Here is a 245,419-nt window from a genome sequence, read left to right as displayed (position 1 = left end):
CGCGATTTATAATAAAAAAAAGTCAATAAAAACAAAATTAATTTTAATGTTTGGCGTTGGTGGCGCACTTGGATTGTTAACGGCAAGTTCCTTGTTTTGAGACTATACGTTTCAGGGCTCATACCACTAATTGAATTTTCATAGACGACAATGTTAACATATGATGAGATTGCTATATGAAAATGATGAAGAAAGTTGAAAACATGGCTCAAAAATGGGAAATCAACATGACAGTAATCAACCATATGAAAAAAACTAACATGTTGGCCAGCTCAAACTCTTGCAAATCTCAGGTAAACAAGACACACCTACTGTATTTAGATTGCACCTAGAGAAATCACTGGAAAAACACCAAGATTAGAACATCCAAATACACACAGAATGAACCCACAGGTACAGTCGCTAAGTAGTGAACAAAAGACCACATGTTGGTCTCACCTTTGACCCAGGTGATTACGCCCTCAAACAGGGAGCACCTGAGAAAAAAAATATTTATAAAAAATTTCATTGGTTCTTGCAAGGCATTTAAATTGATTAGTGGCATGAGACCGTTACCGGTTTATTAAAAAGGAATCCGATTACACTCACAATGGCAATTTTAGAAAAGTTGCGAAGACTTGCCAATTCTGGCTCATAAACAAATGTGCATCAGGACATTCTAAACTAATATATGCCAGAGATTTGGTAGTGAATGATGGATGGTAGAAATGAGTTTTGCAGCAATGTTTTGAATGTATGAATATAATTAATCTACACAGATTGAGATGTACAAATAAAAACAAAGAATGCATACAAATATCATGCAGAAAACATGTTAGATTGTTGCAACAACCAATAGTTTATAAATAGTTACACTTTAACCAACTCTAATGAATATGTACTAGAAATACAGGAGTGCAAGATGAATTCCATGCCTTATGTAATCTATTGGAATAACCATCATTTTCCTGAAAATATTTTGCACATTTCTATGTATATTTCAATAAATACTTTCCAACAATCTTGATCAAATGTTTGGGAAAAAAACGTGGAAAGAGTTGTGCAGGTTTATGTTGCACTACTGTACAATACTTTATTTTCGCTTGGAATTTATTTTCACTATCTTCGCGGAAGGGATGATTCCGTGAAAATAAAATCCAGCGAATATACTTTTTTTCCTATATTTCACATTCAACTCATCAAAAATCAGTGAAAATAAATTCCATACAGAACGCCCAAAAAGCCTTTTCAGCGAAAATTAATTCCAGCGAAAATAAATTATTCCACAGTAGTTGACATAAGTTGACTGGCGTTTGACCAGAATAGTGAAATTACTGATGGGATTTGAAAACTAAACTTTTTAAAATAAGATATAAATTATCAAGTAAATGACAAAGCCCACACATAAATAATATGTAAAATAGCTATTTAATATTTATTTTTTGATAGAGTTCACACAATCACGGATTCACAAATTGTCTCAAAATTCAAGATTATCTCCATGCAACAAAATTTTAATTGCAAAATTTGCTAAATGAATCTAAATATAAGAATCATTGATAAAGACGTATCACACTTACTCCTGAGTGTTACATTTAATTATTATAACAGTACTTTTTACTGACATAAAATTACATTTTTCCACTTTTAGCATCTGCTAAGTAAAAGAAATGTAATTTGATGTCATATTTAGAGGATCAAGTATACAATGAATGTCAACGACAACCAACCTTTTGTCAGGCAATGCATCTCAATTTTGCCCTCACTTTATGACTAAAATGTGTAAAATTCTAACTTGTATTGAATCAACAAAAGGTATACATGTAGTTAATAGTTGCATAAATAAAATCATGAACAGTTTAATTAAAAATTCCAATCAACTTTTGCACTGTAAATGTGATATAATATACGATATGTATAAAAACTGAATATACCCTGTGTTTTAACTGAAAAATCAAAAACTGAAACACTAAAAGTTGCACAATATATATCAATTTGTATTTTTACATATGTGACATTTCATGTTTAATACAAAATAAAATACTATAGAAAGAGAAAGTTGACAAACAATAAATATACCAGTAAATATGAATACTGGTAAAAAATTACTTCAATGACTTGTAAGGTGACAAAGTGATAATATATAAATGACTTACAAGGTCCAGTATAATATACCGGTATTTAATAATCAACCTGCCAGCTAATATACCTCCACTGTTGAGATAAATATTCTAAAATCAATCTAACCAATAGCACAGAAAAAAAGTTAATAACAGAAAATATTATACCCTGTTATAAAAACAAAATGAAGAAATTGAAAACAGCATTTACAAAAGAGATCCACTCAAAGGTACATACATATAACGTATCAAAAGCAATCATTCAAGTTAATCGCTATTTTCAAGGAAAAGTAAAAAAACAGTAGGAAAAAAAATCAAAAATTATAGAATTGCAGTTATTTTCACGAAATGGACGTATCTGAGGAAGAACTATCCTAAAACATGTGCATTGTGTCAACACAGGTGGCGCTATTCAGCACAGACCTGTGTCTTATGACGCATACCTAGCCTCTGAAGGCTAAATATCCATCCGCCACCATTTTACTCAGGGTTTCTTCCGCGGAACTATATACAAGTATACTTTTCTCGATTTTTAGCAAGATTTAATCTTTAATGAGTTGATCAATTAAAATAACGCACAACACACATCAGAATGTTTTATTTTATTAATATTAAAATGCATGTAAATTGGGAGGCGAAAGGTCCAATTTTTCTCAATATTGACATGCAGATCGCCGCAAACCAACCGAATAGCGCCACCTGTGTTGACACAATGTGGAAATAGTTCCAACCACTTTCCCCATAGTTCCACACGCGGTACGTGTCAGATCGGTTGTGGCATTTGTTTTAAAGAAGTCAAAACTGTAAACTTGATGCCAGACAATCACAGTAATATAAATGACTTTGCTCTGTTGATTATCATAAAATGAGTTTTCATTGTGGTTTATGAAAACAAAAGAGACATGTATCCACATATATATAAAATACATCACTGGATTACAAGAAGTTTAAATGTGACAACTATGATGCTTTGACACTGCACCAAAAATAATTTACACATTTCCAAAGGATGTAAGTAGAAGTTGACTTCCCTAAGAATAACGAGTGGTTTGTTCTTGTGCGTCCCAATTGTAGTAAGTATACCGTGGTGCAAAGTCCAACTCTCCATACGTGTAGTCATTGTCTTCGGCATCTTTTATTGACTGACCACCACTATATAAAAGTTCGTAAGATGGTGGCGCTGTGAATAAAAAGCAATGTACATCAGAAATAATTACTAAACCTGATTAAAGATATAAAACACGTTGTTCACAATACTCTTTTTATTCCCAGTAATACCTAGAATAGCTCTGCACACACTACATGCCAGTTCACTAATGCCTAGAATTTGTCCACTCATTATGCACCACTCCACTAATGCCTAGAACCTTCGCAGGATCATATGTAAATCCAGGTCGTTAAATTTAATAGCATCACAGGTAAGTGTTTATTAGTGGCATGTAATACATTTCAGAGCCTTGTTCTTACTGTGTGAAAAATAGGCCATCATTAGTATTTTTATTCTTGTAGTTTCTTTGTTTCTATCCACGTCAAAATACACTCATTTTTACATGTCAAAAATATGCTGTTGTTTTTGTCAAATATGCCAGTGTTACTAACAAAATTCAATAACTTATTGTTGTAAATAAGATATTTACATCAACCAGTCACTGTTACAATTAAGAACAACAGTGGAACAACAAGATCAAATCTATTTATTAGTAATATCTAATAAATATTATCATTAATAATAAGTTGATACCAGAAAAAACCACATAGGAGAAATTGAAACTCATAGAAAGTCTAAAAAGTAACACCACATAGATTTTAGGTACTGTAAAATACTTTATTTTAGCTGGAATTAATTTTCACTGAATACACTGACATTTTGGTTGTTCTGTATGGAATTTCTTTTCACTGATTTTTGATGAGTTGAGTGCAAAATAAAGAAAAAAAGGTCTATTTGCTGGATTTTATTTTCACTAAATCATTCCTTCGGCGAAAATTGATTCCAAGCGAAAATATTCTACAGTATTAGTGGAATGGCCATAGTGAGTGGAGCACTGCATAGGTTAAGTAACAATGTGAAATGAGCATCTTAAGCATTCCTTTTCTTAACTGAGTAAATTACTGAAAGGCAAGATAAAAACAAAATATTGTAGATGATATTTGGTAGTCGTTGTCCTAATAAACTATTCTTAATTTTGTAAATTGGTTGTGACCTCCAAAATTTCAACCTCACCCCAAATTGCTCACTTATTTTAACTTAGACAATTCATCCAGCTTTGTTTTTCCAGTGACGAAAATCATATCGTTTCCTCTCGAAATGAAGTTCAAACCATGCCTGATAATTCTGTGCACAAGAGATCAACTTACTGATCACAGTACCTCACATACCGGTACTTAAAAATCAACTTTGTTTTGCTGATTGCACAACTCTGATTATAATAACATACAAAAAAATGGTGAATTGTCATTGAAATGCAAGTAAAATTGAAGTTGAATGTTTTCAGTCGCATGGAAATGCTCAATGCGATACGATTGAGCAGAGATCAAGTAAAAAGCCTAAGAAATGAAACCGAAAATTGAATCTTAGAGAAACATGATTTTCCACATTGACAACTCCTCTGACCTGTTTGCTGGCCTTCTCCCAGCGTTCTGCTATATGTTTCTTCTTGTTATAATACCGGTACTTACTGATTGATGAGCTTGTTTTGAGTTGAGGTTTAGCGTAAAAATTAGCAACAATTATCTTTTTACTGTGAAACGCAGAAAAGTGTGTGTAATTTTGTTTGACGTTTAATTTGTGATGTAACTGTGTATAAACCCAACTTTTATATTTGTTGAATTTTTACTATCAAAAAAAATTTAAAATTTACCGCTATTTTGCATTCTAAACACCTGACCGTTTTTTTTCAAAACTAATTATTTTAAAGTTATTGAGTTTTTAAGGTAGTTACTTGAGTCAAAAATTACCAAATATCACTGACTATATATCGAATTTGTTTCAATTGTGAATAATGAAAATCATGTTAACAGATATAACTTTAAGTTCAACACTATTCTTCAGTCAAAATTGCTGGATTAGTACTTACGCATAGGAGGAGCACTAGGAGCTGTTCCTCCAACATTTCCCATTGGTATAGTCTCTGACTGAGTCAAAGGAACCCCAGGTGGTGCAAATTGTGAACCAGGTGGTGCGAATCCTTGACCAGGTGGCGGTGCAATTGGTGGCCGATTCCCAGCAAACCCGTAGAGTTGTTGTAAAGGCACTGAACCGATTGTGATTGGTAATTTCACTGATAGGTCAAATGGTGTAGATGCCACATCAGCCTCAAACTGAAGAAAACAAGAATCTTAAATTAAGAAGGAATGTTTCAGGATCATATTAAACACACTATACAATATTTCAAAAGAAAACAAAAGCCTGAAAGCACAAGTTGTTCCTAACACAACTTTTGAAGAAAATGTTTGTATAATTTATTCGTTATCATGGGATCAAAAGGCACCATTTTTCACTGGCTACAGGTAGTATCCAAAATTTTCGAAAAAAAACTTTGACGTTGATTTGTATAATCATAGCTGAGAAAAGTTGCATTTGCCAAAAGTTCAAAATATCTATAAGGGAGTTTCAGAGTGAATGCATATCAAACAAGCCACAACCAATGTAATGTCTTTTTTACCTCAACCAGGTACTGGATGTCAATAAAATGGACTCCCTCCAGTCCACTTAGTGGCACAGGAGGTATTTGGATTATTTGGTTTCTCCAGTCAGTTTTGTCGTATTTACCACATCCCTGTCCCTGCAACACGACTACTTTTTCAGTGGCCTGCCGATGATGTGCACGGCCATGACCACGACGATATGCAGTGTAAAGAACATGCTGTGAAGGAAGTAAAGAAAAAAGTGTAAAAGTAGGTCAATTATTATTGACTTTTCAGCTTTGCTACTTGGGTTTCCTATAGTTACAGTAATAGGCACATTCAAATTTTATATAAATTTATAATGCTATGGATTGGACCTCAGAGTTGACAGGGCACCTATACTGACTGAATTATACTGAAATATTTTTAACCTGCTTCAACTGTACTATATTATTGACTTTCAGTTTCTTTATGATATCTCAATGGCATTTGCATGTCCCTTTGGTTGAATCACAGTAACACAACATTCCACATCCATTACATATATATATATATATATATATATATATATATATATATATATATATATATATATATATATATATATATATATATATATATATATATATATATATATATATCAATTTACCTGCACCAAAGCTGCCTCTGTGGTGTGTATTTTTCGTGAGCTGTTATTGTTAAGATCCATGCTGACAATAATCCTTTCACCGGGAGTATACGCTGCTCTGTCAGCTGTAGCAGTCATAGCTATAGGTCCTGATGCACAACACCAACAGCAAACAGTTTTCTCATCTTCTTCACGCAAGGGTACCTTGATAAGATATAAACAGATGATATTCAAGATTAGCATGCCTGAGAAAAAATTATGACATCATCCATCGTCATGACAACACACAGTCAGTAACAAAAGATATGCTTTAAATTACTACTTCTAAATAACTTGAAATTTGCTAATACCATAGGTCTATTAAAATAAATCAGTTTGTGATTGAATTGAATGTTCACGCCAAAAAATAAATGTTTTGGGGGATTTTTTTTATGTGCATTAAACTCCCATGAAACTCAATTTTAAAGTGTTATTTTCAAGGACAAGTGCCTCAGATAAAGCAAATTCAATACACAAAAAACAAAATTTCAATTCAAGGGAGACAATCAGGTTCTCATTTATTTATCTGCTGTTGCAGATTAGCACAGTCTAGCAATAATAAGTGCATGTACATAATTACATAAACAACATAGTTGAGAAATAAGTAACTTCAATTCTTTTTTTTTGAAAACTATCAGCTCAATTGCTTTGATACTTGGTATGTTGGTACCTTGGGTGGACCAATAACAGATTTGTTCATTTCGTGATGATATCATTTCATATTTCATTCCACTAAACTGTTTAGTGTAAGTTTGCAGTTATTTGTTTGAATTAATAATGAATGATTATTATATTTTTATTACAATCACACACAACACAAAAGAAAGGTAGATTTGAACTGACAACTATTGAAAACCGACAATGATGAATGACTGTAACGTGTTACCGATCAACATACCTAGCATTGTTTATGAATACACGGCTTAGTTTACACTATATACTGTGGTATAATACATGTATCTACTCTAAACCAACAATATAGTTCATGGAAAAAAGTCAGGGTGACAATTGACATTTTCATCGCTTTAAAACATTTTTGCAATTTTCTGCAACTCATGAAAAATATATTAAAGAGATTAGGATTAATCTAAATCCCTTCAACATAGGCATACTAGGTATTAGAGTAAACGAGAATATCCTAGAGATTTAATGCATTGATAGTAGGGGTACGTATAGGTGATTTTCCATTCATGATAATTCGGTCAGCTCATGAAAAACAATAATTTTGAGGTCTCCTAACTGCAAAGTGTTTGCAGTTATATTCAATGTTTTAGTGATTTACTACGCTTGTTACAAAAGTGATAAATTTAAATGTGGTTATAATATTTAATTTGTCCCAATGTTATGCTAGGCAAACAGTTCTGACCCTTTTGAGTATATATTCAAATTTATGGATCATCAGTCAAAGAACGATAAAAATAAACAGCATGTGCGTGATGGGCATTACTTTATATTCAATCTAAAATAGCAATTAAAAAATTGTCACATTACAAAGCAGTTGCATAATAATTGAATTATTTGAACACAAGTTATCACTGTATTTCTTTTTACCTGCATGTAGTATGAGAGATTAATTCATTGTTCAATTACAATTTTTATATCATTTATTGCAAGGATCATTAAAATATTGAAGCGCGGGGAGGGGGGGGTGTTGTCACCTACGCATGCGCAGGAATTGATTCCAAAATGACAATAACATCACACAGTAAGGCTCATGGGTAGACGCTTGTTTCTTGTTTGTAAACAATGACACGCTATGGCCATCTGATGCATGCACAGCTACAGGTAACGAATCCGTCGCTTATTTTGACCATAGACACAAGTGTCATTTACAAGAGCATGTGTTACTAATAGAACGATTACAGTACTGGCATTGAAGAAATATGCAAGTATTGCAAAAATGCCCCAGGTAATACAGTAGCAATTGTAAATATTTTATTTTGTTAAATGACTATTTGACTGACTATTTAATCACTACCGATCAATCATAGAATTTTAAATGCTACAATAATATCTTTATTGCAATCCAATGTACTTTTAGTTTAAGATATTGATGTGAATGAATAACATGTTGCTTGACAGCTGATATAATACTTTTACATGGTTTAATAGATAGTTGAAAATAAATTTTTTTAACAAAAATATTCACTAAAATAAAAATAAAATCACCATAAAATGAACAAATCACCCACGATTCACCCAGTTGTCTGCATATAATATATCAAAGCAATTCAGTAGCCTTTTTCAAGAAGTCAGGAGTTGTCATATCTGCATTATATTATATTTTTAGTACTGGTAATGTAAATTTTAATAACTCATGTATAAATATATAAGGGCAAGAAGAAAATAAAAACAAATCTGAGCGAGAATCTCTACTGTACATTTGTAGAAAGCATGAAACCCATACAGCTGAATGTTTTTTAACTCTTTGACGCTATCAAATTTCCTGCCACATTTTTGTTGTCACATTTTGCAATTTTTGTACGTATTTTTATAGAAATTCTTTGTTAATTATGGACCAGATAGACATAATTTCACATTGGCTACAAATATTGATCAAATATATTGTAGGTTTAAGTTTGTGAATGGTGACAAAAGTTGACTTGCTAAACTCAAAAGGTAAACAAGAAAAACAAAAATCATACAAATAGCTCCAATTGACTTTGTCAACAGCAGAGCTAATAAAGTAGAAATAATACATAATAAATATTAGTCAAAATACAGAATAAAATATAATTTATGATGCAGACGCTGTAGTACAATGAAAAAATATATTTATTGCCAATAAGGGGGGGGGGGCTCACCGAATCCCACCTAAGCTGCACTAAAGCAACGATAACTAACTGAGAAATGCGAAAACATGATGAGGGCCCCCCCCCCCAAAAAAAGCGTATCAGAATAGTAAAAATGCATAAACAAAAGTATAACCATCAACACTATATTAAAAATGGGTTAAAATTAGTAAATGAGATGTCCTGGTAGATGTAGCATGACTACAACTACAGAATACAGGTAAAAGCAGCGTGACTGCGACTACAAGGTAGTTACCGAATAACTGTATCTACAGGAATGTTAGATGGTAGAGGTAGCTCTACTGGTAGATACATTGGTATTGTACTACAAAGAATTTATTAGTATATGTAGGTAGCAAAGCTACAAGGTAGAAGTACATATTATTACTGAGGCAGCAGATTCAGTGCTTTTAATGCTCTCCTCTCTTTAGGTGAAACAATTACCAAAATATGTCATTAACTCAATAAGTATTATATTGTCCTCATTTCCCAGAATGAATATTAGTTCTTCCTCATCTGTTCTCTTGTTTCAGGCATTTTAATCTTGTTTATAAAATGTTTTTTTCATGATTGGAAAGATTGAATTTGAGCAAATAATGTTGCTCGCTTTCAATGTCTTGATTTTTTATGAATATGATATTTTCTTCCTGACACATTAACATTGCTATATCTGCTTCTTTCAATTTAGTTAGTGACACGGATTTTTAATTACAATGTATATGCAAGTATTTTTCAAATGAGAAATCTGATTTAAATGTACGCCAAGTTCATTTTTGTTATTTGCTCCCTTAGTGCCATTCAAAGTATCTGCAATATTTCATTGAAATTTCGTTTTAATAATGTTTCATTTAAACCATTTCTGTTTTCAAATATTGCTTCTTCTCAAACGTCTTTCATGTTTATTATATTTAGAACATGTTTACAGCTAGATACCCAGTTTTGTGTATCAACATTATCCTAGTTGATGAGTGTGTTTTCTGGCATTGTATTTATTCTTTATTTCACCATTTGTTTGATGCCTGACAAAATCAATGGGAGCCTCCCTTGTTCTAACAAACAGGCTAGGTTTGTTCCTCTTCTATTCACATTGCTTTTTTACCCGGTATATATATATATTTTTTTTTTCATTGGCAGAAACATGTTTATGAAGTTTTGTTGTTGTCTAATGATGTCACCAGACAATACTTCCAAGCAGTATAACAGAATAGATTTAACCATGGCATAAATGTTTCCAAATAAATTTAATTTCACACATTCCAGTAAGTTGTTATAAATTGCTAATATTTTTATGAGTTTCTGACTGGAAAATTGGTATGTTTTCAGCATATTAATTATTTTTAAAAATGGTTCAGATTCCCTTCAATGTCAAAATGTTTCATATTATATTTATTGAGGTTTTTAAATTATTTATACATTTTTTGATTTGCAATATTACCTTGGGTGTATCCCTCCTGTTTCCCCTGTTCTTTTATCAACTCCCATAGCCATCAGGACAAAATTTTCTAAATGCATCTTCTTTAGTGAGCTGTTTTTAATTTTTTTAGCAAGTTGTTTATAGTTCTATTTGAGATAATAACAAATAATGCTGAAATGATTATTATTTGCATTTTAGTACATGCTTTTCATTATGTACCATTTGACATTTTTAATTTCAATGGGGTATCCATATTCACAGAGACTATTTAAAGCAGTTATTAAACACAGTATTAAAGTAGGAGTTGTCATACACAAAAATTCCTGGAAATTAATTATACATTTCTTTGCAGTACAGTTGTGGGAATTATCTACAGCTACAATGGAATCCAATCAACTTGTCTTACTACATGTACAACTGATAACTCTCTAGATCCAACTACTATAGGTCTGCCACTTTCTTGTATCATAATAACAAATAATGAATTTGAAATTTAATCCATGTACAGTGAGAAATTAATGCCAGGATATATCACTCCAAATCTAAAGGTATTTTTATTACATTATTAATATCATTCAGGCTGAATTCAAGATTATATGTCACCTTCTTCATGCTTTCATTATCAATGGAATACTTAAAACTCAAAATTAAAAAAAAAATTAGGTCACTATATAATTTTTTGAGAAAAAAAAAAGAGACTGAAATGTCATTAAAAACAGCAAAAATTGGCATTTTGACACTTGGTTTTTAAGGTGAATAATTTCTTCATATATAAATGTTTTGCTTGGTGACATCGAATGACAAAGTCACACATTACTATTGATATCATTCTCATATTGTTCAGACATTTTACAAAATTCAACTTTTTTTGATATGGGGTGATAGTAACCTTAATATTTTAATATTTAGCAACAGAAAATGTATATTATGTTGTTCAGTCAGCAAAAAACAGTTATGAAAATTAAGCAACAAGTTTATTATTATTTTTTTCACTGTACTGTTATCACATTTTGCATGCATATTTATTCTCTTTATAAATGTTTTTTTTTTACTCATTCTTTTCTAACTCACCACTCCCACCCCAATGACATGCCTTAGAAGACATGGTAGATGTAACCAACACAACACAAACAATGATATTCATTAATTCAAGGCGATTTCACTGATGATTATGTTCAATCTGTTTCTATTACCCCGAAACTGATATTTAATTGAGTATTTTTACAGGCAGGTGAGAATTCTGATCTAAGTGTGAATAAAGATATTATATCAATACCACATACCATAGCATTTGGTACTCTATTCAGATCCACTGGAAATCCTGTCACTGTGAATGCTCTTTTTGTATTATGGTCAAACTTCCATGGTCTATCAATATTACTTTTTATAGAATATCTCACATAACCATACGATTTTCCTTCAAATGATGCTGGTAGGCCAGTATTTGGAAGCTGCAGTCTAAAAGGCATCTGATGAACTCCAGCAGGTAGTGTTGGATTATCTCCTTGACGGTCTCCTGCCTCTGAAAACAAGTGCATGCACGCATTGTTTGCATTTGGCATGGGATCAGGAAGAGACGTGCATTGTGGAAATGTTGACTTGGAAAATGACTAGGATTGCTGCGTAAAATAACAAATACAACAAAGCGATGCTACACAGATTTAACTATGTAATTCCTGGGATGATTGAAATGCATTAAAAATTAAAAGTCAAAGCCAGTATTTAGCTCATAAAGTTCCCAGAGTAAAAGACATATTCTTGCTTGCCACTGGGAGAGCAATTTGACTTTAATCTCCCATATATGTTAAAGGTATAATATTCTGCATAAACATTTAGCACATGCAAGATTTTGAAAATGATAAAACACATGAAGTAGTTGAATGTACATGTATTATGAAAGTATGAACTAAAAGAAGAATACAGACGGTAGTTAGTTTATAAATATTCATTTATCTATCCTTCTATATAGATAAATAAGAAATAAACAGCCAATAAGATAGCTGCATTTTCATTATAGATCAAATTTCATTATAATCAAATTTATTTTTAATCAAAATAAAACAAATTTGATTATTAAAATCAACAGGTGTTATCTGTATACCCAACACTCATCGAAAAAATAACTAGAGGTCATACTCACGTTTTCCCCACAATGTGACAACTTCCTCAAAGTATACTTGTTTAGCAGAGTAGCTAACCGTTCTTCTATGGTCTCCAGACCCCTCACTCTCAGTCCAATGAACATAAGCAACACCAGTAAACGTTGCACGTACACCTAGGAAGAAAAAGCGATATATATCATAATTCATAAGTAATAATGTGATATAAGTAATACTTGATTAGATGCTATTTTCCAGCTTTTTTTTTTTGTACAGGTGTCTGTCAAAAATTAATGATTCACTGAGACAAATATGAACTGCCTTATTATATTCATTGTGTGACTACTGTATTATATGAAATGTAAAAAAACACACCCTCTATGAATAGCTATCATGTTGCAAGCTCTGCTTTGTATGCAAATCAACTTAAATAGTTAGTTGGTGTCCAGTGGAGAAAGAAGTCAACAGTACTGTTGCCTCCTGAGAATCTACATCTTCAACACACTTCAATCTTTGTTTTTGAATTGCATTTTTAAATTTGTATTATATTTCTAATAGCTGAAACAAATTCCTGAAAATTTTCATTTGTCGAATGAACTGTTTGTCAAATACAGAATACATATATTTTAGTACAATTTTCTTTTCAAAATGTGGATGCAACGTTTTGCTTTTTGTGTATTTTTTTTTTTATGTATTGTTTTAAATTTGATAACTTTGAACTAAACAGATTTTCTATTAGCTTCAGATCTTGATCAAAGTTTGGCACCCAGTTCATAGGAGTACTTATATTGATTTTCTGACATTTTGTTTTCTGTAAAGATTTTATTGGTAGGTTTGCAATTGTGTATCAGACTGTGTAAAAAATCTCTCCATGAGTTGGTTTTTAAACCCAGTATAGTATTCCCATGGGATTTGGGAGATACATTACCAAGGATATTATTACAATTTTAATGATTTGCTTCATTGAACACATACAACAATGCATATTTCCACTGAGATCAGTGACCTTTGATGTGTATCACCAGTGATCAGTCAAGTAGAAACACTCAAAATATTTTATCAGATTTTCTCAATTTTTGCATGATATTTTCATACAGGACATCTGTTGTTTAAACTCAGTGAAGACTTTACACTGATGAATAAGGTGACCAAGTTTGATGAAGTTTGGAATAGAATTAGTAAAGTTATTGTGCACACATTAACAATTATTCACGACGACAACAACGACAACGCTTGACAACAATTTTTCCCTTAATATAGCTTTCCCCTCCATCTTTGATGGTATGGGCAATGTAAAAACAATTAATATTTTAAATCTCATCCAAACTTACAAAGTCAACTGGTCCTTGTGACAATTTCATGAAAATTCATCAATAACTGTTTGCAGTATCCTGCTAAAACACTAACAAACTAAGTAATGCTGGAAAAAACAGAACTTGGTAGAGGTAATGACCATAAAATATGAAATCTAAATGAACTTGAACAAAAATTAAAATAGTATGCTGACTCCATTTTCTTGTCATCAGCAAAATCTTGTAATCACAATTTTCATAAATGTGTATCACAACTATAAGGTACTATTGGGAGGTATTATATAATATAAAACAGTTATTTTCAAATTGCTATATTCAAAATACATGTCAAGAATTAAGTGTTGCACAGTGTTGGACAATCAAAACTGCTTGAGTTAAAAACATAAATTACATGAAAACATGTAAAGCTTTGTGTAAATAAAATAGCGCACCACTGTTCTGTCATGTATACTTTATTTTACCCATACCTACATTTTATTTTGGCTGAAAACTGTAATTTGAGTAGCAACATGTAATTTATTTTTACTGAACTGTCTGGAATTACATGCATTTCATGTTGAAAAAGGTATTTTCAGGGGATTATATTTCCCTGATCTTTCCAGCAAAAGTAAATTACTTTCTTTCAACCCTTCACTTTAAACCAAGAGACTTTTACAGCCCATTTCTAAGGAGAACAGTTCAAGACGGCAATGCTGGAATTTGGTGATAAAACCTGTGATGTATGCATAGACCATTTTCTATAACGTGAACAATTGTTTTGGAGAAATTCATGTATACCATCTAAGTGGCATTTAATGAAAAAATAACTGTTTAAATATTGGCATTTGTGTCCTCATATAATAAGAACATTTGAGTGTAAATATCCGTATTCAATCAGTAATCTACACATTGTAGTGTACTAAGTATTCATACATGTAAATGTCTACTCACTGTATTACCGGGAATTCTGTTAGACAATTGAACAACATCAATGAAAGTGGCACAATTAATTTGAACAGAATAACAACAACTGCTGAAAACAAAAGTTTACAAATAAAATTGGAAAAACAGTTTAAACAGTACTGGAAAGAAGAATTGAATAATGACTGAGAAATTGAGAACATACAGAAAATTTAAAAATGAATTCGAATTAGAAAACTATTTGATATCACTGAAAAATGTTGAACTAAGACAAACATTTTGTAAATTTCGACTAAGCAATCACAACTTAAAAATAGAAACAGGACGACATTCCAAACCAAAAACACCTGTAAAAGAAAGAATATGCGAACTTTGCACTAAAAATCAAATAGAAGACGTGCAACATTTCATCATGACTTGTCCATTTCACAATGACCAAAAAAAATCAATATTTGAGAAATGTAAGAAACAAATTAATAATTTTGATAACTTTACAATTAATGAAAAATTTGCAATGACAATGAGTTATAATTTAACCTCATTACATATCACACTTGGACAATTCATTAAAACTGCTCTCAACTTAAGACAGAAACACCTCCAAGATTTTTAAACCTTAATGTATTAACGCATTATTATTGTTATTACTTTTTAACAATGGTTTCTTCTACCTTTATTATTGCTATTGATGGGATATATTACTATTCATGTTTTTTTATTTCTTTTATTTCGATTATTATTATTTATTTTTTTAATCACTACTTTAGTCTTAGTGTTTTGTATTATTAGTCTAGTTTTGTACAGTGTAAATGTAACCATTTTATGTGTTTAATCAAGTAAAAATGAGTAAAAATAGTCAATCAAAATTTTTTTCTTATTTTATAACCTCCAGATGTACATAACATAACATGACATAAATTTAAATTTCCCACATTAATCATTACATTATAAATGATGTAATAAAATGAATCAATTCCTCATTCATTGAACCATTTGCTATTGTGTACCTGCATGTCAGAGGGTTCAATATATTATATTCAAATACAAATGAAATGGACCATAGTACATGTATGCAATTACTGAACAGTGATTTGTTAACACATTGCCTACTGAAAGCCTCAACAGGTAGCCAAAATGAAAGGGAAAAACGGTGTCAGCAGTCAATATGTGGGCGGTAGGCTCGTAAATTCACAAAACCAAGCTACCAAGCTTGCCCACATAAATTTGTTGAAAGTATAATGCTATATAATCTACAATGAATATTACCACAATTACTACATAGAACTATCTGCAATTTTACCACACTCCCCAATGGTGAGACCTGTATTTCACAGGCTTAGCAAATAAACTGTATCTACAATGAATACTACCCCCACTTTCCTAGTCTTAACAAAGCCACTGTAAGAATGATATCAGCCCTCTGGTACCTGTGAGAGACGTGCATTCCCGATTATATTCCAACTGATAAAACAAGCAATGGGGACATTACCACTTTTGCATTGAATCAATCGTATCCAGCTTGGATTTGAAATTTATATTGACAATACTGACAAAGAACCACGGTGACACAGTATATTTAGAATTTTAATGTTCTGCAAAAAAATCACTAGACATTTTACACTTTCAAGATTTATAGACACAGTAAAATCAATGTTTCCAAGTATTCAAGCTCACAGAGAGCCATCCAAGCGTGCCTGTGTAAAACCTTTTATTGGTACCAACTGAATAGATTTTTATGTTGTTTTCAACATACCGCATTTTCTCTAATAGAAGCGCATTTTCAATAGAACAGCATAAAACAAAGAATGCACACGTTTAATGCTGAATCATTAAAATACGGACTCGTTTTTCTCATAGAAACATCACTTATGTAATTGTATGCACTACTAATAGAGAAAACAATTGCTGTGATATTTACTGTCACTGACGTATTGTTTTTATTATTTTTCAGAGAGCCACAGTAACCAAATACAGTTATATACGCTTTCATGACTTTTTTCAAAGACACTAGTGTCTTTGGTTTTTTGAAAGCGAGTGAATCAGTAAGAGTAAGACCTGACGTCAAATCAACAACACTCGCGTCTTTAAAATTTACACAAACTTATTCAACAAATGCAGTAATTTAAAGTGTAATGTCCACGCCAATATCGTGAATTAATTTTTATAATCATTCTATCACGGAGAGGGGAAGAAATAAAACAAAACATAAATTAAAAAAATGTACAATTGTTAACATCTACTATGTATATAGCACTTTTGCATAAGCCCAGAAAACATGATTATTCAAAAACCTTGCACTGGAAAGCTCTCGACTGTGCTTAAACTGCGACGTCCTGCCTGACCTTTAATGTATTTCATACTACAATAAAACTCTCTATTACTAGTATTATACCTCAGAATATACATATAATTAACCCTGAGATTATCATACGTACCTCGGCATGTCAGCGGCTCCGCGAGATCTACAACAACTAATCCCGACACAACATTGCCAGCGTGATACACCTCGCGATTTCCGTCAAAAGTCACGTAAAACGCTTTCAGTTTCCCCATGTTATCTGTACGTCGAAATTACTGTGAAACACGGAACATAGGGTAACTGTATTCTAGTTCCTGTTGACGACAACGGATCCGATTCAGCTACCTCCAGCTGTCGAATATTTCGAGCAGACTATATGCTGACGTATAGGCGGTATGTTGTGAGGGACTGTGGTTGTTTGAAGCGACAGAATAAATTTCTATTCTACCGTACAGTAAGAATCCAGATGAACGTTACTACCATGTTCATACAACGATTACGTTTCATAGTTCCACCTTAGCTACATCGCTGTCGGTCAAACATAGAGACCACTCGTGACGCCGACTAACAATGACTCACTCCGAGCTGTCCAGCAGCTAATTGTGTCACGAGCGAAAAATAGGTCGCTCGGACCTTAATGACGTTTCACTTAAAGCCCCCTAAGTTTGACAGAAATGTTGAAAGGTGAAAGTCAAGATTGTAATTATTTTATTGGATAAGACATTTCATTTGGTGTCACATGCGATATACAGCGCTAAACTCATATAAGACATTCAAATAAAACTTTAAAAAGAGTTTGTGACAGTGATTTTTAGAAAGCGGCGGAAAGGCGAGAATACCAGGATATCGATATTTTGACTATTTTCACAAAGTTTGATGTACACACGAGCGATACAATTTTACTTATAATGTTGTGTAATACAGATTCTATATTTTATATCAATTTACAAATAAACAAATTGAAAAGAGCCCTGAAAGTAAGAAACACTGCATTATTTCGTATTGTAGCATTTCTTGTTATATAAATATATTTTTTTGAAATAACAATACTGTAAAACCATTTATTCCCACTTACATTTAATTTCACTATTTTGACGTTTTGAGCATATTCACTGTTTTTAATTTCACGAATTTGTCGAGAAAACAATGGGCTTTATTGTTATTTTACATGTTAGTAGATTTAATTTAGGGTATTTTACTTAACAGCGAAATTAAAACCAGGTGAATAATTAATTCATTTACAGTAGTCATGTTCACTAAGTCGTACCGTAACCTTCGAATTTTACAACTGTATGCCAAGACATTAGACACTGTCCCCGGGATAGGTAAAAACAACTGTAGCTCCGCCTCTATGTTTATTTCCTGTCGGGTTGCTGGGATGGTTTCCAGCCTGGTTTCCCAATGTTGATTTTACTGTATACTGATCTGGTCTCCCGGACCGTGAATTTCACCAAACATTGGTTCCTCGCACAAGTGACCCCCGGGCTGAAACCACTATATCCATGATAAATCTGGCTCGAAATCATATCTCACACAGTTTAATAATTTATTATAATCAGTATAATATATGTATTCAATGTCTTTTCAAAATGAATAAAAACAACAATAACAATTTCAGTGTTCTAAGAGATTTCAATATCACAAATTTTACAGCATATACGAAATTATTTAATTATCTCAGTGTACGTAAATGCCGATTATTACTATGACTAATAGGTCATAATCTGTGCCAAACCCTTTATTCATTTCAACGCCTTCGTGGGCAGCCATGCAAACCTGGCTGTCATCACAGTCCCTCTAAGAAAGAACTGTGCTTTCATAAAGAGGCATGGGTCGACATGGGTTGAATGTCATACATGTACACAGAGAAAGATATAAGAGCAATAACGTAATGGTATACAAATGAATGAGTTGTTTCATCATTGAATATTGATGTAATAATCATGCGAAGTTATTCTTTCAATGGTGTTGAATAATCTAAATGCCCTATTCCCGGTCTGACTCGTTTCCTCAAGTCAAATATCTCTGTTCTCATAAAGTGTGCATTTGTTCTCATGAAACAGTGAAAGCTTTCGGTCAATCCAGATACAACAAAGATTGTGATTGTTTTAATAAATCAAATTAGATGTCTTGAGAACTACACTTTTTTCTGGGGCTGCTCAACTTAACACACTCAAAATATTCAATTATCTAGGTCTGATAGATAGTGCAGATGGGAAAGTTAAAGAAGGTCTTAAAAACATATATTTAACACGAACCTAAACAATTTAGGCATTTTTTGTCTTTGTCACTGTTGGACAAACCTTTTAGACCTATTCTCTGTGTGTAGTAGTGATGTTTGGGGAGATGAAATTCCGACAAAATCATCAATTATTGTCGATTTCTGTCAATATGCGTATCATGAAAAGTAAACTATTAACTATTATGGGTCTATGCAGCGAGCTTTGAATATATCCGTTGGAGGTTTTCGTTAAAAAAAACAGGTTATTAGAACTTTTAATAGAATTCAAAACTATATTAAAGGAAGTATTCACTGTTGATAAAAATATGAAAAGTACTTAAAAATAAAAGTATTGACCCCCAAACAGTTAATTAAAACAAAAGGGATAATTTCTTATGAAATCAATCAAATCAAATCATATCAATATCATATCAAGGATGAAATTCATTATCTTATAAAATGTCATTATATAAAACATATCGCAAAGAACTGTTGTCTAAAAACAAAGATCCAACATTTTGACAGAAGAACAATGTGGCTGTCTATCGCACACATTCGATCAGGTCTAAAAAAAACTTGCCAGCACTGTGTTTGTGTAATGGTAACACAAGTAAAAGACTATGGTAAACTGTAATACGTATATAAATTAGTACATCGCATATTTTGTTAGAGAAGTCAGGCATCAATGTACAATGAGAACAATTCACCCCGAACATGCACTGAAACACTCTTTATATAGGGTTAATTGGATTAACACCTCGGGTTTTAAAATTGGAGGGAAACACTGTGATTGATTTGCCATGTGAGAAGGTCACTATTGAATATACATTGCGACTTCTCTTGCGTTCGCAGTAATAAGAACGTATTTGTGATCATTACGTAAATGGCTTACTAAATACATGTACGAATAAAAACTAACAGTTACAATTAAACAACAACAAATATGAATAAATCAAGAAACACACGTGGATAAGTATCCACGATAAACAATGGACAAACGATTATTACTCAGTTCGAACTAAGAACTAAACTAATTCGTTTATTTCCTCATCATTTCTTTCTTTGTTTCTTTCTTAGTTGTTGTAACCATTACCGTTTCTCTGTGGGATGCATAAGTACTGGCATGAACAATGAAATTGTTACCATAATGACATCACGTACGTACGTTTGGTTCCTACGACGTTGCAGTATTAGTTAGTATCTGTAAAGAACTAATGTAGGAAATATGTTTTAGAGTCTAAGTTAGGCAAAATTAGATTTGACACAGTGAGGAAAACAGGTTGTTGAAAACAGGAAGTAAAAGGTCGAAAGTAAAATGCGGTGTAAGAATTGGGAAGTATATGCGCGCGAATTAAGAAGTGAAAATAGGAGAAAAACGAGAAGTGTAAAATGTAAACTGAGAAGTAAGATGTAAGCTTATTACGTGCAGAGAACATGAAACCCGTCCACGCGATCCGCGCCACACAGCGTGGCCAGAATGCGGCAAAGGCCTTCAGATCTGGCTGTAGTATGATGGTGAAAGTAAAGGTACAGCATTATAACAGTGAATAAGTACTGAGAAATAATTTTAAACTCATAGTTGCTGTCGACATAGGAAGTAAAGTAAGCACGTAATAAGCTCGGTTATTTACCTTGCCGTTTATTTGGTGTTATTTGCTTACTTTACTTCCTATGTCGACAGCAACTATGAGTTGCATATTAATATGATTAATATTATTCTTTTTGTTCATAATGTCATAATCAATTTGTTGCTAAAGCAATGTAACGAACTAATATAGGAAATACTTTTTAGAGTTCAAGTAAGGAAAAATTAGATTTGACGAACACAGTGAGGAAAACAGGTTGTTGAAAACAGGAAGTAAAAGGTCGTAAGTAAAAAATTGAGAACTAAGAAATGTGAAGCACGCGGTGTAAGAATTGGGAAGTGTATGCGTGAGAATTGAGAAGTGAATAGAAGACAAAAACGAGAAGTGTAAAGTGTAAACTGAGAAGTAAGATGTAGGAATATGTTTGCATAAATGGCGCATTTAAAATATCAAGATAAATATATGAAGGACGAAAAAATACAATACAAAGCATGTATCCAGTGTAGTCGGCATCATACCATGATTATTTGTCATTGAAATAGATTATTCGTTATATAATCCTAATGACTTGTTTGATGGTTAACAATAAGTTATTTGCTAATTATGCAAAATAAGCATTATATTTGTTATTTATTGCCATTGGCTTTTGTTCTTAAGTTGTAGGGTCATATAGTGTTGATAGGATATTCAATCAATATCAAATTATGCAAACTATATTGTACCATAAGGAGGTTCATTGTTACTTTCCAACAATAGTACCCTTTTACCATGTGTAATGAACATTCTCTTAAGTTACTTACCATTGATTTATCTTATTTATCTTACCATTGATTTATCTTATCTGAACCAATTCTGTTGTTGATCACCTTTACTGAGACGATTGTATCTTGGGGTGCATCTACTCTTGTCTTGATGGTATATGCAGAAATGTGTGAAACGGTGTCCGCAAGTAGCTGTTTATTATATATACCACTGTTTCAGCAAATTATTCTTGAGATTACATGGCTCCAAATCATGCAGTGTGTACAGGCAATGTAGTGCTGCTGAAGTGATGTATAAGTCGTGTACATTAGACTAATGAATTTCTCAACCAGGGGGTTCTTGGGTAATATCGTGTCCCATCAAATCAGATGATGTGTTCTGTTCAATGAATGAAACCATTATGTTTTTTTTCTTCTTGTTTAAACAATACATACTAGCAAAGTTTCTCTTCTAATTATTCTAGAGCGAAGGGCATATATCATTAAACGTGTTACTCACTAAACTTCTACATAGTGGGCACATGGGGCCACTCCCAGAGTAAGCAATTGTGGCCCGTCTGTGTCCTTTATGGGTGTTCGAACTACGTTGTGACGTTTAGCATTGAATATCACTAGCTAATATGATACTGTAAACGTTGCAATATTCGCATTAAACGTCATCATTGTTTTATGGGTGTTCGAACAGTACGTGAAGAAAAATAAATCATGCGGCGGTACAATTTTATTGTAGCAATACGAGAGAATAATCACTCTATTTGATATGACGCTGATTTGTAATAATATCGACTGGAAGTTTTTATAAAAAATAATTTTTATAGCAGGGTAATTACAGAAGCGCGTAAACAGATATGAGAGAGAGAAAGCAGATACATGTGCATATTTTCACAGATCACTGAGTACACTTACATACAGTCTCTTGTTCATTTGTTGGTGTGTGTTTTTTATAAAAAATATTGGAGTACATAAATTGCAAGAAATCGGTAACCCGGCTTTTGCCATTTACACACTCCCATGATTTTTATTTTACTGAAAAACACCAAAAAATAAACAAGATCCTGCATGCAAGTATAGATCATTGAACCAAAACAGCAGCTATGACGTGAGACGTCAATTGCTCATCAAACAGGAATCATCAATCACACACATGGTCCTGAATCCAGGGTTATGGGAACCAGAACTATAAATTGGCTAAGTTCACTGAAGTTTACATGGATTATTTAATACATGTTGATTGTTTTTAAGGGAAGGTTTGTGTCTTGGTTTTGAAGACGGAGACAACGTAGAAGGTTGTGAAGAAAGTTAAGGAAGAATGCAAGACTTTGGTAGTGAGAGGATTCATTGAACATGGAGTTCAAGGAATCCTCTCACTAATTGGATGTACGTGTGGAGGTAATTCCATATAATTGGCCAAAATTTCAACGACATCAACGAGTACAAACTTAGACGTTACAAAGCTTTAATTAGGTATTTTTTTAGATGATTGGACGGTATCGAAGAAGTCACTGGCGGTAATTAGTGCAAGTCTCGCCTAGATCAAACCTCATACTTGTGATTTATATTAGAAGAGCGCATTGGATTGTGGGAAAATCAATGTTTGTCAACACAAATTTCGCACATGCACAGCGCGACGACCACCGCCCTTTAACCTGCAATTATTAGTAGAAAGCATTTTTTTATGAAATGCCACAGGCACATATGCCGGGCTTTGTCCTACACCCTGTCTAATTGTTGTGCTTATTAGAAGACTGTACACGCTTTCTACCATACTAAACTGGTCACCAGATTTGACAAGTGCAGCTATACTTACTATACGTATATGTCTTCTTTTGCGAGCCACTACAGATTCCGAAACTATACAGCGCCATCAGTGGCTGTTCCCGGCATGGGATGAAAGTCAACACAGCGATCATTCTACAATGCCAGCGCAAACAGTGAAAGGTACAGTGTAATGCACACGTGCATGTGTACACGCAAACACAAAACCAAACTGTCAAAAAGAAGAGAAATAGTTCAAGATAATAAATCCTAATCCTAATGTATTTTCCAACATTTTTTCTCAGCACAACTAGCCTTGAGTTAAAAGCGACACACAATGAAGCTAAACATCAACATCCATGTTAAAGGAAACATCAGTCCAAACAACATAATGACCCATAAAGAAAAAGCTCCACAAATATAGGAGAATGCAATTTACAGTTTTTTTATATCACTTTTCATTCTCTGGATATACAACTTTATATCAGTATTATGTAGTCAGCCATCTTGATTCTCAAGCAAAGGATCATGGGTAAAGTATGACATCATAGAATCTGTTGTCAGAAATTAAGAAAAAAATTTCATCTATAACATAAGAAATACTGATGCGAATTAGTTAAAATTTTCGTTGTGCATATTACTCAATGTGTATATAATTATAGTAATGGAAATTAGAATATTACAAATACACATAAAGTGAAGATATTGCTAAAAACGTTAAAAAAATAAAAATCGATATTTTAGTCGTGAAATATAGAATGACACTTTTTTGTCCCCTTTTTGTGATCAATATGTAATATATCACATATACAACCTACTCACATTGGTAAATTGTATACAATATAAGGAAATTTGAGCATTTGGTAGAAAAACATAAAAATAAATATGATGCAGAGTACAGAATACAGGAATCCCAGCAAATGCCGTTAAGCACGATACGGGGCGTGATGTCATCGCACTACAACAATTAAGCCGCAGGCTCCACTAAATATTAGAAACGTTTGTTTTTTGTAAATGGATTTTGAATGTGATATCTTATCATAAAATCATAACATGTTTAAACATTTCCTTGAATAAATAGGTAATTATCGGACAGTTATTGAGTTTTTAAATCGATATTAAACAGGCTGGGATATGAGTCCAGATTTCTGTAAATCGTGATTGTCCGATAATTATCGGAAAACGTGGTTACATGTTACATGTGCAAAGAACTCCGCAATGAGAGTTTTGGGAGGGGATAGAAACGAATGACAGATATCTATTTTTGTTTATCAACTATTCATGACCTTGAAACAAAACGGATATTCAAAAACCTTATCGGGTCGAAAACAAAATTTATTCATATTTTCTCAACGGAAATACTTATAAGTATTGTTTGCTTTTATGATTGGTAAAAAACAATGTAAATTTCTCAGGCACTTATATGTATACCAGGGTATAATAGCATGTTTATTATCTAACACTCAGTAGATTATGTTTTACATATTATATGTATACATACCAACAAATATTCCAAAAACAAAGCCACTTATTCAAATAGACTAATTTGCATACTACATGACCCAATCTTTTACATTGTTCAAATACATTGCTAACAGAAAATCTTCATCATAATAAAAAACAACCAAGTTTGTTTACTTATATGAAGAAAATAGTTTAAAACTTCATCCGCACACGTTCTGCAATCAGTTTCATAATATGGCGGTGTATTATGCCTATAAAGTATGCATAATGTTTTAGTGCAAAACAAAGAAATCTAGTACTAATGTTCTATTACAAAAGGTAATATTTTAGTTCACTTACATCCAACGTACTGATCGTGCACGTTACTCGCCATCTGGACGCCTTGGAGACGTCATGGTACGTGCTGGCCATTTTTTTTTTTATCTTTTTTACTCTATTTTATATGCAGACGATCTTGTTTTGTTTTCACAGACTGCAGAGGGTTTACAAAATTGTCTGAATAAATTAGCAGACTATTGTAAAACCTGTAATCTTGATGTGAATGTTAAGAAAACCAAAGTGAGGATATTCAACACAAGTAACAGAGTACTGAAAAACCAAACTTTTATTATATATGGTAAAAACATAACACCAGTCAAGGAGTTCTGTTATTTGGGTATGATATTCACTCCGAATGGAAAATTTAAAACAAACCATTGTATGCTAAAAAATAAAGCAATGAAGACATTATTTGCCATTAGACAAACTATACTTACCGGTAGTCATAAAGTGATTTCAACTTCATTGTGTTTAAAATTATTTGATCAGTTGGTTACACCCATTCTAATGTATGGGTCAGAAATTTGGGCAGGTGAATTAACAAATGACACAAATAACCTAGAGCAAGTTTGTAATAATTATTATCGTTTTATTCTTTGTGTTAGTAAATCTACACCATCAGTTGGTATAAGGGGTGAACTAGGTAGATTACCAGTAAGAATAAATGCAATGGTTTCAAAGGTTAAATACTGGTACAGAATAAATTTGCTTCCTGAAAATCACATATTGAAATGTGCATTAAAGGAAATACAAAATAATTCTACCTGGATTACTCAAATAAAAACAATTTTTGGAGAAAAAAACTTGTCTAAAATAAAAGAAACTAACAAGATCAACAATATTAATCAACTAACCAATGTTGTAAAAACAAAGCTATCAAATGAATTTATTCAATCATGGAGAAAACAATTAAATAAAAAGAGGGGAACAAACTTAAAACATATAGTATATTTAAACAAAAATTTGAATTAGAAAACTATCTAAATGAAATGAAAAACTTCAGCCAACGTAGAGTGTTAGCAAAGTTCAGGCTCAGTGACCACAACCTTGAAAATGAATTGGGAAGGAAGAGTAAACCAAAAACCCCAGAAAATGAAAGAACTTGCAAAAAAATGCAATTCAGATCAAATTGAAGATGAAATGCATTTCATCTTAGATTACAATTTCTATGAAGTAGAGAGAAAACATGTCTTGAAGTATTTTAAAATAAAAATTAATGACTTGTCCAGAATGGAAAGCTTTGTGAAAATAATGGGAAATAATATGGCTTTGTCATATTATTTAAAAAATACAATTTTCTAAAAGATAAATATGTAACTGTGGTCTGGGAGAACCTTGCTGCTGTTTAATCAATTTTTCAGAGATTTTCTAATTTGTATTTCTTTCTATGCTGAATTTCAGTGTATTTTAATTTTAGTGTTTTACTGTGTCTTATTTTATTTGTCTTTTGTAATATTTTTTTTTACCTTACTAAACCCACAGATGGTTAAGTTGTGTAATAAAGTTATTATTATGAGTTATACCGGTATTATTAGTAGTAATGTCCAGGTAAATCGTCGAGATCCGGGTTTCAGTGTACTGTAGCAATGATAAATCTGAAAAAAAGAGAGAAAATATATAATAAATGCGACTGATCTAATTATCAGGATTTAAAATATACTGTATAATACTATTGTGTTTTATACGCACATACCTTATTAAGCGGACTTGACCTGTATTTGTGCCCGCCGAGGTCAAAGTTGATCTCCCAGAATGCGTCATAGACAAAATGGCGACCTACATGATGAAATTTCGCCGGACTGGGCTGCTCAAACAACCAGCGTTTTCCTCGAATCGTTGTTATTTCTCATCTGTTTTGACGAGGCAGTCAAACGGGCATGCTAGACACTTAGATATCTGCCGAAATTCACAAACAAGGATTGCTGTGTTCAGAAGATATGTGCACTCCAGTGAGTCTTGGGGGACGAATCGCGGTCGATCTTTCCAGAACTCTCTCTTCCTAAACATTCATAGATCCGCATACAATTGTTCATACCTTGGAACATCTAACACAAAGACACTTCTGAATCAACTACACCGAACACTTAGCTGTGCGTCTCCGAACCGTAATTTTTGGAGTGGATGGGGAAGTGGTGGTGGTGGCGACGGAGGAGAAAGTTTTCGCAACGGCGGAGGCGGTAGCAATGAACATAGTTCATCATCACAGGGAGACGGTCCAAGTGATGCAGATGGGGGCGATGAAGGCGGCGATAGTGGTGACGAAGCACCTCCGTATCGTCCAATTTCACCACCGATAGGTTCATCATTAGCTACAATGACAGTGCCCGAATCATTCTCCCCTGTTCCAGTTATTGCTGTCAATCGAAATCCTTTATTTCCCAAATTTATTAAAATGATCGAGGTAAGCCCAATCTGTAAAAATCATAAGCTGTAGTTTTGTTACTATTGCTTTCGCTATACCGGTATAATTGTGAATATCGTTGGTTTACTACTCATGAGATTATAGTAAAAAAACATGTCTCTTAAAAACCTAGTGAAATCACAAAACTCTTGTGAGCTGCGACTGAAAATTATTTTGTAAAAAATTAAACCAACAGATTAGATTTTGCTGTAATCCAAACATTGCCAATGTGTAAATTTGATTTCACAATCAACTTCACTGAAATCCTACATGGTTCATAATAGAACTTAGAAGAACATTCTGTTTTTTTTTTCCCTTTCTGTTTTTAACATTAACATATCTGGATAGGAGTTGCTGGTGGTTATACATGTATACTCTATATAAAATATTTTTTTTTTAATGCAGTACCTTACCTACTAGGCTATTAAAGGCCCAGGTATACTATAAATATGCTTCTAAACAATAGGAATTATTTTCTTGCAAGTCATGCTGTAGTAAATTGTTTACATCATCATTAATCATGCAGATTTATGCAAACATCGCGTCTTCAGAAATGAAAACTCTATTGGCCAGAGGAATTTCACGTAATCACCAGATCTCTGATCTCTAAATTACAATGTTTACATTATAAAGGTGTTATCATACAAAAAGTCATATCTAAGGTCAAAACGTTGACCCAGATGAGATATTAATAAGCTGCGTAGCTAGGTACAAGTAGAGTGGCATGACAGAAATGATGTATTTATTTTTTTAATAGGTCAATGACAAATCTCTTGCTGATTTGATCAAAAGAAAAATGCAACTTAACCAGCCGTATATTGGTGTTTTTCTCAAGAAAGATGACAGGTAATTGTTAGTTTGTTTGCAGTATATGTCACTGTTCAATGATGTTTATTCCACATTCTTCCCATAAAACTGTTCTGTTGAATCATGGATGTACTAAGAAGTACATCCATGGTTGAATGTAGTGTAGAGGCCTTATTGCTTTTCTCAATTCTACTCCCCAGTTAGGGGGTTCTCCATTTGAAAATTGCGGATGGGCTGAGGGTACTTTTAATGGGCCTTTAGCTTGGAAATTTAGGTTTTAAGCAAATACTATTAAAGCATTGTGAACAGTTTTTTGTTGTTCTTAACTCTCAACAATTGTTTAATTCATAGAATCATCTAGCTCCCTCTCAGTTTTCCGAGAAATGTCTCTGGTACTTATAAACATAGACTACAATCAAATGCTCAGCAATTATGTTTGATTTTGTCTTGATTGTAGTAATTCATTTCTCTGTACAACCTGATGTCCCTTTCCATTCCTGATTGTAATATCATATGTATATTGCTAAAGCTCAAATAAACAAAATTAATAAATGATCAAAGAAGTCCAGCGTGAAACTCTACACGTGTACACAAAACCCATGTGTTTTCTTGCAGTAATGAATTAGACATTATGGAGGATGTGAATGATCTTTACCCAGTTGGTACATTTGTTCAGATCCATGAACTACAAGACCATGGCGAGAAAATAAGAATGATTGTAATGGGACACAGGAGGTATGTTCCATAGCTCTAAATTTCAGTGATGAAAAATTCAGCACAGTGTTTGCTGTGTTCAAAACGTGTCTTAGATAGAAGTGCTCAGAAGCATTAAGGTAGAGATGCAGTTTATTTGGCTTGCTTTTTAATTGAGTAATTAGACAATGAAGATGGTATTATATATCCAGCATGTTATATATTTTCTGAAAGCTTATTATACAAACTTTGTAAAACTTGTCTTTATTTTAAATATCCAGAATGCGTTTTTGATTTTGGGTCAAAAATATGCTTTTTTGGACAAAAGTGGTTTAAAAAAAATTAGCTCAAAAACTTCAAGTCCGTTTGTTGGTAAAATTACACAGCATGACCTCAAAGTTCACTCTTTTCTATTTTTGCATAATTTATATATCCATGTTAATTGCGGACTTGTTATTTTTGCTCCACTCGCAGTAATAAACTGTCCGGACGCATTTTGAAGGGGGAACACCTTGTCAATAATGTGTGAAAAAAACACGTGTCAATGCCCAGTAAATATGACATCATCTCATGAATTATTAAACAGAGGGCGGTCCTAGGAAGGTGACCTTTTATCACGATCGAAACATCATGGCTTCTCTTCGATGTATTTTCAATAAAAAATCTACGAGTATTTCAGAGCCTATGGTTTACCGTGAAGAGTACAAAGTGGGATATTAAATTAATTATCCTTGATGATTTTTATGTAGTATTTTGAACCAACTCCAGGAAGCGAACGCACAATAATGAATATTCGCGTAATCCTAGAATCGAAACGCGAGGCACAGAAGTTTTGTTCAACATTTCCAATCCCATTTTCCCACTGCAACATATTTGTTAAAAAAAAATATTTGAATTCTGTTCGTTTTTTAAGGAGGCAATTTTTTATTTTTTCCGATTTTGGTAACACATTATTCAGGGATTTTCTAAGACAGTCGCAGACAATCAGCGCACGAATGTACATACTAGTACAAAACATGCTGTTGTACTACCGGCGACGGTCGCTGCAAGGAGAGAGCTCTAGCTCCTAACGTAAAAGTTTTAAAATTTCGACCGGTTTTAAATAATTTGTGTTGGAAATCTGACATGACATGAGTGCAAAATTAAGGTGCATTTTCGAGCGGTCGAATTTTTCTGAATAGAAATCAGCAAATGAAAAAATAGGAGTACTAAACAGTGTGCTCGTTAGTTTAAAAAAAATGGAATGTCCGTCAAAATGACGTAAACTTCCCCATTTTTCACGGAAAAAGCAAAGGTCGTGGCCGAGTTGCAGGCTAAAAAACTCAAAAATCAAAACAAAATCATCAATCAGTAAGTATTATGACAAGGAAAACAAAACATCAGACGCGGAGAAGCGGTCAGCGCGTCAAAAGAGTTGTTAATGTATCAAGTTACCTCTCTCTGTGATTTATTTTTCATTGAAATTATTTGGTTGTTTTCATTTAATTTTAGCATACCTCTGCAATTTATTTTAGCATTGTCAGTTGTTTGCTTCATTGAATTAAACGGAGTTCGTCCGGTTGCAAACAAAGCTGTCTCGCACCACCTAGAACCTAGCATTGGACAAAAGATACACGAAAGTTTGTATCTCCCCGACCCAGTGCAATATATCCGGTTAGAATCAAAGCTCACGTATCCCTTATTTGAGGGACCAGATTCTGCCGTAAATTCGGGATGGGATTTAGAAAAAAATAAAATAGGACTTTTAAGGTGTATTTTGGCGTCATTTTCGGACATTTCAATCATTCCTGATGCCTAATATAGAGTCTAAGTTTTACCGTAGTCATTGACGCCTATTCAAGAGTATGATGTTTATTGTGACTAGCGTGAATGGGTAAGCTTCGTTTCGACAATGAGCTGTTATCACTGTAAACAATGTTAAATTATTCTTCACATGCTCAGTTTATTTTTTGAGAACAATTATTTAAAAATATAATCTCTCAGTCAATCAGAAACTCGGATTCATGCCTTCAGGGAAAGTCACGTTTGGACGTTCACACCGATTTTGTTTTTCGTTCGGTGGGCTGATGCCTTCAGTGTAGCTTTTGCCTCTTCCGACATAGAAATCATCTGAATCTTCTTTCTACCTCTCTTTCTTTTCACACCACGCATAATGTAATGATAAACATTAGGAAAAAACGCTGAGGAAATATAATGTTTGGTTTGCTAGCGAGCGATAACTGATTCGAGAATAATTGCACATGCGCGTGAATTGAATGAACTATGACCCGTACAATCTCGATATGCATATTGTCAATCAAAGGTCCTGTTGTTTGCTTACACATGCAAATTAGGCAATTGGACATAAACATTGCCACGTGTGAGTGTTTTTTATTTTTAACCAGAAAATAAACAGCAATTTTAATGGTGTTCCAATAAGAATTCATTGGTCAAATTTTCACAGAATGTTCTTTAGATAAAAATCTATATAAAAAACGAAAAAAACTATTTTTGATTGAAATTCACAAATAAACTGCATCTCTACCTTAAATGCATTCATCATGTAGTGATAAATCATTCTCCTTCGCAGAGAATATGGGTCTTTTATCACTAAGCTAGGTAGTCATCAGGAAACGTCCCACTAGTTGTGGCTCTCTGTGGCTCCCTAGATCACGAATACTCTGCAAGGGAGAGCGGTGATAAATGTGACATATTTTGTCCATAGCCAAACCTCTATCATTTACATGATTGCATGCGTGTTTAGTTTACTGTAGATTACTTTATTTTCGCTTGGAATTTATTTTCGCTGAAAAGATGCTTCAGTGAAAATAAAATCCATCGAATATACTTTTTTTTCTTCTAAATTTCACATTCAACTTGTCAAAAAAATAATTTCCAAACAAAACACCCAAAAAGCCCTTTCAGCGAAAATTAATCTCAGCTAAAATAAAGTATTCTACAGTATACAAATATTGTACATTAAAGTGTTCAATTTATGCGATTAGGTTATTTGAGTGCAATTGTGAGAACCAAGTTTCACAAAAGTCAGGCTGCTTTTTTTCCTCATCAAAATGTTGTAGCAACATAACAACATTTTTGTGTATTTTAACTGTTTTTTAGCTTTGCTGTCTACACAGCAGAGCTGTTCATATTACTGATTGTCTGTTTTCGTCGTAAACTTTACAATTTCAACTTCTTCTTCGAAACCCCAAGTCAGAATGTTTTCAAATTTGATATGCAAGTACCTTGGATGGTTCTTTCTCCTGATTTGTTAATTTCATGTAAAAATTTCAAATTCTATTTTTTTGGTGAATATTTTTGTAATTTTTGGTAAAAAGTGATATTTTTGACTTCTTGTTAAAAACTGCAAGTTCGATTGCTTTGATATTACATATATAGGTACTACATGTGGACCTCTCTCAGATTTGTTCATTTCATGATGATATCTTCAATTCTCTAATTTTATGAATATTTTTGTCATTTTTGGTAAAAAGTGATATTTTCAACTTCTTGTTTAAAACCCACAAGTCTGATTGCTTTAATACTACATGTATACATATTGTTCATTTTCTAATGTGCATTGCTAACAGCGGAGCTATCACAGCCAACAGGCTGCTTGTTTTTGTAAATTATAAACCAAATGAATTTCTAATTGGTTACTGATTTTAATCATAATTTTTGAAAAAAATCGGGGGGGAAAAAGATGTGGTAAATTTGTATGATTGTTGCCAAAATCAACTTTTGTGTTCAAAGTGGAACAGTGATGAAACTTGCATTGTGAATGTTGTGATTATTAGATGCAAACCATTGAGAAAATGATATTTTTGCTGATTTACAAAAGAAAGATGTATCTCTTCAGTAAATATAGGGAATGTAAGTGAATATAAAGGATTCTACAATAAGCTGAAAAAAAATATTTTTTAAATAATTTTTTCTTTACTATGTGTTATGTTTTTATCGATATCATCATATAATATATTCCATTTACTTGGTACTCTGTTTATACAATTTTGTCAACTGTTTTCGTCCCAGGATAAGAATCACCAATGTTCTTGACAGTGCAGAAGTATTAGCGCCATTAAAAATAAAGGAAAAAGAAGAGAACCTCACACAAGAACTGTTGAAACCAACATCGTCTCCAGAATCCAATAAAAATCTGGTCGTGATGGTGGATGTTGAAAATCTACGCCATGATGAATACAAAAGTACAGATGAAGTGAAGGTAGTTTTTTTTTATTGATACAATCTCACTGCTTTTGGTTTTTGCATATTTATATCATTATAATAAATATATCAATAATCTCTAATGAATTTGTTTTTTAAACTTTTTAGAAAAAAAAAATTGCTGTCTAAAATATTGTTTTTCCTGTGATTTCTGTCTGTGCTTCCCAACCACACCCATAATTAGATCTCCCTTTTGGAAATCCAATGTATTGCTTGTAGCACTACTTGTAACACTGGATAACAGTAAATTCTAAAACTCTTATTAGGCATTAACCGCTGAAGTTGTGAAAACAATTCGTGATATTATCTCGCTGAATCCACTGTATAGGTAAGTATGGCAATATTGGACTTTCTTGTTATATGAACACTTTCCAAACCTATTGCTATGGAAACTTTGCTTTAGCTGATATTTCTGTTCACTACAGACAAGTGATGTGATAAACATATATATATATATATATTAGTTGAAAAATATGAAAAAAATTCTGTGAAGATGAATACTTCTCTCCATCTCATTGGTATTTAGTTTCTTAATTCAGTTTTATCATTAGTTTTACCAATACATGTAGTTTAGAGAAAGTTACTTTGAGATAAGTCATTTGATTATATTCAAATTTTGTTTTAATTAGTAAATCGTGTTTAATATTCAATATTATCTTATTAATGAACAGAACTGTTTTCATTTTTTGATAGAGAGTCGGTTGCTTCCATGATACAAGCAGGGAGAGTGGTTGACAACCCGGTATATCTGAGCGACTTAGGCAAGTGTTTTATTCCTTCCCAACCTTTCTGAATTTTGATTAAGTAACAATGAATCACACCCAAAATTTTGTTAATTTTTTGTTGAGATTTGTATTTTTAAAATCTTGTCTGTATCTAAGTCAGGCAGAACAATACATTTTGACAAGCACAACCATAGGCTATTCCGGATATGAATGTTTTGGGGTGAGACAACATGTTTGTCCATGTTACATTGAACTCTACTTTTTCTTTTCAATATTTATAGCTAGATTGTTTTCCTATCCAAACTTTTCGATCAAAATTTCTCCAATTTCTGTTTCATTTTTAGTAAAATATGATGTTTTTTAAATTTATTTTATAATCTCTAATTATTGGTCCATTGTTTTTGAATAAAACTGGCCCAAAGTTAACGGAATTTACATGAATTTAATTCAAACTCAGGTCTTTGAGCCTAGAAGTAGTAGTAAAAAAATAGACTTGTATGAGCATTGGTTAAAGTAATGCAGTATTAAACAGTACAATAACACAGAAGTCCAACAATGGTCAATGTCAGCATACTGTATTTGCTCTATTAGTAGCACTATTAGTAAATGACAGATGTATGTCTATGCTCAAAATAAGTTATATTTTCTTGATCCAGCATTCAATTAATGCTATTTTTTGATGTGTACTTCTATTAGAAATGTGCTTCTAACTGTGCATATACGGTATATTCGTCTTGTTACTATGTGTCTATTATTATAGGTGCTGCACTAACTGGCGCCGACTCAGAAGAACTACAAGAAGTTTTGGAGGAGATGAATGTGAGTGCAAAATGCTGAATAGACAGTTGATGCAAATTGTCTGCACAGAGATCTTGTTATAGAGCCAAAGAATCTCCCAACTTGATTTTATTATTGTTATTGTGTCTCAGGTCATTTGAGCGCCATTGTTAACTTTAACAGCACCTAACATATTATTTTTACATTGTCAGTTTCACTACACATAAAAATGTTGATAAAAATTGCTGACCTTTTTGTTTAAAAAACTAGAAGCAATATCTGAAAGGACGAGTCATATTTTCGGACAAGTTCTGCCCAGGTTGGTGTTTTGCTGCATTTTGTTATGGCTATTTTGTTCTATTATAGCAAACAATAGTCATGACATGGTTTATCAAGATATCAAGAATATTGCACCAAGCGAGAATGAAAGATCTTTAATCGGTTAATTGGCAATTGAACATTTCCAAGCATTCGCTGTGACACTATTGTTTAGTATTACTCAATCGACATGCACAGAACAAGATCACTTTCCAATGTGCAAAAAGAATTATTGTTCGCATTATGCGAGATATTCATTTCATAACACCATATATGGGTATGAAACTTACATACCCCTTATTTTATAATTCTTATAATGATACAATTATCCTCTCTTTGACATTATTACTATGTGATGGTTTCCTTTACTAGAATATCTTGGGAAAGATACTTCTTTGGAATTGCAGAATAATTTAAAAAAAAAAACTCCTCATGTTCTTGTACAGATAATAAAGAGATTGCGGCTAGCATTGGCGTTGTTGAAGAAAGAATATGAAGTCAGTAAATTGCAACAAAGACTGGGGAGGGAGGTAAATCAAGTTTAATTCTCACACACTTTAATATCAAATGTAATCTCATGAAGCATTTAGTATGTGCTATGATAAATAAGTAAATGCAAAAAGTTTTTGATTTGATTACCGGACTAAAAAAATTCAAGGTGACTACCGGTACATATGTATGTTGAGTAAACTAAAAGCGGAATTACCTAAGCAACCAAGACAACTGTTGCCAACTTAACGTTGACTTACAGTTAGACCCACACAAAAGATTATAATTGTCCAACTGCAGGTACTATTCATTGTGTAATTTTGCCTTATTTGACATTCGTCTAGGACACTTTCAAAACAAAATGTCACCTCAAGAGAGAGTCAAACCTGTGTATAACAACCACCCAAGGGACTTCATAAAAAATAGACAGGTGGTCTTTATATGGAGGTTGGATTATATTGTTATGGATCATCAACTCGTACATTTGACATAATATTAGTCTAGAAAGAAATAAGATTACACATTAATTTGAGTTGAACAAAATCGAATAAATTTGTCTTTCTGAAATTAAATTTTTTTTTATAAACAGAACACTAATTATCATTGTGGTCTTTAAACAAATTGAAATCTGCAAAAATATTTCTGAAAGGGTGATCACAGGTGGGCTGCTTTGGGAGTGCAGTAAAGTGGTTTGTATAGGCAGGTGATGTTTTTATAAAGATGGTCATTAACAAGGGTTTGAATGTAGTGTCAATGCCTGACTTATGGTATAGATGGCTGTCTTCCTTGATTAATTAATAATCATTGTTTGCATACAGGTAGAAGACAAAGTGAAATCAACTCACCGAAAGTACATGCTTCAAGAACAACTTAAAATTATTAAAAAAGAACTTGGCCTGGAAAAAGACGATAAGGACGCCATTGAGGAAAAATTTAAAGAAAGACTGAAGGTGAGAATGACTTTATCTAGAAACTTGAAACGTGTCTTTTGTTGCCCAGCAATAAAAACTGTTGTTTTTCTCTTCATCTTTTTTCATGTTGAATTGACTACTTCATACATCTTTCTGTGAGCAGGTGACTGTTTTCTTCAGAATGAATGAATAAATGAAAAAATCATCATCAATATATCCAACTGATTGGTCTTGCCTGTGAAAGAAAAATGATAATTTTCACGATCCAATTATCTGAGAAGGTCATGCATGATGTGTTTCAGTTGTCATAACACATCCAAGAGTTTCTTTTTGCAAAGAGTCACTGGCCTTTCTCATTATTCAACAAGCCAGGAGCTTTAACTTGATATTTTGGTGTATGTTTATTTCATTTCCAGTACTATTGTCTTGTCTCATTCTAGCAGTGAAAGAACCCCCTGTCCAGTGCGAGTTCTGTGGGTGCTCAATAGCAATAAGCAGGCCTTACACTGTGACAACCAGTCACTAAAAATTAACATTTTATTTCAGGATAAAGTAGTACCTAAAGCTATACAGGAAGTCATTGATGAAGAAATGAATAAGTTAGGTTTCCTAGACAACCATTCATCTGAATTCAGGTAAGATTATAAATTAGGTAAGGCAATATAGATGCTGTATCTTAATGCTTCTGTGATTATGTTATGATATATCTGCTCAATTTATGTATTTCATCAACTACTAAGTGCAAGGTATCAATAATTCCACTGTGTTTACCTTGTCCCTGATGTTACTGACTTCTGCATACACTTTTAAGCTCTACTCCACAGTTTCTCTAATTTTTGCAAAAAAGACTATTTTTGACTTATTGTTGGAAGCAGATTGCCCGATTGCTTCTTTATTGTATCTGCAGACACCTCAAGAAGTAGAAATTTGTCAGATTTATTATTCCCAATTTGGACGAAGTTCTAAAAACAAGGACTTGACCTGTGTGTGTCTGTCTGTCCGTATCCAACCATATCTCACATATTCTCAAACATATATATGTATTATAATGTTACTAAGGGCAAGGTTTCCATAATTGTTTTTTTTTTAGTGTAACAAGGAATTATCTTGACTGGTTGACTACCCTACCATGGGGTGTTTACAGTGAGGAAAATTTAGATTTAAAAATAGCTAAAGGGGTCCTTGAAGAAGATCATTATGGAATGGAGGATGTCAAGAATAGGATTCTGGTTAGTTCATTAGGGTCTGTTTGCACCCTATTTTTCTTCTTTTTCTTTTTCCACCATTTTTTTTGTCGCCCTAGAATTTGAACACCATTCCCCCTAGTCTAGATATCTTATTGGGGACTATGAAATCTGGTGCACCAAACTTTCAGAAGTTTGAGTGATTGACTTTTTTTTTGGCAACCATCTTGAAGTTTAGTTAAACAGTATGTGGCCATTTTGAACCCTCTCTGAGTGTTTAGACATGATGAATTTTTTGTAGTAGCAATTTTTTATGATTTTTTTGTTTCTCATGTACTATCAAACAAAATTCAATGAACTTCGTAGATAGATGGTCTGGGATAAAGTACATACCTAATTAGTTTTTGGTTAAAAGCCTGTGAATAGTAATTACCTAATTTGCATATTCATTGGTCAATTTTAAGTCTTTTCACTTTTTTCTTATGTATCATAAAACAGATTTCAATGAAACATTGTATATAGATGCCCTGGGATAAAGCACAGACCTGATTAGTTTTGAGTTGGAATCTGTGCATATTATTTACCTAATTAGCATAATAATTAACCAATTTTAAGTACCATTCAACAGATTTCAATGAAACATGGTACATAGATGTATTAATTACCTAATTTGCATATTAGTATTTAACTTTTCCACCAATATCTTAACCACACATCAGCTTCAATGAAACTTGGTACTTAGGTTTTTTGGTTTACTAGTTACCTAATTTGCATAAATTAGCTTTCTTGATTACACTATTATTTTATTTTATGCTTTTGTTCATGAAACTCGCATAAAAAATCAGATTTTGGAGAATACTTTTTACCAAAATGTCCATTTTTGACATTTTGTTATTTTTTCTCTGAAAGTATGATTTGTACCGAGTAAAAACACCCAAAAGGTCATAGTATATACCCAAATCCATAATTAAGTAATACTTTAGAAGCAAATTTGTGATACAATTTTTACCCTATTTAATAAATCAAATACCTGTGTCCATTATTAATAGATTCTCTGTTCATTTACCAAAAAAAATGGCCGCCTACCAACGACCTAATGACATCATAGTTACTGGATAGTACTAGCGAGTACCTTAAAAGTCAACTCTAACCTTTCACCTTTCACCTTCATTTATCTTTAAAATAGGAGTTTATTGCTGTCAGCCAGCTCAAAAAATCTACTCAGGGTAAAATATTGTGCTTTTATGGACCTCCTGGTGTGGGTAAAACCAGTATTGCCAAGTCTATAGCCAAGGCTTTGAATAGACAGGTGAGTATTAAGACAAGGTGACTGTAAACCGTTCATTCGCAGTCAAAAATCTTAGCAATATGAATGTAATTATGGTGACTATTTAACGAAAGTCACTGTGACTCCCGGTGTAAAAAAATCCAGTAACATTTTTGTTGATGAAAAATGAATGGAAACCAAAAAAAACACAAATGTATCTTCTACCATCAAGTTTCTCAGAAAATTTGCAAGTTTAAAAGTTTCTTTATTTACAGAATTGGCCAAAAGATATTTTGTTTTTTGTGTGACAGTAACTGACACGGGTGATAAGTGCATAAATTATTAAAAATTTAGAAAACATTGCTTATTTCAACTTACCAACTTGCCATGACATGTTGCATTGTTCGGACAATTACTTAAAAAACTTATTGATTGACCTTCGTGTGTCTGTCCGTCAGTGCCTGTCCAGCAGTATCTCATACATGCTTGGACCAATCAAGTTTGAATTTCACACTTACATCGAACTATATATTAGACATGCATGTTATGCACATGCATTTGTTTCATAATCAATTCAAGATGGCCGAAAGCCAGCCATTTTAAGGCCAAAATATATGCATAATGGCACATGTACCGGTACATTATTCTGGAATCAAATCTCAGTCCAATCTGATTAAAATCTGATATAGTGTACAGGTTTTAATTATTTTGGCTATAAACTTATTTTAATTTTATTTTTTATTACTTTTGTTATTAATGTCTTTTTATTTTACTTTGATTTTGTGATTTTTTTTTTAATTCCACCCTACATACATCTGATCCGATGCCTATGTAACAAGATTTCAACGAGACCCACTATCGACGATTTTAGTCAACGAATCACAGACCTCCTTCTATAGCGCACATGACGACATCACCGGGCAGAGTCAAGTAGCAAACACACTCAAATAAAATGGCGGATTATAGATAGGCCGCAGTGTCTTGTGTTGATTGGTGCACCTAATTGCAGGCCAGCACCGTACTTTGGATAACAATCAAAAGAAATTGCATTTATACTTTGTATTAAATGTAGAACAACTGCCACTGATTATTGTATAAAATCAGTTGGCATGGCAACAAATCATGAAATATTGGAGTTCTGGATGGAGGGTGGTCACAGTGTAATCACAAAATAAATAGTAACAATAACTTTAAAAACATTAATGCCTTTTTGTATGATAAAAAACATAAATACAAAGAAATACAAAAAAATTAAAAGAGAAAATAAAAGAAAAAAATATCAGTCGATAAAATAAAAGAAAAAAATAATTAATTACTTTTGTGGTTTTAAAAATTGTGCTCGTCAAATATTTTGCTAATTTAGCTATGTTATTATAAAACATACTGTTCATTGTTGTAATAACTCAATGCCACTTTCCGTTATTTTAGAAGGTTCTTTATAAATTCAATGTCACGGTTCTGTTTGGTATGATTTCTGTACTCAAACTGTACGCAAAATCAGAATGCATTATGATCCTGACATTATTCAGGTTGTTTTCTACAGATTATAGGGCGGCAGTCGTCGCGCCGCGTCCTGTTTGATATGGGATGTGAGTACTTTTGTTTTAAAGCATGCAGTACCAGATTCTCATTTTTGACATGCCTGGACTGACTATGCTCAAACTTCACGCATACGTCTCACATCACATCGGACAAATGTATGCGATATTCCTAATACCAGCATTAGGTGTCAGTTGATGGATATTGCCTCAGTAGTCAAGTGTTATCTCGCACCTTATAACACAAGCAGGAACATTAACAATGCTTTTTTTTTTTACTTTTCATCTTCAGTATTTTAGATTCAGTGTTGGTGGAATGACTGACGTCGCTGAAATAAAGGGTCATAGGTAAGAGATGTGTATCTTCTAATACTATCCTCTGTTACAATATGTAATATGGCTGCGTACTGTTCTTGTAATAATATTGATATGATGAAATGCCTACTTAGCGGTATACTTGTAATAACCTCGTATTTATTTATTGTTAAAAGGCGTACATATGTTGGGGCCATGCCTGGTAAGATGATACAGTGTCTGAAGAAAACCAAAACCGAGAACCCGCTAGTTTTAATTGACGAGGTGAGGCTTAATGCAAAATACACACGTAGTAGACGGGCAACTGTTGATGTAGTAGTCAGGCAACTGTTGACGTAGTAGTCGGGCAACTGTTGACGTAGTAGTCGGGCAACTGTTGACGTAGTAGTCGGGCAACTGTTGACGTAGTAGTCGGGCAACTGTTGACGTAGTAGTCAGGCAACTGTTGACGTAGTAGTCGGGCAACTGTTGACGTAGTAGTCGGGCAACTGTTGACGTAGTAGTCGGGCAACTGTTGACGTAGTAGTCAGGCAACTGTTGACGTAGTAGTCGGGCAACTGTTGACGTAGTAGTCGGGCAACTGTTGACGTAGTAGTCGGGCAACTGTTGACGTAGTAGTCGGGCAACTGTTGACGTAGTAGTCAGGCAACTGTTGACGTAGTAGTCAGGCAACTGTTGACGTAGTCGTCAGGCAACTTAGCAGATGCAACCAACATATTGTCTTGGTAATTACAATTTTGTTATTAACTTCTCCTTCCAATTACTCAACAGGTTGACAAAATTGGTAAAGGTTATCAAGGCGACCCCTCCTCAGCCTTATTAGAGTTGTTGGATCCAGAACAAAATCATAACTTTTTAGACCATTATTTAGATGTACCAACTGACTTATCAAAGGTAATTTCCTATAATATTTTTTTTATTTTTTTTTAAATTTGCAATTCATTTTGCTTTTTAACCAACCCACCCTAGTCCTAACCACATCATTAAATTATGTCAAATTACGCACAATTCACAAAATAAACATAATTTAGTCATATTTTTTCAACAAGAAAAATTACCAAAATCTGTAGCCAGTAGGAAATTATGTGCATTTGGCTCACAATAATCAAGATATTCTAGCAAAATACATAAAACTGTTCAAAACTTACATATTGGTAGGCTGTTAAAGGGTTCACATGCTTGTTCACATGCTTGTTCACATGCTTGTTCACATACTTGTTCACATGCTTATTAGCATAGAGCTTTACATCTTGTGGTTTCTTTCCTTTATTTTTATGCTTGGTGATATTTTTTTGTCGAATTTACCTCTTCAGTTCACGTACTTTGAGGGAATTCCTAATACTATTTTTTTACTTATGCATATCTAATTATCAATACTTTTGAATCTATTATCCAGGTGTTGTTTATTTGTACAGCTAACGTTACACATACAATTCCTGAGCCTCTGAGAGATCGTATGGAAATGATCGATGTATCCGGGTATGTGGCTGAAGAGAAAGTCAACATAGCAGAAGTATGTGGTAAAATCTTTTAATATTATCAAAATTTTCCAACAAAAAAACAGCACCATATGAACATAATAACAGCAGCAAACTAAAACATGGAAAACTTATGGATTCTATGTGAATCCAAGGATTTATAAGATAAGGGTATACAACTGGTATGATATGTGATGCAGATCCATTTAGAACATCTTGCGATAACAGTAATTACTAAACCACACTCACAACAGGCTTTTCTTTAAATACTAAATGCATTGAGCAATTTTATAAAAGAACTGGTTAGTGTTCACATCTCTTGCTGTTTTTGTGTGTATCTTTCATGTTCTATATTCAAATACGCTTTACCAATGCATAAAACATGATAAATTGATGAGTGCATAGAACTTTTGAGGTAATATGATCTCACATCAATGTACATAAATCAAAATGGCATACCCTTAATATGAACTTTTTTCCCAACAATTTTATTTCTACACAAAATTTCAGTGGCCAACATTACAGAATCGGACTACCTACCAGAATAGGTCAGGCTTCTGCACCATATCATTATAAAATATGTAAATAATGCATTAATTATATTTAATATTTCAGAAATATTTAATACCGCAAGCTCGTGAGAATAGCGGTCTGACAGCTGAGCAGTTGAATATTACCACAGATGCTATGACAACCCTTATAAAAGCATATTGCCGAGAGAGTGGAGTCAGAAATTTACAAAAACATATCGAGAAAGTAAGCCTTGAAAGATGATTTTTTTTTCTGCATGATTTTTATTTGCAAGTATATCATTCAAAGCATTTCTGTAAAAGGAGTGTATCATAAATCTAATCATATGTTGTATCATGAATCTAATCTTGTGTATCATAAATCTAATCATGTGTATCATAAGTCTAGTCATGTGTATCAAATCTAATCATGTGTATCAAATCTAATCATATGTACATGTATCATAAATCTAGTCATGTGTATCATAAATCTAGTAATGTGTATCAACTCTGATGTTATCAAATCTAATCATATGTATCGTAAATATAAAGTGTATCATAAATCGAATCATGTGTATCATAAATCTTATCATTTTTATCAAATCTAATTATACGTATCATAAATCCAATCATATATACCATAAATCGAGTCGTATGTGTCATAAATTTAATCATGTGTATCATAATGTGGGTAATTTTGTATTACAGATATACCGCAAAGCAGCTTTCAAAATTATCAACGATGAGGTCGCCTCTCTTGATGTCACTAAAGATAACTTGCAAGATTTTGTTGGTAAACCTTTGTTTACTAGTGACAGAATGTATGAAACCACACCCCCTGGTGTTGTCATGGGATTAGCTTGGACTGCTATGGGTAAGGAACATTCTTGCATTGAAATCAGTTCACAAAAGTTGGAATATAAGCCCGCTGATATTGAATGTTATTTGCCAGGCATCATGCCCTTTCAAGACGTGAACTGGGTGACACTATAGTTTTCATACCATAATTAGACTTTGTATCAAAGTACAGGATCACATCGGCATCAGAATGGAATTCTCACTATTTTGCAAGGGATGATGTTGTATTTCAAACTATTTTTTTTTTAATATGCAGTGTTCCCATTTATCTCCTGCAGAGGGTATTTTACCTGCAACTTTGATTTTGCACCCTCATATTACAAATGAAAGGGTGCAGAAAACCCCTCAATTTTAAAAATCATTCGGAATAATAAAGTAAATTAACCCTTGCTTGTTTCTGTGTACCCTTATTTTATAAATGAGAGGGTATAGAAACCCCCACTTTAAAAACTTGGTGGGAATGCTGATATGATACTAGAATAACGAAGCCTTAGATTTGTGAGTGGAATTTTAGCGAAAACTAACCAGGTTGAAATGACAGATTATACATTCCAAATATTGCTGCTACAGGCTTAAACTGAAGGAGACGCCACCTGTGCTTGTGGCAAATGGCCATAGCATGTCATTGTTTACAAACAAGCATCCACTCATTAACCTTTGTGTTTTCATTATGCATTGCTATCATCGCTCGGGACTCAATTTCCGCACATGCGCAAGTGATGACCCCCCCCCCCCCATCCCTGTGTGTGCACTTTAATCAATTTCACCGTAATTGATGATGTTATTTGATTTGAAAAATAAACTCGGAGTAGTTAACTTATTATGTGTAAAATAGCCCTATTTTAAGTTTTTGCCTTGGAAGTTTACAGTTACCATGGTGTTGGACATGTACAAAAATATAATATAGCCACCAATCCCAAGACGTGCCAATTGAAGACTTAATAAAAATATTAATAACTTTTGCTGATAAGTGAAACCCACTAAATTAAATCCATGTGGATATGTAAAGAAACAATAGATCTCATTGTTTCACTGTCAAATCCATGAACTTAAAACCCTGTGAATAAAATTAATTAATTAATGAATGGTTTTATACAAATCACTAACATTGCTTTATTTTGTGTAGGTGGTTCAACGTTGTACATAGAGACTGCTATTAAAAGACATGAAAGTGATGCAAAAGACGGTTCAATGGAACTTACAGGACAGCTTGGAGATGTCATGAAAGAAAGTGCTCATATTGCTTACACCTTTGCCAAATCTTTCTTAATGAAAGATGATAATAAATTCTTCAATCAAAATCATATACATGTACATGTTCCTGAGGTAGGTCCTGATAAATTAAAAAGGTTTATGTTATTCTATTAATATTCTATGGTATTATCTGAATAGAGAGTAGATTAACACAACATTAAATATACAGCTTCAGTTTTGTAAATTTATTTTAGTCGTGAAATTTGTTGATTGAATACCCTTCATTAATGGTCAAGCTAATTATGTTGTTTGACACTGTGAATGTAATGATGAGCTGTGGGAAAAACAAGTCGTAATGGTTTTTGTGCTATCTATGAGATCTCTGTGACCATTTGCTAGACTGACTCAGCTGTGGCAGTTTTATAATTCTTTCTTAAATTTCAGATTCTACACAATCTTTGAGGAATTATCATTAAAAAAATCATTGTCACGACTGGGCCAGTCTAGTCATTTGTATCAAAGGTCCATTTCCCATGGCAAATAAAAATTTCACAGTATATGCCTTATTAACCCAAGTTATACCCCATTAACTCGAGTTATACTTTATTAACCAGAGTTATACCTTATTGCTTGTTTGACATTGAAATATATTATAATGCAAATGCCAAAGAATGAACCATCATTGCCGATGAATTTAATTTTTTTCGGTTTCCAGGGTGCTACTCCAAAAGATGGCCCAAGTGCAGGATGTACAATTATAACAGCCCTAGTGTCGCTTGCATTAAATAAACCAATCAGACATAATACAGCAATGACTGGAGAGGTTTCATTAACGGGTAAAATATTACCAGTTGGTGGAATCAAAGAAAAAACCATAGCAGTAAGCATACATTAATTATTAAATGTTCTTCTAAACAGTTTGTATATATGTAGATAATACTGTTATTTTGTAGCCAAACCAACAATTTGAAGAGTTGATGAAAAACAATTTTCCATATCTTATTTGATCTCTTATTAGTGCATCTTTAATACTACCGGGGTAGTATCGGTACTTCATTCATTAGTTTGATTGACACACCTTTGCTTGTCAATTGACCATTTTCTGTTCACTGCGAGAATCACGCGTTATGCGTGAAATCGAATGTAAAAACAGTCCAAACTAAGGTCATAGTGTCGTTGTAGTGTCAAACATCGTGTGGGATTCGACAAATGCGAAAATATTTTGGGGATATTTCCATGATTAATAATGTGCTGTACACATTTGATGATAGACAATTTCGATTAAGTGAGGGTATTCGAAAGCAATATTCCTCTGTCGAGGATTGGCCAGTCGATGTGAGCTACGAAACAAAAATTTGGGTTCAAAATCAAATATCGCGTCTTTCATGCATCTTGCGAAATCTCACAGTTGAATGGAAAATCACCCATTACATATTAAAGTATGTGCTACTATTAGAGCAAATTTTTATTATTATGGCTTACTTTCTACTAACAATAACCATATGCTGTTTTTTTCTTCTGCGCAGGCTCGTCGTGCTGGTGTTGATTGTATAATTCTTCCTAAAGAGAATAAAAAAGACTTTGCTGATCTTCCCGAATTCATTACAGAAGGATTAGAAACCCATTTTGTTGACCATTATAAAGATGTTTTCAATATTGTCTTTACGTAACGGTGAACTGTTTTATACGCTGGTTTGTGTATTGTTTATAGTTTCAAGGAGTATATAAATATACTATGTTAACTTTGCAGGAAGCACATTTCGAATAATAAATGTTTATGGACGCCAAACATGTTTTAGTGGGATTTTAAGAACACCGTAAATTTGTTGTGTTTGTGTACAGTTCCTTGATCTTTAAGCCTGTGCTAAGAAAAGTGTGACTTAGTATGTACCGGTACTAAATCTGATGCATTTTCAGGACCCAGTCCTAGCCTTAGTACAGACTATAACAAAATGTAAATGGCTAGCTCGGTTTACTGTAATGAGAAATCAAAGTTAAAAAAAAAATGTTTGCAAATACCCCTGGTAGTTTAATTAGGTTGTTTATCCCTCAAGGGTAATGCTTTTAATAGTCTGTGGTTACAATAGATACATCCCATGAGAAGACACAACTGGGTCTAGCAGACATGTGACACATATGGCATTAGCATATAATGTTTGTCCCAGTAAATTGGAAACTATGTTTTTGTTATCAATACAGTATGTCTTACGATTGTGTTAAAAAATTACGTGTCACTACACTTTGTGTGTAATGCATGAGGCTGATTTATCATATTTGCTCTGATTAGTACCATGAATCATAGGTGAATACCAGAAGTCTGTCTATGATTAAAACAGTTTTAGAGCAGTTTTACAGAGCAGAGTTTTAGAGCAAATAATGGTAGTACAATGTAGGGTCAGCTGCTACTTGACCCTTTATGGTCAAGTATATTATTCAATTGGAATGACAATTATGAATAGTTAGAAGTAAAAATGGAAAGTTATTATGAAGAAAGCTTTGTGATTTCAGAAATGTTGAATTAAATATACCGATGCATGCATGTGCATTAGATCTGTGTTTTTGTGCATGTGAGTGCTCGGCTTATAACGATTAGTTAATCATTTGGTGATGTCAAGATTTGATAAGATAAGGGTATGCAAGATATCATGCAAATTTTGACATGATCAGAAAATCACAAGACAAACGTACATTTCTGGACATGGAAATGAATATGCAAAGAAAACATTTTGTGGTCATTTCAGGTTGTTTTTGCATATTTTTACTTTCTGTTTCCACAATTGCATTGTCATTGGTCAGTTTTCTTGACATGTATGGAACTTGCATGTAATGAGATCTTCGCTTATCACCATGCATGGAAATCAAAACTGCATACCCATGACATTTATCATAGGTGGGGTGGGGAGGGGTGGGGGGTTGTGGTGAATTTGTTAAATACAAAATTTGCAAGCTAGACACGGAGAAAAAAAAAATTGCATGCAAGGTGCTACAGGGTAAAACTGTTGGCACAATAAAAAAAAAACTATTCAGACACCGCAAAAAAAAAGTTGCCCTGGTAACACACTGAACAAATCACTAGCATGGCATAGTGCAACACATTTTTGATAATTGTACTCATGGAATTTACTGGCCATCTTTGATGTAGGTTCTCCTTGACAGTGCATTGAATAAAGTAAATTGAACAATCTTAAGACTCTTGCATAATTTCACATTATACTCATTCGTATAGCATGTAGAATATCCTTCCAATAAATAGTGTCAGTAGTAAAAAAAAATCTGTTCATCGTTGTGTTGGATCAAGCAAAATACCGGTATGATATAAATTTTATGATAAACATTTTTGGCTTGCAAATGTACATGGAGATACATGTAGAATTCCATAGCAGCAAAAGTTATTTACAATATCGGCTCATATATATATAATGTGTTATGGCTGATACTTAAAAGGATGAAATCTCAATATACCGGTATATATGTATATTTACTTTTGTGTACTTTTTTCAATCAAACAACAGTTGACAATTCTGGACCATGTCAATGGACATAAACTGGTTGGAATTGCAGAATTTATTTCTTTTATAGCTCCATGTTGGAACCAATTTATACATTTTGAGTAATAATCTAAAGTGCCTGGGAATTTAAAACTCATTGCAATCACCTACATGTACTTAGAAATACAGTTAATTGCACAAGTAGCCAAACTTGTGATCAGCACAACAACTTGGCTCGCAAACCAATCAGATGATACCAATCATTTCCTAGCATACAAGATAAGCACGCCAGGCAGAGATTGAGAAATATAATCCTGTTATGTTTAATATGCCAGAAATAGCTTTAGATTGTCATAATTAAATGATTGTAAATAGCTGAAAACATGTTAAATATTCATTCATACGTGTATCATGAAAGTCATTAAATTCACAGTAAAAAAAATATGTTTTCTCCCGAAAGTACAAAATGACTTGGTGGTTCACACAATACATGCAAGGCTCTGGCAACTGTATAATTTAAATAGTGTCTATTAAATTGATGCCATGAAATATACATTTTACATATGAAGTCGAGAAAAATTGTAAATTTTTAGTTAATACTGCTGGTAGTATTGTATCACCATGTTGGAACAAGGTGCACAAATATTGGACATTAATACTGTTAATAGTTCGGTACATTTTGAAAAAAAATATAGTAATATTAATCAGCAATATCAATGACAACGATGCGATAACTACTATTTTAAGTACTATTTTCACTTGCTGGGATACTACATACCGAAATTATTATAGACTAATATTTACTGTTTACTGTCGAGGTCTTGCGGAATGTATGAAAGACGCAAATAAAACGTCTGCCGCAAAAATCAAATTATTTGATTTGAGCTAAATTTTCTTTTTATAGTTTAACTTAGAAATGTATATCTTTCACAAAAGGAATATTGCGTTGGGATAAACTGAATTCATCAAAGGTGTATGGCATGGAAATACCCAAAAATTTGTTTCGCATTTGGTGAATCCAATGTGATGTTTCGATGCTAGTACATGACCTTTGTTTGCCCGGATTTCACATTTGATTTCACAGAAAGCGCAGGATCTCACAGTAAACGGAAAATGGTCTATTTAGGAATCATCTTTAGAACACATCAATCTTTACTGGTGTCTAATTTAGAACTCTTAAAGTTTATTGGAACAGATTCTTCATTTTATTTTTTTTTATTATTTTTCAATTTACGCAATGTTTAATAAATCATTCAACTCGTACAATTCTTGGATTTCATCGTATACTATTTGAGCTATATTGGTAACCGGGGTGATCAGTTCCACAACTTTCTCAGGCTCATGTTTGCAAAATGTTTCCATCAATGTTTTTCGTTTTGGTAATGTGTGTACTGCCAATGCCGCGGCTTTTCGTACAATCCACATATGGTGTTTAGACAACGTTTGATGATACACCTCCATTGCCATCGTTGGTACTTTATCAGATTCAGTGCTGTCGCGAAATCTCACCATGAACTTTATTATAAATTGCAATGCGTAATGCAGGCGTAAGAGTGACTGTGATCCAGATTTCAGATGAGTGGCAGATTTTTTTTTTGTTAACTTGTTTTTAACTTCATAATCTATCATCGACTGGACGGTGACATAATGCTCTCCATAACTACACTTCCTGTGAGCTTGCAAAGTGTGAATTTCATCTTCCAAGTCACGGGCAACAAAGCTGAATATTGGTCCCAGTAGTTCAAAGAACCTACCGAGAAAGAAAAAAAAAAGTTGTAACATTACTGGAAGATTACCTAGGTATTTCAAGCTGTTCTCAGCACCACAAGCTCCCAACAATTAGTATTTATAATTGTAGTATTATCTGATCACAAATAAACTCAAATCAAAGAAAGCATTAATTTAAATCGGATAATTTTTTTGTATTTCAACCCTAAACTTAAGGTAGCGGGACTATTATTTGCATACTTGTTTTCATCTTCTAATTGTGACTGAATGACTACAAATAGACCCGGGAAAGTATATATTTTTAGAATCGCCAGACTTCAAGCTTTTCACAAGTGTATTTTGCATGCCCGTATCTGCATTCTACGACGCGGTACTCAATCAAAGGTGAAAAATTACTTTTTCTGTAAAAAAAATAATTACGCATTTATGCTGGCGGTAAGAAGTATTTTCTTCACTTTTCCTAGTTGTTCAATAGTCTGGTAAATTGAATGTGTCTGGTCAGTTTTATTCAAGCAACGCGTTTTAAAATATAGTGTGCTGAATTTCAATTACTGTTTTAGTCGCATTGCCCCCAACTCAAACCACAACTCGTTGGTAAATAATCAATGAAATAGTTTGTCTGGACACATTCAAGTTCCTCTCATTGTCACCTTAAAGCTGTGAAAATTTGGTGTTAATCCGACGACAATAAGTATACATTATTTTTTGTTAAAGACCTTGTATTTTGAAAAGCATAAACTCCTAGAAAACGTCCATGAAGTCACAGCAAAGATTTTCAAGCTTGTTTATCGGCACAATCAATTTGTTTTTCCATCAAGGTCTGTTTTAACATGTGTAGGGACATCAAATGTGTAAGGCTATTGGAAACCAAAAAAATAAAAGAATGGGATAGCTATATTTGGATAAATTCGGCATATGAAAACACCAAAATCAATGATTTTTTTCAGTGGCTGTGGGACCTTGTGTCTGACACATTCATATGCAAATGACTAATCTGTGAAACAAACAGGGGCGGAGACAAACCACTCAAATGTTTGGAAACACTCATTGTGTGTCAGATAGCTACTGATAACACATCCTAACATTGCTTTGTCTTGAGTTTATCTTTGAAACTTATAGGCACACAGATTAAACCTGTGTTGTTGATTTTGGAAAACAGGACTGAGGCTGCCTTGCTTTCCTTCAGAAAATCTACATTTTAACCAACTTACATGACATTCTATGTTATGTTGACTTTATCATATGAAAGTTTATAGTGCATTTCATCAATTAATAAATAAATGTGAAAATCGTAATTTTCAACACAAATAATAGTCTCGCTACCTTAATCCTGTCATTGATTACAGTAGAGCCTCAAAGTACTAAAAATTCCAGTGAATTGTGATGGTACTGTGTGCTGTGCACACAAGAATCAAAACAAATTTTGATGCAACACTTTTCATGCATTTTTCTATAATTCTTTGTTAATTTTGAACCAAATGACATCATTTCCTAATCATAAAATGATACAAATTTTTGTAAAAATATGGAAAAATGAGTTATTTTCATGAAAAGTGCCAAAAAAACGTTTCAACGGATTAGAGTGCAGGTACTAAAATAAGCTGATACCACCAATTAACTCATCAGCATCAAATGATGTTTTTTTTTTTTTTTTTTTCTTTTAAATATTTTTTTTTTATTCACATATTTTCCCAAAAAAGTACATTACTTCAAAATAATCCTACATGTCAAAAAGATATACATAAAGGTAATTAACAACATAAAATGAAGCAATATTAGAAAAAGAAAAAGAGAAGGGGGAAAAGTGGGGGGAAAAAATGGTTGGGGGAGGGGCTGTTGTTGTTAGTGTGTGTATGAGGGAGGGGTTCATTTGTTTTCTTTTATTAACTGTTGAATTTCATTAATTTACAATGACTACATGTTAAATAAACTTATAAAATTAACTTACAAATATCCTTCAATCACTTGCAGCACTTTGCTCCATTTCGTTTCAAACTTTTTTTCAGTTAAAACACATTTTTCAATGTTAATTTGGTTTCTAATTTTACTTATAAAATAGGCTATTGTTGGGCTATAACCAGTAAACCTGCTCCAATACAAGACATATTTACCAATTAGTAACAACAAATTTAAAAGGGATCTGTTTTCCAGTACTCCGAAGATAATACTTGAACATGTGATTAATTTTGTGTTGTCATCAGAGATCTTTTTCCAGAACTCGTCAAACGAATTCCAAAATCTTTGTGCAGTTGAACAATACCAGAACAAATGTTCTAAATTTTCCTCATTTTGACAATATTTACACATACTATCTGTTCTTAAGTTATTTTTGTATAAGAATAAATTTGTTGTTACAATTCTATGCAAAATTTTGAACTGAAAAATTCTCATTTTTTCTTCACCTGTTACCTTATAAGGTAACTCCCAAATTGCCTTCCATTTTCCTGCTATGTTCCGCCCATAAATCATTGACCCATATTTAGTTTCTGAGCTTGGGGGTTCAAATTTACTTTTTACCAGTATTTTATAGAAATCTTTTGTTTTACCCTTTCCATAATCAATTGTATTTTGAACATTTTGTCCAGTTACATGCACATGGTCATTAGATTTCAAAAGCTTTTTCCATTTTGATGGAATTGCCGAAATAATACCTGTATATGTTATAAAATTCACAGCAATATTATATTTTTCAGTAAACTGATGGCACTTTAGAAATTTACCGTTATTATCTAACAAATTACCGATGTACCTTACTCCACTGATGTGCCATTTACTGTAATATACAGAGCTCCCATCTATCAAAATATATTTATTATTCCAAATTGTTTGCGTTATAACTTCCTGTACACAACTTGGTTCCTTCTGTTTATTTATCTCACTCCAATATCTTATAATATCCATGTAAAATGATGTTTGTTGTTGCAGCCAATGGGTTTTTCAGATTCTCTTTTATGTTCTGTATATAGGGCGCCACCTAGTGGTAGGTTTTCATTAATTATTTCAAAGGCTTTAATTATTTGTTTTTTCTTTGCATTATGTATGTATGATTATCATATCAAAGATTAACAAGAACTTTATTAAACTTTATTCTTCACTAAAACATTTTTAGCAGTGTTACTATTTTTATAAGTTATGTTTCCATTTTCATGAGGGGTGATTCATTTGCCCTGGGCAAGTGTTTATTGGAGGTGTGGCTATGCTAATTTGCATAGCCTATGTTTACAGAAACTCATAGTTTATTTGCAAGCTGATAGCAGTAATACCCATAGGCATCAAAGTGTATTATGGGCCAGTCAAGCTTCCATAGAGCACAGACCTGACAGTAATGACAAAATTAATAACGGCGCTAATATGCGACTTGTAAAGTTACATGGCATTGATCATTTTAAACTGCTATATGCCGACTAGTGTACATTTCCTAATATGCACGAGGCCGGTTAGATAAGGAAACTTGTTATCTAAAATAAATATTTTAGTCAGTTTTTCATCTATTTTAGTGTGATGTGCGAAGGATACATATAGTAGTCACATTAAAAAAAAAATTAGAGAAAACAAAAATAGTCACGATTTAGCCTGTCGAGTGGCCGGCACATAGTTACGGCACGAATTTGCCATTTTCATAAACAAGAATACGCCATTAAATGAATTCGCTGTACCGAGTCACATGTAACGTAATTGGTCTGTCATCGGCAACCCGAGAGATCGTGTGGTCCGAGTCTAATTCCTGTAACATTTACCTTCTTATAGGCATTATTTCCAGAATACGTTCTTTGTAGCCACGTACACACTCTTGGGACATAACAGTAAACAATACTAAACCACGGTCAACCGTGACTAAACACAATACTAGTATACATTTCATTAAAACTGGCTTATGGGTAGATGCTTGCCTGTAAACAATGACATGCTACGGCCATTTTTGGCTAGTACTCTCTGTTGCGACTTTTTATATTTGTGAACACGATTTTCACTGTCTTTGTTGAATTATATTGTACTTACTTACCTAGCTAATTCGGAAAACGCAGCTAGATATTCGTCCAAGATCACAAAGTTGTTTTTTGGGTGGCATTGTTCGCAGTGCTTTAAAACGACCGTAAGATCAAAGCCCCTGCTTGCCATTTTTTTTTACAATAAGGCAAGGAAATTAAATCCTCACGCCTCGGCGGGACACAACGATGTCATTGCCCGGTCACAGACTTCTTTTCTAAACACCAGACCGAACACACCGCAGAATCGAATTTCTAAAGACCTTCTTTTAGTTTCATGTGGACTGTTTCAAAAGTCTAAACAGGGGTGTTTTACTGTACTGTATTATCAAGTTGCTCAAAACAAACCTAGTTTATATAGAATATTCACAACACAAGTGAAACATTTGGTCGTCATGTGATTTGCGTTATTTAACGAGAAGATTTCACGCATTATACATAATTTCTCTCTTCGCCCCCCCCCTCTGAGTATTTTGCGTAGTAGTGTGGTCCTATAACCTATGACCTTTTAATCATGGCGGCCTTCATGAACAACCCATGTTTTTAGTTCTATAATACGATTGTGCTTGCGCTATTATGAATAATACTACGATGCTCTTGTACTGTCCGAAACTTTTATCGCGTGTGTGAAACATTTTGCTTACCACACCGCATTTAGTTTCATTATAATATCGGAAAAAATTGAAAGACAGTTTTCGAGCGTTTGTGATCACTGTCGACGCCGACACTATGCCTGAAATAAAGGTGGTGCCCTTAGGTAAGTGTGGTGTAAGACCACAGTCAGTGACATTGTGGCTAGTCGTAAACCAATCTGTATGGTTTTTATATATATGACCAATAAGTTGTACAAATTATTAAATTATAGTAATCGGTGAAATCATATAAAAATTATATCATGCTTTGTACAAAGTTGTTCATGGTCTTTTTTTTTTTTTTAGCTCAATGCACAGTCTAATGTACATCGCTGTAAACTACTAGTATTCATAATCTAACTATTTATAAACTTCAGTGACAGTTACACATGGTACAAGTACTGTCAGGGTCACAAACTCATTCGATAAACGTATGTTAGCTACAGTTGAAGTCTACTCATAGATGCAAATACCCAGAATTTGTTCATTTTCCAATAAATGGTACTCCTGGGCAATATAAGGATATTGACTTAACAAAAGTTAGGGGTCACCAGCCAAATTTTCGAGAAAAGGATGGTTGTATTTTTGTCAATATTAAAGCACTTTTACCATAGGTGCATATGGCAGAGATATCATGCTATATTTCAAATTGTATGCTGAAAAATCATATATTGTGAATGATGGGGTACTTTTTGTTGTTCTGAAAAAGCTGGGCTTTAAAAAGTGTCAAAAAATACAATTTTGTTTCTATGGAATTGTTCTAAAATAATGATTTTTGAAAAATATTATTTTGCATGGGGCAATAGCTCCATGATTTTACATAATAAACCAATGAACATTGTCTTGTGATTTCATTTATGACCAACTTTTTCAATATTATGAGTAGGCTTCTACCTTAATGACAGTAAAGGGGGAAAAAGGAAAACTGGAGCATCAGGAACATGCACATAGATTCTTCAAACTATATCACATTTCAACAATTCTTTTTCTTTCATTTCAGGTGCTGGACAAGGTGAGTGGACCTCTCTGAATTTCCTTATCAATTATTGTGCTGTTTTTTCAAAGAAATTACTGAAAGAAGGGATGATTCAGTAAAAATAAAATCCAGTCGGTAAAACAAGGTTAAAGTCAAGAAAAACAGCACAAACTCAACTTTGAGGCAACCCTGAACAACCTAACTGATACAGTGACCCCTCGCTAAGTCACGCCTCAGTAAGTTGTGATTTCGGCTGAGTCATGGGTAGTTGTGTTTTGCTGACAGTTTTAAGGTAAAAGAACTATAATGTTTCATGGAATCATGTATTTAATAGGCCGTTAAAAGGCTGGTGAAGACAATTTATCACCAACTGCCTGTCAATTACTGAGATACAAAGGGTGATGGCGGCTTGACTCAAGGTTGACGAGGATGTCAAGTTGCGATTTTACGTACTTCTCTGCCAGTCCCCCTTTGACATAGCTCTATATAACTCGCTACAATGAGTTGAATCCATCACTCTGATCTCTAGTTCTCAACTGAGCAGCATGTCTAAGAAAGAGCTATCCAGTCATACGTAAAAAACTCACAGCGATTGACTGTGTCAAAAAATATGAAACCAAGTCAAGTGTTGCACGTGATCTAGCAGGTGGTGAGTCCAATATTTGTGGTTGGGTAAAGAATGAAGAAAAGCTGAGAAAATTTGTTTTGAATTTGGACTGAACAGAAAATAATTGTGATGTTTTTAGAAAACGTACTATATATAAACCCATGTATGTACATGTATATGTGTTTTTTTCTCTATTTTCAATGCATGATTCCCCTATTCACGGTCAAGGTTTTTGCTTGGATCTTGACAACTAGCTCAAAGTAATGTTTCCTGAGAATTTTGACTTTTGTTTTCACTGGTGATGGTTGCTAGGTGGTGAAAAATTCCCCGATGTCTGCCCCTGAGAATAGCTTTCTTGGAAATAAAAAAATGTCTTCTGCTTAGAATATTTCCTACGCCATGTGATGTTGATGATCATTTTGCCATGTCGTATACTATTTTCACAAATTATAACTTAGATGTTGGTAGAAGCTGTGTTTTGGTTTCCATTGGTGGCAAGAATATCATGTTTGACTGTGGAATGCATATGGGATACAACGATGAGGTAGGTGTGTCTATTCTACAGAATACTTAAATGTATTGTAATAGATGCAACAGTAACTCTTCAGCTATTGAATACAGGGTCTGATCTTAGTGATATAATCTCTACCGGTATCCCTTCGAAAGCTAAAGTCATTGTTTGTCACTTTTTCGTATTTGCTCTGATAGAAATGCATATAAACCAAAAATTGTGTGCGCTTTATACTGAATCAATTAAATCTGACTTATATTGACCATAGAAACACACCTGAATTTACATATTTATCATATTCCCTTCTAATACAGCATATTATGTTGATCAAGAACTTTGGGTAAGAGAAAATTGATCCACAGTAGCTCTTCTTTCTGATGACTTCATTAAGCATGTGATTAATTATTCATGAAGCGTATGATTCTAACAAACAATTGAGTAAACAAAAACTTAAATAATGACAGACGTCATATTTAAAACAGTTGTAGCTTTGAAATTATTCTTCAAGAAAAGCTTTGTTCATCGCAATAAACTTTCTTGTAAAAATGACTAAAAAGTCACGCAGTTGGGGTTGACGATGCACGTTGTTCTCGTTTGATCTATTTCATGCGTTTTACCGTGTTCGATGATTTCGCCTTTTCCGTTTTTAGCAAAATCTTGTGATTATGTTAACAATAACACACCGCCAGCTGGAAGCTTGCACAGACAGCTGATATGGCACCATCAGGCTATGTATAATATTATAATACAGAAATATTATGCAAAATGTTGGCGTTCAAAAAGTTACAATTTAATACTTCATCACATGAGACTCAAATCATTATTTGTATTCACAGCGTAGATTTCCAGACTTTTCTTACATTACCAGAGCTGGTACCTTAACAGAGCACTTGGACTGTGTCATCATAAGGTGAGAATTAGCTCAATGTTTCAATATAAATTTAACTCAAGCTAGGTACAATTATGCTGTGTATATCAGCATATATAATATCTGTAATAACCTTCTAATGTGTGATTTATATTTTAATTTTATTGTAGCCATTTTCACTTAGATCATTGTGGATCTTTACCGCATATGTCTGAGATGATTGGATTTGATGGACCCATCTATATGACAATTCCTACAAAAGCTATATGTCCTATTCTATTGGTAAGTGTGTAATGTGTTTAATTTTGTTTATCAGGAAGTGAACTAATATTTATGTATTGGAAATGTTCATTGGTAATTTTTGTTTATGCCAGTCAAATCTACAGTGGAATTCACCCGTTGTACATCAACTTTTGTCATTGTTCACACATTTTAAATTCAGATGATTTGTTCAAATTTTTTTTTCAAAATTTGATCAAGACTTGTAATCAATTACAAATTATGTCTATTTGGACCAAAATTATCAAAAATATAATATAGAAAAATACATAAAAATAGTTAAAGTGTTATAAAAAATGTTGGCACTCAAAGGGTGAAGGTCACTTCTATGTTGGGCATAAATGTTGGCACTCAAAGGTTAACACTTCTATGCTGGGCATAAATGTTGGCACTCAAAGGTTAACACTTCCATGCTGGGCATAAATGTTGGCACTCAAAGGTTAACACTTCTATGCTGGGCATAAATGTTGGCACTCAAAGGTTAACACTTCTATGCTGGGCATAAATGTTGGCATTTGGAAAAAAATTATCATAGAAATGGAAAAAAAAATTCTATTTCTATTCAAAATTTGTACAAATGCATTCGTGGAGAAAATGTGACAATTGTTGCACTAAATATTTCAAATGTCTTGCACACAAGTTTGAATACCGGTACCTAGAAATAATCAACTCATTTTGAGTCAAAATGGTAGCCCTAAAACAAAAATTTGTAGTCTGTGTAAAAAAATACACGTTGTCTAAAAGTCTAAATGGCGAAGAAGGTGACATGTTACTATTAGAGGGTAGAAAGACAATAGACAAGTTTTGAGTTATAAGCCTCATCAGTCCATGCAAGAATGATATGTAGATTTCTAACTTGCACAATATATTCGCTGGGTTCCCGGCGTTCTTATGAGCTATTGAATACTTATCACCCCCCCCTATGCAGAGAGAATTGGAACGTTTTTACACCAGTGTGCAAATTTTCTATAGCAACAACAGAACTCAAAACATGTCAATTCATTGTTAAATAATTATTTTTCAGGAGGATTACCGAAAGATAACTGTTGAAAAAAAAGGCGAGACCAATTTTTTCACTTCTCAGGTGAGCTTAACACTTGAATAAGAATGTTATTTCTTTTGCTATTCAGACGGCCGTATTTTAGTCAAGATGTACGAGATGTAAGCAGCAGGGACAATATTTTCTGTTTTGAAAATAACAAAAGTATAGAATTCAATTCCAGATGCGCTATGACAATTTCATTAAAAAAACCCCACACAATATGAAAAGTTGAAGAATAACCTTCAAACGTCCATCTGTTAATTTATCAGAAATAGCTATTGGTGCTGTTGGGATTATGGAGGTGTATTGTGTTCCATGTGGTTGATTTCAATTTAAATAAAATTTGAAACATGACATTTTGCAGATGATTAAAGATTGTATGAAGAAAGTAGTGGCCGTGAACTTGCATCAGACAGTACAGGTGAGTTTAAAATATTGTTTTTTTGTTGTATGTGATTTCATTCAGTGATAATAATGACTAAATAAGTAATATTATCATGCCAGGCTTCTACAATGATGCTGTAATATAACTCATCCTCTCCGTGATTCTCCATGGAACTTGTAAACACAGTTTAGGATGGTCATAGCTGATGCGCTTTTGGAACAGTGATTTTCAGAAACTTTGCTAAATTAATATTCTGTTATTGGGCTGTTGTAAATTCTGAATAAAAAACTTACCCGAACTGGTTTATGAATTGTATTTAGGCATTTTGCTTACTTTAAAATGACCACCAAAATAGTGTTCAACATTATAGATAATCATAAAGTTAATGCTTCCACTGAAACAAATTTGGGTGGCCCCAGTTTTTTACTTTTCATTAATTTGATGGAACATGCACTCACCTTATCCAGGTTGATGATGAATTGGAAATCAAAGCATACTATGCTGGCCACGTGTTAGGTGCCGCTATGTTTCATGTGAAGGTTGGATCACAATCAGTTGTCTACACAGTAAGTGAAATCAGAATTACTTTAAATCATTTTGTTAAGACCATAAAAACTACATGTACTGAAAAATACTTTGTTTTGAGCTGTAATTAATTTCTGCTTAAAAAACTTTTTTGGGTGTTTTCTGTGTAATTTCTTTCGCTGATTTTTGACGAGTTAAATATGAAATATAGGAAAAAAGGTATATTCACTAGATTTTATTTTCACTGAATCATCCCTTCAGTGAAGACTATTGTATTGTGCTTTATTATTAATGTATGCACTTGCATAATTGCATGCGTGTTTCTGTTTTCAAAATGAATATTTTATTTATTGAGTACAACATGTGTGTACATCAAACATGATTATGGATTTATATGCTTTTCTATTGGTGATATATTGCATATGTCTGTCTGTCTGTCTGTTTGTTAGGGTATAACAGATATATGAATTTTAGATTCAATGTATGGTTGAAAGCAACATTCAGATTGTCTACTTCAAAGTTTTTTGATCAGTAAATCCGTATCAACTCATTGAATATCTTGAATTTGTTGTTGTCATGGCGTGTAAGTAAGAACGGAGACTTTAAACATTTAATTAAACAAGAAAACATATCTTTTCTTCTTTTAGGGAGATTATAACATGACTGCAGACAGACATCTTGGGTGAGTACTTTTGTTTATGACGTATTTGTCTGATACATGCCGATCCAAAACCTCCTACCCCATAGGCAATGTTCCAGAAGCTGAGCGATGTTTTGGTTACGAAAAACAGTCAATTTATTAGTCACAGAAAAATCAAATTTTCAAAATCAAAATTTCTCTTCTGATTTAGAAGTAATTTTTAGAACATATCAGTCTAAAATTAGAATCAATGAACTTATGACAATCATAATGAACTCAAAAATATTTACAAATTACCCTTTGAATAATTACCTTTTGAATTACCCCTTTGTAACTTGAAAATGAGGGTTTGTCAGGAATCAGCCATTTATTCAAGAATGATTAGACTAAAATTGGTTATAAGCATGTAAAATTGTAAACAGCGTTATCGCCATGAAAAGTTTCAAATACTTCTTCAATGTTTAGTTTATCTCACGTAAATTTAAATTTCCCATTTCTTTTTTAGCAAAATTGTGCCTTTTTTTCACTGAAATCAAAGCTGAATATCATACTGCAACTTCTGTGTTGTGTTCATCATTCTGATTGGTTAACAACTGGCTTGCCGTATCAGGTCAAATGACCTTTAGGTTGTCCTCATGAAATCGGTTGTTTGGAAATTTCTTTGTGTTGGTATTACAGTGGATTTCATAAATGAAGCAATGTTTTTTATATGAAATATATATATATTTCAAATGATGCTTGAAAACAACCTGACCAATCACAATAATGGATCCATGGCAGTAAATCGTTCAATGATTGAAATAAACCTGCAAAGACTTGTGGGTAATATGACAGCCTCTTTAGCCATTGAAAGCACAATGGTCTTCCAGGACAAATATTTTATGAATTTCTATTAAAAACATTCATGCTTTCCTGAAATTCACTGTATTTTTTCCCCGTCATTTTCAGATCTGCCTGGATTGATAAATGTAGGCCTGATTTATTAATCTCAGAGTCTACATATGCAACTACAATCAGGGATTCAAAAAGGTAATAAATAACGTCTTTCAAAATTAATCTGCTTTTTCCCTGCCTTTTGATCAGCATTCAAGTAAAAGTTCAGAATTCTGATAATCAACATTGATTGATTTTTGAAGAATTATAGAAAAAATTATGTTGATTTATTTTGAGTCAAAATGCACAAATTTAAAGTCCATGTATACATGTATTATGTTGTATAAATGTCTTTCATTGTTTGGATCTAGATGCCGTGAGAGGGATTTTCTACAAAAAGTACATGACTGCGTTGAGAAAGGTGGTAAAGTCCTCATCCCTGTATTTGCACTCGGAAGAGCACAGGAACTATGTATCTTATTGGAAACATTTTGGTGAGTGGTTTATCATTGGTTATTACGGGTGAGGGGGACATTTCATTATGATACCTAGTTAGGTACAATCAAATGAGATCCTCTACAAAGTACAAAAAGATTCCTGCCCAGTTTGTCACAACAAAATTAAAGTCTTTAATGTTTTTATGTGAACTGTTTTCTCTATAACTAAACAAAAATTTAGTTTAAGAAAATATATGCATTGGTTATGATTGAAAAATAAAACAATCTTTACCCCAGATATGATTTAAAGTTTTCGAAATGATTTTAAAGCACCAGATGTGTATCTAAAACTGGCTATAAAAAAAACTTTCATTTTCAGGGATCGAATGAACTTAAAAGCTCCAATATACTTTTCTACTGGACTTACTGAAAAGGTGAGTAAAAACATTTCTTGAATGTTTTCCAATAAGTTCAGAAAATATGCCAATACCTCAACAGTTATAAATAAGTCTGTAAATATTCTAGTTTTTAGTTGATTTCCAATGTGTTTGTCTGAATCAAACAATTTTATGCATTTTCACAAAGTGATAAAAATGTAACTCAAATCAACACTATTAAAGCCTTAGCCTCTTTGCAGCATGTGGTCATTATCAAAAGTGGACTTTTACAGTATTTTATACTATAGGAGTATAAAAAAATATGAATTTGAACATCGGAGTCAACTTTTGTCAAATAATTTTTTTTCCATATTTTTTTTATAAATTGGATCAAGAATTGTAACCAATAGAAAATAATTTACATTTTGTCCAAAATAAAAAAAAATGTATAGAAATTTGCATAAAATGTTTCTAATAGCAAAGATTGCTATCAATTCTTTTCGAGTATTAATTAACATTATACTCATTGCTTTCAAATACTTGTTTGTGTTTTGCCAGAGCCTGTGTTGTAATCGCAGCAGAAATACTGTGAGATGCGTACAAATGCAACATTAATTTGTTTTCAATCGTTTTTACTAGGCTAATCATTACTATAAATTATTCATAACATGGACTAACCAGAAAATCAGGAAGACGTTTGTGCAAAGAAACATGTTTGAATTCAGACACATTAAGGTAGGTACTTGAACTCGAATACAGATTCCATATTACACTAAAAAAATTTTTATTTTTTTTTATTTTTATGTTTTATTGGCAACATCATGAAGGAAGTGTACATTACTTATTCAAGTACAACTATTCATTAATGACTTCAATAATGTCTATCCATTTCTGACAATGTGTATCAAGTTTATCTCTTTCTGTAGCAATTTCATATTATAAATGATAATTAGACTTCACTAGGAGTTTGAAAAAGGAAAAATGGAGTTTGGACTTTCTCATCTTTGCAGCATAAATGTGTCTCTTGGCTATTAACATAAGTTGGTTGTAAATTATAGAATATGAACTATTTCCAAATATGATCACATCAAGAGTGGGTTTCTGTACCAACATCATTGTTTTTTTAAAACATGTATGCTGGATTATTAACTATAGATACACTGGTGTAAATTTACGTAAGCACATGTGCTAGTAATAGACATCTTAGAAGATTTCAGGTCAAGGACAATATTGTGTTTCAAATTGAATTTTATAATATGTACATACTCCACTTGTGTATCATTGTTTGAGTGACTACTTACCACTAAGTTTAAGGTCTCTTACTACTAATTAGATTTCCATAGGTGACAATGTTAAGTGTCAATGGGCGAATTTCTCCATAAAAATTACAGAGATCAAAATATTGTTTTGATTTCCTGAAACTACATGTACATAATGAATATCTGGCCGAAAAAAAAATGTCCACTAGCTCAAACTCCTCCAAAATGGATGTAAACAAAACACACCAATTTTTTAGGGCATTCTATGTTAAATATTTTTTGAAAAGCAGTTCGTTTTGAAGTGTCTGGTCCTCAGTTGCCCAGATCCACACATCAATAGTATTTGTCAAAATACAAAGTCTTAATTAATAGCTGATGTAATTGAAGCATTCCTTCACACAGCATGTTTCAGTTAAAGCCCTAAGAAAAAAAGACCATTGACTAACAACAACCCTATAATTTGAGTGTGTTAGGGTCTGATAGGCTGACTGGTATTGTGAAATCATAATATACATGCCCCCCCCTAAAGTTCCCACATTCTGGTACTTTCTGTTTCCATATAACAGTAATAATTTCCAATATTATGTAAAATGTTGTTGTGCTTTTGAACTTCAGTGACAATTAATATTTTAGAAATTTATGTTTATGGTGAATTTGTACCTCTGAAAGTACTAGGATGTTTGACCTTTTGGGGGTAATGCATAGGTTATAATAGATAGAGATCTGGGCCTTTATAAATGATTGTCAAAAAACTTGATTGACTGATTGTTTTTTGTCTAGCCGTTTGACCGTTCATACACCGATAATCCTGGTCCTATGGTAGTGTTTGCCACTCCTGGTATGTTACATGGTGGATTGTCATTACATGTATTCAAGAAATGGGCATCAAATGAAAAAAACATGGTCATCATGCCTGGTTACTGTGTTGCCGGTACTGTTGGGCATAAAATATTGAATGGACAAAGAAAAATTGAACTTGAAAACAGGCAAACGGTAGGCATTTGTAATACAACAGTATTTCTATGTTTTATACAGGTCAATGAAACGATATCTGTGTATTGTGATAATTTACTATGTTCCATTCACTGTGCCCTACACATTACCATTTGATAATGGTCAAATTTGATAATGTAAGGATATCTCAATGCAATATTTTGGTTGTTTTGGATTTGTTCTGAATTAATATTAATGGTTATATAATTATATATTATAATCTTATAATAATAATAATTATATATAGGAATTCATTTTTCAGATCGATGTAAAGCTATCAGTTCAGTACATGTCATTCAGGTCAGTTTAATAAGTTTAACTTTTGTCTCCTTTTCACAAAATAGATTTATCTACCATCTGTGCATATTAATTAGGTAATTTGCATATCATTAATACTTTAAATGCCAAAGTTTACTTTTGTCACCTTTCTCAAAATAGTTTTATTTACCATCTGTGCATATTAATTAGGTAATTTGCATATCATTATAACTTTGAATGTGAAATTTTACTTTAATTTGTCATTTTTCACAAAATAGTTTATCTACAGTTCATGCATATTAATTAGGTAATATTCATATCATTAACCCTTTGAATGCCAATGCTTATATAAATAAAATAAATCTGCCTCATTTTTTCCATTGTTTTTTACAACTTTAGATCAGGATTGTACCTTGTGAGAATTTTTTCCCATTTGGTTCAAAATTAACAAACCAAATTATCCAAAAATACATAAAATTGTAGAAAATATTTTTGTTGAAAAACTTTATTGCCTAACATTGGAGCATTCTGCTCGTACTTGGTGGAAATATGATTAATTGGTATTTTTTTGAACTTTTGATAAAAACTAAACATTTCACACAAATTTTGTTTTACTAAATTGCTTGTTCAAATTGAACAATTTCTTGAATAATTAATCAATTACGTTATGCTTAATGACATAATTTCTGGCCAATGCATAAGTCCAATTTCTGATGATCTGATCATTAAATAAAGACACAAGTTTGGTGATAATATATTCTTTATATGCTTTTAAATTGACAGCGCTCATGCAGATGCTAAAGGTATCATGCAATTAATTAAGCAATGTGAACCGAAAAATGTCATGTTAGTACATGGTGAAGCAAAGAAAATGGACTTCCTGAAACAGAAAATTGTACAACAGTTTGGTGAGTTTGTAATTCTGTCAGTTTCAAGGCTCCCCGATGATTATTACTACATCAGACCTCTAGAGGGCAGTGTGAATGCTTTTGAAATGTGCAATGAGACAGAAAGGATTTAATTGTACATAAAATATTGCATCTCTTGTTATTTACACCCAAATAAAAAAATAAAATATATAAAAAAATATATCCATGTTTTTGATGTATTATGATTCCTGAAACATTGTTTTATTACCTTGAATTTCAAAAAAAGGGAAGAAATGTTCCCATATATTAACTTCTTAATCAGCATGAAGTATGGTTATATCTGTTTAGTTAAAAAATTTGTTTTCTCACATGAGCTTGTTTGGCAGTAAGTCATCTATTCAGAATCTATCAACAATTTTCAAGGCTCGTCATAAAACTGTATTGATTAACTTAAATTTATTCAAAAAAAAAACATGGTTATTCCAGCTTCGCTCATGAAATTCAGTCTTGCAGATGATATGTGCCTGTGATATATATATATTTATTCAGTACCATTGGCCACAGGCCATAATGTACACACTTAAATGCAACAAAAATAAATAAATAGATCGTTTGACAAGAATAACCGCTGCTACTACTTGTCTGAATACAAACTTATACTTCACATATGAATACCAAATTATATTTATATTTCAGTTAAATTTCCTTCTAACAAACTATGACGTTTTTGTAAAGAGTCGAATACGTATTTTGCAAGATTTTGTATTGTATGTGTATTTTCAGATTGCAGTAGCAAAATAAATTTCCATTCAAGCGATGGGCAATAGTAAAACTTGTGTATAAAACGAGTTCTAATTTCCTCAAATTTAGGACATTATAATAGAAAATGAACACGTTTTCAATGTGATTACAACCAAAAGAACACAATCTTTGGTCAAGTGGTATTCCCAATGCCCTACCCTTTTCAATCATGAGCAGATATCCTAAAACAAGTGAGAGATCTGTGATATTCATCTCTTTGTAGGTGTACAGTGTTTTATGCCTCCAAATGGAGAAAGTGTTGTCATAGAAACACATTCAAATATCCCTGCAGATATTTCTGTGAATCTACTAAAGAGGAATGCCGCTTTAGCTGGTAAGTTTATTCACTCGTGAATCCTTATCAGTGATACAAGTCAACCACTGTAAACTAGTGGTTGATTGGTATCACTGATAAACTTTCATTGAGTCAAATAAGTTTGGGTTAATAGTAATTCATAACATCCTAGTAAGTTCATTAGCATTGAGTTTTAACACCACTGGAATAATGGTCTTTGCTTAATCACCAGTGCAGATGATCACAAGTTTTAAATCATATGACATTTTAATCTTTTCACCACCAGTTATCTCTTTTTCATCACAAATTCACAAAATAGTCCCCTTTTAAGCTAAATATAGCCAAATTTTTTGAGTAAAAACTGAAAATTGATTCAAGTTTTGTCTGTTGGCACCAAAATTAGGGTTCATTTCCAGAAATATAGGAAAAAGGTCAGAAAAATTGTTAATGAAACAGTTCAGTATCAAAATCCTCATAAATTTTATTCAGAAACGATCATTAAAACTATTAAAACTACATGTGTGTATGTTTCCTCCCATATTAAAGCACGGTGGTCGTCACGCAGCGCGTGTTCGATTTTCATGTAAATAAACAATGTATTTTACATGCGATGTGTACGACGACTGTCGTCCTTTAAGATTAGCATTGTTACCCCAAATGTTGATAGAGAGACAGAGGTATGCAACTGCCACTGGTGCTATACAATGATTGTTACACAAGACAAATGCCTATTTCCAGATACTGGAAGTGAGCAAGCCTGTGAAAGAAGTGGTTGGGATTGGCGTCAGATTGTTTTTTGTTTTTCCAGAATCCGTGTAAACGCATGGATTGGTGTGCTCTACAGTTTTTCCTTCTCAAATAAAATTGAATCTCTATCATTAATGTTTTCCACAAACATGTTGTGATTATTCAGAATAACTACCAAAACATGTACATGTATGTTTACTTTGATTTCCAATGAATCTTCATCTCATATTAATTACACATGGTCTACAAGTCATTTGGCGTCTTAATGTCTCTTTGGTTGTACATGTTGTTATCAATAGATTGTGAGCATTTCACGAAAACTGATGGCATGGTCCTCAAAGAATAATACAAAACCTGATACCAGTACATCTCACCACATCTTTGTATTGTTTCAGGTTTCAGCAGTACTCTTTCCACGGATCCCAAGAAGCTATGTACCATGCATGGGGCACTAGTTATGCACGATAATGTAGGTGTTCTTTGATTACATTAAATATATCATGTTCGACTTGTGATCTTCACCATGTTTTTAGCTTGTTCGATAATTTATGTCTATGTTATTATTTTTTCATTGATGCAGTTTCTTGCATGTGTGTTGTTAATGCTGATAGACCAACAATATGCATCTGTTTTAGGTACACATGAATTTACATCATTTGGTTTGGGGGTCTGATAATGGACGATTGATGGCCATTGTGTGTAAAAAAAACATGTCTGTGCTCAATCTCTCTGACTTATCATTGTCAAACAAGCTTTCGAACCATCATTATGTAAACCAATCTGATTAAAATCTGATGTAGTGTACGGGCTTTAATTATTTTGGCTATAAACTTGTTTTAATTTTATTTTTTTTACTTTTGTTATTAATGCCCTTTTATTTAATTATTTTACTTTGATTTTGATTTTTTTAATTCCGCCCTACCTACATCTGATCCGACGCCTATGTAAGTCCCGTTCAAATCTCGCGTAAGTAACAGCCAATCACAGTCCCCCTTTTATACAGGCTGTCGGTTGCTTACTTTTCAGTGTATACGGGCAATTCTTCTGTACATTTATATTTTGCCCACTTGAATAAACCATTAATAGAAAATTGCTAGTATATTTTTATTTGCAAAAGAAATTCCACAGCATTTTACAATTTTTGTCATTTCATTGAATATTTTTTTCACTTCCAACAAATGTGTACACTTCCAGATACATCTTCGCCAGCCAAGGTTCGTTCATTCAGTCATCGCTTCAATTTTACATCACTGAGCATAATTATCTAGAATGGAAGCAAAAAAAAAGTAAATCGTAATGATTAGAACACTGTAAACAGCTATAGTAAACAATGCAAACTGATTTTAAATTGTATAGCGGTCACCGGCCCACGGCATCGACGCAGAAAATTGGAGCAAAACAATATTTCCTGATCAATTGCGATGTGTTCCAAATAAAAAATATATTATTCCAGTCCAAATCAGCTCATTTACTTTAATAAAGTGTTATTGTATAATGTACAAAATGTTGATACAATTTGATGAATATTTACGGCTTCAATATCGTAGACGATTTTGGCCCGATCGTCAACAAAACATCACCCGTCTCCAGGGCAGGCGACTGGAAAAAGACACTGGTGTTCGGTCGAACCGGTGGAAACAAAATCGTCACTCCCAGAATAACTATGCAAAATAACGATCTAAAATCGAACCATTCGAGCCACAATATTAACATAAAAATGACTTTCGTTGCATTTGACAATGATAAACTTACCGAAAAGCCGTGTTTTTCTCGGTCGGTATAATCCGCCATTTTATTTGAGTGTGTTTGCCATCAGACTCTGCCCGGTGACGCCATCATGTGCGCTATAGAAGGAGGTCTGTGATTCGTTGACTAAAATCGTCGATAGTGGGTCTCGTTGAAATCTCGTTACATAGGCATCGGTTCAGATGTAGGTAGGGCGGAATTAAAAAAAATCACAAAATCAAAATCAAAGTAAAATAATAAAATAAAAGGGCATTAATAACAAAAGTAATAAAAAATAAAATTAAAATAAGTTTATAGCCAAAATAATTAAAGCCCGTACACTACATCAGATTTTAATCAGATTGTATGTAAACTTTCAGCTCCCTGTTATTAAATAGTTCAAAATCTGTTGGTTTTAATGAAAAATAATTATTGTTGAATTTAAAGAAAAAAAAAAAAAATGTTATGTGCCTAGAATGGATGAAAAAGAATCTGGCTCGAGAAAGCGTTGATGATATATTGTACAATCCATACATAATCAGTGACTTAAAGATTAACACTCTTACAGCGTATAACAATAGTAGAAGCAAGCCAAGCATTGAAAGAGTGCAGCGCATCTGAACATGAAATACGATTTACCTCAACTGTATCGCTACCACCAGCATGTAGTATGGATGTACTGTACAAGACACTGAAACAGTAAGTAACCTTCAAAGTTTATCAACTCAGGTATGCTGTGTACCAGTGTCTTTAAAGAGAGGGAGTCGTCACCTGCACATGCAACAGATCCTCTCTCATGGTTGTTCATTTCGTGATGATATCTTTAATTCTCTAATTTTCATGAATATTTTTGTCATTTTTGGTAAAAAGTGATATTTTCGACTTCTTGTTAAAAACTGCAGGTCTAATTGCTTTGATATTATATATACATGTAATACATAGTTACTACAGGTAGACCTCTCTCAGATTTGTTCATTTCGTGATGATTTTGTTCTTCAATTATCTAATTTTAATGAATATTTTTGATGAAAAGTTATATTTACAAATTTTTGTTGAAAACAGCAAGTCTGATTGCTTTAATACTATACATATTGTTCATTTTCTGATGATATCTTCAGTTCTTTAATTGAAATGTGCATTGATAACAGCGGAGCTATCTCAGCCGATAGGCTGCTAGTTTCCACTTGCAATAGTAATTGTAAGATTCATGGCATTGATAGAATCTTTGCTATTAGATAGATTACAGTTTCACATAATCTGACTACATGTACATTACATTACATTGTTAGGCGTTTCTCTGGTCACAATGTACAACACGCATCAGATGGATCCTTACAGGTTGATTCTGTACTAGTTAAGGTAAGACATTAATTTACGTCATTGACATCAAATAGGACTAAGCAATCACTTGCAATTGAGGGTACTGTAGAATACTTTATTTTCGCTTGGAGTAAATTTTCGTTATTTTCGCTGAAGGAATGATTCAGGGAAAATAAAATCCAGCGAATATACTGTTGTTCCTATATTTTACATTCAACTCATCAAAATACAGTAAAAATACATTCCATACAAAACACCCAAAAAGTCTATTCAGCAAAAATTAATTCCAGCTAACAGTAGTTCCTGTTCAGTCAAAAGTTTTAATTACAACAGACAGAACACCAGGGAGAGGGGGATTGTGCTGTTAAATAAAACCTTGGAAAATAATTTTGATTTCTGTGATTATAACACACAGATTTCAGGTGAGTCAGATGAAGGTACAGATATGCTGGTTTCCTGGCCATATCAGGTGAGATACGCATGTTCCCTGGCTAAATTAAATGCTGCATTTCAACAGTGTTTAGGGTATTAGAAAAAGATGTAGATATGGTCGAGCATTGACAAGTTCTGTGAAAAGTTCATGCACATGAGTGTCATTTATAATGGAGCTTTGTAAAAAGCATGTAAATCTGCTAAATCTGTGACATCCAAATTTCTGTTTTAATTTGTTTTAAAGCACTTTTTGTCATGCCACATGGCTGTGGTTATATTTATGTTGTGAATAATAATTTTTTTGAAATCGTTTTTGATATAATGTTCTGTGCTAATAAGATTTCCATGCCACGTCTTCTTTGAATCTTTTTTTGAATGCCACAAATTAATGAATAATCAGTTTTTTTTAAATGAACGGGGTACACGAATTAATAACAGTTTTTGCGGTAAGAATTATTTTTGACTCCCGTGTGCGAAGCACAAAAGGGAGTCTTTGCAGTTACCATGTCTGTATGTCTGTATGTCTGTATGTATGTATGTATGTATGTATGTCACTTTTTTTGTTCCACCGTTATCTCAAGAACCACTAATCAAATTTTCGTGAAACTTGGTACATAGATGCTCTGGGATGATGCGCAGAGTTGATTAGGTTTTGGTAAAAATCTATGAATATTAATTACCTAATTTTCATGATAATTAGCTGATTTTTAGCTGTTCCAAGACTGTTCCACTGATATCTGAAGAACCACTCATTGGATTTTGATGAAACTTGGCACATGGATGCTCTGAACTAGTGCGCAGATTTGATTAGTTTTGGGTAAAAATCTATGAATATTAATTACCTAATTTGAATGATAATTAACTGATTTCAAGCTCTTCCACGACTGTTCCACTGATATTTGAAGAACCACTCATTGGATTTTGATGAAACTTGGCACATGGATGCTCTGAACCAATACGCAGATTTGATTAGTTTTGGGTAAAAATCTATGAATATTAATTACATAATTTGCATGATAATTAACTGATTTTAAGCTCTTCCACGACTGTTTCACTGATTTTTGAAGAACCACTCATGGGATTTCAATGAAACTTGGCACATGGATGCTCTGAACTAATGCGCAGATTTGATTAATTTTGGGTAAAAATCTGTTAATATTATTAATTACCTAATTTACATAATGATTAATCAATTTTCGGCTTTTCCACTGATATCTCAAGTACTAATCATAACATGTCAATAAACTTGGGACATAGATGTCATATGACACTGCACAGACCTGATAGTTTTTAGGGTAATATCAGTACATATTAATTACCTAATTTGCATAATTAATTAATTTTCAGCTTTTGATATTTCAAGTAGTAATGATCATGTTTCAATGAAACTTGGTACATAGTTATTTGAGGACTGTGCAGAGACCTAATTAGTTTTTGGGTGAATATTTGTGCATATTAATCACCTTATTAGCATAATTAGTTAATTTTCAGCTTTTCACCTGATATCTCAAGTACTAATCATCACATTTCATTGAGACTTGTTACATAGATATTCTAGGACTGCAGAGACCTGATTAATTTTGGGATAAATAATTGTGCCTATTAATTACCTAATTTGCATAATTAGTTAATTTTTTGCTGTTCTATAGCTGTTGCACTGATGTCTAAAAGCCACTCATTGGATTTCAATGAAACTTTTAAAGAGTACCCATCACATTTCAATGAACCTAGGACTATACACCATATTAGTTTTTGGTAAATATTTATGCTTCTTAATCACCTAATTAATATAATTAATTAATACTGATATCTCAAGTATTGATCATCACATTTGAATAAAACTTGGTACATAAGTGCTCTAGGACAATAGACAGCCTGATTAATTTTGGGTTAAAATCTGTTCATATTAATTCTCTAATTAGCATAATAATTAATATTATTTTGGTTCTAATCACATTTCAATGAAACTTGTTACATTGTGCAGACCTTATTAGTTTTACACTTAAATCTGTTCATATTAGTTACCTAATTTGCATAATTAGTTTTCTGCGTTTCCATCAACATCTCAAGTTCAAGTAATTTTGAATTAATTTTGAATGTGTCTCCAATACTCTCAGCACACGGGAGTTCTTTTTAAGCTTTCTTTGATTATTCTGATGTCCTCAACTAGTAGATCTGGTTATACACATTTGTAACAATCTTTGTTCTGCTCATTTATAGGATGAAGAGCTTGGAAGTTCACTACTCACAATGTTGCAAAATAGATTCGCCAAGGAGAAAAGAGAATAAATTATTTTATATTATTATTATTAAGCTGATGTGTACATAATGTGCATTAATCATGTTCAGATTGTATCTTGTGGAAAAGATAATACTAGTATTTAGATAATATTTTTGTTGCTCAAAACAAAATGTTTAAAATGTCCTTAAGTCAGAATCACTATAATTATCTCTTGGTTTTGTATATCTTTTATAAACAGTATATTTTCTTTGATGCTGTGATTTGCGTTAATCTTTCTGCTGCAGAAGATGTGGTGAATTTAGTAGCTGTGCTGGCAGTGGTACTTGCTGAGACTCTAGCATCTTCACCAAATCAACAAACATATGTGTGAACGAGTCGAGGAATATGTCAACATGTTGTCCATGGCTAACTTGAAGCACTTTTATTCAGCTGCACAAACATTCTGTTTTTCAGATCGTTTATACTGTGTTAGCATTAATATTCATTATATGTATTTTTGAGCATTCCTACTGGGTTGAAAATCCAGATTTTTCATTAAAATAGTGTTTCTTACTCACAGCAAAATTAAAACACACTGAATAATTAATAATGTAGTTACTGTTTCGAAAACAAATTGGGAGTCAAACGGTGCGCTTACGGCGAATGTAAGAGTGATTCTCGCTTTCAGAATAAAAATTATTCGAATGTTGTTTTTTTTTGCGATTCCCTGAAGGAAAAACGCAGTCTGAAAAGTGCGATTGATGGATCAGTGCCTGTTATCGGGAAGAAAATTTTGGTTGACACAATCATCCAGGACACGTACGCTTGTTCCCTGCACTTTGTGGGAGGAAAGGGTCCTATGGAGTCGCATCCAGACCCAATACCAGCGACTGTGAGAGGTGTTGAATGCCATATATTCGAGTCGAGGACATCACTGCGTGGCAATCAAAAGAAGCGCCGGAAACAATGAAACCTGTTGATATGGTTTAATTTTCTCTTGCAAGTTGTACTGATTGGAACTTCACCGTGCTTGTTTCCATGCCATCAACAATGTTTTAATTTTATGATGTGTATTTCATTGCGATCCCGAATAACATTATGGTTTAGCATGGGATTGACCATTTGTTGTTATTTAAAACTCCCAAGTGTACATCTTAAATTGTCTTATCGTTAGTATCCAGATGAAAACCATGATTTAAATGCGAATAGCAATATTGCCACAAAGTTAGGGAATAGCCCTCCTGACAAAGAGCTAGGCCTGAATGTTGGCAAGTGAATTCTATTACTAAGTGCAGAATTAAATTATAATATTTAATACTTGTACAATTTAATACTCATACTACCGGGTTTTAAAAATAGTTTTATTTAACTTCCCGTCTATGTGGAAAAGTTATGAATTTTCAAACTATGTATTTTTAAAGCATGCTTGTTGTGTACAATAAGCAATATTGACAGTTTCCTGTCATTTGTATGGATGCGTGTGCGTATCGTGCATTGTCGACAAATTCCTGTTATCCATATGAACTAATGTGTGAAATCATGCAATATTGGCCGTTTCCCGTTATTTGTTTAGGAAACTCAAAGGCTGCTCAAGCTACTAATGGTGAAAGTAGTAGTAATGTGAAATATGTGTATTTGGCATGCATGCCAGTACACTGACAGATGTTACATTGGAACAAGCCCGTCGCCAAACAACCTGAAATCTTAGCACGATATGTAGGCCCCGAGCTTCTTCCAGTCATAGTCGGACCGATAACACATTTAAAACATCGGACAAGCCGAATTCTGGAACATTCCTGAAATTACTAGAGTAGCCCGGTAATTTCAAAGGATGAAATTGCAACCAAGTTTACTAAGTCTTGAAGCGACGTCATTTTATAGGATCATGGCGTAAAAATCAGGGTCTTCCTCGAGCTCCAAATCGTGCACAGCTTTAGCGATTGCAAGAACAATATTCTTTTTATAGCTGGACGATGAAACGCCGAATTTACGCAAGAAGTCTTTGAGCTGTGGCACGGTCATTCTGTCGAAGTCAACCATGGTCGAAAACGTGAAAAAAGATGCAAGAAATCAGTCGGAAATTTAACGCACGACATTAGGCACACGCACGATTTAGCGCTATTTTGATTCAAAGCTTGACCTGTATCACATGACTAGCAACCGGTTGCTAGGCAAATTTAACGGTCTCGCGAGATCTCGACCGAAGCGGAAAATAGCCTATTAAAGAATCACATAGGCCAGGGTCATGTGTAGATTGCAGTGCAAAGTATATAACCAGTATATATTTGATTATTCATACTCCATTCATAGCAACAATTAAAGAACCACATAGGCCAGGATCATGTGTAGATTGCAGTGCAAAATAATTAGCAGTATACATTTGATTATTCATACTCCTTTCACAATAACAATGCATCACATAGGCCAGGGTCATGTGTAGATAGCTGTGGAAAAATACATTATAGGCATAATTTTACTCCATTCCCAGTGACAATTATAGCACCACATAGGCCAGGGTCATGTGCAAACTTGTACATTAACAATTGTCATCATACTGCATTTACAGTGACATAGGCCAGGGGCATGTGTGGATAGCAGTTGCAAAGTACATTAAAGAGTATACCGATAATTCCATTCACAGTGACAAGTCAAATATCAAATAGGCTAGGGTTATGTGGGGATAGATGACATTTCCTTCTTCATGCAGTATAGCAGTGGCAGTGGCTTTTGTGTAGTTGGAGAGAGTTTTGTCAGTCTACACGTTGCCATGTAGAATTTAGCAGCATTTTGTTTTTGCTACTTTCATTCAGTTTTATTGTTATTTAGTTTGAATAACATCGTTATTTGATTATTGCAGTAATCATACTTGTAGTTATACAACTCCACTACATGCATGGTGAGGGATGAAACCTGCCACCTTATCTCAGGTGCATTCAAGCATGTGACGAGTGCAGATTTCCAGAGGTTTTTAGTCCCGGTATTTTTCGGGTTTTTATTTTTGTTTTCTGCACGGCTTATGCGCCGTTTACAGGGATGTCAGTTTTACTATAGTTACTAGTTTTCAATTTTCTTCATTCAATCATGTTTATGTAGTTATTCCACAGATTTGATAATAAATCCTGAGATCCGTGTGCTTGTTGCAACGTGATTACACTTTGATTACTAGTGTGTGCATGGTTTTATGGTGCGCCAGTTTGGTAGAGTGTAAACCGATGCAAAATACATTAACAATTGCTATCCTACTGCATTCACAGCGACAAAGCAGCACTTGTACGTAGGCCAGGGTCATGTGTAGATAGCAGCAGAAAAGTACATTACGTGCACATATTTGAATATGCTTAGTCCATCCACAGCAACAATTAAAACATCATATAGGCCAGGGTCGTGTGTGGACAGCAATGAAAATTACATTAACATGCGCATATGCGTACTCCATTTCATAGTATTAATTAATGTACCGATATAGACCACGGTGATGATAGCTGCGAAGAAGTAAATTACAAGCATTATTTATTATTCATACTCAATTCAAAGCGACAATTAAAGCATCACATACACCACGGTGATAATAATATTTTCTTCTTTTATAGCACATTACATTACAATTCGTAAAGTGCTTCAATGTACATATTCTACAAATTAAAGATAAAATCCTGCAACTAAAATATCGGCGTTGTAATTATTTTTGTTTTATATATGGCATAAAGCAGAAAAATTGTGCATGAACTATAAAATTGTACTAGTCCATTAAATTGAATCTAAAATGTTTTTAAAAACAAATTCTGTGTTGGAATATGCATTATGTTTGGAGTTTTAGGTGAGATTTGATGAAAAGAAAGTAGGTTCGTCATCAAAACTTCTGCTAGTGCTTTCCATGCCCTTGGAGCAGCTACCACCTAATTTTCATAGTACTCCTGTATAAAGAGACGCAACTAAATTAATTATAGACGAAAAATTAATGGAGTCAGTCAGAAAAGTCGGATGGCGCTTCGCCAGGCAAGATCTTATGTGTGATAATTAATCACAATACGTTGATAAATTGGTAACCAATGAGGTGGTTCATTGCTTATACTCGACCAGTACAATCGCAATACACACTCAAATATACAGTGCGACCTAACCCCAATCGGATTCACGCTTCTGATTTGAAAATTGGAAGGAAATGCTATGTTCGGTTTGAAATTTTGACAATTAAGCCACCTTTGAATATATTGTCTATCGATAATAATTAATTACCCGTGCCAAGTCGTAATTCACTCGTCGTGACTAGGAAGATTCTTTTCATTTCCATAATGTTCAATTTCACGCCTTTATATGTGTGGTCCTCTTAAAGCCGTTGTGTATTCAGAAGCCCATCGTTGCCAGAATGTCAGTTGTAATTTGGAGACGTGATTATATCGGCGACATAAGGGTAAGCAGATACTATTTTTACCACAAACTAGTTGCGATGGGACGAAAGGGGTTAATTAAATTCAAGTATACATAGACTTTTAAACAACAGCTATTAAGTCTCGCCGCAGTAGACAGCTCCTGCCAGGCTCCGGTAAAACCGTGTTTCCATCAACTTGTAAATCGATTATGTAGTACCAAAGTAAATGCATTTGACTATGAACATCATGTCATCAGTTATATGTTGTATTTATAACAATAAATAACCTAAAATTTCCTTGATAAAACCGACACGCGTTACGCTTGAAAAATCAACTGCTATCAACAAACGTCACGTGATGAGGATGCACAAAAACTGGTGCGTCAGTCTAATCATGGAGGTAAAAAGAGAAGGGGTCACAACCAAAACAATCCTCCTAAACTTCTTTTGTTTTAGTCAAGTTTAATCCCGTAATTCCCTTTGTTATATCGTCCTTTCACGCCAGGAACGTCGCCGACAGCCATTTACTCTCAAGCGTTGAAGCGTATAGCACACACTCCTTTTTCTTGTTTTACGGTAATAATAATAAATAATTCTTTGTGTTGTGTAAAAATAATTGGCAAGTTCTTTAATTATGCCAGTATCTTTGCTTGAGAGTATATATGTGAACTGTATATTTTTTTATTTTTTGGATGAAAGTAGTGTCATAATTTGTTGAATGAAGTTTTCCCTGTGTGTGTTATATTTTGGGCAATTCAATAGAAAATGTTCTTCATCTTCAATTGAATTTTTGTCACAGTTATTGCATATTCTTTTGTCTATAGGTTTCTTAGGAAATGAATATCTGCCTTCCTCCGATTGCTTAGTTATGGCTACTAAATTTTGTCATCATGTTGCTCTTAAGAGTGTCCAGTTCATTCAAATATGGTTCAAAGATGTATTCTGTTTTAAATTTAGAGTATGTTCTCAGTTTGCTATTTCCTTTTGAATCATTTCTTTCCAGAAACTGGCATATTTATTTTCAAGGGAAGTTTTTAAAATTTGAATAATTTGATTTTTTTGTTTCATAGTGAGTGTTTTTTCTTTTATGAAGTTTAGTGAATTGTCTTTCAATATTGCATTTAGCCATTTGTATTGTATAGTCTTGTGTTGTGTTTGTTCTAGGTATGCCTGTTTTGTAAGATTATAATCTGGGAGTTCCTTTATATGCAACCAGTAATTAATAGCTTGAACTTTTGCACTGAGCAGTAGTGGATAATGACCCACCTCTGCTCTTGATGCTAAGTTACAGGATTTTTTTTATTTACTTTGAATTGTTTGAATGTTATCATTTCCCAAACTGAATTGGTAGTTTTTTCTCAATGTTCATGAATCGAAGATAACAACTTGAGTTTTTGAAAGGTTCACACTCAATTTCCCCTTATTGCAATAATAATGATGTCTGTAGACCAGCCAGCCTAGGTAGTGAAAGTGATGGCTAAAATAGAGTTAACAGTGTTATTATTTAGGAGTGGTGATTCAGTATTGGCATTATCCAAACTATCTTTTAATTCATTTATAAAAATGTTGAAAAGAGTTGGGTTAATTACACATCCCTGTTTTACTTCTCTATTAATAGTGAATTATTTGGTTATACAAATATTTATAGTAATGCAAGCTGTATTTTTGCAATATTGTAGTGTTTCGAAATCTTGCTAGTACTGTTTTTAGTCCAGAAGAAAGATCGTTTAATGATCTTTGCAATGGACCGCACCGCGTTGTACCAGAGAATGAATTTTGAGGTTCGAAATGAACGTTTTTGAAGTTTATACCCCGTATATGTCCATGGTTACTAAAAGAATATATGTCCTACTTCCTATGGCAGTGTGTCACTATAATCATCTCTTGGTTTTGTATGTCTTTTGTAAACAGTATATTTGCTTTGATGCTGTGATTTGCGTTAACCTCTCTGCTGCAGAAGATGTGGTGAATTTAGTAGCTGTACTGGCAGTGGTACTTGCTGAAATTTCTAGTGTGAAATCAAACGCGGAAGGTGATTCACAATGAAATATATGGCCACTCGATATTCGTGAAATAAGCAAGAATGGAAATCAACACAAGTAGGATTAGTGCAACGTGAACAGTTTATAATTGGAAATAACGTTTACAGTAGATCTCGGTCAACGATAACACATTGCAACTAATGCAATTTCGTGTTAATTAATATTGAGGAGTTGTTTTTGTGTAATTGCAAAGGTGGGAATAAAAGACAGACATTTGTGATTCAAGTGCTTTAGTATTTATTTCTAATAACAATACACACACTTTAAAGTACACAAATCTTCCTCGACATACATAAATAAATTATATGGGGTTTTAATGTCAATTGAATTGAAGGTGAAATTACGAAATTTAACAATTAATGTATTTAATGTTAAGTAATTTATAAATTCAATGAAATAAAACAAAAGAAATAAAATTCCAGTAATAAGCTAAAAATATTGAAAGGATTCATTTGGGTAGGAATCAGAATAAAATCACGTTGGTCATCAAAACTTAGGACAATCACGTGGGGTTTGACGGGTACATGGTGGTCCTACTTATTTCTGAAGCATGCGGGTCGGTTGCCTCCTTGCCACTCGGTTGTCTTAATCCAAAAACAAGTCGTTCAGTGCCATGACCTGAATGTCGGAGACCTCACAATGAACATTCCTTTCTAATCTCCTTCGCCGTCTTCCTCATCTGACATCATAATGCCCATAACTTTCGTCACCGTCTCCCACATCTCTTTTTCTTCCTCTTTAACTTCTTTTTCCCGGCATTCCGTCAGCTACAATGATAGAAATAATATTTACAACTAACAATATATTTATTATTACTGCTATTTTAACAAGCTTGAATAAAACGAATTCAAAATTATAAAAACTATAAATTAACACTTGCTCATCTCCTCCTTGATCTTTATTTGTTCTTTAGTCCTTTCTTTGTTTTTTCCCAAGCTGTCTAAAACACTATCTTTCCTCTCTGTCGTTTTCTGATAACAGTACCTAAAAGAGAATATGTAACAAAATTACGGACATGATCCCCATGAATTACGGTCAATGTTTGTCTTCTCTCGGCTGATTGTCACGGTGTTGATCGACGCCCTTCCTAAACTCAGTATGGAGAAACCAACGGGGGTCGACATTCCAAACAAACAATCGAAATTATCAACGAAAGACGAGATTTTTCTACATATTTACAAACATACTGTCATGACAAACATATGTAAAATTAACAAGTACACAAAGAGGTGTAATATTAGGTTTTATTTTAGGCCTAGAAATGTTTTCTTTCACTCAGCTCATGCATGTAACTGCCATTTAGCTTTACGGTCCTTCAGCACCGGGGAAAACAATAATTATACAAAACACATTGCGAAGACTCAACAATCAGGAAAGAAACCCCAGACAACCATGTCGTACTTGTGTTGAAATACATTTTGTATTTCACGTCAGAATATTGTTTAAAATAAAATATTCAGTCCAAGCCAAATCGAGGTCAAAGGGTCAGGTTGCGTGCATATAATTATATATAGTTAAAACAAAAAGTATTTGAACTTTTGCCAGCTGTTCAACATCTATAAAAACCAGAAAGACAATTATAAGACAATGTGAACCTCGGAAATTATTCTGTTAGTCTGAATTTTAAATGCGCGCGAGCGAGCAGGTGGGCGGTGATATTTCGGGGTTTGCGCGGCCGAAAATAAAGCGGAAATTGTCCGGTCGAATTCAACAAGCGGTCGCAAAAGCGAGAGAAAAAAGTGATTGGAAAGCGGAAGCGGGCGGGAGGTTGTGCGAAAGGAGTACTGTAACTTTGCACAACTTTCTTTTAAATATCAATAAAGTCAATATTCTATTTTACTAATACATTTTTTTTTCTAACGCAATGGCGAAGAAAAGAAAGAAAGCGTTGACAGACGAGGCAAAGACAAATCTGCCACTCAGTGTCGCACTCTGACACAGCAATTTTTTTTCAAACATCGGCCATTTTGTTTCACCATGAAAACCGTTTTTAGATGTCTTATCAGAGACACTTGAAGGATTAGCTTGTTTGTAAACTGTCAGCGTGTACAGTGGGACAGTAATGTTTGTCAGAGGATTATCCCTCGTTGTTCGTTTGCATAACAATGGAAAACCCGAACGTTCCTGGAGTACGGACTCAAATGCCAGCAGTTGTCTTCATTTTTCACGCTCGAGCTTGAATTTATTCATTATCTGACACTCTTTAGGAGTTCTATGATATCAGTGGTTAATATGTTTGGCCATTTTTAGTGTATATTTATAATAATGCAGCAAATCTACAGTGTTCTATTAACCAAAACTGTTTTTCGCGTTTTTCTCGAGTTGAAGTTTTGATCGAGTACGACTCATTGGGACCGCCGCCAAATCAAGTGCGTTCGGACTAGGACATTCAAACTCGCAGTTATCGTTCAAAAGATAATGATGGTGCGAAATATGTATGGGTTTTTTTAAAAAAATGCTTTGTCACAGAATAATAGTCTGTTAAAGGTGCCAAGTATGAAATAATTTGGGGACAAAAAAACAAACCTGCATAGAAATCGGAATAATAGGTCTTTTGATTATCGGAGACGCATTTCAATGGACTTGATTACGGACAATGCATGACGTAAATTTCACCAGGAAATTCGCAGTGTGCTCTCGCAATCGCGGACTTAGTCATTTTTACAAGGTTCGCCATTTTTGATGTCACGTGATAATTATGTAAACAATGTCTGTCCAGTTTGTGCGAACTTGCACCTCTATACTTAGTCTTTTGATATATATAACCTAAATTACTGTTCTGAACAAGACAACAGACAGAGAATGTTATATTTAAAAACGTCACAAAACCTTCTCACTACCTTAATTGACATTTGTCAGGCAAATTTGAATAGGAAAAGGCGTTATATTATAATGTTTGGTGACCTGGACAGTTTTTATTTACTCAATATATTTTCGAATAAACAGTGGGCAATGAGATTTAAACCTACCCCCTGCTCGAAATCAAAACGTTCTAACCATTGTAGTAATAACTTATGTATTTTATTTTTTCCGTATATTTCCATATATTATATTTAAAATTACAGGGGTGGAATTTTTTTTGAAAAAAAACGTAAAGCAATCACCGAGAATAACAAATGCACGCGAGGTGTAGCTGGAACAAACTTTGTTACATTCATAATTTTTTTTTTAAAATACTAGTAAATAAGAAAAAAAATATAATTACAATGGTCATATGCCCCGTGATTTCAAATGTTTGCCCCAAATATTATGCCACATAAAACTGTTGCTAAAATGCAAGCTGGTATGAAGTATTAGTACTATATGACTACATCCACTTACACTTGCTTACAGTCTTACATGTTTTGGGTGTTTTTTTTCAATAAAAATAAAATATCATTCTCAAAGAACAGGAAGTCAGTAGAAGAGAAACAATTTTTTCGTTAGTGTGGGCACGGTTTTTAGTAACCGTGGTGTGGGAGAACGTTGGTCAGCGTGGGAAGACAGAGGTGTTAATCCGAATATTCATTGTCTGTTCTTGTTTGTGATTGGTTCAGGCACAGTCCCGATAGAGGGACTGTGATCGGACATCAATTTTCGACTTTCGCATACTTACGTTTTTTCTGACACACAAAATTAAATTGCGTATATAGCGATTTACAGGTTATAATCAAAATTGATCCACTGAATACAAGTTACAATAGTTACAATGAAATGGTATGAACTAAGTGTGAAAAATTGAACAATGACTTTTCTATGCGTGTCGGGAATGACACAGCTCGACACGCTACATCGACTGAAAGTTAAACACAACTTACAAATACGGCAGAGTCAATCCGGGCACGCTGATTTACAGCACTTCTAAAAGGGTCGATATTATTCTCTAATGGTGACTTGCTTTCGGTTTCTAAATTAGCACGTTTGCTTCTTCTGTCTGTTTTGATGGAGCCATGACTTCCTTGCGCAAACGATTTACTATTGTAACTAAATATCGCATATTTTGGTGATCCGATGTGCTTTAAGACTGTGGGCGAGATCTATCAACACTTTCAAATAAACTTCGACTTGGTGAAGATGAGATGGGGATTGAGATCAGCCTGAACGTCCGACAATCGACAACTACGATGGAAATGGGACATCTTGTTCCTGGATTAATGCAACAATTACATAACTGATTTCAAAAGTCCTCGTCACTTCAGTGGTTAAAAATCACGTTAGCGTACAGCATTTTGTTAGTGAGGGTGTGAAATACTACCACAAAGCTGAAATGAATACATATACCCGAACGAGTATTTCTCGCGTACACCATAGACTATAGAAAACGGGAAATTTCTAGTAAAATTTATTTAGGAATTCAAATGATAGTAAGAGACAAACATTTATTTTCATATGTAAATGAAACCTGATAACAAAATACAAGTTTACAGACAAATTCGGAAAAGGGTCGTCGTGACCCATGTATAAATAGGCTTCTAAACAATATGAATTCTTTCTTTGCAATTCTCGCTGCAGTGAACAGTAGATGTATGCGACTATGAATTCAATGTTGTATTAATGACAATAAATAAAGTTAAAATTAGAATTTTGTTGAATAAAGGTAAAAAAAAAACATGAACCAGTAAACCGTTGCGTTGCTAAGCTTGAACAATTAACTGATGTCAATCGATGTCACGTGATGTGAATGCACTAACACCTGAACCGTCAGTCTATTTTTCACAAACATTTACACAGTTCCTAATGCGTTGCCAAGTACCACATAGCAGGTTCAACCATAGAATTCTATGGTTCAACGAAGACAATGAGAATTGTGTTCGCAAATCTGAAACGTCATTTCAAAGAGTACTAGCCAGAATATTCATAGTTATTTGAAATGAAATTGATATGTTTAGCGTTGTTCACTGTTATGTGTTCCGAGTGTATGTGGTGATATAGATCGTATCCCGAAAATAACGTAGCGTACGATGGTAAATAGAATAGAAATGAATCTCCGTGATCAAACGATCCCTAGAAATGACGATGACGGCAAATTCGACCAATTTTGTTACATGTGTCTTAGTAAGAATTGATTTCACTTTCTTGGTATGTCCTTGGTGGCTAGTTTTACCAAAATGCCATTCGTACCGGAACCGATCGACCAATATTCACGTGTATGAGACCACAGGCCGGCCTCGAGAAACACGCACACGACCCGAAGTATTTTAACTTCTCGTATTGTTCGCATTCATTCAGGCTTGCGAATGATATTGCAATTAATCAACGTATAATCTATTGTGCAATTTCCTGTCTTGTGTTCGAATTCCCAAGTGTAAGACGTCTCGTTAATATCAAAGCGATGTTATACTTCAGTCAGAATTTTTTTTTTCTAATTTAGAAATTAGTAACAACCGTTTCCAAATTGTATCTGTACGCCGCCATTTCTCAATTACATGTATTCGACAACACAGGAGACGTTTTTAGATCGATTCAAGACGCCTTGCGACCCAACAGTTCCGGTAATTATCTATAATAAGTACTGGCGGCCGCGATCGCTACTCACAGGTGATCCCAAATAAGACCGGAAAATGCCCCGCGCACATTATTCCCCACGTATACGGAAATATACAGACTTCGTAAAACAACGTAAATTGTACTACAAGAATGAATGTAAAATACGTACGTATACGCTGCGTGCCACTCGAGGCGGGCATGGGTGAAAAAAAAACATAAAATACGTCGCGCATATGTACGTATATTCCACGATTTGTGTACGTAATCATCTACGTAAACAGAACGTATACCGTGAATATACACAAAATGTATATCTGCGTGTACAATCGTTTATCAACGATTTTGCCCAGTGTATTCTGTTGTTTTTTTCAGATCGTTTATACAGTATAATCATCAATATTCATTATATGGATTATTAAGCATTCTTACTGGATTGAAAATTCAGTTTTTTCAGTAAAATAATGTTCTAATGAAATGGATTTAATTTAGTGCATCTTACACACAGCGAAATTAAAACAATAATGCATTTACTGTTTTGAAAACAAATTTCACTGAATTGTTTCATTGTCGGCCATCTTTACCTGGGTAACTTAATGCAAGTAGGGAAGCAGAAAATTAAAATCTTGGAGAAATAGTTAAAGTTGCAACAACTTTAATTTCTGTATATAATACTATGACTATAATAAAAAAGTATATTTATGCAAGAAGCTGCTGCTGGACATATCCATAGACTCAAACACAGCAACAATTAAAGGACCACATAAGCCAGGGTCATGTGTAGACTGCAGTGCAAAGTACATAACCAGTATATATTTGATTATTCATACTCCTTTCACGGCAACAATTAAAGAACCACATCAGCCAGGGTCATGTGTAGATTGCGGTACAAAGTACATTACTAGTATATATTTGATTATTCATACTCCATTCACGGCAACAACTGAAGAACCACATAGGCCAGGGTCATGTGTAGATTGCGGTGCAAAGTTCATTACCAGTATATATTTGATTATTCATACTCCATTCACAGCAACAATTAAAGAACCACATACGCCAGGGTCATGTGTAGATTGCAGTGCAAAGTACATTACCAGTATATATTTGATTTATACTCCTTTCATGGCAACAATTAAAGAACCACATAGTCCAGGGTCATGTCTAAATAGCTGTGAAAAAGTACATTATAAGCATTATTTTCCTCCATTCACAGTGACAATTATAGCACCACATATGCCAGGATCATGTGCACATGTGTACATTAACAATTGTCATCATACTGCATTTACAGGTATATGATGTGGTTACTACACAGATTTGATAATAAATCCTGAGATATTTGTGCTCATGGTAACTGGATTACACTCTGATTACCAGTGTGTGCATGGTTTTCCAATGCACAGTACATTAACAATTGCTATCCTACTGCATTCACAGCGACAAAACAGCACTTATGTGTAGGACAGGGTAGCATATGGATTGCAGCAGAAAAGTACATTACATGCACATAATTGAATATCCACGGTCATAATATTTTTTGTATTTTACTTATGTACACAAATTGTGTATGAACTATACAACTGTACTTGTCGATTAAATCGAATCTAAAATATTTAAAAAAAAAATTCTGTGCTGCAATATGCTTTACATGTGGGCCTTTAGGTGAGATTTAATGAAGAGAGAGTAGGTTCTTCATCAAACTGTTTTGTAGTGTTTTACATGCCTTTAGAGCAGCTACCGCCTGCTTTTAATAGTACTGTATAACGAGATGCAACTAAATTAATTATTACTAAACGAAAAACGAGTTACTCAGATAAATGAATATTAATGGAGTCAGACACGGCGGTGTATTGCTCTTATTCGACCAGGTCTAAAAACTGCAGTATTGGTGGATTATAATGCGTACATAACTTAATAGGCTGTATTTCGATGCAGTGGACTGGTATCAAAATACTACGAAAGTACTATCACAATACACATTAAAATATACAGTGCGACCTAACCCCAATCGGATTCACGCTTCTGATTTGAAAATTGAAGGGGAATGCTATGTTCGGTTTGTAATTTTGACAAGCCACGTTCGAATATATTGTGACATAAATTATAAGTGAAAAGTACAGAGCCCTGGCTGGGGGAATGAAAAGCATACATGTTTGAATACTTTGCAACAACCCATTGCACATGTTTATTTTTAGACTGCTGATACAGTCACTGGTTTGTGTTGTCAGCAGTCTTATGATTGATTGTTGACACAGTCTGAATAGGCCACGCTCCAACTGTGCCGTTCTTTCGGGCCAAGCGTTAATTATTCATAAATGAAGTCAATTTGTGTAGTTTTCTTGATTTATTCTGCAGATATCAGTAAAATATAGGTACGGCTTTGGCGAAATTTGAAAGAGCAGCCAATATTCTTCAAGCTGGTATTTTATTACAGATTTTATTTTTCATTTTTTCGTCTGCTTTTTTCCAGTTTTAAAAATTCGGGCTCGCTGGAGCTGTCATCCTTTGTCTATTTCTTACACTAGATACCAGCCGATACCCCCCCCCCCCCGCTCATAGGGACTGCGTACAGTTTATTATAATTCCTGGGCTCCCTGTGCTGGATCGCTATATACATTGATGCTCCTGTATTTAATAGTATTATCAGCTTGTAAATACTAGTAAACTACGAGGGCGCCTGTAAACTGTGCAAGTGATTTATAACACATTAAAATAGCCACAGCTCCACTAAAAACGCCTGGGCGACCGAATTGTGGTATTTGTTCACGCTTGCGTGCGGAAAACATTTGAATGCGTTGAAATTGGTCAATCAGTAGTTCCTGAAGATGTGGTACGATCTAAAACATTTCTATTACGAGCAATCAAAATAAACCCCAGCATTTTCGCATATGAGCCTACCTGAATACATATATTAAATTACTAAAATTCCATTTAATGCGACAATTAAAGCACCACATAGACCAGGGTCATATGTAAATAGCAATGGGAACGTACATTACTAGTATATAATATTAATTATTCATACGTCATTCAAAACGACAATTAAACCACATAGGCCAGGGTTAGGCTTAGGTATGGTAAATATGTCTGAGCTGTAGTGGTTTCAAACATTTGTCACCAGCCTTGGATACTTTTGAGCGAAGACGCATTTTATGGAGTGAGGTCACTCCTTATTGGGAAAATTAGCGTGTTACCAGCCTTGGATACATTCAAATGAAAGTCCCAGTAATACTAGTTTGTTTTGAAAAGGTTACCAAGCGTTACCTAACTATCACGGGGGATATTCTTCCTCCTCTGGGGTTCTCCACACGTGCCAGGGGGGAATCTCGTCTGGCCTCTATATCGCGTCCCCTTGAGGTGCGGGATCGGGAAAGTCACTTAAACTTTACTGTCAAATAAGACACACACACCGAAATACGTTTCAACTCTCGTCTTAGTCGGTCAGTCGAGCACTCTATAAGACACAGCGCCCTGGGGAAAAGTCCCCAAGACTATCGCAAGGCTGACCCAAGACTGCCTCTAGACTGCGTCAAGACTCGCCCCAAGACTCTCCAGGACTGCGTCTCTCTTGGTGTTCTCGCCAAGACCAACTGAAACAACTTTATTCACTTTCAAAACCTTAACCAATTTCAAAGCAGTTAAAAGACTTTAAGGCGTAACCATCAATCATAAAGCCAATCACACTAAGTACTTAACACGTCATATCTTTTGATTAGTCGTTCACTACATTAATAACTGCGAATACTAACTGTACGGGTGAACGGGTCAAAGATACTGGAATTACAGATTGGTATATAGACGTTCGTACTGGCGAAAAAACGCAGTATTATAGGCAATACAAAACTAATTTTGGGATTGAAAACTATGTGTCATTGCCAGAATTAAAATTGCGCAGAGCAATAGCAAGATTAAGATGTGCGTGCCATCCCATAGAAATAGAAAGAGGCAGACATAATATCCCTAGGGAGAGCCGTATTTGTCATTTGTGCCTGCAAGAAATTGATGATGAATATCATTTTTTACTAAAATGCACTGCATGGGACACAATCAAGAAAAAGTATCTTCCAAATGAGACACAACCCCCAAATTTGAATACTCTAGTACAACTATTAAGTTCCTCTAAAAGCCAAATCATTAACTCGTTAGCTCTATTTATAAGTGTTTTTTAATCAAAGATCAAATGAGAATAACCTAATTAGCTTGTATGTATATATATAAATATCCCCATCACATTATTATATAGGGCTTATATTATGTATTGACACACTCTTCGTCTATATTTTCATACATATTTTGTAATGTAAATTTATTTCTTGTCAATAATTAATTTGTATGATTGTAATGGGCCGGAGGCCATTATACAATTAATAAAAATTATTATAATTACTAACTGTCAAAAATAGTAGTCCGGATAACGACGGTTATCTCGTAATTAGTTCCAAATCACTGAACCAATTTCCGTCCAGAACCTCAAATGGGCCGAAACGATGACCGACATAACACAACCATTCGCTAGTAATCAGCTAATTAAGTCGATTAACAGATACGTGCAAACAAATTCATCACATAACATTCAATTGTCTTGATGTTTTATGACTTTGATATTGATTGTGACCTCTCCATTAATGGACGTTCAATACAACTACTATACCCACAGTACGCCACAGTATTTATATTTACATATTAGCGGATCTGATTGGCCTATGTAACTACATTACGAATACCACGAGAGCCATGAACCCTTCCCCATAAAAAGACGGGAGTGATTTTATATGGGTGGTTGGCGTCGGTCTTCGTCGTCGGTCAGTCATCTTGGTCAGTCGTGCTTATCTACATTTCTACAAAGTGGTGACGATAAGTTAACACTATTTGGTGAGTTCACAAACTCCATATCTCATATAACAAACTCAAATATTCCCCTTCAGGTGCTGATTTGATTCAAAACAGTACTGCTTTTTATGGGTGCGTTAAGCCTCAGTTTCAACGTAAAGCAACGTTTTCACCAAATTATCATAACAAAATAACCAGTAAATGACGAGGTGTTATATCTGGGAGGGAAAATTGCCAAATATACCTATTCTGGTACATTTTGAAACCCTTGGATGCGTTCAATTATCGACTTCAGTTTTCGGTAAATTATCTTGAAACAAAAATAATTCAGGCTGTCATGTCATGTACGGAAACAACCCAGACAAATCTTTTCTGGTGAATTCCTAATCAAACATTTTACCAAACATGTTGTTAGGATTTGTTTAAAAAAATGGCGTGTTTTTCAGCACTATAAATATATAGTGCCGACTATAGATATATCCGAGCAATAAATAATATGAAGTTGATAGTGTTGACAAGTATGAATCCGCGTGTATTATTGTGTATTAAACACATTTTATAAGAAAATTAAGAAGTAATACTCATTCTATTTTCAAAAAAGTTACTTGACTAATATTAAGTTATGCTTTATTTAGTACAAACAAAGCAAAGAACACGAGAATACTACATATTTTCTTTTTTTACCATCTCGACAGTTTATTTAATTAACCCTTCAGTAAATATACATATATGACATTGCAGTCCGCAATCAGAAACACAGTTCGCCTTTGGAAACGAAACGAAATGTCTCTTAACTTAAGCAGCATGAAAACAAGTCCTATATCTTTTTTTTTTTTTTTTTGAATATCCGTATACGTTCGGAGACTAGATTAACCCTATTGATTCATATTCTGGAACTATAAAAAAAATATAAATACACAATGAAACAGGGAAGTTTATTTTTAAAAGGAGGTTACGCCAATTTAAACTACAGTAAAATAACAGTATACTGCTTGTATATTCATGAAAAGGCTGTAGGCTGTAATTATCATTTTGATGTTAATAAATAATAATGGTGACAAAATTGCTATATTAATCGATCTACACCCACCGACCATAAGTAGAATCCACCTACTGTAGAATACTTTATTTTCGCTTGGAATTTATTTTCGCTAAAGGGATGTTTCCGTGAAAATAAAATCCAGCGAATATACTTTTTTTCCTATACTTCACATTAAACTCATCAAAAAAATCAGTGAAAATAAATTCCACACAAAACGCCCAAAAAGCCTTTTCAGTGAAAACTAATTCCAGCGAAAATAAAGTATTCCACAGTATTTTACCTCCATGTAAAAACGAAATCTTTTGGCCAAGTTTTACATCATCTAAATAAATAATGGAAATGTAAAAAAATGTAAGCATGACTTTTTTCACGAACGCACATTGGCGCACAATAAAAATAAATATCTCACCTTAACTGACTGACTGCACGCAACCCATAAAAACTTTAAATCGTCGGGTGAAAAACTATTTAGCTTTGAATATTGAGTACTTTTCTGCATACAAGACAAGTAATCGACCGTGATTTCGCCGAGAATGTATCCAAGACTGCGTTGTTCCCGGTGCCAAACGTCGCTGAATGATCTCTGACGTCACTTGGATAAAACTTGTACATGTATTGTTTGTTAATTCGTCTGTATATTCGTTTTTATGGACACAAGACATTTTTCCGTTCAGCAATATCTTGAAACGCAGCAATTAGCATATGTAAATATGCGGTCTCATTTTGCCCCACTTTTTAATCGACAGTTTATAGCTTAATTTCCGACCGTACGGTATTTTCCGATGGGAAAACGACCTTTTTTAACGTTTTTTTCTTCTGGAGCTTATAGAGCTGTGATGTGCTTCTAATACAGCAAATATAGTGTATGTACCTCTACTGGAGATGTGCTTCTAATACAGCAAATATGGTGCATGCACCTCTACTGGAGATGTGCTTCTAATACAGCTGATATGGAATATGCACCTCTACTGGAGATGTGCATGTACCATATTTATTGTATTAGAAGTTCATCTCCAGTAGAGGTACTTGTACCATATCAGCTGTATTAGAAGCATATCACCAATAGAGGTGCATGTACCATATCAGCTGTATTAGAAGCACATCTCCAGTAGAGGTGCATGCACCATATTTGCTGTATTAGAAGTACACCTCCAGTAGAGGTGCATGTACCATATTTGCTGTATTAGAAGCACCTCCACTGGAGATGAACTTCTAATACAGCAAATATGGTACATGTACCTCTACTGGTGATGTGCTTCTGATATAAAAATATGGTACATTCACCTCTACTTGAGATGTGCTTGCAATAGAGAAAATATGGTACATGCACCTCTATTGGGGATGTGCTTCTAATACAGCTATTATGGTACGTGCGCCTTTACTGGAGATGTGCTTATAATACAATAAATATGGTACATGCACCTCTACTGGAAATGTGCTTCTAATGGAGCAAATATGGTACATGCACCTCTACTGGAGGTGTACTTCTAATGGAGCATATATGGTACATGCACCTCTATTGGAGATGTACTTTTAATAGAGCAAATGTGGTACATGCACCTCTATTGGAGATGCAATTCTAATAGAGCAAATATGGTACATGTACCTGTAATGGAGATGTACGTCTAATAGATGTGCACTATACACATATTAATTCAATCAAGTGAATTGATATACGATATGGTCAATCTAGTTGAAGGAATTGTATCACATGACTAGACAGTGAAATAATAACAGTAACTGGCACATATTTTACAAGGTATATTAATTTAAAGTGAAATAAAGCGTGATTTAATTTGTGATAAATACATGATGCCAAAAATTGGATCATACCAATTTGTCATGGAGATGATTATTGCATGCACGAATATAACGTGCACCCATCGTCTCAAGTCCTTTCATAACAAAAACACTGGAACCATTACGAATTAATTAATTTCGCTGGAAAGACTTTTTGGATGTTTTCTATGAAGTTTATTTTCACTGATTATCGATATTGAAGTTGAATGTAAAATGTAGTATAAACAGGTATATTCGGTGAATTTTATTGTCACTGACCATCCTTTCAGCAAAAATAAATTATTATACAAGAAGTGAAATACTTTGGAACTTTTTACATTAATTACTTCAGTTATAATTTCTAAAAATTACAGTGTTTCCTAATGTGTGTAAAGTTCATCCATGTAGTTGAGAATAAGACAGAAATGAAGTCGTACGTAAAACTGCACGTGCAGTAAACATTTTATCTATCATAATTTACGACATTATAAACATGGTTTTGTGCCAAACATTCTGAAGTTGTTAGGCGAGTTTACAAATTTTTATTTGTCTTTCTCGTGCTAAGCACACACACATTGTATTCATGTGACAAGCCAGTCTTTTTGAACGGTGAATAGCATATATTCGAGGAGATGCGGCAGTGTAAGTTTAACAGTTCAACAAAATGGCGTCTGAATTGAATATTTTTTATAGATACAAGATATATACATTTGAAATGTAATTCCTCACCCCCCTTGGCTGTTATCATTAATTTTACATCACCTGAGTGATATACATCCCAAAATAAACATTTTTTCACTCAGAACCGAAAGAGCAACAAGACTAGATTTTCAGGGACGCAGGTTGTTTAGATCGAATGGTTTCTTTTTTGTTTCAAGTTTGTTGTTTGTCTAGAAACATAGCAACATAGACCAGGCTATTCATTAGTTGATTTAATAATCCTGAACAAATTAATATAAGCACCTTTTTTTGTAGTGATTAATTCCATCACATTAGTCCAATAATAAATTTCTCCTTCAAAAATCTCATAAAACTGTAAAGTTAGCCAGGCTATATATAGTCTTGCTGGTTTACCATGATAAAATTGAACAATTATGGCCTCTATGTATAATTTCATATTTCCAGTTTGAGTCATACAAGTACAAGTGTAAAAATAAAACATACCAAAATGTTATAATCAATATTATCATCAAGTTGACATATATGGTCTAATCATACTACCTTTTTAATATCTGACATTGCTTAATTGGAATCGAGTTCAAGTGCTAGCATAAGTCATGGAAATGCATAAATAGATGCCTTGTTTTTCCAGTTATCCATCATTGTCTGGTCTTGCTGGAGATCAAAGTTTGTGTCTCATGGCCGGCAAGGAGGTGGCAATGCCCATTCACAGGCTGACATAATACATGGCAATGTCCATGCAGATGCCTTGTTTTACCAGTTATCCATCACTGTTTGGTCTTGCTGGAGACCAGAGTGTTGATTCAGGGTCGGCATAAGTCATGGCATGTACAGAGGTTTTGTTTTTCCAGTTATCCATCATTGTCTGGTCTTGCTGAGGACCAAAGTGTTTGCTTAAGGGCTAACATATTACATGGCAATGTCCATGCAGATGCCTTGTTTTACCAGTTATCCATCACTGTTTGGTCTTGCTGGAGACCAGAGTGTTGGTCCAGAGTCGGCATAATACATGGCAATGCTCATGCACAGACAAAGGCCTTGTTTTTCCAGCTATCCATTATTGTCTGGTCTTGCTGGGGACCAGAGTGTTGATTCAGGGTCGGCATAAGTCATGGCAATGCATGTACAGAGGCTTTGTTTTTTCAGTTATCCATCATTGTCTGGTCTTGCTGGGGACCAGAATTGTTTGGTTCAGGGCTGACATAAGACATGGCAATGCCTATACAGTCTTTGTTTTTCCAGTTATCCATCATTGTCTGATCTTGCTGGAGACCAAAGTGTTTGGTTCAGGGCTGACATAATATATGGCAATGTCCATGCAGATGCATTGTTTTACCAGTTAACCATCATTGTCTGGTCTTGCTGGAGACCAGGGTGTTGACTTGATTTACCACGGACAGGGGTTGCCTCTTGTACCTTTTCATCTTGCTTTCACACAATTTTGTTACAATTCCAAATATCGCCTGTATCAATTGGTTTGGCTCTTCCAAGTCACACAACAGCAACATCAATATACTTGCTAGCTGTATCTGCATCCCTGATTCCAACCATATCTGTGAAGCGCTCTTCTTAGTCTTGATTTCTACACAGAAGACTTTGTTCTTCCCTGATGTAATATAAATTATCTGCTTCACCCTCTACAGGTCCTTCAGATTCATGTATCTCATTATTTGCAGACTTTTCATCAGCATCGTTTCTTAAGGAATTGCCTTAGTCACTAATGACACACAGCTTCTGTGCTTGTGGCCTCTGTCCGCCGCTAAAAGGTGAAGTGTGTATTCCATGCATTATGTTCGATGTCATCTTATGAATGCAGTTCTACAACACAATCTATTCACCTTTCGAATCGTAATTCTGGCACATGTTTAATGTGCTTGCGTTCATTTTACATGTATCCTATAATAGCAATCGCAATGTGTGGATTTGCCCACGGGATCTGGTATCTTGATTCATAGACAGTTTATTTTATTCTTTTCAATTTCTTCACAGATTAATACAATGAAGAATGACTGAACACCTTGTACTATTTTAAACATCTGATGAAATCCAAAGTGCAAAGTGAAATCCTATCTTGCATCATCATTCCGTAATTTTCTGTTCACCGGCAGTACATAGTGGTAAAATAAAACAGTGCTGTATTGCGTAAAATTAGTCTACCATACTTGTACACGGATATACATCAAATACTAGACCATACATTTCAGTTTGTATAATAATCCAAGATGAAAAAACGCGTGTTTCTTCTTCTGATTGCAATCACTGTGTGCAGCTTAACAGCCCATCTGATGTTTCTATGGAGATCCAGCATTCCACAGACACCATCACGGACTACGTTAGCCCCTGCACGTAACATTCAAAACGATTCGCCTCAAGTAAAACAAGGCAATCCTGATTTAAGGAAGATTCTACATGATTACGACAAACAGTTTAAAGAACAACCTGCGAGTAAAATAAACCCATTTGGGGTGCACTACAGTGGGAAGAAATTCCTTGGGAATATGACAGAGCAGGATGTTTTATGCCGACTGAAAAATACCCTCCCAAGCACAATGACATCTAACATAACACCATTTAAGGAGATGGGGATATCAAATTATTTTCCAGATAAAAACATATACGAGAAATATAGTTACAGTCACTGTGCAGTTGTATTAAGTTCTTTTTATATGAATGAAACAGAATTCGGAGATGAAATAGGTTAAAATTATTTTTTTCTTATTCTTCTTTTACAGAATCTGTACGGCTGGAATCCCTTCTGCCACGTCACTGTCACTACGTCACTTACATTTTTTGGCAATACTTAGTTATATGATTAAAATTGTGCTTAATGAAATAGCTGACAAGCAGCCTTGGAAAATGTGTGGATGAGATAATATGAGGACAAGATAATAAGCACTTATTTTGTTCGATTTCCTGTGATGTTTGGACTTCATTCCATGCTCTAGAACCTATTCAAGTATTATCGTTATTTTCTTTTTTAGATGCTCATGAGGCTGTTCTGCGACTGAACAATGCCCCCACTGACAGATACGAGGAATCAGTGGGAAGGAAAACCTCAATTCACCTATTTAACAGTAAATGTTTTAATAAAGAAGCACATATTAACAACACAGAGGCCATGTTTGTAAACACCACACTCGTCATGTGGCAAACTGGCCCATATAATGGTAATTTGTACAAGGTGAGTAGTGTTAATGATACAGAGACCGTGTTTTGAATTACACTCCAGTCGCTTGGAAAACGGGGCCGTATTGTACACAGTGAGTAGTGTTAACGACAGATGCCTTGTTTTGAATTCCCACTCTAGTAACTTGGCAAACTGAGCCATTTGATGGTATTTTGTACACATTCAGTGAGTAGTGTTAATGACATAGAGGCCATGTTTGTGAACACCACACTGGTCACATAACAAACCGGACCATATAATGGTAATTTGTATAAGTTGAATAGTGTTAATGACACAGAGGCCATGTTTGTGAACACCACACTGGTCACATGACAAACCGGACCATATAATGGTAATTTGTATAAGTTGAATAGTGTTAATGACATAGAGGCCATGTTTGTGAAAACCACACTGGTAACATAACAAACCGGACCATATAATGGTAATTTGCATGCATGTATGGGAGTCTAAAAACTAACTCTGCGACGCGATTGTGCGACTCGCCGAATGTCGATTATTGCACTCTGTGACAGGATCGCAGTGTCACTCTGCGAAGAGCACAATTCCTATTGGTTAGTTGGTCGAACAGCGCGAATCCCAATGGTCGATGTTCACCGCAGGCCTTATAACATGGTAAGAAAGGTACGGTAAATAAGTGTGTAAACACTATGTACCGGCGACATGCCGCACTGTTCGGTGATCGGCAAGCACATGGAAGACAAATTGTGGGACCAAACAAATGACACATGGTTTACGGTTTTAAGATACATCACACCGCTGGCTAGAAAAATTAAATAGTGTAACGTGCACGTTGGTTTTGACTGCCTATTTACGGTGTAACGTTATCGCCATCTTGGAGTTGTAAGGCTTCGTCCGGAAGACTATGCTCATTAGCATAGGCGGCAACTTCAAAGCGAGTGGAACGCGAAATACTTTTCACTCGTTCTGCAACGAATGTTGTACGTCTGCTTTGACTTTGTTGAGTGCATCAAGGAAAAAAATTTGCATGCCGTGAAAAAAAATCATTCACGACGTGCAACGTTTTGCCATGACAGCAGTTGTTTGCAATCGTCTGCCTTCGTTTAGATCATAAACGGACTCAAAACTTGTGGTTTACAATCGATCAGCTGGTATTTTAACCACCAGAAATGAAATACTTTGTAACAGTTGTGAAAAGTAAACAAAAACGGCGTTGGTTTGTGGTATGAATGTAATTATTTTTATATCATAATTCAGTATCATAATTCAGTATCATAAGTCAGTATTACTGAAAAATTATGGTTGATTTTTTTTAAATCAACGCCAAATTTCGGTGGTCCATTTTGATCTTTTAAAATGTTGTGGAAAGACCAGTGCTCAAACGCTAACACAACTACCGTGCGCGTTTCGTTAATATTTGTGCAATGTTTATACCATGTATATGTATACTACCGGTAATACTCTTGTTGACGATTCTGATAGAACGGGTGACAAGCTTCCTGTCGCATACAATGCATATTAATCTAACGTCCATTCACAGGGAGCCCAGGAACTATAATCAACTGTAGTACGCAGTGTTTATGAGCGGGGGGGGGGGGTGTTATCGGCTGGTATCTAGTGTAAGAAATAGACAAGGGATGAAGGCTCCAGCCAGCTCACATTTTTTAAACTCGAAAAAACGAAAAGAATGAAAAATAAAATATAAAAAAATACCAGGTTGAAGAATATTAGTTGCTCCTTCGAATTTCGCCAAAGCCTTGCCTACATTTTACCGATATCTCTTTTCTACCTCCATGCTTCAAGTGTGTCAAAATAATATTCTTTGTTTATATACACTGTACTAATCGGGCTCTGGCAAAACAAAGCATTTCATTATAAAAAGGGCATACATAAAAAAACGCAATGTGGAACGATTGTTTCCCGTTGTGGTAGGTTCACTCCCGAAAGCAAATTATGTGTGATAAATATGCATGTATATAAATTGTATTCAAAAACACCTCGCGTTATTTTTACTGCAACAATTGGAGTTTAATGTTTATTCCTAAAGTTTGATTAGTCGTCGGTCACTTCATGCAAAATTTTGCAGGCGAAGCGCGGGCGGAGATTGACAGCACATCGCGTTTGTTGTTGTTGTTGTTGTGCTGTTTAAAATTAGCTTTTCTTCAGCATTTAACCGATTGCCACTTTAACCTTTTGTGAAGGCGTCAACTGTTGACAAACAATATAGACTCATAGTCATAGCGGCTTCATCAATAATGTGCATGCTGGTCCAAGATAAAATGCCGTCGGTCTCGTCGTTTTGCGACCTCAGACTACAATGCGATTAATACCACACCAAGGGACTAACATGGGATCAGTTTTATCTGTTATATTTTCCCGAACATGACACCTACCTACGTTCTGAATGTGTAACAGGGCCGCCCTAAAATTGCATTCCAATGATTCGTTTCTGACATAAAAATGACATTCAATAACAGTCACTTTAACGCAAAATAAGACTGTTAGTGAGAACATGGATGTACTAACAAATATCACTGTTACCTAAAATCAGAGCATTGTACCGTCCGCTGTACATAAAACTCAAACAAAGGTCAATTTGATATTTCGTATGAACCGACGATATGACGCTGTTTACAGTGATTTTGTATTTTTCTCTGTTAAAAAACCGCGATTACGGAAACGAGAGTACAAGTCCGCTTTAAATCCTCGCAACAAGAAAATATGCCGCTAAGACATCGGAGGCGAGGACTTATTTTTATTATTCACACAGTTCTAGCGGCCCGACTCGCTCGCAACTGCTACATTTAGTCACCGTCCCTCAACACACGAGGGACGGTGGTTTAGTGTACGTACCACACACGCACAAATAGCATCGTAGACATTCAGAAATTCATTTCAACACATGTACTAGCTGTGGAATCATAGCCCTATGTTGCCGACCGCATTATTTACGCGACTGACTCTGGCCGGCCCATAGGGCTATGGGGCCTTGTGCGACTGAATACCGGTTAAAATCCACATGCCGAATTTGGTCGTCGCGAAAATAACATTTTAAGACCTTCGAAAGTACTCACTATGTTTATTTACTTCCAAACAATGACCAGAACTTATTTGCGCTGTGAAATGATGACGGTGGTCATAAAAAATTGACTTTATTTACCGTACACCGAGTCGCAGAAAAATAACAAGACGAAAGACGCCATTTTGTATTCCAGAGTTTATAGCAAATTACGCGAGACCTATAATTTTGTACCACGTGACCGAAATCAGTAGATAAATTGCGTTTATGCAACTAGTTTCTATTATTAAATAAAAATCATACAATTATAAATACTGTATGTGATTGCTTTCTTGGAACAATTAGAATAACGGGAAGAGCGAGTTTTATTCTTCCACCACTGTATCACATGACCGCCAAACGAGATTACATTTATTCTGTGCTAGGGAGTGTGGGATGTCAATGGCTGCCGTTTTCTCGTAATTTGCTTGGTTTCCGCGGTAATTGTAAAATATCACAAATTATTGCTTATTTATAAACACAAATTGCAACAAAAGTTTGTATGTTATTCATCCAGCAATCAATTCACAATAAAGGTACGTCACACCATAGTAATCGAAAGCAAAAGCGATTTAATTTACGTATGCCAGATTTCTGTTTTTAAACTGTGATAGATCCCGTAGCTCTATGTTCGATGTACAACTACAAAATTAAAAAAGACATCCAAATGAAATTGTTAGGTCGAAATTCGATTGTAGGTCGCACCAAAGAGCTACGGAACCGCAGCTACACATGTACATGTTACTTGAAAACAAGTGGCTAGGACATCGGACTTGATTTTATTTCACACAATGCCGGTGTAGCTAGCACTCGCAACAACATACAAATCGCCACTAGCAACTGCTATTTTTAGCGCTAGCAACTGCCATTTTCGAGCGCTAGCAACTGCCATTTTAGAGCGCTAGCAACTGCCATTTTAGAGCGCTCGCAACTGCCATTTTAGAGCGCTCGCAACTGCCATTTTAGAGCGCTCGCAACTGCCATTTTAGAGCGCTAGCAACTGCCACTTTCGAGCGCTCGCAACTGACACATTTTGCTACTTGCGACTCGCAACTCACCACTCGCAACTGACGTATTTATGTACCCTTACATACCTCAAGCCTTGCAATTTCAAGATGGCGTTAATGTTACCAGCTCCCTGGTGTTACACCGTAATAAGGCACCCAACACCAACGTGCATGTGTTTTGTAACCCCTCTCATCCCCTCCGGGGATGTTATACATGTTAATAAATCAATGTTAAATACTTGCTGATTACCGAACCGTACGGCATGTCGTCGGTAAATACTTGTTTACCGTAGTTAGCGAGCAAGCGAGCAGTCGGCGAAATAACCATATAAAACTGAACATTTCTATAAGGCATGCTGTGTACCCTTATATCGATCGACCTTTGAGATTCACGCTTTTCGATAAACCAACCAATGGGAATCGTGCTCTTCGCAGAGTGACATTGCGATCCTGTCGCAGAGTGCAATAATCGAGATTCGGAGAGTCGCACAATCGCGTCGCAGAGTTAGTTTTTAGACCCACATACATACCTCTAATTTGTATAAGGTGAGTAGTGTTAATGACAAAGAGGCCATGTTTGTGAACTGGTAACATGACAAACCGGACCATATAATGGTAATTTGTACAAGGTTAGTGCTGTTAATGAGGCAGATTCTTCGTTTGTGAACACAACTGGCTTAATAGTACTATTTATAGAGAATAAAGAATGAATTTGGTTGTTCATCAATAATGTCAATATTAACACATATATTACAAATTTGCCTAATTTAGGATCAAATTTGAGATTTTATATTTATAACTGGGAGTGCTTACATTTATAAATGATTTAAAGAATAATAGTATTTGTTTTTCAGTGGTATCAACTAAAACCAGTTAAATTGATGTTAGACAAGTACATAGCGTGGAGAAAAGTGTTTCCGTCACCGGATTTCTACGTTATACATCCAAGATCTCTATGGTTTGCGTGGGATGCTCTCGAGTACTTCAATAAAGGAAACCCTATCAAAAAGATCGTGCCGTCATCTGGATTCACAGGCGAGTTTATTATTTATAAATTATTGATGTTTTACTTTTGCAATGGATGCATAAACCTGCACTGATATAACTGCAGGTTAGTGTGAATATTATATCAATTTTCAGATTATGTTTATATCTCCAAAATTGTGCTTTTTTTTTTCTTCTCGCATATAAAAAAAGTATTCCTTGTAGTCTAATTGTGACAAATTATAATTTTTTTTAAGAAACCTGTATGAATATATAGTATGGTGCTGGGAATGTTAGATTTTGAACTTATATATTAGGTTAGAAGTGAAGTAAAAAAAAGTCCAATTCAGCGTGCGTGTCAATTTTGAATTATTAGTACGTTTTCTTCTAGTATACACAAAATAATAAATTTACATTCCGCGCCTCGTACACACTTCGTTTTTAAAACGCACACGTCGTTTTTAAAACGCACATACGAGGCGCGGAATGTAAATTTATTATTCTGTGTATACTAGAAGAAAACGTACTAATAATTAAAAATTACGTACGTATTGGAGGCCGTGGCGTGTGTGTTTTAAAATGATGTATGCATTTTAAAAATGGTGTGACTGCGCTTTTTAATGGTATGTGCATTAAATGTATTGTATTGTATTAAAAAAATGATGTGTGTGTTTGAAAAATGATGTGCGTTTGAAAAATGATGTGTGTATTAAAATGACGTGTGTATTAAAATGACGTGTATTTAAAAAATAACGTGTATGTTTTTAAAATGACGTGTTTAAAAACAACGTGTGTGTTTTAAATAATGTGTATTAAAATGGCGTGTGTGTTTGAAATGACATGCGTTTTTAAAAATGACGTGTGTGAGGTCGAATGGAAATTTCGTGTGTGAAAAAAAAACGCGTGCATTAACATTTTTACGCCTGTAGGAGGCGCTATTTTTGAATGATTTTTTCTATAACATCAATGAGGTACGTAGGAAGAAACGTGTCCAGCGCGAACGTGTTATTTATTCATTCGGCCTTATAAATTTACCGACACTGTCAGAGGCCTGTCGATTTATTACGGATAGACCAGTATTCGGCCCCATGGGCCTGGACATACACGTATTATCTTCTGCAACCATTCACACGAATAAATCACCAGGTCTTTGAGGTATACACAATGTTGGTAAATTTATAGGGCCGAATGAATAAAACGTTCGTGCTGGACAAGTTCCTTTGTACGTAACTTATTGACGTTATAGAAATACACAAACGAAAATGGCTACCACTTTAGACGACGCCTCCACAGGCATGAATAAGTTAATGCACGCGTTTTTTTTCTTTTTACATACACACACATTTTCATTCGACCTCACACACGTCATTTAAAAAAAAAACACGTCAGTTTTCAACACACATTATTTTAAAATACACACGTCGTTTTTAAACACACGTTATTATAAAACACACATATTTTTTAAAATACAAACGCCATTTAAAATACACACATCATTTTTTAATGCACATACATTTAATGAATACATACACACACCAGTCATTTTGAAACACACACCATTAAAACGCAGAGTCACGTAGTTTTAAAAATGCACACATTTTAAAACACACACGCCACGGTCTCCAATACGTACGTAATTTTGAATTATTAGTCAATTTTATTCTAGTATACACAAAATAATAAATTTACATTCCGCGCCTCGTAGACGTGCGCGTTTTAAAAACGACGTGTGTGTTAAAAAAAATGACGTGTGTGTGGTCGAATGAAAATTTCGTGTGTAAAAAGGAAAAAAACGCGTGCATTAACTTATTTACGCCTGTGGGGGCGCTGTTTTGAAAGATGTTTTTTTCGTGTGTGTGTGCAAAAAAAAAAAAAAAAAACGCGTGCGTTAACCTTTTTACGCCCGTGGGGGCGTCGTTTCAAGTGGTAGCCATTTTCGTTTGTGGATTTCTATAACGTCAATAAGATACGTAAAAAGGAACTTGTCCAGCACGAACGTTTTATTCATTTTGCCCTATAAATTTACCGACACTGTATACCTCAGAGACCTGGTGATTTATTCGTGTGGTTGGTTGCTGAATACAATGCGTGGACGTCTGGTACAATGGGGCAGAACAAAGTACTCATACTGGTCTCACAGGCGCTCGGAACGTTTCTTGTATAATAAAAATGTTATAGGTCATTTTTTATTATCCAAGAAACGTTCCGAGCGCCTGCGAGACCAGTACGAGTACTTTGTTCTGCCCCATTGTACCAGACGTCCACGCATTGTCTTCAGCAACCAACCACACGAATAAACCACCAGGTCTCTGAGGTATACAGTGTCGGTAAATTTATAGGGCAAAATGAATAAAACGTTCGTGCTGGACAAGTTCCTTTTTACGTACCTTGACGTTATAGAAATTCACAAACGAAAATGGCTACCACTTGAGACGACGCCTCCACAGGCGTGAGTAGGTTAATGCACGCGAATTTTTAACACACAAATGAAATAAATCTCTCAAATAGCGCCCCCACAAGCGTAAAAAGGTTAACGCACGCGTTTTTTGCACACACACACGAAAAAAAATCTATTCACAAGTTATGTTTTTAAACGCACATTTTTAAAATACATATGTCCTTTTAAACACACGTTTTTTTTAAATACACACAATTGTAAAACACACACGTCATTTTAAGATGCACATCATTTTGAATAGGTGATTTTCCGTACAATTGCGAGATCTCGCGAGATGCATGAAAGACGCGCGTCGAACGTCTGCCGTAAAAATCGAACGATTTGATTTTGAACTCGAATTTCTTTATTTCGTAGCTTACATCGGCCGGCCGATCTTCGACAGAGGAATATTGCTTCCGAATACCCTCACTTAATCGAAATTGCCTATCATCAAATGCGGACAGCACATTATTAAGCATGGAAATGTCCCCCAAAATACTTTCGCGTTTGTCGAATCCCACGCGATGTTTGGCGCCACTACGACGCTATGACCTTTGTTTGTCCTGTTTTTACGTTCGATTTTACGCATAACGCGTGATTCTCGCAGTGAACGGAAAATTGTCTATTCACATGTCATTTTTAAAACACCCACGCCATTTAATATACACACATGATTTTTTAAAGCATGTACCATTAAAACGCACAGTCACGCCGTTTTTTAAAATGCACACATCATTTTAAAAACACACGCCAAGGCCCCCAATACGTACGTAATTTTGAATTATTAGCACGTTTTCTTCTAGTATACACAAAATAATAAATTTACATTCCGCGCCTCGTATACGCTGTACATATATCAATATACTGTCAAAACACAAAATACGTAACAAAATCAACCAAAACGATGCCGTCACACGGCAAAGCCCACGACTCTCAGATTATATAGGTTGACGAACTACGCAATCGCGGATCGAATGTCTCAAAGCGCGTAGCTGAGCGCGCTGGCGAATGTACGACAAGCTTGACTAAAAATCGCGCGAAATCCTAGTTTTTCTCTCCAATAAGATAGTCAAATAGTGAACGTAAACCTGGCAAACCAATCAGCTCACGAATATTGCAGAGTTTCTTGTTCCCCTGACAAGTTATTAACGTATGTCACAGTGCAAGGCCTGCTTATCGCAATTGAGAGGGCCACCCACAGAGCTTACACTGGACAGGGGGTTCTTTCACTGCTAGTATGGGGTAGACAAGACAATAGTACTGGAAATGAAATACACATACACCCAAAATATCGAGTTAAAGCTCCTGGCTTTAATACCTCTCAATATATTTACAAGAAATATAGTGTGCATTGGTGATAACTCACAGTTCCAAGAAGTAATAATGGACGACAGTCAATGGCTTCTGCAACACAACAACGAAGAAATACAGGAGTATTGCTTGCAGAGGAATGCTGGTAGTCTTGAGGGCACCGCTGAAAGCAGGAGATCGCAGAGCAGTTCATCCAAGTCTCACAGAATGATGGTTGTAGCCTGTATCACTTGGCACACAACATCGTAGCAGCACACACTTGATACCAAGTTGAAATGCTGGACTCCAACTGTCCTGTCCAATTTATAGGCATGATTCAGTGTCACAACCTGGGTTTCCACATGAGCCAATCAGAATGTGATCTTGCTAGCAGCTGTGTCATGTAGGCAACTCAGTAGATCATAAACATCTTTTGTTATTCAAATAACAGCACAACTGGTAGATTCCAATTGTCCTTCCAGAGTTGAAAACAAGTACGACTTGTCAATCACCTTTATCACACGACAATGCACAGCGTTTCTTCCCATGATTCCATGCACACTTCCATTTGCAGGGTTTGAGGTAATACAACAAAAACATAAAATAAAGGTTGCTGACAACGTAAATCAGGTAAATTGAGGAGAAGGTACCCGGATGGAGATTGACATACAATTATGGAAAGAGGTAGACATACACAAATGTCAACCTCTAATACGATAATCTGATTGGCTGTCATGGTCATGAGGTATAATAATAGTAATTATGTTGTTGGATTTTGTGATCATCTCGCAATTGTCCACGATTAACGCAATTAACACACGCACCACTTGCATGCAATCAATCCAATAGTTCCATATTTTGGTTTCAACATATATAAAATACACACATGTAAAGCAGTTGAGTGCACAACTTGTAGTGAGCCGAGTAACTAGCATGATAAACATATCAAATATAATTTGTATTTTTATACATATACAGGATTGCTTATGATGCTGGGTTTATGCGACAAAGTTGATGTGTATGGATTTGGAATTAACGATGTATCGGATTGTCATTATTACGACAAGCCAGGATGCAACAATGAAAATATGAGATGGCATCCATTCCAGGAGAAAGTACTAATTGCTGCAATGCATGATGGACCCAGGAGTGACCTAGACAGACATGTTGTTACTATTAATGGATTTAAACATATTCACTGTACATGATTTAACTCAGCAACACAACAACATTAGTGCCATGCCTCCATATCACTCTGCCTTGTCAACTATCAGCAGCTGAGATTAGTGACCAATATTTAATGTAGTAAGTTTGGCTACTATTAAAACAAATGATTCGATTTTTTTGGAACATGGTCTTATTTTTTGCTGCTCTTCTCAAAACCCAGAAAATATATGATCAAACTTTTTGAACAAATCTCAGGTTAATTCTGTATGGAAATAATTACTCTTGAGTTACACACCAATGATGAGAATTTCTGACCACATCTCAAAATCGTATTTGCTTACATAAAAATGATATGTAATTATAAGATAGTTGTGGTTGTACCGAATTAGGATAAATTCTATAAATACTATAATATTTTATTTGCGTTAACAAGAAATCGTCCATGAAAAACGTTCCAAAAATGTATACATTTTAATTTTTTAAATATTGATACTGAAAAGATATGGAAAGTTTGTGACATATATCTAAATCAATAACATGCATCTTAGTGTGTCTATAACACTTTGTATACATTTAGTTTTGACATGTACGAATGACTGAATCATGTTGTTTTTGCTTCTATATATTCACATTGAATGCAGAAAAAAAGGAACACACCTATACTGCTACTCCTTTCCAGCAACATGGCATTCTGGATAGTTACTATTATTTTATATGTTTATTTTTAATCTGAATAGTAACTGCTAACATTAACCATGTTAACCATTACCTTCCAAATCTCATAACTATCAAACCAGATTTGCTTCAGTAGACAATTTTTATATCCCTAAGGTAAACTGCACCGTATAGATACCGAATTGTCCGAGATATTTTGTCAAATTGATTACTTCTACTCTATGTTATGTTATTTGTATGTCTATTAAATTTTATTCTATTTTTTGTTTAATTTATAACATTGATAGATTCTTCTTGTTTCATGAGTTACATGTACATAATATGCATACAGGTACAGTTTTACAGTCATATTCATACCGTAGTGAATATTTAATTGTTTTAAATTTTGAATCAAAGAATGAAAGTTTTTCTAAACTTATTTGTGGCCCATATTAGAGAAACACGCAAACACATTGCTAGAATTTTCTTTGATTTCATCATTTGCTGATACTTGTATGTATTCATCTAGTTGATGTATTTGCTAAGAAATAAAAAAAGTACCATTATATTTCATTACTATTATCAACCTTGTAGGGCGAGAAGGGTATTATCACAAATTTGTCCAAAACTCCGCTACCATTGCCGCACCTCTACATGAACCTCTGCATGAATATCTCAAGCAATGTTATTGGTACCTCTCCATTTTGAACTTTTGGTTTGCGAACCGATACATCTGAGTTCAGCCGTGGACGGTTTTGTTAAAATATAATTACGATGATGAGTTCCAAATGGGATATGCCTACCGGGAGCTGAGCCATGCAGAATCACACTATGCAGTTATTGAAAAGAAATGCTTTACCATCTAGGGGATAAAGTTTTAGTAGTATTTTAACTCCGTGCATTTTGGCTTAATATTTTTACTACCGTGCATTTTGACCACAAGCCTCTAGTAAAAATAAGCAAAATGCGAAATTTTATAATAGTCGAATTATGCGATGGGCTATATACCTTTAATCATCCGCCCATTGAATAATTACCACAAAGGAGAACCATATGATCCAGGAGTATTTCTTTTAAATAGGAATACTGAGGTTTAAGGATAATAGCTGATCAATATATTGTCTTTCAAGAAAAAAAGTAATTTATCATTTAACACTTTTTGATATTTGATGCTTCAGTTTACCTGACCCATAACAACACTGATTGTATCGTTGTATCATCTTTTCTGGCATGGTTACATCTGAGCGTATGTCACGAGGCATCTGAATTTTAATTTAAAAAAAATAATAATTACGTGTTGTACACAAGAGATGTAATTATGTATTTATTTATTATTATGAATCACATGTTGCACACAAGAGATGTAATTATTTATTCAATTATTATCATATGATAGCATAAATAAACCGCAATCAAGGGTAGGTTTTATATTCCACACTAAGGCGCATTTGTCATTACACAAAACATATCTGAAAATGGGTCGTGTTGCTTGCCGCAGATATCACCCCAGGACTTCACTGAATGAGTGTCCAGGTGATAAATGAACAGGAGTTGTGGGCATATTAATGTTTGACCCAATAAATTATGTGACGTGCTCTCTTAGCCAGTTCAGTACTTCCAAAAAGCAGCTTTGTGTAAATTTGACATGGCCAGTGTGGCAGAATACTGGGTGTGGGTGGCGTGGTGTTGCTGGGGATAACTCTAGAAGGGGTTCAGTAGAACCCGCTGAAGGTGAATTGTGTGAAAGAATTCTCTTGCAAGAAATCTGCTCATTTTCTATTGTGCAAACATTTTGTGTAACTTTAGTGTATTCTGCTAATAATTGTCATGCTATATGGTTTCTATCAACATGTGTACTTATTATGACTGTGTAATTATCTTTCAAATGAGAAATGTCAGCGGTTGTATAGTCACCATGCCGTTACTTCTAGTCATGTTTGTTGATTTTCACATGCAGCCATGAGACTAAAGACCTAAAACCAACCAGCCGGCGACTTTGTATGCTTGACTTTCTAAATGAAAGACGACAACTCGCAGACTATGTGGTATAGAATTGAGGGATCATATGCTCTGGGTAATCTAGACTATTTTATATTATATAGCAAGTCGGCCTGCATTGAGACTGCCTTGAATGTGATACAGTTAAGCGATATTAACAATGAACACTAGCGATAGTGAGTGAACATTGTGCTGCTGTACTTATAACAAGAACAACTGACATTGTATTACTAAATTGTGCCGTTGTGTTCATGACTAGATCTGACATCGTATAAATTGATTGTACTTGTGCATCTAAATGAATTGCTGTATATTTATAGTTTACATTGATTAGTGTACAAACTGTAACTTGAGCGCATAAGACTAGATTTGAGTAGTGTATTGCAGAGTATTGGTATTTTATTGATTACATTGATTTATTTGTAATTTCAATACGCAGTAAGACCTATGTAGTTTCTCCCCATACTCGACCACGGATTTCTGTCCTCTCGTGCTGACAACGATTCGCTTTTGATTGCAAATTGATTGCAATGTAGGTAGATGCATTTGTATATATGTCCTAAGTTGTTGGCATGTAGAATCCCGCAGTTGCAAAATCGAGACAATTAATAAAAGCCAGATGCAAGCAGCCCATATTAGCAGTTGTTCACATGAACTGACTGTAAAATGTAAGAAAACAGCTTGCAAATTTAGAAAAAACAATTGTTTGTATATTTGATCTAAGTCATTGTCATGCCAACCCCGCAGTTAAATTTCAAAATCAATAAGTGAATGTCAAGAAAATACTCCATGTATAAGCAGATTATCACAACAGCAAACCAAAAAGTAGGTATTATATTAACAAGTGGCATGGACAAAGTTCGAAAATGTGAATAAATATTTCGTAAATTGCAGTAAAATTAGCATAGTTTTACTCGAAGCATGTAGAGGTCTAAGGTCAATTCAAGAAATTACATGTGCAAATGATATAAATTTTCGAACATGTCATAACATGAAAAGACCGCTAATAACTAATGTAGCGGTGTGGTTAGGTTCGTGCATTTTTGTTACTGTGATGTTAATCATTTATAGTGGAGAATCGGGGAATTTGTGTAAAGTTTAAAATTAATGGAAAGTTTTGAAATTACTTCTTTTTTCAAAAAACAAATTGTTGACGCTGTCGGCACGTAGTGGGTGTTAAGCTGTTAAACACCGTGCAAAGTTGTGCAAAGTGATCGCAAATTTGGTAGATGTGTTTGTATATTTGTCCTTAGTTGTTGGCAAGTAGAACCCCGCAGTTGGGAAGTCGAAATAATTAATAAAAGACAGATGAATGGAGCCTATATTAGCTGATTGTCACATGAGCTGACTGTAGAATGTAAAAAAAAACAGCGTGCAAAAATAAAAATAAACGATTGAAAAGTAGGCGGAGTTGCTTGTACATTTGACTTAAATCATTGTCATGCCAACTTCAAAATAAATATTTGGAATTCTAGAAAATGCCCGATATGAAAACAGACTATCCAAAATAGCGAAACGAAAAGTCGAAGACAAACTACTTACAAAGTTGTGAAAAGCGATTGCACAGTTGGAAGTTTCATTTGGGATTGTTACTTATAATATTATATTAAGTGGCATTAAAAAAAGTTGGAAATTGTGAAATAAATATTTCGTAAATTGCACTTAAATTAGCGTAGTTTTACTCAAATCATGTAGAGGTCAGAGGTCAGAGGTCAGAGGTCAAAAATTACCTGTGCAAACGATAGAAATTTTCATAACATTAAAAGACCGCTAATTCGGGTCAATTTCAAATAATTCATGCAGCGGTGTTGTAAGGTGATTACCATTGTTTAAAGTAAAGCTCAATCGGGCATGGTTAGTACTGGCATGGGAGACCCATCGAGTAACCGGCACGTAGTGGGTGTTAAGCTGTTAACACACCGTGCAAAGTTGTGCAAAGTAATTGCTAATTTGTGAAAAGTGATTAAAAGTTGGTAGATGGGTTTGTATATTTGTCCCAAGTGTAGGACTCCGCAGTTGTAAAGTCGAAAAAAAAATTAATAAAAGCCAGATGAAAGAAGTCTATATTAGCAGATTGCCAGATGAGCTGACGGTAAAATGATAGAAAACAGCGTGCAAAGTTGAATTTAGAAAAAAATGAAGTAAATTGCTGGAAAAGCCCTTATATTAGCAGATTTTAACACTGTCAAAGTGTGAAATGATGAACGAACTGCTTACAAAGTTGTGAAAAGTTATTACAAAGCTAGTAGATTTACATGGAAATGTGACCTATGTTGTTATATAATCGTGACCCATCGTTAAAAGTTCGAAAAATTGAATAAATATGTCATAAATGACCGCTTAATTATCGTGTTATATTTTGCAGCATGTAGATGCTATAGGTCAACTTACGAAAAACACAAGTACAAACGATATCAATTTCGAATCATTTCAAAACAGTATATGACTATCTTTTGTGTATTCTCTATTAGTGTGATGTTAAACATTTATAGTGAAATTTCGTGTTGATTAGTTTGATTTGTTAAGTTTCTAGAAAGTTTTAAAATGTGCACATATTTTAAATGAACACAAAGTTTTGGCAGTCGACACATAATTGCTCTAAGCTGTTAAAACAGCGTGCAAAGTTGTGCAAAGTGATTGAAAAGTTGGTAGATTTCCGTGTATATTTAAACTAAGTTGTTTCAATACTAGATGTGATTTACTGATTAGAAAATGGAATGTCGCAGAAATGATGCAGTGGCTAGACTCGAAGCCCAATGGGTGTAAGTTATATACGTGCCGTTTCATTCAGTTTAGAGGTAAGTGAATTGTAATGCATAGTTATTCCAAGGCATAACTTGATGTTCATTGCTTGTATTATTAATGAATTAATTTTAATATTTTATTATAAATTCAACACTAGTTGTTATTTACTGACTGGAAAATGGTATTTCGTAGAATTGATGCTGTGGCTAGACTCGAAGCCCAATGGGTGCAAGTTATATACGTGCCGTTTCATTCAATTTAGAGGTAAGGGAATTGTAATGCATAATTATTCTAAAGCATCACTTCACTGCTTGTAATGTTAGATCTGTTTAATTCTTTTAAAAAAACCTTTTTATTGGTAAATAGCGCCCTCACTCAACAATAATTAGAATGAGTGGTTTGTCAAAAGTATGATGAGTCAAGTGCATCTATTGGCTAAGCTTGTTGTATAGGAACCATTAATGCTGTAGGGTGTATTGGGAGGGGTGGAGGATTTCACGTTTGTAATGACTGCTATCTCGTTTTCAGGATGCAGCCTGATATATTTGTTGCTTTCTTGGTTGTTCAATTATGGCTAAAATTTGTGTAGTGGGTGGGAGATGTGTTTGTTGAGGCATTGTTTAAACACCCTGCAGCTTGAAATGGTATGGTCCAAATCAAAATTCGATATGGCGGTGTCGTCTAAAAACATGCCATCAAATTGATGTTTATTTATTTACTGTTGCAGATCCTGAGAACTAGTCAAAGACTGAATTAGATGTCGGGAATAAATGGTATTCTGAACAAGCTTTATTAATTATTGCTGGCAATATTCCTATATGAATTGGGAGCAAACTGTGACACCAATCTAGTCGTTGTATTGTTATACTTCTAAAATAATATTTTCAGATGTTTTGAAACAGATTCAAATATAAGGATATGGATTGTAAAATATTAAGATTAAATAATTTGTAAATGGTAAATTTATTTCTAAGAATTCAGTGCAAATATTATAAAATGTATTTTTGTATGTGGAAACTTGGCTGGCCCACTCAAAAATATAAAGAAGTTAGGTCTGCAGTTCTTTGTTTTTTATTTGTGAAAAAACTGGTATTTTACAGACTGCAACAATAAAACACTCACAGTGCAAGGCTAGTTCCCCAAACATGTCTCTTCTCTTGTTTGAGTGTGAAAGTACATGGTTTAGTGACTACCTCTTATGTTTTTAAATATTATAATTTTCTTATATATATATGGGTTTCGAGGCAATATTTGAGATTAGGTTATGAAAAATATCTGACAGAAAAAAATATACACAGGTTTACCGTTGCTTGTCGTTCATCTATACAGTATACTAGTTGCTTCTTGTTGTAATATCACTCCTTTAAATTTAATTCATGTTTTGTTTATCAGAACAACCGCACATTGATCTAATATTTGTGGATGACCTGGAGTGGAATGACTTAGAATGGCACAACCCGCATGTCAAGATGCCAGTCTTGAGAAAACACGCCGCTGATGGAGTCATATCAAGCAATCGTATACCAATCCTATATGAATCGTTACTGTGAATATAATATAGTTATAATTTATCCAGTTAAGTTCAATAGCAAGATGTGTAACTCTAAGATAGCATGCATGTCAGTGCCGAATTTCAGTGCCTTGCTTGAAATATAAATCCCGGCCAAATAAACACTATTCCTCTGTTTTTGCAGTATACTATGTATATATTTATATCTTATTGTTTAGATCAAGAGCTGCTATGATGACGGGATTGTATCCTTTCAAAACAAGAAATCAGGTGAGGATTTAATTTTACTATGGTAACACATCCTGTTACCAGTGATAGCATTGGGTTATTTTTTCTATGAACGGCTTTTAAATTAACTCTTGAAAATTATTTAAAATCAATTACTCAAATTATTAAAAAAGAAAATCAGAAATGTTTTGTTTATGTTCATTTACAGCATTAAATGATCTTCAACCTTCATCCCAGCGGGGTTCCATTGGAATTCAAGCTATTACCAGAAAAAACTTGAAGTTGGTTATTTTACTCTTATGATTGTGTAGTAAATACTAAAATCGGAAATCTATTCATAAGTTGAGTTTATATTTGTTTGTAAAAAAAAACAAAAAAAATCAGTTGAATGTTCAGCATTCGTTGCAATGAGACTTGTTTAGTAAACCTCACGTGATCAATAAAGTTTGTTTTCATAATAGTAGCTCAATGATACTACAACCATTTATCTGATTACCTAAACCTATAGAAGTGAGAAACAGAAATACTTTCTCTTTTTTAAACGCAACAATATGGCCGCGAAACCACACCACCAATCGTAATTGCATAAGTTCCCATTATAATTTGATAATTTTCGAACATTCCGTTCATCAGTTTTATCAGGCGATGAGTTGCATGACGCGTTTGGTTGCGTTATGTCCCCATTTAAATATAGATGAACAATTCATCACTACAAAAAGTTTGTCGATTTTATGGCAAAAAAACATTATGGTTTAATTACTATATACATGTAATTTGAGCATGGTTTCGAGTGTTTTATTAAAAAAATGTTGTTAAAAACGGTTGTAAAAAGCATATTTGAGCCATGGTTTTTGATCCAGTATACGGAAATCAATATATGGTTTTCATGTTATGCAAGACACCGAACGCTCTGAAAATCAAAATGAATGTAGATAGATACTACTTATTTACTAAAATGTGATTGCACCAAATTGCTCCTCCCGTTTTAAGCTATTCCTAACCGTGCAAACTGTCCGTAACTAGTATTTATATACCACGAATTTTCACAATTAGGTGTCGCGTGACCTACGAGCCAGGTCACTTTAAAAATGGCGATGTAAACACAGCTATTTTTTACGCTCCTGCTTTCTTCACAGAAATTATATATATTTCTTGAATATTGGCGATATTATTTTTCTGTCAAGAATTTTGACATGTAAATATATTTATTATAGTGTAGTTTAGTTAGTTTAGTGGTGTAGTTTAGCGTCGAGACATAGGACATGGATGGTAGATCTGGTCTAATACTGTCTGTAGTTGATTATAGGATAACGTACTCGTTAATAAAAATGCCTAAAACGCGACCCAAAATTGATACAATAGAAAAGTTTGCCATAGCTCTTCATCAGGAAAAATCCCAATACGAAAAGGGAAGTGCAGAAGGGTCCTCGATGATTTGAATAATACCTCTGATGTACAGATGTCAGTACGTTCAAGCAAATCTCTAGTCGTGGACCGGATGTTACTCCTAACATGACGTAGTTAGTAATTTCGCTGGTTCCCGGCGTCCCTTGCGAATGATAAGGACGCAGGTAACTAGTAATCAATCGCCATATTGTTCTACTGGGCCGGGATTCCGCCCCAAAGATCCGTGAATAAATGACGTAATTTGAAAACATTCCAAGTTTTGTTCTGCGTAAACGCGTCTGTAATACTACAATAACGTCGCGTCCATTTATTCTGCTTGCTTAGACTTCATACTTGACGTGGTTCTAACGTATCTCGCTATTTTTGTGCAAAGCATAAAAAAACAAATTTTATATACGTATAACTTTTGAGAGCGTGAGAAAGCCCTGCTTTATATATGGAACGACCACGTGGGTGAGCGCTGACGTCAGGTACCCAAGGGAAATAGAACAAGGAACGAGAACGTGATTGACCAATCAAAAAGCTGTAATCATTACTAGTTACCTATTGGGGGAGGAGTGGCACGAGAGGGCGCCATCCGATCTGAATGAAACGTTTCGAAGTCAGTCCTCCGCAGCCCATCGTCAACGCAAATCAAAAACGTGTCCCAAAAAACACCTTCACATCAGTATTTCGATATATTTTTTCGGCTCGAAACGATTGAATCAGTCAATTCAAAACTATCATAAATGCTATAGGAAATCATTTTGTCACAATTTTACTGAAAAGACGATTTGTTTTCATTGATCATGAATATTAATTTATGCAAATAAGACGATCATTTCCACCAGTCGTGTCATACAACTCCCCCCTGTAGTTACCAGCCTTTTGTGGCTTGGTGCGCCATGACACTTGAGGCGGGAACCTGCCAAAATCGGCTACAAGACAAAATACATTCCGTTGAAAGAAGGGCGCCCTAACGTGCGATTCCTTCTGAGTTTTATGGAACGAGTAGACCGGTCGGCGTGGACGCCTTAAAACACGAACAATAACATTACTCCAAATCGTAAATATGGCAGTTGTATTATAATAACGACCCCAGAACTTTCGTTGCGTGTTGCTGCTGCTCCAACACGCACCAGTGGCCACACGCAATGACGGCATACAGTGTCTACATACAATCTATATTATTAATAAATAACACGATTGCGCGAGGGCGGTTTTTAGGGTTCTGTAAGGATGAGCATCTACCAACACTCACTATGGTCTATGGACATTGGAAGTCTGCCACTATGATAAAATGAATGGAGTATTATGTAAGTACAGTATTGTACGAGTAAATCAACTGATACAAAGTGTCGTAACTTTACTACGCACACAGTGGAATTGTAAAGCGTGACAATGCTTGTATGCGCCGAGAATATTCTATACATTCATTAGCGTGTTTCAATAAAATGAATTAAACATCTCCTTTCAATGGCCTACTTACAGGTTTACGATGTCACCATGGTCAGTTTCCTTCCTGCTATATTTTAGCACTTTTGAGTATTACAGAGATCCATCCACTGACATTGGAGGTGTTTATACCTCCATGCACTGACGAAATTTCAAAATTGTAATAATTATTTCTCGCCGATGCACAAAACATTTTTCTCGCTTTTTCTGGAAAGTTATCTTTGAAGGACCATGTAAATGGCCGTGTGGTAGATGCGTTGAAGGCACGTGAAATGTGAGTTGATACGCTATTGATATTCATTGGCGACGTAAGTGCGTTTTACAAATCGAATTCATTTCACCACGTTTGTTGTTTAAAATCTGATAAAACATTTCTAAATATTCAGATCGGAGGATTCAGATTCATATTGGCCTTGTATGTATCTCACACGGCCAATTTCCATAAAACTATATTATCGTGTGTTTTTGTTTATTTACGCAGAATGTAGCGTTAGCATCTCATGCCGGGTCCAACTACCCATTCCGGGGTATTGGCGGTAGGCTGTTTGAGGGCGCTACTCGCGTTCCATCACATATCCATGGTAGTATGTTGCGGGAGACTGGATATGTAAATAATGAATGATTTAATGGTGGTAATTGACAATCCCGCAATTTTGTTCGTGAAATCATAATACTTTACTTGACAGGTTGTGTCAGTGAAATAATTTTAGCAGTAGATACGCGGTAACATTTATTTACCTGGTGCTGTTTATCACAGAATTAAAAACGACAGCCTTTATATTTAAGGTAGCGAGAAGGTTTTGTGACGTTTTTAAATAAAACATTCTCTGTCTGTTGTCTCGTTCAGAACAGTAATTTAGGTTATATATATCAAAAGACTAAGTATAGAGGTGCAAGTTCGCACAAACTGGACAGACATTGTTTACATAATTATCACGTGACATTAAAAATGGCGAACCTTGTAAAAATGACTAAGTCCGCGATTGCGAGAGCACACTGCGGAATTTCCTGGTGAAATTTACGTCATGCATTGTCCGTAATCAAGTCCGTTGAAATGCGTCTCCGATAATCAAAGGACCTATTATTCCGATTTCTATGCAGGTTTGTTTTTTTGTTCCCAAATTATTTCATACTTGGCACCTTTAACAGACTATTATTCTGTGACAAAGCATTTTCTTTAAAAACCCAGACATATTTCGCACCATCATTATCTTTTGAACGATAACTGCGAGTTTGAATGTCCTAGTCCGAACGCACTTGATTTGGCGGCGGTCCCAATGAGTCGTACTCGATCAAAACTTCAACTCGAGAAAAACGCGAAAAACAGTTTTGGTTAATAAAACACTGTAGATTTGCTGCATTATTATAAATACACACTAAAAATGGCCAAACATATTAACCACTGATATCATAGAACTCATAAAGAGTGTCAGATAATGAATAATTTCAAGCTCGAGCGTGAAAAATGAAGAAAACTGCTGGCATTTGAGTCCGTACTCCAGGAACGTTCGGGTTTTCCATTGTTATGCAAACGAACAACGAGGGATAATCCTCAGACAAACATTACTATCCCACTGTACACGCTGACAGTTTACAAACAAGCTAATCCTTCAAGTGTCTCTGATAAGACATCTAAAAACGTTTTTCATGGTGAAACAAAATGGCCGATGTTTGAAAAAAAATGCTGTGTCAGAGTGCAACACTGAGTGGCAGATTTTTCTTTGCCTCGTCTGTCAACGCTTTCTTTCTTTTCTTCGCCATAGCGTTAGAAAAAAAATGTATTAGTAAAATAGAATATTTACTTGGAAAATAAAACGATTTAAAAGAAAGTTGTGCAAAGTTACAGTACTCCTTTCGCACAACCTCCCGCCCGCTTCCGCTTTCCAATCACCTTTTTCTCTCGCTTTTGCGACCGCTTGTTGAATTCGACCGGACAATTTCCGCTTTATTTTCGACCACGCAAACCCAGAAATATCGCCGCCCACCTGCTCGCTCGCGAGCATTTAAAATTCGGACTAACAGAATAATTTCCGAGGTTCACATTGTCTTATAATTGTCTTTCTGGTTTTTATAGATGTTGAACAGCTGACAAAAGTTCAAATACTTTTTGTTTTAACTATATATAATTATATGCACGCAACCTGACCCTTTGACCTCGATTTGGCTTGGACTGAATATTTTATTTTAAACAATATTCTGACGTGAAATACAAAATGTATTTCAACACAAGTACGATAGGGTTGTCTGGGGTTTCTTTCCTGATTGTTGAGTCTTCGCAATGTGTTTTGTATAATTATTGTTGTTTTCCCCGATGCTGAAGGACCGTAAAGCTAAATGGCAGTTACATGCATGAGCTGAGTGAAAGAAAATATTTCTAAGCCTAAAATAAAACCTAATATTACACCTCTTTGTGTATTTGTTAATTTTACATATGTTTGTCATGACAGTATGTTTGTAAATATCTAGAAAAATCTCGTCTTTCGTTGATAATTTCGATTGTTTGTTTGGAATGTCGATCCCCGTTGGTTTCTCCATACTGAGTTTAGGAAGGGCGTCGATCAACACCGTGACAATCAGCCGAGAGAAGACAAACATTGACCGTAATTCATGGGGATCATGTCCGTAATTTGTGGGCTGAAACCCCAAATAATTAATCAAGTATTATTATTTTAATATATATTTTATATTACATCGCAAAACTAAACCATGCCCAAAACAGAGCTAGAGTTGTTCGCGGTGAAACAACCGCATTGAAGACGATGCAACTTCAACTAGCCATTTCTTAACTTGAAATAAAAAAAATAAAAATTCGAAGAGCATCGGGGAAAATATTAATAATCATGCTTATTAATCGCTTGCTTTATTTTATTCGAATCCATGAAATTCACGATTTTTTTTAACATTGTTGGCAACTTCCGCGCTAAAAAAGATTGAAAATGTGGGTGTGGTTATTTTGCAAAGTCCTGTTGATAATACGGGCAAATATGGTTCTGTGACCCAGGTCGTGCTCCGATCAGGTGACTCTCAGCCAATCAATGATGTTGTAACAAAGCATATTTGACGCTAATTGAAGGGTCGTCGTACAATCAAATCACCGGCTTCGATTCACATAGTTTTTTGTGCTGTGACAGGCTTCAAAATTATTCGCTGAAAAACATATATTTTGACAAACTGATGGAATTTGATCTTAGTTCAAAAAGAAAATACTAGGCTAAGATACATTAGAGTTCACGCGAATCAGTTTTCTCTGCAAGTTGTGAAATAAAGTAAACCAGAGTAGCGTGGATGATTTTCAGCCCTGAAGGACTTCCGTTTGAATCCTGAGTTTTGAATTGTTCATCGACTGGCCACCAAATAGTTATGGCTATAACTAAATTTGACACGTTTTTCTTTTAAGCCCAATAAATTATTCATACATGTCAAGCTCTGTTCGATTTTTTCAGGGCATGTGGCCGTTTTTAGTCGAAAATATTTTTTGTGGGAACACTTTTGCGGTACGTTCATGGTATAGACCGAGCTCATTCAATGATCGTGACTTAATTTTAAAAATTTAATGTCAAATTTTACCAGACGTGGACCGATGTGGATTCGGTATCGTTATTTTTGGAATTAATCACTAACATTTCCTCGTTTTTCTGCTCTGTCAAAAGGAGTTATCTAGGCTTTTTTCACGTAACTGTCTCATTAAAATAAAAAAAAAAATATTACATCTAGAACAAGCACCCAAAACACGTAACAAGAGGTCCCAGTTCAGTTGCTTTCACGATACAAGTGTCATACAACTACTAGATTTGAAGTGTCGTACAGAATTTAATAATAGTTAATACTAGTTGTATGTTCACACTTTACTATCAAAACCACCATTTCGACCACCCATATGCCAGTTTTCAGTGTTTGGACGAGCGGTCAATGTTTTCAACGAGCGAGCGAGCGAAAAAAAAACGCGATTAAAATGCGGTCGGTTTCCGGTCGGACAAGACCGCGTGGTCGGAAATTAAGCGATAAGCGGTCGATGTAAAAGCGGAAGGTTGGGCGAAATGGGTACTGTATGACCATGTTTCTCCGACGAAGTCTCGACTGACACTAATGCTGACAATGGACGTTAGATAAACACGCATTGTTTGCGACGGGAAGCTTATCATCCGTTATATCAGAATCGTCAACAACAGAGTATACAGATAAGATTTTATCATTTAATCCCTCCCAAAGATAAACATTATGCAAATATCCACGAAACGCCAGTTGCAGTCTTTTCTGCTAGTGTTTTAAAACACTAATTTGAGCGACGTTATTTCGCAATTTCGATCTTTTGTAAACCTGGGGTGATGTATCAAGGTCTAAAGTAACCGTTTTATCAATTTTTGAAAAATCAAGAAAAAAGTGAAAATTTCCCTTCTCGCTACCTTAAAAGACTGAACTTTATACGTTCTTTGAAACTGGTTAAAGGGTCAGGTGACGGTTATTGCATCTACGAGGAATTGTGCTTTTCAGCAGTGCTTGTAGTGTTCCCCTAATGGAACTAATCTAATAGAGGTCCATCCAATGTAAACTAATATTAATATCAAAGCAATTTTAATAAGAGGTCAACATTTTTGACAAAACATATTTTTTTTTCTCGAAAAATAGACAATTGAAGATATTGAAAAATCTGATAGAGATTCAGCCAAGGGACACACATACCGAGTATCAATGCAATTGAGTTGGTAGTTTTCAGGAAGAAGATGGAAAGGTAATTGCTGATAAACGGGTAACGACAGGCAACATTACCTATGTGACCAGTCGCAACTATATATGAACCACCATAGTTTGATATCTCAGCACGGATCAAACGAAAAGGCTTCGAGCGGGCAAAGAGGGCGTTGTTGGACGAGCATTAAAAACATGTAGGGTCTATATTATTGAATTAGGTCCAACAGTCCAAATTGGAGAGAAAGATGCCAACCTGGTAATAACATTTAGAAATTTACTTCCATTTTTTCTATTTTTTATTATCGACATATTTTTAATGACGTTCACAGTCCGATAGACTCAATGTAGCGCTTGGGAAATGAAAACTGCGGAGTTCATGTTAAATTTGTAAAAATATATGTTGCGTGTTTCCGCGGTTAACGAGTGACATGCATAGACATAGACATATTGACTTATTTGCATCGTATAAACACACAAGTATGATAATACGATAGCTTGCAGACTCGTCCACGCATGTCTCCAGCTTCCAGCTCTGTCCTTGTACGTCCGTCTTATTCTTAGTGGACTATGAGAAAAATGACGCAATGCGGCTTTCAAATCAAAACAACAACAAATATTAAAACTAGCATCTACACATTGTAGAAGATTCACAAGTCAATACAATAATAAAGTTGTTGTTGCACCCATATGTTAAGGCAACTCATAAGGCAGCGTGACAAGCAAACTCATACCTTGCACGAGTTGTCCCGTGTGTATGTTATAACCGCGTCGCCAAATTGGTTTAGGAAAAGCAGGAGTAAAAGTCTTTCTACAAAATGGTGTATTGAGTGTTGTTGACAAGAGAGTTGGATCATATTCCTGTCTTGCCAAGCGTTAGACAAGATCACTCTATAAATATGGAAAGAGTTGCATGCCAAGTTACCAGTAAAAGATAAAATTGGTATGCTTAGCATAGCAAAACATGACATTTTCTTGTTATTTATTTAGTATTTATTTATATTATTATTTGAACAAAGTCTATTCTAAAACGTTCATTTTAGATTAACGGTAGCACATTTAGCCATGTTACTCTTTCAGCATTATGATTATTTAGAACAACGCTGTTGTAAGATCTGCGCCTTTTAATATTTATTCTTGATCTTTTTCTACATCATAGGCAGTTTATTCAAACGCAATACACTTGAAAGATTCCTGACAGTAAATAACTAATACTTTGTCACAAAAAACTATGATCTAGAACGACACATAATTTTGAAAATTATTTGAAATGCGCAACTGGCTTCTATCGGACTTCTATCATTATATCAACACTCATTGTTGTCCGAGTTCTCCAAAGGTACATTCGCAGTTATGGTGACAGTTTGGCTTTCTCAGTCCAGTGCAAGGCGGAGAAGTAAAAAATAGTAAAAACCAGCGATAACCTCGCTCGCTATGGCAGTAATGCTAGTAAGATTGAACGCGAGAATAATTACGTTTAACTAATATTTGTCGTACGAGCTTAATCGGTATATTATAAAACATGCACTCTGTTGAAAATCAGCTTTCTTCAAAACACGTGGTCAACAAGACTTGGACAGAAACTTCCTACATCCCAACACAGTCTTGATGAGGATACACGCCATTTTGTCGAATGACCTTTTCATTATATCTCGTTATCAAATTCTTCAAATACTCTCACAAGTGATATAAATTAATAAAAAAAATCATTGTTTTGTTGAAATGTTGTGATGCTCTTGGATTGTACAACATAGAACGAATTGGCAACATTGTGATGTTCATTTACCATGTTATTAGTTAAAACTAGAAAATCCGCTGTAATTGTGGTTTGTTGATACTGAAGATAAAACAAATCGCATCTTTACGACAGTTTACAGTCCAATCAATGCACAATATTTACAGCTACTTCCCCTTTTTTCAGATAATAATTTGACCAAGTATAAACCCGGCATTTAAATATACATTTCCAGTAATTTTCATGTTAATTTACATATAAATTCTCAACATTATTGTCTCTGCCTACAACTTTACTTTCAGGGGTTGGTTTGAGTGAGTCTGACCTTGATTTTTTGGAGGTGGGGGTTGTCTGATTTTTTTTTTGTCCACAACGCTCATGATTTGTGTAGTAATCCAGTGGCAGTGTGCCAAGTGAATGATAGTACGAACATCAACAGAATGAATTTCAACATAATAAATTAACACCATGAAATACTTCAACTAATTAGCAAAATACATCCATTTTTGAATGTAATTGACCACCGTAGTTTAACATAGCATAAATGTTTTCGAACACGCGACGATCACGCACATGACCGTTTCGTCTTTGTTATTTCATTCATAAAGTAATATGCTTGTAGTTATCAAGAAGTCGAAAATATCATTTTCATGTTAGCTGAAATCAGAAAATTGAAGATACCGTCATGAAACGAGAAAAATTCTGAGAAGATATTTGTAATGAAATTAGAAAACAATCTAAGAAGCGGTTTTGAAGAAAATATCGAAAATCAGTGTTGACCAAAAGTACAAAATTGGAAATATTGGCACAAAACTAACAAGTACTCTTATTAGTGGTTCTCAAGAAAATGAAATTGTTGTGTAATTATTGATGGACGGATAACGTACATGAACAACTCCGCTGTGTCATTTTTGACAGCCGAGCAAAAAAGTTAACACAACACAAAACAAAATCATTTTTAATAATATAAAGCCTATTTTTGAAAGCAAAAAGCAGTTTTCGCTCGGGAAAATACCAATATTCTCCCATGCATCCTATAGTTATTATTTGTCATTGAAGTATTTATCAACACTATAGTAAAAATACATTCGAAGTTGCCAGCCCATGATTTAAAGAAAAAAACAACACATTTTCTAAGTCAGATTATGCAAAAATACAAGCGATATAAGGTGTAATTCCCAAAGGATGCAGCCGATGGTTGAAAACAACATGAAGAAACATTTGTAAAGATTTGTTGTATACATAATAATTCAGGCAATTTAAACAGGTTCATGTACTATACATGTATAATATTACCGACAGGACACAAAGAAGATTTCTATCACAATTCCTAGCCCTAAAATATCAGATCACAACACCTGTTTAGTAATAAAGTAGTAGTGCAAGAATCTTGGTGAATTGAAAACTTAAATGCAGATAATTATGATTTTTACATATAAACGGCGTGTCACAAGGCGGAATCAAGTGTGGCTACCAAACAAGACTTCCCTTGTGTTGTGGGTTCTTTTCTCCACTGCTACTTTTTAGCATTAATTGTGACTTGTATATTTGTATACAACCAACTGGTGACCCTGGTGTAGTCAGTGTGAACATATAACAGACGCAATCCTATACTAGCAGTTGTACGGTTTATTAAATATAACTGGAACAGATTTAAGGTCAATAGTAATTAAGTCACATCGGCACAAGGCTTGAATCCTAGCAGGAATACAAGTTTGACTAGAACCCTGTGCGTGTTAACCAATTCTCAACGAGCTAGAGCCCGTACAGTAACATGGAGCTTACATCAAAGTGTAAACACAGGCCCGTAGCCAGCACTTTTGAATAGAGGGTTCGAAAACAAAAATACGTTTGACATGAAACGTGTGAATTTTATAATATTAAAAAAAGTGTCTTTGAGCTCTGTTACAGACATTTTTATATTCTCGGGTTTAAATTCAATTGGTTTACTTTGTGTTACGTTGGTAAGTTATTTCACATAATATCATTGAACTGTTTTACCATATGATTTTAGAGAAGGGGTCCTGAGCCATTGCCCACCCACAGACAAACGCACCCACACCCTAGATCCACTACGGCAAAATGCTGTACACAAAAAGGACAAGACTATACGTATCTTAGCATTATTGTCTAAGCATTTTAAAGTTGGATGCTACTCACTAGTTTTTTCGCTCTTCGCACATGTTAGCGCACATAAAAGTGACACGATTTCATGTCGAAATCTGTCTACATTATTCATTTTAGTATTTAGTCAATTTTGTATTATGTAATTTTATTTCTGTACAGGGCCTCAGCCCATCGTAGAAAATGTAATGAGTAGAAAAGTCCATAGCACGTTATAAAAACAATACAACATCAATATAAACATATGGTACTAAGTTAAGCTGGATTAATATTCATCTGGTCGCTCGAAAACTTTTAAAAGATACAGAACTAGTTGATAAATGGTGTGGCAGTTTGTGTAGCGACGAAGTAAGCCCAGACTATCAGTATTTGCAAAATTGCATATTGCATTATTTGACAAAAGATCAACAAAGTGAATTTCATTTTCTACCATGCTAAATTCAAGCATATCACTGCAAAAACGTGCACAGTCTGATGATTGTGAAATTGAGGCATGCCATTCTTGCTGACAAATTGTTTTTATTCTTTGAGTAAATATCTCTAAGAAGTTTGCAGTATCTCCAACTTGTTTTTCAAACCAGACAATGCCGAAACCATATTTGAACAGGCGATTTGTATGTGGGTATCCCAAGTAAGTCTGCCGGTTTTGTCTAATCGTTTAAGCATGATATAACATGTTTTGGGGTTCCAGCTATTTTTTATTTCAACTAATTTTAACCAATATGAGGTACAACGCTTAAAATAACCACAGCATAATCGCAGCCTTCCACGTTCATCCAACATCGCTACATTGTTAGTACAACTATTCACGCTAAGTAGATATCTGCAAAATGTTGTCTCTCGATTTCCGAATGTTTGTACCCCCATATCGCTACCATAAGAAATAGCTGGCACAATGATTAAATTAACAAATTAAATGCACTAACCAATGGCATACCATGTATGTTTCTTACAGTATGTAAATGTTTTGGTTCATTGTAAATCTGTTTTTAGAGGGCGGTAAAATAATATACATATAGTGGCAGTTTAGCAGCAGTCTCAATAGACTTCAACGACTACATCTCCTTTTTATGAACCCACTAAAAATATAGTAAATTTTCTAAGACATCAAAACAAAAAAAAGTGTAAAAGAATATGCATAGTTTCAGTGCTGAAGCAACACAGTGGGGTAAATTGTTAGCTGCAAGGAGCTCTTCGACCTATACAACTCGTGATGATAAATCTTCGGCATTTTTTCAATGATCTGTTGAATCCGTAGCTATACACTATTGTCCAATAACACAGGCTACACGTACTAATACAATAAGTTGACTACATTCGGCTGATACACTTGCAACAAAACAGTATATATGCCATCATTTAAAAATACAAAACTAATGAACCAAACTAGGAAAGTACAGTGTCGTGTTGTGTCAATCCCGTTCGATCCCCACCGTGGCACTTTACTAACTGAGCGAACACTCGCACAAGACAAACTGCCCTACTCAGGACCACCACATCATTCAGATTATTATTTTTTTCAATGTTGTTTTAATATTTAACATCAGCTGCTGAATCTGATAGTTACCTCAATGATTTTAAACGATGGTAATTATTTTAATTAATACTTTTTATTTATTATGTTCTAATCTATGATAATAAATCTATTCACTTCCAAAATTTAGGAGGTTCGACCGTACCCCCCGAACCTCCTCAAACTACGGGCCTGAAACAATGTACGAGTGACTCGTATAAACTGACGCCGTTCCAATCATTAAGTATTGCCAAATTTCCAAAATTGGGCAAAACACGTCAATAGAGTAACGGCAAAGCAGTACAAAATTACAGCAGTTATATAATAATTTGATGAATTAAATAAATGAAGTGCACTCCAAAATATACACAATAATAAGCTCAAAATATGAATAAAGTGTGTAACTGTCATGATTTATATTTCAGTCAGTTTGACAGTGGTTGCCATGACATATACTGATAAAGGTTAATGACAAGACCAGATGGCGAGCTGGTCGAAATCAACCAAAAACATCTTATGACTCTGCAGTTTTTAAGATACAATACAGTAGCTGTAATCCTAAACCAATTTTGTTTGCGATTCTAACTAAGGCGGTATCTTTGTGGAATGTTAGTGCAAGACTATTACTCCATAAATATTAGTTAGTGTTGACAATATATAGTAGTGTTTTCTCTAGACAGCTTGACGAGTAATTAATTGATTATGATGTGTAAAACTTTCATGTGATTGGTTGTTTGTTTGAAGGCAAGGCCTTGGAGTCTCTTATACTGATTGTAATTGGTTAAGGAGTGACAAGAAATAAAGAGTGATTTAATGCTGTCTCGGGTGAAAACCAGGGACTTGGCAGAGAATCGTTTGGGAACGTGAATGGAGCTCGTGTGTGTCTTTTGTCAGCCTAGTGTGGAAACGACCGAATCCCGGTTACCTCAGTGAAAGGTTTTTAACCATCAAAAATACCTATCACATAACCCTAACGTAGTGTTACTGACCGGTATCATTCGACGAATGTCAATGTCTTGTAAGCAGAACTTGCAGTTGAACGTGAATAATTAATTAAACGTGTTCGATGAAGTCATATGGCTGTTTCAGCCACGTGTTGGCGTAATCTACGCGAAGACGACCCGCTGGCTTCCTCGGGGATACACAGACAGTAAGTTCCGTCGATGTGTTGTCCTAATCTTCGCAGCCAGCAATGGTTAAAGTCAGTTCGCCGTAATGTCAGTTCTACGAAAGGTCCGTTGAGACTTGTAACTTCTCTGCATTAGTTGTGTACGAGCTTCAGACAATGATGTCCAACGTGGTTACGCCAAATGGAATAGCCCCGAGCATGTAATCAAGGAGTACTTTTATATGAATCAATGTCCAGGTGCACATATTACTCGGTATTCAAACTTCCCCAACAAAACGATCTGTTCCCTGGGCCATACCATTCCAACAAGGGGTGTATGACCCATCATTAACAATATACACTTAAATTACCCAAGAATAAAATGCATCTAGGCAACTATGCAGCATTTCTAGTCACCTCATGACACGGTGCATAAAATGAAATAAGTAGAAATAAGTGTTCACAATTTGCAAAATTTCACGAAAATATCACACATAGAATTGCTATGACAGGGAGCAATCGACTTATTTTTTTAAGTAATAAAGCACAAAATACTGAACAAAGAATTTTGTGATCGTAAATACAGTTGACTGCTCAATACGCGAAATACAAAAATGTATACAAAAGTTAAAACAACTGTCAAATGAACCTAACATACACAGGAATAAAATATTATCAGATACAAATTCAAACAAATTATGGCTGGATGGCAAAGATAACAATCTGATTACTGTGGATGAAATCTTATATAAAAGTTGGTAAAATCTTTAGGTAAACACATATGGCGAAAACGAATGAAGTGCGCATGCGCGTAGACTAATGGTTTAGAACACGTAATTCATAACACTGAGTTTCCTGACCCCAGTGCACCGATATTTATTTATTGGAGAAGAAGGCTTTGTATGGGGGGGGGTGTTGAATCCAATACCCACTGTTGTTGCACACTTAAGTTTGCTGACCGCAGTTGACCCGATTGTGTGACGTCATGTCATTACTGACATTTTATTTTATTTCCTGACATTATATTTACTTTCTACCTCCTTTTTCGTAAACAATTAACAATGACTTAAATGTATATGCAGGTGAGTGTATGCGTGTGTGTGCATGTGTGTGTACGTTCGTGAAATAGTCAATACCTGCAACTGTATAAAAATCAACATAATTTGTATTTCGTTAACAAATAAGTAATTCATATCTGAAAATATAGGTATTCTGATATACATAGAGAGCCTCCATCACCTATGAGTTAAGCGATTCTATGAATATACTCGGTCGCCGACCATTTCCCACCACACGTCAAATTCTACATTCAAAAATAGGTACGCATTTTGGTGTTCTATTCTTTTGTTCGTGGGTTATTTATTAACTGGATCACATTCATTAAGCGCACAGGGGTCCGCAAAACTAAAGACAAACAAATATGGTATGTGGGCGTACATTCTCTCGTGCCGCGTCCAATCTCTAGTAATAACTACCGCTGGAAGTGAGACAGTCACGGTCAACTCTATTTTTATGAACAAACTCGAGACTCACTTAGCTACAAGAAGTCATACTTTGACTTTAACATAAAATATTGTAACTAGTACTTTATTGTCATAAACACATGTTATCTATAACTAAGCACGACCTATTATTAAACTATTAATAATTAAATATCTAAGCTGATATTAGAACATACATTAATATGTCCCCACTAATATATATGCTAATTTCTCAAGAGATATGTTGCAATGCATGCTGCATGCAAATATATCAAGTTCATCAAGTTTTATGAAAAACGTACGTCCAAGATTGTGGCAAAATCACGTGTCTTAAAGATTTGGTATAGAGATGCAACATGGAACATTTTAAAATAATTGGATAAATGCGGCGTCAGTAAACAACACCTACTTCCTGTTTTGAACATAAACAACAAAATTGATTTATTAGTAAATATTCATTGGGACAACAGAACTGAAATGAAATTACACTGAATTATCATTTTGAACCATATAATATATTACTTTAATTGATAGGTCGTGTCAGTAAAATAATTATAGCAGTGGATACGCGGTAAGATGTATTTACCTGGTGCTAGTTAACAATCACAGAATCAAAAATGAAACCTTTCGCCATACGAGGGAATACATGCCTTATATTTTTATATTTAAAAGACTAAACGTTTTACGTTCTTTGAAACTGGTTAAAGGGTCTGGTGACGGTTATTGCATCTACAAAGAATTGTGAGTTTAGCTGGAAACCGTTGTAAATTCTTCTTTGTGTTCACTATGCAAATCGTATAATGAAACATTTGAACATCTGTTAGTCACCATGTTCAACAATTACGAAATGAAGGCAGGGTGTAGTAATATTCAACAAATATAGTGTAATTAAGTAAATACAATTTAAGGTATTTTAAATGATGAAAATCTAATTTTGAACCACTTAATTTTACTGTTCAAAAAGTATATTTATTACCTTTAGAAGATATGCAACAGTCGCTTCTGCAATTGCGTTTAAATCACTAGTTCGTCAAAATAGGAAAATAGAGTTGGAAATAGCCCTATATAAAGGAAAGGAACAATATCACTACCGTTAATGGGAGTGCTTAAATGATTGGTTGGCTCAATACAAGTAAATTAATCTTTCTTTTAGTTTTTCTCACCACCGTATACCAGTCAGGGTTTGTCATGTACATTTTTGGGAGGTTTGTCATTATTTGTTTTGTATCTTTTTCTTTATTGCGAAATAAAAAAAAAAAACATGTTAATAACACACAAAAACGAAACCATTGTAAAATAAGAGGTTTTAATCTGCCAGTAAATAACAAGCGATCTGACGGTCGAAATAGCTCCGCTATTTCAGCAGTGTTTTTAGTGTTCCCCTAATGGAACTAATCTAATAGAGGACCATCCATAGTAAACATATATCAATATCAAAGCAATTTTAACAAGAAGTCAACAACATTTTTGACAAAAAAAGAGAAACATGTTTGCTAAAAATTCACAATTAAAGATATTATCCCGAATAGAACTTTTAGAGGTTCACCAAATGAACATACATACCAAGTAACAATGCAATTGAGTTGGTAGTTTTCAGGAAGAAGGTGGAAAGGTAATTGCTGACAAACGGTTGACGACAGGCAACATTACCTATGTGACCAGCCGCAACTATATATGAACTACCACCATAGTTTGTTATCCCAGAACGGATCAAACAGAAAGGCTTTGAGCGGGCAAAAGAGGGCGTTGTTGGATGGCATTAAAAGAACTTTTTTAGTCTTTTATTGAATTGGGTCCAACAATCCAAATTTGAAGAGGAAGATGCCAACATGATAATAAAATTTATTTCCATTTTTTGTATTTTTATTATCGGCATGTTTTTAATGACATTCGCAGACCGATAGACTCAACGTAGCGCTCGGGAAATGGAAACGGCGGAGTTCATGTCAAATTTGTGAAATTATATGTTGCGTGTTTCCGTGGTTAACGGAGTGACACGCATAGACATAGACATATTGACTTATTTACATCGTATACGCACGCAATGCGATAGCCTGCAGACTCGGTCACGCATGTCTCTAGCTTCCAGCTCTGTCCTTATTTACGTCCTTTCTAAGGAATAGACCTTAAGTAATTTCTTATTTGAGTCTTAGCTCGTCTCATTTATAGTGGACTATGTAAGAAAAATGACCCAATGCGGCTTTCAAATAAAAACAACAATAACAAAAAACAAACAAATATTACACATACACATTGTAGAATATTTGATAAGTGAATACAATAAAAAAAGTTGTTGTTGCACCCATATGTTAAGGCAGCGTGACAAGCAAATGAATACGTTGCGCGAGCTGGCCCGTGTGTATGTTATAACCGCGTCGCCAAATTGGTTCAGGAAAACCAGTCTTTCATGGAGTAAAAGTCTTTCTACCAAATGGTGTATTGTGTGCCTTTGTGTCAGCAAAATTTGACCCGCAAAATGCATGAAATATCGATTAATAGGGTCCAGATTTCTAAACTTCTAAAGGGGGAGCATGTCCCCGGACCCCCGGTAAGGTCTGTGTTCAGATTTCGCCCCTCTATGTCAAATTTTGTGCCGCCGCCCCTGGAGTTGGATCATATTCCTGTCTTGCCAAGCGTTAGACAAGATCACTCTATAAATATGGAAAGAGTTACATGCAAAGTTACCAGTAGAAGATATAATTGTTATACTAATGTCAATAAATACAGGGAAGGAACACATTGTTACGCTTCGCATAGCAACAACGACATTCTTTTCTTGTTAGTATTTATTTATATTATTATTCGAACAAAGTCGATTCTAAAACGTTCATTTAAATTACTGGTAGAACAAGTTTATGTAGCCATGTTTAGGGATATTTAGAACAATATTGTTGCCCGATCTGCGCATGTGCACATTTCAATATTCTACTCCTGTTAATTTACTACATCGCATGCAGTTCATTCAAACGCAATACACTTGAAGCATTCCTTACAGTAACTAACACTTGACTACGATAACTTCGATCTAGAACGACACGTAATTTTGATAATAAATTTGAAATTACTTGCTTGTTTATAAATGCGCAACTGGCTTCTGTCGGATTTCTAAAAATAACTATCATTATATCAACACTCATTGTTCTCCAAATGTGCATGCGCAGTTCTGATGACAATTCCGCTTTTTCAGTCCAGCGCAAAGCGGCGAAGTATAAAGTAGTAAAAACAAGCGATGGCAGTGATGCTAGTAACGAATAATTACGCTGAACTAATATTTGTCGTACGACCTTAATCAGTATGTTCTAAAACATGCATATGGTTGAAATGCACGCCTTCTTTAAAACACGAGGTCAACAATTCTGGGACAGAAAATGATGACCGAAACTTCATACATCCAAACACCTTCTTTGATGAGGATACACTAAATTTTTTCGAATGTCCATTTCATCGAATGACCATTTTGTTATATATCGTTATTAAATTCTGGGGTGATATAAATTAATGAAAATCATTGTTTTGTTGAAATGTTGTTGTGCTCTTGGATGTACATGAAACATCAATGCTACTTCCCTTTTTTCGATAAATAATAATTTGACTTCAGTATATTATTTATTTTTAGTAATTTTCATGTAAATTTACATTTAAATTCTCAACATCATTGTTTAGGCCTACAACTTTACTTTCGGGGTGTATTGAGTTTGACTTTTTTTTTACTGTCTCGGAGATTTGATTGTCCCATAACGTCCATGATTTGTGTAGTAATCCAGTGACTGTGTGCCAAGTGATTGATAAATTAATACAATGAAGTACTTCAACTAAATTAGCAAAATATATTCATTTTTGAACGTAATTGACCGCCGTAATTCAACATAGCATAAATGTTTTCCGACACGCGAAATCAGAAATTAAAGATACGGTCATGAAATGAGAAAAATAATGAGAAGGTATTTGTAATTAAATTCCAAAACAATCTATGAAGCGAGTTGGGAAAAATATCAGTTTTGACAAAAAATTACAAAATTACAAAAAAAGTTCAAAATTGGAAATATTGGCACAAAACTAAAAAGCACTCATATTATTGGTTTTCAAGAAAATGAAATTGTTGTTAGTGTAATTGTTGGTGGACGGATGACGTATATGAACAGCTCTGCCCTGTCATCATGAACAGTTAATCAAAAAACAGTTTTTATAATGATCATCTATCTTATGCAAATAATTATGTTTCATTGAATTTTTCATGAGTCGAATTTGCCAGCCCATGATTTAAACAAATTTCTAAGTTAGAGTTTGCAAAAATACAAGTTACTTAGTGCATTGTGGTATGGTGACTGCGATACACCGTGCAATTACCAAAATATGCAGCCCATGGTTGAAAACAAGCGTGATTTTAGTGATATACGCTGCGTTACACATCGAATCTAGAACCGTATAAAACTAGGCAGCGGAGGATTTGTGTATGAATCAAAGCTGACATTGCGATCTGTGGCTAATGAAGATCGTGCACCAACAACGCACTGACATGGCTGAGCATAGTTTAAGTTGACATGTGAGGAAATGCCAGTTCTTTGAACCAACAGAGCAACAGTACCAATTCCCCGGGCGTTGTGAACCCTGGACACTTAAACATGGTTTATATGGACATGATCTAATTCATCGAGACAATACATTGATTTATATATGTTCCTACAATTGTACATCTCGCATCATGATGTAACGCTGGGATATATGACACATGACAATGGTATAGAGTTCAATCAAGATACACGTATCCGATTTTTATTATTTCCTAATTCTGTGTGTATGACAAAGATCCACTACAGAAAGTATAGGAAACACTGTTAAAATTAAATAATACCAGTTGGCATGTAAATGATGACATTACAAGTGGGATACAAAATACATTACTATGAATAACTGAAACATTGTTAAAGGTCAAATACATGCAAGCAACCCAAACTGCACATTACTATTGTCAAAATATACAAAATCAATATCATATCAGAGAGATAAAACACGGAAATTATGCATAAACAAGGTGTTCATATACACTACAGTATGAAGAAACAGTTGCAAAGAATGTTTGTATTACATAATAATTCAGTGAAAATTAAACAGGCCCATGTACTATAAATGTATAATATCAGGACACAACAAAGACGATTTCTATCCTCACAATTGACGATTTCTAGCCTCAAAATATCAGATCTTAACACCTGTTTAGTAATAAAGCAGTAGAGTAAGAATCTCAGTGAATTGAAAACTTAAGTGCAGATAAGTATATTTTTTACAGATAAACAGTGCATAGAATGAAATAAGTAGAATAAGTCTTCACAATTTGCAAAATGTCACGAAAATATCACAGAATCGCTATGACAGGAAGCAATCGACTATTTTTTAAGCAATAAAGCACAAAATACTGAACAACGAAGTTTGTGATCATAAATGCAGTCGTCTGCACAACACGCGAAATACAAAAATACAAAACAAAACAATACAAAAGTTAAAACACCAGTCAAATGTACCTAACATACGAAAGAATAAAATCTTATCAGATACAAATTCAACATGACTGGCTGGATGGCAAAGATAACAATCTGATTACAAATATTACAATTAGGTAAACAAATATGGCGAAAACGAATGAAGTGCGCATGCGCGTAGACTAATGATTTAAAACACAGATTAACGCCCTCACAATGAGTTTCCTGACCCCAGTGCACAAATATTTATTTATTGGTGAAGAAGCTTTAAATGGGGGAGGACGGGGGAGGGGTGGAATCCAATACCCACAGTTGTGGTGCACATAAGTTTGCTGATCGTAGTTGACCCGACTGTGTGACGTCATGGCATTGCTGACATTTTATTCACTGACATTAAATTTTCTTTCTACTTAATTGTTTGTAAACAATTAACAATAACTCAAATGTATATGCATGTACGTAAGTGTATGCGTGTATGTATGTGTACGTTCGTAAAATAGTCAGTACCTGCAACTGTACGACCATGTTACTACATGTCTCGAAAGCTCTTCTATTATTTTCGTTTTCGCAAGTGCAAGCATAAACCTTCTCTTGCAAGACGCTTTCTTGAAGACTCACAAAATAAAGAATTATGTGTTCACACAATTGTCTGCGTGTCAGAAAAAGAAAACAATTTTGGGAAATTGTTTGTGTGTTGTGTATTTGACTGAAGATGTGGCGTAAATTATTCCTAATGTAATCAAATTATCAAATTAAGAATGCCTAACACAGCTTCATAACACAATTCAGAAGTTTGGTATCCTAATCGTAGCGCACAAAGTTATTAACAAACATTTCTGTCATTAAAATTATATTAAATCGGTATTGGTTTCATATCATCGCCTGTTGTATGTTTTCTGCACGTGGTACCGTTTTTCAAAAGACCAACACTGTTTTTCCGGTACCAGTTCTTTTCCTTAACACATAAATTTGTAACACACTTCTTTTTGTTTATCACACGCGACATGAATGCAGACACTTTTTCTGAACACGCATAGAAACCCCATGAATGGTATATTATAACCGCAATTAATTATTCTGACGTTACAATAGGCTTTGTTTATAAAAACAAATTATATGGATTTACCAGTGAATGTTATTAAACAACATTAATTGTAGCATTGTAATTGCTGCCCAAATTAATATATTTCAATCCTCGGCCTCGATCTCTTAACTATTTAGAAAATATTTAATGGAACTTGTGCATATTATTTTAGCCTTGACACAACGGACACGTTATTGAACACACCACTAAATTCTCGGCCGGAACCACGATAAGTTCTTCATGATTTCGCAAGATTGTACATGTGTTGTTGTCAATGTTATAAATATGGCCTTTAGTTGTATGAGATACCTTGGTACACTGTTGCATGTCACGCAATATGCAAAGCACTTTCACTATAGTTTTCGAATTAAAAACAATGCAGAAAATGTATATTTTCCATTTTTCAAAGTACAGAAAAAGAACTTCATCGCTTTCTAATTTCAATTATTTTGTTAGAACCCATTTTTTAAATCCCGGATATTGCTACAGGGGCTCCCTGAAACAACTGAGATGCCGTATAGAAATTGTCACTGAGATGACACCTGGGAATTACCACTGGGATGCCACCTGGGAATTGCCACTGACATGCCGTCTAGAAATTGCCACTGAGGTGCACCTGGGAATTACCAATGGGATACTTTCTAGAAAATGCCACCGAGATGAATTAACACTGAGATGCCGTCTAGAAATTGGCACTTAAATGCCGCTCAGAAATTACCACTGAGATGCCCCTTAGACATTGCGACTACAATGAAACCTGGACGCATACATACTTTCGGAAGCTTTTCATTATACGCTAAATAAACCTTTTCAACAAAACCACATATTTTATTCGAAAACGTTAATTGATACGTCTGGAATTTGTAAATTGTAAAATACTGCACATTTGTCATGATTGCTGATTCCAATGTACCAAGCGAATATAATTAATATATAAATAATATAAACTACACGCTCCTTATAAAATAAACTGATCAACTGTGTATGATTACTGTCATCTACAGGAAATAATTTATTCTGGTCCGTTTTTATTTTCGTGTCAGACGATACCAGCAATTTGTTTGTTGCGTGACCGGATCAATAAATTTGGACTTCTTTGTATTACACGTTTATTCTTGTACACCGATATGTGTGATACAACACTACACCGATAAGTATATATATTAGACAAGTTCTATGCAATTGACAACGATCGCGAATCGAGGCAGTCACGATGAGTAGTCTCCATTGCATATTTGTTTTTCTGGCACTGGCAGTTGTCAGCAAGGTATGGAAAATGCTTAATTGCTTGTTTGTTTTAAGTTGACTACAGTATTTTTACTACATTAATTTTATTGGCTAATTGTTATGATTTATTGGTGGGCATTTATGATCGCAGGCTTGCTGATAAACATGGTTTCCTGCCAAGTCTGTGGCATGTTACTAAGGGTGCGTGTTCAAATTCCATGTGGCTGGCACTGCAAATGTTTATTGGGTTGTACCAAAGTCTAATGAAAGAGAAAACATTGCATCCGATTAAGACGTTCAGTGTACCTTTTGTCAGTCAGTTGCCAATATTTGAATAAACTACAATCTTATTTTCGCCTCGCTTAAGACTTTTTGTTGAAATTTGTTAATAAAAAATGCAAATTAAGTATTCTTAAACTAACAAATATGATTAAAACAAATAGTGCCCCACCACAATCGGTGTCGATATTAACAGCTGCATTCACTCCCGTCGCCAATTGTGTTATCAACCTCGTGCACCACGATTAATATATCAACATTTTGATATCTGTTTTTAGCAGACCTTTGAATTTTGTTATGAAGATATGTTAGACACTCTTAATTTTATAACCTGATATCACTAAATGACAGTGCTTCTCGTTATAAACTTCGTGCGCCACGATTTATATATCAAACTTATGAATTTTGTTTTGTTTGTAGTGCATTCTTAATTTGATAATCTGATTACATTAGAAATATTTTACGTCACATCAGATGATATATATTATAGAGGCTTAAAAAAGCAGTCACGATTTTAAAGTAGCTATAATTTCATATATGCATATCATTTTTCAAATTATTGTTACATTATGTTGGCATAGTTCCCTTCAGTTAATGACTAACATATCAGAAACAGAAGATACGGCAATTCATTGTTTTCGGCCTTCCACATATTAAAATTATAAGACTATTTATTTATTAACAAACTCTAACTAGCAATATGATAACGCTTTTCTTCGAATGTTTTTAAATGTATGTCCTCAGATACAGCTCCGTATGTTTTAGACTGATTATATCCGAATAGTACGTTTAAAAAAATGATGGATATTTCCATTTAACTATAGTTTTTTGAGGGTATGCTTCAATTTACCCTGAAATTTTTTCAAATAAACACTTTTTTTTAACTTTTCCGTGGCGTGTTTCTAGAGTAGTCGATTGTTGGTTATGTAATCATGCCATATATATGTACTGCTATTTCCACTACCAGAAAGATATCTTTATAATATACCATAAATTAAATAAATTTGCGATTGTTGTTTGAATTCTTATTTAAATTTTATGTAACCACGGATTAAAAACATTTTATATTATTGTTGATATAAACTCCTTGAATTGGTAATGAATATATTATTATAGTTGTAATAAAATGATGTTGCATTTATTAACATAGAATTTAATTTATTTTGTATTACAGCCTAGCATTGCTGATGAAGGTAAGAATGTGTTTTTAATTTTTACGTAATTTGCGGAAGTTCCAGGGAACATTTAGTTACAGTATTTGTAATAAATGAACGAGCATTTTGGCTATAAGATGTTTTGAACATACCAGAAAATCCGCGAATCGATACTGTACGAAATCGCTCGTTTGTTAGATTTGTAGTTGTATGTAATTACCGCGTTGATTGGCTGTTTTTAGAATTGTCGTCTTTCGTGACAGGTCACCATCGTGTCGATAAGGTCTTATTGCTTAAGTATTGAATGTTCTTCGGTTGATGGTTAGCTGATTTTGTATGTATTATTTTTTGAATTTGTATCGTGTGGCACACAGTCACAATCTATACTTACCAACATGGTCCACGATTCAACGTCCACAAGCATATGAGGTTACAGAGAGAATGTCATAAATTATGCACACAAACATTCGTTTGTTAAAACATTCAATACCACATATTATGCACACAACATACTAGTTGTACTGCGTTGTAATGCTATACATTTAGATCTATTCATTTATTTTTATCAGATCAACCGCATGTTATTCTAATATTTGTGGATGACATGGGATGGAATGACGTACATTGGCACAACCCTGATATTGCAATGCCCAACTTGATGGATCTCGCCGACGATGGCGTCATATTCGAACAGTCTTACACCCATCCCACATGTACACCGTAAGTGATAATATCGTTATTGTGAATGGAATGTAGTTAAAATTGTTCATTCAAGTGTAATACCAATATGTGTAATTACATGATAGCATATAGGTTAAAGTTGAATTTTAGTGTCTTGCGTCAATCATAACTTTTGCGCTGGTACAGCATCACGACAAAAAGTGTCTCTATCCTGTGTATATGCAATATACATCTTAATTACTATACTATATATATATATATATGTAATTCTTTAGATCAAGAGCTGCTATGATGACGGGATTGTATCCTTTCAAAACAGGAAATCAAGTAAGAATTTGTTTTTATATTTGAACACAATTTATCTTGCTTTCAATTCAGATTTACTTGCAAATTACGTTACTAAATACGTTTGACCAATATATTGATAAATGCCACTTCCCAATGTTGTCTTAATTCTCAATAATTAAATTTATTATATAGATTGTATTTATATTTATATTTATTTACAGCATCAAATGGTGTTCAACCTTCATCCTAGTGGGGTTCCATTGAATTTCAAACTATTACCAGAAAAACTTAAAGAAGTTGGATACGCTACTCATATGGTTGGAAAGTAAGTAGACAAATTGAACGTGTTTATTACAATCTGATGATATTTGTGTTTTCAAAAAAAGACAGCAAACCATAACTCTAAAACAAACATTTGACATTAAGTAATTATCTTACTTTACTCATACAATTTTAGCACACCTTGTTTTGTGGATTTCAGAAACAAACCTAAATGCGATGTGATGCTTTAGGATATCAGTAGCATGCAATGAAATACTGTAAATAACATATAATCATAATATAATATATATCAAGAATATTTCTAAATATTTCTATTATATATTTCTTATTTCTAAATGTTTTCCAAATTTGTTTTTAGATGGCATTTAGGGTTCTGTAAAGATGAGTATCTACCAACAAATCGTGGTTTTGACTCACACTATGGTCTATGGACATTGGGCGTCGGTGACTACGATAAATTGAACGGAGTACTATGTAAGTTAACTATTGACAAAACAGTATTTTGTCTAAGTACATTGTTTTGTTCACTTCAACTATGTGTTACAAACATGCCAGAAAAGAGATTGTTATGTCGGATTTATAGTCTTTGTCACAAATGTTCTACAAATTTACTAATAAGTTTTGTTATTTTTCAAGTATTTCAGTTCAGTATTAAATAATACTAAAAGAAAGTTCTGCGCATATTCGGATGTTTAACTTTACGTCTGAGATATTGTTCATAATGCATCCTTACAATAGAGTTCCATTGTACACCCTGTAGTCCCAAATTATATGTGACTACGAATGTTACAGTAATGGTATTATGCCACAGATATGATAACAAATTGTTGTGAGCGGGTCAATTGAGATGGATATTTGACTTGTCCAATTCACCCATCTTGATTTGTCTTTCCAGCTCCTTCGGCAGGATATGACTTCCGTGACAACTTGGAAGTGGTACCAAAAAGTGACGGTTATCTTGCAGTGAGTATATGTATTATTATCGTCATAATTTAATGTCTTTGTCATTTGGTATTTGAGATAGAGTCTCAGTATACACTCATTGATCAACATCTTATTTATACTGTTTATTAAAATTGTAGTAAAGATTGATGCCATGCATTCAAGATTCTGGTGAAAAACAAAGAAATAATATATTGTCAAATTATATCATATCATATCATATCTTTCTTTCTACAGTTAATGCTTGGTGATAGAGCAGAGGAAATAGTAAATAATCATTCCCCAGAAACTCCACTGTTCCTTGTGTTTACGCTGGACATCCCTGCTAAGCATCTGGAGGTAAATATCTTATTCTGTTGGTTACAGTAAATTAACAACAATAGTACAATAAAGATAAATTTAGTCTACTAGAAGGAACTCCTTTAAAGGAGATAATCAAAACATGCATATGATGTCAGTTTCTTATTATATGTGTACATGTTTTTATTTGTTACGTGTATACATTTATATGTGTGTGACATTCTTCAGATTCCAGAAGAGTATGAAGAACTATATGCAGATATCGAAGATGATAGAACTAGGCAATTTTATGGTATGTGAAGCAATTCCATATGAATATAGTTGTATCTAAGGATATTAATACCTGGCTTGGGACACCACACGTCATTCAAGTAAAAATCAAAACAATTATCACAGGGCATTCTTGGTCATTAGTACGATGATAAATGACACGACAAGGCATCATATGGCATTCCTTCCAATCCTTTCAGTTGTAATATATGATTGCCAAATTTGAAAATGAAAAGAAAAACATTTTAGTATTTTTACTATTACAGGAAAGTTGACTATGATGGACGATATAATTGGCGGTGTAGTGGATGCGTTGAAAGACCGTGACATGTATGACGATTCGCTATTCATATTCATAGGAGACGTAAGTGTCTAATGTGTGATATTTTTAGTTAATTTGTTTAATCATTGTAAACGTGTTGATGTTTTACTCACTTTATGACTTTCTGTAGTTGAGTTCATATACGAATACACATTCACATGAGTAGTTAACCTCTCTCTCTTGAATAAAGTTTAAAGAAAGCATCGGCCTGTTTATATTTATTGATCTGAATTTTGAACCGTTGTTTATTTTTATTTATTTTTAAAAAATATTTTTTGTGGCAGGCGACAGTTCCGGACATTTAGTGTAACTGTTGTCTCTCCTGACCTTTTTTCTGTATGTGCAAATTGCAAGTGCTAGTGCCATTTTGCCACATAAGTCATATTAATGTTTGGGACTACATAACAGGGCTGTGTGGCCATCTCTCTGTCAAATGGCAATTTAACCAAGGTTCCCCCAAAGTCGCATTCGTTAGTGAATGAATCTCGGCCAGTGGAATTGGCCTTGCCATTGAGTCTGTGGCACACTCACCCTTGGTAGGAGTCGACCCTTTGATGTTCAGCCTAAGGTAGGATTTGAACTTGGGTCTACCGATCATGAGTCTGATGCGACAACCACTATGCTACCAGTTAGTGTTTATATTTATTTACACAGAATGGAGCGTTATCATCTCAAGCTGGGTCCAACTATCCATTCCGCGGTATTGCTGGAACGCTGTTTGAGGGCGCTACTCGCGTACCATCTATTGTCAGTGGGAAAGGAATAGAGAAGACTGGATATAAAAGCAATGAGTAAGTTGAGTGATTGACAATTTCACAACCGTGCTCACACCTAATTTTAATGTCTTAGTTGGTGTCATTGACAAAATGTAAACTATATAAACATATAATCTGATTCTGTTGAGAAGTCATTACTCTATCCGATTATTCATGTATAAGACTTTCCGCATTGTTGTTTTGAACCTTTAATTAAGTTAATTTCCACTTGGTTCATAGGTTATACAGCATAGTCGATATACACAGAACAATCCTTGATGTGGCTGGGGCAAAAGCTGGTGAGTTAATACAAGTATTTTGTCAACTTTTATGTTTCGCCATATAAGGTCAGATAATAGGCGTTTTGACATTTACAACGAATTACTATAATTTGTTAAATTGTATTTGATAGAGCCTGAACTTGACGGTTTAAGTATGTGGCCTACATGGTCAGAAGATGAACCATCGCCAAGAAATGAAATTATCTATAATATCGATGATGATCCAGTGTCCCCTGGTGCTGCTATCAGGTAAGCAATGATATATTTATATGTGTATGAGGGGTTAGTTGGGTAAAAAGCTGTTTTTATTTCTGGTTTGTGAACAAGAATTGAAAAATTAGTTTGTATTAATATTTAGAATAGTAGTAACTGAATAAATGATCCAGCAAATGAAAACGAGTGTGTTCTGCAAAACAATGTTCTATTCTATATATCACGAACCTATGGTGGAATATAACATATATGCATACATACTCATCATGAATTATCTTTTGTATGTTTTAAGGATCGGAGACTATAAACTGATTACAGGACATCCGGATTTATTGTATCCATATCGGGATATCCGTTTAACAGGTAAACATATATGCACCCAAAGAATTCTCGGTTGAAATTTTATCAACCAAATTACTGAAAGCTTATTGTATATGGATGTAGAGGGGATAGTGAATACAGTGGATTTGCATTCACCATGTCTCATTATGATTACACGATCTGACACATGTCAATGTATATTTATTTCAGATAACTATTACAACTACGGTGACCCCCCAGCAAGCGGATTGCCAACTACAGATCAAGAAGCAAACGCACCGGCTCCACAGAACGTAGAATACTTGTTCAATATCGTAGGTAAGAATGATGTTTTGTTTTTGGAGAATGAAGACAGAATGATTAGGCAAATTATGAACATACAAACAAGCACAGCCACTAATTCGAAGCGTATAGTCCCTCGATGCAGACGCGCGCATTGATCGCCACTCACAAACGACGCTTCTAAACATGTTTTCAATGTGTATATACTGCCACTTCCAAAGTGAGTATTTTATTCATTCAATACAAAAACGTGTAAATTGTGCAAAATCGTGAAATGCTACTCCTATCTTACTGCATGCTCATTTGAGATTATTTTCAGGTTAACACCAGTGGCATTAGTGGCCTCCACGCTGTTTGACATGTTATTTTGTTATTTCCACTCATGAAAAACGAACATTGAAGAGGTGTCATATGAATAACTACTAATGTCTCTCTTTCAATGCAGATGACCCAGAAGAACGACACGACATCTCCGCTGACAATCAAGATATAGTACAAGATTTACGTGATCGATTGGATGAACATCGTAAATTGCTACATCCACCAGTAAACCAAACAACAGAGCTAGCCGGTTCCGCCGCGAATTTTAATGATGTCTGGTCGCCTGGTTGGTGTTAAATGGCCTGAAACATACACTCAAATCCTACGACATCTCCATTCGTTTTTAATAAATTTTTAACTACTGAATCTATAGTATCCCTTACTATTCAATACTTATTTTCTGTCTAATATTACCTATTTAATCTGTTAATGTACAGACTATATTTCATTTGTAGCTTTCTGTAACACGTGACAAGAAATATCCCCTTGTAGGTTCGTTGGGTTTTCAAAGGTATCAAATAAAAGTTCATTGTTAAGATGACGAAATTGTGCTGCTCAGTAGTTCATTATGAGAACAGAATGTAAAATATATTTTTTTTTAATTTATACCTATGTTTCACACTAGACTCTTTATAAATACAAAACCTAATTATTCTGAGGATTGAACAAATAATTTTTCAATGATATAATCTATATTTTACTGAATTGATAAAAATAAATCAACAAAAAATTCCGAATGCACATGGAACACAATAATCTTGCATTTTTACCGGAAAATGTATCAAGCGTGCCGAACATTTGAACATTGAAACAAAATGGCTGCCTGCTGATTATCCTTCATCGAAATTTCAAGAAGAACGTAAAATGTTAAGTGTTAGCCGAGCTCTGCTATCTGCAATGCATATTAACACGCGTCTAATCTATCACCGTGTGATGGTTTGCTCACCGGGCAACAACATTTCATACCTGTGTCAGGGGCGGATCTAGGATTCTGGAATAGGGGGGGGGGATAAGTTGGCCGAAGGCCAGGTTCGCGAAGCCCTGTTGGTTGTCGGCCCCCTCTAAATCCGCCCATGTGTGTGGGCATTAGTACGCAACTACTCTGTGAGGTTCTGTGAGTTAGCCGTGTTAATTGAACTTTCCCCAGGTGGATAAAAAACCCATATATTATGGGTGACTCACAGTCCTTGGGAAATTGGCGAATACTGTTGCCCGAATAAGGCCAGTAAATAGTTATTTTTTATAACAAATCTCATTCGGATTCTACTCAGTAAATGTGGAGAAAACGGGCACTGGTGAATATTTGTCTGAGAACAATTGTATTTGATGTTGAAATTATTATATATGGGCTATTTTATCTCCCGCGTCCTCTCTTCCCCAACTTTGTTTTAACTAGAGAAGATTAACTTTCTAAGCACTTTTTATAAAAAAAAAATACAACAGTTTGTCCAACTGTAAAGGCACATTGCAAGGTCTATATACCCATATGTAATACAGCGTCAATACATAATTACCATTTTCCATACGGCAATATATATGAATATATGTGATACTTAATAGACTAATGCATCTTCAATTGATAATGTCAAACGTTCATTTGTATATTTGGACTATACGACTTTTGTTGAAAGATCTACGGTTTGGTATGCTATTTCCACTATTCAACGTGTGAAGTATTAACGTGACCTGTTGATGTTGGTTTGACCCATGTTTTTGTCACTACATAGTTTCGTGCTATATATACCTATACAGTCAGAAAATTGTCTACAAGTTGTTGGAGTTTTTACACAAAACAGTGTCAACAGTAATGGTGTTTAAAAAGTTTTTAAAAATTGATGAAAACTTAAGTTCATGTTTCGAACTATCCTCGAATACAACAAGGAGGTTCAAATGGTGTAAAAAGAACAAACGTTTTATCTCGCACCTCATTATGTTAACCACATGTCACAAAATTATATATACATTACTGTCCCAGTAAAAAAGTTCTTTGGAGTATTGGGCGAAATACACGTGGGTGAAATGTATGTTATCGTAATAGCGAACTGGTGACAAAATAGATCAATTAAACTGCACGGTTACTATGAGTTTCATGTTGTCTGCCATTTAAATAAGACAAGCAAATTATTTGAAAACCGCCCTCAATATGTGTAATATGTTGACAGTTGCTTTATTTAAACTGTTGTTTTGGTAATTGCTGATTTATACGCCGTATTTGTAAGAGAAAAGTAATCGCACAATCTAATTTGTATAAATCCATTATCTGTCGTGCATAATTTCAGAAGATGCATTTAATTTGGATGAAACATACAGTACACAAGACAACGTATATTTCAGCAATATACTACCATTACACTCAGGACTATCAATTATGATCAAACATCAATTGTGAAACAAAAGTCTAAAAATTGACTTGTTTTGCACTCAAATATTAAACTCAGTTATCAGTCAAAAGAAATGAGAAAATGGGGCATGTTTGAAAATAAAACAATGCAATGACGTGATTGTTATGAGAACTAGTTCAATACAATACTCTCAATTTGAGTATCCCAGGAAGCCTTGAAAGTCGATCTTACGCATACGATTCTTTATATGCTAACGTTCGTCAATGCAATGTACATTATATCCCTAACTAAAAACAATAACGGCATTAACCACAATAGTATACATTGCGCAAAATTATGTTCTTAATGAATATATTAGAAATAATAATCTGGTAAATATGTTCGATGTTTTCACAGTGATGGTTTAAAGCCTGGCCCGTATTTATTAACCTGGAACGTCTTTTGATTTAAAATTACATATATAAGGTTTTAACACGCTGATAAATTAACATACTTATATTTTCGGGGCATGTTATTGCATGTATCACAATTTTTTGAACTTGTGTAGATATTTATATATAATAGGGGGAAGTAAACAGCGTGTAAACATTGGCTCCATGCTTTAATATAATAGTAACGCCGGTGCAAAGGTCAACATCATGTCATCTTAAAACTTTACTTTCCAGGGTATTTTGGCTGGCAAAGTATTGACTGAAACAAGATGGTACAAACGCACATAGACTTCATGAATGATCCAGTGAAATGACTTTGAGCGACGCTATCTTTGATCGATATAAACTGACGAGCTTAGTCTATGTTAGACGTAATTGACGGATTATACAGCCTAACCGTCGAAATGTGTACGAGCAGACAACAACCACGCACATTACATGTGTTATCTCCGTTCTGTAACAGGAATCAAAAAACACGTCATCCTTGGAATAAATAAATTAACACATATGATAGCCATTTCGGTTAATACATTGCGTGTACATATGACGGCCTTGTGTACGTAAAATTAATACAAAGGAAAACGTGAAATACAAAATGACTCGTATATCGTAAAATAAAATTTGACTAATTAAAAATAAGGCAATACATACCCCTTCTAACGGTATGTTATCGCGTGTATCACCATCATGTTATCTAATCTCAAAATTAATTTTCAATACAATTTTTAGTATCAGTTGAATTTTGTTATTTTTTCAAGGGGAATGAACAATATGCAAACAAAAATCATCGTCATGCTCAAATAAAGTAGTGCAACTAGTAACAATATATAACACAATACAATAAAACAATGCAACGTGACTGACACCGCAATGACTCGTGGGGATAATAATCTCTTCAGGATAACTTAATAAAACCATATTTGTTCCTACAATTATACATTAGTGAGAAGGAGATACCCAATACACCAGTTACATTATTGACGTGCTGAAAACGTGTGTGTGAGCATGCGCATTACAACTCTTGTGGTAGTCAGACGTAATAAATATCCTTCATACTATGTAAAGACAACAATGTTATTATGAATGCATTAATAAACAAGAAACACTACCTTGGTTTCTTTTGTTTTTTCCCTCTGAAAATATGAATAAACGAATTGAAAGTTTTCATTGCTGAGATATTCTATTTTTTACGATTACTTTTGCGTATGAATTATATATGTAATGTTCGTTTGTCATTGTGGACGTCACATATGCCGACATATGTTAGCGTATATTCTCAATTTGATATTTTTATTTGAAATAATTTCTGTCTATAAATTTACCAATACCTGCAACTTTACGGACATGTTGCCACATGTCTCGCAAGCCCTTCTAAAATTTTCAAGTCGTCTCTACCAGGGGTGATCATTGCTATATAAAGTGGTGTGAAACAAGCATATACGCTATTTTAATTCACTGTTATACCAAATTGTATTGCACTTTTAAAAGCGACAACGAGTAATTCTGTCATTTAAATTGTATACAATCGTGTTTTACATTGGTTATTTTGTATCATGTCATTGCATGTAGTATGTTTTTATTGCACATGAATATTTTTTTTTCAAAATTCCACTACACTGTTTGTTGAGTCATGGTACCAGTTATTATTATTCAACTCATTAATTTTTCATACTCCTGTCACACACAACCTTGTATATCACACGCGACATGAAAGCGGATACTTTTGTTAAACACGCATAACAAACAATGAATGGTATGTTATACCCGCAATAAATTATTCTGACGTCACAGTAGACATTGTCTGGAACAACGGCAAGTCTTTCATGAGTCGATTGTACATGTGTTTATATAAAAGTTGAATAAATGTGTAGTTGAATGCGATTCCTTTGTACACTGCTCCGTATTTAGGCAATGCGCAAGACAATATCACTATAATATACAATTGTTTCCATTTTCCAAAGTATGGAAAAAGACCTTCATCACTCTCTAATTTCAGATAAACAATTATTTTGTTATAGCACATTAATATTTGTAGTTGTCTTGAGATGTCTTGAGAGAGACTGCATGAAAAAATTGCCGCATTTATGCCACCTAAAAATGACCACCTATAAATTGCCACTGAGATGCCACCTAGAAATTGTCACTGAGAAGGTCGTCTAGAAAATGCCACTGATATGCTGCCTAGAAATTGCCACTGAGATGGCGCATAGAAATTGCCACTGATACAGCCTATAAATTACCACTGGGATGGTCATCTAGAAATTACCACTGATATCGCGCCTAGAAATTGACACTGGGATGCCGCCTGTAAATTGCCACTGAGATGGTCGTCTAGAAATTGTCACTGAGATGATCGTCTATAAATTGCCACTGCTATGGCGCATAGAAATTGCCACTGAGATGGCGCCTAGAAATTGCCACTGAGATGGCGCCTAGAAATTGCCACTGGTATACCGCCTATAAATTGCCACTGAGATGCCGCCTATGAGTTGCCACATGTATGCCGCCTAGAAATTACCACTGATATGGTCGTCTATAAATTGCCACTGGGATGCCGCCTAGACATTGTGACTGAATGGTCTTCTAGAAATTGCCACTAAGATAGCGCCTAGAAATTACCACTGAGATGTCGTCTATAAATTGCCACTGAGATGGCGCCCATAAATTGCTCTTAATATTTGAAACCGCAATGCCACCCAGAGGTATGCATGATGAAAAAAGTACACGCCAAATAAACCTGTTCTACAAAACCACATACATAATATTATAATATCTTATTCGAAAAAAATTATACATCTAGAATTAGTTTTGTCGGGAAAATACTGTTGTTGCGTGACCGGATACTTCTTTATATTACATGTTTATTCTTGGATACTGATATGTGGGATATTAATAGCACACTAAAACTACACGTATATATATATATATATTAGACACGTTGTATGTAATTCAAGTCGTGAATCGAAGCATTCAGGATGTGTAGTCTACATTGTATAGTTATTTTCATAGCACTGGCAGTTGTCAGCAAGGTAAGTAACCAAAAACTGTTTCAAAACATCAAATGGACTTTCTAATTTTTGCATAAATTTTATTGGCCAAAAATTTCGTTATTTTGAATATTACAGAATGGCAGATTTATTGGTGAACATTCATGGTCTCAGACTAGCTGGTGAAAATAGTTTACTTTACTATCCATGGCATGCGATGGTGTTTTCATGTAACGTATTTAGTTCAATTTATAACGTGCTCTCTGATACAGAGGACGCGTGTTGTATCAGATTGTAGCCGACAATCTCCCTCAGAAATAATAGTTGTCAATATTTGAATAAATTACAATTTTATTTTTTGCGCCATTTAAAATACTTTGTTATTTAGTTTGTAAATGTTCAGGAAGCATGAACATCTATCGCGACTACAAATCTGAAATATAACCTGACGCTATCCGAATTTGTAATGTAAATTATGATTTCTTTTGTATTACAGCCTTGTATTGCTGGTGCAGGTAAGACTTGCTTATTCATATTTGGAGAATGTTTTAGGATTTCCTAATCTTCAAAGCACAAAGTTGGGGAAGAGGAACAGTCAATAAATTTGTAGTAACTGTAATCATGGAATGCGTATTTTCGCTATAAGAAGTTCTGAACATTCCAGAAACGTGAATGTTTCAAATATTAACATGTTATGGAATGGCAAATGTTGGATTTGTAATTGTATCGAATGACCGCGTTGGTTGGCTGTTTTGTTATTATCGTCTTTCATTACCGATTGACACCATCGTGTTGGTAATGTCTCATATTCAACGTTCTCCAGTGAATAGTATTTATTTTGTATGTATTATTTTGAATTTTGTATCGAATGGCACAAAGGGAATAATGTTTCATGATTCAATGGCAACAAGTATATGACGTTTAGCAAGTATATCATGAATTATGCACGAAAGTAGTACGATGATCTTTGCGCATTTGTCCTGCCATAGTATTAAATTATACCGATTACTTACATTTGTTAAAACATTCCATACCACACATTATACATACAATATACTAGTTGAGCTATGTTGCAATGTTATACATTTATATTCATTCCTTCATGATTTATCAGATCAACCGCATATTATTCTAATATTTGTGGATGACATGGGATGGAATGACGTACATTGGCACAACCCTGATATCGCAATGCCCAACTTGATGGATATCGCCGCTGATGGCGTCATATTCGAACAATCATATACCCATCCCACATGTACACCGTAAGTGATAATATTGTTAATGTGAGTGGAATGTAGATATAAATTGTTCATTCAAGTTTAATATCAGTATGTGTAATTACATGATAGCATACTGTGTCTCGCTTAAAGTGTAGCTCATAGGCTGGTACAGCATGTCGAAAAAAAGTGTCTTGTTTCCTATGTATATGCAATATACATCTGAATTGTTATACTATATTTATATTTATTTTTATATTTACATTTACATGCAATTTTTCAGATCAAGAGCTGCTATGATGACGGGATTGTATCCTTTCAAAACAGGAAATCAGGTGAGATTTTTTTTGCAGTATATGTTAAATTAATAACGTCACAAAATAAATTTGACGATTATCTTGAATAATGTGACATAACGCTCATTAATTGATAATTAATTAATTAATCAATCAATTCTGTTCATATGTATTTTACAGCATCAAATGGTGTTCAACCTTCATCCCAGTGGGGTTCCATTGGAATTTAAGCTTTTACCAGAAAAACTTAAAGAAGTTGGATACGCTACTCATATGGTGGGAAAGTAAGTAGAACATAGCATATAAAAATTAAACTTATATTTGTTTGGTGCACTATAAATTATACCATTGCAAAGCAGCGAGCCTAATCTAATTCTCAGCATTACGTATTTGTGTTATCAAACAAAGGCAGAAAAGAAACGTGATGCTACAATAACCAATTTTAATAAACGTACCCTTGCTATAAGCTTAGATAATTTGAAAACATCTCGTTTAATGGCCGGGGTATTCTAAACACGTTGACCCATAGGCGTGAACGCCTAAACATGATGAGATGTTAAAAAATATCGGTAAATAACATTGTACGTGGGTGCTACTTTGACACAAAGTATAAGTCACACGCAATGATAGAAAGCAATTAATATATAGATACAGTCAAGGATATTTCTAAATATTTCTATCATATATTTCTTATTTCTAAATGTTTTCTAAATTTATTTGTTTAGATGGCATTTAGGGTTCTGTAAAGATGAGTATCTACCAACAAATCGTGGCTTTGACTCTCACTATGGTCTATGGACATTGGGAGTTGGTGATTACGATAAATTGAATGGAGTGCTATGTAAGTCAACTATTAGTAAAACAATACACTTATTCATATATGTGACATATGTATATGACATTTTGCGATGGTTATGAAAATAAATTCTTATGATCGGGTCAACTTAGATGGATGTTTAACTAGCTCAATTCTCTCATCTTTGAAATAATCTCTGTTTTTCTAGCTCCTTCAGAAGGGTATGATTTCCGTGACAACATGGGAGTGGTACCAAAGAGTAACAGTTATCTTGCAGTGAGTATAGTATGAAGTTATTACGAGAATACCTCAAAGTGTGCACGAAGACAGTACATCTAGAATATCGACCGACGCGCAGCGTACTGTCTGAGTGCATACTTTGAGATATTTTCGTATTAACCTGTTTAGAACAGAATCAGCATACTTTTTTGTGGAGGGTCCAGTCAAACGCTGGTGGCAGCCTCGTTTGTTTTTATTTTTAGAGGACGCTTACGCGCATAATCATTCCATATTTGGAATTCGTATTTTCTAATATGGTAGGATGAAAATACAACTTAAAATACCGCAAAATTACGGCTCGCTGTAACTTATGGCGTTAGGATGACAAATGTATAATAATTAGTATTATTGTTAATTAGATGCAAACGTTTTTGGCATCGCGTATTTGAGATGGAACTCGCTATACACACATTGATCAGCAAATTCTTTCTTATATTGTTTATGAGAAATTAAGTAAAGAAGGATGCCAGCTTTTGGGATTCTCTTGAAAAGTTGATAATAATACATCGACAAATCATATCATTATATCTTTCTTCTCTACAGTTAATGCTTGGTGATAGGGCAGAGCATATAGTAAATAACCATTACCCAGGAACTCCACTATTTCTTACGTTTACTCTGGACATCCCTGCTAAGCATCTGGAGGTAACTATTTCATTCTGGTTGTTACAGTGAATTAACAACAATAGTACAATTAACTTGAATATAGTCTGCTTGAAGAAAATCCGACAAAGCGGATAGTCAAAACATGCCTATGCTGCCAGTTTTTATTTTATTTGTTACGGACATACACTTATGTGTGTTTGTGTTCCCAAAGATTCCAGAAAACTATGAAGAAAAGTATGCAAATATTAAAGACGACAGAACTAGACAATTTTATGGTATGTATTCCACATAAGCATAGTTATATTCAGGGCCATTACATCATGTTATCAAATGAACCCTTCAACTATAATCATAATGCATTCTTATTTATTAGTACGGTGGTACATATACCCTTAAAATGCCAGACCATCTTCGGTTTATCACCCACTATTCAATGAGTATCATAGTGTACAACACAACCGGGGATTCGGGAACATTCCTCCCTGCCCTGGTCAAAAAAATACTAAAAAATGATTGCTCTAATGTGTCAAATGAAATAAACAAATATTTCAGTATTTTTACTATTGCAGGAAAGTTGACTATGATGGACGATATAATTGGCGGAGTGGTTGATGCGTTGAAAAACCGTGGAATGTATGACGATTCGCTAATAATATTCATAGGTGACGTAAGTGTCGGACGTATTATATGTTCAGTTGAATTTTTTTAATCATTGTAGTAATTTAGCCACTGCATGACTACCTTTAGTTGTCTTTCCATTGGCCAATCTTCTCTGTCATTTGAGTTCAGATCAGGAGACAGATTAATTGAGATATTTATGATCTTTTTATGTGGAATAATACTCAGTCAGGCTTAAAGAAAGCATCGCCTAATTTATATTTATCAGTTTGAATTCTGAACTTCATCGTCGAGCATAATCCATCTTTGCGTACAGATATATGCCAGAATGTTCTCACACAGATTTCATCATTTATGACATGAGTTGTTTTCCCTGTTTGTATCCTCCAAATATCCATCTATTATGTTTATTTTGTACAGAATGGAGCGTTATCATCTCAAGCTGGGTCCAACTATCCATTCCGCGGTATTGCCGGAACGCTGTTTGAGGGCGCTACTCGTGTACCATCTATTGTCAGTGGGAAGGGTATAAAGAAGACTGGATATGAAAGCAATGAGTAAGTTAATTGTGGTAATTGGAATTCTCATAACCATGCTCGTGACAAGGTTTATACTCCCGCTATCAATGTATGTCTTAGTTAGTGCCAATGGCAATATACAGCATAAAATACGCTTCCATAAAAGTAATGTAACCTGACCCGTCAGTCGTGTATGAAATATGCCGCATTGTTGTTATGAACTACTATTCTAAATTTGGCATTTGCCAGATAAGTTAATTTACAATTACTTCTCAGGTTATACAGCATAGTCGATATTCACAGAACAATTCTTGATGTGGCTGGAGCAAAAGCTGGTAAGTTAACATAATTATTCAGTAGTATTTCATGTCTGACCGGAGAATGTTAGATGGTAGGCGTTGTTACATTTACATCGAGTATTTATAATTTGTTTCGTATTATACTTAACAGAGCCTGAACTAGACGGTTTAAGTATGTGGCCTACATGGTCAAAAGGTAAACCATCGCCAAGAAATGAAATCATCTATAATATCGATGATGATCCAGTGTCACCTGGTGCTGCTATCAGGTAAGCACTGATATATGTATGCATGAGGGATTAATTGGGTATACATAACTGTTTTCATTTCCGTTTTTTGTAGAATAATTGAAATATTACTTTGTATTATATCATTTAGAATAACCGCATAAATGTTCTAGCAAATGAAACAAGTGTGTGTGCTGCAAAACAATGTTCTATTCTATATATGACGAACCTGTGGTGAAATATAACATATATGTATACAATCATGTCATGAATTATGTTTTGTATGTTTTTAGGATTGGAGACTATAAACTGATTACAGGACACCCTGATTTATTGTATCCATATCGGGATATCAGTTTAACAGGTAAACACAACGATTTAAATTTTATCTTTAAGTTAACCAAAATACTGAAAGATGGATATTGAAGGTAGTGGATTTGCATTTACCATGTCTCAATCTGACTACATAATCTGACACATGTCAATGTATATTTATTTCAGATAACTATTACAACTACGGTGACCCCCCAGCAAGCGGATTGCCAACTACAGATCAAGAAGCAAACGCACCGGCTCCACAGAACGTAGAATACTTGTTCAATATCGTAGGTAAGAATGATGTTTTGTTTTTGGAGAATGAAGACAGAATGATTAGACAAATTATGAACATACAAACAAGCACAGCCACTAATTCAAAGCGTATAGTCCCTCGATGCAGACGCGCGCATTGGTCGCCACTCACAAACTACGCTTCTAAACATGTTTTCAATGTGTATATACTGCCACTTCCAAAGTGAGTATTCTATTCACTCAATACAAAAACGTGTAAATTGTGCAAAATCGTGAAATGCTACTCCTATCTTACTGCATGCTCATTTGAGATTATTTTCAGATTAACACCAGTGGCATTAGTGGCCTCCACGCTGTTTGACATGTTATTTTGTTATTTCCACTCATGAAAAACGAACATTGAAGAGGTGTCATATGAATAACTACTAATGTCTCTCTTTCAATGCAGATGACCCAGAAGAACGACACGACATCTCCGCTGACAATCAAGATATTGTACAAGAGTTACGTGATCGATTGGATGAACATCGTAAATTGCTACATCCACCAGTAAACCAAACAACAGAGCTAGCCGGTTCCGCCGCGAATTTTAATGATGTTTGGTCGCCTGGTTGGTGTTAAATTGGTTGATAATTTCCCTTCATTTGAATCTAATTACTCAATCGATCACATTCCTTTTTATTCACTACTAAAGTTCAGTATAATGTTACCTATTTGATATGTTATTGTACAGATTGCATTGACAGTTTTCTGTTACATGAAAATGTTTGCTGGCGTCAACAATTTCCAGGCTCGATCAAATTGGCTAGATATTTGTGGAGCGAGGTTATTGTTCACTGCGTAACTGGCTACGATCAAGACAACAGATTGTATGACGTAGTCAATCATATGACGTGTTAATAATAATATTAAGTCATCAATAATTTAGTTGGGTTTCATATGCATCAAATAAAATGTCATTGTTAAGATGAATAATGTTTGTCTCTTAGTGGTTCAATATGAGAGCAGTATGTGTTATTTTAAAAGTCTCATTCTAAATCATTTATAAAAATGACTACTACCATCTTTAAAAACAGCAACATTACATGCCTATTTGGTTATTAGGGTAGCAACATATGTCTGTTTTCCAAGATGATGTAATTGTCGCGTGTTAAATGTATATTCCTTTATGTCGCAAGCGGAGAGAATATACATATATAAGTGCTTATATCCCAAAGGGGAACTAAACTTTACAGTCGAAAAGGACACATCAATATTCAACATATTTCCACAAACCTATTTCAGCGAATTCATGCACTCTGACATTATGATTTAGTAATTGTTATGAATGTGTACAACGTAGTAACTGACATATATGTCAGACACTGGTTATATGTCATCTCTTGTTGAAAATGAGTATTGATGAAACGAGAAACGTAGTCATATCACTGAGCATGATTTTAAAGATAACATCATGGTAGAAGAAGTGAAACTAGTCCATAATGGGCTGTCGAAAAGGAATGCAGGGATACGGGCTTTTCTGAAATAATTGGCATTACATTCGTGGCTGTTGCTGACGTAGATTGAATTAAGACATTAAATTTAGTACAATGGTGGACTCAGTCATGAACAACTAATAATGGACAAATGTATCACAGCTCATAAATTACTTGGACTAATCCCGTTCGGCGGATCAGCCATTGTCGGAGAGGGGTTGGGTTAATGTAGAAAACATTTAATTTAATTTAATTTAATTTAATTTAATTTAATTTAATTTAATTTAATTTAATTTACCACGCCTGATTTACGACTTCAAAATCATCACCTGCAACGCCATCACTGAATGGCAACTTGTGCTGTCAGTCACTATATAAGTGCAAGGAACCGATGTCTCGTTGTGTTAGCTAATTATATACCGGCTTGCAAGGTTAACATAATTTATCAATTAACAATTTCTCTAATTTCTACCATCTGTTGACACTGAGAAGCCAAGACCACTTCTGCTTTGCGACTTCACTGCTTTAAAATAACCCTTTCAACAATGTACAGAAACATTCAGGCCGGATGATTTAAATTTTGCAGCAGGAAATTATAACCAATAAAACCATCGCTTGTTTATCACTTTTATCACAATTTGCCACTCACACAGTTACCTGGTCAATATTCACAGACAATAACAGTGATATTACGGGTTAACCAAGCAATGAAAAAGTGAATAACAATAATACTTTTTTGTTCACAAAAGAGTCGAATATATACTAAATAAATACAAAGTATAGGGATACTCAAATTTTACTATAGGATTTTTACAAAATTAAAACAATAAGAATAATAGTGTTAATAATCCAGTGTTCTAGAACTCCAGATATGGTTTGGAATACACTGAATTCACCGAATAGATAACTGTGATGCTTTATATTCGCCATTAGGCAACATACCACGTTGGTCCGTTGTATCCTGGAAAGGTTACTGTTGTGGCAAACAAGAATTAAACAGGTTAACAAAACTTCTGAGGTTGTTCCGATTAAAATCATCATGTTATACAACACTAAAAATATAGTGTGGGAAATCCTCGTATTTAAAAATAATACTGAGTGGTATACTCTTCCTTCCGGAATTCAAATCAATCAGATCTGTTTTTATTAAATATGGTACATTTGTTTGTATGACGCCCTCTATGTTTCATCAGCGTCCAGGTATTCAAATAGTTTCCACTATGATAATCTCTAAGTGTATCTTTATACTGGTTTACTGTATAATGGCAGGATATAATTTAAGAGTTAACTGCATTGCAATGTCAAGCAAAAAGTGGCTGCTTTGTATCACTTTTAGCTGTGTCATGATGCCATGTGCTATATATGGCTTCAATTAACTATAACACATTACAAAAAGATATAAATATATTTTGGTTTATAAATTAAATGTAATAGCGCCCTCCCATGTGTCTGGTTTGGACCATTGGTGGAGCTTTTAAATCCACAGTGCTTTTGCATAAGAGAGCCATGAATTTTGCTCTTACTTTTGGGTCGACGTCGACGTGGCTAGTTTCGTTTCTTTCCCTCTTGTTTCCTTTGTGAATTTAAAGCTTTTCGTTAGGTGTCTCCTGTTTCAAGCCGTTGCTGTGGTCCGCGAAACTGGTCAGAGCCGACCGAAGTCCCTATACGTACCTGCAATATTAAGACGGAGGAAACTCGCTCTACAAGTTTCGTGATAAAACAAAGATCAGTCACGTGGTGAGGACTTAGTCGCCAGTCGGACCAGCTGAAATATTCTTGATTTTTATTTGATAAATAGACCCTATTATTTTCTATATTTAGAGCATATATTTGTATTGTGAATTTACTTATATATTTGAGTTGTGTAAATTCATTTATATGTTTATGGCCATATTGTTGGTTTATTTTCATATACTATAAATGAAATGAAATGAAATAAATGAAATAAATTATTATCCGATACATTGGTGTCATTATTTGGTAATAGTTCAACCTGGGACACATAGGGGAATTTGTCGACTATTGGCTTTTAGTTGAAATCTTTGCACCAGACAGTATTTTAAACATTTAACTTGTTTGTTTACGTGACCTGTCATTGTAAAGACTTTGACCTACATATGTGATATATGTTATACATGTTAATTATTGTCATTCTTCGTTAAATATAATATAAATTGGGCTATAAGATTTATCATTGAACGTTGAAAATAAAATGTAATTAAATCAGGGCAAACGGGATCGATACAGGGTTAGGTTATACCTGCCTGTTAAAGCTGTAATGTTGACTTTATTGTGTTTTACACCTTTGATATTAGGTTAATTGATGAATGTCTGTGAAATAAAGCAGTTAAACTATTCGCAGGATATTCGGACTAAAAGGCGATCAACTTAATGCGTCATCGAATACCATTTCAGAACGAGCTTCAAACATGAAAGCATTTTATAGATTATTTGTATTTAGCACACATCCAAAGTAGAAATCATTACTGATGCCGTAAATCCACGACTCGTCGCTCAAAAGCTCAATCTGATGTGTAATGCTTTCTGACAGGAACCAAAAGAAAGTGTACTACTCAGCACGCAGACCGAAAGTGTGCTACGTTTGGTCGAGAGAAATAACGAGAAAGATAAGAACATGAAGAGGAAATCTAAATTGAAAATCACTGCACAGTGTCACGCTTTCTACCATGCTCAGTGATATGACTAATTCCACAGTGTTATTGATATTCATTCTCAACAAGAGATGACATATGACCTGTGTCTGAGACACACAATTTATCAGTAATAATTTCAGTAACTACGTTGTAGAGTGCATCAATTCGCTCGAAATGATATTTTTGTTTTTTGAATTTAAAATAGTTATCCTTCTGAATGTACTGAGCTGGTTGCTGGCTTTTTTTAACAGTAAACGTGAGTTCTCTTAGGGATGCGAGTCACATGTAATATATGTACTTTCATTCCGCCTGACCCAACAATATAGTACATCGGAAACGCAAACTGTTGCCCACATTGCCAAATATTTATGCATTTAGAAGCTTACTGCCCGTTACAAAAATACTTTTTCGACATTAGTTAACCGTAAGGCAGCTATTTTGCTCCCCAAGCAGTCGAATTTAAATGTGAATTATATTCAATAGGAACTCGTAATAATTTGGTTTTGTATTTATAAAGTGTTTAGAATATGACATAAGAATGAATTAAAAATAATAATATATCCTCCTCTCATAATGAACTACTGAACAGCACATTTTTTTCATCTTAACAATGAACTTTTATTTGATACCTTTGAATAAATTATAGTAGAGTTAAAATTATTGCTAACGCGTGATTTGATTTGTCTGGGTACGTCATGCAATGTGCTGTCTCTTTCATAGCCAGTCACGCAGTAAACAACAACCTCGTTCCACAAATATCTAGCCAATTCGAACGAGCTACAAGTTGCTGACGTATGTGGACAATTTCATGTCACGTGTATCGGAAACCAACAACGGAAGGGAATCGTCGTATGTTTTGGGTTAACACCAACCAGGCGACCAGACACCATTAAAATTACCGGCGGCACCGGCTAGCTCTGTTGTTTGGTTTACTGGTGAAACTAGCAGTTTACGATGTTCATCCAATCGAGCACGTAAATCCTGTACTATATCTGGATGATCAGCGGAGATGTCGTTTCTTTCTTCTGGGTCAACTGCATTGAAAGAGAGACATTATCACCTTAGTATTGAATCAATAGAACTGACAAGTTACAGTGACAAGACGCTTTGCTTTAAAAGAAAACAAGAAAAATCCACCACTCTTACCTACGACATTGAACAAGTATTCTACGTTCTGTGGAGCCGGTGCGTATGATTGTTGGTCTGTACTTGGCAATCCGCTTGCCGGGGCGTCACCATAATTGTAATAGTTATCTGAAATAAATATACATTGACATGCGTCAGATTGTGTCGTCAAATTGAGACATTGTAAATGCAATTCCACTGCCTTCAACATCCATACATACATCTTTGGTTCTAATAACATTTCAATCGAACATTCTATAGGTGTTACCTGTTAAACCGATGTCCCGATATGGATACAATAAATCCGGGTGTCCTGTAATCAGTTTATAGTCTCCGATCCTAAAAAAATACAAAACATATTTCAAGACATGATTGTATGCATATATGTTATATTCCACCATTGGTTCGTGATATATAGAATAGAACATTGTTTTGCAGAACATACTCTTGTTTTCATTTGCTGGATCAATTATTCAGTTATTCTAAATGATAATATAAAATCATCTTTCATGATATAATTACGAAACAACCCTCTCTGTAAATACATATATAATTATATCATTGCTTACCTGATAGCAGCACCAGGGGACACTGGATCATCATCGATATTATAGAGGATTTCCCTTCTTGGCGATGGTAGATCTTCTGACCATGTAGGCCACATACTTAAACCGTCAAGTTCAGGCTCTGTCAAGTATAATACGAAACAGATTATATAGAAACTTGATGACAAATCGGCCACTATTCAACAGTAAGTGACGAAATATAATACTTGGAAATTGTACTGAATTATTTTGTTAACTTACCAGCTTTAGCTCCAGCCACATCAAGGATTGTTCTGTGTATATCAACTATGCTGTATAACTTATGAAAGTGGAAATAAACTTATGTTACCTGGGAAATGGTCAAAAGTATAGATCAAAACAAACCCGACGAGCCTGTCAGGGTGCATGTTTCCTGAAATACTCACATTTTTAGAAAACGTATTTTATATGATATATTGTCATTGGTACTGACTGAGACATTAAATAAACCGGGATATTATCTTAGTCATGAGTATCTTTGGAAAATTGTCAATTATCAAAATTAACTTACTCATTGCTTTCATATCCAGTCTTCTTTATTCCCTTCCCACTGACAATAGATGGGACACAAGTAGCGCCCTCAAACAGAGTTCCAGCAATACCGCGGAATGGATAGTTGGAGCCGGATTGGGACGATAACGCTCCATTCTGTGTAAATAAATAAATAAATAAATATTTGGACGACACAAACTGGGAAATCAAGTCAATATTATTATCTTAAATGTGAAATCTGATAGAGGACATTTTGAAATATCTACGCGGAAAGATAGATTATGCTCGGTGAGAATGTTCAAAATTGAAAATTATAAATATATCTTTAAATCCGTATTTTGATTTGAAGTAAAATAACACGGATACTGGCCAATACAAAGACAACTTCAGATAAAGTGGCTGTAACGTAAACGCGTTTACAATGATGAAACAAATTAACAGAACATATCACACGTTGGACACTTACGTCTCCTATAAATATTATTAGCGAATCGTCATACATTCCACGGTTCTTCAGCGCATCAACCACTCCGCCAATTATATCGTCCATCATAGTCAACTTTCCTGCAATAGTGAAAATACTAAAATGATTTTCTCTTCATTTGGCAATCATCATATTACAATTTAGAAATTGTATTTATTACCAGGGTAGGAAGGAATGTAGTTATATCCCTTGCCTTGTAATTTAACATCGTACTAATAATTACGAATGCATTATGCCCTAGGCCAGGAATTAAGTGTCCTAGATACAAATATGTGTTTATTGAATTACACCACTTACCATAAAATTGCCTTGTTCTATCATCTTCGATTTCGGCATACTTATCTTCATACTCTTCTGGAATCTGGAAAAACAACACACACAAATGTATATAAGTTATAAATAAAAACAAACAAAGAAATACATATACATTTGTCATCAAAGACTTTTGTGTCCTCTTGGTGGATTTCTTCTAGTAGACTAATTGAAGTTGAGTTTACTATTGTTTTACTGTAACCAATAGAATATAATAGTTACCTCCAGATGCTTAGCAGGGATGTCCAGAGTAAACGTAAGAAATAGTGGAGTTCCTGGGTAATGGGTATTTACGATATGCTCTGCTCTCCAAGCATTAACTGCAGAGAAGAAAAATATTATGATATAATTTGTCGATTTATTATTTCATATTTTGTTATATTTTCACCAGAATCTCGAAGGCGTGGCATCATTCTTTACTTAATATAAAAATGAAGATGCGATTCAATGCGTGAATAGCGACTTTCTCAAAATACAATATGTCAAATATGTGTGTTTATAACAATAATATTAATCATACTCACTGCAAGATAATCGTCACTTTTTGGTACCACTCCCATGTTGTCACGGAAATCATATCCTGCTGAAGGAGCTAGAAAGACAAATCAATTCAAGGATGAGTGAATTGAATTCTAGTATAACTCGGTCGATTCGGCCAAAAGAAATTGTTATCATACCATGGTGTAATATAACTACTGTCATGATCATATTCACATATATGAATTGTTATTGTTTTTACTCAAAGTTAACTTACATAGTACTCCATTCATTTTATCGTAGTCACCGAATCCCAATGTCCATAGACCATAGTGTGAGTCAAAACCACGATTTGTTGGTAAATACTCATCCTTACAGAATCCTAAATGCCATCTAAAAACAAATTTAGAACTTAGAAATATATAATAGAAATAGTATTAGAAATAGTTTTGATAGTATCTATATATTATTTGCTTTCTGTCCATACGCGAAACTTTTACCGATATCATTTAATATCATCGTTCGTAGGCGTTCAAGCCTACGGGTCAATTTGTTTCTGAAAACTATTAAAATTAAACGAGATGTTTTCGAATTGTATGTTTATAGGAAGAGTATAGTTTGTATACAATGTTTGTTGTAGCATTATTGGTAACGTTACTTTCTTCCTTATGTTTAAAAACACAAATATCACCAGTATGTAATGCTGGGAATGAGATCAAGCTATCAACAATGCAGTCGCATAACCCTTAGTACAGCAAACAAATGTAAGTTCAATGTGATACATGCTATGGTCTACTTACTTCCCTACCATATGAGTAGAGTATCCAACTTCTTTAAGTTTTTCTGGTAATAGCTTGAATTCCAATGGAACCCCACTAGGGTGAAGGTTGAACACCATTTGATGCTGTAAGTAATTATAAAAAACAATTTATTTAGGATTTTTAAGTAATTAATAATTACTAAGTCATAATTGGGAAGTGACAATTCAGATGTATATTACAAATACACAAAGTAGAGAGTGCGGGATTTACAATTCAAACAAGACACTGAAATCGAAATTAAACTGTTCGCTGTTATATAATTACGCATGTTAATATTGAATTTAACTGAATGTCATGCATAGTAACGATATTATCACTTACGGTGTACACGTTGGATGGGTGCATGATTGGTTGAAGGTGACGCCATCAGCGGCGAGATCCATCAAGTTGGGCATTGCGATATCAGGGTTGTGCCAATGCACGTCATTCCACCCCATGTCATCCACAAATATTAGAATAATATGCGGTTGATCTGATAAAAATTATTAAGGGAAGAATATGAAATTATTGAATTATAACATAGCTCAACATAAAAACATAGCCCAACTAGTATATTGTGCGTAATGAATGGTATTGAATGTTTTAACAAATTAATGTAATTATTATGAATTAATAGTATTGCAAGAAAAACATATCGACCAATAAGATAATCGTACTTCTTTCGTGCATAATTAATAATATTCTCCATATAATCTTATATACTTGTTAATGTTGAATTGTGAAACGCACAAAATGAACTGGTGAAAAATTTGACAATATTTTTTTATCTTTTAAATTAATGTGTTCGCCATCATCGTCATATAGATACTCCTGTACAACTACACATCTAAATAACATGTCATTCCGACGCATCTTGATATTTGAGACACATAGGTTTTCTGGATCGTTCAGAACCTCTTATAGCGACATTCGTTGACCGATTAAAAATACTATAGCCAAATGTAGATAGTTCCCACTTCCCCAACTTTGTGCTTTCAAGATTAGGAAATTGACAAAATTCTTTGACATTAACCGAAATTCCCGCCGCATGAATAAATAATTCTTACCTGCTTCAGCAATACAAGGCTGTAATACAAAAGAAACCAGTTATTAAATGAAGAAATAAAATATGAATGAAAATATATAAACATTTGTTGCCTTGGCAATACTAGTATATTCATAATATGATTACACGACCAGCCATCGTCTAATATGAATCACGTCATGGGTAATTTTGAAAGGAATTGATCTGTCCGGCCAAAATAAAACAACACTAAAAAACTTATATGCATGAAAATATCCACTAATTTGTTGAAACCTATAATTTGGATAACATCAGACTAAAACATGCCACAATTTATCTTTTAAAAACGTTTGTGTATATGGATTTTCAAGTATTCAAATTACGATCATATAATAATCGATTAATTGGATAATAAAAAAACAGAAATACGTTATCACAATTTTGAATATATAGCGTCACCATTCCAAAATACATGACAACCGAACACGGAGAATCACCGTGCCATGTGATTCTAATAGTCAAAAAAAATTGCGGAACCTATCCAAGAATAACAGTCGTTATAAAAGCGATACATTGTCCATGCAGAACTGAACGTCTTATTCAGATATAACGTCCTCTTCCATTGGATGTACACACTCTTCGGTAACGCCCTATACGCCCTATAGTTTTAGTGTCTGTCGCACGACACTTTAACACGCGCAGTGAACGCACTATATTAAGTTGAACTAAATGCAACTAAATACAATGCAGTAAACCCAATATTTTCCCTAACTTGTCTGAAACCAACAATTTTCAACAAGAAAATTTTCCAAACAATACATTTGGTATTGTTTTCTAAACATGTCGCTTGTTACCTTGGCAACTGCCAGCGCCAGAAAGACAACTATGCAATGTAGACTACTCATCATGGCTGCCTGGATTTACGATTGTTATCAATTGCATAGAACTTGTCTAATATATATACTTATCGGTGTTCTGTGTTGTGTAATATTCAAAATATCAGTGAACAAAAATAAACGTGTAGTACAAAGAAGTTCCAATTTATGAATTCGGTTACGTAACAACCTGTAAATTGCTGGTACCTTTAGATACAGAAATAAAGAAGAGCCATAAGCCATAATAAATTATTTACGTGACAGTTTAAATAACCGGGTTTAACACACCATTCACTGTCTTTTTATTCACATTCAACAAAATTGTATAAATAAACAATAGGATATTTGTGACAGATGTGTGGGAAATTCAAGAGTTAAAGTATAAGTACTGGTACCGTAACCGTATTGGCATTTTGAAAACCGATACCACGTGCAGGAAACAGGTTATCGCAATTGATCGCGCGTTTTTCCTATAAATGGCTTTCAACGCATTCATTTATGTGTATTTTTTTGATTTTGAAGAAGTGTTATCAATTCCGGTTACTTAACGGGTGTCATATTGAACCGTAATGAACTGTGCGTGATCGTCGCGCGGCCGACACAAGTTCCGCCAAATGACTGTTCAACTGTTTAAATCTGTCAATTACGTCCTCCGTAAACACACGTAAATGTCCAAAACCCTTGATTTTATTTACCTTGATCAAGAATAGCGTCGCTCAAAGCCATTTCACTCACATGCATTGCACTCTGCTTAAACTAAAGGTTTCGTGAAATTTGCGTGCGTTTAGTTTGGACATAATTAAAGAGAAATTGTAAGTGCAATTGTATGATAAAGGTAACAATACATGTAGCAAAATAAACAGTAAACTTGTTGTAAGTCCCCATTGTTTTCAAGCTTAGGTAATTGGTTGCATTAGTTGATGTTTTGTTCAAATCATTATCACGCACGAAGTGCACTGCCACTGAAACTCAAAATACCCCTGGACAAAACATCACTGGTCAAAGCTGATCAAAAGACCCCCGAAATAAAAGTTGCAGGATGAGGCAAAAATAAATAAGCGGACTATTAACGATTATATCCAAAGGCCGCTTTTTACGAGGTTTTTCTTAAGGCAATGGGCCGAGCAGCGCATGGAGAATATCGGCGACAAGGTTACACGAGATAAGTTGTTTTCTTTTAGGCGGCGTTTCCTGTTCTGATTTGGCGACGCGATTATGACATACACAGAGGACAACTCACGAGACAATCTATGGGGTTCTCCACACTTGCCAGGGGGGAATCTCGTCTCGTCTCTATATCGCGTCACCTTGAGGTACGGGATCGGGAAAGTCACTTAAGCCTCACAGTCAAATAAGACACACACAACGAAATACGTTTCAACTCTCGTCTTAGTCGGACAGTCGAGCACTCTATAAGACACAGCGCCCTGGGGAAAAGTCCCCAAGACTATCGCAAGGCTGAACCAAGACTCGCCCAAGACTCTTCAGGACTGGACCACGACTGCGTCTCTCGTGGAGTACTTGCCAAGACCAACTCAAAACTCTCTTTATTCATTTTCAAAAGCTTAACCAATTACAAAGCAGTAAAAAGACTCTAAGGCGCAACCTTCAATCATAAAGCCAATCACACTAAGTAATGAATACTTCATATCTTTTGATTAATCGTTCACTACATTAATAACTACGAATACCAGCTGTCAGAAATCGTAGTCAGAATAGCGACGGTTATCTCGTAATTAGTTCCAAATCACTGAGCCAAGTTCCGTCCAAAACTTCAAATAGGTCTAAACGATGACAGACATAACACAGCAATTCGCTAATAATCAGCTAATTAAGTCAATTAACAGATACGCGAAAACAAATTCATGACAATATCTCTGCACAATTAATTGTGTGTGAATGACTTTGGTGCCCCGGCTCAAGATCTAATGATACCCTCACACTAGAAGTGAGTATTTTCTAACCTGCCCTTGCATAGTAACCGGAACTAATTTCCCCTCTTACACTGTTTAATCAAAAATAGTCCAGTGTCGTTTCGTCTCAGTTGTCTAATTCCCATTCTGTTTCGTCCCACCGCTGTTTCGTTCCAATGTCGTGCTGTCTCAGTAAATATTTACAAATAAATGAATGGACATGCTCCATAATTTCTTTGTGAATTTTAAACACAAGATAATGAAACAATGTGTCGGCAACTATATATTTCCAAAATAAAAACAGAGGTACATATGGGCATATGCGATAGCAATGTATTATTATATACGAAAGTCCAACTTTTAAATATTCCATATTCGCTAGCTTGACATAACGGCCAAGTTTATTTTTAATCGTACTATTCCAACGTAATAACATCAATATTTTAATTAGCGATACAAATTGTCTTTGGTAATATGTATGTTTATGGTGTTAAACAAGAGTAAATTACGTCAAATGATATAATATGTGAGTTCCAACGATAGGAGTTTTTTATACTAGCAAAATAAGTCAATAAAGTGGCACTCTCCCCGACGTTTCTCCTGAAAAATAAGCCAACCAATTCTGTGAAAATAATTACTGTATTAGTGTATTAGGCCATGACAGTAATGAATTATCAGTGATATATAGTAAATCTCACTAGGATGACTTAAAGGGCGGCAGTCGTCGTGCCCGTCCTGTTCGATATGGGACTCATAGCGACGTATACAACGCTTGTAAAATACATTGTCTGTTTACATGAAATTAGAACACGCGCTGCGTGACGACCACCGCGCTTTAACTCACTAAATAATTAAGCAATAAACTCGAACAAAGAAATTTGAAGGATGCTCTGGAACGAAACAGTATCGGAGGCAAACCAGCTAGAACAAAACGTTTTTGACACCAAATTGTTATATGACAACAATATAACTCAATATTTTGAAATATATAAAAGATTACTTTCAATTGAAATATTTACATTAATTAAGTCTTATTAACTAACACAACCATCATATATTTCAAAACGAAACATTTATTCACTGCCTTTTAATTTTGCTATTTTTGCTGATAAGTAAATTCCGCTAAATTAAATTAATGTAAACATGTAAAATAACAATATATGTCAATATGTCCCTGCCAAATTCGTGAATCTAAAACTAAGTTAATGTACTCAAACATCAAAACAGTGAACATTTAATACCAGTTAAATTTGTTCGAATATGGCCATCTGACTGACGCAAGGTGGGATCCGGAACTATTGTGATCAACTGTACAAAACAAAAAACCCAAGTGCAAGTACTAGTACGAATAAGTGTAGAAATGTTAATATATTGCGTATTCTGTGAGAAAACTCGCCATGAGAAAAGTATTCGTCATTGCAGCATACGTTCGTACCGACAGATCGACACATCATCATTGTCACTCACCCGGCCTGATGCCTGTTTTGTAATTCGACGTATAAGCAACGAATCACAACTTAAAACATTGCATTTTTTTGAGTTTCTTGCTTCGTTTATGTGCAGTGATTGGTATTACTGCTAGCTCGTTGGAATACACTATAATTGCATAATTTTGTCATGTTCTATAGAGTGCGTTCTAGTTAAAAAATATATATAGAACACGCACTATACGGCGGATAAATTCTGATTCCTCAGAATGTATTAAAAGTTACACAAATGACCCCACAAATGCACGTAGAAATCATTATTTAAAGCAATATGGTGAAAAATGGGGGATTATGTTGTCAAAAGAAAAGACTTTAAGAGAATTATACATAGCAACGTGATATACGAGTATGTTATAATTAGGGTATAAACGGTTTGCCCGGGTAGTTTGTAGTGGATATGAGACTTTTATGGCTAATATTCGCATATTTGGGGGAAATAATGACCTCGTTTATTTTCGCCAGAGAGGCCTTATATCCACCATCAAATACCCTCACTTGCAATTAATAACCTCGAAGAGTAAAGCTGTTACTGACGGAAATTCAACGTTTATAATATATGCTTCTAAATAACCACTGATTAATTTGGACAGAAAAAAAAATAAATGCATAAATACACGCTAATTTACGTTCAAACTGAAACGACATATACAGCTGTAATTTGTGTAACTGATCATTACGTTAGCGATATAAGGCGCATTCTTCTGTTCTTCCACGTCATGTTCGCGGAATAAGTCCATTGTAAATTACATTTATTTTGAGGTTTTCTGAAAACGGTGTCGGCTTTATATCCATTCATACTCGCTGTGTATGTTTCAACATAACCGTTTACAATTTAAAAGTGTATTAGGTATAATTTTAAGTTGAGCGTTGACAGTTTCCATGTATGGCATGCATGTGTAGGCATCGCGACATTCAACTAATTCGTTATAATTATTAAATATGATTAAAACAACCCCGTATACTTTGACCTGTTTCTGAAAACAGTTGCGGAACAGAGAAATAAACAAATTAATCCGGAATCGTATATAGCGCCCTCGTGAGCTTGTTTTTAAATCGCGCGCGAGGTACCATTACACATCAAGCATCATAAGCCCGCCATCAACGATTAACACCGCCGAGTTTAAAGACTGTATATGTATAGACCCCTTTGTCGTAGCGGAGAATAAAAAGATGTCAGTTTGCAGGTAGTCGATAAATAGATATTTTATTTTTGCGACGTCGATTGATACACTCAGAAGCACAATATCACGCATGCACGTTTACGTTAAACACCAAAACGTTATGGCGAGTATGCGAAACGCGGTATTTTCGACATGTAAGATCAATTTTGTGACATTTCACGTGTAAAATCTAGTGGAGCTATACTAGAGCGAAATTCGTCATATTTAACGTTTTGAAAAAAATGAGGGTTGCACTTGGTTTTGTTTTGTTATTCGAGAAAAGAGATACTAAATTAGTAGCTTGACGACTCGTCCACTGTAGCTTACGGCCCTTGTAAGTAGTTTAAGATGGACTACAGGGACGACCATGAGGGCGCTATTCATATTGGGATGCGATGACGTCTTACGGGGTGGGATGACGTCACAATGGGTGCCCGTGCATAGATGAGCATAAATAATGACGTCACAATGGGAATTCGTGCATAAATTAGCATAAATGAGCGTCCATGGCCGTAAAGGGGATAATTTGAATGAGGATGACGTCACAATGGGATATTGTGAATACATTTGCATACATAAAATAGATTTGAATACGAGGTCGTGTCGAGGACATCGTGAATACATTTGCATAAATTACCATCATTTTTTTTTTAATTATTTTTTTTTTATTTAATTATTATTTTTTTTAATTGAATGTTTTTTTAATTTTTAATTGGACGGGCGTGGACGTCACGAAAGATTTTTCAGAATGTATCGTAGAGGGCGCTCACACACACACACACACACACACACTAATCAATACACGTCATTTTGAAAACTAACGGAGTTTATTACATTTATTGCACAAAAGAAGTAAACAAGAATGAAATGACATAGAGTATATATTTATGGCATGGGGTTTTTTATTTTTAATTTTTTTTAACGTAACAAAAAAAAACATACGATGCGAGTAAGGAAAATAGTTGCGTAGTGTATAAATGTTTAGTGTGATTAAATATTTCTTAATACCTCGAAAAATACGTAAATACATGTAAATGTGTGGCGTGGTTAAATTTATTTTAACGCCACGAAAAATACGAGTACATAAACGATTCGATTAAAAACACGGAAGAGTAAAAAAGTCAATAGTGAACAATCAAAAATAAGTAATTCTATATATACATATGTTTTTCATTGTTTATATTTCTTACATATTTGCTTATTTTTTCGAGTAAATTATTTTTAACGGCACGAAAAAAATATGAGTACATAAACGATTCGATTAAAACACAGAAAAGAGAAGCGTCAATAATAGTAAACAGTGAAAAATAAATAATAATTCATTCTATATATACATATGTTGTTTATTTTTTACATTTCTTACTTCCTTTCAATGAGACAAGCAGTCTGTACACTTTTTTTTTCTTATTCCATCCCTCTAATCAGAATCGCTCATCTGTCATAGAAGAAAAAAAGAGTGAGAGAGAATAATATTAAAAACCGATAGTTACATAAAGAGGGTTATGTGTTGGAAATTATGAGTCACCTCGTAAAATTGCGGTCATAAACCGCTAAAATGCAAAGTATGCAAAATCGGTTGATCGACCTACAGTTTGGTTTTCCAAAAAAATGGCGGACTGTGCTACTATGAGTTAAAATATATGTTTACCTGATTGTTCACAGAATAACTTTGACATACAGTTTGGTTTTCAAAAAAATGGCGGACTATGCTACTATGAGTTAAAATATATATTTACCTGATCGTTTCACAGAATAACTTTGACATACATAATCATCACACGGAATGAGTTTATGCTGTAACGTAGTGATTTTCGTTTTCCCTTGGCGAAGAAGATCTACGCAACAAGTCATACAGAACTGGCCACACATAGCTTGAAAGTATTCGATGATTGTAGATCCACGTACAAGAAATCTTTTAAATTCCGTGACATGACTACCGTACAAGTAAAAATAGTCATCGGTGTTTGAGCGATGTGTATTACTCCACAGCACACTCGTGAATGCCAGTTTGAACTAAATCACACGATTAAGTTGAAGGCATAGAGGTTATTTATAACTCGCTCGTCACAAGTGTTCCCAACGTGAAATAGACCTCCCACGTAGATGATAAACAACAGATGTTGGTGTATTTGTATATTTATGTTATCTAAAACATGAACACTCGCAAGCAGGGATATTGAATAGAGTTTCAAGTTTAAAGCGTCACCCATATGCATGAATTTCGACCTGCGTGTATTGAATCGCGCCTGGACATAACAAACATCGAGCAAACAAACCTAATCTCGTTTATGGCGATTAGTTGTATACTGTTCCGTTCGTGGCAGTGTGAATTACTACAGAGTTGAAATTCACCATGAATGAAAGTCGAAATACTCACATATTTCTAACATCAGTCACTTATAACAGGACTTGACATTCTGTTGACCCCAGGCGCTATCAGTCAATTCACTTATTCTTATTGATTAGACTTTGCTAAAATACTAGCGTCCTTTTCGACACATAACAAAAACACATGGCCCACAGCGGAGGGATTTGGTCTCCCAAATAAATGAAATAAAACACGTACGTATGGATATTATCGAAGCGTTCAATCTCGTAAATAAAATGACGCGTTCCCCATGCCAATGTTACGATTATACTCCAAATTATACAATAAAAACTGGGTCAACTTGATTCAGTCAACATGAATCTGACCCAGGCAGTATGGTGGTTCCAGTCCGTCACCAATTCACTTGTCTGAAAAGGCACACCCCAAGAGTGTATGACGCCTTGTCTCAATCAGACCGAATCAATTACTGTGCACGCCGTCGATCTATATTTGTGATCGGTGTAGATGAGAAACATTCCACCACTCTGATCGTTTCTATATCATCGGTAATTCAGTGTACCGCTCGAATGTAATGCATCAATCAATAGTTTATTTTTGAAGGTTTATTTTACAATGACTGGAAAACCGACCGAAATCGCGAAATTTTAGGATTCAATCTTTACTCATTCAACCTTCAAAACTATTCAGTTCAATCTCTCTTCACTAATGAAATGGCAGTAATCAGCAAACTATCATTCATCGTTTTTTAAACATCATTTCGTGTATCCACGATTTCGAAATACTAGAAGAGGCAAGAACGAACGTTACATTTGAATGGTCAAATGACAAGGGGCTGACCCCGTCCGAACGTACAACAGAATGTATTAAATTCATTGACCCATTTGAAAGACAGAGTCAACCTCAAAACATTGAGAGCCATACCCGATGCTTCAAACAGCGAGTTTCTCTTTAAATGGTTCAAAACCAAATTAAATGAAGCACTCTGATTCGTCACAAATTACGCTGACTTCCTTAGCAGCCTGGCAAAAGAAATCACTCAACTAACCTCACCACCAAATTCAAATTTCCACGATCAACGACAAAAAATAAACATTATAGGCGATCTCCTGTTCGAGGTAACGAGCTTGGCTTGGCTACAAAGAGACAATTGTAGTTACTAGCTCGCCAAATTGGCCACTTTGAAACGAAATATTTAGGCGATCATCATCATCAAGACATCGGCTCAGATACTGTACGCCTCGGCAAAACAGCCAATTGACGAATTCGTAGACTCAAAATCCAACAAGAACAATCCTGATATAATACTTAAACTACGTTCCTTGCAAGAACGTGTAGACGTCAACACAACATTTGTGGAGACCCACGAGATGAAGGACACAATTTTAGTATATCTGTTAATTACTGTTGATAGAACACATTTTATGAATGAATTGGTTTTCCGATTTGAAAAACATTGAGTACGTATTCATGCGTTAATTAATAATGTTCAACCCATTGAATTTGTGTCTCACCCAAAAAAATCAAAAAATCAGAACAGCATTACTAGACATCTCCATATTTCTAAGACAAAATTAACCAAATTTTGAAATTATACATATTTTAATACCAAACTTGCTATTTTTACCATCAAACTACTGGATCACTGTACGTATAATTACGTATACCATTGACAAATTCAGACTCCGCTTATAAATTATACTCGATTATGTCTTTACCAATCATTACTCCGCTCATCATTCACGATTCGATTGACCACGTTATGAATAATTTGTACATACAGATAAACTGATTTTTGCGATATACATGTACTTCTTGTTTTCAATACAAAACTTACTGCTTATTTGACCCCTCAATCAAAAGCTGTTTTACTTGGGATTGACGTTTCCACGTTTCCACGTTGAACTGATGTGACGACATGTCGGTCATCAACGTTTTTCAGAAAGGGTGACTGTCGAAAAGTTGAACACCACTAATTTAAAATAAATAGTTATATTGGAGAGAATGAGATGAAATGTTATTATTATCATTGTAGATTCAATAAACAAACTGGAAGCGGGTCAAGAAATCGTAAATGATTCATATTATAGAGATGGTGCGTAGTTCGTTCTTTGACGGTAAACACGTACGCATTGCATACAGAGTATTTTCAATGGCGAACATCGACCAGTAATAATGTTATACACTTTGTATGCTAATTCATGTTTAATAAAATGCGCTAAGTTTTGATTATTGCCAAGATGTACAGGGAGCACTCGCTTATCCATTAGGCAGATTCCATTATACAATTATAATATCCTGACCGTATTGTTTACACTCTCGTAAATCGACTGTTTGACGTGACTGGGGCACCGGTGGACGAGGAATGCGTGCGTGCACGTTACATTTCGTCAACACTTTCATTGATACATTTTGTAATAGTATCATTTACAATATGGCATAATATCATTCGACGATTCTCAGAATACTGTATGTATGTATGCACGTTGTAGTTCGAATGATTAGATATTTGTTTTATTTTGCCATTTTTGTCGATTCTTTCATTATGAACAGTGTTGACTTGCTCTCGAAATAAATACTTTTACACCGATGTTACCGTTTGTAATGTTTATAGTGTGTACGTGAAAGATATTCGCCTTTGAAATAATAATTGAAGACACAACTATATAGTCTTCAAATCAGCTGGGTGTTATTATTGAAGTAACGCATGAGGCGTAATATTGTTGTAATGGGGGTCTGATCGCGTTTCATAACTCCTGTATTGAATAATGCCATGAGTCAAATTGTGCTAACAACATGGTAAACACGGGTCAGCAATAAGTAGCTATTTTATCGGCGAGGAAAGATCTGCTTCTTGATTGCGATTATGATTATGTCTAATATAATGTATAATAATCTATTACTCTACGTACACAACTTGATGCAGGCTTTTCAATTCAACTCACTGCGGCCGTACACAACATGGCTAGTTCCCCTTTCGAAAGAGTGCGTGCGTGTGTTGCGTTAGCAACACTATCTGTTACCACTGAGCTTGTCAAATATTTACAAAGCACGATGTGATAACTGAGGTGGTAAACTGACCATGATGTCAATATTCAACCACTTAATTTGCACAATAATAATTAAAATTGAAACCGTATTCAAGCGCGGGATCTTGGTTGGAAATACAACGAAGTAACAAACAACCAGCAAAGTGTAACAATAATAAAATCACAAAAAATCACAAAAAAAATATGTGGTGGTTGGTTTAGGAATTTGGCATTTTAGGATTTTTTTTCTTATCGTGCCCTGAAACAGATGTGGACGAATGATTGTTTTGTCATTTTAACTTTTTAGTATACCTGTTAAGTGTTCATCATCTGTCCTAAAGTTGATTTTATTGTATTTAATATTTTGATCATGATTTTGTTGCCCAGTTTGTGACAACTAGAAAATTGAGAACGAAAAAAACTTCTCAATTGTAATCTATACATGGAGGAACGAAAAAATCATGATTAAAATATTAAATACAATAAAATCAACTTTAGAACGGACGATCAACACCTAACAGATACACTAAGAAGTTAAAATGACAAAATAAACATTGAGTTAGGAAAATTCGTCTACATCTGTTTCAGGTTACGACAAGAAAAAAACTAAAATACCAGATGCCTAAACCAACCACAAAATAATTTTGTTTTTCTTTACATTCAAATGTTTGTGATTTTATTATTGTTACAATTTGCTTATTTTTGTTACTTTATTGTATATAACCTTATAGCTGAAGACTGAATTTGCTCAGTTTGTGACAACTAGAAAATTGAAAACGAAAAACAATATCTTCTCAATTGTAATCTATACAAGAAGACACACAAAAAAATCATGATCAAAATATTGAATACAATAAAATCAACTTTAGGACAGATGATGAACACTTAACAGGTATACTAAAAAGTTAAAATGACAAAACAATCATTGAGCTAAGAACATTCGTCCACATCTGTTTCAGGGCACGATAAGAAAAAAAAATCCTAAAATGCCAAATTCCTGAACCAACCACCACATATTTTTTTTTGTGATTTTTGTGATTTTATTACTGTTACACTTTGCTGGTTGTTTGTTACTTCGTTGTATTTCCAACCAAGATCCCGCGCTTGAATACGGTTTCAATTTTAATTATTATTGTGCAAATTAAGTGGTTGAATATTGACATCATGGTCAGTTTACCACCTCAGTTATCACATCGTGCTTTGTAAATATTTGACAAGCTCAGTGGTCACAGATAGTGTTGCTAACGCAACACACGCACGCACTCTTTCGAAGGGGGAACTAGCCATGTTGTGTACGGCCGCAGTGAGTTGAATTGAAAAGCCCGCATCAAGTTGTGTACGTAGAGTAATAGATTATTATACATTATATTAGACATAATCATAATCGCAATCAAGAAGCAGATCTTTCCTCGCCGATAAAATAGCTACTTATTGCTGACCCGTGTTTACCATGTTGTTAGCACAATTTGACTCATGGCATTATTCAATACAGGAGTTATGAAACGCGATCAGACCCCCATTACAACAATATCACGCCTCATGCGTTACTTCAATAATAACACCCAGCTGATTTGAAGACTATATAGTTGTGTCTTCAATTATTATTTCAAAGGCGAATATATTTTACGTACACACTATAAACATTACAAACGGTAACATTGGTGTAAAAGTATTTATTTCGAGAGCAAGCCAACACTGTTCATAATGAAAGAATCGACAAAAATGGCAAAATAAAACAAATATCTAATCATTCGAACTACAACGTGCATACATACATACAGTATTCTGAGAATCGTCGAATGATATTATGCCATATTGCAAATGATAATATTATCAATGAAAGTGTTGACGAAATGTAACGTGCACGCACGCATTCCTCGTCCACCGGTGCCCCAGTCACGTCAAACAGTCGATTTACGAGAGTGTAAACAATACGGTCAGGATATTATAATTGTATAATGGAATCTGCCTAATGGATAAGCGAGTGCTCCCTGTACATCTTGGCAATAATCAAAACTTAGCGCATTTTATTAAACATGAATTAGCATACAAAGTGTATAACATTATTACTGGTCGATGTTCGCCATTGAAAATACTCTGTATGCAATGCGTACGTGTTTACCGTCAAAGAACGAACTACGCACCATCTCTATAATATGAATCATTTACGATTTCTTGACCCGCTTCCAGTTTGTTTATTGAATCTACAATGATAATAATAACATTTCATCTCATTCTCTCCAATATAACTATTTATTTTAAATTAGTGGTGTTCAACTTTTCGACAGTCACCCTTTCTGAAAAACGTTGATGACCGACATGTCGTCACATCAGTTCAACGTGGAAACGTGGAAACGTCAATCCCAAGTAAAACAGCTTTTGATTGAGGGATCAAATAAGCAGTAAGTTTTGTATTGAAAACAAGAAGTACATGTATATCGCAAAAATCAGTTTATCTGTATGTACAAATTATTCATAACGTGGTCAATCGAATCGTGAATGATGAGCGGAGTAATGATTGGTAAAGACATAATCGAGTACAATTTATAAGCGGAGTCTGAATTTGTCAATGGTATACGTAATTATACGTACAGTGATTCAGTAGTTTGATGGTAAAAATAGCAAGTTTGGTATTAAAATATGTATAATTTCAAAATTTGGTTAATTTTGTCTTAGAAATATGGAGATGTCTAGTAATGCTGTTCTGATTTTTTGATTTTTTTGGGTGAGACACAAATTCAATGGGATGAACATTATTAATTAACGCATGAATACGTACTCAATGTTTTTCAAATCGGAAAACCAATTCATTCATAACATGTGTTCTATCAACAGTAATTAACAGATATACTAAAATTGTGTCCTTCATCTCGTGGGTCTCCACAAATGTTGTGTTGACGTCTACACGTTCTTGCAAGGAACGTAGTTTAAGTATTATGTCAGGATTGTTCTTGTTGGATTTTGAGTCTACGAATTCGTCTATTGGCTGTTTTGCCGAGGCGTACAGTATCTGAGCCGATGTCTTGATGATGATGATCGCCTAAATGTCTCATTTCAAAGGGGTCATTTTGGCGAGCTAGTAACTACAATTGTCTCTTTGTAGCCAAGCCAAGCTCGTTACCTCGAACAGGAGATCGCCTATAATGTTTATTTTTTGTCGTTGATCGTGGAAATTTGAATTTGGTGGTGAGGTTAGTTGATTGATTTCTTTTGCCAGGCTGCTAAGGATGTCAGCGTAATTTGTGACGAATCATAGTGCTTCATTTAATTTGGTTTTGAACCATTTAAAGAGAAACTCGCTGTTTGAAGCATCGGCTATGGCTCTCAATGTTTTGAGGTTGACTCTGTCTTTCAAATGGGTCAATGTATTTAATACATTCTGTTGCACGTTCGAGCGGGGTCAGCCCCTTGTCATTTGACCATTCAAATGTAACGTTCGTTCTTGCCTCTTCTAGTATTTTGAAATCGTGGATACACGAAATGATGTTTAAAAAACGATGAATGATAGTTTGCTGATTACTGCCATTTCATTAGTGAAGAGAGAATGAACTGAATAGTTTTGATGGTTGACTGAGTAAAGATTGAATCCTAAAATTTCGCGATTTCGGTCGGTTTTCCAGTCATTGTAAAATAAACCTTCAAAAATAAACTATTGATTGATGCATTACATTCGAGCGGTACACTGAATTACCGATGATATAGAAACGATCAGAGTGGTGGAATGTTTCTCATCTACACCGATCACAAATATAGATCGACGGCGTGCACAGTCTTTGATTCGGTCTGAATTGAGACAAGGCGTCATACACTCTTGGGGTGTGCCTTTTCAGACAAGTGAATTGGTGACGGATTGAAACCATCATACTGCCTGGGTCAGATTCATGTTGACTGAATCAAGTTGACCCAGTTTTTATTGTATAATTTGGAGTATAATCGTAACATTGGCATGGGGAACGCGTCATTTTATTTACGAGATTATTTTGGCAGGGAGTCTCACGTTATCAAATCTGAAGAAAAAAACGATGGGATTGAACGCTTCGATAATATCCATACGTACGTGTTTTATTTCATTTATTTGGGAGATCAAATCCCTCCGCTGTGGGCCATGTGTTTTTGTTATGTGTCGAAAAGGACGCTAGTATTTTAGCAAAGTCTAATCGATAAGAATAAGTGAATTGACTGATAGCGCCTGGGGTCAACAGAATGTCAAGTCCTGTTATAAGTGACTGATGTTAGAAATATGTGAGTATTTCGACTTTCATTCATGGTGAATTTCAACTCTGTAGTAATTCACACTGCCACGAACGGAACAGTATACAACTAATCGCCATAAACGAGATTAGGTTTGTTTGCTCGATGTTTGTTATGTCCAGGCGCGATTCAATACACGCAGGTCGAAATTCATGCATATGGGTGACGCTTTAAACTTGAAACTCTATTCAATATCCCTGCTTGCGAGTGTTCATGTTTTAGATAACATAAATATACAAATACACCAACATCTGTTGTTTATCATCTACGTGGGAGGTCTATTTCACGTTGGGAACACTTGTGACGAGCGAGTTATAAATAACCTCTATGCCTTCAACTTAATCGTGTGATTTAGTTCAAACTGGCATTCACGAGTGTGCTGTGGAGTAATACACATCGCTCAAACACCGATGACTATTTTTACTCGTACGGTAGTCATGTCACGGAATTTAAAAGATTTCTTGTACGTGGATCTACAATCATCGAATACTTTCAAGCCATGTGTGGCCAATACGTTCTGTATGACTTGTTGCGTAGATCTTCTTCGCCAAGGGAAAACGAAAATCGCTACGTTACAGCGTAAACTCATTCCGTGTGATGATTATGTATGTCAAAGTTATTCTGTGAAAGGTAAATCAGGTAAATATATATTTTAACTCATAGTAGCATAGTCCGCCATTTTTTTGAAAACCAAACTGTATGTCAAAGTTATTCTGTGAAACAATCAGGTAAACACATATTTTAACTCATAGTAGCACAGTCCGCCATTTTTTTTGGAAAACCAAACTGTATTTCGATCAACCGATTTTGCATACTTTGCATTTTAGCGGTTTATGACCGCAATTTTACGAGGTGACTCATAATTTCCAACACATAACCCTCTTTATGTAACTATCAGTTTTTAATATTATTCTCTCTCTCTCTTTTTTTTCTATGACAGATGAGCGATTTTGATTAGAGGGATGGAATAAGAAAAAAAAAGTGTACAGACTGCTTGTCTCATTGAAAGGAAGTAAGAAATGTAAAAAATAAACAACATATGTATATATAGAATGAATTATTATTTATTTTTCACTGTTTACTATTATTGACGCTTCTCTTTTCTGTGTTTTTTTTCGTGCCGTTAAAAATAATTTACTCGAAAAAAAAGCAAATATGTAAGAAATATAAACAATGAACAACATATGTATATATAGAATTAATTATTTTTTATTGTTCACTGTTGACTTTTTACTATTCCGTGTTTTTAATCGAATCGTTTATGTACTCGTATTTTTCGTGGCGTTAAAATAAATTTAACCACGCCACACATTTACATGTATTTACGTATTTTTCGAGGTATTAAGAAATATTCAATCACACTAAACATTTATACACTACGCAACTATTTTCCTTACTCGCATCGTATGTTTTTTTGTTACGTTAAAAAAAATTAAAAATAAAAAACTCCATGCCATAAATATATACTCCATGTCATTTCATTCTTGTTTACTTCTTTTGTGCAATAAATGTAATAAACTCCGTTCGTTTTCAAAATGACGTGTATTGATTAGTGTGTGTGTGTGTGTGTGAGCGCCCTCTACGATACATTCTGAAAAATCTTTAGTGACGTCCACGCCCGTCCAATTAAAAATTAAAAAAACATTCAATTAAAAAAATAATAATTAAATAAAAAAAAAATAATTAAAAAAAAATGATGGTAATTTATGCAAATGTATTCACGATGACCTCGACACGACCTCGTATTCAAATCTATTTTATGTATGCAAATGTATTCACAATATCCCATTGTGACGTCATCCTCATTCAAATTATCCCCTTTACGGCCATGGACGCTCATTTATGCTAATTTATGCACGAATTCCCATTGTGACGTCATTATTTATGCTCATCTATTCACGGGCACCCATTGTGACGGCATCCCACCCCGTATGACGTCATCGCATCCCAATATGAACAGCGCCCTTATGGTCGTTCCTATAGTCCATCTTAAACTACTCTTGTAAATAAAATATGTTACGACTCTGTTTTTGAACGTTACGTTAAATTATATTCAGAAGTCATATCTTGTGTTAATATATTAAATGTACAACTAATGTGTTGTTTTATTATTCAAAACATATTTTTTGTCTTTCGGGAAATTTGTTCATGATTTAACACTATCAAGTGATAGAGAGCTGTGGTTTGACGCAATGTTGCAGATGTTTATTTACACACCGCCGCCTTCCCACTAAAGCCCGCCCCCTGGAGGTTTATTGACACCAATGCATATGGACGGCCAACTGACACAGAATACACATCTAATACATTTCAGTTTTGGTTAGGGTTCAAATGCATAGTTTGTTTGTTGTTGCAAGGAGTTAAAAAATAGAGCTCAATGGTTGTTAGAATGAGTTTTCAAAACGAGATCCCCGACGATTCTGAACTTCCGGATAAGTTGAACAGTCACGTAGTGTTGATAAAGAAAGTTGCGATCTTGACCTATTGACATCACCATTTATCGTCAGAACTGAGGACACTCAGCGCGCATTGAGCCGATTGAAAAAGAGTAAACCGTTGGGTCCTGACAACATTAGTCCGCGCCAATTCAAGCTTTGCGCTTCCCAGCTAGCCAGTGTTTTTTACCCAGCTTTACAACTGGTCCTTGCGCATTGTAATTGTACCTGCTATTTTTAAACGGCCAGTTATTGTCCCTGTACCAAAGAAGCCAGTAATTTCATCCTTGATTATCGACCTGTTGCTTTGACTTATGTTGGCATGAAGGTACTAGAATCATTTGTTCTCAAATTCTTTAAGTCATTAATTGCACGCACGCTGGACCCGCGAACGAGCAGGTCGGCAGACGACGTGGTATCCCCTACTTTATACAACGTACTAAAACTCAAAAAAACAAGTAATAAAAATATTCGAAAGGTTCACCCTATGCTGTTTTATTTATTGGTTTTAGTTCTGCCGTTAATACTATTATACCCACGAAATTATTTACCAAAATGTTGAATATAGGGTTGCCATGTATCTGTGAATGGGACTTCTCATACAACGACCCCAGGTTGTGAGATTCGGCACAAAATTTTTCAGGCTCGATGACCTTGAACACAGGGGTGCCAAAGGATGTGTACTGAGCCCCTTTCTCTATTCTTTGATGACATCAGAATGCATATCTCGCAGATGACACGAACGTCGCTGGGTTAATTCGGGGCGCAGATGAACGCGACTACCGCCGCCAGGTTGACGAGCTGGTTTTGTGGTGTGCTGAGAGCAACCTCCAGCTGAATGTGGTCAAAACGAAGGATTTTCGTTGAAAAAAGTCGCCTATCTCATCATTGGTCATTGACGGCTCGGAGTTGGAGCGCGTTGACTGCTTCAAGTTTCTCGGCGTCTACTTATCACTTATCCAGCGACTTGACCCTGTTGGCGCATGTTGGGCACTGCGTCACGCACGGAGGTCGGCTGGTTTTCCTTCGAACTTTGAAAAGCTTTCGTTTGCAGACTGCTCTACTGTCTAAATTCAACCGCTATGTGATCGGGAGTATCTTGACGCTCTCCGTCACTGTGTGGTTCGGTAACATCAGTTACGAAGACCGGAGGCTTCTGGTGTGGTGGCGACCGCATCGCGTACCCATGGAATCCAACTGGATCTAGCGAGCCGAACGAATCATCGCTGACACGTCTCATCCTACGCATGATTTGTTCAAACTACTACCGTCTGGCAGGCGATATCATCCTATGGCCTCCACATCGCGCCATCAGCCAAAGGCTTCTACCCCATAGCCGCCCGACGCATGACGTCAAATTTATGTAAGGCACTGAGGTAGCTGTTGTTGCATCTATATTTAGCAAATAAACTATGATGATGGTGAGTGACGTAATCAATTAAGAACGTTAATTATCGGGGGAAAAGAGTGTAGCAGTTTATGTACGCAGACAAAACAGTAGTGTATTGGCGTAACAGTAAAACCATCAAATAAACTGTTTGTTTTTTTGTACGTTGTCTTTTGATTTTCTGGTGATATATTTAAATTTTGGTCAGGGTCTGCATATTTTGCAATGTGTTTCCAAGGTGAGTTGTGCGAATGAATTACGAACATTAATTCAGTATATGAGAATGAACACAATTTCACAATGTCGAAAACGGAAAGTATTTATCGTAGTGTTAATGTAGCAATTTATGTTGAAAAGTAGTCTGTTTATTTTGCCATTTTCACTGATAAGTGAAATTCGCTAACTTGAATACAAATTAAAGATTGTTAACTTATCACCCTTAATAATATGTTCAAAATTATGCCAGTGAAAAACATTCATTCCTTACCATTTCAATTTCCGCGGGTGCTTTGACACCTTGTAAGTAATATCTTATTGGGCTTGTTTTAACCTACATTTCTCTTACATCTTATTGATTTTTAAGCTTATATATTTGTGTAGTTTGGCACTCAATGTGGTAGGGAAAAATGTAGACTTGCAAATAATCTCTTATTTTTTTTCAATAAACAAAAATAAAATGTCATGGAAGTTTAAAATTGACGATAACCATACTTTCATTCACTGCGTGCAATATAAACGCACGTAAATTTCATGAGTAATCTAGTGAAATGGCGTTGAGCGACGCTATTTTTGATCGATGTAAACTGGCGAGCTTAGGACATTCACATTTAGTATCAGTTGGATTTTGTTATATTTTCGGGGGGAATAAACAATGTGCAAACAATGGCATCATGCTCCAATAAAACAGTTTCTTATTGATGCTGTTGTTACAAATGGAACTTTATGCAAATAAACCCACCGACTAATAACAATATATAACACAATGCAATGAAAGAATTTAAGATTTGTGGCTAATGATGATCGTGCACCGACACCGCATTGACATGGCTGAGCGCAGTCAAAGTTGAAATGCCGCGGAATGCCCGATGTGGTACCATTACTACTGGCGTTGTGTACTCAAGACATTTAGATAGATAAAATCATACTGTAAATGACCATGTTCTAACTCAGGATAACTTGATAACATCATATCTGTTCCTAGAATTTTCTGACTACTGTGAATAAATATTTATTCATTTGTGTAAGAAGGAGGACCTGAATGGGGGTGTACCCAATACCCCCAGTTTCATTATTGGCCGCTGGAATACGGGAGTTTGCGAACCACAATATGAGAATGCGCATAACAACTCTTGCGGTCGTCAAACGTAATAAATATCCTTCATACTAAGTAAAGTCAAAAATATGATTTGATCAACAAACAAGAAACACTACCTTGTCATTTTTTCTTAGAAAAATCTAAGGAACACTTTTCTTTCTGTTATATATAATAAACAGACGAATTGAAAGTTACTCACATTTTCATTCCTGACATATTCTATTTTACTAGTGTTCTCTTGTCCCTGTCTACGTCACATACGCCGACATATTTTAGCACGTACTTTTAGTTTGATATTTTTGTTTGAAATAATATCTTTTATAAATTCAAAATTTACTTTCTACATCTTTGTTGTCGTTGTAAAAATGGCATATAATAATAACTCAAATGTATGTGTGTACGTGCGTGTGTGTATGTGTAATATAATTACAAGGTAAACTTGCCAATACCTGCAACTTTACGCACATGTTACCACATGTCTCGCACACCTTTCTAATATTTTTGTGTCACCAAACACATTTACTGTCATTACCATGACATGAAATTATAGGGTCCAAGTTATGACAATATCAGGTGTGATCCAATATATACGGCATTTTGTTGTACATTCACCGTTATACCAAAATTGTATTGTACGTGCAATTGTGATAACGAGTAATTCTGTCATTTAAATTGTGTTCAATCGTGTTTATATTGGTTATTTGTTATCGTGTCATTGCATGTAGTATGTTTCCTGTACATGGATATTTTTTTAAATTCCAACACGGTTTGTTGAGATATGGTACCAGTTCTTATTATTTAACTCATTAATTTTTCACCCTCCTGTCACACCAAACCTTGTATATCACACGCGACAGGAATGCAGATATTTTTATCATTACGCATGACAACACAATGAATGGTATATTATACCCGGAATGAATTATTCTGACGTCACAATAGACTTTGTCCGGAACAACAGCAAGTCCCTTATGTGTTGATTATACATGTTATGTCAAAGTTAAATAAATGGGTAGTTTAATCAGATTCATTGGTACACTGCACCATATTTACGAAATGCGCAAGAAACTTTCACTATAGTTTTCAAAGTAGCAGCAGTGCTGAATATATATCTTTTCCATGTTGCAAGATACGGAAAATAACCTTTAACAAACTCTAATTTCTTATATAATAAAAAAATAATTTTTATAGCACAGTATTTCTAATTACAAAGGTATTGTCTTGACATTGTTGCAGAGACTGTGTGAAAGAGTTGCCGCATGTATGGCACCTATAAATGACCATTGACATAAGGCCTACATATTTCCACTGAGATGCCGCCTAGAAATTGCCTATTAGATGCCGCTTAGAAATTGCCACTGAGATGCCGCCTAGAGATTGCCACTTAGATGCCCTTCGTCAATTGCCACTGATATGCCCCTTAAAATTTACCACTGATATGCCCCTTAAAATTTACCACTGAGATGCCCCTTACAAATTGAGACCGCAGGTTCCGGAAGTATACAAATACTGCGTTATGAATAAAATCTAAAAGTACACATGCATTCTACACTATTTTTGCATTATAGCCCAAAATAACCTTTTTAACAAAATCGCATACATATAATATTTTATTCGAAAACATTGTTACATTAATTGATACATCTGGAATTTGTAAATTGTTTTGAAGGAAAAAATACTGTTGTTGCGTGACCGGATCCATTAATTTTTACTTCTTTGTGTTACATGTTTACTGTTCTACGCCAATATGTGGGATATTAATAGTCCATTACAGCGATAAGAATATATATTAGACAATTTCCATGCAATTGATAACAGTCGCGAATCGAAGCATTCACGATGGGTAGTCTACATCTCATAGTTATTTTCATAGCACTGGCAGTTGTCAGCAAGGTAAGTAACACCAAATATGTTTCAAAACATCTCACGAGTCCCGTTTCCTTTAAGTGGACTTTTTATTTTTACTGCATTCATTTTGTTGACCAACTTCGTTGTTTTTAATACTCAAGATTTATTGGTGAGCATTTGTGGTTGCAGACTAGCTGGTGAAAATAGTTTAATATCATTATCCATGTGATGCTGTTTTCAAGTAACGTATTTATTAGTTACTAATTTATAGCGTGCTCTCTGATACGGAGGGCGTGGGTTGTATCAGATTGTATCTGAAAATTTCCCTGAGAAATGATAGTTGCCAATATTTGAATAAATCTTATTTGTGTACCATTTAAGAATCTTAGTTAAATTCTATATCGAAAAATGCAAATTACGTCACGTCATATTATGTCTATTACTGGGGCTTAAGACAACAACGATTTTGAAGGTAGCATAACGTCATACGTGCACATCTTTTTTTGAACTTTTGTTACATTATGTTATCATGAACATACACATTAATTTCCAAAATTCTTTGAGAAAAAGATTACAGACTAGCGAACAGATTTCTTTAGTTTGTAACTGTTTAGGAAGCACACTCATCAATTGCAACTACAAATCTGAAAAATAACGTTACGCTATCCGAATTTGTTAATTTTAACGTAAATTGTGTTTTCTTTTTTATTACAGCCTTGTATTGCTGATGCACGTAAGACTTGTTTATTTATGTTTGAAGAATTTCACTGAGTGCCAAGGATTTTTTTTTAAATTCCTAGCATTTAAAAAACAGAGTTGGGGAAGAGAGAACTGTCAATAGATGTTTAGTAACTGTAATCAGGCAATGAGTACTTTCGATATGAGAAGTTTTGAGCATCCCACAGACTTGAGTGTTTCAAATATCAGGATGTTGTCGAATAACAAATATTATATTTGTAATTGTATTAAATGAACGCGTTGTTTGGCTGTTTCAGAATTGTCGTCTTTCATGACAGGTTACCATCGATAATATTTTTCTGCTTGAGTATTCAATGTATGGTATGATATTTTTTTTGTATGTATTATCTTGAATTTGTATAATGGCGACTATGTATTACGATTCCAATATATGAGGTACAGAGTAAATTATAAACGAAGGCATAGCGATTATTTTATTGAGCGACGCGTTGCGTGTTATTTCCTGTCACACTATTAATTCATAACGATTACATTCATTTGTTAAAACATTCAATACCACAAATTATCCATACAATATACTAGATGAGCAATGCTTTAATATTATACATTCAATTAATTTATTCCTTCATTATTTTTATCAGATCAACCGCATATTATTCTAATATTTGTGGATGACTTGGGATGGAATGACGTACATTGGCACAACCCTGATATCGCAATGCCCAACTTGATGGATCTCGCCGCTGATGGCGTCATATTCAACCAATCATATACCCATCCTACATGTACACCGTGAGTGATAATATCGTTACTGTGTATACATTGTTCATTGAAGTTCAATGTCGAATTAATGTAGAATTTTAGTGTCTTGCTTGACTTGTAACTCGTGGGCTGGTACAGCATCTCGACTAATAGTGTCTCTATCCTATGTATACGCAATATACATCTGAATAGTTATATATGTATATGTTTTTATGGAATTCTTTAGATCAAGAGCTGCTATGATGACGGGATTGTATCCTTTCAAAACAGGAAATCAGGTAAGAATTGTTTTTATTTTAACACAATGTACATGGCTTGCAGTTCATGTTGACTTAATAACGTCACTAATTAAATTTGACCAATATCGTTAATAATGTTACTTCACAATGTTGGATTATATCTTATTAATTAAAAAAATCTTAATTAAATTATGTTTACATTTATTCACAGCATCAAATGTTATTCAACCTTCATCCTAGCGGGCTTCCTTTGGAATTCAAGCTATTACCAGAAAAACTTAAAGAAATTGGATACTCTACTCATATGGTTGGAAAGTAAGTAGACCATAGCATTAAACTTACATTTGTTTGCTGTACGGAAGATTATACCATTGCAAAGCTGAGAGCCTTGCGTTTGTGTCAAAGGCAGCATATGTAACGTGATGCTACAATAACCAATTTTAATAAACTATACACTTCCTATGCAATTTAAAAACATCTTGTTCAGTGACCATTGTTTTTTAAAAACAAGTTGACCCATAGGCTTGAACACCTAAACATAATGCGATATTATAAGATATCGGTAAATAACTTCGTACACAGCATTGCCATAATACGTGGTTGTTACTTTGACACAAAGTAAAAGTATCACACAATGAAAGAAAGCAATTCATTAATTAATTTCTAAATAATATTTTTATTATACATTTTTTATTTCTGAATGTTTTCTAAATTTCATTTTTAGATGGCATTTAGGATTCTGTAAGGATGAGTATCTACCAACGAATCGTGGATTTGACTCACACTATGGTATATGGACATTGGGAGTCGGTGACTACGATAAAATGAATGGAGTACTATGTAAGTTAACTTTTAGTAAAATATTATACTTTTGCATATATGTGATTATATGAAAGTATTGAGTAAAATAAATTAAAATTAGTTTCTTATGACCGGTCAACTGAGATTGATGTTTCTCAGCCTAATTCTTTCATCTTTGAAATGACCTGCTCTAGCTCCTTCAAAGGGGTATGATTTCCGTGACAACACTGGAGTGGTACAAAAGAGTAACGGTTATCTTGCAGTGAGTATAGTTATTATTGTTGTTGTTGTTAAAAGAAAATGTCTTTGGCATTGAGTATTTGAAATAGAGGTTCGGTATACACGCATTGATCAGCAACTTCTTGTAGCTTATTTTGTATGATAAATCGGGTAAAGAATGATGCATTCGGGACTCGGATGAAAAATTGAAATTAATGAAATAATAAATCGACAAATTATATCATATTTTTCATGTCTACAGTTAATGCTTGGTGATAGAGCAGAGCATATCGTAAATACCCATTACCCAGGAACTCCACTCTTTCTTGCGTTTACTCTGGACATCCCTGCTAAGCATCTGGCGGTAACTATCATAATTTGTTGGCTACAGTAAATTAATAACAATAGTACAATTAACTTAAATATGGAATGTATATGCATTTGTGTGTGCTGTTCCTCCAGATTCCAGAAGAGTATGAAAACAAGTATGCCGATATTGAAGATAGCAGAACTAGACATTTTTATGGTATGTGATGTAATTCTATATAACCATAGTTGTATGTAGGAGAACTGCCTTATTGACATAGGACATTAAACACCAAATGAACATCGAAATAATAGCCACAAGGCATTATTGTTTAGAGTTCGATGTTAAACAGAAAACTTTTACAAGACAGATACAACACAATACAATACGTCGTATACCGGTCTGATTGGATATTGTTTTATCGCCGCTATATCGTATTTATCGCCTACTATTTATTTTAGTGTACGACACAACCAACATTCCGCAACATTCCTCCCTCCCTGGTTAAAAAATAAAGTTATTGCCTGGTAAAGTGTGTAAAATGAAATAACAAATATTATATTGTTTTTACTATTGCAGGAAAGTTGACTATGATGGACGATATAATTGGCGGTGTGGTGGATGCATTGAAGAACCGTGGAATATATGACGATTCGCTAATAATATTCATAGGTGACGTAAGTGTCCAAAGTTTGATATACTTAGTTAATGTGTTGAATAATTGTTCATGTGCTGATGATTTAGCCACTGCATGAATATCTTTAGTCGTTTTCCCATCCACTGGTCAATCTATGTGTCATTCGAGTTCAAATTAGAAGACTAGATTAATATAGACAGTTATCATCCTTTTATCCTGATACTAATTTATATTTTGAATTTTGAACTTCATCGTCGAGCATAACCTATCTTTTCGTGAAGATTTCATCCTTTATTACATGAGTTGTTTTCGATGTTTGTATCATCCAAATATCCATCTTTTATATTTATTTTGTACAGAATGGAGCGTTATCGTCTCAAGCTGGGTCCAACTATCCATTCCGCGGTATTGCTGGAACGCTGTTTGAGGGCGCTACTCGTGTACCATCTATTGTCAGTGGGAAGGGAATAAAGAAGACTGGATATGAAAGCAATGAGTAAGTTAATTTTGGTAATTGACAATCTCACAACTATACTCGCGACAAGGTTTATACTCCCGCCATCAATGTAATGTCTTAGTTAGTGCCAATGACAATATACAACATAAAATACGCTTCTATAAAAGTGATGCTGAGTAATTCAGAAGACATGTAACCTGGCCCGTCAGTCGTGTATGAAATGTTGTTATGCACTACTATTCTAAATTTGGCATTTGCCAGATAAGTTAATTTACAATTATTTCTCAGATTATACAGCATAGTCGATATACACAGAACAATTCTTGATGTGGCTGGTGCAAAAGCTGGTAAGTTAACAAAATTATTCCGTAAAGTTTCATGTCTGGCCGCAGAATGTTAGATGGTAGGCGTTGTAACATTTACATCGATCATTTATAATTTGTTTCGTATTATACTTGGCAGAGCCTGAACTAGACGGTTTAAGTATGTGGCCTACATGGTCAAAAGGTAAACCATCGCCAAGAAATGAAATCATCTATAATATCGATGATGATCCAGTGTCACCTGGTGCTGCTATCAGGTAGGCAATGATATATGTATATGTGTATGAGGGTAACTGATTATCTATATATCACTAATCAATAATCTAATATATCAACTATGCATTAAATCCCGTCATGAATAATGTTTTGTATGTTTTTAGGATTGGAGACTATAAATTGATTACAGGACACCCGGATTTATTGTATCCATATCGGGATATCGGTATAACAGGTAAACACCTCAATTTAAATGTTATCATAACCAAAGAACTGAAAGGTCACTGTATGGCTTAAGTAGTTTGGATATTGAAGGCAGTGGAATTGCATTTACTATGTTGCAATGTGACTACACGATCTGATGCATGTCAATGTATATTTATTTCAGATAACTATTACAATTATGGTGACCCACTGGCCAGCGGGTTGCCAACTGCGGACCAAGCAGCAATGGCACCGCCCCCACTAGACGTAGAATACTTGTTCAATGTCATAGGTAAGAATGACGTTTTGTTTTTGAAGAATGAAAACAGAATGAAACGGCAAATTGTGAATATATAAAAAAGTACAACCACTAACTCAAAACGTCTAATCCCTAAATATATATAATCCCTCGATACATCGCTCGCCAAAGTTACTGATGCAACTACCTCCAACCGTGTTTTCAATATGTAAATACTGCCACTTCTAAAGTGAATATTTTATTGATTCAATACTAAAGTGATTAAAGGCATATACAAAAATGTGTAAATTGTGCAAAATCATGAAATGCTACTCTCACCTCTCTCTTTCAATGCAGTTGACCCTGAAGAAAGAAACGACATCTCCGCTGATCATCCAGATATAGTACAGGATTTACGTGATCGATTGGATGAACATCGTAAACTGCTAATTCCACCAGTAAACCAAACAACAGAGCTAGCCGGTTCCGCTGCGAATTTTAATGATGTCTGGTCGCCTGGTTGGTGTTAAATTGGCTGATGATTTTCCTTCATTTAAATTTAATTACGAAATCGATCACATTCCCTATTATTCACTACTAAAGTTCAGTATAATGTTACCTATTCGATAAGTTATTGTACAGATTGCATTGGCAGTTTTCTGTTACATGTGATATGAAAATGTTTGTTGGCGTCAACAACTTGTAGGCTCGTTGAATTGTCTAGATATTTGTGGAACGGGTTTTTTGTTTACTGCTTAACTGGCCACAAACGAAATAGCAGATTGGATGACGTACTCAATCAAAACATATCACGTGTTAGCAGTAATCTTAAGTCATCAATAATTTAGTTGGGTTTCATATATGCATCAAATAAAAGTTCATTGTTAAGATGAATAATGTGTGCCTCTCAGTAATTCAATATGAGAGCAGTATGTGTTATTATTTTTAATGTCACATTCTAATTCCTTTTTAAAAATGACTACTACCATTTTTAAAAATGGTAGTTAACTAAATTCTATTGACATTTCCCAAAAATGTACAGTAATTGCGTTAACGGCAGTAAGCTTATAAATGTAACCCGAATTATTTTATCTGCAATGCATGTTACTATCTGTCTATACTGTCACCGCGATATTGATTCGATGACCAAAACAGCAACATTACATGCCTATTTGGTTATTAGGGTAGCAGCATACGTCTGTTTTCCGAATTGATGTAATTTTCGCGTGTTAAATGTATATTCTTTGATGTCGTAAGCGGAGAGAATATACATATATAAGTGCTTATATCCCAAAGGGGAACTAAACTTTACTGTCGAAAAAGACTCAGCAATATACAACATATTTCCACAAACCTATTTCAGCGAATTCGTGCACTGAGATTGAATACTCTGACATTATAATTTGGTATTTGCTATGAATGACTTGTGTACAACGTAGTTACTGACATTATAGTATTATGTCACTGGTTATATGTCATCTCTTGTTGAGAATGAGTATTGGTGAAACGGGAAACGTAATCATATCACTGAGCATGATTTTAAAGATAACATCATGGTAGAAGAAGTGAAACTAGTCCATAATGGGCTGTCGAAAAGGAATGCAGGGATACGGGCTTTTGTGAAATAATAGACATTACATTCGTGGTTGTTGCTGACGTAGATTGAATAATAACATTAAATTTAGTACAATGGTAGACTCATTTGTGAACAACTAATAAAGCACGAATGTATCACAACACATAACCTACGTAGACTAATCCCGTTCGCCGGATCAAAATAATTCTCAAATCAAAAAATAATTGATCACCTACAAGCCTGATTTACAACTTCACTGCCTAAAATAACTATATCATCTGATACAAATATCCTTACTTTTAGGCCACCTGGTTTAAAGTGTGGATTGAGGAATTATGGTCAATATTAAACACATTGATCTGTCTCATTTAATAAAGAAAATCATCACCTGCAACGCCGTCGCTGGATGGCAACTTGTGCTGACAGTCACCACTATATAAGTGCAAAAAAACGATGTTTCGTTGTGTTAGCTAATTATATACCGGCTTGCAAGGTTAACATAATTTATCAATTAACAATTTCTCTAATTTCTACCATCTGTTGACACTGAGAAGCCGGAACCACTTCTGCTTTGCGACTTCACTGCTTTAAAATAACCCTTTCAACAATGTACAGAAACATTCAGGCCGGATGATTAAAATTTTGCAGCAGGGAAATATAACCAATAAAACCATGGCTAGTATATACTAATGCAAAGTATAGTGATATTGAAATTTTATTATAGGATCTTCAAAAAATGAAAACAATAAGAATAATAGTCTTAATCTAAAATCGTTCCAAGTGTTCCAGAACTCCTGATCGGGTTTGGAATACACTTAATTCTGTCACTTTGTGCTATTATACCTCCTCCCTTTACTGAACTGGAATGAAATTAAAGTAATGACCATGCTCATTCAGGAATTTGGTTCTCTAATAATATATGTAATGTACGTTTCAGGGCAATAAGCTTTTGGTTTTATGAAAACTAATGATACACTTATAAACATGCATGTCAACCATGCTAACAAATCACCATGAGGCATAGTTAACAGATTATTATTCTTAAGTTATGCGTTAAATAGGTAATTTAATGCTACTGTAATACTGTAATACTAAGGTACTGACTAAAGATTTTCCCATCTGTTGTTACAGACGTAATGTAATGCATTTCGGAATGCTAGCATATAAATAGTCGTGTGCCTTAGATAGACGATCTGGGCTCAGTGGTACTCTCAAATCCACTAGTTCTCGCCCAGGATCAGATTCTGAATTAATTAAATCTCCTAACAAGAGCGTTTGTTGCATAGTTCTTTTTCCATTTATTGAATAGTATTATTCATTCACCCAGTGAAACATTAAGAATGAATAAAATAACAACTTATAGCGTATATTAGTGAAGATGCTTTATATTCGCCATTAGGCAACAGATCATGTTGGTCCGTTGTATCCTAGAAAGATTACTGTTGTGGCAAACAAGAATTAAACGGGTTAACAAAACTTCTGAGGTTGTTCCGATTAAAATCCTCATGTTATACAACACTAAAAATAAACTGTGGAAAAATCCTCGTATTTAAAAATAATACTGAGTGGTATACTCTTTCTTTCCCGAAAAAAAACCGCGTACGGAATTCAAATCAATCAGATCCGTTTTTATTAAATATGGTACATTTGCTTGTATGATGCCCTCTATGTTTTATCAGAGTCCAGCTATTCAAATAGTTTTCAATCTGACAGTCTCTAAGTGTATCTGTATAATGGTTTACTGTATAATGGCAGGATATAATTTGAGGGTTCACTGCATTGTAATGTCAAGCAAAAAGTAGCTGCTTTTTATCACTTTTAGCTTTGTCATTGTCTTGGCGGGTTGGTACATTTCGGCAGGTGAAATGTGCATCAACACATGACGGCCTCCAATGTAGAAATGTATTGTTGTTTCCTATAATTGGTTTTCTCTGGAAAAGTTGTAGCTTACGCATTATATTCAAGCCATGTTTGTTTTCATGTCTGCATTTTTGCATGTCCCATTCTATATAATGTTTAGCGCCAGTAACGTTCAAATAAGTCCTGTTTTTTGTTTTTTCTTGATTGTGTGCAGTGACTGTTTATTTCTGCTCGCGTTTCTCAATCTCATTTCTGAAATAATTGTGCTGTTCTGAGTCTTAATTGGAACATGTTATTTTGATGATGTGTGGCTTAAATTAACTATAAAATATTACAAAAAGATTTAAATGTATTTTGTTTTAGAAATTAAATGTAATAGCGCCCTCTAATATGGTTAAATATGGTTTGGACCATTGGTGGCGCTTTTAAATCCACAGTGCTTTGCATAAGAGAACCATGGATGTTGCTCTTAATTGTGGTTTGACGTCGTCGTGGCTAGTTTCGTTTCTTTCGTCACCTCTTGTTTCCTTTGTGAATTTAAAGCTTTTATTTAGGTGTCTCCTGTTTCAAGCCGTTGCTGTGGTCCGCGAAATTCGTCAGAGCCAAGTCCCTATACGTACCTGCAATATCAAGACAAAGGAAACTCGCTCAACAAGTTTCGTGATACAAAAAAGACCGGTCACGTGGTGAAGACTCGTACACCATTCGGACCATCTGGAATATTCTTGATATTTATTTGACAAGTAGACCCTATTATATTCTGTATTTAGAGCATATATTTGTATGCTAAATTTACTTATATATTTGAGTTGTGTAAATTCATTTATATGTTTATGGCCATATTGTTGGTTTATCTCATATACTATAAATGAAAATAAAATAAATGAAATAAAATAAAATATTATCCGATACATTGGTGTCATTATTTGGTAATAGTTCAACCTGGGACACACAGGGGGATTTGTCCACTCTTGGCTTTTAGTTGAAATCTTTGCACCAGACAGTATTTTAAACATTTAACTTGTTTGTTTACGTGACCTGTCATTGTAGAGATTTTGACCTACATATGTGATATGTGATATACCATTTCAGAACGAGCTTCAAACATGAAAGCATTTTATAGATTATTTGTATTTAACACACATCCAAAGTAGAAATCATTACTGATGCCGTAAATCCATGACTCGTCGCTATTAAGCTTGACAAGCTGATGTGTAATGCTTTCTGACAGGAACCAAAAGAAATAGTACTACTCAGTACGCAAACCGAAAGTGTGCTACGTTTGGTCGAGAGAAATAACGAGAAAGATAAGAACATGAAGAGGAAATCTAATTTGAAAATCACTGCACAGTGTCACGCTTTCTACCATGCTCATTGATATGACTAATTTCCCAGTGTCATTGATATTCATTCTCAGCAAGCGATGATATATAACCTGTGTCTGACACACACAATTTATCAGTAATAATTTCAGTAACTACGTTGTACACATTCATAATGAGTGCATCAATTCGCTCGAAATGATATTTGTGTTTTTGAATTTAAAATAGTTATCCTTCTGAATATGCTGACCTGATTTCGGGTGAGATTTGCTGGCTTTTTTAACAGTAAACATGAGTTCTCTTAGGGGTGCGAGTCACTTGTAATATATGTACTTTCATTCCGTCTGGGCCCACAATATAGTACATCGGATACGCAAACTGTTACCCACATGGCCAAATATTTATACATTTAGAAGATTTCTGCCAGTTACAAAAAATTTTTCGACATCAGTTAACCGTAAGACAGCTATTTTGCTTCCCAAGCAGCCGAATTTAAACGTGAATTATATTCAATGGGAACTCGTAATAATTTGGTTTTGTATTTATAAAGAGTTTAGAATATGACGTAAGAATGAATTAAAAATAATAATATATTCTCCTCTCATAATGAACTACTGAACAGCACATTTTTTCATCTTAACAATGAACTTTTATTTGATACCTTTGAAACCCAAATAAATTATAGATGAGTTAAAATTATTGCTAACGCGTGATTTGATTTGATTTGATTTGATTTGATTTGTCTGGGTACGTTATGCAATGTGCTGTCTTTTTCATTGCCAGTCACGCAGTAAACAACAACCTTGTTCCACAAATATCTAGCCAATTCGAACGAGCTACAAGTTGCTGACGTTTGTGGACAATTTCATGTCACGTGTATCGGAAACCAACAATAGAAGGGAATTGTCGTATGGTTTGAGTTAACACCAACCAGGCGACCAGACATCATTAAAATTCCCGGCGGCACCGGCTAGCTCTGTTGTTTGGTTTACCGGTGGAATTAGCAGTTTACGATGTTCATCCAATCGATCACGTAAATCCTGTACTATATCTGGATGATCAGCGGAGATGTCGTTTCTTTCTTCTGGGTCAACTGAATTGAAAGAGAGACATTATAACCTTAGTATTGAATCAATAAAACTGAAAAGACGTGACATCCAATGTGCCTGTCTAGTTACAGTGACAAGACGCTTTGCTTTAAAAGAAGACAAATCCACACTCTTACCTACGACATTGAACAAGTATTCTACGTTCTGTGGAGCCGGTGCGTGTGATTGTTGGTCTGTACTTGGCAATCCGCTTGCTGGGGCGTCACCATAATTGTAATAGTTATCTGAAATAAATATACATTGACATGCGTCAGATGGTGTCGTCAGATTGAGACATTGCGAATGCAATTCAACTGCCTTCAATATCCTTACAGTAATCTTTGGTTCTGATAAAATTTCAATCGAACATTCTATAGGTGTTTACCTGTTAAACTGATATCCCGATATGGATACAATAAATCCGGGTGTCCTGTAATCAGTTTATAGTCTCCGATCCTAAAAACATACAAAAGATAATTCATGATGAGATTGTATGCATATATGTTATATTCCACCATAGGTTCGTCATATACATGTACAGTTAATGTTCTAGAATAGAAGAATGTTTTGCAGCACACATTCGTTTTCACTTGTTAGATCAATTATTTGGTTATTCAAAATATTAATACAAGCTAATATTTCAATTCTTGTTCACCAACCAGACTTGATATAATAACAACCCATACACACGAATAAATATATTATTGCTTACCTGATAGCAGCACCAGGGGATACTGGATCATCATCGATATTGTAGAGGATTTCATTTCTTGGCGATGGTTTATCTTCTGACCATGTAGGCCACATACTTAAACCGTCAAGTTCAGGCTCTATCAAATACAATACGAAACAGATTATAAAAACGTGTAAATGTTAAAACGCCCGCTATTTAACATTCGGTCGTGAAACAACATGCCTAAAATTTATTGACTTTATGTGTTAACTTACCAGCTTTAGCTCCAGCCACATCAAGGATTGTTCTGTGTATATCAACTATGCTGTATAACCTATGAACCAAGTGGAAATGAACTTATTTAGGGTTCGTTGACATTAGTTGTGATTATTGTTGTGAGATTATTATTACTACAGTTATCTTACTCATTGCTTTCATATCCAGTCTTCTTTATTCCCTTCCCACTGACAATAGATGGTACACGAGTGGCGCCCTCAAACAGTGTTCCAGCAATACCGCGGAATGGATAGTTTGAGCCGGATTGAGACGATAACGCTCCATTCTGTGTAATAAATGTAGACATATACATAAATGGACGACACAAACTTGGAAATCCACTCAACTATAATATTATTAAATTGTGAAATCTGAGAGTAATATATCTACACGGAAAGACGGATTATGCCCAACGAGGAGGTTCAAATTTAACATATATCAAATTACGCAGAGTAAAAGTAGGCGATGGTTTCTAAAAAATGTACCATTCAAGATAAAAAAGATGGCAACTCTCCATCTAAATCAGTCTCCTGATTTGAAAAAAAAATGACATAGACAATTGCAGATAGTCATAAACACGTTTACAAATTAAATGAACAAAACAGACGTTGTTTACTTACGTCACCTATGAATATTATTAGCGAATCGTCATACATTCCACGGCTCTTCAATGCATCCACCACACCGCCAATTATGTCGTCCATCATAGTCAACTTTCCTGAAATAGTAATAATACTAAATTGTTTTTTTTTCATTTTACATAACGGGCATTCATTTTTTACAACTAAGGCTGTTTATTTTTGAGCAGGAAATATCGGGCACCCATTGTGCCATTTACCATCATAACTAAATATGAATGCATTATGGTGCCTGTGAAATGGTTGCTATTTTCTCGCCTAAAATCATTCATCGGCACATAAGTATTATTATTTTTTATGTTTCAAAGCATAACATATTTTTTTTAAAGTGAAAAAATGCGTTTCAAACTTTTACTTTTCAAAATTTGTTTGTGTATATCAAAACGAGGCTCCTCATTAGCTGCTCATCTGCATACATAAATTCCCCTTGTGACGTAAGAAGGGGAACTAGATGGGCAACTTTCACTGCCGATACGTGTATATAATACACATTTCATGCACAGTTTTCTCATATTTAACTAAATTGCCACGTATGTAATTGTTCGTCGAGGAAGAATGAATCATGATGAACACATAATATAAAGTTTGTCACATAGGGTTGAGTTAAATGCGAAGTATGCCCTTTCTTGCGTAGCTGGTCACCGTGAAGGGCACACGTGTGTAATTTCGCTGGACCCCGGCACTAGACAACATTGGAGTTGGCAATTCAAAGTGAATTCGAGTTAGCGTGATTGTCATAATTATGACATCATATTATAATTGACTTAGTTGATTCTTATTATCACGCTGCTCAAACTGCAAGTAAAGGTAACAGAGGTGTGAATTCGACATTCGACACCAATCAGCGAAGAATTCAGAAACTTTTAGCCTGCGAAAATGAAAACAATTCGCAGTGTGTAAGTGCTGCGTAATTTCTTGTTTGCCCGACGCTTCGTTTTTTTTGCTACACCATCAAAATTATTTCTACCTTACATAACACAAACAAGTGATGGTATTGCACGAGGCTTAAGTTGTCGGCGATTCCCTTTAAAACCTGGTTGTTCTTTCATGAAAAAAGAATCTGAGGTAAAATGGACACTATACATGACGGTGTAAGGAGAAAGTCCATCCCACCCTTTTCCCGTTTCGTGCATGGCTTCCGTCCACTGATGTCGATTGAAAACATGTAAATACTTACATTATGGCTATACGTATCACTCCTCCCGCCCTCAACACAACATCAAACCATCATAAGTGTTTGTTGTAAAAACAACCTTTCCAAAAATCTCTCTCTCAAATAGAAAAAAAAATCGCTGACCGAAAATGTATATCGTTTAAAAGTATGTTGAATGACGCAGTGTTATTATAAACGTACGGCTCAAGAGTATGGCTTTCTCTCATATTTTGGCATTTGGTGGCTTATTTTAACGTTGGAGAGAGTCGGAAATCCGGAAACAGTCAATCGTTTCAGGATAGGTGGGCGTGGCGACAGTACGAGAGAAAAAATTCAAATTTACTTGAATACGAGTAATCATTTTCAACAACAAAATCAATAAATGTCCATTTCAGTGGGACACAGATTTAAAGTGGGAAATGTGGGAGGGCTTTTCACAGGCACTTGAATATTTCGACGTTCACTTGATGACATATGTAATGTCCCAGGCCAGGGATGAAGTGTCCTTAGATAGAACTATGCTTATTTGGAATTATTTTACCTACCATAAAATAAAATTGTCTAGTTCTATCATCTTCGATTTCGGCATACTTTTCTTCATACTCTTCGGGAATCTTGGGGAAATAACACAGAGACACAAAATTAATGTAATAAGTTACCAACGAAAATAATTACATACAAAACTTATACCAAATGCAAATTTCTATGTAATTTTAGTTAAATGTACTATTGTTTTACTGTAACCAACAGAATAAGATAGTTACCTCCAGATGCTTAGCAGGGATGTCCTGAGTAAACGCATAAAAGAGTGGAGTTCCTGGGTAATGGGTATTTACGATATGCTATGCTCTATCACCAAGCATTAACTGTGGACAAGAAAATATGTTATAATTTGTCGATTTATCATTATATTGTTTTAAAGTTTTCACCATAACTTTGAAAGCGAGGCACCATGCTTTACTTAATTACTTATAAACAATATAAGTTTCTGTTTAATGAGTGTTTTGACATTGGTTTATGACAATACTATTATTCATACTCACTGCAAGATAACCGTCACTTTTTGGTACCACTCCCATGTTATCAAGGAAATCATATCCTGCTGAAGGAGCTAGAATGACAAACCATTCAAAGATGAGTGAACTGAATAAAATCGTTGTCTCAGTCGACCCGTTCCCGAAAACGTGTTATCATAACTATGGCACAATATCACCACTGTCATATACATAGACACATATAAGAATAAGTATATTGTTTTACTAATAGTTAACTTACAGAGTACTCCATTCATTTTATCGTAGTTACCGACTCCCAATGTCCATAGACCATAGTGTGAGTCAAAACCACGATTTGTTGGTTGATACTCATCTTTACAGAACCCTAAATGCCATCTAAAAACAAATTTGGAAAACATTTGGAAATAAGAAATATATAATAGAAATATCTTTGATTCTATCTATATATTAATTGCTTTCTATCATTGCGTGTGACTTTTATTTTGTGTCAAATTAGCAACCACATACAATGTCATTAATCAGATCGAGGTTATTTGCCGATATATTGTAATATCACACTGGGTCAACTTGTTTTAGAAAACCATGGCAACTGAACGAGATGTTTCCAGATCAGATTGTCTGAAATTATATGAAGGTATCTTTTATTTAAAATGTATTTAAAAAACAAAAATATCATCATAAGTATGTAATAATGTAATGTAAGAATTGGATCAGACTCTCAGCATTGTAATCGCATAATCCTTAGTACAGCAAACAAATGTAAGTACAATGTGATATATGCTATGGTCTACTTACTTTCCAACCATATGAGTAGAGTATCCAACTTCTTTAAGTTTTTCTGGTAACAGCTTGAATTCCAATGGAACCCCACTAGGATGAAGGTTGAACACCATTTGATGCTGAAAAATATATATGAACAGAATTTAATTAACTAACGAGAATTAAGACAGTGTTAGGAAGTAAATTTGTTCAAGACATTGGTCAAATTTATTTTGTATCGTCATTTCTAAGTAAATAGGATCTGCGAAGACAGATACATTGTATCTCAATAAAAATAATTCTCACCTGATTTCCTGTTTTGAAAGGATACAATCCCTTCATCATAGCAGCTCTTGATCTAAATAATAATATATAAGTATACATATGGTATAATAATTCAAATTTATATTTCATATCAATAGGAACGAACAACTATTTGTCGAGATACTGATTTATATTGAAGTGAGACACTGAAATTAACCTGTACGCTATCATGATGACAATGAATCCATTCTACATTAACCTTTATTGCTATTATACTGAACTTGAATGAACATTTTATAACTGCATTCCATACATAGTAACGATATTAACACTTACGGTGTACATGTAGGATGGGTATATGATTGGTTGAATATGACGCCATCAGCGGCGAGATCCATCAAGTTGGGCATTGCAATATCAGGGTTGTGCCAATGTACGTCATTCCATCCCATGTCATCCACAAATATAAGAATAACATGTGGTTGATCTGGTAAAACAATGAACGAAAAAATATGAAATTATAGAACTAAAACATAGCTCATCATAAAAACGTAACTTAACTGTATGCTTAACATGTGGTATTGAATGTTTTAACAAATGAATGTAATCGTTATGAATTAATAATATGACAGAAAGAACACACAGCATGTAAGTCACTAAGAATATCATCCTGCTTCGTATATGATTCATGATATTCTCTCTTTAACCTCATATACTTGTTAATGTTGAATCGTTGTATATTTAGCAGTATACACCGTGTGCCACTCGGTGTACAAATAGAAAATAATACATACAAAATAGGCTAACCATGTACCGGAGAACATTGAATACTTAAGCAGTAAGACATTATCAATACTAGTCATGAAATACGATCGACTGTTTTCGCCAATATATAAATGCTGCAACTCAACTACAAATCTAACAATCTTGCCATTCCAAAACATCTTGATATTTGAAACACAAGTTTCTGGATCGTTGTTACCAAATAGTGACAGTTCCTACCTCCCCAACTTAGTGCTTTCAAGAATAAAAAATCGAAAAAATCTTTTGACACTGAAAGAAGTTCCCCATATAAATAAAAGAAAATGCTTACCCGATTCAGCAATACTTGGCTGTAATACAAAAGAAAAAGAAGTTTACGTTAAAAGTGACAAATCCAACATCGTTTCATCACATCAAGAACTATAATATTGTATTCACTGTCAACTATTATTGAAAACAATTTCAATTTCTTTACTAAAATATTTTGATCTTTGTTTCTTGTTGTTGAAATACTAGTATATTTCTAACATGATGAAACGATCAGCCATCACCTACTCTGGAACAGGTCATTGGTAATTTTGAAAAGAGTTTGTTTAGTATCAACCTGTTAGGTTAAAATGAAACACACGCTCAACAATCCCGGCAATATATGCATGAAAATATCCATTAACTACTAATAGTTGAAACCTACAACATGCAACGTTTTATCTTTTAAAGTTTTTTCATGTGGATTTTCAAGTATTTCAAGTATGGATATATAATAATTGAGCAAATAACAACAAAACAAAACGAAAACAGTACTGCCATAGGAATACATTATTGTATTTTGTGTAATAAATGGTACCACAATCCCAAAATATTGGATTGTCGAACACAGAGAATCACCATGCACAGTGATTCCAAATAGTCAAAAACATATGGCGAACAGTACGCAAGAGCATATCTGAGAATAACTGTCGTTATAAAACCGATAAATTGTCCACGCAAAACTGAAAGTCTTAATCAGATATAATGTTTGCCCTTTCATTGGAGGTACACAATCCTCGGTGCCGCCCAATATACACTTATACTGCCTACCACACGACAATTGAACACGGTGCTCTCCGTGGCAGAAAACAAGGCTATAAGTTGAACTAAATGCGATGTCACGAACATTGCAGTAAACTCAATATTTTCTCCAGCTAGACTAAGACTTAACATTTTTAACAACAGAATCGTTAATGAAATGTTGGTATGTGTTCTAAACATGCCGGTTGTTACTTACCTTGCTGACAACTGCCAGTGCCAGAAAGACAACTATGCAATGTAGACTACTCATCGTGACTGCCTCGATTCGTGATTGTTATCAATTGTATTGAACTTGTCTAATATATATATAGTTATCGGCACAGTGTGCTATTAATATTCAACATATTTTAGTACAAAAATAAACGTGTAGTACAAAGAAGTAGAAATTTATTAATTCGGTTACGCAACAAACTGTAATTTGCTGGTACCTTAAGAAATGAAACTAAAAGTAGGACCATAATAAATTATTCACTTGCAGGTGACAGTAATCATAACCGGTTGAACAGCCATTGTAAAAAGGGGCTGGTTATTTTATACAGATAGAATTTTCCCTGACGTTTAGCACATTTGATTGAGCATTTCGAATAAGCGGTCATTACGTCTACGAAGTAGTTTGCTTTCAAAACAATTTAGAAATTCAAGGTGACCAATTACTGTTTTCGATAACATGGTTTTGTTTGACAAGTTTATTTTTGCGTAAAATGTATGTGTACTATTTTGTCAGGAGTAAGGCAGTATCTGTATGCATCAGCAGATGTGTTGCATCGCAGTCGCAATTTCTAAAGGCTCTCTCAATGCGATTTTTCGAGGCGGCATCTTAGAGGCAATTTTAGAAGCGCATCTCAGGGGTAATTTCTAGGCGGCATTCCCGTGGGTTTCTTGGGCCAATGTCAGTGGTGGCATATATGAAGCGATTAATTTAGGCAGTCACAGACTACATCAATGTCTAAACAAAATCGCCGTGACAATAAAACATGTTTATCTGAAATAAAGATCTATTTCCATTCGTTGAAAAAAAATGAAAAAGAAACATATTCAGCACTGCTGTTAATTTGATAACTATAGTGAAAGGAATCTCATACAACTAAAGAAGACTTTTATCTCTAATTTGTGTAACATTGACATAAATATAATTTAGCGAAATCATAAAAAACCTTTTCATGATTCCAGGTGGTAATTTATTTTTTTCCGTTGTGCTATGGCCAAAATAATGCGCAAAATAATGTTCCTTCAATATTATACAAAATACTCCTAAATTGATAACTAGTTACGGGGACGAGGCTATAAATTTAAGGTAATTTATACATCTGTGTAGCAATCCCAGGCTATGATAAACGTTGTTTAATAATATTCACTGGTGAATTTATATAATTTGTTTTATAGAAAAAGCCTATTGTAACCTCAGAATAATTCACTGCGGATATAACGTACCATTCATAATTTTACTATGCGTGTTCAACAAAAGTATCTGCGTTCATGTCGAGGTGGTAAATAATAAGATGTGTGTAACAGGTGTGTGGGAAATGCAATGTTAAAGTATTAAGTACTGGTACCGTGACTCATAAAAACAGTTTTGGTATTTTCAAAATGGTAACACCTGCAGGAAACATACAGCATGCGACGATTTGATACCAAAATAACCAGTATACATTACTATTGTATACAATTCAATTTTCCTGCTACACTAATAACAAAGTTACAGTACATTGTACTTAAAATAAAACTGAATAAAACTCTAATTTTCTCCTTCAACAACTAATATTTCACGTATTAAAATTTTCAGACGGATGAGCTAAACGCTGGCAACAATATATAGTACCTAGAATAACACAATATAAATAAATAAACATTTATATGGGGCGGGGCTTGGTTTAGACAGTATGAATTAAATTGCGTACACGGGTATAGTAAATATGTGCATATCGGTATGTTTGGTGTTAAACATAAGCACTTTAAAGCAGCTCTTCGCGCTGACGTTCTCGATTTGTATAGCGATTGTTCCCATACCAACCAAATTAATTTTACATAGTGCATAGTCGGTAGTCGAGCTGTTTCCACACTTTCACTGGAGATGTCATTTTATATATTCAATTGGCCGAAAAACGTCATTGTGTGAGAGAACAAATTTGTATCACGTTTTCGGTTGGGCGGAGAAAATAATAAATTGAATATGATTATTGATACACAATAAATATGCAATTATTTTACTTTTAAGTTTAAGTGTTATATTAAAGCGGGGGAGTCGTCACCTAGGCATGCGTCAGGTGGCCATAGCGTGTCGTTGTTTACAAATAAACAAGCGTCTACCCATGAACCTTTGAGTTCGTAGCGTATGTTGTTATCATCGCTTGGGACTCAATTCCCACGCGTGCGGAGGTGTTGACCCTTCCGCTTTAAAATGTATTGTAATATGAAGTTGTTTGTGGGGATATGTGTTTTTGTGAAAAGTGGAGTAAAAAAAAAAATTGGTATAATGGGGAATGCGCAGAATGAAAAAGAAATGAACAAGTTGAGATCTAAATAATCATTGTTTATATTGGTTGGTCTGCGAGAAACGCCACGGTTTACAATTTGCGGGCTGCAACAACCGTTGTTCAACATAGCTATCTGTATGTGTAAAAATCAATAATAGGTGTCCAATTATTTATGTGATAAGTACTGGTACCACGACCTGTTATTATTTATACATTTTATTATTGCGAAAACAATATTGACTATTTCGAAAATGAATCCGCAAAGAGACAACGTCAGATGATATGAAAGATAACACGATTTGTTTTGCCTCACCTATATTGTTTTGATATAGTTATTATGCCGTCACACTTGTATTATCCGGCAATTATGGAGGGCAGTAACTGCAAAACAAGGCCATGACACTCAGAGTAACTTCTAGCCCCAATAATGTAACAAGGAAGATTTCATCCATCAACTTTAATACAAAATACAATAGAATTCACCCTCTTATAAAACACTACGTAAGTGTTCGAAAGTGCGTGCGTTTTAATGTTCCCCACTATTTGGAAACTGTGCATCAAATTGACGTCGCATTCGAACACATTCCTTTGTTTACTTCAGACTTAGAAGCGCTATCACTTCGCAATGGAATGTTAAGAATCGAACAATTTAAAAAAGTGTTCAGAAATCCTAAACTACAATTTTAATTAATATTGTCTTCTATTGTATCAAAATCGGCCGATAGGCCGTCGCATGACAATGTGTCTGAATTCCATGTAGTCAGTGATATGTTAGTCATGGAAAACTACAAAGTGCCGAAAACAGTGCACTGATAGTATCGACCGACGCATGGGGTCAAAAATCACCAAAAATGATGGATGCCTCTTCATTTATTTGTAAATATTTACTTCGACAAACCGACATTTGGACAAAACAGCGTTGGGATGAAACGAAATAACACTGAATTCCGGTTATGCAAGGGCAGGTTCAGGAATAATTGCTTTTAGTATGAGGATATAATTAGATATTGAGCTAGGGCACCAAAGTCATTCACGCATAATCAATGTGTAGAAATATACATCTAGAATCTTTAGTTACGAAAACTTACAAGAATTATCGCTCCACACCAACCAACCATTTAGCGGAGCATTCCATTGTGTAAATAGGCGGCGAAGGCAAGACGAACGGGAGAGGGTAGATAAAAGAGAAACTAATTTTGTATTATTTTTTTTCTGTCACCGATATCAATTCTTGCCTGCTAGCACATCTTTTAGCACTGCATAAATTTGATTACTTTACCTAATTTAGTGGATACGCGGATGTTATTATTCCCATGCTCATGGTTTAAGTATGCATTGTGATGCCATGTAATGTGAATGCCTGCCCGCATGACCAAAATTTGACTTTCAATTCCAGGATATTTACATATTGCATACCCACTTTCGATCAGAGAGACAATAATCGTACAATTTCAAACTGAACTATATATGTTCATTGAAACTGGTGAAGGGGTCAGGTGACCTGATTTAAAAATAAAAAAAATATCAAAACTAGTAAACACAAATATATCAATAGATTCAATAAGTCAAATAATATTAAAGTATGTTTTTGTTTTTGTTTCCATATGTTGACAACGTGACCAGCAACGCATATGTTGTCTAATGAGTTGCTTCGTATGTATATCATAATCGCGTCGACAAATAAGAACACGACACGTCGCCTAAAATAAAAAAAAAAAAAAATAAAAAAAAAAACACGTCTTATGTCGGTTTGCATGTATCTACACGCTCGTCGCCAATGTAAGTTACCTCGTGTAACCGTTATTGTCGCCGATTTTTCCCATGCGCTACCCGGTTCGTTGCCTCAAGAAAAACCTCGTGCAAACGGCCTTTGAAATTAAACGTTATCGCCCTCTAATGTATAATCAATGAGTGTGTGGTACCATAATAATATTGACACATTGATATTTAGCCGGTATCACTATCCCTGTCACTGTATTATTATTAATAACACGAACATACATAGTAGTACCTAGCGACTTCGTGTTAGATGTCGTGAACCTTCTAACCCTTCATTTCATTTATCCATTTTCCTGACACTAGATAGTCGGATGTGTAATAAATAATCTCATTGATTCATACTTTATACACGAAATAGTGCCACTGATATGCCGCCTGGAACTCGAAAAGGATAATATGTACATTAGGAATTTGTAACTTTGTTTTGAAAGCAAAATACTCGTAGACGCCATGACCGGCAAATCTGAATGCCCAGGGAAATTCTATCTGTATAACAGTAGCCGCCTTTTTACACAGGTTGGTCAACCGGTTATGATTAATGTCACCTGCAAGTATCATGGTGCATTTTTATTTTCGTGTCTGAAGGTACCAGCAATTTACAGTAGTTGCGTAACCGAATCAATAAATTTCTACTCCTTTGTACTACACGTTTATTTTTGTACGTTGATGTGTTGAATATTAATAGCACACTCACCGATAAGTATATATATTAGACATGTTCTATGCAATTGATAACAACCGCGAATCGAGGCAGTCACGATGAGTAGTCTATATTGCATAGTTGTTTTTCTGGCGCTGGCAGTTGTCAGCAAGGTAGGTAACAACCGGGCATTCTTAGAAAAAATACTAAACTCATGTTTGTTTTAATTTGACGTCCCATTTTTACTGCATTAAGTTGGGAAAATTCTATTAACGATTCTTTTGTTGAACATTTTTAGTCTCTGACTTTTTTAGTCTCTCGTTCATCGTATTTATTTCAGCGCTAACTGCTTCGGGGAGCACTGTGTTCAAGTGTTGTGTTGCAGACACTGTAACTGTGTATGTGTGGTACCGAAGAGCGTGTATGTCCAATAAAAACAGCACACACTATATCTGATTTGATTCGGATAGGTTCTTGGAAACTATTTTCTTGACTATTTGGAATCAAAAGGCACAGCAATCCTCCATGTCCGGCCATCCAATATTTTGGAATCACCTTTTTAAAAAAAGCAATAATCTATTTCTGCCGTATATAATATTTTATTTGTCGATGTGATAAAACAATATTGCATTTGTCACGTTTAATATTTTTTTTGTATTGCAGCCTTGCATTGCTGAAGCAGGTAAGATTTGTTCATTCTGTTCAATGTCGAGGAATTGTTTTCGATTTCCTAATCTTGGAATTGAACAGTTGGCAAGTGAGAACTTTCAAACATTTGGTTACACTATTTGTAATCATTCAACGAATATCGCTATCAGAATTTATGATTGATCCACAAATCCGCGTGTTTCAAATATAAACATATTTCGGAATGGCAAGTTTGTAAGATCTGTAGTTGTGCAGAAACTTTTACATAACGGTGATGGCGAAAACATGAATTTACAAATTATAAAAAAATATAAACTTAGATTGTCGTCTTCCATGAGAGGTGTCCGTAATGTCTTATTGCTTTAGTATTCAATGCTTCCTGAAGGATGGCTAGCTTTATTTTGTAATAATATTGATTCGCGATTCAACGTTAACAAGTATATGAGTTTACAGAGAGAATGTCATAAATTATGCAAGACAGCAGTGTGATTATCTTATTGCCGACGCGTTGCATGCTTTTCTTGCCATACTATTATTTCATAACGATTACATTAATTTGTTAAAACAAACAATATCACGCATTATGTATAATTTGCATAATTTATGCAATATACTAGTTGAGCAATGTAATGTTATACATTAATATTCATTCCTTCATTATTTTTATAAGATCAACCGCATGTTATTCTAATATTTGTGGATGACATGGGATGGAATGACGTACATTGGCACAACCCTGATATCGCAATGCCCAACTTGATGGATCTCGCCGCTGATGGCGTCATATTCAACCAATCATATACCCATCCTACATGTACACCGTAAGTGATAATATCGTTACTATTTATGGAATGTAGATATAATTTATTCAGTTAAGTTCAATACCAAGATGTATAACTATATTTTAGCTTACATGTCAATGTCGAATTTCAGTGTCTTAATTGGATTGTAAATCCTGGACTCTCTAGTCTGTGCAATATACATCTGATTTTTATAATACTAAATACATATTTATATGTAATTATTCAGATCAAGAGCTGCTATGATGACGGGATTGTATCCTTTCAAAACAGGAAATCAGGTAAATATTTCTTTTATTTGAACAAAATATGCCTGGCTTCGCAATTTATATTTACTTGAAAATGACATTACAAAATAAATTTAACTTATGTCTTGAAACATGTCGCTTCCCAATGTTGACATAATTCTAATTATTTAATAAATTAAAAATAAATTCTTTTAATATTTATTTACAGCATCAAATGGTGTTCAACCTTCATCCTAGTGGAGTTCCATTGGAATTCAAGCTATTACCAGAAAAACTTAAAGAAGTTGGATACTCTACTCATATGGTTGGAAAGTAAGTAGACCATAGCATATATCACTTATATCAAACTTACATTTGTTTGCTGTAATGAGGATTATACGATTACATGGTTGAGAGCCTCATCTCATTCTCAGCATTACATTCTGGTGATATTTTTGTTTTCAAACATAAGACAGTAAGTCACGTGACTACTTAAGTTTTGATGATAAACCACAATAATTCTACAACAAACAATTTAGATAAACTATACACTTCCTGTAAGCATAGACAATTCGATAGTTTTCTGAAACAAATTGAACCACAGGCTTGAACACCGAAACATGATGTAATAATATATATATTATCAGTAAAAGTTCTACATATTGAAAAAAAGCAAATAACATAGATATAATCAAGACGATTTCTAAATAATATTTCTGTTAATTATTTCTAATTGTTTCTAATGTTATTCAAATTTATTTGTTTTAGATGGCATTTAGGATTCTGTAAGGATGAGTATCTACCAACGAATCGTGGTTTTGACTCACACTATGGTCTATGGACATTGGGAGTCGGTGATTACGATAAAATGAATGGGGTACTATGTAAGTTAACTATTAGTAAAACAATATACTTAAATAATATATATTAATATATGTTAATATGAATATGACAGAATTGATATTATGCCATAATTATGATTATGATATGCACATTCGACTCGAATGAGATGGGGATTTACAAGGGTTTCTGTTCACTCATTATTGAATTGATTTGTCATTCTAGCTCCTTCAGCAGGATATGATTTCCGTGACAACATGGGAGTGGTACCAAAAAGTGACGATTATCTTGCAGTGAGTATCATTAATACTATTGTTATAACATATATCTTTGACATATTGTATTTTGAGAAACTCGCTATACAAGCATTTTTTTATATTTGTTATCAGCAATTAAGTAAAGAATGATGCCACGCTTTCGAGGTTCTCGTGAAAAGAAAATAATGAAATAAAAAATCGACAAATTATATCATAATATCTTTCTTATCCACAGTTAATGCTTGGTGATAGAGCAGAGCATATCGTAAATACCCATTACCCAGGAACGCCACTATTTCTTGCGTTTACTCTGGACATACCTGCTAAGCATCTGGAGGTAATTATCGTATTCTGTTGGTTAGATTGAGTTAACAACAATAGTACAATTAATTTAAATTTAGTCTACTTAGAAGGAAATCCGCCAAAGAAACTTTAAAGTCAATGGGGACAATTTTTTATGTATGCGCTTGTTTGTATTTGTAACCTATATGCATTTGTGTGTGTTTGTGATTTCCCCCAAGATTCCAGAAGAGTATGAAGAAAATTATGCCGATATCGAAGATGATAGAACAAGGCAATTTTATGGTAAGTGATGTAATTCCATATAAGCATATTTGTATCCAGGATACTTCAAGTGAACGCCGAAACGTAACCATAATGCATCCGTATTTATTGGTATGATGTTCAATGACACTACAAGTGATCTATCGACAAATCCTTTCCACGCTTGTCATGAATACAATTATTCAGTTATAATATAAAATATGATTGCAAAGTGTGTGAAATGGAGAGAAAAAACATTTAAGTATTTTTATTATTGCAGGAAAGTTGACTATGATGGACGACATAATTGGTGGTGTGATTGATGCGTTGAAGAACCGTGGAATGTATGACGATTCGCTAATAATATTCATAGGAGACGTAAGTGTCCAATGTCTGTTATGATTAGCTAATTTATTTAATCATTGCAAACGTGTTGATGTTACAGCCACCTTATCTGTAGCTTTCTTTAAATTGGCGAAACTATATGTTATTTCATTTCAAATCAAAGAATTATCGTCGCTTTATCTTGAATGACACACTGTCAGTTTTCAACAAAGATTCGCCTAATTTTACTCTGCGTGTTTAACCTGATAAAATATAAAAAGGAAATTTTGAACACCCTCAAATCTCATCATTTCTGACACTAATATTGACCTGAGTCAATTACTTGAGTTGAGTTGATTTCCCAGTTCATATCGTCCAAATATTCATTTATTTATGTTTATTCACACAGAATGGAGCGTTGGCATCTCAATCGGGCTCTAACTATCCATTCCGCGGTATTGCTGGAACGCTGTTTGAGGGCGCTACTCGTGTGCCATCTATTGTCAGTGGGAAGGGAATAAAGAAGACTGGATATGAAAGCAATGAGTAAGTTAATTTTGGTAATTGACAATCTCACAAAGTTGCTCAAGATTAAGTTTGATATCCCCGGGTTAATTTAATGTCTCAGTCAGTGCCAATGACAATAAATCATGTAAAATACGTTTCTAAAAATGCGATGCTGAGTAATTTAGAAAACATGTACTCGGCTAGTTTTGTTGTTTTGAACTAAACTTTTAAATGTTGAACCTTTCCCAGATAACGTAACTTAATTTCTACTTTCATAGGTTATACAGCATAGTTGATATACACAGAACAATCCTTGATGTGGCTGGAGCTAAAGCTGGTAAGTTAACATAATAAATCAGTACACTTTCGAAGTATTATGTTTCGTCACGTAATCTTGAATAGTCGGCGTTTTAATATTTACAAATTGTTATAATCTGTTTTGTATTGTATTTGACAGAGCCTGAACTTGACGGTTTAAGTATGTGGCCAACATGGTCAGAAGATAAACCATCGCCAAGAAATGAAATCCTCTACAATATCGATGATGATCCAGTGTCCCCTGGTGCTGCTATCAGGTAAGCAATGATATATGTCTGTATGAGGGGTTAATTGGGTAAACATAACTATTTTCATTTCTGGTTTGTGAACAAGATTTGAAATATTATTGTATTATTATTTAGAATAACTGAATAGTTGATTGAACAGATGAAAGCGAGTGTGTGTTCTGCAAAACAATGTTCTATTCTAAATATCACAAACCTATGGTGGAATATAACATATATGCATACAATCTCATCATGAATTATGTTTTGTATGTTTTTAGAATCGGAGACTACAAACTGATTACAGGACACCCGGATTTATTGTATCCATATCGGGACATCAGTTTAACAGGTAAACACTCAAAGAATTCTCGATTGAAATTTTACCAGAATCAAAGATTACTGTATAGCGGCCGTAGTTTGGATAGAGAAGGCAGTAGATTTGCATTTATCATGTCTTAATGTGATGCGACAGAATCTGACGCATGTCGATATATATTTATTTCAGATAACTATTACAATTATGGTGACGCCCCAGCAAGCGGATTGCCAAGTACAGACCAACAATCACACGCACCGGCTCCACAGAACGTAGAATACTTGTTCAATGTCGTAGGTAAGAATGTGTTTTTTATATGGAAAAAAATGAACACATATAAGTGCCGGCAAATTATGAACATATAAAGGCGCACACGCTCACCAATATAACAGAACTAATTGTCTCTGTAAGCAGACTCGCGCATTAGACGCCACAGTTACCAATCCATAACAAAACGTCTCCAGTTTTCAGTTTCAAAATTAACAAAGTGTGTAGATACTACCACTTCCGAAGTAAATATTCTATTGATTATCGAACAGTTTGAGTGGTACGATGGTCAAACGTATGAGAACACAATGACTACTAATGTCTCTCTTTCAATGCAGTTGACCCAGAAGAAAGAAACGACATCTCAGCTGATAATCAAGATATAGTACAAGATTTACGTGATCGATTGGATGAACATCGTAAACTGCTAATTCCACCGGTAAACCAAACAACAGAGCTAGCTGGTGCCGCCGGAAATTTCAATGATGTCTGGTCACCTGGTTGGTGTTAAATCGACTGATACGTAAACTCAAAACATGCGACATTCCCTTCATTTTAAATCGAACTACTCAATTTATCACATCCCTTATTATTCAATAGTTAATATTACCTATTAATTATTGTACAGACAATTTTTCATTTGTAACTTTCTGATACACGTGACTTGATAATGTTCGTTTGTCTAGATGTTTGTGCAAAGTGTTATCAATAGTTTTAACTGAACGATGTCAAATAAAAGTTCATTGTTAAGATGAAGAAATTGTGCTATTCAGTAATTCATTATGAAAATGTATTACAATTTTTAATTCATTTTTACGTCACACCTTTACAAAAAAAAATAATTGTGAGTTCCTATTGAATATAATTCACCTATATATTTTTTGCTTTGGAAGGAAGGTCAAGGACATTTCATCTAAAATAATACAAATTATCGTGCACATGAAATAGAGTAATCTTGCAGTTGTGCAGAAGTTGTGAAAAATCTGTCAAGCGTGTCAGATAAAAAAAATCATGAGACATTTGACACTTGACACGAAATGGATTTTTTGTGAAGTTCCATCGCAAAAACACACACACATTTCATGCCCACGACTGCTTCACGACTCCTTTGCCTAACATATCCCCTGAAAAAGACAAATTGGATCGAGGAATTATGGCATGTAACACCTTGGGTCGTGCAACGCCGTCGCTGATTGGCTGCTCGTGCTGTCAAACACTTGGCCAGTATATAATTGTAAGAAAGTAACTTTCCATAGTGTTATCTACTATCATACTAGCTGCATAAATGTTTTTTGTAGTCCTTGCAAGGTTGACATAATTTCTCAATCAACAAAATTAGTCTTCTATCGTCTGTTGACACTGACCACTGAGAAGCCTAGACCACTTCTGCTTTGCGACTTCACTGCTTTACATTTTGGAGCGGGGAATTATGACCAATAAAACCATGGCTTGTCTATCGCTTTCAGCTGCCATACGGTCGATGATTGGCTACTCGCACTGATATTTGGTCAGTATTTACAGCCAATAACAGTGGTATTACGGGTGAAACCAACAATGGGATAGTGATTCAAATATACTGATGCAAAGAATGGTGATGTTGAAATTTTACTATCAGATCTTCAAGATCATGAAAACATTCAGTATACTTGTGTTAACAATAAAAACGGACATAAATCCAAATTTGTTCCAAGTTAAGTGTTCTAGAACTCCTTATATGATTGGGAATACACTGAAATCTGTGCTAATTTATCACCACTCTTAACAAGAATGGCAGTTAAACGTGATCATATGCATTCAGGAATCGAATATTGATATGTTTTTCTATTGAGTATGTAATGTACATTTCAAAAGTTAATGTCAATATTACGTTTCGATTTTATGAAAAGTAAATGATACACTGCTAAATATTCGTTTGCTCGGCAAACTTTAACAAATGTGTTTTTCAAATTTCTAAATCAATGGTTAGCCGCATTCATCATTGATGTGATGTGACCAATGTGATGCTACAATAAATTAGAGAAAAACAATTTCGTCGACTCGCAAAGCGAGCTCTAGAGAAAACAGGTGTACACAAAGAAGAGTATGGAAGATATCTGTATACTGTAAGAGTTTGAATATAGTGCACTTCCGCTGAATCGTGAATCGTCACAGGAAGCGCTGTCTCAGCACAAACCTCAAACTCCGAACAGTTCGATAGGCGTTATGTTCAACTCACCTGGTTATTTTAATCAGTTTAATAAAAGATTTACCCCCTGAATGTGAAAGAAATATTTGGTTAATTAAATTAAAACATGCACGATTCACGCTAGGAAACTGCTGTCCTTTCAAATTTATCAAGACATAAGATTGTACGATAAATGACTAACTTTATAAATTTACTAGAACCTGTATATGGGATTACAGAGGGAATGTCATAAATTATGCACGAAAGCACTGTGATTATTTTATAGGCCGGTGTGTTACGTGTGTTTATTGCCATACTATTATTTCATAACGATTACATTCATTTGTTAAAACAAAAAATAGCACACATTACGCATAATTTGCACAATTTATACAATATACTAATTGTTTTAATGTTATACATTTATATTCATTCCTTCATTATTTTTATCAGATCAACCGCATGTTATTCTAATATTTGTGGATGACATGGGATGGAATGACGTACATTGGCACAACCCTGATATTGCAATGCCCAACTTGATGGATCTCGCCGCTGATGGCGTCATATTCAACCAATCATATACCCATCCTACATGTACACCGTAGGTGACAGTATATTACTATGCATGGAATGTAGTTTGTTCAGTTAAGTTCAATATCCAAATGTGCAACTATATGATAGCGTACAGGTTAATGTCGAATTCCAGTGTCTTGCTTGAATTGTAAATTCAAATAAAAATGACTATATTTTGCGTGTTTGCAATATACACCTGAACTGTTAAACTAAATATATATATATATCTTATTCCTCAGATCAAGAGCTGCTATGATGACGGGATTGTATCCTTTCAAAACAGGAAATCAGGTAAGAATTATTCTTATTTGAACAAAATGTACTTGGCTTCACAGTTTATATTTATTTGAAAATGACATTACAAAATGAATTTAACCAATATCTTGAAATACACTTATTTAATTAATTAATTAATTATACCTAAATTCTTTTAATATTTATTTACAGCATCAAATGGCGTTCAACCTTCATCCTAGTGGGGTTCCATTGGAATTCAAGCTATTACCAGAAAAACTTAAAGAAGTTGGATACTCTACTCATATGGTAGGAAAGTAAGTAGACCATAGCATATATCACATTTGTTTGCTGTACTAAGGGTTATGCGATTGCAATGCTGAGAGCCTGATCCAATTCTCAGCTTTACATTCTTATAACATTTGTGTTTTTAAACAAAATAAAACATAAATAAGTTTTTAATAAAGGTTACCCTTCATAAAAGCTTATACAATTTGAGAACATCTCGTTCAGTACCCAAGGTTTTCTAAAAAAAAAAGTTGACGCAAAGGATGAACGCCAAAACATAATGTGGTATTAAAAGATATTGGTAAATAAACTTGACCCGCAGTAATGTTATTACACATCATTGCTACTTTGACACAAAGTAAAAATCACACGCAATGAAAGAAAGCAATTAATATTTCTAAATATTACTTTTAAATATTTCTTATTTCTAAATGTTTTCTAAATTTGTTTTTAGATGGCATTTAGGGTTCTGTAAAGATGAGTATCTACCAACAAATCGTGGCTTTGACTCACACTATGGTCTATGGACATTGGGTGTCGGTGACTACGATAAAATGGATGGAGTACTATGTAAGTTAACTATTAGATAAACAATAAACTTAAATCATACACATATTAATATATGTTTGGTAATATATACTATGCCATCGACTGTGATGGGGATTTCATTAAGGTGTCAGTTCAGTCATTTTTGATTTGCCTTTCTAGCTCCTTCAGCAGGATATGATTTCCGTGATAACATGGGTGTAGTACCAAAAAGTGACGATTATCTTGCAGTGAGTATGATTTATACTATTGTTATAAACACATATATTTGACATATTGTATTTTGAGAAAGTCGCTATACAAACACTGATTTTTTTTTTATCTTTCATTTTATATTTTATATGAACAATTTACAGATTAGATTGATGCCACGCTTTCGAAATTCTGGTGGAAAGTTGAAAACAATTAATTAATTTATTGTCAAATTACATCATTATATCTTTCTTCTCTACAGTTAATGCTTGGTGATAGAGCAGAGCATATAGTAAATACCCATTACCCAGGAACTCCACTCTTTCTTGCGTTTACTTTGGACATTCCTGCTAAGCATCTCGAGGTAACTATTGTATTCTGTTGGTTACATTAAAACAATAGTACAATTAACTTCAATTAGTCTACTAAAAGAAATCTGCCAAATAGGAAAGAGGTCTTTGATGTCAATTGTATATGTATGTATTTGTTTTTATTTGTAACGTATATACAGTTGTGTGTGTTGTTTTTTCCAGATTCCTGAAGAGTATGAAGAAAAGTATGCCGAAATCGAAGATGATAGAACTAGACAATTTTATGGTAAGTGATGTAATTCCATAAACGCATGTTGTATCTAGGGCACTTCATCCCTGGCTTAGGACATTAAATATGTCATCAAGTGAACGTGGAAACATTAACCATAACGGTCATAAATGACACAACAAGGGATCTAACGACAGATCTTTATCAGACTGGTCATAAATAACAATTTTCAGTTGTAATATATGATTGCCAAGTGTGTAAATGAAGAGAAAACATTTAGTATTTTTACTATTGCAGGAAAGTTGACTATGATGGACGATATAATTGGCGGTGTGGTGGATGCAATGAAGAACCGTGGAATGTATGACGATTCGCTTATAATATTTATAGGAGATGTAAGTGTCCAACGTCTGATACGTTTAGTTAATTTGTTTAATTGTTTATAAACGTTTTGATTTTACAGTCACTTTATCTTTAGTTGTCTTTCCATTGGCCAATCTATGTGTTATTTCAGTTCAAATACAAAAAATCAGATTCAGGTATAGATTTATCATCCTTTTATCTTGAATGACACACTTTTTCCAAGAAACATTCGCCTAAATTTACTCTATGTGCTTAACTTCATATATTATATAACGGTAATTTTGAACAACCTCGTCGAGCACAATCTATCTTTTCGTGCAAATATATCAGAATGTCTTAGATTTCGTCATTTATGATAATAATATAATAATATTGAGTACATCACTTGAGTTGACTTGATTTCCAAGTTTATATCGTACAAATATTCCTTTAATTATGTTTATTTACACAGAATGAAGGGTTGTCATCTCAATCTGGCTCCAACTATCCATTCCGGGGCATTGCTGGAACGCTGTTTGAGGGCGCCACTCGTGTACCATCTATTGTCAGTGGGAAGGGAATAAAGAAGACTGGATATGAAAGCAATGAGTAAGTAATTTCGGTAATTAACAATCCCACAACGTTGCTCACGAGTAAGTTTGATATCCCCGGATTAATTTAATGTCTAAGTCAGTGCCAATGACAATGTACAATATAAAATACGTTTCTAAAAGTGTAATGCTGAGTAATTCAGAAAACATCTACTCAGTTCGGCTAGTTTTGTTGTTTCGAACTAACTAAATTTCTACTTACATAGGTTATACAGCATAGTTGATATACACAGAACAATCCTTGATGTGGCTGGAGCTAAAGCTGGTAAGTTAACACAATAATTCAGTACACTTTCAAAGTGTTATGTTTCGTCAAATGATGTTTTAACATTTACAACCAATTACTACAATATGTTTTTTATTGTATTTGACAGAGCCTTAACTTGACGGTTTAAGTATGTGGCCTACATGGTCAGAAGATAAACCATCGCCAAGAAATGAAATCATCTATAATATCGATGATGATCCAGTGTCCCCTGGTGCTGCTATCAGGTAATTAAATAATTGATCCAACAAATAAAACCGTGTGTGTGCTGCAAAACAATGTTCTGTTCTATATATTATATGGTGGTATATAATATATTCATACAATCTCGTCATGAATTATCATTTGTATGTTTTTAGGATCGGAGATTATAAACTGATTACTGGACACCCGGATTTATTGTATCCATATCGGGATATCAGTTTAACAGGTAAACATCCACATAATTTTCGATTATAGTGTTATCAGAACCAAAGTATCTCGGACGTAAATTCGATAGTGAGGACAGTGGAATTCCATTTACTATGTCTCAATACGATCTGACGCATGTCAATGTATATTTATTTCAGATAACTATTACAATTATGGTGACGCCCCAGCAAGCGGACTGCCAAGTACTGACCAACAGTCACACGCACCGGCTCCACAGAACGTTGAATACCTATTCAATGTCGTAGGTAAGAATGACATGTTTTTTTTGTTTTGTCTTTATTGTAGAGTATGGAAAAATGAACACATATAAATTCAAGCAAATTATGAGCATATAAAAACGCACACGATCACCACTATAGAAAAGCAAATTGTCTCTGTAAGCAGACGCGCGCATTAGACGCCACATTTAGTGATCCATAACAAAAGTTTACAGTTTCCAAATTATGTTAACAAAGTATATAGATACTACCACTTCCAAAAAGAATATTCTATTGATTATCGAACAGTTTAGTGGTACGATGGTCAAACGTATGAGAACAGAATGACTACTAATGTCTCTCTTCTTTCAACAGTTGACCCATAAGAAAGAAACGACATCTCCGCTGATCATCCAGATATAGTACAGGATTTACGTGATCGATTGGATGAACATCGTAAACTGCTAATTCCACCAGTAAACCAAACAACAGAGCTAGCCGGTGCAGCTGGAAATTTCAATGATGTCTGGTCGCCTGGTTGGTGTTAAATCGACTGATACGCACACGCAAAGCATGCGACATTCCCTTCATTATAAATCCAACTACTCAATTTATCACATCGCTTATTATTCAATAGTTAATATTACCTATTTGTTATTGTACAGACAATTTTTCATTTGTAAGTTTCTGATACACGTGACATGGGGATGTTCGTTTGTCTAGATATTTGTGCAACGTGCTATGAGTAATTTTAACTCAACGGTATCAAATAAAGATTCATTGTTAAGATGAAGAAATTGTGTGATTCAGTAGTTCATTATGAGAAGAGGGTGTATTATTATTTTTAATTTATTCTTACGCCACATTCTAAACTATTTTACATAAAACACAAATGATTATGAGTTCCCATTGAATATATTTCATGTTTATATTTTACTGCTTTGGAAGGAATTTCATCGAAAAATAATACAAATTGACATGCACATGAAATAGATTAGTTAATCTTGCGTTTGTGCAGAAGTTACAAAAAATGTATCAAGCGTGTCCGATAAAAAATGTTGAGGACATTTGACACTTAAACAAAATAGCTGCTGTTTTGTGAAAATTACAGTATTTTCGTTAAAGGCAATGAGCTGCTAAATGTTACCAAAGTTCTTTTATTTGGAATAATTAACTACGTGTCCATCGTGATATTACAGTATGGGTCTGTTATTCGAGGTGCTGTAAACTACCCAAAATAAATGTACTATCTACGAAGTACCATCATAGTAAAAGGAGTGGCAATGATTTATGATGGTCTGTCGAAACAAAATGCAGAAAAAAAGCCTTTGGGAAATAATTGACTGAGTTGAGTTAATTCGTGGTTGTTAATGTTGTGGAATGTATATTGATCTTATTTCATCTTTTCAATTTAGATTTTCTTTTTATTATCTATTTATATTACCCACGACCATACATAGCAAACACCCCGGTCTGCTTGCTGAGTGGTACAGTTTATTTTGGTCTCTGTCAGAAATCATTACACATCGGCTTGACCTTCTGAGCTATTTTCTGGTAAAAACGCAGACGTGATTTTCTTGACCAATATTGGTTGATACGTGCACAGAATTTGAAAATGACCTAATTCTTGGGATTGAAGTGCACGGAGCGTCAGTACATGAACAATGCAAACGTCTTTAGCTCTACATGATGGAGCATTTTTTATTAATAGCACATATGTGTTTACAATTGTCATCTAAGTTAATGACTCGTATGTTAAATTCATCTCAAGTAAGAAATTGTTTGATAAAACAATGTGTACAAGGGTGCGAGTGTCTGCTAAATGTGGTCAGTTTAACATAAACAGGTTTCGAGAGAAAACAGTTTCTGTTTGCTTACCTTAAAAAGTAACTTACAAATAAATTGCATAATAACTCACTACATCATAAATAGAACGAGCGTTCAATGGCTTGAGCAATTCTAGTGTTACATATATGGGTCACATACCAAGAACTATAGACTGATATGTAAGACAGTGTTAACACATATAATAATATGTTTACATTTGTTATACAGTAATATACACGATTGGGTGGAATACTTGTTAAATTGTTTTGTTCTACGGGATTGTTCTATCAAATATTTGAATTCTAATTCGCATGTACAATGGTTGAATATAAATTAATCGGTGTTATGTTTAACGATGTTTAAAAAAACCTTGCCGAATCAGCTAATAGAGCTCTAAAAAATTATAGCTCGGGTACTTTCATAATCACATCATTGAGTTATTATATGACCAGTATACAGTAACTGGTCATATAATAACTCAATGATGTGATTATAAACTTTCGAAGTAGTATGTTTTGTCACACAAGGTTAATAGTGGGCGTTTTAGCATTTACAATCAGTTACTAAAATATGTTACGTATTGTATTTGTCAGAGCCTGAACTTGACGGTTTAAGTATGTGGCCTACATGGTCAGAAGATAAACCATCGCCAAGGAATGAAATCCTCTATAATATCGATGATGATCCAGTATCCCCTGGTGCTGCTATCAGGTGAGCAATGATACTGATACACGTCTTATTATCGTTGTGACGACACACATTTACTTTCAATATAGTTGCCCTATGTTTAGATTAAAACGCGACTCTATATAGGTTTGCGTTTTAATTCAAGTTTCATTAAATTAAATTACAATGTAATTCAAATGAGGTAGCTATGGTACCATTATTAGTCCCTGTTCAGACGAAGTCCGAAAACGAGGACTTATAATTCGGTCTCCGTCCGTGCGTCCGTGCGTCCGTGCGTCCGTCCGTCCGGAGTCATATTTCAGAATCCTTTGAACTGATTTGATACAATGGCTTATCGATACGATTCAAAATGGCCGACTGGCAACCATCTTGTTTTTTGAAAATGTTGTATTTTGGACATTGTCAGTTTTCATTCAAACTTGGTACATAGATTATACATGTTAGGATACATGTCCATGACAATTTCTTTTGCAATTGGATAAAAGTTGGCCGACTGGCAGGCATCTTGTTTTTTTTAATGTGGTATCTTGGACATACTTTGGCACATACTTTATACATGTTAGGATACATGTCCATGACAATTTGTTTCAAAATCGGATCAACGATGGTCGATTGACAGACATCTGACTTTTTGGCCTTACTACTATATGTATGTACCATTTTCATTCGTATTTGGCCCATACATCATACAGGTCACTTTGTTTCATAATCAGATTAAACATGGCCGAATAACGGCTGTTTTTATTTGTGGCCATATTACTATATCTCTGTCACCCATGTATCATTTTCATTGATATTTAGCATGTTATAAATGAATACATGTACATGTCAATTCAAATATGGCCGATCTTGCTTGTTTAAAATGTGATAATTTGGACATACTTTCACTTGTGATCTACGTTTTTCTTTGCTATGTCTTAAAACGGAGGGGTCGTCACGCAACACGTGTTCGAATTTGATGTAAATAAACAATCTGTTGCGTACGCCACTTGGGACTCAAGTTTCAAGGACATGCTCGTGACAACCCATTCACTTTAATATGACGAGCACAAAGAGAACTTTCAAAAGTTTAACGGGCACTGTGTCATTTTCAATGACTTGTATTAATATAAATTGTACCATATCTTCCCCCTTTACTAACCCTAAGCTGCTCAATTTTGACTTACATTCAATTAAATACTACTATAAATGATGAAACTGTGAGAGTCATGACTTGGTAGGTCTGTCGTCACTTCGTAGATGTAAAGTTAAATGAAAGTCGTCATAACGTTGACACCACAAACGCACATTTTATATTTGTATTTGTACGGAAGATAAGGGGAGGGGTGATGGAATGCGTTTCATGTTTAGTTTGTGAACAGGAATTGAATATTTGAATATTGGTACGCATTTTTATTTTATTATGAATAATTGACCCAACAAATAAAACCGAGCGTGTGCTGCAAAATAATGTACTATTCTAGACAATTATATTTTTAACACGAGTCTATATGTACAAACTCGTAATGAATTATGTTTTGTATGTTTTTAGGATCGGAGACTATAAACTGATTACAGGACACCCGGATTTATTGTATCCATATCGGGATATCAGTTTAACAGGTAAACACCTTGATTGTTATCAGAACCAATTGCAAGATACTGAGCGATTACATAAGGCGGATGTAGTATGGATAGTGAAGGCAGTGCATTCACCGTGTCTCAATATGAATCCACGATCTGACACATGTCAATGTATATTTATTTCAGATAACTATTACAATTACGGTGACCCCCCAGCAAGCGGATTGCCAAGTACAGACCAAGAAGCAAACGCACCGGCTCCGCAGAACGTAGAATACTTGTTCAATGTCGTAGGTAAGAATGACGTTTATTTTTGAGAATAGAAAGAGTTGAATACATATGAGTACATGCAAAGTATGGACATGTACACATATGGATATACATATACAACAACATCGTGTACGCCATGGTTACTGATTCAAAATTGGTTTTTAGTTTCATAAAGTATACTTATATTTTAATACTTAGTATACAGTATACTAGTATTACATCATGATTATGTAAGCGGATATCAATGTGGGACAATGACTGTGCAACGATAACTGGTCTTTTTTGAAGTAAATACGATTTTTGATGTGGTGGATTATGTGACACCAAACTAATACAAAAAAGTGTAGAAAATGATAAAGTAAGCAAATAACACCGAATAAACGGCAAGGTAAAGACTATGTCTAATTATAGTAAATACGTACTGCGTGCGTGACTCGAACCGGCGCTCGCGTACGGCACCTAATCGCCTAGCTTCACGCCACTACACGTCTTCCCCTCGGCCACCGGGCATCCCCAAAAAGGATGCTTAATAACCGAGCTTATTACGTGCAGAGAACGTGAAACCCGTCCACGCGATACGCGCCACACAGCATGGCCAGAATGCGGCAAAGGCCTTCAGATCTGGCTGTAGTAGGATGGTGAAAGTAATGATACAGCATTTTAACAGTGAATAAGTACTGAGAAATAATTTAATAATAAGCTCGGTTATTAAGCATCCTTTTTGGGGATGCCCGGTGGCCGAGGGGAAGACGTGTAGTGGCGTGAAGCTAGGCGATTAGGTGCCGTACGCGAGCGCCGGTTCGAGTCACGCACGCAGTACGTATTTACTATAATTAGACATAGTCTTTACCTTGCCGTTTATTCGGTGTTATTTGCTTACTTTACTTCCTATGTCGACAGCAACTATGAGTTTAGAAAATGATAATACGGTCTGCAACCGTAAACACGAAATCTACATTACGATTATAAGCTATTTATATTAGGCTGTGATTCATGCAGTTCCGAGTCGGAATTTTACCATTCTGTATTGAAACTGGTAGATATCGTGATGAGTATGTAAAAGAAAGAAAAATGTATATTTTTTTTTATTTTAATAAACGAAAACGAGTTACACTTCTTGTTATATCGCCCCCTGGCTTTATAAATATGTTCGTTTGTATAATGTTGTTATCAATCAGAATGTTTATGGATTATACACATTGTAAATACTGGGAGCATTTATGTTTTGGTTGTTTTTGAATAATACACTGCCTTAACTTTGAACTTACTGTTTATGTCAAAAAAAGTATAATATATTAATACAGTTGTAAATTTCAAATAGTAGTGTTTTTGTAGTTTTGGAACAGTATACACCAGACTATAAATGTTTCGCAAATTGTTAACATTTGTGTTCGTGGTCGTAACTTTTTGTCACAGTGTAAGTCCTGCTTATTGCTATTGAGAAAGGCACACACAGAACTCGCACTGGATAGGGGTTATTTCACTGTTAGAATGGGGTAGACAAGTTAATAGTACTGGAAATGAAATACACATACACCAAAATATCAAGTTAAAGCTTCTGGCTTTAACACCTCTCCAGAGTTGTATGACCTGTCAATCACCTTTATAGCAGTTATCACACGGCAATGTACACCGTTTCTTCACATGATTCCACGCACACTTCTACTTGCAGGGTTTGAGGTAATATGCCAAAAAAATCAAATAAAGGATGCTGACAAAAATAAAACACTCGACTATGGACTATTGCACGACAACATAGCCAGCCATGCAGTAAACATTAACCTCGTTCCATAAATATCTAGTATATTCGAACGAGCCTACAAGTTGCTGACGTTGGCAAACAATTTAATGTCACATTAACAGAATAAATAAATAATATTGTATTGAAATTACTATTGAGTAAGAAGAAATGTGATAGATTGAGTAGCGATATTAAAAATGAAGGAAACTGTATGCTTTGAGTGTACGTATCAGCCGATTTAACACCAACCAGGCGACCAGACATCATTAAAATTACCGGCGGCACCAGCTAGCTCTGTTGTTTGGTTTACCGGCGGGATTAGTAGATTACGATGTTCATCCAATCGATCACGTAATTCCTGTACTATATCTGGACGATCAGCGGAGATGTCGTTTCTTTCTTCTGGGTCAACTGTATTGAAAGAGATACATTAATAGTAAATGCGTTGTTATGAGTTGTACATTCGTACCACTCCTAGTCAACTTCCGTTTTTTTGTCACTGGTGTCAAACTGAAGATAATCTCAATTGGTCATGCAATAAGGTAACTCTGACATTTCATGATATAATTTGCACAATTTACAAAAAAAACAGTCTTTCTGATATTCTCCTTAATCACTGTTGCATTGAATCAATGGAAAATTTACTTATTACATACTAAGTATTAAAATATAAGTATACTTTATGAAACTAAAAACCAATTTTGAATCAGTAACCATGGCGTACACGATGTTGTTGTATATGTATATCCATATGTGTACATGTCCATACTTTGCATGTACTCATATGTATTCAACTCTTTCTATTCTCAAAAATAAACGTCATTCTTACCTACGACATTGAACAAGTATTCTACGTTCTGCGGAGCCGGTGCGTTTGCTTCTTGGTCTGTACTTGGCAATCCGCTTGCTGGGGGGTCACCGTAATTGTAATAGTTATCTGAAATAAATATACATTGACATGTGTCAGATCGTGGATTCATATTGAGACACGGTGAATGCACTGCCTTCACTATCCATACTACATCCGCCTTATGTAATCGCTCAGTATCTTGCAATTGGTTCTGATAACAATCAAGGTGTTTACCTGTTAAACTGATATCCCGATATGGATACAATAAATCCGGGTGTCCTGTAATCAGTTTATAGTCTCCGATCCTAAAAATATACAAAACATAATTCATTACGAGTTTGTACATATAGACTCGTGTTAAAAATATAATTGTCTAGAATAGTACATTATTTTGCAGCACACGCTCGGTTTTATTTGTTGGATCAATTATTCATAATAAAATAAAAATGCGTACCAATATTCAAATATTCAATTCCTGTTCACAAACTAAACATGAAACGCATTCCATCACCCCTCCCCTTATCTTCCGTACAAATACAAATATAAAATGTGCGTTTGTGGTGTCAACGTTATGACGACTTTCATTTAACTTTACATCTACGAAGTGACGACAGACCTACCAAGTCATGACTCTCACATCATTTCATCATTTATAGTAGTATTTAATTGAATGTAAGTCAAAATTGAGCAGCTTAGGGTTAGTAAAGGGGGAAGATATGGTACAATTTATATTAATACAAGTCATTGAAAATGACACAGTGCCCGTTAAACTTTTGAAAGTTCTCTTTGTGCTCGTCATATTAAAGTGGATGGGTTGTCGCGAGCATGTCCTTGAAACTTGAGTCCCAAGTGGCGTACGCAACAGATTGTTTATTTACATCAAATTCGAACACGTGTTGCGTGACGACCCCTCCGTTTTAAGACATAGCAAAGAAAAACGTAGATCACAAGTGAAAGTATGTCCAAATTATCACATTTTAAACAAACAAGATCGGCCATATTTGAATTGACATGTACATGTATTCATTTATAACATGCTAAATATCAATGAAAATGATACATGGGTGACAGAGATATAGTAATATGGCCACAAATAAAAACAGCCGTTATTCGGCCATGTTTAATCTGATTATGAAACAAAGTGACCTGTATGATGTATGGGCCAAATACGAATGAAAATGGTACATACATATAGTAGTAAGGCCAAAAAGTCAGATGTCTGTCAATCGACCATCGTTGATCTGATTTTGAAACAAATTGTCATGGACATGTATCCTAACATGTATAAAGTATGTGCCAAAGTATGTCCAAGATACCACATTAAAAAAAACAAGATGCCTGCCAGTCGGCCAACTTTTATCCAATTGCAAAAGAAATTGTCATGGACATGTATCCTAACATGTATAATCTATGTACCAAGTTTGAATGAAAACTGACAATGTCCAAAATACAACATTTTCAAAAAACAAGATGGTTGCCAGTCGGCCATTTTGAATCGTATCGATAAGCCATTGTATCAAATCAGTTCAAAGGATTCTGAAATATGACTCCGGACGGACGGACGGACGGACGCACGGACGGAGACCGAATTATAAGTCCTCGTTTTCGGACTTCGTCTGAACAGGGACTAATAATGGTACCATAGCTACCTCATTTGAATTACATTGTAATTTAATTTAATGAAACTTGAATTAAAACGCAAACCTATATAGAGTCGCGTTTTAATCTAAACATAGGGCAACTATATTGAAAGTAAATGTGTGTCGTCACAACGATAATAAGACGTGTATCAGTATCATTGCTCACCTGATAGCAGCACCAGGGGATACTGGATCATCATCGATATTATAGAGGATTTCATTTCTTGGCGATGGTTTATCTTCTGACCATGTAGGCCACATACTTAAACCGTCAAGTTCAGGCTCTGACAAATACAATACGTAACATATTTTAGTAACTGATTGTAAATGCTAAAACGCCCACTATTAACCTTGTGTGACAAAACATACTACTTCGAAAGTTTACTGAATTATTGTGTGAACTTACCAGCTTTAGCTCCAGCCACATCAAGGATTGTTCTGTGTATATCAACTATGCTGTATAACCTGAGAAATAAGTAGAAATTAAGTTACGTTATCTAGGAAATGTCCAAAACTGTAGCTCAAAACTTTGCGGACCTCTTATACATGCATATGGCTTTTGAATGGTGCAACATCATATTTTCAGATGCGTATATTTGTTATGCATTGTCATTGGCGCTGACTAAGACGTTAACTTGATCTAGGCATTTCAATCTTAGTCATGATCATCGTTGTGAGATTGTCAATTATCCAATTAACTTACTCATTGCTTTCATATCCAGTCTTCTTTATTCCCTTCCCACTGACAATAGATGGTACACGAGTAGCGCCCTCGAACAGCGTTCCAGCAATACCGCGGAATGGATAGTTGGACCCAGCTTGAGATGATAACGCTCCATTCTGTGTAAACAAAGAGATGCATATTTAGACAACAGAAACTAGGAAATCTACTCAACTCAAGTAATGGACTCAAGTCAATATAAATGATGAAATCTTATATAGAACATTCTGAGATATCTGCACCATCATCATCATCATCATCATCATCTTCATCATCATCATCATCTCAAAGTAATCATCCACAGTCAAAAACAGGATATGTTTTCTTGAAACATGAAGATAATGAAGATAATGAAGATAAAAACGTTTGTCACTTACGTCACCTATGAATATTATTAGCGAATCGTCATACATTCCACGGTTCTTCAATGCATCCACCACACCGCCAATTATATCGTCCATCATAGTCAACTTTCCTAAAATAGTAAAAAATAGAAACATATTGTGTTTTTGTTTTGTTTTGGTTTTCATTTACCACACTTTAATGGGGCAATTATTTATAGCAACTGAGAAATTTTATTTCAGACCAGGGCAGTAAGAATGTCAGCGGAACTGTCTGGCAATTCATGTGAACATTCACCATAGTACCAATGAATATATAATAACACCTCATAGTTAATGTTTCTTAAAGCAGGAATGTAGTGCCCCTAGATAGAACTATGCTTATAAGCGATTACACTACCTACCATAAAATTGCCTTGTTCTATCGTCTTCGATATCTGCATACGGTTCTTCATACTCTTCTGGAATCTTGGGAAAACACAAACACACAGAAATGTATGTACGTAAAAGATGAAATGTAGCAAATACATGATATGTACAACTGGTATTGGCGGACTTTCACCTAGTTTACTAAATTTAAGTTAATTGTACAATTGTTGTTAGTGTACTGTACCCAACAAAATAAGATAATTACCTCCAGATGCTTAGCAGGGATGTCCAGAGTAAACGCAAGAAATAGTGGAGTTCCTGGGTAATGGTTATTTACTATATGCTCTGCTCTATCACCAAGCATTAACTGTAGAGAAGAAAGATAAGATATAATTTTGTCGATTTATTATTTCAATTTTTTCTACTTTTCACCAATAAACTAGGTATCAGTCTCATAAATATAAAAAAGAATGTTCTGATCAATACGTGTACAGATCGTTCTAATCTCAAATACAATATGCCAAAGACAGTGGCTTATAACAATTATATTAATCATACTTACAGCAAGATAACCATTACTTTTTGGTACCACTCCCATGTTGTCACGGAAATCATACCCTGCTGAAGGAGCTAAAACGACAAATGATTTCAAAGTTGGTGTACTGAACTAGTTAAATACCCATGTCAGTTGTCCCGACCTAATAAGTTCTTATAACTATGGCATAATATCTCCACTGTCGTATCCATAGTCACATAATGTAGGAATACATAGGGTTCTATAAGCCGGCGTATAATATGTAGTGTTAGGATCCACTACGAACTCCACATTTCCCTTGTTGTGCTTGTCATAAAAACATGTTCATAGCACATATTTAAAGTAAACAAAACAATGTACTCAGTCCAAATACTGTTTTTAATAATGTTAACTTACATAGTACTCCATTCATTTTATCGTAGTCACCGACTCCCAATGTCCATATACCATAGTGTGAGTCAAAACCACGATTTGTTGGTAGATACTCATCTTTACAGAACCCTAAATGCCATCTAAAAAGAACATTTTATGTTAAGGAAACAATATATTCAGTTAACCATTATAGCATGTGATTTATTTTTTGTTCTCGTGTTGGTTTTTATGTTTATTTATTTACAAAATCATAAGAATGTAAAGCTGAGAATTAGATCAAGCTCTCAGCATAGCAATCGCATAATCTTTAGTGCAGCAAACAAATTTGATATATGCTATGGTCGACTTACTTTCCTACCATATGAGTAGAGTATCCAACTTCTTTAAATTTTTCTGGTAATAGCTTGAATTCCAATGGAACCCCACTAGGATGAAGGTTGAACACCATTTGATGCTGTAAATAAATAAGAACAACATTTATTTATTTCAATTAATTAATGAGAATTGGGTCAACAATCGGGAGAAACATTCTTTTGTGGCGTCATGTTCAGGGAAATGATAATGATAATGAAATGACATAGTATGTATATACCTATGACATCTGCGAAGCAGATTGTATTCAAATTGTACATTGTATTCAAATAAAAACATAATTCTTACCTGATTTCCTGTTTTGAAAGGATACAATCCCGTCATCATAGCAGCTCTTGATCTGAAGAATAAGATATAAACATATATTCAGTATAACAATTCAGTATAACAATTCAGATGTATATTCATATACACAGGATAGAGACACTATTTGTCCAGACTAGCAGGATAAGGTTACAATTGACACAAGACACTGAAATCCGACAATAACCTGTATGCTACCATATAAGTACACATGTTGATATTGAACTTGACTGACTACATTCCATGCACAATAACAATATTATCACTTACGGTGTACATGTAGGATGGGTATATGATTGGTTGAATATGACGCCATCAGCGGCGAGATCCATCAAGTTTGGCATTGCGATATCAGGGTTGTGCCAATGTACGTCATTCCATCCCATGTCATCCACAAATATTAGAATAATATGCGGTTGATCTGAGAAAAATAATGAATGAATATGATATTATCTCTGAAACATCATATAATTGTTGGCATCGAATACTTAATTACGTGAATATGACATCATCAACTCTTTTACAAATTTATAATTAATTATTGTATGATTAAACTTATGTATATTACAGCTATGCCATTGCCCTCTCTAAATACAATAAAAGTAATAATAATAAATAACAATAATACATCCGCAAGGGAATATGTGAGTTGCTCATTATATTAGGGAGGGAATTCCGAAAGTACTATAGCGCTGTATTAATGTTTGGTAATTCTTCCAAAATATGTATTTGCTGTATTTTCGAGATTATGAAAAATTGTCATAAAATTGCTCCTGCTTCACTACAAATGTGTCATTTCGTAATATCTTGATATTTAAAACACACAAGCTTATGGGACTTCTGATGACGAGAATACTCGTTGACTAACAATTACTGTTCCAATTTCCCCAACTATCTATCTCAGTGAATCTCCCTCAAATGAATAAACAATTCTTACCTGATTTCTCAGTTCCACAAGCCTGTATGTAATACAAGACAGAAACTTTACGTTAAACGTCACAATTTTGACATCGTCAACTGTAATTTTATATTTACTACTAATTCAATGAGTCTTAACAATAATCGCAAAAAGTTATTAAACGGCGCCTAAAAAAAATAATTATTTAGAATGAGGAAATATTATTGGAAAATTGCCATTTTATACATCAGCGATCGTCTACTCTGGAACAAGTTGGGAATAATTTTGAAAAAAAAGTTTGTTTTTCAATAAAATGAAACACAAACTCACAAAACCAAACAATAGATGTATGAAAGTATCCACTAGTTTGTATAAACGTACAAATTGGATAAGATATGTCCAGCTTTATCTGAAATAAGTTCATATGTGCGCACACAGCTGAAAATAAAAAATCTAAACAGTTACCAGGCAAGAATATATAAATTCGCAAAATGAAACGGAATAAGTATTATCACACGAATACATTATCGCATTGGCATTCAGCGTTTTTTAAATGGTGTCACAATTCCACCATATAGAAATAGAAAACATAGAATTACCGTACCTATACTGATTCCGAATAGTCCAATGAGTGGCAAATAGTTCTTAAGAACATTTACGAGAAACAGTCGTTTTTTTAATGATCGGAGCCTTGGTGTACAAAGTGTAATTAATATTATTTCAATATTTCGCGAGAAAGTCGCGAGAGCCGGCCATACTTCTTAAAGATTAACAAACAAAATATGTGTTTACACAGGTGTCAATAATTTTGGGAAATAGTTTGGATGTTCACTTATGTATGTCGATCATTTATTAAAGGGGATTATAAAAACATAATGTAACAAGAGTTTGGAAAATTATATGCATGCATAAAATTATCACTACTTATAAATTATCGTAGCTGCTATAAACCTCTATAAAAGATATAATTTCATGTGATGTGACGTGAAATGTTCGTAGTGAAATCAGATTATAAATGTAAGAATGCCTAACAACGCTTTATAGCGATATGTCTATTGCAAAATGGATATAAAAATGAAAGCTTTGATAAATTAATCGTGCACGAAGTTGACAACACGATTGGTCGTGGGAGGGGTATTAAGTTTTGAAATCGACATCTAGAGGCACACTATTCGTTAGAAATTAAATGGTAATTTAAGAATATAAAATTTGCATTTGGTGTTAGGCTGACACTTTCTAATAAAACTGACAAATAGACCATGCAGAATCGAATTGAATGGTCAGATATAATATTTGCTTTTTCATTGGACATACACACACACCGTTCAGTGTCGACCCAATACATACTGCCAGCCACGTGGCACTTGAAAACGTGCCCTTCGTTGAAGAGAGCACGATATGAGTTGAACTAAATACGTTACATAAAAAACACCATCTATTTCGCTAGCTAGTCTGGAACGTAACATGTTCATAATTCGAGAATATTCAAATCAACAGAGGCATGCATACATATTGCACCAGTTAAGGTGCTAAAAGTCAAATTAAAACAAATATGTTGGTATGTTTTTAAAACTTGCCGGTTATTGCTTACCTTGCTGACAACTGCAAGTACCAGAAAAACAACTATGCAATGTAGACTACACATCGTGACTGCCTCGATTCGCGGTCGTTAACAATTGCATAGGACTTGTCTAATATATATACACTTATCGGTGTAGTGTGCTATTAATAACGTAGTAGTACAAGGAAGTAAAATAGTATCGATCCGGTTACTCGGCAAACAAATGCTGGTACCTTCAGACACAAAAAAGAAGGACCACAGTAAATGATTTACTTGCAGGCGACATTAATCATACCCAGTTGACCAGTCTTAAAGGGCGTGTACTTTTATACAGAAATTGTATGTCCTAGCGGCCGTACATTGGACGATCATGGCGCATGCGCAGTATTTTCTCTTCAAAACGAATTCAAGATGTATTTAAGATTTCATAAGCCATATAATAAATATGTGGTTGTGTTGAAAAAGTTTATTTTGCGTGCAATGTATGTTTACTTTTGACTTTCATAGAACAATTTCTTAAAAGTAATGCAGCATCTGTATACACCTGGGTGGCGTCCGCAGTCGGAGGGGCCACCTCAGATATATGTGGCGATTGTTTTAGACATCAATGTAAAGACATAATCTCCGTGACTATAGAACTGTGTTATAACAAATACAGTAGAACAACACGATGAAGATCGTTTTACATCTGTTGAAACGTGTAACGATACATTCACAGCAGTGCTGTAACTTTGAAAAACTATAGTGAAAATGCATTGTTAGTATGGGACAATATTCCAAATTCATTATTTATGTACATGTAGGTTCAATGATTTATCGATTGTGTCATGGTCAAAACAATACGAAACTGTTGCCACCAATATTTACAAAACACTATTAATTTGATAATAAGTTATGCGGACGAGGCTGCAAATGTCAGTAATATATGTATTTAGGTAGCAATCCCAGGTCTGTATAATGTCTCGATCACTGTTTGTGTAACAAAAAAGGTATCAGCATTCATGTCGTGTGTGGTAAACATTATGTTGTTTATGACAGGTGTTTGGAAAATCTAAGTGTTAAAGCATACGTACTGTTACCGCGACTCAGAAACACATGGTACTACGTGCAGGAAACATCCAGCATGCGAGGATATGATACCAAATAACTAATATAAAATACGATTGTATACAATTAACATGAGAGAAATAACGGTTATTGTACTTCGTATATTTATAGTCATACTCTGTTTTTATTACACGCTTCTTTTTCACAATTGAAAAATGTGTGCGTTCCCTCTCCGATGAAGACTCATTCCTGGCTTTATTAATTACAAAATTTACATCACAGGACAGTAACTTGTTCACAGGTATTTTCCCCTTTAACAATGGTGATGTGTAGCCAGTTTAATACTCAGCTAACAACGCAAAAAAACAAACAATGGAAATAGAGACCAAATATTGTACGAAGCGGGGCATGGTTTTGACAGATTTTCTGGAAGACAGCAAGAATTGAATTTTACACAGAGTTGTCGTCTGTGTCTATAGTAAACATCAGTGATTATTACTATGAAGTGATACAATGTAAGAGTTGGTTGGTCCGTTTGAAGCTAAATACGTTTCCCTAGAAAAAAGTCAGCCGACAAGTAGGTTGGTGTCTGTTACAGTTCGAATTCATTACCATCTATATTGTCGTTTTATCGTACCTGTTGTTCTATATAATCATCGTGCTAATCAAGATATACCATATCATCGATAACAAGTGATGTAGAGAAAACATGGAAAAATAGAGCAACGATAGCTTAGTAATCTATTTTCTGGTCAAACGTGTGTGTCAATTATCCAAATATTGACCCCGGCCAAGGTCGATATATAGATTTGTCGACCCGAAGCGAGCATTATTGATCGATGCGAGTTTGTATGCAAAAGAAAATTAAAGTTGTCTTCATTCAAGTAGTTCCTTCTTCAATGTTTCAAATGATTGGTTGCATTTCTATCCCACAGTCCCTTGAAAATTTGCTGTCACGATTATTATTTTTGTAGTTATAAACTTGCCCCGACCGACCGCCTCTCTTTACAGAAGCTGCGATTATTAAACATGCCGTGGGGACGCACAAACAATAAACAGCACACTTCACCGGGCCACTCGGACCGTAATAAACCGTAATATAACAATATTAAAAATGTAATCGGACCCTCATAAATATGCGGTACGCATAGAGTCGTAAAGTTATCTTGACAAAATAAATAAAAGCGGTAATCGTCGTTATACGACGACGACTAATCCTGTAATTTTAGTGTTGCGTACAACGGGCGGTTACAACGGAATGACAGTCAATATAATTGTGGTGTTCGGCGATTATTTCCTGTTACAAGGTTACAAATAGAAGATAGCTTGGCCGAACTAGTACAAGATACCTGATAGCTGTTTAATCTCTTTACAAATTGGAGCTGTTTAGATTATCATAACATCCGCGCAAGCGCAGAAGCCTAATATGACGTCTTTGACCACTGCGAAGAACCGATGAGAAAGGGTGTATACCAGCCTATTTGTATTAAGCAAACTTAATTTTGCAAAATGCCAGCCAATTCGCTATTTCATTATTATTTTTCTTCGTTTTGGCGTAGCCAAGGTCATTTCGGACGTATTCATTTTAACAACCATACTGATATAGAGGATAACATTTTCTGAAGGTTGTCACACGCAATGTGTAAATAAGTGAAATGGTAATTAATTAAAGCATTCGTATGAGTCTATTTACAGAACGGATGTACTACATAACCATCATGAACTGTGCATGATCGTGGAATAGCAGAAAACATTTCCGCTATTTTACCGTTTGACGCGTATGCTGAATAACACGCCAATTACGTTCAGCGCACATGTACGAAATGCCCTAACCCAACCAGTTTACATCGAACGAAAATAGCCATTTCACTGTTCAAATTTATTACACTTCACTTAAACTGACGATTTCGTGCAATTTATGTGCTTTTAAGTTGGACGTAACTGACGAGAAATGCAATCTTGATATAATATGAGGTTATTGCGAGGATACCTCAAAGTATGCACGAAGACAGTACTGAGTATCGACCGTAATGTTGCGGTATTTTACGGGGTATTTTCATCCTACCATATAAGGAAGTGCGAATTCCAAATACAGAATGATTACGCGGGTAAGCATCCTCTAATAATAAAACCAAACATAACTGCCACAGGGTTTGACCGGACTCCACACAAAGAAGTCCCCTGATTCTGTTCTAAACTTTTTGGATTTCGGAATTGCCATGTTGTATCTTTGGAAGGAAAAGATGTATAATAATCCACTGCGCGTCGGTCGATACTCCAGTTGTACTGTATTTGTGCATACTTTGATGTAGTAGCTTCATGTTATTACCAACAGCATTAAAAAGCATGACAACACACGTTGTCTTACTTGCCTGGTTTTAGACGCAGTAATGGACGTATCTTTTTGACAAGTTTCAAACGTAATCGAATATAATATGTCGGAATTAAATTTTGAACCATTGGGATGATTTACAATACTACATATCCGACTATACAGTGACGTAGGAAACTGGATAATTGAAATGAAAGGCTAGGGAGTTCGCGACATCTGACCCAATGTCACTGACTATGACTTGGTGAGATGTGGATGCGAGTATTTATGTGCGTATTAATATTTAAAGTTAGTTCCGCTTCTTTCGTGGTCGGGGAGCAGCTGGGATTACGATACCGGCAGAATAACAATGTGTCTACCATAACACCACAAACGATATCAATGCGCATCATAGTTAAACAACACGTGGGCTGTTCCTTTTAAAAAGTCGGTCTGCCTCGAGGTTGTTCTCGAGGCAACGCTCCGAACAGCGCATTAAGCAACACGTCGACATAATTATACGGTTTTACGATTTAACCAATTGACAGGCAACTAGCTTCATGAAAGTTTTTACCCGGTGACGGTTAATTTGCCTTAACATTTGGGTATAAAACCTACTTTACATTATTATGAGGTTATTACGAGGATACATCAAAGTATATGCACGAGTGCGCGTCGGTCGATGCGACGGCATACTGTCTGAGTAATAACCTTATTATTATACATCTTTTCCTACCAAGGATACATCATGGCTGTGGCGAAATCCTCAAAATTTAGAACAGATCAACGATCGAACGTCTGAATGTCTTTGTGTGGAGTCCGGTCAAGCCCTGGTGGCAGCCAAGTTTGTTTTTATTATTAGAGGACGCTTAGGCGCGTAATCATTCCATATTTGGAATTCGCATTTTACTGATATGGTAGGATGATACCCCATTTACTTATTAAATATCCAACAATTGAAGATGTTGTCATGTTTGCGTCAAATTAACCAATTGCATGCAATGTGATAAGATGCACCGGAAGGAGTGAGTTGTCATCGGTACTAGTGGTTAACAAGTTTTCCATGGATCGATGATACTCGTACGTGTTTTTGATTGCCGGTTCCAGATGTATATCCTTACATGATATATTTAAAAAATCGAAACACGGGCCTTTGCGATAGCAGTGAATTATACGAAAGTTCAACATTTAAATATCCCATATTCGCTAGCTTGACATAACGACCAAGTATATTTTAAATCATACTATTCAAACGTAATAACATCAATTTCGGTTTTCATTTTGTAAATATTAAATAGTATTTTTAATTGTGTTTGGTAGTGTACGTGTTTATGGTATCACATTAGAGTAAATGACGTCAAGTTTTGTTAATACCTGTATTGTTTATTTCTAACGTGTACATTTCTCCCGACGTTTCTCCTGAGATATAAGCCGTTTATATGACTTTTATCAATTTAACGTAACCCCGGGCGTCCCATTTTTGAAACAAATTAGACAAATTCATTCTGACGTTCATTCTAGTATATATATTAAAAAAATGTATGAGGGCTATTGCGTGCAATGTGAATGTATTCGAAGTGGTCGATAACGTTTATATTTAGATACTTCAATTTGTTTTCGAATTCAGAACGGAAGTACAGCTAACCCTTCATGAGTTATCGTCGTGTGGCGGACAGTATTTTCGCTGTGTGATCATTCGACGACTATGATGTGCCAGTCAATTACATCCCGAGTAAACGCACGTAAATGTCACAAAAGTTAAAAAGAAACATAACAAACTGGGAATTATAGGTGCGATTCTAATAATAATAATATACTTTAGTACTGGCAAGGTCAGAATAATTCAAGTTCAATAAGTTCAAGCTCCATAATACGATCGAGCTGTGAAGCGTTTAATTGTCTCTCATCTAGCACCCTCTACCACCAATCTACATATTACATGAAATATGATGTTGTGTCGAATTACATTTTTCTGGATGTAAAATCCAACGTAGTCCATATGAGATATGTTGTACATGTACAAGAATTCGATAGGGGACTTCCAACTTTTCGCGAGATCTTCCCACACATTTAGAATGTTATTACAACGATAATTTTAAAGTTGTATCGTCGTGTTGCATTTGCAGGCATAGGACTTACAATTAGCAAAAGAAGGTATTCAGTTGAACGTGATAGCGGCCGCTTTTAGAAGTCATAACAATTAAAACAATTGACAAAATGTGTCCTTCTTGGCCACAGTTTTTTGTGACAATAAATACTAGTTACGACCATTAGCAATGTGTATTGCATTTGAATAGATTATGTGCTGCGGGTATTGCGTGTGTGTGATGTAGGTACTAAATACCACGAATACAACACCAAAATGTGCACATGTACATTTAAATAGAATTATAGCTTGAGAAATATAATGACTACATACACTTATACTACTAGTAATCTAAAAGAGAACGAATAATATCAATAAATTTAAACAAATAAGAAAATTATGTCGGATTTTACAGAGTTTTGCTTTGCAAAGCGCAACAATGTCCACTTTTGTAAACTTAACTTTGTAGTCGTGGGTCATTAACTCATTATTATCAACAAATTATCACTCTGTGTTACATGTACCTACATTAGAATTTAAAAACACGGTCACGTGACGCGCTTATTTGACGCTTCGCGTGACATCTCGCTTGATTTCAACTACCCCAGAAAATTGTTTTATGTTCTTCGTGTAATTAGGTGTTCGTCTTTAAGGGATTATTCATCACAAAAACGACGAATTCGGCCAAATATCAGTTGGCTTAATATTACCCCCAGCGGATCGTATTTCTGTGAAAGATTTGTCCAGATTTGTCTCTTATATAGTTTTATGCAGCATTCGAGATGGCGCCCCTCATATAGTAGACTGTCGACAGTCGGTCGTACCTAATATTAATCCGTTATTATTAATAAATATTGTGTATAAACGTAATAGGCGTGAATAAAATGCGAACGCTAGGACAGGAAGTATTGAGTGCCGTTAAGCACGACCGACTGTCCGGTGCTGCAATTCACTGGTAAGATTTCTTACCACAGCAGTTTTTGATATCATGACACGAACAGATCTTGACGAATGCATTATAAAAGTGCTGGCAGTTTAGACTACCATGATATTTCTTGCAAAGAATACCAACGAGACACTATCGCAAACTGCACGGAAGGGAGAAATGTGTTCGTCAGCGTGTCGTGTCGACATTCGTCTTGTCAAAAAGAACTCGTTTAGAAACCAGGGATCCCCCACTTTCAGTTGCCATTCTCTTAGAGGAAAATGCCTGCGATCTTTCCAATAACTCTCGCTTGGTTTGTTGAAATTACTCCTTGAACTCATCCATTTCTATGCAGAGTAGACGCTCTCAGTCTACATTGTCTGCAGGCATACGAACTGACAAGATGTAAATCGATCGTCTCTGCCACAACAAATCCATTTCTTCGCATGTCGTAGTTCTGTTGATCCCGCGAAACATTCTATTCCGGTTTTCTATATTTTCTATTTGACTGCCACAAACAATGCACGTTGTTTCCTTGGTTCTAGGCGGTTTAATAGTTTGTCTTTGCTATTTTGGTTGGAGGGACTGATTCATTGTGTTCATAACGTGAACAACCAACGCATTCAGGTGGTTATTTAGAATACATTTGCATACATTACGTTAATATAATTTATTTCGTGACGTCAGCATCACTATGAGTTATTCATATCAATTAGAAACCTGCAGACGGGGGCATTCTCTCGGGACTAATGTCCCTCGCGTGAAATGGTTCGCATTTCCCATCAAACGCCTTCGGCGTTCGAATGTCTAAGAAACTCAATTACATTAGGCCCGAGGACTGTCGACAGTCTACTCATATAGTAAATATCGCATTTATTTTATTATCACGCGTGCACCAGCTGACAGTGGGTGGCACTGACGGAGACGAGAACCATGGCAAACATGAATCTTGCTGTATCTAATAAATTATTGTTTCGCGTAATTCATGAAAGGCGTTGTGTGTGTAAGTGTTGTGCATCCCTGTTTTTAATTATAAATGCATACACTTGTATTTAAATATATGGGTGCCCATCAGTCTTTATTACCCCTGTGTTACAGTTAGCATGTCCGTTAGCATGTTCGTTTCATCAAATATTTTGTGCCGTTATGTGGGACCAGTTTTTTTACTATTGTGTGTAGATTAGTGTCAAGTTAAGCTGTGCTATTTTATCTCACATGTCAGTCTATGTTATTCTAATGAATATGTAACGTACATTTCAAAAGTTAAGTCAATATTATAAAATAAAGGTCAAATAATACACTGCTAATCATACATTCATGAGGCATAGTTAACTGATTATTCTTCTTATGTATGCGTTAAAGACATAAGTCTTTGCAATGTATACTTAATAGGCACTGGTTGATGCTTATCCATTGTTAGATACGTAATGTATATGCATTAGGGATTGTTAGCATGTAAAGAGGGACATGCATGAGATAAACTCTCCGGGTTTCATGGGATACTCAAATCTTCTAGTTTCTTCCGCGATCAGATTCCGAATCTTAATATTGAGTTACATCTTCCAAATAGAGCGTTTCTTTTTTTAATTTATTGAATGGTAAAATTCACTCGCTCAATGATATATTAACATTTGCAGTGTTGTTTGTGTGTGTGTTTTAAAATACTGGTTAGCCGCATCCCTCTTTGATGTACGATAATCAGTGTGATGCTACAATAAATCAAATGAAAATAACAACTTATAGCGTATATTAGTAAATACGCTACAAAATAGTTACCGTAAACTGATAGAGTGCCCCCCTCCCCTCCACGAGTTGCACCGAGCCTTAGTAAGTCGCGGGTAGTTGAATGACTCCTAAGAAATATAATGTGTTTTGACGGTAGTTCAAAGAAAAAATATGTCATTGAATTGTGTATTTAAGTAGCCGTTAAATGACTGGAAAGACAAGTGCTGAGATACACAGTGTGAAGGTGGTCTGACCCAATGTGTCGACCTGGGTGTCAAGTCGCGATTTGCGTACCTTGCACACAATGGACCGGATGTCCCGCCAAAAATGTCAAAGTGTGAGCCGTACAGTAAGAGTCTTCGGACTATTCTGTTGATGCATAATACGTCAGACAGCTGTCAATCGCTATCGGTAGCCAGGATTTTCGTATAAGGAGGGGGGGGCAAGGGTTATTTTCGTTCAACGTAATTGCAATATTTTTTTGTTCGTACTACGTAAATTGAAAAAATAAATTCCGTAATTTTGTAATCACGGGCTAGACGTACAGCGTAATCGATCAAATATTTGTTTCGTACACTGTAACAATGTGTCATTTTTCTCGGTACGTACAATAATTTACATCCAAATAAAAAAAAATCGTAAAGGATAATCCAGGGAAATTACATTTTAGAAACTGTAAAACGACTAGATGACACAATTCACTACAAAATTGAATGTCAAGACGTAAAAGGCCCTCTAACCGAATGAAGAGCATTACGAGGGTAATATGCGCGTGCATCTTTACACACGGCGCAGCAATGGCGGAGAATTTGAGCCGGAGAGCTCTTCGGACCATTCAATGTTCCTTTTTTTAACACTGTAAACTGTAAAAACGTCTTTTTTCCCTTGTAAATTGTAAAAAGCCCTTTTTATTTCCCGTAAAACCGTACCAGCTATCCCCTTGCTTCTCCTCTATTAGCTTCATCTGTGTTAAAAAACGAATCTGAAATAGACAAACTGATCTCAACTATAGAGGGACTCAGTCACAATAGTGACCATTATTTTTGAGAAAAATGTTATATAAATAAAAAAATTATCTGTGAACGTTCGCTGAAAATGTAGTCATTCATGGTAACCAGGATTAATACAGGGTCAGTTTCTACCTGGTAGTTCAAGCTGTAATGTTGCCTGTATACTGTATGCAGCTATTGGTATTACGTATAGTAATGAATGTCTGTGAAGCAGTTACATATTCGGGTTAGAATCCGAGCAACTCCGTATTTTAATGCGTCGTCGAATACCACGTAGGAACGAGCCTTGAACATAAAGAGATCAGTACTTCGTAGATCAATTGCATTTAGCACACATCACAAGCAGAAACCCAAACTGAAATGCGTGACAGGTGTTATTGAGTGGGGACAACACGGATATTACTTGAAAAACGGTAAAATATCGGACTTCGACCGTGTTGTCTCATGATTGCTTAAAGCATTTTATTTTAGATCGTAATACATAAGAACCTTCAACAAAATGTTGCCGCACTTTTAATATGGACATTAACAACATGGAACTACAGATCATAATCATCTACCTTATCGTCCCTACGCTTAAACCAAACAAACTCGAGTTTCTTACTCGCTACGTTTTTGCTTTTTAAATTCCAACGGCCTCAGTAATATACATTTCATGTGCTATCAGGGGGAAATCTCTTTCTCGGGGTTCTCCACACTTGTCAGGGGGAAAACTCGTCTCGTCTCTCTATCTCGTCCCCTTGAGGTACGGGATCGGGAAAGTCACTTTAACTTTACAGTCAAATAAGACACACACAACGAAATACGTTTCAGCTCTCATCTTAGTCGGTCAATCGAGCACTCTATAAGACACGGCGCCCGGGGGAAAAATCCCCAAGACTGTCGCAAGGCTGACTCAAGACTCGCCCAAGACTGCGTCAAGGCTCGCTCCAAGTCTCTCCAGGACTGCTCTAGACTTAGACTGCGTCTATCGTGGAGTACTCTTCAAGACCAACTCAAACTCTCTTTATTCATTTTCAAAACTCTAACCAATTACAAAACAGTAAAAAGACTCTAGGGCGTAACCTTCAATCATAAAGCCAATCACACTAAGTACTGAATACGTCATATCTTTTGATTAATCGTTCACTACATTAATAACTATGAATATAAACTGTCAGAATGAGTAGTCTAAAAAGCGGTGGTTATCTGGTAATTAGTTCCAAATCACTAAGCCAAGTTCCGTCCAAAACTTCAAATAGGCCTACACGATGACAGACATAACACAGCAATTCGCTAATAATCAGTTAATTAAGTCGGTCAACAGATACGCAAAAACAAATTCATGACACATCCCTTCACCCAAACTGAGATATGCCTCTCGGCATTACACGTTCATAAATCAAAGATACCGTCAGCCACTCATCGTCATAGGGTTAAATACAATACTAATAATAAAAGGTATAAATCAAAAAGAGTAAAACACACTATTTAAGTACAATGATTATAAAGTCTAAATACAATGGTTATAAAGTCTCAAATATCAACGGTTATAAATCAAAAACAAGGGAAAGGCTACCAAACGACTCACTTTTCTCAAACAGTTCGCTGTCGTAACCCTTCGTTGCACTGTCTCCGTTACTAAGGTTACAAACTCTATATCAAAAGGTCAACAAAACTAAGGCGTGGCGGTGTAACCATGCGATCAGCCAATCGCTGCAGTCGACAGCATGATCACGTGATTACCAGGGATGCGTCTCTCGGTTAAAGCATTGCAAAGCAGTAACTAATAAACAATGAATCAACAAGCTATTAATCAAACTCCTGTCACATACGCTTATAAACTTCAACTGAACTCAAAAGTCGTTAATCTAAACAAAAGTC

General features: G+C 34.6%; 11 protein-coding genes, 3 long non-coding RNA genes and 1 pseudogene across 15 annotated transcripts; 8 read left to right on the top strand and 7 right to left on the bottom strand.

Moving 5' to 3' along the window:
- Nucleotides 1–2,063: 2,063 nt before the first annotated feature.
- Nucleotides 2,064–17,727, bottom strand: LOC100368906 (arrestin domain containing 2-like). The gene is made up of 7 exons (NM_001184914.1): nucleotides 17,344–17,727; nucleotides 12,737–12,871; nucleotides 11,880–12,118; nucleotides 6,373–6,555; nucleotides 5,762–5,962; nucleotides 5,174–5,417; nucleotides 2,064–3,279 (listed from the first exon to the last, which is right to left on the bottom strand). Exons 1-7 carry the CDS (start codon nucleotides 17,459–17,461, stop codon nucleotides 3,131–3,133), a joined length of 1,269 nt encoding a protein of 422 aa, NP_001171843.1. The 5' UTR covers nucleotides 17,462–17,727; the 3' UTR covers nucleotides 2,064–3,130.
- A 9,344-nt stretch (nucleotides 17,728–27,071) lies between these two features.
- On the top strand, nucleotides 27,072–48,167 carry LOC100369052 (lon protease homolog, mitochondrial-like). The gene is made up of 21 exons (XM_002738993.4): nucleotides 27,072–27,713; nucleotides 28,471–28,559; nucleotides 29,136–29,255; nucleotides 33,225–33,414; nucleotides 33,683–33,744; nucleotides 34,110–34,177; nucleotides 34,902–34,960; nucleotides 35,683–35,766; nucleotides 36,544–36,675; nucleotides 37,183–37,271; nucleotides 37,727–37,865; nucleotides 39,007–39,129; nucleotides 40,918–40,973; nucleotides 41,117–41,204; nucleotides 41,712–41,834; nucleotides 42,337–42,453; nucleotides 43,034–43,174; nucleotides 43,636–43,801; nucleotides 44,912–45,111; nucleotides 45,695–45,859; nucleotides 46,506–48,167. The coding sequence occupies exons 1-21, from the start codon at nucleotides 27,081–27,083 to the stop codon at nucleotides 46,647–46,649; spliced, it is 2,988 nt and encodes a 995-aa protein (XP_002739039.4). The 5' UTR covers nucleotides 27,072–27,080; the 3' UTR covers nucleotides 46,650–48,167.
- Nucleotides 48,168–48,525: 358 nt separating this feature from the next.
- On the bottom strand, nucleotides 48,526–54,463 carry LOC100369198 (ceramide-1-phosphate transfer protein-like). Its single transcript, XM_002738994.4, has 2 exons — nucleotides 54,199–54,463; nucleotides 48,526–50,217 (listed from the first exon to the last, which is right to left on the bottom strand). The coding sequence occupies exons 1-2, from the start codon at nucleotides 54,312–54,314 to the stop codon at nucleotides 49,698–49,700; spliced, it is 636 nt and encodes a 211-aa protein (XP_002739040.1). The 5' UTR covers nucleotides 54,315–54,463; the 3' UTR covers nucleotides 48,526–49,697.
- A 220-nt stretch (nucleotides 54,464–54,683) lies between these two features.
- LOC100369343 (integrator complex subunit 11-like) lies at nucleotides 54,684–73,962 on the top strand. Of its 2 annotated transcripts, none has more exons than XM_006821811.3 (22): nucleotides 54,684–54,938; nucleotides 55,814–55,825; nucleotides 56,855–56,940; nucleotides 57,744–57,817; nucleotides 57,946–58,057; nucleotides 59,079–59,138; nucleotides 59,461–59,517; nucleotides 59,949–60,047; nucleotides 60,654–60,688; nucleotides 61,595–61,675; nucleotides 61,891–62,013; nucleotides 62,336–62,390; nucleotides 62,973–63,068; nucleotides 64,373–64,585; nucleotides 64,848–64,885; nucleotides 65,627–65,751; nucleotides 66,737–66,847; nucleotides 67,951–68,024; nucleotides 69,849–69,979; nucleotides 70,570–70,639; nucleotides 71,016–71,069; nucleotides 73,253–73,962. In XM_006821811.3, exons 1-22 carry the CDS (start codon nucleotides 54,911–54,913, stop codon nucleotides 73,319–73,321), a joined length of 1,803 nt encoding a protein of 600 aa, XP_006821874.1. In that variant the 5' UTR covers nucleotides 54,684–54,910; the 3' UTR covers nucleotides 73,322–73,962. The 2 variants fall into 2 exon arrangements, with proteins under 2 accessions (XP_006821874.1, XP_085363267.1); XM_085507141.1 differs by having other exon boundaries at nucleotides 64,833–64,885.
- On the bottom strand, nucleotides 68,646–69,640 carry LOC146735109 (uncharacterized). The gene is made up of 2 exons (XR_014931408.1): nucleotides 69,308–69,640; nucleotides 68,646–68,819 (listed from the first exon to the last, which is right to left on the bottom strand). It is a non-coding gene; the product is annotated as an uncharacterized LOC146735109 (long non-coding RNA).
- Nucleotides 73,963–80,401: 6,439 nt separating the features above from the next.
- LOC146735108 (uncharacterized) lies at nucleotides 80,402–105,687 on the bottom strand. The gene is made up of 3 exons (XR_014931332.1): nucleotides 105,457–105,687; nucleotides 80,545–80,648; nucleotides 80,402–80,431 (listed from the first exon to the last, which is right to left on the bottom strand). It is a non-coding gene; the product is annotated as an uncharacterized LOC146735108 (long non-coding RNA).
- A 31,232-nt stretch (nucleotides 105,688–136,919) lies between these two features.
- LOC100369267 (arylsulfatase B-like) lies at nucleotides 136,920–144,195 on the top strand. Its single transcript, XM_002732459.4, has 16 exons — nucleotides 136,920–136,998; nucleotides 138,412–138,430; nucleotides 138,961–139,111; nucleotides 139,348–139,399; nucleotides 139,582–139,685; nucleotides 140,001–140,116; nucleotides 140,538–140,605; nucleotides 140,822–140,923; nucleotides 141,113–141,176; nucleotides 141,421–141,518; nucleotides 142,131–142,267; nucleotides 142,472–142,530; nucleotides 142,644–142,761; nucleotides 143,018–143,088; nucleotides 143,257–143,364; nucleotides 143,774–144,195. Exons 1-16 carry the CDS (start codon nucleotides 136,945–136,947, stop codon nucleotides 143,944–143,946), a joined length of 1,494 nt encoding a protein of 497 aa, XP_002732505.1. The 5' UTR covers nucleotides 136,920–136,944; the 3' UTR covers nucleotides 143,947–144,195.
- Nucleotides 144,196–149,368: 5,173 nt separating this feature from the next.
- Nucleotides 149,369–155,813, top strand: LOC102805529 (arylsulfatase B-like). The gene is made up of 16 exons (XM_006813655.3): nucleotides 149,369–149,451; nucleotides 149,906–149,924; nucleotides 150,524–150,674; nucleotides 150,913–150,964; nucleotides 151,106–151,209; nucleotides 151,651–151,766; nucleotides 151,930–151,997; nucleotides 152,544–152,645; nucleotides 152,818–152,881; nucleotides 153,176–153,273; nucleotides 153,645–153,781; nucleotides 154,019–154,077; nucleotides 154,193–154,310; nucleotides 154,562–154,632; nucleotides 154,770–154,877; nucleotides 155,287–155,813. Exons 1-16 carry the CDS (start codon nucleotides 149,398–149,400, stop codon nucleotides 155,457–155,459), a joined length of 1,494 nt encoding a protein of 497 aa, XP_006813718.2. The 5' UTR covers nucleotides 149,369–149,397; the 3' UTR covers nucleotides 155,460–155,813.
- A 4,015-nt stretch (nucleotides 155,814–159,828) lies between these two features.
- Nucleotides 159,829–182,981, bottom strand: LOC100368517 (arylsulfatase B-like). Its single transcript, XM_078007338.2, has 14 exons — nucleotides 182,806–182,981; nucleotides 164,309–164,327; nucleotides 163,242–163,345; nucleotides 162,719–162,834; nucleotides 162,485–162,556; nucleotides 162,187–162,284; nucleotides 161,950–162,013; nucleotides 161,635–161,732; nucleotides 161,188–161,324; nucleotides 160,899–160,948; nucleotides 160,662–160,779; nucleotides 160,361–160,431; nucleotides 160,114–160,221; nucleotides 159,829–160,001 (listed from the first exon to the last, which is right to left on the bottom strand). Exons 1-14 carry the CDS (start codon nucleotides 182,979–182,981, stop codon nucleotides 159,829–159,831), a joined length of 1,404 nt encoding a protein of 467 aa, XP_077863464.1.
- A 3,301-nt stretch (nucleotides 182,982–186,282) lies between these two features.
- On the top strand, nucleotides 186,283–192,290 carry LOC100369410 (arylsulfatase B-like). Its single transcript, XM_002732460.2, has 16 exons — nucleotides 186,283–186,336; nucleotides 187,006–187,024; nucleotides 187,632–187,782; nucleotides 187,979–188,030; nucleotides 188,203–188,306; nucleotides 188,716–188,831; nucleotides 188,987–189,054; nucleotides 189,274–189,375; nucleotides 189,474–189,537; nucleotides 189,898–189,995; nucleotides 190,315–190,451; nucleotides 190,701–190,759; nucleotides 190,875–190,992; nucleotides 191,116–191,186; nucleotides 191,340–191,447; nucleotides 191,751–192,290. Exons 1-16 carry the CDS (start codon nucleotides 186,283–186,285, stop codon nucleotides 191,921–191,923), a joined length of 1,494 nt encoding a protein of 497 aa, XP_002732506.1. The 3' UTR covers nucleotides 191,924–192,290.
- A 5,320-nt stretch (nucleotides 192,291–197,610) lies between these two features.
- Nucleotides 197,611–204,098, bottom strand: LOC144347210 (arylsulfatase B-like). The gene is made up of 13 exons (XM_085507377.1): nucleotides 204,045–204,098; nucleotides 203,112–203,130; nucleotides 202,355–202,505; nucleotides 202,061–202,112; nucleotides 201,791–201,894; nucleotides 201,255–201,370; nucleotides 201,023–201,090; nucleotides 200,525–200,593; nucleotides 198,809–198,901; nucleotides 198,338–198,474; nucleotides 198,188–198,246; nucleotides 197,952–198,069; nucleotides 197,611–197,695 (listed from the first exon to the last, which is right to left on the bottom strand). Exons 1-13 carry the CDS (start codon nucleotides 204,096–204,098, stop codon nucleotides 197,611–197,613), a joined length of 1,125 nt encoding a protein of 374 aa, XP_085363503.1.
- Nucleotides 204,099–208,838: 4,740 nt separating this feature from the next.
- On the top strand, nucleotides 208,839–213,891 carry LOC144347209 (arylsulfatase B-like). The gene is made up of 14 exons (XM_078007333.2): nucleotides 208,839–208,914; nucleotides 209,405–209,423; nucleotides 210,060–210,210; nucleotides 210,419–210,470; nucleotides 210,646–210,749; nucleotides 211,185–211,300; nucleotides 211,482–211,549; nucleotides 211,749–211,850; nucleotides 212,035–212,098; nucleotides 212,337–212,434; nucleotides 212,790–212,926; nucleotides 213,166–213,224; nucleotides 213,345–213,462; nucleotides 213,711–213,891. Exons 1-14 carry the CDS (start codon nucleotides 208,861–208,863, stop codon nucleotides 213,889–213,891), a joined length of 1,323 nt encoding a protein of 440 aa, XP_077863459.2. The 5' UTR covers nucleotides 208,839–208,860.
- A 46-nt stretch (nucleotides 213,892–213,937) lies between these two features.
- LOC146735107 (uncharacterized) lies at nucleotides 213,938–214,775 on the top strand. The gene is made up of 2 exons (XR_014931407.1): nucleotides 213,938–214,045; nucleotides 214,354–214,775. It is a non-coding gene; the product is annotated as an uncharacterized LOC146735107 (long non-coding RNA).
- A 393-nt stretch (nucleotides 214,776–215,168) lies between these two features.
- On the top strand, nucleotides 215,169–224,796 carry LOC144347214 (arylsulfatase B-like; annotated as a pseudogene).
- A 1,932-nt stretch (nucleotides 224,797–226,728) lies between these two features.
- Nucleotides 226,729–234,536, bottom strand: LOC100367265 (arylsulfatase B-like). The gene is made up of 16 exons (XM_002735372.3): nucleotides 234,483–234,536; nucleotides 232,931–232,952; nucleotides 232,264–232,414; nucleotides 231,979–232,030; nucleotides 231,669–231,772; nucleotides 231,343–231,458; nucleotides 230,974–231,041; nucleotides 230,677–230,778; nucleotides 230,447–230,510; nucleotides 230,079–230,176; nucleotides 229,684–229,820; nucleotides 229,387–229,445; nucleotides 229,147–229,264; nucleotides 227,575–227,645; nucleotides 227,320–227,427; nucleotides 226,729–226,901 (listed from the first exon to the last, which is right to left on the bottom strand). Exons 1-16 carry the CDS (start codon nucleotides 234,534–234,536, stop codon nucleotides 226,729–226,731), a joined length of 1,497 nt encoding a protein of 498 aa, XP_002735418.2.
- Nucleotides 234,537–245,419: the final 10,883 nt, after the last annotated feature.

This window comes from Saccoglossus kowalevskii, chromosome 13 (genome assembly GCF_978046115.1).
Source record: "Saccoglossus kowalevskii chromosome 13, keSacKowa6.1, whole genome shotgun sequence".
Taxonomy (NCBI): domain Eukaryota; kingdom Metazoa; phylum Hemichordata; class Enteropneusta; family Harrimaniidae; genus Saccoglossus; species Saccoglossus kowalevskii.
The sequence above is the reverse complement of the archived record's forward strand: the minus strand, read 5'-3'. Positions and strand labels throughout refer to the sequence as shown.

Bases quoted from the DNA above. Each gene is read 5' to 3' on its own strand.
- LOC100368906 (NM_001184914.1), bottom strand. From the start codon at position 17,461: ATGGGGAAACTGAAAGCGTTTTACGTGACTTTTGACGGAAATCGCGAG. The intron at 5,418-5,761 runs GTAAAAAAGACA...TGTTTTCTTCAG, and splicing joins ACATCCAGTACCTGGTTGAG to TTTGAGGCTGATGTGGCATC. The intron at 3,280-5,173 runs GTAAGTACTAAT...TTTTATTCACAG, and splicing joins TCCTAGTGCTCCTCCTATGC to CGCCACCATCTTACGAACTT.
- LOC100369052 (XM_002738993.4), top strand. From the start codon at position 27,081: ATGGCGACCTACATGATGAAATTTCGCCGGACTGGGCTGCTCAAACAA. The intron at 34,178-34,901 runs GCAAGTGTTTTA...CTATTATTATAG, and splicing joins GGTATATCTGAGCGACTTAG to GTGCTGCACTAACTGGCGCC. The intron at 42,454-43,033 runs GTATGTGGTAAA...TTAATATTTCAG, and splicing joins AGAAAGTCAACATAGCAGAA to AAATATTTAATACCGCAAGC.
- LOC100369198 (XM_002738994.4), bottom strand. From the start codon at position 54,314: ATGGCAAGCAGGGGCTTTGATCTTACGGTCGTTTTAAAGCACTGCGAA. The intron at 50,218-54,198 runs GTAAGTAAGTAC...CTTTCTCGGTAG, and splicing joins GCGTTTTCCGAATTAGCTAG to GTTCTTTGAACTACTGGGAC.
- LOC100369343 (XM_085507141.1), top strand. From the start codon at position 54,911: ATGCCTGAAATAAAGGTGGTGCCCTTAG. The intron at 63,069-64,372 runs GTAGGTACTTGA...TTTTTTGTCTAG, and splicing joins TTGAATTCAGACACATTAAG to CCGTTTGACCGTTCATACAC. The intron at 69,980-70,569 runs GTAAGTAACCTT...TTACATTGTTAG, and splicing joins CTGTACAAGACACTGAAACA to GCGTTTCTCTGGTCACAATG.
- LOC100369267 (XM_002732459.4), top strand. From the start codon at position 136,945: ATGAGTAGTCTCCATTGCATATTTGTTTTTCTGGCACTGGCAGTTGTC. The intron at 139,400-139,581 runs GTAAGAATTTGT...ATTTATTTACAG, and splicing joins CTTTCAAAACAGGAAATCAA to CATCAAATGGTGTTCAACCT. The intron at 142,762-143,017 runs GTAAGCAATGAT...GTATGTTTTAAG, and splicing joins TCCCCTGGTGCTGCTATCAG to GATCGGAGACTATAAACTGA.
- LOC102805529 (XM_006813655.3), top strand. From the start codon at position 149,398: ATGTGTAGTCTACATTGTATAGTTATTTTCATAGCACTGGCAGTTGTC. The intron at 150,675-150,912 runs GTAAGTGATAAT...GCAATTTTTCAG, and splicing joins ACCCATCCCACATGTACACC to ATCAAGAGCTGCTATGATGA. The intron at 154,078-154,192 runs GTAAGTTAACAT...TATACTTAACAG, and splicing joins TGTGGCTGGAGCAAAAGCTG to AGCCTGAACTAGACGGTTTA.
- LOC100368517 (XM_078007338.2), bottom strand. From the start codon at position 182,981: ATGAGACGTGTCAGCGATGATTCGTTCGGCTCGCTAGATCCAGTTGGA. The intron at 160,780-160,898 runs GTAAGTTAACAA...TATACTTGACAG, and splicing joins TGTGGCTGGAGCTAAAGCTG to AGCCTGAACTTGACGGTTTA. The intron at 160,432-160,661 runs GTAAGCAATGAT...GTATTTTTTTAG, and splicing joins TCCCCTGGTGCTGCTATCAG to GATCGGAGACTATAAACTGA.
- LOC100369410 (XM_002732460.2), top strand. From the start codon at position 186,283: ATGGGTAGTCTACATCTCATAGTTATTTTCATAGCACTGGCAGTTGTC. The intron at 188,307-188,715 runs GTAAGTAGACCA...TTTCATTTTTAG, and splicing joins TCTACTCATATGGTTGGAAA to ATGGCATTTAGGATTCTGTA. The intron at 189,538-189,897 runs GTATGTGATGTA...TTACTATTGCAG, and splicing joins CAGAACTAGACATTTTTATG to GAAAGTTGACTATGATGGAC.
- LOC144347210 (XM_085507377.1), bottom strand. From the start codon at position 204,098: ATGAGTAGTCTACATTGCATAGTTGTCTTTCTGGCACTGGCAGTTGTC. The intron at 201,371-201,790 runs GTAAGTAGACCA...ATTTGTTTTTAG, and splicing joins TCTACTCATATGGTTGGAAA to ATGGCATTTAGGGTTCTGTA. The intron at 200,594-201,022 runs GTGAGTATGAAT...TATTTCCCCAAG, and splicing joins AAAGTGACGGTTATCTTGCA to ATTCCCGAAGAGTATGAAGA.
- LOC144347209 (XM_078007333.2), top strand. From the start codon at position 208,861: ATGAGTAGTCTATATTGCATAGTTGTTTTTCTGGCGCTGGCAGTTGTC. The intron at 210,211-210,418 runs GTAAGTGATAAT...GTAATTATTCAG, and splicing joins ACCCATCCTACATGTACACC to ATCAAGAGCTGCTATGATGA. The intron at 212,927-213,165 runs GTAAGTTAATTT...CTACTTTCATAG, and splicing joins ACTGGATATGAAAGCAATGA to GTTATACAGCATAGTTGATA.
- LOC100367265 (XM_002735372.3), bottom strand. From the start codon at position 234,536: ATGTGTAGTCTACATTGCATAGTTGTTTTTCTGGTACTTGCAGTTGTC. The intron at 232,953-234,482 runs GTAAGCAATAAC...TATTACATACAG, and splicing joins TACTTGCAGTTGTCAGCAAG to GCTTGTGGAACTGAGAAATC. The intron at 227,646-229,146 runs GTGAGCAATGAT...GTATATTTTTAG, and splicing joins TCCCCTGGTGCTGCTATCAG to GATCGGAGACTATAAACTGA.